Source organism: Lepidochelys olivacea, assembly GCF_965140295.1.
Source record: "Lepidochelys olivacea isolate rLepOli2 genome assembly, chromosome: 11".
Classification (NCBI taxonomy): Eukaryota; Metazoa; Chordata; order Testudines; family Cheloniidae; genus Lepidochelys; species Lepidochelys olivacea.
The window spans coordinates 41,025,458-41,313,815 of record NC_140421.1 but is presented as its reverse complement, the minus strand read 5'-3'; the positions used below and the strand labels follow the sequence as shown (position 1 = coordinate 41,313,815).

General features: G+C 41.0%; 4 protein-coding genes and 1 long non-coding RNA gene across 10 annotated transcripts; 2 read left to right on the top strand and 3 right to left on the bottom strand.

Annotated features, from left to right (window-relative positions):
* Nucleotides 1-73,569: 73,569 nt before the first annotated feature.
* Nucleotides 73,570-76,014, bottom strand: LOC311528446 (uncharacterized protein). Its single transcript, XM_084643492.1, has 2 exons — nucleotides 74,680-76,014; nucleotides 73,570-74,086 (listed from the first exon to the last, which is right to left on the bottom strand). Exons 1-2 carry the CDS (start codon nucleotides 75,251-75,253, stop codon nucleotides 73,887-73,889), a joined length of 774 nt encoding a protein of 257 aa, XP_084499618.1. The 5' UTR covers nucleotides 75,254-76,014; the 3' UTR covers nucleotides 73,570-73,886.
* Nucleotides 76,015-76,951: 937 nt separating this feature from the next.
* LOC311528525 (neurabin-1-like) lies at nucleotides 76,952-167,008 on the top strand. 3 transcript variants are annotated; one of them, XM_084643658.1, is made up of 19 exons: nucleotides 76,952-77,061; nucleotides 77,908-79,786; nucleotides 88,397-88,529; nucleotides 89,209-89,329; nucleotides 90,894-90,998; nucleotides 91,232-91,352; nucleotides 91,928-92,074; nucleotides 94,101-94,154; nucleotides 96,370-96,599; nucleotides 105,323-105,419; nucleotides 105,497-105,680; nucleotides 109,889-110,040; nucleotides 113,772-114,105; nucleotides 126,003-126,087; nucleotides 128,417-128,488; nucleotides 129,991-130,189; nucleotides 144,008-144,124; nucleotides 161,400-161,588; nucleotides 165,474-167,007. In XM_084643658.1, exons 2-19 carry the CDS (start codon nucleotides 78,161-78,163, stop codon nucleotides 165,639-165,641), a joined length of 4,134 nt encoding a protein of 1,377 aa, XP_084499784.1. In that variant the 5' UTR covers nucleotides 76,952-77,061; nucleotides 77,908-78,160; the 3' UTR covers nucleotides 165,642-167,007. The 3 variants fall into 3 exon arrangements, with proteins under 3 accessions (XP_084499784.1, XP_084499785.1, XP_084499786.1); XM_084643659.1 differs by lacking the exon at nucleotides 144,008-144,124 and having other exon boundaries at nucleotides 165,474-167,005; XM_084643660.1 differs by lacking the exon at nucleotides 76,952-77,061 and having other exon boundaries at nucleotides 78,149-79,786; nucleotides 165,474-167,008.
* A 147-nt stretch (nucleotides 167,009-167,155) lies between these two features.
* Nucleotides 167,156-196,684, bottom strand: PDK1 (pyruvate dehydrogenase kinase 1). 3 transcript variants are annotated; one of them, XM_084643855.1, is made up of 11 exons: nucleotides 196,413-196,674; nucleotides 187,695-187,836; nucleotides 180,715-180,786; nucleotides 179,675-179,859; nucleotides 179,273-179,368; nucleotides 178,903-178,980; nucleotides 174,798-174,874; nucleotides 173,813-173,911; nucleotides 172,380-172,490; nucleotides 170,616-170,729; nucleotides 167,158-170,505 (listed from the first exon to the last, which is right to left on the bottom strand). In XM_084643855.1, the coding sequence occupies exons 1-11, from the start codon at nucleotides 196,528-196,530 to the stop codon at nucleotides 170,365-170,367; spliced, it is 1,233 nt and encodes a 410-aa protein (XP_084499981.1). In that variant the 5' UTR covers nucleotides 196,531-196,674; the 3' UTR covers nucleotides 167,158-170,364. The 3 variants fall into 3 exon arrangements, with proteins under 3 accessions (XP_084499983.1, XP_084499982.1, XP_084499981.1); XM_084643857.1 differs by lacking the exon at nucleotides 173,813-173,911 and having other exon boundaries at nucleotides 167,156-170,505; nucleotides 196,413-196,684; XM_084643856.1 differs by lacking the exon at nucleotides 179,273-179,368 and having other exon boundaries at nucleotides 167,157-170,505; nucleotides 196,413-196,675.
* A 143-nt stretch (nucleotides 196,685-196,827) lies between these two features.
* On the top strand, nucleotides 196,828-241,371 carry LOC311528620. Its single transcript, XR_014713647.1, has 3 exons — nucleotides 196,828-197,061; nucleotides 225,725-225,952; nucleotides 241,216-241,371. It is a non-coding gene; the product is annotated as an uncharacterized lncRNA (long non-coding RNA).
* On the bottom strand, nucleotides 216,782-276,863 carry ITGA6 (integrin subunit alpha 6). Of its 2 annotated transcripts, XM_084643854.1 has the most exons (26): nucleotides 276,573-276,863; nucleotides 253,380-253,507; nucleotides 252,289-252,368; nucleotides 251,222-251,495; nucleotides 249,273-249,404; nucleotides 246,262-246,475; nucleotides 245,406-245,599; nucleotides 245,179-245,267; nucleotides 244,163-244,290; nucleotides 241,378-241,473; nucleotides 239,706-239,767; nucleotides 238,623-238,780; nucleotides 234,875-235,033; nucleotides 233,811-233,926; nucleotides 233,514-233,703; nucleotides 233,343-233,426; nucleotides 233,018-233,097; nucleotides 232,784-232,861; nucleotides 232,581-232,683; nucleotides 230,708-230,881; nucleotides 228,002-228,100; nucleotides 227,310-227,420; nucleotides 227,129-227,227; nucleotides 224,952-225,077; nucleotides 222,586-222,715; nucleotides 219,579-219,717 (listed from the first exon to the last, which is right to left on the bottom strand). In XM_084643854.1, the coding sequence occupies exons 1-25, from the start codon at nucleotides 276,734-276,736 to the stop codon at nucleotides 222,608-222,610; spliced, it is 3,246 nt and encodes a 1,081-aa protein (XP_084499980.1). In that variant the 5' UTR covers nucleotides 276,737-276,863; the 3' UTR covers nucleotides 219,579-219,717; nucleotides 222,586-222,607. The 2 variants fall into 2 exon arrangements, with proteins under 2 accessions (XP_084499979.1, XP_084499980.1); XM_084643853.1 differs by lacking the exon at nucleotides 222,586-222,715 and having other exon boundaries at nucleotides 216,782-219,717.
* Nucleotides 276,864-288,358: the final 11,495 nt, after the last annotated feature.

Here is a 288,358-nt window from a genome sequence, read left to right as displayed (position 1 = left end):
TGGGAGCTGAGAGCAGCAAGCAGGGGTGTGGCATCGGCCAAGAGAGGCAGGGTGGGAGCTAGCCTCCCCAAGGGGAAGCTTCACCTGCCACCCATGGTTTGATTCATTTAAGACTTTTACTATATTTGACTCTGTGGTTTCTTCTACATATAGTACCACTCCCCGATCAACACAACTTACTCTGTCATTCCTATATTTTTCTGTACCCTGGTAATATCGTGTCTCATTGATTGTGATCATTCCACCAAGTTTCTGTGATGCCTATTATATCAGTAGCCTCATTTAATAGCCGGCACTCAAGTTCACCAATCTTAGTATTTGGACTTCTAGCATTTGTATACACGCATTTATAAAATGTGTCACTTTTTAGTTCTCTGTCTCATAATGGACTGATAGTGTGATACAGACCCTTTTATCTCGAAGGCACTAGTTCAAATCCAGCCCAAGGAAGTCAGTGGCTGAAGTGGCAACTATCTCTAGGTTATTTGGTGTTCAATATAATAAGTATGCAGGTTTTTAGTCCATTTCCATAGCATAACCCAGATAGACCCAACTCCTAACCACCATGATTATACCACATATGGACAGGATCAACTTAAGAATTTTGGAAAGGGTCAGCAGGAAGATTCCTTGAGACAACCTCAGATGTAACTAACTGTATATATAAAGGAGGAGTATGTTTTCAGGCCTCTTGCTGGAAAAGTGGAGCAAACTTGTATGTGCTTTTTGTGGGGGCGCTCCTGTTGCTTCTAAAGATTCAAATATTTAGTGCATTCTGCAGTAGCACTTGGGAGCAGAACATTTAATGAGTGTGGCTGATCCACCCTTCCTCTTACATCCCGGTTATGACATGCAGTTATTAACATAGACCCACTTTAGGGCCTGAGGAATCTAGCATTGAGTGTACGCTCAGTTCAAATGCTCCAGCAAGGAGATTACTAAATCCTACAGCTGTGGGAAAATTCTCACATCCCAAAGTCAAAACAGTGAATTTCTGGCTTTTCCCCAGTTTTTGCTTTGCATCCAAATAATTGAATCCAAATTTCTAGAGTAGTAAGAATCTACCACCTCTTAAAATAGCTTTTTGCATTTTCTAACCCTCTAAATCACTGAATAAACTATACATGAGTTGGGTTTTATAGGATTCCTACACACAGGCCCAACAAACGACACCTCTCTGCCTTCTCGCAGCCAAGAAAAGGGACATAGACAGGAGGAGCGTGCCTGTGCCTCCCACATTGCCTTCCTGCCATACTCCAAGGGGACCTATCTGTTCTTTTTAATAGATTCCCAAACTCCATGTGTCTAAGTGGTTTGTCCCAGATTGCTAACAGCCATGTACTGGGACAGAGCACGCATGCATCATACTGCATTTCTTGCCAGAGTTCTTCCCCCTGCCCTCCCGCATGGAGAACTGGTTCATTTACAAGTCAAACAAGTTAAATTTAAACTGTTCTAGACAAACAAATTGAGTCTGTGACAAATTGTACTGATCTTGCAATTATACCACAATGTATACTATATACACCATGGTAATGAGCCAACGCTCATCCACACCCATGCCACCCAGCATGATTTCAGCTCCAAAAATATAGGCCTCTAAATGGTGAGCTAAAAGAGCAGCTCCAGTGCAGAGAACTGTGTGTGTTTGAATAGGTCTGAAGTTTTCTATCTTGTAGACAACTGTAACACACATACACGGTGGGGATTTGGTGGAAAAATGAGCAAGTCTGTTGTCTACACAGGAGGAAACATAGACCCAGTAACAGTAGCAGCCCAGGGATTCCCACGGTCATTAAAAACCAGAAGGTAACAAAGTTATTCCCCTCAAAGATGAAAGGCCCACTTAAATTCTTGTTTGGCTGGATAGGTTTTTTGTTTTGCAGTGTAACTTATAGGCCGGGGACATGTCAAACTTTTCTGCATGTAGGACTGGGTTGCCTTTGTGTAGCTTATATTTTCTATTAAAAATGTATAATTTTCTCATTTTTGCTTACACGTTATATCCATCTGAAGACAGCACAGTTCCGTATAAGCTCCTTTTCATGTTTCTATTTCTCTTGTCTTCCTCCAAGTCAAGGTATTATATATTTATAAGACAACACTATTCCAGCCACTCAGTTTCAGGAGTTCATTCAGGTTCTGAACTCTGTCAGAACTTGTACAAGGAACTTGCAGGTTGAAAGACGGCAGGAAGATGTGATTATTCAGGGCTGCAAGTGAAGGAGTAACTTGTTACTTTGATCATGGCCCATCTGTACATGGAAGCACTAAATTAAATGGCAAAAACTAAGTTGCAACCTTTCTACAGAAATGGTATATGTTTTACAGAATGTTAATTTCAATTCCAAATGGGTTTTTATAAATATCTATAGGTATACTTAGATTGTTTGATGGCTCATGACCTACACTACTAATAAAAATAGTGATATATAGTAGTAAAATATCTAAGCATTGAGTCATAAATCCTATTTCAATAGGATTTCTTAATGTGATTTTTTTCTTTTGTGATTTAATGTTCTACAGGTATTTTATGCTAAATTTACCTTTCCCACATGAGACTCATAAACCAGAGTGTAGGCTAAAGGATTATGTTAAACTATGCGGTCACAGATAAATGAAAGGGAATGTAAATTAGATACACATATCTGTCACCAAAAATTTATATACTCCTGTTGAAGACCCTTTCCTACCTTGTCCACAGTCACCATTTGTTCTTTAAAAAAATCCCCAAAAGATTGTTGATCCGATTTATAGGCCACACACATTCACCTTACACCAGGCTTCAGAAGCTTTTATTTTCCCATGACGTTGTTATGGACCATGGTAATGCAGACTGAGGAAAAGTCACCATAATATGAATCTAGTCAATAAGTGCTTTTAATACCTGATGCTTTATTTTTAGGGTGCTGTCGCTTTAGGCTTTCTGTAACACATTTGCTGTCAGACATTGTTGAGGGAGACAGTGGACTCACTGAGCATTGTTATTAGCATTCATGAAGTTAGGTGTCTTCCACAGGTCTGTGTTTGACTTTCAGGCTCTCTCATTAGGAAGGTGTGAAGCATAAAGTAGCTTCAGTGCTTCACCAAGCTGATGTCCAAAAAATGTTGGACTTATGAATCATGCAAATGGATGAAAGTCTGCAGATCCTTTGTGACTAACAAAGATTAATAAATCTCATATGGGTTTTTTTAAGTTACTCCTTTAGGGCCAAATCCAACATCCATTGAAATAAATGGAAACACTCCCATTGACTTTAATGGGAGTTGGATCTGGCCTACATTAAGAAGGGATATTTGTTTGCTTTTATATTGTCATTGCACATTAAAGACCAGGTGTTTTTTTAAATGGTAGATGTCAGCCAATATCTAAAGATATGTTTGGTTTCATGGGCATATTTACATACATGCTTACTATAATAGCTCATATTAAACAGGCAACTGCATGCACTAATAGATATTTGAGTGCTGAATTTTCTATGTATGCCTGCATGGAACTCCATATTTCCAGTATTGTACACTGTTTTGTGCAAGACAGCCAGGCATCTGCCTTTTGAAAATTTGGCATTGGTGTCTTTCTCAGAAGGATGGCTGAATGATTGAAGTCAGGAGATGGGGTAAGTCGCATGGACCTGAGTAGATAAAAATCAGCCTTTATTACCAGATTTACTAGATTATCTAGCTCGAACACTGAATACACACTGATTTTGCAAAAGGATATTAACTGACTTTACCGCTGAGCCAAACGCTACCAGTTGAGCCAAAGCCAGAGCCGATAAAACCAGTAGGAGATTTGCTTTCTAAGACAAGCTTAGAACTCACTTACTGCCAAATTTACAAATAGGAATCCCACAAACCTCCTGTGTTCCCTTGGCAGAAGTGCTGCTCCTGCCAAATCTCTCTCTCAGTTTATTGAGCAGATTCTAGGGCAGGTGATCAGACAAAAAAATTTGAGCCTGATGCTGAACTCCAAATGTTCTCATCTGATTGGGCTGCCATACGTCTGTCAGAGAGAAAGAAAATCTTCTATGCGCATTCATTGGCCTAAAATCAGAAACATCTGATGGAGTCACAAATAGCTTGTTGATTGAGCTCAACAATGAAAAACCAGCACATGAGCGGATTTGCTCCTTTACATAGGTACATGTCAGTCACATGGAATTATTATATGTATTGACATATACAAAAATATAATTGAATTGCTAACTCAGCCAAGGTTGAGCTCCCATGGAGATCGCCAAAAATGCTAAAAGTTACAAAATCAGAACTTAAAAACCACACACACACCACCCATTTCAGTCTTCCTTCAAATCACATTTCTTTAGACCTCTTAACAGCATTCAAATACATTAGAAAGACTAGAAAACTATGCAATATGTCTCTTAATGCTTTAAAATATGAACAAAATGAACACATCTCTTTTCCTCCACAGATTTTTCTCCTTTGGATATAGATATATATTTTTAGATTTTATTTTATATTTTGTCGAGCAATGCTCAACAGCTTTGTGATCTGGATTTATCAGAAAAAGACATTCCCTCCTCAAAAAAGCTCCCCTCCCACCATCTACAAATTCAAAGCACTACTTCCTACCTAACTAAAGTGTCTACCATCGCACACCTACCTTTCTGGCCACCACTCAATATGTCAACCTCATAGCAACCTCACCACACCACCACCTCCAAGTTCCTGCTGGCACCATTCCTCAGCTCCACACATGCACGCTCTCTTGTGGCTCTGCCCCCTCTGTTAAAGCCTTCGTGTGTTCACACATGTGACTACTCCCAGTCCTGGCTTTTGCCAATTCCCTCCCTTTGCCAATTCATTCAGCAGTTTGAAAAAAAGACCATCATCTTAATCTGCTGTTTCTCTGGATGAATGGCTGCCTTCCAGGGTGTGTGCCCATGGTTAGTAGCTACCGATGCAACTGCAGGAATTGGAGGAAGAAATGGGCAGAGAGATTAACGTGTAAGTGGCTTCAAAGGAACAGCCATCTGTTTTCCCCACTCCCTGGCAGCAGCAGCAGTTCCCTGCAGCGAGGATGCAGATTTGGCAGGTTTCCCTAACCCTGCTGAGCCTTTGCTGTCCCCACCAGCACCCCCGATGCTCCTCCCCACCCCCTCGGGCCAATTAGAACCTGACTCTTCCTGCAGCTGCTTGCACAGCCTCTGCATTCAGGGGCACCCCAAGCGCTGCCCCTGGTCAAATAGTGTTTAATTACTGTGTGTAAGGAAGAGAGTGTTGTATCCTAGTTCAGCCACTGTTTGGCAGCCAGTCAGGTCCAAACCATATTATAACTAGGATAAAATAGAAACAAACTCTAGCCTCGGCAGAGTTGTCATCTGACCAGAGCACATTTTTAACCCAGCAATAACATGGATCAGCTTATCTTGCCCATGATGTCAGTAAAGTTACATTATAATTATTCCACTTTGGCTACTACTGTGTTAATACTGTACTTAAGGGGTGGTGTTTTCCCTGTGTAGAAGGCTGCCAAGTAAGCAGAGCATGATACCTGTTATAGAAATGCAACAAATAGGTATCATGGGCTCCATTTCGTTGTACATCTGCTTAGATTTCAATTTATTTCAAGCCATAAAAATGAAATGAAATTTAAATTTAAATGCTAATTTTTTGCACCATCGTCTGCTGTAGACTAAATTTTAGTGAAGGGAACAATAAGAAAAAGAATGTAGCAGAAAATCTTAAACGAATATAGGTTAGCCATATTAAAAACAGCCCATAACCACAATCCCCAGTTAGGACTCCTGTACTATCTGTACTGGTCTTCAAGGCTGTTTCTGTTCTCAGTTGTCACAGTTTTAATATAACTTACAATCACGTCCTGGAGACTTAGTAATCCGGATTGCACAAAGCGTTATGTGCTTTAGGGGAAAACTAAAATGCTATATACAATAATCTGCTGTGTAAGAGGAACAGCAGCTGGTGCAGCTTACATAAAGTGGCTGATAGCCCAATACAACAAAATATAAATCTGCTCATAATAAGAACAACCATTGGCATACAACAGGTATCAGAATGTGTTTCTGTTTGGACCACAAACAATATACAGTAGCATACAAACAGACCATTTTCCAGACAGAAGCAACAATATGCAATTTCAGTAAATCCCTGGTGACACTTTTGCCTTGAGATGTTTAGTTTGTTTATTATAATGATACTTAGTGCTCACAAAATTCCAGGAGACCCCCAAGCAAGCCCAAAGGCAATTTTTAAGATTATATAACACTTTATTTATATAACTGTTTTTGTTCCCTCAAAGCAGAACTGGTTAAGAAGTGAACTGGCATGCAGAAAAAATTAACAGGCTGCCCCTGACTATATATATTTAAAATATGCTACCAGTAGGCACTACTTTCTGGTGGGGAATGAGGGGAAATTCCTCCCCTTTTAAAAAATTTACATGTAAACTCTTTGGGGTAAGGACTGTTGCTTACTATTGGCTTATAATTTGTGGTCTGGTGGTACCTAGAGGCTTAGACCAGATGGGATCGCATTGTGCTAGATGTACAAACATATGCTAAATGGCAGTGCTTGACCTAGACTTTACAACAATGATTAATACATTAGGGACGTGACCTGTTCGAGGCTTCTGTAGCAACTGCAATATAGATGAAAAATTATAAATGGCCTGCCTTGAATATGTATCCAATGCTGCTCCTTTTGAAGGTTAATCAGAGTTTTGCCATTGACTCCAATGGGAATAGGTTGAGGCCATTTAATTTTTATTTATATCTATCTATATCAATCTCAGAGAAGGAAGTGTACACTGTCATGAGAGCTCAACAAGCCCTTTCATGAGGGACGTGTCACAACACTCTTTAGCTTTGCTTGTCTTTTTTTTTTTTTTTTAAATAAATATACTTCAGGATTGATTCTGCGAGGTGCTGAGCTCCCTTAACTCCTACTGAGGTCAATAAGAGTGGAGGGCCTTCAGCTTGTTGCAGAAAATGTTCAATATTTCACAGACTCAGGCCTTAAAAAGGATGTTTAGCTGTTGTTAAAAGTGCAAGCTAAAACTATAAACCTGTGGCTATTCAAAGTTAAGGACTTCATTCCATCTTTCCTTATTCAAGACAGGACAAGTTATTTGCTTGGGTCTCAGATCTCTGCATGATTCTGTAGATCAGCTGCAGGGTAAGGGAATAAGGTAGGGAAAGGAGAGTATCCGCCTCAACTTTAGTTGGTGGGTTTTGATCAGTTTTTCCCCTCCCATAAAATTGTAAAGTAGTGAAAGTAACATCTTCTTTTGTATTCACAAAGAATGGCTCAGATATCTGTGAAGTCCATGGGTTAGTTTATATTTCATGGACTGCTTTTAATCAGGGGCTTGGAAACAGCTTGGTACTCTCCACTATGCTATTCCGGCACTTCTCTGAAGCTACTGTTGCCTTCTCCAAAAATCTCAGCTTTCATTTAAAAAGAAAGTAAGTCTCTGGCTGTTATGGTTGCAAAGAAATCCTAAAAAAAATGGAGACTAAGACCTTGTCTACACTAGAACTAGAGCAGCCGTATATCGGTGAGAGACCTTCTCCCACTGACACAGCTACCGCCTCTCGGTGGGAGGTGCAGTTATAAAGCCGACTGGAGAGCTCTCTCCCGTTGGTTTAGAGCCTCTTCATCAGATGCACTACAGGGACATAGCTGCACTGCTGTAGTGCTTCTAGCCTGAGTGTAACCAATGGAGAGATGAGCCTGGAAAGATAGATTTGAGAGGTGTGAACTGCCCCATTCATCTCAGCGAGGAGTTAATTCAGATGCCCAGTGATGATTTAAGTGTCAGATTTGTTAGCTATATCATTTCTCATCTAAAGGAAGGGAGAGAAGGTCACAGATCTGCAGTTTACCAGGAGTAACGTCATCTCATTTTGGTGCCACAAGTGGGTAGCATTTGGGAAATATCGCCACTTGTTTCTGCCCCAACCCCCCAGTTAAAAAGGAGTCTAGCCCAAGAAGCTCATCAGAGGCTAGGGTGTATTAACTCAAGCCCCACTGAGGGGGAAATCAAGCAGCAAAATGATAATATTTTGAACCTATTGTGAGTGGTAGCTAATTTGGTGATTCTTAGGGGCAGATCTTGTGTCCGGGCAGGCTTGAAGAGCCATCCCTGACCCCTGCATTTAATACGTTCAAATGAGAGCAGAGGCTAGAAGTCAGAATTCTACAGGAGCGATTTTTTGTTTCAAACTAAAGCATATTACAGGATCTCTGAAAATTGTTTTGCTTAAAAACAAAAAAAACCCTTCCATCATGCCTCAGAAGAATAACTAATTAAAATTGCTGTGTATTAGCTTGTTGTAATGGATATGCTAGCCCTTTAAGAATGAAGATGGGAGTCTACTCGGCCATTCTCCATCTACACCCCCTTTTTTTTTTTTTTGGCATGCAAACACAAACCCAGAAAACCAGAGGCAGAAAGTGATCTCAGGGAGAAAAGTGTGGTTTAGGAAGAACTCAGTCAAGCTCATTCTAGGGGCCGGGCCCAGATCCTTGGTGTGTGCATAGGGCAAGGCTCACTTCTCTCTTATCCAATCAGAAAGGATCTTACAGTCCAAGGCCTGGTGGGATCTATAGGTCTAATCAGTGGGGTAGGATACAAAAGCACTTCCTTTCCTCAGACTAAGAAAAGCTCTGGAGACAGTTAGGGCTGCTGGTGTTCTCTCTGAAAGACTGGGAGAACGGTGCTTGCTTGTTTGATTTGAGCTTCCTAATCCCTGGGAAAGGGGCTAGTATTGCTTGTTTTTTTTAAAAGAACAAAAAGACACACTCTATTACAAGCTTTGAATAGCAGCCGTGTTAGTCTGTATTCACAAAAAGAAAAGGAGGACTTGTGGCACCTTAGAGACTGACAAATTTATTGGAGCATAAGCTTTCGTGAGCTACAGCTCACTTCATCGGATGCATCCGCTGTGTGGGGAGAAGATTCTGTGCAGGCAGAGCTCTGATCCAGCAGAAGAAAAGCTCTGACATCTATGCAAAGATCATTCATGGAATGGGGGAGGATGGCTACACAAGGGACACACAGCAGTGCAGTGTGAAAATCAAAGAACTTCGCTAAGCATAGCGAAAGGCAAGGAAGGCAAACAGTCGTTCTGGTGCTGAACCCCACACATGCTGGTTCTACAATGAGCTGCATGTAATTCTCAGGGGTGACCCTACCAGCACCCCCACAAGCTATGTGGACACCTCACAGGTGTGAGTCTAGGGACAACAAGGAGGACGATATGGTGGATGAGGAGGAGTAGAAGAATGGGAGACAGGTGAGTGGTGGATCTATTCTCCCCAAAAGCCAGGAAATATTTTTAATCCTGGAGCCCTGAGAGTCGCAGGACATCACGGTGGCCAACTGTGATGCTGAGGAAGGCACCTCTGGTGAGTATACAATTACAATCAAAGTCCAGTTAAATTTTAGCGGGCACAAACATTCGGTGGTATTGCGTGTTTACTATAAAGAAAAAGCAAGGTGCTGTGGTTCTCTGCTTACAAGAGGCTGCTCCAGCTACACAGAGGGTGGCCCCCAGAAAAAGACTGTTTATGTGGACTGGGATAGCCTGGGAATTCTCCATGGACATCTCTAGGAAACTCTCATGGAGGTACTCTGCAATCCTTTGCAGAAGGTTTCTGGGTAGGGCAGTCTCATTTCTTCCACCATGATAGGACACTTTCCCCACACAATTCCTGAATTAATTCTGCTGGCATCATTGCGATACACAGCATAGCAGCATAAGGACTGTGTCTATACCCAAATGCTTGCAGCATCTCCTTCCTTTCCGCCTTGGTTATCCTCAGGAGACTGATATCACATAGGGTCACCTAGGGGAAATGGGGAAGTTCTCATTAAAAGTGCTCTTACAAGGAAAAAAAGGGCATGTAGGCACACCCACCCCCCCACATTCCAGATCGCCAAACCATGCATACACTAATGTGCCTTTACTGTGCTCGGTGTGGGTTGGCAAGTCGTTTAAAGTGGCTGAGAGGCAACTGAGGCCCCATATGAGAGATTCCACAATTTGGGAGTGAAAACGTCTCCCCACCCCTGCCCCATTTGTAAACAGCTTCCTGTGGTGCTATGGGGAAGGGCCATTGTTTGACTAGCTACCTCTGCTCCCGACATAAGCCTGCCATAAACTTCATTAAATGTATAGTCACCCATGAGCTGGGGGGGCCTACGCACCATTGCTGGAGCAGCAAAACAGCACAGTGAACAGTTCTGGATTCTGATTATGTTATGGCTTGCACCTTCTGTAATAAGTGTGGGGTTTTTTTGTTTGTTTGTTCTTTTTATGAAAACGGCCTTGCTATGGAAACATTTTATTCATGTACAAGGGCTCCTTTATTTTTTCCCCCATGACTGACAGCTGGAAATGTGCCCTTTGGCATGTCATCAACACCTGAAAGCAGACATTTGCTGATTAGAAGGAGGAGAAAGAACACAGGAGGGCATGTTCACCGGAGAATGCCTCCGGTACAGAGCTGAGAGCGTGGAGGATTTCACTGTCTAAGAAGTTAGACATGGAGGGCAGGAAAGCTTCCAATGAGCAAGATCACGCAGCACAGGATGAGATGCTTCGGATTATGAGGGACCAAGCAGACATGTTGAGGAGTCTGGCTGAACTGGAGGAACAGAAGCAGGAGGGTAGACTACCTCTGCAGACCCTGATGGATAGCCAGCCCACATAGCCTAGTGCAGAATCACCCTCCCCCATGCATTCCATGAGGCGGGAGCGAAAAGTCCATTATCCCTGTCACTTACCTCAGGGGGAGGGTACAAAGAACAGAAGCATAGGCGCTGACTCCATGGGTGCTCTGGGGCTGGAGCACCCACGGGGAAAAATTGGTGGGTGCTCTGCACCCATCATCAGCCAAGCTCAGCTCCCTGCCCCACCTCACCTCACCCCGCCTACGCCCCTGAGCATGCCACATCCCTGCTTCTCCTCCCAGTGCTTGCAGCCACAAAAGCTCCGTTTTGCAGCCACAAAAGCTCCAGGAGGGAGGAGAGGGAATGCAGTGAACTCAGTGGGAGGAGGTGGGGCTGGGGATGGGAATTGGGGCAGGGCTCTGGGCAGACATGGGTTGAGCACCTACCAGCACCAGCAGAAGTTGGCACCTATGAACAGAAGGCACCCATTCACAAACCCTTGATGGTCTGGAACGTGATGTTATGTTACAAAGCTGAAAATGTTTCTCCTGTTTAACTTTACAACTGCTTTCCGCCAAAAAGTTATTTTTATTCTGTTCTCCCTCTTTACTTATGTCTGTTAAATAAAGTAAATGGATTAGAGAAATAAAATGTTTTTATTGAGTAGAAAGCAGTGGGCTTGGGGTGGGCTGGCTTTACAGGGACAGTGATACAAGGCAGGTGAAGGTTTGGGAAAGCACAATGCAGACAAGCAGCTCACATTACTGTGACTCAGTATTGAAACAGCTTTTCAAAGCCTCATGGATATGCAGCGTCCCTTGTTGTGCTCTTATTGCCCTGGTGTCTGGCTGCTCAAAAATGGTTGCCATGTGATCTGTCTCAACTGCCCACCCCCGTGGAAAGTTCCTCCCCTTCCCCCCCCGCAGATATTATGGAGCACATAGCAGGCAGCTATAACTATGGGGATGTTCTCCTCACTAAGGTCCAACCTTGATAGTAAACTTCTCCAGCACCCTTTCAAATGACCAAAGGCACATTCAACCACCATTCTGCACTTGCTGAGCCTATAGTTGACCTGTTCCTTACTGCTGTCCACACAGCTGGTGTATGGCTTCATAAGCCATGGGTAAGCTGGGTCCCCCAGGATAACTATAGGCATCTCAATGTCATCAATGTTCATTTTGTTGTCTGGAAAGTCCTGGATTGCAGCTTTTTGAACAGACCTGAGTTCCTAAAGATGTGCAGATCATGAACTTTTCATGACTATCCTACACGGATGTCTGTGAAACACCCCCTGTGATCTACCAGCACTTGCAAAACCATTGGAAAGTACCCCTTTTGGTTTATGTACTCTTTGGCAAAGTGGTCTGGTGCCAAGATAGGGATATGCATGCCATCTATTGCCCCACCCCAATTAGGAAACCCCATCACAGCAAAACTATCCACTATGTCCTGCACATTTCCCAGATTCACTACGCTTTGTAGCAGAAGTTGGTTAATGCACACTTGGAGCACAGCAGCTCCCACAGTTGATTTACCTACTCCAAATTGATTCCCCACTGACTGGTATCTGTCTGGCATTGCAAGCTTCCAAACACTCGCCACTCGCTTCTCCACTGTCAGAGCAGCTCTCATTTTTGTGTTGCTGAGCTGCAGGGTAGGGCAAAGCTCAGCACAAAGTTCCTGGAAGGTGGCCTTCTGCATTCAAAAATTCCACAGCCACTGCTAGTCATTCCGTACCTGCAAAATGTGGTCCTACCAGTCAGCGTTTGTTTCATGGGACTAGAAATGGCGCTCAGAGTGCAGCTGCTCTGCTACTGCCCTCAGCAACTGAATTTTTTTTAGGGGCTTGCAGCACATTGCTATGTTCTGCGTGGCGGACCCTACTTCGGCTCTGGAAATACGGCAGGAGAAGGTGTGAGGTGTTTGAGATGCTTACAGGAAGAGTGCACAACTGAGCAGTCTGCAGGCTTCTGGGGTTATGGCGTACATGCAGCGATTTTAAGGTGCAAAAACCATTGGGGTGCTGGCCATTGATATGAGGGAGGGAGCACAGTGCATCATGGGGTGCCAATGCAATGTTCCCATTCTCCCCTGCGACAAAGTTTTGGTCCCATGAGGCATTGCACAAACTTTCTAAAACACACTGCAGCAAGTTGCACTTTGGGATAGCTACCCAGGATGCCCGGCTTTGTGCCTCAATGCAGGCACTGCTAGTGAGGACGCACTCCATCGAGACAATGAGCATGGCGTGGCCATGCACAATTGACTTAATTCATTTGGAGGCTTGAGGTTGAGTTAGATAAATCAACTTAATTTTGTAGTTTAGAGGAGCCCTTAGGGAGCATATTCTGCAATAGCAGCCCCACCACAAATTAAACAGGTGCAGCATACTTTTCTTACTAGCTAACAGAGCTGGCCAGGCCCATTGCTGAGACAGTTGGGGCGGGACACCCCTATCCACACCCTTTGGGGTAAGCTTGCAGCTTCTGACTTTGCCTTATTGAGGTCAGCACCTTCTGCACCTGCTTAGGAAGGATAGCATCAGCACCACCCCTGCTGCCGTTTATAGAGCAGTGGCACCAGTCCCCAGCCCCACAGCCTCCTGAGCCGGAGCCTAGAGGAAATGCTGCTTGTGCCCTCTCCTCCTGAGAAGAGGATGCCAGCTGTGATGGTGGTGGTGGTTTGTGCCAGACAGACACCAGCCCACTACAAACTGCCATAATACAAAAAAATATCACACATTAGGCCACTAAACAGCTGACAGCAATAGCTTTTGACCACTGCTGTCCCAGGCCAGATTCAGTTCCAGCTCACTGGTTTGTAAGATGTCATATCCCATTTCCGAGCCCCTGAACCATCCCATACCCTGAATGCATAAATGTTTTAAAGATAGTTGCTTTAGACCAGTGTTAAGTTTTTGTTCTTAGCCAAGATCTCTTTGCCCTGAGAGACCTGCATTTCTTTGGCATCAGGGTTAATGTTTCACTTGACAGGAATCCTTGTTGGCTAGAGTTCAGCTATGCAAACAGGTTCGTATCAAGACAAAGGTTTTCAAACTTGCTGAATAAATCTTTGTTCAAAAGTTACACTGAGTTTCCATTGATTTTCCTATTATTTAAATACATTTCCTTTAGTGTAATTATTTTTCAGATTTCAAAATTCTTTACAGTAACACCCATTTACATCTCACTTTTTAAATACAATGCTAGATACCACAAAGTTTATGGTTTGAGAACTCCCAATAAAATATAAAAGTCCATTAAAGTCACTTGGGTTAAAATAAGTTCTGGTGGGCCATTTAATCCAGTGGTTCTCAACCTTTCCAGACTACTGTACCCCTTTCAGGAGTCCAATATGTCCTGTGTACCCCACAAGTTTCACCTCAAACTACTTGCTTACAAAAATCAGACAATACAAAAAAGTGTCACACTATTACTGAAAAATTGCTTACTTTCTCATTTTTTACCATATAATTATAAAATTAATCAATTGGAATATAAATCTTGTACTTACATTTCAGCGTGTGGTCTATAGAGTAGTATAGACTAGTCATTGTCTGCATGAAATTTTAGTTTGTACTGACTTCACTAGTGCTTTTTATGTACCCTGTTGTAAAACTAGGCAAATATATAGATGAGTTGATGCACCTCCCGGAAGATGTCTGTGTACCCCAGGGTTATGCATACCCCTGGTTGGGACCACTGAGCTAATCCATCTCCCTCCACTGGGGGCAGGCTACTTTCGTAATGCCTGATCCAATGCCAAAAATGATCTCATCTAGCCTCGGTTATCTTCAGTGATCACAATGCCACAGCCTCCCTTGATCTGTTTGTATAGTAACGTTACTTTGTACTAGCTAACCTAAATTCTCCCTGCAGCAGCTTAAATCCATTACTACGTTTGTTATTCTCTGTTGAGTGATACACAACAAACACTAACCCATGCAAAATGCCTTCTACACTGCAACATTATATATGACAAGGATCTGAGATTAGAAGACACCTGTCGCTCAATAAGTCTTGAGTTTCTCCCTGTCAGGTTTTTACCCTGTAAGGTACTTGGAGAAGGGATTGTCTTTGCTCACACCTTGTATGGGGCACAGTAAGTTATGGGCAGTTGGCACATAATTTGTCACCCCACTATTATATTGACACACTCCACCCTTATCTCTCTGGATATTACTGTAAAGAAATGCAGTAAAACCTTGGTAATTGCACTAGTGATATGGAGACCCCAAGTGAGTTACTGATTCCCAAGATTCAGTAAGTGAACAAGCATAAGAGTAAGGGTAATGAACCACAGGGGACTTAAAACCAAACCACTCTGGCCAAAATAAGTTAATTATCTGTAATATGTTTTATATTGTGATAAATGAAGGGGGAGGGGTAGCTCCCTTTTATGGGCACCCAGCCAGCCAGCTAGCTATAAAATCCCTGCTAGTAGCTGTTCTCTACTTGCTTTAAAAAGTCTATAGGTAAAAGGGAGTGGGCACCTGACCAAAAGAGACTGTGGGAAGGCTAGAACTTTTTCCAAGTGGGGAAAAACTTCCCCTTTGTCTGTGTTGTTCTCTTGGACAGCAGAGAGGGCTGGAATTATGCTGTAAAAAGCTTTTGGCCAGGTATGAAAATAATCAGATCATACCTAGAAACTACTCATTTGAAACCCCAGGTACACAAGTAGATCAGGAAGTGTCTAGGAAGATGTGATTAGGTTTATCTCTTATTTCTTCACAGCTTGTGGACTCCTCTGTGCTAACCCCAGGTGTTTTTGATTTGCTTCAGAGTAGCAGCCATGTTAGTCTGTATCTGCAAAAAGAACAGGAGTACTTGTGGCATCTTAGAGACTAACATTTATTTGAGCATAAGCTTTTGTGAGCTACAGCTCACTTCATCGGATGCATTCAGTGGAAAATACAGTGGGGAGATTTATATACACAGAGAACATGAAACAATGGGTGTCACCATACACACTGTAACAAGAGTGATCAGGTAAGGTGAGCTATTAACAGCAGGAGAGCGGGGGGGGGGGGGAAAGAGGTGGAGAAGAGACATTTTATATTGATAATCAAGGTGGGCCATTTCCAGCAGTTGACAAGAATATCTGAGGAACAGTCGGGGGGGGGGGGGGAATAAGCATGGGGAAATAGTTTTACTTTGTGTAATGACCCATCCACTGCCAGTCTTTGTTCAAGCCTAAGTTAATTGTATCCAATTTGCAAATTAATTCCAATTCAACAGTCTCTCGTTGGAGTCTGCTTTTGAAGTTTTTTTGTTGAATAATTGCCACTTTTAGGTCTGTAATCAAGTAACCAAAGTGATTGAAGTGTTCTCCAAGTGGTTTTTGAATGTTACAATTCTTGACGTCTGATTTGTGTCCATTTATTCTTTTATGTAGAGACTGTCCAGTTTGGCCAATGTACATGGCAGAGAGGCATTGCTGGCATATATCACATTGGTAGATGTGCAGGTGAACGAGCCTCTGATAGTGTGGCTGATGTGATTAGGCCCTATGATGGTGTCCCCTGAATAGATGTGGACACAGTTGGCAAGGGGCTTTGTTGCAAGGATAGGTTCCTGAGTTAGTGGTCTGTTTGTTGTGTGGTTGCTGGTGAGTATTTGCTTCAGGTTGGGGGGGCTGTCTGTAAGCAAGGACTGGCCTGTCTCCCAAGATCTGTGAGAGCAATGGGTCGTCCTTCAGGATAGGCTGTAGATCTTTGATGATGCATTGGAGAGGTTTTAGTCGGGGGCTGAAGGTGACGGCCAGTGGCGTTCTGTTATTTTCTTTGTTGGGCTTGTCCTGTAGCAGGTGACTTCTGGGTACTTTTCTGGCTCTGTCAATCTGTTTCTTCACTTCAGCAGGTGGGTATTGTAGTTGTAAGAATGCTTGATAGAGATCGTGTAGGTGTTTGTCTCTGTCTGAGCGGTTGGAGCAAATGCAATTGTATTGTAGAGCTTGGCTGTAGACAATGGATCGTGTGGTGTGGTCTGGATGAAAGCTGGAGGCATGTAGGTAGGCATAGCGGTCAGTAGGTTTCTGGTATAGGGTGGTGTTTGTGACCATTGCTTATTAGCACCGTAGTGTCCAGGAAGTGGATCTCTTGGGAGGACTGGTCCAGGCTGAGGTTGATGGTGGGATGGAAATTGTTGAAATCATGGTGGAATTCCTCAAGGGCTTCTTTTCCATGGGTCCAGATGATGATGTCATCAATGTAGTGCAAGTAGAGTAGGGGATGAGAGCTGAGGAAGTGTTGTTCTAAGTCAGCCATAAAAATGTTGGCATACTGTGGGGCCATGCTGGTACCCATAGCAGTGCTGCTGATTTGAAGGTATACATTGTCCCCAAATGTGAAATAGTTATGGGTGAGGACAAAGTCAAAGTTCAGCCACCATGTTTGTCGTGACATTATTGGGGATATTGTTTTGCCCTAAGATTTGTGCATATGTTGATCAGCTGTTGTCACCAGCTAATTTCCTTTGTTTTCTTTCTCAACTCTTCCCCAGAGAGGGGGTGAAAAGGCTCGACAGTACCTACAGGAAGGAATTCCAAGGGGAGCCTTCCTGGGTTCTCAAAGGGGTTTTTGAACTTGGGTGGTGGCAGCATCTACCCATCCATGGTTAGAGAAAAGCTGTACCTTGGGAGTTTAATACAAGCCTGGAGTGGCCACTATTAATTTTGAGAATCCTTGTGGGCCCCTATCTTCTGGTCTCAGAGTGCCAGAGTGGGGAATCAGCCTTGACAATTGTACTGTAGTCAATTTTATAAAAATGCTGAGTTCTTATTGTGGGAACCACAACATTGAACTATAAATCTTAGCTGAGAGGGGATGTGTGCACCACCAATTGTGTGCAGATTAGCAAGGTTAGTGTGTGCGCCTTTTTGGTTGGATCAGAATAATTTTCGACTGATAATCCTCAAGTACAAAATCTCTTTCTACTTCATAACATAGGCCTTTTGCCATGAGACAGGATAGCTGTGGGGCCTCCAAGAATTGTTCCAACAGAGCTCATCAGCAGCTCTGCAGGAAAGGTAGAGAGCAAAGTATCATTAGGGCTTTGAAATAAAGTTTAGTTACACATGCAAATACCTTAAATGTATAATACTTTACATCTGTATCACCATCTGAGACCTCAGAGCACTTCATAAAAATTAATTATGCCTCACACCACCAACTCCATTTTACAGATTAATCTGTGTTTCAGTTTGTGCTTCCCAATGCCACACAGAAAGTCAGTGACAAAGCTGAGAACAGAACAGATTTCCTGACCTCAAGATCTGTTCCTTAAGACCATTAGTTTACTGAAAATACAATTGCATACAGATATGACCATTCCTCTATTGCCCACCCAGGTGATTCTGCTTTCCCATTTAGATTACTTTAAAGCACAAGCAATTCATATAATTAGAGTAGTAATTTTGCTGGCTGTGCATTTGTATTTCCATGTCCTCCTTTAGAAACTTAGCCTTTCACTCTATTATTTCCCCATCATAGATTTCCTGAAGTTCTTGCAAGGGACAATCACCTTTCAGGTTATGATTTTGCTGTTTCTTTAAATAAATGTTGATTCAGCTACACATTCAGCAGCTTGAAATGTCCTCAGAGAAAACCACAGAAATCCTGCTAGACAGGCCTGCAATATCTTATTTGCACTTTTAACCTACAGAGGCACAGCCCTGAGGAATTGAAAAGCAGCTGAATATCATTGTATCATTCCTTTCTTAGCCCTGGTCTACACTAGGAGTTGAGGTCGAATTTAGCAGCATTAAATCTATTTAACCCCGCACCCGTCCACACAACAAAGCCCTTTTTTTCGCCTTAAAGGGCTCTTAAATTTGATTTCCTTACTCCACCCCCTGACAAGGGGATTAGCGCTGAAATTGGCCGTGCTGGGTCGAATTTGGGGTACTGTGGATGCAATTAGATGGTATTGGCCTCCGGGAGCTATCCCAGAGTGCTCCCTTGTGACTGCTCTGGACAGCACTCTCAACTCAAATGTACTGACCAGGTAGACAGGAAAAAGCCTGCAAACTTTTGAATTTCAATTTCCTGTTTGGCCAGCATGGCAAGCTGTAGGTGACCATGCAGAGCTCATCAGCAGGTGACCATGCAGGAGTCTCAGAATCGCAAAAGAGCTCCCATATGGACCGAAAGGGAGGTACGGGATCTGATCGCTGTATGGGGAGAGGAATCCGTGCTATCAGAACTATGTTCCAGTTTTTGAAATGCCAAAACACTTGTCAAAATCTCCCAGGGCATGAAGGACAGAGGCCAGATCAGGGACCCGAAGCAGTGCTGCATGAAACTTAAGGAGCTGAGGCAAGCCTACCAGACAACCAGAGAGGCGAACGGCCGCTCTGGGTCAGAGCCCAAAACATGCTGCTTCTATAATGAGCTGCATGCTATTTTAGGGGGTTCAGCTACCACTACCTCAGATGTGTTGTTTGACTCCTTCCATGTTGCCTACATCTCCACTGAAACAGGTTTTGGGGACGAGGAAGATGAGGTTGTAGATAGCTCACAGCAAGCAAGTGGAGAAACTGGTTTTCCCAACACCCAGGAACTGTTTCTCACCACGGACCTGGAGCCAGTACCCCCCGAACCCACCCAAGACTGCCTCCCAGACCCACCAGGTGGAGAAGGAACCTCTAGTGAGTGTACCTTTTAAAAAAGTATACATGGTTTAAAAGCAAGCATGTTTAATGATTAATTTGCCCCGGCATTTGCAGCTCTCCTGGATATACTCCCAAAGCCTTTGCAAAAGGTTTCTGGGGAGGGCAGCCTTATTCCGTCCACCATGGTAGGACACTTTACCACTCCAGGCCAGTAGCATGTACTCGGGAATCATTGTAGAACAAATCATTGCAGTGTATGTTTGTTGGCATTCAAACAACATCCGTTCTTTAACTCGGTGTTATCCTCAAGAGAGTGATATCATTCATGGTCACCTGGTTGAAATAGGGTGCTTTTCTTAGGGGGACATTCAGAGGTGCCCGTTCCTGTTGGGCTGTTTGCCTGTGGCTGAACAGAAATGTCCCCTGCTGTTAGCCATGGGAAGGAGGGGAGGGTGGAGGGGCTAGCCACATGGTGGGCAGGGGGAGGGGGAGCAAAATGCGACCTTGGAACGAAAGCACATGTGTTATGTATGTAATGTTAACAGCAAGGTTTATTGTGAAAGAGTATACCCATTGTTCTATAAAGTGTCTTTTTAAACACCACTGTCCCTTTTTTCCCCTCCATCAGCTGCATGTGTTTCAAGGATCACAGGATCTTCTCCTTCCCAGAGGCTAGTGAAGGTTAAAAGGCGAAAAAAAACGCACTCACGATGAAATGTTCTGAGCTCATGCTGTCCTCCCACACGGAGAGCACAGACAAATGTGTGGAGGCAGACAATGTCAGAGTGCAGGAAAGCACAAAATGACCGGGAGGAGAGGTGGTGGGCTGAAGAGAGGGCTGAAGCTGAAAGGTGGTGGCAGCGTGATGAGAGGAGGCAGGATTCAATGCTGAGGCTGCTGGAGGATCAAACTAATATGCTCCAGTGTATGGTTGAGCTGCAGGAAAGGCAGCAGGAGCACAGACTGCCACTACAGCCCCTGTGTATCCAACCGCCCTCCTCCCCAAGTTCCATAGCCTCCTCACCCAGACGCCCAAGAATGCGGTGCGGGGGCCTCCGGCCACCCAGCCACTCCACCCCAGAGGATTGCCCAAGCAACAGAAGACTGGCATTCAATAAGTTTTAAAGTGCTGTGTGGCCTTGTTCTTCCCTCCTCCACCACCCCTCCTGGTGCTACCTTGATAGCTATCCCCCTATTTGTGTGATGAATGAATAAAGAATGCATGAATGTGAAGCAACAATGAATTTATTGCCTCTGCAAGCGGTGATCGAAGGGAGGAGGGGAGGCTGCTAGCCTACAGGGAAGTAAACTGAACCAACGGGTGAGAGGGGTTTCCTCATGGAGAAACAAACAGAACTTTCACACTGTAGCCTGGCCAGTCATGAAACTGATTTTCAAAGCTTCTCTGATGCGCACCATGCCCTCCTGTACTCTAGCCGCCCCGGTGTCTGGCTGTGCGTAACCACAAGCCAGGCGATTTGCCTCAACCTCCCACAAATGTCTCCCTCTTCCTCAGATATTGTGCAGCGGACAGCAAGAGGTAATAACAGTGGGAATCTTGGTTTCGCTGAGGTCTAACCGAGTCAGTAAACTGCGCCAGCGCGCTTTTAAATGTCCAAATGCACATTCTACCACTATTCTGCACTTGCTCAGCCTATAGTTGAACAGCTCCTGACTACTGTCCAGGCTGCCTGTGTATGGCTCCATGAGCCATGGCATTGAGGGGTAGGCTGGGTCCCCAAGGATACATATAGGCATTTCAACATCCCCAACGGTTATTTTCTGGTCTGGGAATAAAGTCCCTTCCTGCAGCTTTTGAAACAGACCAGAGTTCCTGAAGATGCGAGCGTCATGTACCTTTCCTGGTCATCCCACGTTGATGTTGGTGAAACGTCCTTTGTGATCCACCAGTGCTTGCAGAACTATTGAAAAGTACCCCTTGCGGTTTATGTACTCGCCGGCTTCGTGCTCCGGTGCCAAGATAGGGATATGGGTTCCATCTATGGCCCCACCACAGTTAGGGAATCCCATTGCAGCAAAGCCATCCACTATGACCTGCACATTTCCCAGGGTCACTAGCCTTGGGCTCAGCAGATCTTTGATTGCGTTGGCTACTTGAATCACAGCAGCCTCCACAGCAGATTTGCCCACTCCAAATTGATTCCCGACTGACTGGTAGCTGTCTGGCATTGCAAGCTTCTACAGAGCTATTGCCACTCGCTTCTCAACTGTGAGGGCTGCTCTCATCTTGGTATTCTTGTGCCTCAGGGCAGGGGAAAGCAAGTCACAAAGTTCCATGAAAGTGCCCTTACGCATGCGAAAGTTTTGCAGCCATTGGGCCATCGTCCCACCAGTCTAAGCTTGTTTCCCGGGGCCAGAATTGGTGTTCCACAGCATGAGCCTGCCCCATTAGCCCCATGATGCCCACATTGCCAGGGCCCATGCTTTGAGAGAAGTCTGTGTCCATGTCCTCATCACTCTCGTCACCGCGCTGATGTTGCCTACTCGCCTGGTTTCGGTTTGCCAGGTTCTGGTGCTGCATATACTGCTGGATAATGCATGTGGTGTTTAATGTGCTTCTAATTGCCCAAATGATCCGAGCGGGCTCCTGTCTGCCTTTACTTTCACGGAGGGAGGGAGGGAGGGAGGGAGAACAGGGGGCCTGACGATATGTACCCAGAACCACCCCCAACAATGTATTAGCCCCATCGGGCACTGGGATTTCTACCCAGAATTCAGATGGGTGGCAGAACTGTGGGATAGCTACCCACAGTGCAACGCTCTGGAAGTCGACGGTTGCCTTGGTATTGTGGACACACTCCGACTACATGCACTTAGAGCATTTGTGTGGGGACACCCAATCGACTATATAAAAATGCTTTCTACAAAACAGCCTTCTATAAATTCAACCTAATTTCGTAGTGTAGACGTACCCTTAGGGTACGTCTACACTTAAAATACCACAGCAGCAGTGCTGCAGCTGTGCCACTATAGCATCTCAGTGTAGATTAGGGTGACCAGACAGCAAGTATGAAAAATTTGGACGGTGGTGTGGGGTAATAGGCTTCTATATAAGAAAAAGCCTCAAATATCAGGACTGTCCCTATAAGATTGGGACATCTGTCACCCTAGTGTAGATACTCACTACAGTGACCTGAGGAGTTCAGATGAAACATCCTGGAGTCATCATGGATATTTCTCTGAACACATCTGCTCAATGTGCAGTGGCAGTCAAAAAAGCTAACATTAGGAACCATTAAGCAAGAGATGCAGAAAATTTCATAATGCCACTATATAAATCCACAGTACAACCCCACCTTTGAATACTGTGGGCAGTTCTGGTCACCCCATCTCAAGAAAAAGATATATTGAGTTGGAAAAAAAAAAAACAGACAAGGGAAACAAAAGTGTATGGAGCTGCTTCCATATGAGGAGAGATTAAAAAGAATGAGACTTTTCAGCTTGGAAAAGGGACTAAGGAGTTATCATAGTCTATAAATCATGACTAATCTGGAAAAAGTGAATAAGGAAGAGTTATTTATGCCTTCATATAAGCACAAGAACTAGGTGTCACAATGAAATCAACAGGCAGCAGGTTTAACACAAACAAAAGGACATACTTCTTCACAATGCAGTGTCACCCTGTGAATTTCATTGTCGGGGAGGTTGTGAAGGCCGAAACTATAATGGGGCTCAAAAAAGACCTAGATAAGTTCATGGAGCATAGATCCATCAATGACTGTTAGCCAAGATATTCAGGGATGCAACTCCATGCTCTGGGTGTCCCTAGCTTCAGATTGCCAGAAGTGCCTGTTCTGTTCATTCCCTCTGAAGCATCTGCATTGGCCACTGTCAGAAGACAGGATGCTGGGCTAGATGGACCATTGATCTGACCCAGTATGGCCATTCTTATGTTCTTAATCCAGCTCCCAATGTAAATTCCTACTTTTATGAAAAGTTCTTCTAATGCTCACACAGCACAGACAAGAACCTAGGAAATAAGTCAATCAGGGAAGGGGAAAAATATACTGGTGTTAATTATGCCTCTGACACTTAGTCTCCTGGAGACTTTCTGTAATGCCACCACTGTTCCCTCTAAGCTGTGTGTGCACGCACGCAGATCCTAAACCCCACACACATGGCGAAACACTGCATACACAAAAATTTGCACAGAAGAAATTGTGTACACAGCTAATCAAAAATTAGAGGGAACATTGAAAGCCACTCATCTAGATCTGTACCACATACAGAGACAGGAGGCAAACACCAGGAAGGTGAAAGACCCCCCAGAAAATCATGTTTCACACTCAGCCTCACATACTTTAATTGAAAAAGACTGCAAGGACAAACAAAGCTGTATTAATATATTTGTGAAGGGACATGACTTCCAGAATAAGGGAAGAATAATCCCCTCAGAACTTGGAAAGATGCCTTTCCACCTTTTTGTTTAAAGAGGAGTTATGTTTTTTCCACTACTGAAGCAAGCATTAGGTTAGTCTTTGAACCCCTTGGGATGGGACTAGAAAACAAATAAAATTATGGTGGAGTCTGGTCCATGGAGTGCAGCATTGCCCCTGTGACAGAGTTCTGGGCAACCTTACCTTGGCCAGCACTCTGGTCACTGCAACTCTGATTATTCTAGAGTAGGCTTCATTAACCAGAGCTGTGCCTAATTGATGGCTAGGGACAGACTGAAGAGAACTAAGGCAGATTACACAAAGCCACAGGAAGTAAGTGAGATGGGGAAGCAGGGGAGAAAGCGAGTGATCTATATCTAGGGCCGGCTCTACAGTTTTTGCTGCCTCAAGCAGTAAAAAAACTGCCGCCAGACAGCAAAAGGAAGAAGCTGCCGCCAATTTGCCACCGTGGCAGGCAGAACAGAGAAGCGGCCACCAAATGGCTGCTGTGGCTGGAGGAACGCTGGTGCTGGCCCTGCCTATATCCCCCTCCCCTGCTTGCCTAAGGAGCCGATAGCCCCCAGGGCTGTAGATGTAAGGCTGAACCGTGTGTAAGGGTGGTGGAAATAGTAAAAATAAACTTAGTCAGGTGTTTTACCAGCAAAAAATCTGAGCCATTTGCAGGCTTAAAAAGGAGAGAGCCTGTTTTGCCACACCCTCATTAGTGTAAATCATTGTGCAGTTATTCCAATTCAGTGATAAAACACCTACTAAAGTCTGACTCATAGCTTGAGACAAAGGTCACAAGGATATAGCTCTACATTTCCAACTTACTAGTGCTTGCTTTGTTTCTTCCAGTTATTGGAACAAAACTTGAGTCATCCTACATGTCTTCAGCCAAACCCATACCATTGGCAGGCCCTAACAGGCTGCACTGTTTCTGAGGCACCTTTGGCTGTATTATCCAGTTCCTGCCAGTACATGATAAGACTGGAATATGAAGTTAAAAGAAACTGGAAGGACACATTAATTTGGGAGTTTAAATAGTTTAAGTTAAAGAACAAGCCTCTAAAGCCAAACTGGAAAACAAGCAGTTATTTAAAAGCTCAAGCTCGAGTTTCCATAGTTCACTAAAGAATTAGACATGGATCTGAGGCAAAACCCTGGATCTGAATAATTCAGGATTTGTGGAAAGTCTTAATTTAGTTCCAACTTTTTGTGGCTCAGACCCATCCCTAGTAAGAATTTGATAGCTTATAATTTACTGAGGTTTGTTACTGGATTGTAAAATTTGTTTTGAGATGAAACTATACATACATGGTCCCAGTTCTGAAGAAAATTTATTCTATGTATTTTCAGCCTAAATTAGTTTGATCACATTTTAATGATTTAATTTACTAAGCCCTGGTCTACACTAGGAGTTTAGGTTGAATTTAGCAGTGTTAAATTGATGTAAACCTGCACCCGTCCACACGATGAAGCCCTTTTTTTGACTTAAAGGGCTCTTAAAATTAATTTCCTTAATCCACCTCTGACAAGTGGATTAGCGCTTAAATCAGCCTTGCCAGGTCAAATTTGGGGTACTGTGGATGCAATTAGACAGTATTGGCCTCTGGGAGCTATCCCAGAGTGCTCTATTGTGACTGCTCTGGACAGCACTCAACTCAGATGCACTCGCCAGGTAGACAGGAAAAGGCCCGCAAACTTTTGAATTTCGATTTCCTGTTTGCATGGTCACCTGCACCTTGCCACGCTGGCCAGAGCTCATCAGCAGAGGTGACCATGATGGAGTCCCAGAATCGCAAAAGAGCTCCAGCATGGACCAAACGGGAGGTACAGGATCTGATCGCTGTATGGGGAGAGGAATCTGTGCTATCAGAACTACGTTCCAGTTTTTGAAATGCCAAAACATTTGTCAAAATCTCCAGGGCATGAAGGATAGAGGCCATAACAGGGACCTGAAGCAATGCCACATGAAACTTGAGGCAAGCCTACCAGACAACCAGAGAGGCAAATGGCCGCTCCGGGTCAGAGCCCAAAACATGCCACTTCTATGATGAGCTGCATGCCATTTTAGGGGGTTCAGCCACCACTACCCCAGCCGTGTTCTTTGACTCCTTCAATAGAGATAAAGGCAACACAGAAGCAGGTTTTGGGGACCAGGAAGATGAGGTTGTAGATAGCTCACAGCAAGCAAGCGGAGAAACTGGTTTTCCCAACACCCAGGAACTGTTTCTCACCCTGGACCTGGAGCCAGTATCCCCCGAACCAACCCAAGGCTGCCTCCCAGAGCTGCCAGGTGGAGAAGGGACCTCTGGTGAGTGTACCTTTTAAAATAGTATACATGGTTTAAATGCAAGCATGTTTAATGATTAATTTGTCCTGGCATTTGCAGCTCTCCTGGATATACTCCCAAAGCCTTTGCAAAAGGTTTCTGGGGAGGGCAGCCTTATTCCGTCCACCATGGTAGGACACTTTACCACTCCAGGCCAGTAGCATGTACTCGGGAATCATTGTAGAACAAAGCATTGCAGTGTATGTTTGCTGGCATTCAAACAACATCCGTTCTTTATCTCTGTGTTATCCTCAAGAGAGTGATATCATTCATGATCACCTGGTTGAAATAGGATGCTTTTCTTAAGGGGACATTCAGAGGTGCCAATTCCTGTTGGGCTGTTTGCCTGTGGCTGACCAGAAATGTTCCCCACTGTTAGCCATGGGAAGGGTGAGGGGCCAGCCACATGGTGGGGGAGAGGCAAAATGTGACCTTGGAACGAAAGCACATGTACTGTGTATGTAATGTTAACAGCAAGGTTTACCGTGAAAGTGTGTAGCCATTGTTCTAGAAAATGTGTATTTTAAATACCACTGCCTTTTTTTTCCTCCACCAGCTGCATGTGTTTCAAGGATCACAGGATCTTCTTCTCAGAGGCTAGGAAGATTAGAAGGCCAAAAAAAAAAATGCACTCGTGATGAAATGTTCTCTGAGCTCATGCTGTCCTCCCACACTGAGAGCACAGACGAATGCGTGGAGGCAGACAATGTCAGAGTGCAGGAAAGCACAATATGACCAGGAGGAGAGGTGGCGGGCTGAAGAGAGGACTGAAGCTGAAAGGTGGCGGCAGCATGACGACAAAAGGCAGGATTCAATGCCGAGGCTGTTGGAGGATCAAACCAATATGCTCCAGTGTATGGTTGAGCTGCAGGAAAGGCAGCGGGAGCACAGACTGCTGCTACAGCCCCTATGTAACCAACCGCCCTCCTCCCCAAGTTCCATAGCCTCCTCACCCAAATGCCCAAGAACGCAGTGGGGGGCCTCCAGCCACCCAACCACTCCATCCCAGAGGATTGTCCAAGCAACAGAAGACTGGTATTCAATAAGTTTTAAATTGCTGTGTGGCCTTGTCCTTCCCTCCTCCACCATCCCTCCTGGTGCTACGTTGGTAGTTATCCCCCTATTTGTGTGATGAATGAATAAAGAATGCATGAATGTGAAGCAACAATGATTTTATTGCCTCTGCAAGCAGTGACCGAAGAGAGGAGGGGAGGGTGATTAGCTTATAGGGAAGTAGAGTGAACAAGGGGTGGGGGGTTTCCTCAAGGAGAAACAAACAGAACTTTCACACCATAGCCTGAACAGTCATGAAACTGGTTTTCAAAGCTTCTCTGATGCGCACCGCGCCCTCCTGTGCTCTTCTAACTGCCCTGGTGTCTGGCTGTGTGAAACCAGCAGCCAGAGGATTTGCCTCAACCTCCCACCCATCCATAAACGTCTCCCCCTTACTCTCAGATATTGTGGAGCGCACAGCAAGCAGTAATAACAGTGGGAATCTTGGTTTCGCTGAGGTCTAACCGAGTCAGTAAACTGCGCCAGCGTGCTTTTAAACGTCCAAATGCACATTCTACCACTATTCTGCACTTGCTCAGCCTATAGTTGAACAGCTCCTGACTACTGTCCAGGCTGCCTGTGTATGGCTTCATGAGCCATGGCATTAAGGGGTAGGCTGGGTCCCCAAGGATAACTATAGGCATTTCAACATCCCCAATGGTTATTTTCTGGTCTGGGAATAAAGTCCCTTCCTGCAGCTTTTGAAACAGACCAGAGTTCCTGAAGATGCGAGCGTCATGTACCTTTCCCGGTCATCCCACGTTGATGTTGGTGAAACGTCCTTTGTGATCCACCAGTGCTTGCAGCACTATTGAAAAGTACCCCTTGCGGTTTATGTACTCGGCGGCTTGGTGCTCCGGTGCCAAGATAGGGATATGGGTTCCGTCTATGGCCCCACCATAGTTAGGGAATCCCATTGCAGCAAAGCCATCCACTATGACCTGCACATTTCCCAGGGTCACTAGCCTTGATCTCAGCAGATCTTTGATTGCGTTGGCTACTTGCATCACAGCAGCCCCCACAGTAGATTTGCCCACTCCAAATGGATTCCTGACTGACCGGTAACTGCCTGGCGTTGAAAGCCTCCACAGGACTATTGCCACTCACTTCTCAACTGAGAGTTGCTCTCATCTTGGTATTCTTGTGCCTCAGGGCAGGGGAAAGCAAGTCACAAAGTTCCATCAAAGTGCCCTTACGCATGCAAAAGTTTTGCAGCCACTGGGAATTGTCCCAGACCTGCAACACTATGCGGTTCCACCAGTCTGCTTGTTTCCCGAGCCCAGAATCAGCGTTCCACAGCATGAACCTGCCCCATTAGCACCATTATGCCCACATTGCCAAGGCCCATGCTTTGAGAGAAGTCTGTGTCCATGTCCTCATCACCGCGCTGACGTCGCCTACTCACCCAATTTTGCTTTGCCAGGTTGTGGTGCTGCATATAGTGCTGGATAATGCGCTTGGTGTTTAATGTGCTCCTAATTGCCAAAGTTGTCTGAGTGGGCTCCATGCTTGCCGTGGTATGGCGTCTGCACAGAAAAAAGGTGCGGAACAATTGTCTGCCATTGCCCTGATGGAGGGAGAGGCGACTGACGACATGGCTTACAGGGTTGGCTTACAGGGAATTAAAATCAATAAAGAGGGTGGCTTTGCGAGAAACTGAATGGCCCCCTCAAGGATAGAACTCAAAACTGGGTTTAGCAGGCCGTTGATTTCACAGAGGGAAGGAGGAGAAAATGAATACAACACAAATCTGGTCTATTTCTTGTTTTGAGCCACTATATCTATCTTTATAGATCTTGCTGGCAGCAGACTGTGCAGTACGACCGCTAGCCATCATCATCTCCTGGGTGCTCGGCAGAAGACAGTGCAGTATGATGACTAGCCATCATCTTCTGCTGGCAGGAGGTTAAAAGACAGCGCACTGCCAGTAGGACTGAACCGCCACGAGACGAAACAAGGGAAATGACCTGGCTGAGTCACTCCCATGTTTGCCCAGGCGCCCAATTAAGAGAGCACCCAGGACTACGTCGATGATGGCTACCAGTCATACTGCACTGTCTGCTGCCAAAAGGCAATTAACTGCTGCTGTGTAGCAATGCAGTACCATGTCTGCCAGCACCCAGGAGACATACGGTGACAGTTAGCTGAGTGGGCTCCATGCTTGCCATGGTATGGCGTCTGCACAGGTAACTCAAGAAAAAAGGCGCAAAACGATTGTCTGCCCTTACTTTCATGGACAGAGGGAGGGAACGGGGGCCTGACGATATGTACCCAGAACCACCCGCGACAATGTTTTAGCCCCATCAGGCACTGGGATTTGTACCCAGAATTCAAATGGGCAGCGGAGACTGCAGGAACTGTGGGATAGCTACCCACAGTGCAACGCTCCGGAAATCAATGGTTGCCTCAGTACTGTGGACACACTCCGCCAACTACATGCACCTAGAGCACTTGTGTGGGGACACACAATCAACTGTATAAAACCGTTTTCTACAAAACCAGCTTCTATAAATTTGGCCTAATTTCATAGTGTAGACATACTCTCAGTATAAAACGAAGTATTTAAACTCTCAGGACCTGCTTCAAAGTCCATTGAAATCAATGACTCCCACTGATTTCAATGGACTTTGAATCACGTACTGAGATTATTAACAGAGTATCCTAATCGTTTAGGCTAACATTGGCTAGAACCTTATTTTTTGTGATTCAGCAGTCCTGTTATAAATAGTTTATACTCATAAAGGAGATATATTTGTGCAAAACCAAAAGAAAAAAGTCCAAATGAGGGATATTATGGAGAGGGGAAAGCTATATCTAAAATATATTCTGCTAGCAGTTAAGACATAACATGAATATCACTTTTAATGTATTTTATAAATTTAAGACTAGCAAGACACTGAAATGTAATGGCCTATCACTATAGGCCCACGGTAATTGCTTTGCTCTGGATTTATTTTTAACTACATAACTGACAATATAGATCCATAATACTAATTATGTTTACATGTACATCTTACAATTGATATAATGCACCCAAGTTGACCACTATGTGCTTATACATAAATAAAAGACAGACTCAAACATGGCTAAACTGACACAACATTGCGTCAAGAGAACTCACAAGTGCTCATACTACAAAACAAAGTTTAATGCACCTTACAGGCCACTCCCTCTGACCACTGCAGGCAATAACCTGAGTGAACAAACAGGCGTTGTTCTGTATTCCAGAATTCCACAGTCTGGCAGAAGAATGGGGGAGGTGAATTCTGGGGTTGAGCGACCTCCACAGAACACCCTGCCCACATTTTTCAGATTGGGGGGACTCAGGACATAATTGCTGCTTCCAGCTATTGGGATGGAACATGAGAAATAGGTAACATCTCTAAGATGACCATGACCCAAACCATGAAGGGCTTTGTAGATCAAACAAAGCCAACAATTTCCATTCAAGCTGTACTTTCTCAGAAGAATTAGACACCACCAACGTAAAATTCGGTTAAAAGTAGTTCTAAATACTCCATCTACAGCCCCAGGTCCCATGCCAATTGTGTGCTTTTACAATCACCTTATTTCTAAAGGTTTCTTTCCCCTACCACTGTGTGAATGACCACACAAAAAAAGGGGAAAATGATCAAGCCCCTATTCTTTCAATGAGCTCCTTACAGATGGGTTCTTGACCGGCCCTGACCCCTACTGACATCAGTGAGACTGGAGCTTAAGTAAACAGGGAACTATACTACAGACACTGAGTCTTTGGCAGCACCTCAGGAACCAAAAAACAGATTTGAGGAAGTATGTGTTATGGTAATCTTAGAGGTTAGTAATAGCTATAGCAGGTAAAACTTTTAGATAGAAGTGTGATTTCTTTTTTTAAGTTGACCATGTCCTTTCAGTATCATGTATGCTGTGAAATCACAAACATTCCATTTTATCTTTGTTATCTGTCTATAACAGAATTCATACTTAATACACAAATCTTCTGGATTTAATGTCAAGTCACTGAACTCATTGAGTACCTCAAACCAAGATAAGAGCTGGGAAATGCGCAGATAAGACTGAAACCCCATCCTTAACACATTTGTGTCTGAGTATTACAAGGATTTTAAATCAGATTTTATACCATATGTCCTCTACAGTCCCCAGATGTAACAAATGAGTGACTTAAACTAAATAAAGCAAGAAAATACCAAGATGAAACTGCTTACTTAAGACCTCCTCTTAGCATTATCTGATCATAGCTCATGATTTAATTAAAAATCTGTTTGGATAAAATGTTTTTGTTCAGAAAGCCAGGAACCTTAAATTTGGAATAAATGATAACAGATGGCTGACAGTTGCAGGACTCTTTTTAAGCAGAAGGAAGGCATGAGAAATGATGTGAAAACATTATGGAGTAGAGTCTTATTCAGATGGGGTGACATGCACTCCTGGGCAGAGATGGTTGAGGCCTCTACTCCATTAAGACAGGTTTCAGAGTAACAGCCGTGTTAGTCTGTATTCGCAAAAAGAAAAGGAGTACTTGTGGCACCATAGAGACTAACCAATTTATTTGAGCATAAGCTTTTGTGAGCTACAGCTTACTTCATCGGATACATTTGATGGAAAATACAGTGAGGAGATTTATATACACAGAGAACATGAAACAATGGGTGTTACCATACACACTGTAAAGAGTGTGATCACTTAAGGTGAGCTATTACCAGCAGGAGAGCGGGGGGGGGGGGGCGGGGAAGGGGGGGTAAGAGAAGCTGTTTGTAGTGATAATCAAGTGGGCCATTTCCAGCAGTTGACAAGAACGTCTGAGGAACAAGGGGGCGGGGGGGGATAAACATGGAGAAATAGTTTTACTTTGTGTAATGACCCATCCACTCCCAGTCTTTATTCAAGCCTAAGTTAATTGTATCCAGTTTGCAAATTAATTCCAATTCAGCAGTCCACTTTATCCCTCAAAATAAAATCCATGGGCCTCTGTACAAGGCTAGAGTAAGTACCACCATTTACTTCACTTTGCTTTTCACAAAACAACAAATACCAAAATTAAATCACTAGAGGTGACTGGACAATTCATTTGATTAATTTAATCTTTTACTGCTCTTTGAACATCTACAAACAGATTGTTATTTCATAGAATTTGTTCATCAATCCAGTTTATCTGATATTTTTTCAGATGTAACTCTGAAATTAAGTGTATTTGTAACTGGAGTGGTATGGTTTAGGCTCATCTACACTAGGAGTTTTAGCCACCAGTTTAGATATACCGATACAACCCCCAGCCCTAAAGCAGGTATGCTGCATCAATGTAAACTATGACTTGCCCTGTATGGCTTATACCAGTTTAAAACAACAAAAGCAGAGCCTATTCTTCACCAATCCTCAATATAGTGTAGTCTATTACACCTGTGCATAGACAGTGCAAAGTGGGTACACATGCTACTCTTCCAGTCTGGTAAGATTGGACAGTATTTCACACACAATGCATTTGCTTTACACATGCAAAACTAACCACACAAGCAATAAAGAATTAGGACCAGCATGCAAAATGTTTCCCCCATCTGTTTAGTTTAACAAACCTAGAATTGTCTTTGTTTTTAAGTAAAAAAATGCAGGAGGAAGGAACATAACACTACAGAGACAGTAAAAGACTAAAGGAGCACAGATACTAACTTTTCTCCTAGGCTTATTTTCATGTGGTGGCTCCTCTTTGCAGATTTCTAGTCACTTAAAGCAAAAGTTTCACAGGTGATCTCTTATCTGTGTTCCGGTTCTGGGTGCCCAATTTGAGCCACCTGAGGCTGGATTAACAGACATGCTGAGCACTCATAACTACAGCTGAAGTCAACTGGAACTATTCATGAACATATACAGTGCTATAAAAATGTTAATTGCTTGAATAAAATCTCTACCTCCATTCCCCATCTGGGAAATACCAGTACCAATGTGGACACAAGAACAAATGGATATAAACTGGCCACTAGGAAATTTAGATTAGAAATTAGACGAAGGTTTCTAACCATCAGAGGAGTGAAGTTTTGGAATAGCCTTCTGAGGGAAGTAGTGGGGGCAAAAGATCTATCTTGCTTTAAGATTAAACTCGATAAGTTTATGGAGGAGATGGTATGATGGGATAACATGGTTTTGGTAATTAAATATTCATGGTAAATAGGCCCAATGGCCTGTGATGGGTTTTTAGATGGGGTAAGATCCAAGTTACCCGGGAAAGAATTTTCTGTAGTATCTGGCTGATGAATCTTGCCCATATGCTCAGGGTTTAGCTGATCGCCATATTTGGGGTCGGGAAGGAATTTTCCTCCAGGGCAGATTGGAAGGCCCTGGAGGTTTTTCGCCTTCCTCTGTAGCATGGGGCACGGGTCACTTGCTGGAGGATTCTCTGCTCCTTGAGGTCTTCAAACTACAATTTGAGGACTTCAATAGCACAGATATAGGTGTGAGGTCTTTTTTAGGAGTGGTGGGTGAAATTCTGTGGCCTGCATTGTGCAGGAGGTCAGACTAGATGATCATAATGGTCCCTTCTGACCTAAATATCTATGAATCTATGAATCTATGAAATAGGATAATAATGTCACCTAATTTCACAGGATTGTTGCAAAAATAAATTTGTGAAACATTTAAATGCCACACTGACAAGTGCTATCAGAAAGTCATGAGGAAATTAATAATTTGGTATTCAGTGCAGGGTCTAGTTGGCATGCATTAAATAAGGAATGAGGCCAAACATTGAATGATGAGGATAAAAGAAACTTGAATAGCCAAACAGAACACCATCCATCCTGTACACTAAGAAAAGCAGGGATCCGGTGGAAAAAAATAGCATATAATCATGTAATTAAAAACTATTGCAATGCATATGCACACGGGGACTGGGCAACCTTAATTTTAGCATTTGTAACTTTTGAATACCTGGCTTAGCAACCTTAATGTTCCTTATAACAGGTTTTTTTTAATGTAATATATTTTCCCTGTACCACACATTTATCTTTATACTCCAATTGCTGACTGGAAACAACTCAGTTACACCTGGATGGCCCATTAACTTCACGTGTCCAATCCACCACACTCGGAAGTGCACCTGGAACATGACCAGGCAATTTCAAATGACCAAATGCATTACTAAAGGGATGTAGATACAGAGACTGAGCAAAACCAAGTTTAAAAAAACACTCCAGAGGGCTAAAGAACAATTATGTAAAATATCCTGTGATACAGTTTTTCAGATATAGGTGGGGAGAAAAAAGTCACAGCAAAGAGTTCAAAATTAAAATTGTGTTTAGTTAGTACAGGTGTTTTATTAACAGAAATTTATTAAACCTATTAACTTTAGAGGGGAACCATTTCTAAGTTATAATAAGAGAAAAGGGTATGATAGAAGGAAAATAGACAAGGGGGAAATTCTGGATTCTAGTTAAGTCAACAGGAGTTCTGCTATTGACTTCAGTGGGCCAGGACTTTACCTCAGAATTGTGAGATGGGTCATCAGTCATGAAACAAAAATTATACATAAACACAAAATTATGTTATATTTCCTATATACTGAATGTGGTCTTTAAATCCTTCATAATTGTAATGGTAAAAAAGTCAAAAAAAACCCTGAAACTTTATGATTAAAAAAACCACAATATTAGGGATCTGAGGGACCCTGTTTGGGTAGAAGAATATTTTTCTAAGCTATGGTAAGGAGCTACTATAGCAGGGAGGCCCAGAGACTTCTGCAGAAGGAGCCTGGCTTGGTTCCATTTCTAGACAAGGCCCAGGCTGGCTCAAGAGATGAGAAAAAAGAAAACTAGGTAATGATCACAGAGTCAACAGTACAAAATACAATGTGCATCATATGCAGCTCCTAAACAGTCAGAGCCAATTGTAACTCCTTGATGACCTCTCCATCAAAGAGAGTTATACCCCTCCTGACAAGATAGCCAACGTTACTCTAAGATGCTACCCCTTGCTCTTGGGCATCATTGGCCCTGCTAGTGGCCCAGGAAGGTGGTAGAGAAGGGAAGCAGGCAAGGGACCTGGGTTTGCTTCTCACTCTGAGCCTGAATCCCTTCAGGTTCTTACCCTCTTCGGTGGGTACCTGTAGTCCTTAGATGCTGGGGCAGGGTCCCCATTACTTCAGTTCTCTGATTTTCCAAGTCTCATAGCACACCTCCTCTGTCTACCTGAAGCAGGGAGTTTTATTAGGTTACTAACAGGGCCTTAATTGACTGCCGGTGCTCCAATTAACCTGCAGCCACCTAGACATTGAGAACCCCTGCTACAGCCAGGGCTCCTAGGTTTCCAGGCTCCTGACTCTGAAAGCCCTGGATCTCTGGCCCTAGGGCAGTCCACATGGCGGAGCTGTCCTCGAGCTGCAGACCTGGGAAGCCCTTGGGTCTCTAGCAGCCACCAAGGTAGCTGGCAGGAACCCGGGAAGTTCATGGAAACCACCTTTTCCTTGAAACATTTAGGTTACAACAAATGAGCATTTTCCAACAAAGCAATGTTTCATCAGAAAATTCCCTGCCAGCTCTACCTTGCAGGTATCATCAGCAGGGTTAGACTCTTAGAGCTACAGCATACTCCTCTGCCATATAAGCCAACATACTAACTGGTAGCAGCAGCAGGCTGTTTTCTGTATGCGGACCAAACCCTTGAAGGAGATGGACTACACGCTTTGCCACTGGGTTTCACAGCTATATGGTAGACAGCAGAAAAATATTGGGACTCAGGAATCCTGGGTTCTAGTCCAGGTTCAGTCCTGCCACCTAGCCCAGTACCCATTCTTTGTCTGCTAGACTGAAGAACCCCTTATCAATGTCTTCCCTGGTGTAGGTATTTATCGACTGTGTTCAATTTACCCCACCCCACAACCTTATCTTTGTTAAGCTAAACAGATTGAGCTCCTTGAATCTATCATATAAGGCATGTTTTCCAATCCCTTACTCATTCTCATAGCTCTTATCTGAATCCTCTCCAATTTATCAACATCCTTCTTGAAATGTGGACTCCAGAACTGGACACAGAATTCCAGTAGTGGTTGCACCAGTGCCAAAAACAGAGATAATATAACTGCCTTACTCCTACTTAAGATTCCCCTGTTTAGACATTCAAGCCTTTTGGCCACAGCTTCTCACTGGGAGCTCATGTTCAACTGACTATCCAGCATGACCCCAAGTTTGTTCAGAGTCAGTTCGTCCCAGAATAGAGTCCCTTTGCTATTAATACTGACTCTTCTGCTAACCAATTTAACTGTGCATAGTAAAGCATTGACGTTATATTGACATGCCTGAACCCATATGTCAAAGAGAGTTGCAAAAATGAGCCACTTGTGAATTGTGGGCCATTATCTGATTCTGATATCAACTCATCTCATGAGCAAACTGTGATTTACAGTGTGCTGTTGATACTCCATGTGTTATGCTGGTGCTCAGAAATGTAACTTGTAATCCACTGATAAAAGAGGTAATCTTTCCTGTTTAATTCAAAGAGATCTGCACCAACCTTGGATCAAGTGCAATCAAAAATCTTGAATCATGAATCTTGCCCACATGCTCAGGGTTCAGCTGATCGCCATATTTGGGGTCAGGAAAGAATTTTCCTCCAGGGCAGATTGGAAGAGGCCCTGGGGGGTTTTCGCCTTCCTCTGTAGCATGGGGCACGGGTCACTTGCTGGAGGATTCTCTGCACCTTGAAGTCTTTAAACCATGATTTGAGGACTTCAAGAGCTCAGACATAGGTGAGAGGTTTATTGCAGGAGTGGGTGGGTGAGATTTTGTGGCCTGCATTGTGCAGGAGGTCAGAATAGATGATCATAGTGGTCCCTTTTGACCTTAATGTCTATGAGTCTATAAAAATCTCATTTGATTTCAATTGTTCTTTTGCATTCTCTTTCTTACATTTATTGTAAAAGAATCCTATCAAATGCATAAGATTAATCTGTATGATGTTTATCTGTATATATTTTTATCTTAGAGCGTGTCTTAGCTTCTTCTATTGGCCATCCATCTAAAATTACACAAACTCCTCTACATGAAGCATTTTGCTTTCTTGAACATTAGTCCATGATAAAAAGCCTTCTTTTGCCTCTCCACTAATAAAAGTTCACAGTGAAATTAATGCTTTCATCTAATTTTTTCCTTATTTGATTCCTTTGGTCATTTCCCCCCTATTTTTCATCCTTTTTATGTTCTTCATAAAATAAAATTAAGTTACCAAGCCTTTGTCGATGTAACGTTAAAGGTCCAAATGGGAAGACCCGGAATATCAAGAAACACATACACAAAAGTCAAGATTCTCCAATTAATGTTACCTCAGACATATGGCACATAGTCAGCATCTTATATTCCTGTCTTCTTTATTAATATGTAGTTTCATAATGTAAATTAGGGCTTATGATGTTGGATGTATACCATAAAATATGCAAACAATGTAATGTCATCAAGTCAAATTTACTTTGAGGCTTAACTTTTACCTTTCCTACCTTCTGAATGATTCATTTGGTAACTTTCAGGTTGTATGAAGCAAAATTAATATTATGCTAATCCAAGCTTTTGTGTGTAACATTTAATTTTATTCTTGTTCCAATATTTTATATTTTTCCTGGCATAAAAGGAGAATTCGCCAAGAAACCATAGTCATCTTTAAATCTTTAAATCCAAGCCAAGATGCTAGAAGAAAAGAAGGGTTTGCATAGCTGTATTTTTATTTTGTCAAATTCATCTCTCCTAATAGCTCTTCTTCATCTCTACAGTCCATGAGGATATTGAAAAATGCTTCTTAACTAAGATGATATATGAAATTTCCATATGTAGAATGACATGAAAGCTTAAAGGATTCAATAAAAGAGAGATTAAATATGGGAAAGTATAACTGCAAATTAAGAACCCCCTAAAAAGGTGCCCTTTCTAATTTATCTCATGTTCATGTAGTGGTGACATACAAGAAAAGTAGTGAAAATAATTACGCAGCCAGAAAATCAGTGGGTGTTTTGGTAAGTTTCTGCTACAGCTAAGGAAACCACAAAGCCACAGAACTATCCAGTCAACTCAACCAGTTACTACCAGTTACTACCAGTTCATCAGGAAATTGACCAAGATAGCCTTCCGAGTACCATTGTTCTTTAAAACAGCTCTTTCATAGTCAATGTAACGTTTGGATATAACATAAAGCAAACTGTAAACATGCCTATTCAGTGAATGTGTTGAGAAAATTGACAAAGGTCATGTTTTGGATGATCTAAAAATAAAGCATTACATGATTCATGTTGTTTTATTTGACTTTTGGTAACAGTATTTGACTGTAATTCATCTCTTCAGTCTTTCCATATGGACAAAAATGGCTTTTAGTTATTGCAGATCAACTCACTACATCCAACCAGTCACATTTTGTGTCAGGATAGAGTGGGAAAAGAGGGTTACCAGGTGTGGCAGAATACACCTCTGTGTTCACACCCTACATATTATTATAATAATCTTTGTACAAAGTATGCCTTGTGAGGTATCATTTGAAAATTCATAATTTGCTGCTCAGTAATGTCCCGATAAAATGTGTGGCAACAGTGTATATGAAGTTTTAAGATTCCCCTATATGGTGTTATTAACACACATACCAAACCACTGTGATGTCTGAACTTGTTTTGCCGAGTAGATATCATGGAAATCAGAGGGAAGATGTGCTGTTTTACAAAGTGCAGTTATTTCCCTAGACCGCCACATTACAGTTTGGACAGTGAAATCAATTTAAAAAAATATTTTCTTTTATGTTTTCCAGGCAATGGGATACGTTCTCCAGTGGCTTACATAGAGGCACAAGCGTTTGCCCAGGTGCATATTATCCAGTTGGCATAGGACCAGTTGGTGAAAATTTTATAGTCTCTCTAGAGGTCTCTGACAAGGTCTCTCAGGTGAGTAAACTGAAAAAACTAAGTTGTCCTGTGGTGAGAAGGCCAAGTAATGTAATGGATCAAAAACTAGCTATGGGTTTATTTTCACATACAGCGCTACAGCGGCACAGATGCTGCCTCTGTAGTGCATTAGTGAAGACGCTACTACTACGACGGGAGAGCTTCTCCCATCGGTGTAGTTAATCCACCTCCCCAAGAGACAGTAGTTGTATCAACAGGAGAAGCTCTCCCGCCAACATAGTGCTGTCTACACAGGGGGTTAGGTTTGTATAACTGTCGCTCAATGGTGTGGATTTTTCACACTCATTGTTATCCGCACACTCTAGGGCACCCACCATTACCCAGTTCCTAGGGCTCAAGATGTAACCTGGTTGATTTAGGCACCCACACCCTTTCCCAGTTCCTACAGCTCCGGGCAAAAGGCACCTACCCTTACCTAGTTCCTAGGGTTCAGGGTGTAACATGGTTCATTTAAGTACCCATCCTTACCCAGTTCCAAGGGCTCAGGGAGTACTTTTCTGCAGGATCTTTTTATCAGTGAAAGAGCCTTACACAGTAATATCCTTATCCTCTATTTATTAACAATCAGCAAGCAAAATACACACACTAAGCATACAATGCTATGCTCACCAATCCTGATCACACCGGCAGACTTTCCCTGTTGGCCAGGCAAGGTCAGTCTCATCTGGGTTCTGGTTGCTGCATGTCACGGTTGTGTATAGGATTGTTAGCAGCTCTGATTTTAGGCTGTGTCTTGGGGGCAGGGGAGTGAGTTCTTCTTTCAGGTCTTTCCTTCTTTTTATTCTTCTTTTCCGTTCCTTTTCCTTCCCAGCTGGTCTCCTTCTTGGACCTCAGTTTATACAGTGAAACTTGAGTCCTGCTTAGCTATATCTTAAACAATCATTTTACTAAAATATTACAAAATAATTCTTTGACCAATCCTAGCATATTGTGTAGATATCATGGAAATCAGAGGGAAGATGTGCTGTTTTACAAAGTGCAATTATTTCCCTAGACCGCCACATTACAGTTTGGACAGTGAAATCAATTTTAAAAAAATATTTTCTTTTATGTTTTCCAGGCAATGGGATACGTTCTCCAGTGGCTTACATAGAGGCACAAGCGTTTGCCCAGGTGCATATTATCCAGTTGGCATAGGACCAGTTGATGAAAATTTTATAGTCTCTCTAGAGGTCTCTGACAAGGTTCTTTACCCAATCATACCCCACCACCTCAGTTGATTTAAATCTTGTAAAATTAATTATGCAGCAGACAGAAACAATCAAAGAACAGACATCTTAAAGATTCCTTGCTTATCTGGTGATGGTGGGTACTATTAGGAGGGGCACCTTCTTAACAGCCCAGTATTACATTGTGATGTGACTTTCTGCTTCTTGGCTCATGGCTGCTGCTCTCTTAATATGGCTGCATAAAAAGGCCTCAGACCTTACATCCGGAGCAGCATAGTTATACTGATAGGGGTCTGTAGTGTAGACCTGGCCTAAGAGAAAGTGTAGGAATAAATGGTCAAATTTCATCAGGGCAAAAGATTAATAACAGTGGGGTGCCACAAAGCTTTCTACTAGGACCACTGTTGTTCATTAAAATATCTATTGATGAGCTAGAAAAGGGGTTGAGGAAAAATTTCAGAAAACACAAAATTATTAAGGTTAGTCAAATCCAGGGAAGACTGTTAAGAACTTCAGAGAGACTTAAATTAGGTGACTGGGTAACATGATGGCAAATGAAACTCGATGTTGATAAATGTACCATAACACATATTGAAAACACACAGGAACACAAAGGTAACACAAAGGAAAAGATTAAACTGAACGACTACTGAATACAGATTACAAGTTTTAAATTCATGGTATCAACTGAGGGAAAAGACCTGGGCATTACTGTGGGCACCTCAATAAAGACCTCTGTCAATGTACAACTACAGTAAAAAAAAAAAATGTTAGGATGTATAAGGAATGGGCTGGATATTCATACAGACTATATTAGAATGCCATTATATAAATCCATGGTTTACCCTAATCTGGAATACTGTGTGCAGTACTGGTTACCCCATCTCATAAAGGATATTGCAGAATTTAAGGAGGCTCAGTTAAGCTTGAAGAGAATAATTAGGGGCCATGGAACAGCTCTCCAGTAAAGAAAGAGAGAAAATACTGGGATTATTTACCTTAGAAATAGGATGGATAAAATGAGACATGATAAAAGTAGGCAAAACAGAAGGTAGAGAAGAGGCTTATGTTCTCCCTGTCTCAGAATACAAGAAAAAGGGAGCTCTACAATTGAAATTAAAAGGCAGCAAATTCAAAACTAATAAAAGGAAACATTTTTTTCCACATAATTGATAATTAGACTGTGGAACTCATTGGCACATGATGTTGCTCCAGCAAGGAATTTAACAAGATTCAAAGAGGGATTGGACATTTATACAGATAACAATTCTAGAGTTATAATAGTTAATGCTAAAAAAAAAGCTATGGGCTTTGAGACCTCATATTTCAGGGATAAGTCAATCTCTAACTACTAGGGGTTGGGATGAAATTTTCATGGTATGGGAGCAGATTATCTCACAACTGTCTACTTTGGAGTTTCCTTGACCTTTCTCATAGATTCACAGATTCCAAGGCCAGAAGGGACCACTATGTTCATGTAGTCTGACTTTCTGCATAACGCAGGCCATAGAATTTTTCCAAAATGATTCCTAGAGCATATCTGTGATTGGTTCAGTCATAGGGACTCCCCTCGAGACTGTCACTCGATGAGCTGGGATACCACTGAGAACAACCCTCCTGCCAGAACAGGCACTCCTCCACTACTGTCTTGCTGAGTTAGACACTCCAGTCAGCTCCAGCACAGACCTGGAGGTTGGGCCACACCTCTCTGCAGTTCACTGAAACTGAGATTCACTCAGCCCAGAGGCTTGTCAGTTAACAGGGACTTTCCCAGCACCCAGTGTTCAGCCTTTCTGGGAGCCTGAACCCCAATTAAATCCGTTTTACTCTGTATAAAACTTATACAGGGTAAATTCATAAATTGTCCACCCTCTATAACACTGATAGAGAGATATGCACAGCTGTTTGCTCCCCCAAGTGTTAATCACTTACTCTGGGTTTATTAATAAACAAAAGTGATTTTATTAAGTATAAGCAGTAGGATTTAAGTGGTTTCAAGTGATAACAGACAGAACAAAGTAAGTCACCAAGCAAAATAAATCAAAAACACGCAAGTCTAAGCCGAATACATTAAGAAACTGATTACAGGTAATATCTCACCCTCAAAGATGTGTCAATAAGCTTCTTTCACAGACTAGACTCCTTCCTGGTCTGGGCCTAATCCTTTCCCCTGGTACAGTCCTTGTTAGTTCCAGCAGACATCTCAGGCAGTAAGCAGGGGTTTTCTCATGACTGGCCATCCCTTTTGTCCTGCTCCACCCCCTTTTATAGCTTTGCCACAAGGCAGGAATCTTTTGTCTGTGCTTGTCCTCACCCCCACTTCATCAATGGAAAAGTACAAGGATTAAGATAGATTCCAGTATTATGTGACATGGTCACATGTTCTGTGAGACCCCAGCCTTCATTCTTCCTGGGCTGGCCCACAGATACTCAGGAAGGTTTGCAAGTAAACAGAGCCATTTACAGTTCACTGATTCTGAAGCACCCTTAATATGTTTACATCAGTAATACAAGTTTATATCTTATTATCTTAACTCCAGACATAGAAATGATACATGCAAACAAATAGGATGAACACACTCAGTAGATTGTAAGATTTGTAATGATACCATACAAGAGACCTTTTGCATAAAGCATTTTCCAGTTACATCATATTCACCTTCATAAGCATATTTCCATAAAGCATATGGAGTGCAATGTCACAATATCTTTTACAAAAACTTCTCTGAAGTATCTGATGCTGTTCACTAGTGGAATAAGATATTGGACTAGATGGACTACAGAGCTGATTCAATATGGTAATTCTTATTCCTAAATTCCTGCATCAAACATAGCTAGGCAGATTTATATCATTGGGAGTCATCTGAGACACTTCCAACTTGTGTAATTACTCTTAGATGGGACAGTCAGAGGATTGAATGTGTAAAGAAGAAAAGAAGTGAGAAGTATGTATTGGGGTGGGTCATGATCAGCAGTTATTGCTGTTCTAAATATGATGCCATCACTATCCAGGACCTAAAAGAGTGAGCAGAACTGTATAGATATTTAATGATATTTTAAAACTTGTACTGTCCTTTTTTAGGAACCTTCATGTCAAATAATAAAATTTGTGGTGCCACTTCAAAAGCCATTGCCCGTATTCTCTATTGTGTGCAGTGATGTCCTTAAACAAAAAGCACACAGAAATTATGTCATTGCAGGTCTAATCTTGTAGCCAGTGAAGCCAGCAGAAAAAAATCTCATTTCTGTCAGTGGGTGCAGGATCTGGCAGGGTAAGAAGTCTCATTATTGTGACTTCTTTAAGGCAAATGTGAGTGTTGATATGAAGCATTGACAATCCACAGAATCACTGTGACCTATTTTTAAAATGTACGAATAGGTAACTGGTTGACTGGCTGTGACTCCTGGGAAAAAAGGTGAATCTAGTGTAAACTGACTCTCTATCCCATCATGCTCTCCTGTTAGCCTGTTTCCTCTAGCTTCAGGAAACTGACAAGAAGCATTCCATGTAGTCTTTTGTCACTCAGCAATAAAGCTTGTATAATAGCATAATTAAGGAATTGTTCTTAGAAAACTAACATTTAAGTCATGTTATCAGAACTGTGCACATTAAATACTCACATTTTTGTAGTTCTTTCTCAGATTTCTTACAAAAGCATTCAAATACAGTTTTTGTTGACAAAACAATGTCTTTCAAAGAAGAAAAGAAAACATTGGGATACTGAATGAAGAATAATCCTTCCAAACTAAATATGAATTATAATCAAGTTTTATGTGATGAGGAATTTAAAAAAGAAAAGATAATTGCTTTTCAATTCCATAAACGATTGTTAAAAATGAGAAAGCACAAAAGGGTTATATTTTCCTGTGATTAGAAACTCTCTCTAGAGTGCATTTTTCCACAAATTGATAGTTTCTACCTTTTAAATCATAATTTTGGATTTCTGCTAAATACTGTTACACTAATGACATCAGTGATTGAGTCTTTAACCATTAAATCTTTAAATACTGTACACAATGGAAAATTAAAAGTAAATCTGAAAAATGAGTTTGGAAAACCGTTAATACTATTAAAGCTCCTACGCATACTTAAAGCATAATTGTTAAAACTTTGACCTTTAGAAAACTGAAATTTGGTTTCTTTCCAAGGATTTTACTCTCAGATTACAAAGGGCTTATGCAGCATTTGCATGGACTAAAAATAAGCCATTTTAATATTATACAGCCATAGATGTTATTTTAAAAGAAATGTTGATGCGTGACTTACTAAGCACTCAAAGTCTGTAAGAATAATTTTGGCAGTTTTTATTAGAAGAATTCCTGGTACTATATGAGGAGTGAGGTTATTAAAAAGAAGCATCAAACAGACATTTATTTTGCTAAAATGTGGTGCTTGTGAGATGGACCCAGGATCACTTAGTGCAATGCTTCCAAGACTTGGGACTTGCCGACCCACCATATTTGTTTGTGGCAGATTTGGGCCTAGCCTTTCCCCAGCCCATATCATCTGGAATTGTTGTGTGTCATCTTTTTGTCCATTCTTTCTCACCCTTTTTTGTCTGTTCTATTTCGTATTGTTTTCTGAGTTTGCGGTTTCCTTTCCATTTTTATTCTGTTATTTCTCCCAGTTTTCTCTCCATCTTTTTTTTCCCTTCTCTGTCTGTGAAGGACTCAGGTCTTGGTCTCTCTCTCAGTCTCAGTTCTCAGTCTCTCTCTCAAAAATTTAGGCTCCCTTTCTCTCCCCTCCTACTTCTCATGCCACTCAATCTCTGCCAGTCTGTCCTCCTAACATTGTTCCCCCTCTTTTGGTCCTATGGGAGCCAATCAGAGACAGGAGCAGAAATGCAGCCTTTGTATCTCAGACACTTTTTCTTTTCACTGCCATTGCCTTAGCCTGAGTAATGCTGGTGGTTTGATGTAGCTGGAACAGCCTCCCTACCCACAAAGTGATCTTGTATCCTGTTAGGGGAATTCGCCATATTGTTTAGGAACCATGACTGGATAGAGCTGGGTGATGTGCAAGCTTCTTCTCATAGATCTAGCAGTGCCTCATAAGTCCAACAAGCAATATTCCTGCTTAGTTGAGTCTTGGGTCCTTTCAAAGAAAACATGCCAATTGTTTCTAGTTAGCAACACCTGTTTTCTTCTATTCTTATATCAAAGTATTTAATTGGATTCAAGTTCACTGGTCAAATACCAACTGTATTAAAGTTCTATTTTTCTCTCTGGTGTTGTATCACATGGTGCTTATCTAGCTATTCCCAATGCAGTTTAACACTGCTGTCATGGGGCTGCCATGGAATAAATCAAGAAAGCATTTCTCATTTCCCATGCTTATTTGCTGAGCATGCTTTAAACCTGCTTGAGTGTGAATAGTGGAAAAATATATCCATAAAGTTGTCATCATATGGTCCTATAGTTAACCTTAAACATAACCCAATGCCTATCCTGTTACTATTGATGTTGGTAAAAATAGAGGAAGAAGAATGAAGCCACATGATATAGTGCCAGATAAGTGATGAAATCACATACCTATGTTAATGAGCTTTGTATTTGCAAATTGGTATTCAAAGCTAAGTCAGATCTAATAGGATTGGACAAGCATACTTTTGTTCCCTAGTTGCTGGGTTTGAATACCTAAGCTGTTAGCAAGTAACACCTGCCATGTAAATTCTTTTGGTTTAAAAGAAAGAAAAATCATCTAGCAATATTGAATTCTTTTCATGTGTTTTTTAACATAAAAGAATGGCTCCAGAATCCTTAGCGCCTGTGAGAAATTTCCTAGGACCAAGTGCTTTAGTCAGTAGTTATTGGCTATTATGCATCTGTATAAACTTCCCACCGTCCCCTTTCCCAAAAACTAAAAGAAGACCCTCTCCCACTCTGTGAATTTATCATCCAATTTGCTGTTTTGGAACTGAGATGTTAAGCTGATCCAGAAATTTGGAGCGATTTTACTATAGTCACATACGGTGGAATTCACCTGTGGGAGGATTTTCAGAAGTGCCTATGTGATTTAGGCACACTGACTTTGAAAATCTCACCTGGGGCGAAAGTCAATGGGACTTGTGTCCAGATATTAGGTGCTTTTGAATGTCCCACCCTCCCTCTGTTCACACAAAACCCATCCACCACGTTTCAGATTTAATCCTATTTGGAGATCTTAATTGGAAGGTAAGTGGTGAATAGGCCTTTTGTAGCATCGCTGCACTGGGTTGAATTTCACCCATGCTAAATTAGTGGCAAATATAGAATTAAAAATAGGCAGGTGGGGCTTGTCAGCCATGTCAGGCAGTACACCTTGGAAAAGGAAACCTCTGACTTCAAACCCCCATCAGGCTCGCCAGCGGGATTGTAAGCAGTTGTGCTAATCACACTTGTGCTAAACTATGGGTCTGCACTGCCAGCCCTGGCTAAGGTTACAAGGTGAAGCAACATGCAGAGCTATTTCAGCAGATGTATAGCTATCTACTGTGAGACCGTAATATTGGTGGCTGCAGCAACATGTATAGCTATTTCTTACTTCACAGGGAGGGAAGACCACAGTCATGCTCCCAAATGTAGGTGAGGTGCTACAATTATAAACTGAAAACAAGCAGCAGACTAGAAAAAAAAGAATAAAATAAATTGAAAACTAAAACATTCCCTGATGTATAATCATGAAAAGCAAAAATCCTAGATCCTGGTCAAAAATTTTCCATCAAAACCTTTTTATGGAAAAATCAGATTTTCCACTAAGCACAATTTTACTCAGAAAAAGTGTCAGCAATCTTTGGAAAATTTTGAGATTTTGTTGGAAAAACAAAGATCTGAAAACCGAAATATTTTCAGGTTTCAGAGTCGCAGCCATGTTAGTCTGTATCCGCAAAAAGAAAAGGAGTACTTGTGGCACCTTAGAGACTAATAAATTTATTTAAGCATAAGCTTTCGTGAGCTACAGCTCACTTCATTCGAATGCATCCGATGAAGTGAGCTGTAGCTCACGGAAGCTTATGCTCAAATAAAAATGTTTTCAGGTTTTGGCTGAAAACTTCTATTTTTGTTTGCTCAGCAAAAAGTCCAAATTTTCCTTAGGGGACTAAAAAAAGACATTTTTGACCAGTTTTAGTCCTTACCTTTATCATCAATCCACAGCCTATCATACAGCTCTGAGTGAGCAAAAATGTTTGTTAGCAACTAGTTATGCATGAAAATGTGTACCAGAGGTACCTGCCTAACATGGAGAAAATATAATAGGCATTTTCTTTCTTATTTTTGGTAATTTTATCTTATTTTGTAGCAATATGCACAAATGAATGAGTGGCTTATCTGTATTACTTGAAAACATTTAACTAGTTTTACATTTTTAATTTTTCTCTTCTATGTGAAATTCAGGCTTACCCAAGAAATTATGGCCTAGATTTACTAGTATACTCGGGTGTGTATATATATATATACACGCATTCCAAACTAGTATAAATCATATATAAAACTGACACATAGTTTGGAATGTATATATTCACACATATTTGGTATTAGTCCATGAGAATGAGTGTAGCCTCATGAATTTGAATTTTGGTAGCACTGCATAAATAGCTGGGGTTGTAAAATTTGATTTAGCTATTTTAGATTCCTGCTCAAGATTGTCATCCTGTACTTAGATAACAAAGCATATAAAAAAGAAGATTGCTGCTTAGTGGTTACATTTGTAGTGTTGTTGCAACCATGCTGATCCCAGGATGAGAGAGAGAAAAGGTGGGAGAGGTAATAGCTTTTATTGGACCAACTTCTGTTGATGAAAGAGACAAGCTTTTGGGCTCCACAGAGCTAAAGGAGAGTTCTATGAATCTTGAAAGCTTGTCTCTTTCACCAACAGAGGTCCAATAAGAGCTATTACCTCACCAACCTTGTCTTTAAATTTACATTGTCTTTTGGATATTTATCATAAGGCTTAAAGTAAACTATAAGGCACCATATTAAATATAGAAGGTTAAATGCAGCATTGTTAACACAAGACAACTTATCTCAATCTCCCCATCAGCCTGTTCCCCACAGCCTCCACCAATCAGGGATGCATGACAAAAATTTAAGACAAATAATTTTAAATGGCAAGTTTACAAGTTGAGTATTGTGTGTTCCCTAATTCCCAGTGGCTGCAACCATAATGCAATGCACTAAATCTTCTGCTAAGTACTGAAAATGAACTTAGAAAAAATCTGGAAAGTGACTGGTTAGATGTTTGTGATGTTCCAACACCTGGGCAAAAGGGAAAGACTGCACAGAGAAAGAAATGTTGATTTCCAATGACCCTATTCAGAAACATACTTAAGCACCTACCTAACTTTAAGTTTGTGACCAATAAGATTAATGAGGAACCATTGGGACTACTCATGTGTTTAAAAGGTTAGCACATGCTTAAGTCCCTTCCTGAATAGGGGCCAGTACTTTTAATAATGTGAAAATGATTTTTGTTCTGCTCTTCTTAGAATACTATCCATTTGAAAATAAAATACCTAACTCTTAAGCTATCTTGGAAAAATGGAGATAGGATAGAGACGTAAATGGTGATATACAGCAGGTGGTGTAAATATGAGATTGGCCAAGATCTGTACCATGTATGAGATAAGGTAAAGGACTTATGTTAATGCATACTAGCATAAAATTAGTTTAGTCAAGCTTGCTTTTACAAACATCATTTGAAAATGTTTTATCACCATATAAAATACATGTAATTTCCATATGCAAATAGTCCTATTTAATTACATTGGAAAGACTCAATTTTCCCTGCTGTAATTGGCTTTGGCCACCAGGCATCATGCTAATAATGAATTGCAGTTTCATTTTACAACACATCTGCTAGTGGTGGATGACAGTCATTTGGCATTAGTGATATCCCAAACCCTGACACAAAAGTATTTATTTTTTCTGATTTTATTCATTTCCTGACAGTTAAAAAAAACACCCTTCCAAAAACTGCATCAATTCATATTGACCCCCATAATATAGCGGTGTTGCTTTAAGAAGATGAAAGTATTTTGAAGTGAACTACTGTACAGAATTTGTAAAAAAGGATTCAAGAGTTACTTAGTAATACTCTGCACACTGATCATGGGAATGCTAATACTATTTAGGCAGAGATAATTTTAGTGATGTTTGTAACATATTTGTAGACAGCCTTAGACAGAACATTTCCAATAATAAAACAAATTTGAGACTAGATAGAGCAGTTTTTGCATGCTTTTATATACAATCATAGAATATATGTGAAGAAAACCTTTATTCTGATACTACAAACAGTCTGTTAGCTTCCTGAAGTGCCAACTTTCTCCCAGCACTACTGTGCTGTTTTGGGGATCACCCAGACCAGTAAGGGGTTCTGTCACAACCTGCCTCGTAGATTTGGCTGCCTTAATGCTATGCTGCTATAGCTTAGAGCTCTGACTCCAGTAGCCAGCCTCCAAGCATAAAGGTCTCAACCCTGACTTTCACCATCATACTTACTGCTTGCAGGGTGACTTCAACAACCACTCTGATCCTACGTCCCCCCAAATCCATCTCCCCAAGTTCTTAACTACCTTCCACTTTATTGCCCCCAATTATCAGTTCACTTTGGCATACATATGCCACACAGGTGGCACACCAGAGACCTGCTTCTTGTAGAAATAAACAAAAAGTTTATTTAATAGAAAAATCACCAGAGGTGAAATAGAAGGGAAAGCAAACACATACAAGTTACACAGAAAATATGAAGACAATCTCAGGCTTTATGCTTCTATCTTAGCTAAATTCCATTTTCTAATACAAGTTACCTGTTGCCTCTGTGAGTTTGTGTGTGTATGGGGGTGGGGGGGATGTGAGAAAACCTGGATTTGTGCTGGAAATGGCCCACCTTAATTATGCACATTGTAGGGAGAATGGTCACTTTGGATGAGCTATTACCAGCAGGAGAGTGAGTCTGTGTGTGTGGTTTTTGGGAGGCGGGTGAGGGGGTGAGAGAACCTGGATTTGTGCAGGAAATGGCCCAACTTTATTATCATGCACATTTTGTAAAGAGTTGTCACTTTGGATGGGCTATCACCAGCAGGAGAGTGAATTTGTGTGGGGGGGTGGAGGGTGAGAAAACCTGGATTTGTGCTGGAAATGGCCCACCTGATGATCACTTTAGATAAGCTATTACCAGCTGGACAGTGGGGTGGGAGGAGGTATTTTTTCATATTCTCTGTGTATAAATAAAGTCTGCTGCAGTTTCCACGGCATGCATCCGATGAAGTGAGCTGTAGCTCACGAAAGCTCATGCTCAAATAAATTGGTTAGTCTCTAAGGTGCCACAAGTACTCCTTTTCTGTTGCCTCTGAACATTTTCCTAGCCTGCCATCTATCCTAGAGGGGATCCAGTCTTTCATGGACAGCATCCCACTTAGATGCTGGCCCTGAGTTTCTGGATAGCCTTCCCTTTTGTCATGGGAATGTTCCTCTCACCACTGGGCTGGCACCTCCTCCAGGTCACTTTGGGGATTAGCTCAAGACCAACACCCCCCATCTGCAGTTTGCACACCATCAGTCTGACTCTCCATCCTTAGTTTTCCAAGACAGGGGTTTTGGGTTTTTTTTCCTGTTTCAACATCTTTCCATTAACTTTAATGGTCAACCATTGTCTTTCCCTGGGTTGTACAATGCTAGGTGACTGCAGTTAGTTTTGTGTAAAAAACTAGCCTGGGAGGTGACCCTTCCTGCCTGATTACTTCACCTCCTGTTGTGAGATGCTGCTGCAGTTGCATCCTAGTTAATTACAATGTTCTACACATATACACATGCATATGTTCATAACCATAACTTTGTATACAGGTCTTCTAATGACCATCAAGTTCAGAACATTACACACTTTCATAAAAGATCTTACTTGACGTATATTTATGCACAATAACATTCTATATAATCAGTTGATTCAATGGTGTATTCTTTGAGTTTCAAACTCCCTGTTCTCCCCTTGGGGTGTCTGGACCCTAATTGTCACATCTACTTGTTCTTAAAAGTACAGTATATATTTTTATACTCACTCAAAAAGAATGCAGGAGTGGCACAAAAGAAGTGGAGCTGGGCCAGATAATGTGTCCTTGAGTCTTTATGGAAGGACCTAGAGTGGTCAAGGTTTTTTATTAAACAGGACAAAAGGAAAAACTCTGATGTATTCCATCCAGAGAGGCAATAAAGGAGGAGACATCTCAATTCCTCATGGGACTTAAATTACAAATTTTTGAGTGAAACAACTCATTCTCCACACCATGTAGCACTGGACCACTAATCTGTGTGGGCTGCCATAACATGGGGGCTTCCTGTGGATGCAGGTTTGGCATCATTGCCTGACTGGCACTGGTAATACAACCATGCCAAGTGAAGAATAGTTAAGGAAGGCCATTCTCCCCTTCTGACCTGCAAATACTAGTAGGATGTTCCATGCAACATGTGCACCTTCAGTGGAACTTGTGTTAAGTGGTTGTTGAAAGAATCAGTACATTGGTTGCCTAATGAAACTGGTCCCCTAATAAAAGTGGAGGAGAATTGTATTGAATAAGCTTGGGGAAGCCTTTTAATAAAGGAGGTTGCCTAATAAAGTGGAGTCTTGTGAATTTCAATGTACTTATAATACTTAAATAATAAGAAAATGTAGATACCAAAAATTCTCAGACTGATTTGTACCTAACTAAATGTAGTCTCTCTCATGGAATACTTCAGTTTTTCTTTCTATAAATTATACCTACAAGATGGTGTTTTGGCTGTACACTTCTCAAAAAGAATTTGAAAAGGTGGATGCTTACACACAAGAAAAAATATACTTTAGCCACTTTATGAGGACTTGGCATATTTGGGGGACAGCAAAATAAAGGCTGCTGTACACCAAAATATGTACAAAATCAAAATCCTGTGTCTTCTTGGATCCATGCTGATTAAACAGCAATGCATGCATAATTCCCAGTTCAAAACAAATCTAACTAAAGCATTATACACTGAATTCAGTATTGTAAGTGAATTGCACTCCCACATATAGTGAGCATTGTTGAAAAATTAGAAGAGCAGTGTGAGAAACCAATACCTTATATTTCCTTGGATAAAAAAGTTGCCACAGATTTGTTTTTTAACATAGTAGTTTCAGTTCATTCTCAACTATTTTTACATTAGTTTAGTGAAAGTGTTATTCACAGATATTTCACTTTTCCTAAGTTAGAGTGTAGAAAATTATCAAAAGCAGACTAGAAACAAAATTTATCTTCAGACTTGTTTTATTCACATTGTAAAATAAGTGCTACTTAGCTTGAGTAAGGATGTCAGAATGGGGGCCTTGTGTGACCTTGGGTAAACTACTTAGTCACTCCATGCCTCAGTTTCCCATCTGTAAAAGTACCCATAATAGTACTCCCCTACCTCACCTGAGTGTTGTGAGGGTAAATACCCAAGAGCTTGTGAGGCTTTCAGATACTAGATTAATTGGGCCATATAAATACCTAAGATAGAAAGCTAAATATTTTACTTCAGACTCTTTGGGTTTTTTTAAAAAAGCAAAGAATAAGTCTCTGATCCTCATGGGTGTCAAAATAATTTCACAGGGCTTGTCTGCACTGGGAAATGCCATTATGTTATAACACATTCACTAATCATGACATGACTTTAAACACAGCAAACACACAAGCAGTCTGTGGCTGAGCAGGGAATTGAAGCCAGTTTGTTCTGAGTCCCAGGCAAGCACTCTGACCACTGTGCCATTTTCACACAAAATGGTATATTGAAAGAAGTGGTGTATGGCATACTGCTAAGAATGACCCAATTTAAGACCTGCCCAAACTCAGACTTCATTTCCAACTGGTCAGAGTTAAGTCATAGTTTCTGTTTCTCCTCAATTGAAAATTAACGTATTTACTGTTACATAAGTGCCTTTCCAGCTGTACAAGTGAGAGGCTACAGTGATTGTTCTGCCTGCTAGTTATGAAAAGATATGTAGCCATGAATATTAGAGGAAGTGTTAATCAAGCACATTAGGATGACCCCAGTCACTTGTCTGTATTTTCTATCAGTATTGCCACTTGCTCCAGTTGTGATGACTGATAAATTTCTAGTCAAATTTGTCTGTTTCGCCATGTTCATTGAAATAGTTTCCTAACAACTTTAGTCATTAACAGACCATACATATACAAACACCCTCAGTAATGGGAATTAACTATGATTCAGCAGCATTTGATTATGTGTATTCTACTCTCCATCCCCTTAATGTCATGAAAAAGAGGCTGGGGGTTGAAATAGGGAATTAGAAACTTTCAATTAACAGGTATACAAAGAAATCCCTTGTTTAAATTTTTTCACTAACAGGGAAACTGAATGGTTCAAGAAACTGGTAACAATGTGAAGGTTTAAGAAAAATATCTGTCTTTTTTCATTCTCCGTAAAGAACTAATACACCATTATGAAGTTAAATACACATTTATGAATAACAATAGTTTTTTTCAGTTTTAGGTCACTGGTCTAAATATAGGGCAGGTCAATAGTTATTGAAAGTAGGTATCATTTTCTACTTCTTCACTGGCTTCTGTGAAATATGTTGATGGTCTCTGTAAAATTCATATCAGTGCCTAGATCACATCTGCCATCATATTTGGTGCTGACTGGCATCTTTGGAAGGCACAAACCATCATGGAGACTGCACTATCCTTTCACTGCAATAAGTGGTCCCTCCATGTCAGAGTTGAGGCACTTTATAGCACAGTGACGTGGGGAAGCTTGCACAATGTTGCATCTACTGGTTCTTAGACTGCAATAGGCAGATATAGTATGCAACTAAATTTTTAATTTGGACAAAATAAGTCCTTATTACTAGATCCCCCAAATTTTGGACTCTTGTAAATTTATCTAGGTAGTCTTATTTCTAACATGCCTAGAAGCAGAGTATTTAGGCCCTAATCAAATCAGAACAGCAGCAGTTTGTCTGCTTTGTCTATGCAGTCAATATTACACCCTCATGAGCCAGTTTTAAAATGGCTTCTGACCTTCTGCATACAGCTACTATAAACCGTGCTAAAATACTGAACCATCAGCTATACCACACCTGACAAGTGTGACTTTCTTCAGCTGTGACACAGGCCAAACATTTTTTTAAGGTCTTCAGCTGAACTGCAGGCACCCTAAACTAACCACGTGAAACAGATGGTATGATGATGATCTCATGCTGTAGTCTAGACAGGCTGATGAAATGGCTGCATAACAGAAAGAAATGAGTCTCTAAATAGGATTTTGGTGAAGATAAGAAACCATAAGGTTTGGCAGTGTTTAAAATAACAATTACAAATAATAAATCTGAAAATGCTTTTTTGGAAAACATCTGTCAGTCATGTTTGCTCTTTGATATTGTGTGAAATAATTTTGACTATGCCAGAAACTTAACTTAATCAAAAAACATATGCCCCTGTTGAATACAGAAGTAAATCTGTAGCCACCCAACATCCCATAGTTGTTACTGTGTTCTACTCTATGGCTGCTAGGAACTTCGTGGACAGTACTTCAGCACATGCTTACCTTTAAGGACGCTCCTAAATTCCACTGCCTTTAAAGTTAAGCATGTATCTAAGTGCTGGTCTGAATGGAGAAGCTTTTCTCAACTGGGGCCTCTTTAAGGACCATACATTCTGTGCAAAACTAACGCAGTAGCACTAAACATCCACAAAATGCGTGAGTGAACTCAAAGTAGTATTACAGCCACCTGGCCCTGCACATTACACCCCTTCAAAGGACAGTGGAGTTGCTGGTTGACTCAATACCCAACATTTCTCTGGGACTCCTAGATAGGCTGTTCTCATACTGTGCCCCCAAATAGACAGTGGCACACATCCCTAACCTGGCTCTTACCATTTGTTAGGAAAATCCAAGTGAGTGCTTTATGATTTTTCAATACACCACAGATATACAAGCTTTTTCTATTCTTTGTTTATTTATAAGCCTTTCTTTTCAATTTCAGGGAGCATTTTTGCTGTTATGGGTTTTATTTCTTTTTTGGTTTATGGAGTTTTAATTTTTTTCATGATTTAATCTGAAATATCCCATAGCTCAGTAATCTGATCTGGCATGCTTAGGCAAGAAGATTAGAGGCAAGTGCCATATAATATTCAAAAGTTGGTAATCTCTCCTTTACAATAGTATGAAACTCTTATTTTTAGCTATGGTGGAGAAATTCAGGCTTAAGTATATAACTGGTTCAGGCCTGAGTATTGCTCATCCTTCACCACTGATCCAAGTAATTTTGGAGAAAGAAGGAAGCATTTTTCTGTTTTTTTAAAATGGTTATTGTTTGAAACAGTTCAGAAATTTGGAATGTTAGAAGCAATCCAGAAGGAGATAGATTAGTGTGCAGAGAGAAGGTAATGTGGCAAAAGGTTCAAACTAAATGCAATTTATCATGTGATTCCACTATTTTCACATGGATATTACCACCATATATAGGATGTCAAGGTGTTTTTGTACCAATTTTAATTAGTTTTGAATCACATTACATTGAAATAAAGAATGGGTGACTTTTTAACTATTAATTTTGTCACTTTTTATACGTATGGTGGGCAGACTGCGTGTGTGTATAAGAAAGAGATAGGAGGGGAAAAAATACATGATGGTGTGCTGTAATATACAGGCATGAGTTTGGAATTTTCTCATTACCCACAACTCGCAAAATTATAAATGAATTATACAGATTATGCAGAATGACTGTTGATAAAACCTTTATACAATCCTGTACCAAACCAAAGTTTGAATTGCAATGGGGTGGTGTGGGATATGAAGGTATGCAGACTTAATCTGTCTCTCTCAAGCTCCCACCTTGTGTTTTGGAATCTAAACTTTCATTTTTTAAAAAAAGAGGATGGATCAGATTCTAAATCAATGTAAATAGGTGTCCCTCCATAATTTCAGTGGAGTTACCCTGATTTACATCAGTTGAGAATCTGACCCTTTGTCTTGAGCCTTTACCGTTGTGAAAAAAGCCTTCTAAACACAAATTGAGTATAACTGATGCAGTGATTTCTGCCTGAATTTGCAGACCCTGAAACTGAGTCCAGGGTGCCCAATGGGGCACTCAAAGGAGACCACCTAATGGGTGACGCCAAACCCCAGAGGGAACCTGGACCAAGGACCCTAATTCCATCAAAATGTGTATGATCCTATTTTGAACATCTACCCATATCACTGTGACTAGAACTGTAAATGGATAGAGCCTAGTTTGTAGGCACAGTTGGCAGAGTACCATTTTTAATGAAACTCCTGAATCACACCATATGTATTTTGTATTTATCATGTATTTCACAGAAACACTATTTTAGGAATATTTTTTAAGAAATTTAATTTGATTGGACTATTTATTGTATCCTGTAAAGCCAGGTGGCTAAATCCAAGTGCGCAGAGCTCTGAGAGAAAAGTTAAAACTAATAAATGTCAAATACTCCACAAATGACCAAAATAGTTTTTTCTTGAATTAAAACTGTGACTCATCTAAAGATTGGTGTCTCGGGCCCTTTCAGGACTGAAAGTAAATGCTGAATTCCATTGGAAAAAGAGGAACCTCCACTTCTCAAAAGGATTAACACCCCCATGCATGAATATGGTGGGGCACAATCACCCTGAGATAGCCCGCTTGCACACAGGCATAATGTAGTTGGTATCCTAAGGTCCAGTGCCTCCTGCTGGCTGTCTGCCTGCCTCTGGCTCCAGGCCTTTCTGTGGCTCAGCCCTCTAACCAAGTCATAATGTTCAAACCCCTTCCAGGGTGTCACGAACAAGCCAAAATGAATCCAGATAATTCTTCTGTCCCTTGGGCTACTGAAGTCTTCTCTTTCTACTTACAAACTGTGGAGCATGACTAGCTGGGGGCTTTCCGTAGCTTTGCAGGTGATGAAGTTAAGCCCCATCACAGTGAGTCATTGGACTTTTAAAACTGAAATATGTTTATGTCTAGAAAAGGTGTTCTGAAACAGGACTGTACATTGCCCAACCTGGACCCCAGGCAGGGGTAATTTGAGGCAGGAAAATCCACATTTCAGAGTTACAGAGGAAGAAATATTTCTCTGGTAGGTTATTTTTTAAAATGGCAGCTTCTCAAGTTAGGAATATTAACACAAGTCCTGGAAAGATAACTTAGAGGAAAGATTGTAGGCATGTGATCAGTGACTGTGACTGTGTGGTTTATCACACAGATGTCACCTCCACATATCTGGAGTTTATGTGAATATATACATATACACACACATATTAAATACATTACAGCTGCATTGTGCCTTTTGGCAAGCACCCTTTCTGCTAAGCCTTTGGATGTTTTGCTGTACTGTTTGCTACACACCATTCCATTACAAAAAACATGTGACCTACGCTGATATTTCATTTCCACATTTACAATAAATTGCTAAAATCAGCTTTTCTGTCATTTAAACTGAAGTTGCTATGATAGTTTTAAACTATAATTTTTCAGGCTCAGCTATACCATACTCTATTATTAGATGCCTAAACTCCAGTGTAGAGAAATTCTATAGCGAAAGTGAAGCTGTCTTTTCCCCAGTATGATTCAGTCGATCCGTATTTGCTAATCACCCAGGCATACGGTCTGCATCATAACATCTGAGGCGTGCATTCTGAATGTATTAAAGTCATCCCTGCTGACACATGGACTAGTTCAATTATATTGGGAGTGTGGGTAGCTGGTTTTTTTGGTGCTGGCAAAGAGATATCAAGTAAATAAGTGTTGTAAAAAAATAATACAGTAGAGGGTTTATGGGACTTATCTAAAGCCCATTATAGTTAGTGGGGAGTTTTCATTGACTTCAGGGCACTTAGCAAGTGCCCTGCCAATCTGTTTGTGTAGAGAGTTTTCATGAGAAATATTAAAAACTGTAAAGAAAAAGTAAGGTGGTAATAAATGCTGGACCAGAACCTTTTGAGGGTAGTCCTTTATTTTATGGTACTTTTTGCTAGCATTTGATGTAAAAATAGATAAGGATACTGGACCACGTCCCTCCTCAGTTACATGAGTGCATGCTCACTGGCTTTAACCACCAGAATTTGGCCCACTGTATTAACAATGTAAAGATTTTTTTTTTTAAAACAGTGTTAAGGAGCAGCTTTGTGCTTTTTAGCCTTGTTGGTTAGCTCTGTTTTGCAATGTTTATTTTTTGAGCTGGAGATAATGTAGTTCAAGACCTTTTAGTTTAAGTATTTGATGCTTAAAGATGTCCCTTAAGTAGTACACTTCAGCCTCCAGCAAAAAAAAGTCTCTTAAGAACCGAATTGTGAAATAGACCCATCTCCATGCTCTAGAAAGTTAACTTTAATCTGAGGGGAAAAAAAATGCAAGGTTCATTCATCCTCCTTGAGGATATTGATATACTTCTAAATGTGTGTGATGACATTTAGAGAGTACAGGGATGGGTCTCTTTGAAATACAGGTGACAGTGATAATAATCTGCCAGGAATTAATGTTTGAGTTTCTTCTGATGTTTTTAGAGTAGTTCTGAATGTGACACCTAGATATGAAGATAGAAGCCGTAGAAGTATTTAAATTAGATTTTATAAATACATTTAGTTCTCCAGTCTCTCTGTTCTATGCTAGTGGCACACAGTTTGGTAATTATTTTTTATTTTTTTCTCCATTTGATTTTGGAGTTGTTGGAATAAGGTATTCAATGACCAAATATGGTGTGTAAATTATCACCATAATATACTCTCTGGGGTCCACAATATCTTTTCTCAGAAGGTTCCAGATTTTTGTTGTTGTTGTTTAAAGGATGGTACTCTCTACAGTTTGATCCTGAAGAGCACGTGCAGGGATTTAGGGGCAACATTAAAACTCTCTCCTGATCCTGTTTTGAATCTTCACCCAGGTTCCAGGCACAAACATTACTATAATTTCTCTTGTTCTTGTCCTTGTCCAATTTGGGGACGAGATATCAATAATTCCAAAACCAGGGGTAATTTTCTTGCATTTCCAACAACATTGTAGTTACATTTCAGTGGTGGATGAACTGATTCCTGCCTATGTAAAGGTTGAAAAGTGCTGTAAGATACTAGTTTACAATGTAAGAAATATGTTATAGCTAGGTCCTGATCCTGCAACTGATAACATATGGTAAGACTACTGTACCTGTGAGAGGCCTCACTGACTTCCGCCCAGGCCCAGCTGCTTCTTGCTCACACTATCATTTGCTGGATTGTGACTCACTCTTCAGGGCAGAGAGTATGTCTTTCTGTATGTTTGTACACTTCCCAGTGTAATGGACCCTGATCCTAATAGGGGTATCTATGTGCTATTGTAGTACAAAATAATGAACAATAATTATTAGTGAAACTGGACAGAAGCTGAAAAACCAAAGGGCATTTCCACAGAGGACAGAAATAGACCAGTAAGAGACAGACCACGCAGTTTCTGAAGTGACCATTTTGATTTTAAGATGGAATTTTAATACCTGCCATGAACAATGATCATTTCAATGTAAAATAAAATGGACTCCAAAAGACATATTAGTTTTCTAGCATGCTACAAGCTGCCTATGTAGAAACTGTCCTGCTAGCTAATAAAATTAGGTTTCAGAGCAGCAGCCGTGTTAGTCTGTATTCGCAAAAAGAAAAGGAGTACTTGTGGCACCTTAGAGACTAACCAATTTATTTGAGCATAAGCTTTCATGAGCTACAGCCGAATGCATCTGATGAAGTGAGCTGTAGCTCATGAAAGCTTATGCTCAAATAAATTTGTTAGTCTCTAAGGTGCCACAAGTACTCCTTTTCTTTTTGCTAATAAAATTAGTTTCCTTTCTATTGTATGCATTACTTAACATTTATTTTAGCTATTATTTATTATTTAATATTAAATAATATTAATTATTATTTAATTATAATGATTTAATTATTTAATTATTTAATTATATTATAATATAATATTAATTATTTAATATTAATTTCTATTATTTAATTGTATAATTATTTCGTCAAATATAGAAAGCATTTTGTGATGCTTTGGTATGAAAGATATGATAAGAAAGATTTATGTCATATGGCCTGTTATACATTATTTCAGATTAGCCATTAACTTTATAACAAAAGGAGTGGCAGAGTAATAAGTGTTTACAATGTTCACGTTTAATGAGTAACAAAAAATATATTGTAACACTGGTGTAAACATTTTCATTTTTAAAATACTAGTGTAAAAATTAAAAAATACAACTGCAAAAACCTTTTGTATCCTATATCAACACTAATTTATTACATTTTTAAAATGGCATACATTAAGACAGATATTTCAGTCCACATTTTTAACTTTAAATGCAAATTTTCTGGCTTTTTTGTGTGTTTTTGAGTCAGACCCACAACACTCACATCTCCAGAAAAAAATGGAGTTAATTCTTTCAGTAATCATTTTTGTCATAGTATTATTATTATTAGGTATAGCATGGACAGCAAGTTGTCTGTGGTCTGCTACAACCAATTGATTTTATACTTCAACCAAAATAAGACCAAATCCTTTGGGAAATTTATCTCAGAAAATAAGGTTAAGCAGGGACTGGTTGAGATGAGAGATTGGTACTGGCTTACAGGGTCTTTCACCTCTAGGTTACTGGTTCAGCTTCAGCCCTGGTTTGATATGACTGAAAGTCAACACCTTCAGAAAACCTTCTAATTTTTTTCTGTGATTGGAATGAATGACTGCCAGAGCTCAAACGTCTCTCACCCTCTCGTTCTCTCTCTCTCTCACTTACTTTCTTTCTTTATTTCAACAACCTCTTCATTCTCTCATTCCCGCTCCTTCCTATCATTTACTGACTCACTTTCCCTCTTCAATCATTCCATACCCCACATTCAGTATTGCCTCTTCCCCACACTGATTATCTCCTTTTGCTTTCTTTCCCTCTTCCATTTTTCTGCTACCATCCCCCACCTTCTCTCTTGCTTTTACTGTGTATATGTGAAAGACTCAGAAAGAGAGAGAAATTGAGAAAAAAACAGAGGTATGGAGATACCCAGAAAGACAGACTGAAGGACCAACTGAGAAAGAAGAAGAAAAAGAGGGAGTAAGGCAGGAAGACAAAGAGGCACAGAAAGAGAGAGAGGCTGTGTCTATATTAGCCTAATTTCTAAAAAAGAATTCCACCAGTGTTAGCATCAGTGCAACTCCAAATATTAGCAACAGAAGGAATGCTAGTGTAAGAAAGACTCCAGGTGGGTGCCAGCATTTTAACCACTGTAACATATAAACCTGCTCAGAACAGGTCTCGTCCTTTTTTATTTTAAGACTCTCCTTGGCCCAACCAGCATCGCTTACTCATTTACCTGTGAAAAATGCGAGAAAGGTTTTGTTACAGCTAAGTGGCTGAATGTGACTGCTGTCGCAAATTAATGATTTGCAGCTCCTCACTCTCCCTTAAAGCAAACAGAGTTGATTTTAAGGGCTGGCCTACACACAATTTGTGTACCAGTGTACCTAAACTGATTTATTTAAATCCGTGAACAAACTGTGTGTAGACAAGGCCTAAGTTAGATTATCCTTTTTACTTCATTTTCTTGTAGCAGCTCTGGAAGTATTCTACCTGGCCATATCCAAACCCTGACCCTTTTCCCTGAAGATATGCCCTTCTCAGCCTCTCCACCAAACTCTTGTTCCACTCCCAGTGTACATCCTTTTGCACTTCTCTTCACACATGACATATCTCTTCAGCTGCTGTACAGCTTTTTGCCCTTCTCATCATTGGTGCAGATGTTATCCATGAAATGAAAAGGAGTACTTGTGGCACCTTAGAGACTAACCAATTTATTTGAGCATAAGCTTTCGTGAGCTACAGCTCACTTCATCAGATGCATACCATGGAAACTGCAGCAGACTTTATATATACACAGAGAATATGAAATAATACCTCCTCCCACCCCACTGTCCTGCTGGTAATAGCTTATCTATTAAGCTATTATATCTATTATCTATTAAGATAAGCTATTACCAGCAGGACGGTGGGGTGGGAGGAGGTATTGTTTCATATTCTCTGTGTATATATAAAGTCTGCTGCAGTTTCCACGGTATGCATCCGATGAAGTGAGCTGTAGCTCACGAAAGCTTATGCTCAAATAAATTGGTTAGTCTCTAAGGTGCCACAAGTACTCCTTTTCTTTTTGCGAATACAGACTAACACGGCTGTTACTCTGAAACCTATCCATGAAATGTCAGCTTTGAGTTTAGATGAAAAACCTGTATAGAAATCAGTTCCATCTTACTTTGCAAAGGAATGATATAAGGTAAATAGCGTAGGAAAAATCACATTCAAATTTATTGTTTAAAATTATAACAATCTTTTAAAATAGTAAGTTGTTTTTGCTTAGTTACTTTAAAACAAAGACAGATAACAAAATTATCCACCAAGCATAGCAGAAATAGTGATAATATCTTTGAAATTCAAATCAGTACTCAAATTATACTATCATTATTAAAATACTTTCAGAACATTCAGATTATTCTAAGTGAGAGAAAAATATTTGCTTAAAAAAACCCCAGCTTTTAAAATCTATAGAAATATTTGTGATACTCTAAATTTTGTTTAATTAAGCCCTTCTATACTTAGCATTTCACAAAAGTACAATATATACATCAACTCTATATAAAGTTAAATGACTGATGTAATTTTAGCACTAAATGGGAGATTAACTATAAATTTGGCTACAGTGTTCTTCAGATCACATGATAAAATGTGGATAAAGCAGATGACTTAAAGAGTAAGTTTGGAGAGTAAAGCTTTACAATGAATGCAGAAGCCATGACTCTGTTCATTGGGCATGCAAGCTTGTTTAGCTCAGTTGATCACTGGCTTTAACAATGCACTTTATATGCAGTGTTGATTTTTCCTTTTTCCTGTGAGGCATTTATTCCATCTCTACTGCATATTGCCCAGTCAATTAACGGGATCAGCAAAGCAATGATGGGGAAGAGGAGAGGGAGTTTTTAAAATTTTGTCTCTACCAAAAGAATTGCTTGCTCCAGTTCCTCTTTCTTTCTTTCTTTCTTTCTTTCTTTCTTTCTTTCTTTCTTTCTTTCTTTCTTTCTTTCTTTCTTTCTTTCTTTCTTTCACTCTAAAGACTCTTAAAACTAAGATATGCATGAGTTGGTTAAAGTATTTTATCAGCTCAGTGCCAATTTCAAATTTCCAGCTCTTGTATAAGCTGCCTTTTTATAAGCAGTTCCTCCTCTTCCCCCCTCCTTTTTCTTCTCTGTATTTTGGAATCTTGTTAAGGAAGAGCAAGCCTTCTCTGAATTTGTTACCATAATGGTGGAGGATTAAACCTGGGACCCATTCTGTGTTCAGAAAAGCCATTTTAGACTATTAAAAATACTCTCTTGGGCAGAAATTTTAACATGTCAAGAGGACTCCAGTACAAGAGCTAAGATGAAAAAGCTACAGAGTAACTCAAATACCCTAAGAGAACTTGCTTCAATATAGAAATCCCCTCCAACCACACACCCCTAGTTGTCACCTACTACCCCACTCTGGAACCCATATTGGTGTATTATTAAACAACTACAACCCATGCTCAATGGGGACCACATCCTGAAAGAAATCTTTCCAGAACCCTTTCTTCTGGTCTTCAAATGACGCCACCGCCCCCACCCCCTCAAACCCCCTCCCCAAGCTTGTCCCTTTCACCAACAGAAGTTGGTCCAATAAAAGATATTACCTCTTCCACCTTGTCTCTCTAATATCCTGGGGCCACAACATTGCATAAAACAGTGGCTGCAGAAAAAGCTGATAGAAATGCATGTAGAGAGAACGTGTTAAATAGTTTCCCTAAAGGTTGGAATTAGAAATCTGCTTTGAATGCTATCTTCTTCTACTTAGTTTGCTGTCCTTGCTGAGAGAGCTACATTTTCATACCATTATATGTCAAACTGCAATGTGTTTCAGAGTGGAAGAGGGTCTAGTTTGACTTATTTGTTAATTATGAAAGACAGTATTGGAACCAAAAGTTTTTGTGGCAGTTGGGAATTAGAGTTTGTGATTAGCTAGTGGGAGGTAAGGGTGTCTATCCTCCAGGCTTCTGCTTTAATAGCAGCATACAGTAAAAGTGCCAGTAAAGACTTTTCTTATTTACATATGATTCTTACAAAGCCTATCTCTGGAAAATCTGGCAAAAAGATTACAAAACAGACTGCTTACTTAAAGGAATACATTAGTATTTTGCTCAGCATAACACTTTATATATTCTCAAGGTCACCACATCACTTGTCACCATGAATGGCAAAATGATTTGTAAAGATGTTTCATTACAAATAGCTTTTCTTAGGCCTGGTCTACCCTACAAAGTTAGATTGATGCAAGGCAGCTTACTTGACTTACTCCATAAGCATCTATGCCAAAATGTTGCTATCTCCGATGTAACTCGCCATCTATGCTGACTTAATAACTCCAACTCTGCGAGAGGCGTAGCACTTAGGTCGACATAGTTAGGGCAATGAAGTGGCAGTGCAGATACTGTGTTACTTATGTCAAATGTAGTGGCCTCCAGCAGGTGTCCCACAATGCCCCACAGTGACGGCTCTGGTCACCATTTTGAACTCCACTGCCCCAGCAGCCAGCTACACAGGTATATGCCCCTCCCCTTTTAAAACCCTGCAAATTTTTGAAATGCCATTTCCTGTTTGCTCCGCATGGAGAGTTCACCAAGCAAATTCCCAGCTGACTATGCCAGCTCCACTCTGCAGACACGCTCCTGCCTAGAGCACACAGGAGGTCATGGATCTCCTGGGTCTGTGGGGAGAAGAAGCTATGCAGGCACAGCTACAATCCAACTGTAGAATCTTAGATAACTGCAAGCAGATCACTCAGGCATGAGGGAGAAGGGCTAAAAGAGGGACATGCAAGAGTGCTGCATGAAAGTCAAGGAGCTGTGGCAGGCGTACCAGAAGGCAAGGGAGGCTCTCTGGTGCGGAGCCACAGACTTGCCACTTTTATAACAAGGTGCATGCCATCCTCGGCAGAGACTCCACAACCACTGCCTGCGGATACATCTGGGTAGCTGGAATCACAGGTCCCCAAAGTGAACAGTGAGAAGGAGGTTTTGGAAGAGGAAGAGGACAGGGCCGTCCCTACCCATACGCAAAGTACACAGCTATGTAGGGCACCAGGAAATTTGGGGCACCACAATTGCACAGCTGCATGCTGCTCCAGCACCTGCCCTGCCTCTTCCCCATGGCCCCCGCCCCTGCTCCACCCCCGCCCTGCCTCTTCCCACTCCTGCTCCACCCCAGCCCTGCCCCCACTCCACGCCTTCACCAAAGCCTCCGCCCCACCCCTTCCTGCGCCTGCTCCGCCCCAACCCCCTCACCCACTCCCTGAGGACTGAAGCAGGACTGGGCCTTCACTCACCAGCAGTGGGAAGTGCAGCAACCCAGCCCCAGCTGCGCTGCTGGTGGGTGCTGGGGGGCAGTTCCTGTCCCCCAAGCCAGCCCCCCCAACGGGGGGGGGAATGGGTAGGGCCCCAGAATAGCTAGGTATGGCCCTGGAAAAGGAGGAGGAGTTCCGGGACAGGCGACTGAGGGATCCAATGGCAAGCGAGCCAGGATCTGTTCTTGACTCCAGAGCAGTTGAGCCAGTCCCTACAGTCCTGCATAGGCGAGCCTGATGCAGAGGAAGGAACTTCTGGTAGGTGTGCAGTTTGATATTACAGGGACACATCTGTTCATTTACTCTTTATTTATCATTTAATCTTTTTAATCAGGAAGAGGTAGGGAAATAATCAAGGGAGGTAGATGCTTCTCATTCTCATGTCCAATTAGGCAGAGGGAACAGTTTGTTTATGTGTACTAGGATATCCTGTGACTCCTCCATAGACATCTCAAGGAAAGGTTCCTGAAGGTAGTCTGCAATTTTCTGCTGAAGGTGTTTTGCAGGGAAAGGGGGCTTGTCTTATTTCTTCCACTGCGGTAGGACACTTTCCCACGCCACTGAGCAATTACTTCAGTAGGCACTATTGCAGCACACAAGCTAGCAGCATACAGACTCAGTCTGCAGCCAGATGTATGAAGGAGCTGCCCTTTCAGCATCTGTTACCCTCAGGAGTGAGATTACAGCTAAAATCACCGCCCACTGCCTGTAGAAAATGGTGTCAGTATTCAGTTCAATGGCCCTATCCGCATATATATATACTCATGCCTGTGGAACCCCCGCCCCCTTATTGTCCCAACTTGCCCGCTCCTCCCCCACTGCAGGCTATACTCCCCATGGCTGAGACTGCAGACGTGCTCTATAAATTCCAAGGAGAAGTGAGTATGTAGTGCTTGCAACTTGTGTGGATCAAGGAGCATGAGTTCAGTATCCTGTTTCCATTTATCTTGTGAATACACTCACAATAGGACCACCGTGCAGTGTATCTTTTGCAGCTGGAAATGTGGCCTTGAGGGTCTCTCCATCCACACAACCCAGGAGAGTGGCTCAGCCAGATAAGAAGGAGAAGGAAGAGGAGGCAGGATGACATGTTCCAAGAGATCCTGCAAGCCTCTGATACTTCAGATACCAAGCACTGGGCTTGGAGGATCACCACTTGTGGACAGAATGGACAAGGATAGAGCGGAGAGGAGCAAAGCACAGGACAAGGAGAGAAACAGGCAGCAGGACACACTAGCGCTTCTCAAGAAGCAAACAGACGTGCTGGAGACTCTTGTTGACCTTCAGGTTCAACAGATCCATGCTCAGCTCCCTCTGCGGCCCATAGAGAACCTCATTCCATGACCTCCCTATACCCGCCATACATTCCATGTGGAGACCGGGGCTGCTGCTCTACCCCAGCACTCTGCCTCGGAGGACAGTACAGAGAATCACAGCCGCACATACGCTGACCCGTGAGAGACACAGTGTATGTGTTGGTGAAATGAAAATGACTGTTCTTTCCCTTTCAAATGTTCTTTCCCTTGTATTTATAAGGTTTCATTCAGTTTTTAATATGTTTGTTTGCACAGGTTTGGAATAAAAATCTAGCTATGGAAACTGAATTCATATTTCTTAGTTCACAACATATGCTGGCTGGGTCTCACATCATTCAGTGATAATAGCCATAGGTGCATGGGCAATGTTATATTACTATACAGCATTCATTATAAGGTTCATACCTGAGTGCAATAAAACAAGGCCTGGCAGAGCACAGTACAGCAACACACATTACTGTGGCTCACTATTAAAACAGGTTTCTGATGCCACCTTGAAGTGAATAGCTCCCCATTGAACTCTTCTTACAGGCCTGGTATCTGGCTGCTGAAAATCGGCAAACAGCTGTTCCACCGCCTCCTTCTTCCCCCTTCTACCAATTTTGCTGTCCCAAGCAGTCGCCGCCGAATTGCCACCACCGCAACAGCAGCAGAGCTGCCACCAAATTGCCGCCGCACCCAGAAGAGCAGCGCAGCAGCAACCCAAAAGCTGCTGACGAATTGCTGCTGCGGGACACGGACGGCCACCCCATTCTGATTGCCGCCCCAAGCACCTGCTGGGAAAGCTGGTGCCTGGAGCCGGCCCTGTTCTCCCCCTCCCCCCGGCAAAAACTTGTCTCCCTTTGCTTCACAGTATTATGAAGCACCCACTTGGCATAGGGATATTTTTTTTCATTGAGGTCTAATCTTGAGAGTAGACAGTGCCAACAGTCTTTCAGACAGCCAAAGACACATTCAATTGTCATTCTGCACTGGCTCAGCCTCTAGTTGAAGCACTCCTTGCTGCTCTCAGGGTGGCTGGTGACCAGCTTCATGAGTCACGGGAGTAAGGGGTAGGCTGAGTCTCAGGATCACTAATGGCATTTCAGCATCCCCAATGATGATCCTCTGGTCTGGAAAGAAAGTCCCTGCTTGCAGCTTTCTGAACAGGCCTGTGTTCTTAAAGATGTATAGTCATGCCCCTTCCCTGACCACCCCGCACTGATGTTGGTAACAAGTCCCCAGTAATCCACCAGCACTTTCAATACCATAGAAAAGTAGCCCTTTCTGAGGATGTACTCTGTGGCAAGGTAGTCTGGTGCCAAAATAGGGGTATGTGTGCCGTCTATCAGCCTACCTCAGTTTGGGAACCCCATTTCTGCAAATGGGCCTGCACAAATCTGTTATGTTTTGCACATTGCCCAGAGTCACAGTCCTTCGTAGCAGGACCCAATTAATGGCTCTGCACACTTAGAATCATAGAATATTAGAGTTGGAATGGACCTCAGGAGGTCATCTAGTCCAACCCCCTGCTCAAAGCAGGGTCAATCCCCAATTTTTGCCCCAGATCCCTAAATGGCCCCCTCAAGGATTGAACTCAGTTTAGCAGGCCAAAGCTCAAACCACTGAGCTACCGCTTGCATCACAACAACCCCCACAGTGGATTTCCCAACTCCAAATTGGATTCCCGACTGATCAGGAGCTATCTGGTGTTGCAAGCTTCTGCACAGCAATCGCCACTCACTTCTCCACTGTCAGTGCAGCTCTCATTTTGGTGTCATTGTGCCATATGGCTGGGGTGAGCTCCGCACAGACTTCCAGGAATGTGACCTGCACATGTGAAAGTTCTGCAGCCACTGCTCATCATCCCATACCTGCATAAAGATGCAATCCCACCAGTCAGTGCTTGTTTCTCAGGCCCAGAACTGGTGCTCCACCATCTGCAGCTGCTCCGTAAATGCCAACAACAACCTTGAATTGTTTCTTTCTATGTCCCACAGCAAGGCAGCCTCCAAGGAATTGTCTTGTTCTCCCACCTGGCTCCTCTGGCGGCTCTGCAAATACTGCAAGATCCGGCACGTTGTGCTCACAACACCCATCACAATAGTGCAGAGCTGTGTAGGATCAGGCTTCTCATATCTATGGCAGATGCACAGGTTTGTGGGGCTTTTGAAAAGAGGCATGAAACATTATGGAATGCAGATAAAATTATGGGATGGAGAAAACTACATTCTGATGCTGAAACCATGTTCCAAGTCAGCCCTGTACAACTTGTTTGTCCCAATAAGGCATTGCAAACCCTTCCCAAAACATCCTGCACTAGATGGTGGTGAGTTGCACAGCGGGATAGATACCCATTGTGACATTGCATTCCATATGATTTTATGAAAATATGCTAATGAGTGTGAATATAATGTAACTGGAATGTGCTTCATGCAAAAGGTCTCTTGTAAGGTATCATTACAAAGCTTATAATCTACTGAGTGTGGTCATCCTATTTGTACAAATGTATCATTCTTGTATCTGAAACTAGAAGTATGAAATATAACTTTGAGGTCCTATTGTAATTATGCAAAGTGTGGGATGTTAATGGTGGTTTGGAATCTTGATGGTTCCCATTAACTAGGACAATTGGTTGTGCAGGGTTCTGAAGGCCCAAACTGGCAGAGAAAACGGGCTCAGAGATAGTCTCAGCACATCAGGTGACAGTCCCAAGGGGGCTCCATGACCGATCCTGTCACACCCACGGTGCACTGCTCTCTGCATCAATGCAAGCCTTGGTAGTGAGGATGTGCACTGCTGACACAAGGAGCATACTGTGGACATGCAAAAGTGATTTAATTACTGTGGCAGCTATATGTCAATGTAACTTTGGTCGACTTAATTTTGTATTGTAGACTTGCCCCTTAGTCTAGTTCTGGAGGCAGTGGTAGATATGCTGGAGGGTAGGGATAGGATACAGAGGGACCTAGACAAATTAGAGGATTGGGCCAAAAGAAATCTGATGAGGTTCAACAATCTCCTTGGACTCTCCTTCCTTACAGGTTTTTAAGGTCAGGCTCGACAAAGCCCTGGCTGGGATGATTTAGTTGGGGATTGGTTCTGCTTTGAGCAGGGTGTTGGGCTAGATGGCCTCCTGAGTTCCCTTCCAACCCTGATATTCTATGAGTCTATGATTTTTTGACATTTGGAATGTGTAAAAACAATGGAAGAGACTGTGAACTAATTTCCACTCTGCTTTATTATCGGAAGAAAAATTTTGAAGTTTAACATCTATTTAAATATTAAAGAAACATCTTGTTTAAATATTAGTGTTATTTTTTACTGCTGATAAACTATTATTAAGACAGATTAGAAACTATTTTATGGTTTTAGGACTAAATCCTAGATATTCTGGGCATTGTAATTCCCACTAAAGCCAATGGGAAGTCAGCTGAGAAGTACTCATCTAATCAAAATTGTTCTAATGGAACAGTTTTCCATTGGAAAATGATGATTCAATGAAATCAAAATGTCATGCAGGAATAAATAATGAATAAATATAAATATAATGTAATACAAAGCTAATTATTGATAAAGTTGAAATGAATGTTGTTTTGATTTCCCAAAATTAACTTTTAGAATTCCCATTCCATGGGAATTTTGCATTTTTGTTCCAATTCAAAACCAAAAACCAAACAAACAAAAAAAGGAATTGCCTACAGAACAAGAATTCTGGGTTCTGACCAGCTCTATCAATCTTTCAGTATTGTCTCAGTCACTGATACTAAGTTCTCTTTGATTCTTCTGGTCCTTAGTGTGCTGTCATATGTGAATGTCTATTCAAGGAAGCAGACAATAGGCCAGATTTCCCCCTTAATTACATCCAGGCAACCAGGCTGAAGTCACTGGTGTTGCCTGAGTGTACTTGAAGAGAGAATTTGATATATGCAATATTATTTATGCAGAATGTCAGTTTCTATTGTCTAAGGGTATGTCTACACTACGGAATAAGGTCGAATTTATAGAAGTCGGTTTTTTAGAAATCGGTTTTATATATTCGAGTGTGTGTGTGTCCCCGCAGAAAATGCTCTAAGTGCATTAAGTGCATTAACTCGACGGAGTGCTTCCACAGTACCGAGGCTAGAGTCGACTTCCGGAGCGTTGCACTGTGGATAGCTATCCCACAGTTCCCGCAGTCTCCGCTGCCCATTAGAATTCTGGGTTGAGATCCCAATGCCTGATGGGGCTAAAACATTGTCGCGGATGGTTCTGGGTACATATCGTCAGACCTCCCTTCCCTCCCTCCCTCCGTGAAAGCAAGGGCAGACAATCGTTTCGCGCCTTTTTTCCTGAGTTACCTGTGCAGATGCCATACCACGGCAAGCATGGAGCCCACTCAGGTAACCGTCACTGTATGTCTCCTGGGTGCTGGCAGACGCGGTACGGCATTGCTACACAGTAGCAGCAACCCATTGCCTTGTGGAAGCAGACGGTACAGTACGACTGGTAGCCATCCTCGTCATGTCCGAGGCGCTCCTGGCCACGTCGGCTGGGAGCGCCTGGGCAAACATGGGCGCAGGGACTAAATTTGGAGTGACTTGAACAGGTCATTCTCTTTAGTCCTGCAGTCAGTCCTAGTGAACTGTCTTATGGTGAGCAGGCAGGCGATATGGATTGCTAGCAGTCCTATTGCATCATCTTCTGCTGGGCAGGCAAGAGATGAGGATGGCTAGCAGTCCTACTGCACCATCTTCTGCTGAGCAGCCATGAGATGTGGATGGCATGCAGTCCTTCTGCACCATCTGCTGCCAGCCAAAGATGTAAAAGATAGATGGAGTGGATCAAAACAAGAAATAGACCAGATTTGTTTTGTACTCATTTGCCTCCTCCCCTGTCTAGGGGACTCATTCCTCTAGGTCACACTGCAGTCACTCACAGAGAAGGTGCAGCGAGGTAAATCTAGCCATGTATCAATCAGAGGCCAGACCAACCTGCTTGTTCCAATAAGAACAATTACTTAGGTGCACCATTTCTTATTGGAACCCTCCGTGAAGTCCTGCCTGAAATACTCCTTGATGTAAAGCCACCCCCTTTGTTGATTTTAGCTCTCTGAAGCCAACCCTGTAAGCCGTGTCGTCAGTCGCCCCTCCCTCCATCAGAGCAACGGCAGACAATCGTTCCGCACCTTTTTTCTGTGCGGACGCCATACCAAGGCAAGCATGGAGGCCGCTCAGCTCACTTTGGCAATTAGGAGCACATTAAACACCACATGCATTATCCAGCAGTATATGCAGCACCAGAACCTGGCAAAGTGATACCGGGTGAGGAGGCGACGTCAGCGCGGTCACGTGAGTGATCAGGACATGGACACAGATTTCTCTGAAAGCATGGGCCCTGCCAATGCATGCATCATGGTGTTAATGGGGCAGGTTCATGCTGTGGAACGCCAATTCTGGGCTCGGGAAACAAGCACAGACTGGTGGGACCGCATAGTGTTGCAGGTCTGGGACAATTCCCAGTGGCTGCGAAACTTTCGCATGCGTAAGGGCACTTTGATGGAACTTTGTGACTTGCTTTCCCCTGCCCTGAGGTGCATGAATACCAACATGAGAGCAGCCCTCACAGTTGAGAAGCGAGTGGTGATAGCCCTGTGGAAGCTTGCAATGCCAGACAGCTACCGGTCAGTTGGGAATCAATTTGGAGTGGGCAAATCTACTGTTTGGGGCTGCTGTGATGCAAGTAGCCCACGCAATCAAAGATCTGCTGATATCAAGGGTAATGACCCTGGGAAATGTGCAGGTCATAGTGGATGGCTTTGCTGCAATGGGATTCCCCTAACTGTGGTGGGGCCATAGATGGAACCCATATCCCTATCTTGGCACCGGAGCACCAAGCCGGCGAGTACATAAACCACAAGGGGTACTTTTCAATAGTTCTGCAAGCTCTGGTGGATCACAAGGGACATTTCACCAACATCAACGTGGGATGGCCGGGAAAGGTACATGACGCTCGCATCTTCAGGAACTCTGGTCTGTTTCAAAAGCTGCAGGAAGGGACTTTATTTCCAGACCAGAAAATAACTGTTGGGGATGTTGAAATGCCTATATGTATCCTTGGGGACCCAGCCTACCCCTCAATGCCATGGCTCATGAAGCCGTACACAGGCAGCCTGGACAGTAGTCAGGAGCTGTTCAACTACAGGCTGAGCAAGTGCAGAATGGTGGTAGAATGTGCATTTGGACGTTTAAAGGCGCACTAGGGCAGTTTACTGACTCGCTTAGACCTCAGTGAAACCAATATTCCCACTCTTATTACTGCTTGCTGTGTGCTCCACAATATCTGTGAGAGTAAGGGGGAGACATTTATGGCGGGGTGGGAGGTTGAGGCAAATCGCCTGGCTGCTGGTTACGCGCAGCCAGACACCAGGGCGGTTAGAAGAGCACAGGAGGGCGCGGTACGCATCAGAGAAGCTTTGAAAACCAGTTTCATGACTGGCCAGGCTATGGTGTGAAAGTTCTGTTTGTTTCTCCTTGATGAAACCCCCTGCCCCTTGGTTCACTCTACTTTCCTGTAAGCTAACCACCCTCCCCTCCTCCCTTCGATCACCGCTTGCAGAGGCAATAAAGTCATTGTTGCTTCACATTCATGCATTCCTTATTCATTCGTCACACAAATAGGGGGATGACTACCAAGGTAGCCCAGGAGGGGTGGTGGAGGAGGGAAGGAAAATGCCACACAGCACTTTAAAAGTTTACAACTTTAAAATTTATTGAATGCCAGCCTTCTTTTTTTTGGGCAATCCTCTGTGGCTGAGTGGCTGGTTGGCCGGTGGCCCCCCCACCGCATTCTTGGGCGTCTGGATGAGGAGGGTATGGAACTTGGGAAGGAGGGCGGTTGGTTACACAGGGGCTGTAGTAGCAGTCTGTGCTCCAGCTGCCTTTGCTGCAGCTCAGCCATACACTGGAGCATACTGGTTTGGTCCTCCAGCAGCCTCAGCATTGAATCCTGCCTCCTCTCATCACGCTGCCACCACCTTTCAGCTTCAGCCCTCTCTTCAGCCTACCACCTCTCCTCCCAGTCATTTTGTGCTTTCCTGCACTCTGACATTATTTGCCTCCACACATTCGTCTGTGCTCTGTCAGTGTGGGAGGACAGCATGAGCTCAGAGAACATTTCATCTCGAGTGCGTTTTTTTTTCTTTCTAAGCTTCACTAGCCTCTGGGAAGGAGAAGATCCTGTGACCATTGAAACACATGCAGCTGGTGGAGAAAAAAAAAAGGGACAGCGGTATTTTAAAAGACACATTTTACAAAACAGTTGCTACACTCTTTCAGGGTAAACCTTGCTGTTAACATTACATACATAGCACATGTGCTTTCATTACAAGGTTGCATTTTTCCTCCCTACACCGCGTGGCTACCCCCTCAACCCTCCCCCCTCCCTGTGGCTAACAGCAGGGAACATTTCTGTTTAGCCACAGGCAAACAGCCCAGCAGGAACGGGCACCTCTGAGTGAATGTTCCCTGAAGAAAAGCACCCTATTTCAACCAAGTGACCATGAATGATATCTCACTCTCCTGAGGATAACACAGAGAGATAAAGAACGGATGTTGTTCGAACGCCAGCAAACATACACTGCAATGCTTTGTTGTACAATGATTCCCGAGTATGTGTTACTGGCCTGGAGTGGTAAAGCGTCCTACCATGAAGGACACAATAAGGCTGCCCTCCCCAGAAACCTTTTGCAAAGGCTTTGGGAGTACATCCAGGAGAGCCGCGAATGCCAGGGCAAAGTAATCCTTTCACATGCTTGCTTTTAAACCATGTATAGTATTTTAAAAGGTACACTCACCGGAGGTCCCTTCTCCGCCTGCTGGATCCAGGAGGCAGCCTTGGGTGGGTTCGGGGGGTACTGGCTCCAGGTCCAGGGTGAGAAACAGTCCCTGGCTGTCAGGAAAACCGGTTTCTCCACTTGCTTGCTGTGAGCTATCTACAACCTCATCATCATCTTCGTCCCCAAAACCTGCTTCCGTATTGCCTCCATCTCCATTGAATGAGTCAAACAACACGGCTGGGGTAGTGGTGGCTGAACCCGCTAAAATGGCATGCAGCTCATCATAGAAGCGGCATGTTTGGGGCTCTGACCCGGAGCGGCCGTTCGCCTCTCTGGTTTTCTGGTAGGCTTGCCTCAGCTCCTTCAGTTTCAGGCGGCACTGCTTCGGGTCCCTGTTATGGCCTCTGTCCTTCATGCCCTGGGAGATTTTGACAAAGGTTTTGGCATTTTGAAAACTGGAACAGAGTTCTGATAGCACGGATTCCTCTCCCCATACAGCGATCAGATCCCGTACCTTCCGTTCGGTCCATGCTGGAGCTCTTTTGCGATTCTGGAACTCCATCATGGTCACCTCTGCTGATGAGCTCTGCATGGTCACCTACAGCTTGCCACGCTGGCCAAACAGGAAATGAGATTCAAAAGTTCGCGGTTCTTTTCCTGTCTACCTGGCCAGTGCATCTGAGTTCAGAGTGCTGTCCAGAGTGGTCACAATGGAGCACTCTGGGATAGCTCCCGGAGGCCAATACCGTCGAATTGTGTCCACAGTACCCCAAATTCGAGCCGGCAAGGCCAATTTAAGCGCTAATCCACTTGTCAGGGGTGGAGTAAGGAAATGGATTTTAAGAGCCCTTTAAGTCGAAATAAAGGGCTTCATCGTGTGGACGGGTGCAGGTTTACATCGATTTAATGCTGCTAAATTCGACCTAAAGTCCTAGTGTAGACTAGGGCTAACAGTAGTAGCAGTCCCTCAGAGATTGCAGCTCCTCCTACACTGTAATCCTCATATAGATAGCCTGCAGGGAAGAGTAAAAGGGTGCTTTAAACTCATTTACTTCCATGTGCAGTCTTAGATATGTACAGCAAGCCATGATTTTGCCCAGAGAGTGAAGAAAGCATATTTAACTCTGAGGAAATCAGCAACAGGTGTACACTTACCAGCCATGTATATTGCAATATTATTCCAAACACAAAATGGCCCGTTTTTGTTTTTTATGCTCTCAGTTAACTGTGTGCATAAGGTGGCTAGAAGAATTTTCCAATTAAACCTCCCACTCCATTCCTTCCACTCTGTCTCACTCCATTCCTTCCATTCTCCTCTGAATAGGCTTGATCCAACTCTATTAAGTTATTGAAGTCAATGGGGCCTACCTGAGTGATAATTATACAATATTTGGATTCTGATATTTACTTTTTCTGATTTTTGGTGTTTATAATTTTGTCAGCCTTTCATATTCAAAGATCGTGAGATTTAAAAAAAATCATTTTCTTTGCTTTTCTGATTCATTGTTCAACATTTTCCCTGCTGCAACCAGGATGGCTGGATTTTTTTTTTTAAATGAAAGTTAAGATTGTCACATAACTTTGGGAGCTGGGACTTTCAGAAAACCCCCAAACATCTCCAGAACTGACAGAACTGTGTTTATTTTTAGGCAGACTAACTCTTTTTAGGTAAAACATCATTCTTTGTGTTTAAAAAATGATTTTTCTTGGCTCCATGCCTGCAATCCTGCAAGAAGACACCTGTGTCTGTAGGGAGCAGCTTGCAGGGTTGGGGCTCCGTCCTGTTGTATCCCCCCCAAAAAAAAAACGTTTAGGGTCCCAACCATCCCTTCCAACTCCGTAAAACAGCCGTAGTGCAGAAGTACCAAGATACTTTTTTGCGAGGGGGCCCGGAAACTTTATTTTCAAAGTTAAGCGTTTTGAAATGGCTTTTGCTTCAGTTCAGAAATCATGGGGCAAATCCGAGACGCGCTGATCACCTGGCCCGCTGGGTTCAATGGGAGCTTGAGGCTCATCAACACCTCTCAGAAGCGGGCCTATTGGCTTCGGTGGAAATGGGAGCTGCTGGCTCCCAGGAGCGGGCCCTATATCGGCTACTTTGGGAGGGGAAACCATAGATCGGAGAGAATAATCCATAGGGCTGAAGGCTCGTCTCAGCCGCCGGGAGCAGAGGGAACCGAGACGCACGAGCGCTCCGCTACCCTTCCCCAGATGGTATCATCCCCACCGAGCCCTTATCCCAGCGTGGTATATCCCAGCGGAGGAGGAGCTTCTCTCGCCACCCCCCCAGTGTGGAGCGGAATAGGCTCGTGCTCGTCGCGCCAGCCTTTGTGTGAGAGCGCGCGGGCGCCACACACCGGGGCGCCGGGCAGGCCGAGTCGGACGGGTGTGATGCGGCCGGTGAGTGGGGCGGGCGGTACTTTGGAGGTGGGGAAAGGAGTTCGGGCTGCGGCTGCCTGGGGGTGGGTAACGACGGCGCTGGGCGGCCGGGAGAGCTGAGGGGAGGGAGCCGGGTAGCCCCCCCCCCGCCGCCGCCGCCAGCGGGGCTGGAAAGTTTGGGGTGAGGCGCTGGGAAGCAGGGGTCGGCTCTGTGGTGAGCCCGGCTCCCACCCCACGAGTCCCGGCGGCTCCTCGGGCTCCCAGCCCGGTAGGAGGCGGCTCCTCCTCGGGGGACTCGCTCTCCTGGGACGCTCCAACTCGGGGCCGAAACTTGTGGTTTTTCCCTTCCGGGCAGCCGGGGCCGGCTGCGCCGCAGGGCGCCGCGGGAGCGAGTCCGGGAGCGCTGCGCCCCTGGGACACCCCGCCGCGGGGCCGGCGCACGGGAGGGGCCAGGCTGGCCGCAGCTGCTCAGAGTGGAGCGGGGTGGGTTAGCCAGCGTGTCCCCCGGCAGTCGGGGTGGGGGGGGACAAGCGCCGGGGCGGGTTGGCTTTGGCCGCCCCGTAGGACATGGTGTGGCCCGTGGGAGGCGAGTCCGTGCCGTGCCGGCTATGGAGGGCGGGGGCGTGGGCCGTGGCACCCCCGGAGGGCATGGAGTGAGAGTGACACTGAGTGTAAGTCTGGCCCTGCGCTTCAGGTTGTTCATGGGCAGGGCAAGCAGTTAGAGAACTTGATCTACTCTTTCCTTGCCGGGAAAGGGGACACAGTGGGCTTATTTCTTGCCCTTCCTCAGCGTGGGAAATTCCATTTGAAGCCCTGGGGAACTGGTGAGGTCCCAAGTAAATTAAATTATTCTTTCTCTCTCTGCAGATGGCTTTCTGGATACCATGATCAGCAGTGGATTTAATATTTTATATATCCAGATATGTCTTGATCTCTCTCCCGTAACTCTTTTCAATGTGAGCATGGAAGAATAACCCAGTTAGAGGCTGCTTTTCAAGTCTCATCCTCTCCAAGTCACAACAGGAACATATCTAGGCAGTGTGGGGGTGGCAGAGGCTGTTGCTGCCCTGGATTTTTCCTCCACATTCTTTGCCCAGAGTGAGGGTCTCTGTTTCTGACCATGATGAAAACTGAAGGCAAAGGGGAAAGGACTCTGAGAAGCGCTTCTCCACACAGAAATACTTATAAATCTGATTTCCATGCCATCAAGTGCTCCTTCGATGGGGTAAACATCCCTGAAAATGCTTCCAACAAAGTGGGCCCCCAACAGAAGCTGAACACAACCTCCAGTGGAGGGGGAAATGACCCACTTAGCCGCGGCAGAGCTGCCACCTACGGCAACAGAGTACACAAGATCAAAAACATGTTCCTGCAGATGGGGGGCTCCTCTGCCACACCACTGTGTGAAAGTAGCTCCCCCACTGAGGCCAAGATCATCAGCAGGGCAGTACCAACCGATCTTGTTACTTCTCCCAGCAGCCCATCTTTCCACGGTGTCCAAAAAAATAACCTCCTTAATACCAGCCCCTGCTGCAGCCCTCTGGACCCACTGCCTGTGTCTTCCACGGGTGACAAAATCATCCGCAGCAAAGATGAGGGAGATCTCGACAAAGCTGCCCTGGCAGAAAAGTTTTCTGAGACCAGGAAACTTTTTGAGAGGAACATAAAGCAGCGGAGCTCGGTGGACAGATATTCTCCCAGCAAATGTGAAAGAAGTGAAGATAAGACGAGATGTGGTTCAGCCTCTCCTGACTGCAGCAGTGTGGTGGATCATTTTAATTTCAATTTCAATATAGATGTGATCCCTCATCTAGCCCTGGAAAGAGCTGAAAGTCAAGGCAATGATGAGCACAGGCAGCAGCATCTCAGTTGTGGCCCAAGATCCTCCTCCTTGAATGCAGGACCAATTTCTAGGAGGCTGGAAAGTTTTCTTGGTGACAGTGACACTGAAGAATCCAAAGAAATTTACAAAAGTGAGAGTGCCCCAAGTCAAGGGTATGTGCTCCCCTATAGCTGTGAGTCACCTGCTGCGATTCAAGGATGCCCATGCCCCAAAGAGCCCGTTTGTCTCAGTAGTAGCAGCAGGGATGAGCTGAGCAAGTCACCTGAAGAAGTGCATACAAGGGAGCAAGTGGCTCCTGGGAGGGGCCATCCTGATGTGAACAACACATCTGATAAGGAGGCAAAGAGGTTAGCGGACAGTGCCCCCCAACAGGTCTCCCAGGTAGAGATGGTTCAGGCTGAACTGGTTGCGGTGCAAAAAGAAACCTCAGGGAATAAAGAAGATACCTTGAGGAAAGATAGTGTCTTTCATGGGAAACAACCACTCAGGCACCAAACTGGGGAAGAGAACAATCATTCATTTGGAGGACTGGAAGAGGTTACGGTATGCAGTGAGCCCAGTCAGAAAGAAATAAGAGAGGGGGTGTCTCTGAAGGAAGTTCTTATCACACAGGTTCTGGACAATCTAGAACAGGAGGGAGACATTGAAGAGGAGGAGCATATGGTGGAAAATCAGAGAGAGAAGTTCATTGCATTTTCTGTCAGTGCTTTTGGAATAGAGAATGCAGGTTTTGATGATGACAGGGATACAGAGTCTGAAAACCAGGGCCCTGAAGGTAAAGAAACATTGGAGGGGGAAGAGGACTATACCTATGACAATGATTATGAGGAGTTTCCTGGGCTATCTGAAGAGGAAGATCCTGAGCCAGACAGAAGAGTCAAGTTTTCAACAGCCCCTATCAAGGTAAAGTATGTCATAATGATGTTTTGCTTTGTTTCTAAACATGTTCTTAGCCATACAGGAAGTGCATTTTGATTATGTGCCTTTCAGAACTTTAAAAATGGTGTTTATATTTCTCATTGTATTAGATTAAATTGCAAAATAAAGCAATATTGAATAGAGTTGTAAACAAGAATTACCACTTCTAACAGGTTTCAGAGTAGCAGCCGTGTTAGTCTGTATTCGCAGAAAGAAAAGGAGTACTTGTGGCACCTTGGAAACGAACAAATTTATTTGAGCATAAGCTTTCGTGAGCTATGCTGTAGCTCACGAAAGCTTATGCTCACCTCTAACAGTTCATTACAAAATTCTTGAGGATTTCAACCCCCTCTCCACCTGAGTTATTACAGCTGTACTTTAAATGCAAGAGGTGTGGGTGATTATTCAGCATACTTTTCTCTATTAGATGATATTATTCAGGGGATAAGGATTTCATCTATGTTATAGTCACGATTTTTACCTTGTTAGGGCTTGCTTTCCCTCCTTTTGAACTGTGGGACCTAAAAAGGGTCTAGTCTATGGGGTCCTCCATGATAGGAATTACAGCATAGTTTCCCAACGTGGCTAAGACATGGGTGTATGCTATCAACCTGTTGGATAAAACTGTTCTAATCATGTTGCCAAACCTATTCTGCTGCAGTAGATTGCAGGACAGTAGCATGGTTCAGGTACAGAGTTAGTACTTGGCTTGATCCTAGTTAAACTCTGGGACCGATCTGTGTTGTCTGTGAAGGAAAAATGATTTTTGTTTTTTACACTTGTCATTTGTGTTAAGTTGTATTTGGATGGAAATTAGAATTCAATTAAAATGCACAAAAAGAGCATTTTAAAATTATGCATTAGTTAAACAAAACTACCTTAAATGTGTTGGATATATAAAAAAATACGTTTATCAAAACCTGTTTTGCATTTAAACATTAATTATTAAACAGAGGGAGTATTATCTGAAGTTAGTGCATTGAACTGATTGTTTCTCATACACTCTGTGACTAAGGCCAGAAGGGACCACGAGATCATCTAGTCCGACGACCTGTGTATCACCCAGCACCCACACCCTAAGCTCAACAGCCAAAATTAGATCAAGGTTTTACAACTCACAGGAGACTAGTCTATTATGTGCCACAGGCAGAGAATAGGAGGGGCTGAGGTGCACCAGTGCCTGAGACCATCGCAGTGGCAGGGGAGTGATGCAGTGTGATCACCCAGAAAATCCTGGCAAGTGATGCACACCCATATGCTGCAGAGGAGGGCAAAAGATCAAAATGTCACTGCCAATCTAGCCTGGAGAAAAATTTCTTCCCGACCCCACATATGGTGATCAGTTAGACCTTGAGCATGTGAGCAAGAACCAGCCAGCCAAGTACCTGAGAGAGAGAGAACATTTGGTGCCACCTGTGAGCCCTGGCCGTCTCCCTCCAATATCTTATTTTTAGCTGTGGCCATCCCTATGTCATGTCTGCTGCTCTTCCCCTCTTTTAGCTATCTGGTGGTTGCAAGGAGAATAGCTTTACTGTTCCCCCCTCCCCCCGTCCAAAGCCTCAGTCTTATTCCATAGCCTCTGGCTTGTAGATATCTGATAAATTTGAAGCATTCCAAAATGCATACTCTGGATGTTTTGAAGGGAGACACATTCTCTCTCTGTTCTACAATCTCATCCCATTGCTTTGTGGTTGTGGGGAGAGGAGTGATGGGGAGGGTGTAGTCTTTGCTGCTTTACTGCTTCCCAGCCTCTTTTTTTGGGGAGGGGAAATAGCTTGAGTGCCTGGCTGTACTGTTGTTCAGAGTTTCTCAAACAACAGTAGCATGAAACTGATCTTACTCTTATCACTTTTCACTGTGCTGTTCAGTTCCCTGCGCTCAACGCTGAAACTAACAAAATTCTGAGCAGCAGAAGAGGCACTGTAGCTGTGTGAGGACTTAGGAAGCCAACATTGCATTAGTTTACGCTGAATTTAAGCTTGGAGGATTATCTTCTCAGCCAGGAGGGTTAGAGGTGTTTTTAAATAAAAGCATAGATTCTGCAGATGCTGTCAGGTAGTAGGAATCTTTCCCCTAGGTGAGTGGATTTTTCAAGCCCTGCTGCTTTTTGATGTCTGTGGAGATACACGGTATTGAGTGAGTGACTTGACTTTCCTCTGACATCGCAGAAGGTGGGTAGTATTGAGCGATTGCTCATCTGCTTTTCGGATGATGTTGAATACCACCTGTTTGTTCTATTATCTCTCCTGTTCAGAGTATTTGTGAAGTTATTAAGGAAGATCATGAGATGGTTTGAGTTGCAATGCCAGTATAATGATGACACTTAGTTCTACATCGCCTTATTGCACCTGCATGGAATAACATGTTTGGTTTTTTTCCTATTTTTGATCAAGTTGGGATATGAATAAGAGCTACTCAACCTGGACAGTAGAGAGGTGGAAACAGATTCTGGTGATGGAAGTGGTAGTAGTAAAGGGCAGCCCTTATAGGACTCTTTGGAAGCAGTGTCTGTATGTCTTTTCAGGGGTTCACGGTTCTGAGTCCTGCTGCAATCCTGGAGAGACTGAGGATTCCAAAAGATAACAGCAGTAGCTAAGAGTATTCTTTCATCTTTGTTTGACAAGGAGGATGTGGTATTTTCTGAGGGATAACTTGAGTGAGTTTGAGTTTCTTGTGTGGCCTTTGGTTTTTTTCCTCTTGGTGTTCTGAGTTAGTCAGTTTATATAATTTTATTTTTACAACTAAACTACAGTTCTTATGTGATGAGTGCATTTTTAAACTTAAAAGATGTATAAAATCTAATTGTTGCAGAATTCATAGGTGGTATACTCATTTTTTTTGGTATCATTGATTTAGAAAATTATTAATAATCAAAGTTCTTAATGTTTATATCTAGAAACAGACTAAAAGTGAGCAAAATTCAGGATTGAGTATTCAAAGTTATGAATACTAACCTAAGTTAACTTAGTCTTTTCTTAAAAATATTTAGGTTAACTGTCTTGAACTATATGAATAGCTGTGAATTAATACAGAATATATTTTATCACCTAACCTGTGTTACATTGAAGACATCTAAATTATTTTGCAGCATGGGATTCATTTTTCTGAATGTGATAAACTGCAATTAAAATGTATGTTTGTTTACATAAGGCTTTCTTTTATTTTAGAAGTTTCCATACCTACTTTTTAAAATCCTGTTTTGGTCCTAACCATATCGGAGGACCTTCTCTTCCAGTGGGATCTTAACTTAACAGGATGGAAAAAAATACTTTAGTCTGACACTTGCTGTGTCAACACTTCAGCATTTGTTGTTTGAAGCCTGAGAGGTTTCATTTTTTGGCAGTGGAATGTCCATTCTTCTCACAAATGCTTTGACTTCTGTCCTCTTTGTACCTCCTCATATGATCCTTTTGGACAACCTTAGACTTGATCCGACTTCTGTCCTCTTTGTACCTCCTCATATGATCCTTTTGGACAACCTTAGACTTGATCCTGGATTTTGGTAAAGCCACTAAAGCAGTGTGCCAGGGAGGAGGGCTGGAGTTGCTGGTTGAAGGGGCTGACCTGAGGAAGCTTACCTGCAGTGAGTCTCTCTGCTTTGCTTCCTACTAGCACAAACCGTATTTCCCAGTCATCCTCCTTGGTATGAGCAGTCTCTTCCTGCTGCTTTCTCTTCCTCAGCCCTGGAAGCAGCAGTGGATGATAGTATGTGCTTTCATCAGATGCTTGGGACTTTTGGCACAAAGCTGAACCCAGAGTCAATGCTACAGTGGCTGCTGACAGTAGGTGGGATGAGAGCTTGCTGCCTTGTCCGGGAAAAGGTGTACATCCATTGAAACAGCCATAGAGGAGCATAACATAGTGGGGCAAAAGCCAATTTTAAGTAGAAGTGTCAAGAATTGGGTTGGCGTGGGATCTGGGTTTTGTACTTAGGAGGTGGCACTGATCTGATCAGTCCTAAAAGTGCCTTTTCCTCAATGTTTCAGTGTGGTAACTTAGAGTGTGTCCACACATACAGCACTGCAGCGGCACAGCTGCATTGATTCAGCTGCGGTGCATCTGGTGAAGGCGCTCTATGCTGATGGGAGAGAGCTCTCCTGTGGGCATAAGAAAACCAACTCTTCAAGCGGCAGAAGCTATGTCAGCGGGAGACGCTGTCCCACTGACATAGCACTGTCTAGAATGACATAAGTTGGGCTAACTTATGTTTCTTATAAAAACAACAAGGAGTCCGGTGGCACCTTAAAGACTAACAGACTTATTTGGGCATAAGCTTTTGTGGATTAAAAAAAACTTCTTCAGATGCATCATGATGCATCATTGTGTTGCTTATGTGGTTTATTCACACCTGTGAGCGACACAAATTCTGCCAACATAAACTGTAGTGTAGACATAACCTAAGGATTAATGTGCTTATTCAAAGGTTTAACTACATTAAAAAGGTAACTTAAGTGTAAATTATGAAAGTAGCCATGTGGGAAAGGAAACTTATTTTTTTTAGTGTGGGGAGGAAATTAAGTATTTACCTGGATTATGCTGCTGCTTTAATGAGGTGGGACTAAAAAAAGAAGTAGCTGTATGTCATAAGGAACAAACTTTGATGGTATACTTGTAAAACTAGGTATTATGGTGGATTAATTAATATTTCAAGACCCCTTGGACAAGTGTAAAAATTTTCTTCAGAGTAGGGAAGACAAGACAATAAGAAGCTAAAGGTGATGTTGAGACTCCATGTAATCTGTAACTAATTTCATTTAGCTGAAAATCCTTGTAAGAATTTTTGTTTCTTTACAATATTGCTGAGCAGTAAGGTTTTTATGATTGTTGTCACAGGGGCTAACACTGTAGACAGCTTGGCTTCATTCATGCTGGGGAAAATAGGAGGCTGTGGCAGTATCTGCCTAGGTCAGCCTGTGGCCTCAGTCACATTAAGAATGATGGCAGATGGTGGCCATTTTGGGAAGGTCATCTTAACTAAGGGTAGCCCGTGGCTTCCACCGTGGTTTTTGTCTGTTTCCCTTTATGATTTTTTTCAATCCACTTGAGTTTGTTGTAGATTGTGGAATCTCTTGTGCAACACTTATGGTTCTGTTGGGTGGATTTGAAATAACTTAACTTCAAGGGTAAACATTCCAACCACTGACAATTATAGAGAAATATGGCAATTTTCCATCTTTGTTTCCTTAAAAAATGCATATATGGAAGCTTTGGGTTCACTAACCATCTTGACATTCATAAACAATTATTGTTAGGGGGCTCTGCTACTGTATTTCAATTGATGATATTTGGGTTTAGAAGGCATCCAAAATATAGGATTGCAGTTCTCAAGCTTAAGAACTAGAAGGATTTCTTCTGCATCTGTGTATATGTCCTATGACCAAATTGTCATCTTAAAGCAGGGTTATATGATGAAAAGCCATTCTGTTCTTAAAACAAAGCAAAACAAAAAAAAGCATGTTGAGTCCATTCTAACTGCAGCCCTACAAAACACAACCAGGGTTCTGATCATAACTGCATTTTAATAATGTCTTGAACATTATGAAATTGTAAATATTCTGAATTTGGCTGTATAAAGCCATTAATGCTTTTCAGTTGCATAGAAGTGGAGACTGAAGGTTGGAGTTTCCCCTGAGGTTTGTGTACACTAGATAAAAACAGACATGTTTATACTTCATGTACATGCTTCTTGTTAATGTTTGTGCTCTTGAAAAACTGATCAGTAAGTTGCTTAGCTATTATGGCTGCTGTTCTAGAGAATTAGTGTCTAATCTGTGGCACATAAGCCACTTTTGACTCTTCAGGGCAACTGTTAGTCCTCGGGGAATTCTACGCCACTGCGCAATGCAGAATTTGCACAGAAATTAATATTATGTGCAGCATTTCCTTCCCTTTCCTCTCCCACCTCCCCAAATGGGCCTCAGAGCCACTGGCTGTCACCAGGGGGCACTGGACCCACAGAGCTTAGCTCTCAAGTAGAAGAGACTGTGGGTGGCAGGGGGGAAGGGAGCTGGAGGGTTCCCAGCAGTTGTAGTTCCCAGCACACCCTGAAGGAAGGAGCAAGTTTACAGGAAAGTCCGGGACCTAGCATCAGGCTGTTTCCCCTTTGTCGATCACTGGCTCTCGTGAAGGTGGCGGGGGAGGGTGCGAGTGTCTGGCCTGGGGAGACCCCACAGCTGGACGGGAGGGGGAAGCGTGTGAGTGTCTGGGCTGGGGGGCGCCCCACGGCTGGGCCCTGGGGAGTAGGGGACATGTGCGAGTGTCTGGGCTGGGGGGTTCCCTGCAGCTGGGCTCTGGGGAAGGGGGTGCGTGCGAGTGTCTGGACTGGAGGGGTGTCATGTGGCTGGGCTCTGGGGAGAAGGGTTGTGGGTGTGTGGGCTATGGGAGATAAGGGGCACATACGAGTGGCTGGGTTGGGGGGGCATGCCCCACGGCTGGGCTCTGGTGGGTAGGGGGCAGAAAAACAGGAACTGGGTTGTCGTAGTGGTTTCCTTAACTCTACTCCTGGAGGAATGTTTTTGTTTCTGTTAGACATAGTTGCTGATAGGTATTTTGAAATAAATTCCCAAAATGATTGAAATGGGCATGATTATAAAGTGTTATTTTGACAAATAAAATTTGCAGATTTTTTAAATTTTTGGCGCAGAATTCCTCCAAGAGTAAGCTGTGGTAAGAAGAAAATCTTATATTTGATTATTAATTGAAAGTTACCTGAGCCACGACCGAATTAAAAAATGGAACCATTTAAACTAGCCATATAATTATGGTACACTGCCTTCCCTGTAATCCCCAAAGTAGCACTGATGGAGCTGGGAGTTCCCTGAGCCTTCCTGCTGCCCATCAGCTCCTGTGCTAGACATCTTCTGAATTGCAGGAAGGGAGGAGCAAGTATCTCTGGTTGCTCCTTTGTTACTTCCCTTCTGGGATGTGGGAGTCCAAGGAAGAACAGGATACTTACTTGGACTGACTGATTCTTCCTGAGCCTCAGGGAGCACTCCACAACAGCTGATAAGAGGGTAGAAAGAGAAGATGAGAATCAGCAACTAGTTCTAGTTCACTACTTCCTCACTCCTCAGGCCAAGCCTGCTACGATTTATTTTTCCTTTTTCTATCCCGCTCTTTTTTACTGCTTCTGGCCAGTCATTTTAGTACCTTTTTCCCTACCTGGATGATCTAGCTAGACGGATCCCAGAATCCACACTGGTGGAAACAAACACATAGGAAAAAAAAGTTTGTCACTATTTTTTTGTCTTTGGACCAATATTGATGTAATCTACTTTTGGACTATCGGCATAGAAGTGGCTAGAACTTGGCAATGCAGTATAGGCTTGTCAGGATTAGATTTAAGTCAGTAGATGTTCGTAAACATTGATTTCAGCTGACGCACTGAAATCAATGAAAAAATCCATCCGTAACCATGAGAACAGCTTCCCCAACACACCTTGCGCCTGCACCGATTGGGTGTCCCTAGTCCTGTGCAGGGAGCTCTCTGCAACCTCTGTCACTGGAGTGAGAGAGCGAGGCCGTAACACCCAATCCTTGCAGGCACAAAGTGTGGAGAAGACTGCGCTCTTGGCAAGCAGAGGAGAGACCCCCAGACCAGGATTTGGAGGAGGAGCCCTCAGCTACAGGGGATGCCACTCTGCTGCTGAATGGCTCCATCCCCAGGCAGGAGCCATTCAGCAGCAGGGTGGCCTCTGCTGCAGCTGGAGGCTTGTTGTCCTCTTGGTGGTCCTGGCTGGAGTTCTCTGCTCTGCCTCACCAAGACTGTAGCCTCCCCCACACCTTGTGCCTGCAAGGATTGTGTGTTACCAGCCCCATAGCCATGCAGGGGGCCTTCTGCAGCTCCGCTGTCGTAGCCTTACTCACTCACCAGCCAGGAGTGTGGTAGCCCTCCCCGGGCAGGAACTGTTTCAGCAGCGGGGTGGCCTCCCTTGCTGCCAGGGACTTATCCTCCTCATAACCTTATACCTTGATTTTTTTTTTTCCAGCATAAAACTATATATTTAAGCATGAACATTTTCATTTATTGTAAATAAAAACCACTGTCAATATAGTATTTATTTCTTCTCCTTTCTGGTCTGCCATCTTAGTCCTGGTTATTCATTAGTGTTTATTATTACTCCTTTATTTTTAACAAACATTCAGCTCCAGTGATTACTAAATATAGTAATGTATGTAACATGGTATTTCCTTTTTCTGGGAGACTGTTTGGATCTCTTGCAACTGCATCTGTTCGTAGCACAAAGTGATTGGCAGATTATGCTCTATTTTTTTTTTATAGTCATCTTATAAAGGCTCTGTAACAGTGTTCCCTAGTTATCCAAGAAGAGAGAAGTATGCCTCAGTGAATTCTGGTGCATATTTGTTTCATGTCCAAGTAAAAAGGTGCTGAAGTATTTGGCTTGACGCTTCTAAATATTATCCCCTCTGAAACCTATCCTATATATGTGATTTGAAAATGAAATCCTGCAACCTCTTTATTATTGCTCAGGTAAGTTGAGTGTGTAGGACAGTGAAATAGTTAGGTTGGCTTTCTTTTTGATACTCATGTTTGAGTCAAAACTGCACTAAAATAAGATCTCTTATCTTTCTAAGGTTTTCAGTACTTACTCAAATGAAGATTATGATAGACGTAATGAAGAGGTTGACCCTGTGGCAGCATCAGCAGAGTATGAACTAGAGAAGAGGGTGGAAAAAATGGAAGTGTTTCCTGTGGAAATTGAAAAAGGTGCAAGTTAAATGTCAAATAATTGCTTGTGAAAATGATTTTTCTTATATAGGCTGAAGCCATTTGAAGGTGTATTTCTATTATGTTTAGGCCTTGATCCTTGAAAGACTTATGCACATGCTTTACTTTACATCAGAATAATTTCACTGAATTCAGTATTTATTGTAAATTGTTGTAGCTCAGTTACAGTCCAGTTGAGGTGTGACAATTTACACTAGCCTGAGGATCTGGCCCATAATGCATAAAGTACGTAAGTCTTCGTAAAATGGGAACCATTAGTAGCTCAAACCCCTAAAACTTCAGAATTCAGTCTGAAGTTATCAGATACTAGTGTGGGGGCCTCCTAAGTCGGGTGCCAAGATAGAATAGTAATATTAAACTCTTTCCACAATACACAGAGACTTTCATAATGGAGATGTAAAGTTTTTGCTGTTCTGGATCATTTTAATTAAGTTTGATTTTGTATTAGTCTGTTGGGTTGTAATCTTACTGAAAACAGCCAGTCTGAATTATCTTTATGTTGCAAATATTACTAAGGGGGAGACACAGCAAGCCAGTGAGCATGTTAGATGAAGACAAGGAATAGCACATGTGCGTTTTCATTGGTGACTATAATAATTTATGAAAACTACCTTTTAAAATGTATTGTGGCTAATGTTAGAATTTTTGAGTCCCATAGGTGACAGTGGCCTAGGCATTAGTATTATTGGAATGGGTGTTGGTGCAGATCAGGGACTGGAAAAACTGGGAATTTTTGTAAAAACAATAACTGAAGGTGGAGCTGCTCAAAGAGATGGTCGGTGAGTTTTCATTCAAGTTGCTCATACTATTTTGCTAGCTAACAGATTTTGCAAAAATGATTTACAGTCAAGGACTCTTCAGTAAAGTATATATATAAAATGTAATATAGTAATTCTCTTTTTAGATGTACAGCATATGAATTATAGAAACCTGGAATGCAAAAAACTGACGGTATTATGCTCTCAATATTATGAGATTTAATCATATAACTGCAATTTTCATTTAATTTAACTTCTCAAATCTTATTATAAATTATTCTAATCCCAAAGTACATAATACAGTACAGCATATTTTAATATCTGACATCTCCGATTTCTTGATCTTCCATCGTTTTGGTAGTCAGTTCAGCATGAAAAAGCCTTAGTAGACATATCAAGTTAAATATCAAAACTCTGAACATGTTATACCTGTTAGCTAGTGTAAATCAGCACAGTGGTTTTGACTTCAGTGGCATTAGACTGATTTACATTAGCTGCAAATCTCACCCTTTATCTTCCATCTTGTACACAATTACTCTAAGAGAAAGAGAAATAAATTGTTTCAGGCATAGGCCAGTCATTGATTATCTGATTAGGAAGAACCTTCCCTTATGGTGAGATTGTTCAAACAAGGTTTCTTACACCTTCTTTTTTAGGCATCTGCTGTAGACGGCTGACAGAGCATAATAGACTAGATAGACCATTGGTTTGATCCAGTTTGCTAATTCCTGTGTCTAATGTTGCAAAAGTTAATATTTGATTAACTTAATTTAGGACTTTTTTCAAGTCATGTGACTTAAACTGTGAAGGTATCAGTAAACATACCTATGAAGTCTACTCCAAAATAAGCAAAACTAAATCTAGATTTCTCTGTTCAACAAGATAGTGGTAGGCTTTAGGGAAGGGCATTTGCAGGACATTTCTCCACCTATGCCACATACTTTACTGGCAATGCCTGTGGAAAAAGGTGGCCATTTATTTTTCTTGGCTTACCCACCCCTGCATGGTGACACCTTCCAACTAATGCATGGATCTAGAAACTTGTAGTATGGTACTTCTTGAAAAGACTATAATTTAATATGCTTGTGATACAGTTATCTCTTCCGAGGTAGGAATATTTTATTTATGAATTCATGTGACTATATGATTGTTTCAACTTTCTCTTCTGCTTTTAAATAACTATATATCTCAGATCCACAAGCAATTATCACCTTTACAAGGCACAAGTTAGGTTTGCCTACAGCGGCAATGAAAACACTTGCAGTATATGCATGTACAAAACATTCCCACAAGAATAATGTTGACAACCCAAAATTTCAGTAAGAATGTAAATTGCTGAAAATATCAAGGCAAATATAAAACAAATTAAAATAGATTAACTTCATAGGAGTCAAGGGACAAGAGATCAATTTTTTAGCTGTTAACCTGCTGGGGCTCAACAAATTGTCAAATTAAATACTGCGGAATTTAAAGGGATATTTATCACATAGAATTAATCATTTCAATTTATGTTGTGCAAATAATTTGTTAAACCAAAATCTTTTTGTCAGCTTTATTGCTAAATATTGAATGATTTGTCTTGCAGAATCCAAGTAAATGATCAGATTGTTGAGGTTGATGGTATAAGTTTAGTAGGAGTAACTCAGCTTTTTGCAGCCACTGTGCTAAAAAACACCAAAGGCAGTGTGAGGTATGTGTTTCTTTATATATATATATATGTATACATATTTTATAATTAAAAAATACTTAGGAATAAATTGTTCATTAACAGAGAGATGAAGGGAAAGAAGCAGAAAACTGTGTAAAATGTTTTTGTATAAATTTAACATAAGTGGTTACCAAAGATAAGTGACAGGCTACCATATATTAAACATACACTTGCCCTGTACTACCTTTTAATTTGTTTGTTTTTTTCTCTTATAGGTTTCTAATTGGAAGAGAGAAACCTGGGACTCAGAGTGAAGTAGCTCGTCTTATCAGTGAGACGTTAGAGCAAGAGAGATGCCTATATGAGCAGCACTATGCCCATGATGATACAGAACAGGTATAACTACCAATAAAATAGCTATATAGTATATAAAGCAATTCTGTATTTTTAACCATGACTTGCAAATATTTTACAAAAAATGGACTAAGTGTTTTTGAACCAGACAACTAAGGGATAAAGGTGACAAGGTGCAACTTGATTAAAAATGATAATAGTAATGTATAAACTTTGTAATATCACTCCATATAATAATGCCACTTAATACACTCCCAACAGGCCTCAGGTTGGTATCCCATCTTAGCAGGACACAGTCTTCTGGGAGAAAACTTCAAGGGAACCTGAAGAGAGGAAGTTAATTTTAAAAATCAACTGTCATTTGGGATAGCTGTTTCCTTCTTACCCGTTCTGTTTGGGGAATTTTTATATAAAATGTTTGCAGATTACTTTAACAGTACATTATAAGTATAAGTTGCTCAACCAACAAGGGAAAGAGGACAATTGCTAGTCAACAGAAGTGATGTAATTGTGATTTTGGGTTATTTGAAGACTGTATGTTTAAGAAAATAGATTTTTGCCATTAAAGAAAGGTCTGTCCTTTACTTCAGTAAAGTAATGTTTTTATATCTTGTTAGGATGATTATGATGATGATGATGATGAAGACGCTTTTGAGTCACATTTACATGGAAAGTCTGTGGAAGTCTTTTATCTTCCTGAAAATGAAGATCTGAATTTGCCACTGGATATGGATTCAGCACAGTTTCTTCTTAAATTTAAAGAGGTACAATAATATTGCCTAAGTTTTTTACAAATCTTATGTGGTGTACTGAAGAGCATCTGGGTCTTCTAAAGTTGGTATTAATCTCCTTTGTGTCCTGTCTCCTCATATTCTTCTTCTTCCTCTGACGAAAAAGGCCTCTTGCAAATGACCTTTTAAATTTGGGGATTTTGTCAAAATTGAAAATAAATGTTTTCAGAAGCTTAAAAAAAAGCTGCCAGAATATTGGATCAAAAGACATTGACTATCAGAAATTATAGGGCTTTGTTTATTCTGCCTTCCCAGTGTACCATGGTCCCAGCTTCAGCTGATCAAAGTAAAAATAAATCTCATATAAATGTATCAACTTTTCTACTTAACTCAAACTAATACATATATTTCACATATGCCAGACATAGGAGTAACCGTCTTCTTTGGCTTGATTTTTCTGTCTACTCCATCAGTGTAGTGTGGAGTTCTTGAAAGGGTATATGAGGCAAAGCTAGGAATATTATTCCCATATACTAAACAAAAATTGAGGGTATCTGAACTATAGCCCTTTCCCATAGCCTGGTTTACATGCTGTTTTGTAAACAAGTATGTGTGAAGTTGATTTTTGCAGACTGCTTTTTGGGCAAAAATATGCCCTGCATAAGAGCTGTGCCACCCCATGGTGACAGTGGTGGATGCTTCTCCCTACGTGCCTCAAATTCTTTCTAATGAGGATTGGACTCATTAGAGTCTTTGTGAAGCTGATTTTCTTGGTGGTACTGAGGGATTTTGGATTCCAGACTGAAGACCACTTCCAATTTTATAGGTTTGGGAAGCATGGTGCGAATCTGGTAGACCATAATGGGACATGCATGCATAAATACTTTGTACACTTGGGGATATGATGGGAAATATCTCTAGGTGGAAATCCATTCTCTATTGATGATGAATCTAAATCAGGTGTTCAGACTCATAATTTCACTTGTTTCAACATACTTTTGGTATTCTGTGTCTCTTAGACATCTGTTTCTTCTAAGTATAAGGTAAGATTTAAGATCTGAGAGGTTGTCTTCAACAAATTTGCTATTTCCCTTATGTATGCATACTTAATAGCAGATTTCTCAAGACATACTGTTGTAATTGCCTTCAATGACTTAAATGAAGCCTTTATGTACATAACTTAAATGACTTGACTTAAGTGAAAAGAAAAGGAGTACTAGTGGCACCTTAGAGACTAACCAATGTATTTGAGCATAAGCTTTCGTGAGCTACAGCTCACTTCATCAGATGCATTCAGTGGAAAATTTCAGGTATTTTCCACTGAATACATCCGATGAAGTGAGCTGTAGCTCACGAAAGCTTATGCTCAAATACCTTGGTTAGTCTCTAAGGTGCCACTAGTACTCCTTTTCTTTTTACGAATACAGACTAACACGGCTGCTACTCTGAAACTTGACTTAAGTGAAGCCTTTATGTACACCTGTAATCTACTGAAGTCTCTTGATACCAAAGTCTTGCTCCTTAAACATACGGCTTAATATAAAAATACTTCATAATGATATTCTTTATGAATTTAAATAAAAAGACCCAGAACTACTGTATTTTTCACTTGACTGTGTTTACTATTTGCCTGTTACAAAGCATTACTGACTTTCAGTATTTTTGGCATGTTCACTTCATTTCAAACATGATTTTAGTTTGCTTGCTTTTCTTAGCTATTTCCCATAAATTAATTTGTGAGTTTTTTCAAATACAGGTGGTCATGATTTGATTTTTTTTTTTATAGCAAATATGCACATCATAAGACCTATAAACCTTTTCTTCTTAAACTGGGAGCTTAATTTTGTAAAAACATAAAAGTATAAGAGCCTGGTTCTCCTCTTTAACGTTAGTGAAAATCATGAGTCACTTTATTGAGCAAGTGAATAGATTTACACTAGTGTAAAACTGGCTTAAGTGAGAAGGGAATCAGGCCTTAAATATTTAGTAACAAACTTGCAATAATCTTTCAAATATCTTTCTGTATATTTCTTAACAAAACTATTACATTTCATTCTAGCTACAATTAAAGCATGCAGTAACAACAGCTGAAGTTAACCAGCTAAAAGAGAGAGTAAGTTACTTCTTTTAAAGTTTTGCAATGTTTAATGTTCACATTGTTCATGTTAGGATTAATGTTTAGAGGCGAAAAAGTTGGAAACCAAATGAAGGTAAGTAGATGTCTATTTTAAGGCTAGGGCACCATGTACTTTGGGCACACTTGACACAAATTTGTAAACCTAAATTCTGGGTTACACAAATTGAAGAAATTCTATAGTAGAATAAAATGCTTGAATAATATTGTTTAAAGTAGAATTTATTGAATTGAATAGCTCAATGGAGAGAAGCTTCCTCAGTTTCATAAAAATTAGGTGCCTTTGTGTAGAAATTAGAGAGCAGTGGATGTATTTTCCACTAGGGGCCAGTGGTCACTTCTAGGAAGGAGATTTTGGAGAGTTATAGGAAGGGGAACTGGTGTGGAGATTCCCCCTCTCCCCCCTCCCTCCCGCCCTGATGCAAATACACAAACTTCTTGGATGAGAGGGCACACCACATAACTTCTTTTGGGCTGAGGGCTAGCTCAGCATTCTTATAGTTTCTGGTTGCTCTGGGAAAGAGAAGTTTTGTCTCATCTTTTCCATGTTACAGGAGGTGGTGACAGGGAGCTGCGAGCAGCCCTTTTCTTATGTATAGAAATATCGGTCTTAGGGTGTGGAGAAAGTACAGCAGCGAGTCTCTACCTCATTCTACTCAGTGAACCAGGTTACAACCAGTTCTGGTGAATTTTGGCCATTTGCTACTGTCTCCAGAAGGGCATTCATCAACCAGTTAGTGGTGAGAAGGGCATTCATCAGCATCCTGTGCACATGACAATGGTGTATGCTGCATGTCTTTCAGCCTCGCCACAGAAAACAAGACAACTGGGCCATGGCCATGTGTGGAGATACACTACTAAGCATGCACATATTTGGAACTATAGAACATTTCTTTATTAACTTGTTAAATTTACATTCCAACATGACAGAAAGGAAATCAAGAGGAGAATTATTTTTAAACCAAAAAGACAATACTTCTCGCTTAAACGTTCGATGGAATGCTAAAATGCTGCTACTACTAAAATTAAACAGGAAACTTTAATAGAAACATAAATCTAGGTCCCAGTCCTGCTGTTGGCCTCGTGTTGTTGGGCTTTGAGAAGTGTAGGGATTCCACGCATGATGACCTATTTTCAGGATCGGGGCCTTAGTGACTTGCTAGGGAATCTGATAACGAGTAGGAAAATACTGAGGCAGGGGAAGGGGGAAAACATATTGAGCAGTAGTGTCTGTACCTTCTGTAGATCAAGGGTTCTCAACTTTTTTCTCTCTGAGGCCCTCCCCCAACATGCTATAAAAGCTCCACGTCCCAGCTTTGTCACAACTACTAGGGTCTTTTTGCATGTATGGTAGATTAAAAAACAGGGCTGGCATTAGAGGGTAGCAAGCAGGGCAATTGCCCTTGGCCTCAAGCGGTTGGGCTTTGGCTTTCTGCCATGAGCCCCAGCGAGGCTAACTCTGGCCTGGCTCTTTGGCTTATTTTGGCGGACCTTCTGAAACCTGCTTGTGGCCCCTGGACTCCTGGTTGAGAGCTGGTGCTTTAGATAAAAGCTCTTGGGTACTATATTTTGTTGACCTCCTAGGGCTAGAGGTTGATTCAATACCTTTTTCCTTGCATGTTTGCTAGCAACTTTCCAGAATGACTTGCTTTCCTTTTGGGAATTAAACAGTTCAAAAAACTTCAAAGCGGAAATGTGATGTTATCAGGTGCATGGTCTAAGATCAGAATTGAAAAGCAATTAGTAAATTACAAGTTGGCTTATTCTACTGTTTTAGGTAGACCTTCCTCAGAAAAGTTAACAGAGAATTAGATATCCAGCAAGGTTAATATAAGCTGAAAATCAGGGTTCTTTTAATTTTGGTATCTGTTTGGCAAGAAGGTACACTACTAAGGAAATAGGCTAGACCAGCTGCCTGGTGTGTTTTTTTTCCACTTTTGTACCGTGTGGGAGATTCTTGACTTTGATTTGTAAAACTCACACAGCATGGAAAGAGTTGGAAGTATTGAAATGATATCTATATAAAGAGACTTAAAGCATTTTAAGTACTACTGTATGAAAAGGTTGTATACCTATTAAAGGTCTTGCTTTGAATACTGCTGAGATTGGTTTAGTAAGTTTAAGCAGCTGTTTTGATTTTTAACTTTTATCTTAAGGTATCGTTCTTAAGTGTTCTGAATGTTTTCCTTTCAAGTTAAAAACTACTGAAGCTGAAAAAGTTGAATGGGAGTCAAGTAAATCCCAGCTTCAGCAAACTTTAGAAGAGAGCAAAGAAAAAATTAAGAAGGTGGAGACCTATTGGTTAGAGGCACAAAGTTTATGCAAGACCGTAAATGAACATCTTAAAGAAACTCAGGAACAGTATGATGCTCTGGAGAAGAAATACAACAAGGCCAAGAAATTACTTAAAGATTATCAACAGAAGTAAGTACACTAAAGTGAAATAATTTCATAAAAAGATTTTAAAAAACTGGTCTTTTTCTTGGTTCCATATTCCTGACATTATAGGCAGAGCTAGTAGCAACACTTCTAGTTAAGGTTGCCTAGTACTTTCCATTATAAGATCCTGTTTCCAGTTGCTTGTAATTCTTCCAAACTTTAACCATTCAGGCTGAATCTCTCCACGCCACTAGTCTGCCAAAGGCTGATTTTTGCGGGGGGGTGGGTTCAGCAAAATGGTTCAGCTGTTTCTGCAAATGCTGGTAGGAAAAATTACATTGTCAAAACAATGTTAAAAATTCTAACAGCAATTTAGTTGTGTGACATACCATGGTACAATCCAGACTGAATAGCTGTGTCACCTCTGTCCTCTAACCTGGGATACCTTTAAAATGCTTTGCTGTAGCCTCCAGCTTAAATTGCTCATAAACAGCTTTCAGCATGCAAGTCACTCCCAGCTATGTCTGTGTGTGTGCTGCAGCCACACTTTGGCTCTTATCAGCTCTTATCAGCATTGGTTACCTCACCACCCTGCTGGGTGACCCCAACACACCCCCATTCTTAGATTCCTCTTCTCTCTCCCCCCCGTCCAGCCGGATATGCATGTCCTGTACTCCTGGACAATGCAAGTTTATATAAAGTCTGTTATTTCTTGAATAGAAATAATCGCACAACTTGCCAACCCAAATGGAGTTTCCCAGATACTTCAATTTAAACACACTGGATTAGATAAAACAGGTTTTATTAACTAAAAAAAGAGATTTTAAGTGAGTACAAGTAATGGGGCTAAAAGGTCAGAAATGCTTACAAGAAAAATAAAGATAGGCACCATTTGTGTTTTATCTTAAACTGTGTTAAATTCAAAGCAAAGTTTTCTCACTGCATGCTCTCAGCAGTCTTTAGACAAAACTTCTTAGGTCAGGACCCCTTCTCCCAGAATCCAATGAATGCTTCCTTTGTTGCTTCAGGTGGTGTGAATGCCATGGGCAGTGAGGGAGAGAGCGGTGTCTTGGGATGTTTGCCCTTCCTTTTATAGTTTCAGTACCTCTTTTGAAAAACATTTCCAGCTGGGTATCAGGAGACACAAAAGTCTGTGTAGAAGGATGTTCCCTGCTCCTTTTTTCTGATCTGTTGGAGCTTCCTTTCCCTCCCCTTCCTGCTTGATGACTCTGTTTACTGCTTAAATGCAAATTAAGCATAGCACACATTCATTTATTTAGGATGGACCTACTTTGCCAACTTCTGTTTGGGTAGAGCTGTGTTTTGGAACATGTATTAATAACGTACAGGGAAATCTTAACTTCACATACAATGTTTCCCCACATGTTTTATTAGACATGATTGTCCAGCAAATTATCAATTTTCAGATAATACCTTACAGGCATATTTGTACAAAGATTATAACAGTAGTGTGTTGGGTGTAGACATGTGTACATTCACAAGAGAAAGTGTAGACCCTCCATGTTTTGAAAGACAGACTTGAAATTAGCATGAAGGTTTTCTTGTGTTCAGAGAGGTGCTTCTTGTTATCCTGTGAAAATCCATCCAGAATTGGTCAACTTAAAAGTTTCTGAAAATTGCTGTTCACATATACTCTATAGAGATTTGTTTATAAGATGGAAGCAAAATTTTCCAAACATTCTGTGTGCACTGAGTATGTTGCAGCCCAGGGCTGCAGTGTCTGAGCAAGACTTTCCTTCAATTGTTACCTCTGGTTACTGTGATGTCAGGCATTGGATCTGAAAGTAGGGAGATTGTCTGTCTCTCTTGTTCTTGCAGTGTTCTCCCTGCTGGTGTTCCAGCAGCATGGAGGAGAAAACAGCAACAGCCTGACTCAAATGCAGAAGGGAAATAAGCAGGAAGGGGGAGAAGACTCATATTGTGAGTGGGGGATGGGTCAGGTTGTATACTGGCAGTGGCATACAGAGACATGCTGGGGAGATAAGAACTGGGGAAACAGGAGCAGTGCCAGAAGGGGACATACTGGAGGGGACAGGGCTGATGGGTCTGTAACCAATAGACATACTTGCTTATAGAACCCAGGATTCCTAAGCCCCAGCATTCATATGCTGTCTAGCAAATAGTTGTGAGACTTGCAGGCAAAGTGTGTCTTATCCTTCGCTAATGGCTGGTCCATGTGGATGATAACTTACTACTGCTACCAATTACTATGTTACTTCAAAAAGAAAAGGAGTACTTGTGGCACCTTAGAGACTAACCAATTTATTTGAGCATAAGCTTTCGTGAGCTACAGCTCACTTCATCGGATGCATCCAAATGCATGCAAAGCTTATGCTCAAATAAATTGGTTAGTCTCTAAGGTGTCACAAGTACTCCTTTTCTTTTTGAGATTACAGACTAACGCAGCTGCTACTCTGAAACCTATGTTACTTCAAGTGGTAGAAGGCTATTGTGTGGCTCTAAAGTTTCAACCTGCGCTAGTATTATTGTATCGCCTAGGAGCAACAGTCATGAACCAGGACTCCATTGTGCTAGGGCAGGGGTGGCCAGCCTGTGGCTCCGGAGCTGCATGCAGCTCTTCATAAGTTAACATGCGGCTCCTTGCATGGGCACTGACTCTGGGGCTGGAGCGATAGATGCTAACTTTCCAATGTGCTGGAGAGTGCTCGGTGCTCAGCGCCCTGCTCTGCCCCAGGCCCTGTGCACCATGTAACGGCTGATCGCGGTGGGCGGGAGGTGTGGGGAGGGAGCGGGAGGCACTGATTGGTGGGGCTGCTGGCAGGCAGGAGGCGCTGCAGGTTGGAGTGGGGGGAGCCAATGGAGGGCTGCTGACATATTAATGTGGCTCTTTGGCAATGTACATTGGTAAATTCTGGCTCCTTCTCAGGCTCAGGTTGGCCGCCCCTGTGCTAGGGATAAACACAAACCAAAAAGACAGTCCCTGCCTCCAGATTGCTTATAATGACCCATGTGGGGATAAATATAATTCCACAGGATGGAATTTATTTTTTCAATTCACTTGTTTAAAAACTTAGGAAATTGGATGGCAAATCCTAAATTAAAAGAATGTTAAGTTTATAAAGTGAAATACTCAAAACTTAGGAAATACCAGAGTTAAGACTGTCTGTGCAACTTTTAATTCAACCCTTTGTGCATATGCATTATGATAGTGTTTAATTGCATGATCCATATGGTTTCCCTCAATACTCCTGCCTCATTCAGAGAATTGATGGGGGCACACAGATTGAATCAGGGTTCTGTATTAAAAGAGGTTGTTTATAGGACCTCTGCCTCATTTGTTGCAAAAATTGGAAGGTGTGTAGTGAAAGAGGCAGAGGACTTCAGGAAGAGAGAGGATGGTCTCAGGGTTAAGGCAATTGAATACCACCTGAAGAGTGGATTGTCTCTGTCTCTGTAACAGTTCCCTATATGATGCTGGGCAAGTCACCTAAACTAGAATGTTCAACAGGCAGCCACTAACTGTATGCTCCTTGTTTTCTGGGTGCTTATCTTGAGACACTTGGGGCATGGTTTGTAAAAGTGCTGAGCGCACTCAACAACAATTGTACTCAGTGGGAGCTGTGCTTTGAACATATGAAGGGCTATGAAATGCTAAATACTCTAGTACCTGATTTTTCAGATATCACAAATTGAGCACCCAGAATTTTAGTACACACTTCTGACAATTTTTGCCCTTAACCTGTGCCTCAGTCCCCCATCTCTTAAATGTTGAGAATAATTCCACCTTACCTCTCAAAATGTGAAAATAAATTGTGAAGCATTCAGATAATATGGTAATAATTACCATAAAAATCCATGAGGAAATAAATGATACTATATTCAGTGTTGACTGTCTGTCACTAGGTACTCACTGATGAGTCAGGATGGTATGCAATAAGTAAGGCCTCTGTGGCTATTCACTGAATGATAAGGATAAAAAGAAATATGTAGTGAGCACTATCCATGTATTGAATGAGGCAGGGATCCTCTTGTTCTGAGGGGGTGGAGGTAGTATGTAATCATGTATTAAAGCTTGTAACATGCTGTATATGCACACGGTGAATTAAGACTGCAGGCAGAATCTCATTTCTGGTGCTTCCTAACTTTTGAGTGATTGACATTGAAACCTTGACATTTTTTACGTAATTTTGGTATGTAGTTAGAATGTACATATGTAAATGTTGAAATATTTGAAGACGAACCATTCACCCTCTCATATTGAGAGAGGTTGAGAGAATGGCCTTTAGCTGATTTCCAGAATTGTATTTATTTTGTTTGTTCCTCAATATTTTTCAGATAATGAAAGGGCAAGTCTCGCGCGCACTCACTCTCTGTGTGTGTCAGATGTTGGGGGAGTTAGGACACAAGGTGGGGAGCAATCCAGAGTTACTAATTGACTTACTATAATACATAGGACAGGTCTACCAATGCAGCGCTTCTGCTGAGGATGCTCAGAGCTGACGGGAGAGAGCTCTCCTGTCAGCTTAATAACTCCACCTCCTCCCACCAACATAGCGCTAGCTGTACAGGGTGTTATGGTCGGTATGACTACGTCGCTCAGGGGGGTGGATTTTTTGCACCTCTGAGCAGCATAGTAATACCGAAGTAAGTGTGTAGTTCAGACATAGCCTTCGGGCACGTCTAAACTGGCAGCTGGAAGATGTAATTTCCAGCTCATTTAGCTGTACACACACTAACTCTGATCAATGGGGGGTGTGCTAAAAATAGCATTGTGGCTACGACAGCATGGGCTAACAGCCCAAGTACAATCCTGTCTGAGATCTTCAGTATGTGCTTAGGCAGCTAGCCCGAGCTGCTGCTTGTGCTGCCATGGCCAAACTGCTGTTTTTAGCACACAAGGTCAATCAGAGCTAGTGTGTACACCCTACCCGATCTGGGAATTAGATATCCCTGCTGCAAGATATCTTTACTCTGCAGCCTGCTGAAGAATAGACTGACAGCTGGTGCCAGTGGTTATGCAACAAGAGGATGTAATAATGCATCTAATGGGATGAGGGAAATAAAGGGGTAGCACGTTGAGGTGCAGAGAGGGTTGGCTTTGTGATAACAAAGTGCTTCAGCACTCCTAAATACAAAAACTTGACTTCTTCTGCATGTAGTGGTGGGCTGAAGGGGTTAAATACCTTTCTCCATCCTTGTTGCTGTAGCTGTGTCTTTGTGGGTCATGACTGAGAATACCAAATTCAGGATAAACTGCTGAGAAATAGGGCAGATACACCCCAAACTAGTAACAGGTTTCAGAGTAACAGCTGTGTTAGTCTGTATTTGCAAAGAGAAAAGGAGTACTTGTGGCACCTTAGAGACTAACCAATTTATTTGAGCATAAGCTTTCGTGAGCTACAGCTCACTTCATCGAATGCATGCTGTGGAAAGTGTAGAAGATCTTTTTATATACACACAAAGCATGAAAAAATACGTCCTCCCACACCACTCTCCTGCTGCTAAAAGCTCCCATGAGATATACCAAACCAGCAACGAAGGTAAACTTCTGTTTCACCACACTGACTAACAAGAAGTCAGAGAAGCAGTTTCCTTACGCGTTCTAGTCCTTCTATCACCACCAAAAACACTAGACTTATATATGAGTGGTTCTTTAAAACCAATTTAATCAAATAACAGATTCTTCTGATCCCAAAGGACCAGCCACACACTGAGGTCAATGTACAACTCAGATCTTACACAAAAATTGCACTGTTGCCAATCCTTTAGTATCTAAAATCTAAAGGATGTATATATATATAATATATATACATACAGAGAGAGAGAGAGAAAATAAAAATTGGTTAAAGAAATCAAATACATACAATAAATGCAAAGTTCTTGGTTCAGGCTTCTAGCAGTGATGGAATAAACTGCTGGCTTAAGTTGAGTCTCTGGCTGCTTCCAAATCACTGGAAGGTCCTCAGTCCCTTGGTTAGAATGCTCCCATTAGTATAAGTTCATAGTCCAGAGGCTCGAGCAGAAAAGAGGCAAAATGGAGGTGTTTCCAGGACTTTTTATAGCTTCTGCCACGTGGAGGGAAATCCATTGTTTCAAACAAAGCCCTCAGCACTGCTAGTGGAAAATTACAGGTACAAGATGGAGTTTGGAGTCACATAAGCAAGTCACATGTACATGCATGACTTCACTTAGTCCTGGCAGGAAATTCCATTAATAGTGGATAGGTGTCTTCTATTGTGAGTTAAGCGTTTAATGAGCCATTTAATTTGATTAGTCCCTTCAAGATGTGCAGGCTAAGTACCTTGTGGGTGTTACTCCAGGAGCAAACATTTGAAGTATAGGTATAGAGCCAATCAATACTCATAACTTCAAATACAAAAATGATACATGCATACAAATAGTCTAATCATATTCAGCAAATCATAATCTCTCCATAGACATCTTACATGCCACATTTTGTACAAGATTTGTTGCAAATATAGAACAGTGGTTGCAACAGTGATCTATGTAGTCATATTTTAATCAGATAACATCACAGTTACATTAATACTTTTCCTGTTTTTTCCCATAGTTTCTTTCTAACTGTGATGTTTCTGGAAGAGAAACTCTTTGTTGCATGGTGCTGTACGCAGTGGGGCCATAATCCCTGTTTGACATCCCTATGTGCTAAATAAATTAATAACAGGGCATTTACTAATCAATTAAGTATTGATTACATAACTTTCTTCTTCGAGTAGTGTCCCTGTAGGTGCTCCACTGTACATATGTCTGCGTCCCTGTGCTGCTGATCATAGAACTTTGATAGCAGTGTCTGTTCAGTCCACCCTGTGCTCTGCCACGAGGCTAACCAGTGTGTGCGAGTGAACCCTTCTCAGTTCCTTCTCAACCACCCCTGGTTAGAGACGGAGCTTTAGCTGTCTGTTCACGATTGTTAACTTTTGTTAGAATCACTAATCTTTAGCTTCCTTCTGAAGCCTCTTTTCTTCCTTTACTTCCTTTAAATTTTTATTTGGCCATTGTCTAGGAAAAAAAAGACTCTGTTCTTTCTTCAAGCCCCAGTTTGGGGGGCTCCGTGGGCTTCAAGAAGTGTCTCAGTTGCAAGGAATTTATCACAGTGACAGACGGACACTCTTAAGTGCGTCTGCTGCCTGGGAGAGAGAGACCCCACAGAAGTGTGGTTTGTGTCAGCAACTGTCAGATCCAGAAAGGACAGAGATCTGAGGCTCAAACTCCTAATCACGGAGTCTGCCCTTCAACCACCTGAGCCACAGCAGGAGACCTCACCACAACCCTCTACTTCGAAGGGAGCAGATCCTAAGGAGACACCCATGATCCATTCACGTAAGGCCTCTAAAGAAAGGTCTATGAGTCCCCATAGCGAGTCCCGAGCCAAAAACTATTTGTGGCTCAGTCTGTAATTGGTATCTAAATATCAACCATAGCTTCTTAAGAGGCTGTGAATAGTCTGCTCTTATTTAGATATCACAATGGTCATTAACTCCTTTCTTCTCTCCAGGGTAGACTACTGAAATTTGAGCTATCCCTGAAGTCCACTTGGAAGTGTCTGATAGTGCAAAACACACCTGTGGCATGTTTTGAGTAGTTGCTGTGAGCGAACAATGCAGTTTCTGCACTTCCTGCTTCTCTGAGTGTAGTTTGTGATGTTTACCTCCACTGTGCACATCTAGAATTACCACCTCTTACCCTGTGCCTTTTCACACAAAAGTGTCTTGAAAGGTCCCGCTCCTGTTCTTTGAAGCTTGCCTGCTTTGGAGCTCAAACATAACATGAATGTGTCTGTTTACATTCTGGCTCTCAGCTCCACGCTGTGTTATGTACACTGTTACCTCTCTCTGGCTGACCTGAACTCCTTCTATGTTGTTTATGTGCTCTGCAAATATTATTTTCAGTCAGATTCTTTTAGTTGCTTGGTTTTCTCCAGCACAGTGATATTGCTCTATTTTATTTCACTGTTAAGATGTTCCCCCTCTCCCCTGGGGCAATTTGCTTTTGTCCTTCTCGCTTTCTTTAGTAGGCAATTTCAGAATAATTTTTGTTGTTGCATAAACCGCAGGCCATTACAGACTCACTCGGATGGGCGTAAAATGGAAGTTTACAGGATATTGGCACTTAACTGTGGAACTCTATCACAACCTAATCTATGAATGCATATAGAATACTTCGGCAGCTGCACCATCTTATTTATGTAAAACTTAGAAAAGGCAGAGCAGTTCCAATAGTTTGGGTTCTATATCCACATAACATCTTATACTCATACATATTTGCGTCAATTTTTACAGGTAAAAATAGCCAAATGGAATTTTCTAAAGCATCTTAAGGGTGGAAAAGTGCACTGACCTTATATTGCATTTTAAGCTTCAGCCCAGAGTAAACTTTACAGTTATAACTCCTGTTTTTCCTGGTATTTATAATGCACATACTTGAGGGGACAGTGGGCTTACAAAAATAATGAACACTGTTACTGGATGTTGTGTGATGGCCATTTGCAGTGTTTAAATAGTGATGCTGTAACAAGGATAATTTAATTTAATTCAGGTTTCAGAGTAGCAGCCATGTTAGTCTGTATCCGCAAAAAGAAAAGGAGTACTTGTGGCACCTTAGAGACTAACAAATTTATTTGAGCATAAGCTTTTGTGAGCTACAGCTCACTTCATCGGATTCAATAAATAACCAATAAATAATTCAATAAATAACCAATTTTAATGTTTCCTTATTAGCTGGAAACCCTTCTAACGTTGCAGTACAATTGTATCTTCCCCCACTAGAGAAATAGAATTTATGAAAAAAGAGGAGGATCATACAAGGGTACTTGAAGAGAGGGACAAGAAGCATGCAGCACAACTGAACATACTGCAAGAGGAGGTAGGCAATATGGTATATTTAATGCCACTTTTCGAGAATGAGAAAATTGTATCTAACTTTTATTTTAACATTTGCAGATTTCAGAGCTTCAGAACAAATTAAAAATATATGAGAGAATACCTTATATGATTGGCGATAGCATTTTGCTGGACACTGCCTCTCAAAGTCCAGAAAAACTAAATGAATGCTCAGAGATTAAAGAAGAAAATACAAAAGAAATAGAGCCATCAGCAGTGGAAAAATTAGTTTCTTCATATAGCGGTAAGTTGAGCAGTAATAAAGAGATAAAAACCTGTGATAATAAACTCTCTAAAGTATTGACTGTACCAAATAAGTGTGTGGTGGAAGAGAGCTATGTTTGTGTGCTTAAAAAAGAGAAAGTTAAAAACCTCTTCTTAGTCCTCAGTGTAGTACAGAATGTTTTGTACCTATACTGGATTTTGGGGATTCTGTGGGAAGTGATAGGTACAAAGTTGACTGTGCTCCTTTTTAATGAAGCATTATGTATATCTTAATGAAAAGAAGTGTGTAGATTGGACACTGTGATGCATTTTCTTAAGTACCCTGGAAAAAAATTGTTTATTTTTAAACAATCATTGAGCTCTACTTTGAATAGCTCTTTGAAGTTTTCTTAATGTACTAGAAAGGGACAGTTTACATGATGGGCAATATTTGTATGATTGGGATCTTATCAGAATGCTGTACAAACACAAAGGAAAAAGATAAACATATTTTGGCAACACCTTTGCTACAACCTTAGGAAGTGTATTTGCTTACTTTAATGTCTTGGGTCATTATTTTCCGGGAAACTGGCTTCTTGGATTGAGGTAATTTAATTTATCCTGTGTCCTCCATTGAGAATACAGTTTCCAGGTCATAAAACCACCAAGTCTGAATGGAATAATTTTTTTCCTTTCAATGTGAAGATCTTATGAGTTGAGTCAATTGGGTAAAGTTATTTACTAAAGTATTGAGATATGACAGGCTCTCCAGAAACCCTTAAATTAGTAGAAGCTTCTAATGCAGTGTTATCCCATTTCCTGAACTTCTGTTTGGTGATCAGAAGACTTATCCAATTTTCCTAAGAATCTTTCCAAAGGAGCATCTTTTTTTATTTATAGCTTTGAACGTCTTCATGGAAAGCATTGTTCCAATCACAGTCTGTGGACTTCAGGGAATCTACATCTATTTGCTTGGTATAGAAGGATGGATGGACTTGTTTTGGTGCTGGATCTAAATGACTAAACAGATTAATGCCTTAAAGTTTTTACAGAATGAAAATTTGTCAGCCATATGAATATTTCATCTATCTAACTCAAAGTATGCTTATTTGCATATTCCAAAGGATAACATTGCTGGACATTTTTTTTGTCTAGGTTCATGTATATTTACTAGAGTCTCCTATTTGTCCCTATTTTGTTAAGGTGATTGTTTTGTACTCCAGTACCTATATGTGATTGGTTAACCATGTCTTATTTCCTTGGATACAAAGAAATGAGCAGGAGAGAGAATACTAACCCTGGAGAGAGACTGAATGTAATATTCTCCTCTAGTTTCTGCTTTGCTTTGTCTACCCCAGGCAATCCAGCACTTAGCAGTTCCCTTTAAATACCTGTAGAAAGATGTTTAAACTCCCATCAGGTCATTGGGATGACTTTGACTTTGGTCAGCTTTATTTATGAAGGTGTGCAAATTTGGTCTTCATTGACTGTTTAGGCGTTTGTTAGGAACTTCAGTAGATTCCTTTCACATTAGCCATTAGGGCCAATTTAGACACTGGACAGTGTGGAAGTGAATAAATACAAGGAATTAGAGGAAAAAAGTGGAAATAGAACTGTGTGTGTGTGTGTGGCAGGGGATGTTTCTTTTTAATACTCAAAGGCATGAGTTCTAAAGCTCAGGATTGCAAACCGGTATCAAGAGGTCAAAACATCCTACCCCTCCTATAGTACTAAATAAGGGAAGGGGATCCTGGAAAAAGCTGAGAACTGTTGCCCTAAGTTGATGATGATTCTTGGTCTAATAGGCCAGTGAATTGTTAGGGTAGACTGGTGAGACTTAAAGATAACATAAGACCATCTTGTAAAAAGTTGCTGTGGGATTGGGATTTGCAAGGTTTACTGTACTAGTTTCAGAAGTTTTGTGTAGTTTGGAGTGTTTTTATAGGAGGAGTGGAGGAGACAGATTTGCAGTTAGCTGCTACCTGAGGCCTAAAAAAATCTGAAACAAATAATGGCTTCTGTGTTCAATACAGGATGGGAAGGTACCTCCTGGGTTATCGAGTGCAGCCCCGTGCTGTTGCGGGCAACCCCATCATATTATCCAGTTCACAAACTTAACAAACTCCATCTTAATGCTGGTTAGGTTGCTTCTCCTGCTGTTTCTATTGCAAGGCTGTCCCAGAGCTTCATTCCTCTGATGTTTAGAAACATTCCTCCAATTTCCAGCCTAAATTTATTCATAGCCAGTTTTATACCCTTTTGTTCTTCGCCAACATTATCCTTTAGCTATTTCTTCTCCCTTACTAGTGTTTACCTTCCTGATGTATTTATAGAGAGAATATCTCTTCTCAAATAGACACTCTAGTCTCCTGATCATCACAGTATTCCTTCTCTGCACCTGTTCCAATTTGAATGCATCTTTCTTGAACATGGGTGACCAGAACAGTACACTGTATTCTAGATGAGGTCTTACTAATAATGCCTTGTACTATGGCATTTAATACTTCCTTATATGTACTAGAAATACCTCTTCTGATGCATCCATATTTTGTAGGATTTGAGTTGCCATCTCTATGATTCTTAAAAAATGATGGAGTGGAATTTCTACAGTCACTCATGTACACTGCCCTCAACTTAAAGCCTTCAAAGTTCCTCGAAGGAGAAATGCAAGCCCTATTAAAAAAAATAATTTGAGGTGTTGGAATGAACAGGTGAAATGTTCAACTTTTAACATGTAATGGTATATCAGTGCATATGGCATCTGCAACAGTTACCAGCTTTTGTCACGTGCGTCTGATATACGTGTCCTCTCATCTGTCAAGCAAGTAGCAACCAATCCAGAACTAGAGTTTTGGTGTCTAATCTCCCCCACCCCCATCTGTGAAAGGCAGGCAGACTTCTACCATTTATTCTCTTGCCTCTTTCTGGAACAGCTGCAGTAGCCCAGTCTTTAGATGTGGTGGTTGTGTTTTCTTGAGAACCCATACTTCAGAGCTCCGATGAAGTAGAAGTTTTAAGACTTTTTTAAAAGAATCCCTGGGGGAGGGCAGAGATACCAAAAAAAGCCCATCCTGTTCAACTTCTGCAGTGAGTCCTTACTGTTCAGTGTGTCCATCTTCTCCCCAAATCTCTTCTACAGTTCTGCTATGGTGAGTGTAAGGAGGAAGGGGGAAATGACTGACTCTGAATAGGGAGCCCCTGCCATACTCTAATAGCCTCTTTCAGTTCCGGGACTCTGATTGCAGAAGAAGAACCAGACATTAAAGAGGAGGACACCAGCTCAGAGGATAACAACAAAGATCATCCTGGAGGTTGAGACCGCCTGGGCTCCTCCTCATTCATCAGCTTGTGGGATTTCACCAAGGGCCATTGCTTGGGATAATTTTGGATTGTTCATCTCTTCCTCTTTTGGGGCTCCCTTTCTATCTTCTCCAAAGAAGAATCTGAAATAGGACACTTAAACCTCTTCTTCATTGTTTCCAGGGACCTGTGTGCTGCCTCTCAGTGGGAAAATCTTTCTTCCCCCCTCCCCTCCCCCCCCATCCTGAAGAAGGGAGAACTGGGCCAAATGCTAATTTTCCTTTCTCTGCTCTTTGTCCTACCCCTCCCTTTCATTCCTTAGAAAATCCTAATGGGGTTTCCCCCAGGGAATAGGCTACTTAGTTTCCAACCTCACTAAGACACTCAGGAAGTGTCTAGGACAGCAAAAATCAATCTTGGATGATGATGGGGACTACCAGTTTTTTGGTAAGAGGGTTTTACAGATCAGTTACTGCCAATGTATTACTCCATTCTTAAAAATGTTTAGAATGGTTCTTCTGAACCCAGATGCCCTTTCTTTCCTTCCCAGAAGCTGTCAGAGAATCTACAAATCAGATTCAGGTTTTCATGATCTCTTGCTGCCGGTCAGGTGTCAAGCTCAGGGAAGGTGGTTCTTTGGAAAACTTGGAGGAGCCTAACTTGTTTTTCTGTAGTTTAGGAAATTCTCCGCTCTGGTGTGGGAGGGTGGGAGTGAGGAAATGCCTGTAGTAGGAAAAGAGACTGAAAGAGCCTATAAATATAGGGACACACCCTTCATATAAAATTGTATTGTCATAATGGTAAACAATTAGCAGGTGAAAGAAATTTTGTTTTTACTTTTGAAGATGTATACTGAAAGTAACAGAAAATACTTGACTTTTGCTAAGATTAATTTGTTTGAGAATTTTCCTGGCACAACTTTTTGTAAGTGTTTTATGTTTGTTGCAGATTTTGATACTTTTATGGGGGATACTCCAAGATTAGATACTAGTGCCCACAAAGCAAAAGCTCAGCTTGCTCTGAAAGTAAAACGTCAGCCACCTTCTCGATCAAAGCTAAAAGAATCTCTTGAAACTGGACAGCAGAAATCAGATCTACAGGTACCGATATCTATGTATAATATATATATTCAGTACACTGTCTTCATTTATATTCACCATGTTAAATAACTATCCAAAATTAAGTTCTACTTTGTGACTACTGACTAGAATCAGTAAATCCACTAAAGAATTATTTACCATTAAGCTAGAAATGTGTAAGCTGTTCAACACACAATTTTATTTAGTTTCTTAAATTAAACCAGATCAAATCAGCTAAAACTTACGATGACTCTTATTTTGTATTTAATATTTCAATAATCATACAAAGTAGGTTAGTGTGGGGAAATAAGTATAAATATTATTGTGATAAATGTTACTTTTAATGCCGCAGTACTGTAGCGGGAAGTGCAGCACACCAAGAATCTTGGACATACTTTATTCAGATGGTGCAGAAGTATCACAGATTCTCATGCTAGATTGGGTGAACAATTCCATCAATCCTCTGTGCATAACTTTAAAAACAATCTTTGTGAAAAACAACTGTTAACATAAATATAAGTGATTAAATTTAAACAAGTAGTCTGGTAATTTTTCTATTTGAAATATGCTTACTTGTTAACATTTAGTTCTCCTTTTGTAACATGTTCTATCTTCCAAAACTTGGTTTAAAATAAAATCTGTCTCCACTTCGTAAAGGCCATTTGACTCCACAAGAAGGAGGATGTCAATATAGTATTCTGGTACATGTTAGAGAATATCCTCTAGCTTCAAACCATTTTATTGTTTATTCAAACCATTTATTGTCTTGCTTTGCATTGCCAGCAGTAAAGTGTAATGGTGGCTAGGCTTTCTCAGTTTCTATTCCTTGTCTTACATTCTTTGAGTATTGTCTGGATGGATCCCTGCTCTTGGTAATTGTATGAGCTTGGAACTTCATCTCCATTGTGGTAACATGCACAGCATTATCCTTTCATACTTCTCCACCTCAGGAAACGAAAAGTCATAGCTCTAGCCCAGGGGCAGCCAACCTGAACCTGAGAAGGAGCCAGAATTTACCAATGTACATTGCCAAAGAGCCACACTAATATGTCAGCAGCAATCAGTGCCTCCCGCCCACTGCGATCAGCTGTTATGTGGTGCGCGGGGCCTGGGGCAGAGCAGGAGGTTGAGCACTCCCCAGCACACTGGAAAGTTAGCATCTATCGCTCCAGCCCCAGAGTCAGTGCCTATGCAAGGAGCTCCATATTAACTTACGAAGAGCCGCATGCGGCTCCAGAGCCACAGGTTGGCCACCCCTACTCTAGCCAGTAATCATTTTGACCATTGTGTTAGATGGTAGCTAGACTTCTTTGTCTGAAGCCATCAGGTTTTCCAATCCTAGATTAATACTCACTTAGCCCCAAAATCAACAGAACTTCCAAAGCTCAAAGTTCATTCTTTAGCCATATCAGGCAGCAGTAGTCCAAGTAGCGCATGGACCAAACCCACTAGCAGACATTGTGTGTTATTTCCCCCCGGCTATCAATGTTCCCTCTATTTTTTTCTCTATGCATGTGTGGAATGAATTTTATGTGCACCAATATTGAGGTGATGTGCGCCACCACTAGAAACAAAAAACCTAAATATAATATCCCTATGGTAACTTTTTAAAAAATATATAATTACTTCAGCCAGGACAGGTTAGGCATTTTAGAACTCACTACTCAAAGAATTAAATTTAAGCATAAGAGAGAAATAAAAGTATTAAATGCATAGACCATTCAAAAAACTAAAATAACAGCACTTTGAAAGAATAAACTTAGAGCGAATATATGTGTATTGCAGGAAGTACCAAGAAGTAACAATAACACAAGTATGTGTTGGGAGGTGAATGTGAAGTAGACTGTGTGTGTGTGTGTGTGTGTGTGTGTGTGTGTGTGTATATGATTGAGAGAGAGAGAGATACAGAGAGAGACTGCGGGTATGTGAGAGAGAGATAGAGAGTGTGGGTGTGTTGGCTGTTGAGGAAGTGAGAGATCTTGCACTCTCTCTTTTAAGCAGAGAGGCACTCATCAGAAGGCTCGTTTAGATCACAGCAGCTCTGTCCTGCTCCTGAGCCCTGTCTCCTCTTTCCTTCTCTGCATAGATGGGATACATGGGTGGAGAGGAGAGGGACACACTGATATCAGCACCTCCTTCTTCCCCCTGCTCTGCACAGTGAGCCAGAGGGTCCTGGGAGCAGCTGGTCAGGAGCTCCAAGGCAGAGGGCAGGAGCAATGCAGCTGCAGAGCAGCAGGAGGAGGGGCACCTGAACACACATTGCCGGATGTGCCTGTTTCTGCTAGTCAAGTGCGCGGCACTTGGTTGACTCTTGGGCAGCTGCACAGCTTAGAGGGAACATAGCCGGCAATATATTTTGTTGTCCATGTTTCAAGCCAGTTTTGCTTTCCCTTTCTGGAGAAGGAGTTCTTTGTGGCTCATTGTTTACCTCCATTCTGGCTCATAGTATATCCTTTTTCTAAAATTATTTGCCTTTCTTTGTCCGTTCCTGTTTAAATTGTGTGGGGTGTTTTTTTTTTATTTTTGTTTTATTTTTTGCTAAACAATATGATTTTGGGCATTGGTGCCATGTTTTCATGAAATGCTTGGCAGTAGTATTCCTGCACAGGCAGGGAGTGCTTGTATTCACCAACCTGGACAAACTGGCCAGTCAAGGATACAACTCTGTATTGTGACGTATTCATGTAGTCCTGGTAGCTGATGACCACTCCTTTTCTATGACCTTACATTTCTTATGTGGAAGGTCATTATCCTAGTGTCAGTGACTTAAGCTTGCAAAAGGTGAGCTTTAGGCCATAGTTACTGCTTTGCCTGATAGCAAGTTGTGCAAAGAGAAAGTGGTGTTAGAGACCCTTCCAATTTTTTTTTTTCTTAAGAGAATGTAGGCTTTCCACCTTAATGTCCTGTCAGCATTCTTTGCATGCCTGGCATGTATATTCTGGTGAAGCCCTTCTCCACCCTGTGGATGTCAAAAAGACCAGATTTCAGAAAGGGGATTTCTTCGCTGGGAAAACTGAGCGGGGAAATAGAAAGCAAAGAGACTGGAGCTGTGAGTAGAACCTTCTGGCTAAGCCTTGAAGGTCCGGTCAAAAAACATGATCTTGATGCAGATGATGAGGGGAAGCCAGTTAAACAATTTCAGGAGTGTGTGACATGGCAGGAGTTGAATGATTTTAGTAGAATTATTTAATTTTGACCTGAGAGGAGCCTAGGAAGATGACACAATTAATGAAATCCCCATTTTCAAAAGATGACAAACGCACGTCTGAGGGTTTCACTGGTTCAGATGAAGAGGAAATTTTGGCTTTTGAAGATGTAGAAAGAGGAGAGACTTGAAAATTTGCTCCAGATGATAACTGCAAGTGATTGGTAAAATCAGAATTTACTTACTGATTACTGCTCCCTGTGTACTGTGATAGTATAATTATCTGTCTGTATGCAGGCCCCTTATCCCAGTATAATCTATGTGCTCGGATCATAAAAGCTTGAGGAATGTGATCAGTCTGTTTTCATTCAAATTAAAATGTTGTATTACAATAAAGGTAGCCTATAAAGTCAACCTCCATGGGCACTGAGGAAAAATAAACTTATGTTTTTAACAGAAAACAGTTGACATAATTTCTTTGGCATATGAAGTCTTAAGGTTGATTTTTGTAATGCTTTATTTTTTTTAAGGCTTTTACCATAAATGTTATGACTGCACAATTGCATATATTTACCCATAACCTCTTTTATTTTAAATATATTTACAGGATGAGGATACAGAGGATGCTATCCACAGTAGAGAAATAGGTACAGCACGTCAAGTCAAGTCTTTAGAAATAACTGAAAAGCCAACTTTATCCCAGTTGAATGATGCAGATCAAAGGATTGAAAAGCCTGAACCAGTGGAAAGCACAGAGAGTTTGTTAGAGTCAAGTCCTTCTGTTTCCACTCACTCTTCTCCAGTACACAAACCAAACAATGAAAACAGCACGAATACTACTCACTCTCCTCCTAGTGATGATATAACTCCAAGTTCGCCTCAATCATATTCCAAGAATGTCAGGCACAGAGAATCAAAAGGGAAAGGAAGAGAGGCCAAAGGTAAGTCATAAAGGCTTTTTGAGGGCCTTTGGGTCAAAATGCTCTATTTTTTAAATTAATGTTGAACTGTAGCTATTGCATTCTCTGCCTAGAAAATGAGAAGCTACTTATTCTAATGTTAAATGTATTCTTAATGTAAAATTAATTGTATGCTATGAGACTAGTTAAAAATGTTAGCAATGTAGTATTACTGTGATAGTCCATACTGTCGCAAGGTTAGGAACGTTTTACAAAATGGAGATATGGGTTATATTCTTTTGGAACAGGGTTTAGATACAGATGATTGAATAGTGGCAGCCTCTGTGCAGAGCGGGACAGTACTTCTTAAAGACCATATATGTTACATTGCTGTTGAAGTGCCAGCATTCCAGTATTTCATACCTGGAGCAATGCTGGAAGTGAGTTTCCCTACCTTGATACATCTGGCAGCAACCAAGTGGCTAAAAGGGTCTTATTCAATGTCCATTTGAAATAAACCATTCAAAAGTCATTTTCAGCTAATTTTGCAGTAAATCCAAGATGATTAGTTTGCACAGGCGCACACAGCTCAGTGAAACAAACTATCATCCCAGCATCTAGGGGTTAAATATTAAACATGTCATTTGATGTTTTGATAAATAACTCTTCCCTTGTTCTTATAGAAAAATAGCTGGCACAGTATTTTGTAACAAACAAGACTCTTGGTAGAAAGAAAAATTTGTCAAATTTAATATAATAGAATACAGAGCTTAAAAACAGTACAGAAAAGAAAATGCTGATAACAGTAATTACAAAAGTAATACTGCAGCCTCTAGCATTCAGAACCTGATGCTTGGTAACAAAAGACACAGACTAGATTCCTCTGAAATTGCTAAATATAAGCTGTTGAAAATTTCAGAAAATAAATTAAAATGGTACTCTGACTTCAGATCATGTCAGGCTTTGGGCTCACATCATGAGCATGAAGTTAGATGACAACATCTCAGCTATAGACACCTAGGGTACGGCTCTGTTTACTGTTTGCTTGATACAGCTTTGTTCATTCCAGCTGTCTAAAATGTCATTGCTTATTCCTTGAATTAATATCTGTGGATACCAAAGAGACACTTGTGGAAGTAACATGGATTCCTGATCCCTATGTTAAGGCAGTAAGTAAGGTTATTGGTATTAGACATATCAGAGAGTGGTGTGAAGGGAGTCAGGCAAAGGCCTCACAAATTTGGGGTGGATGGGCCCCCAAACACATGCATGCTGGGGATCTTTGGCTTAGACGCAGTCCCCCCTGTTTTTGTCAGTGAAATCTTCCTAATCTAGATTAATGGGTAAATAGAATTTTCGTGCCTTTTTTATGGAGACTGGACTTTCTTATTCGTCATATGTACCATATGTATCATGCTAATTACTGTGTAATCTGCATCTAAAATGGAAAATGAAGATTTTGTTTAAGACTTAAAACTATAAAAAATAGTGCTCTACATATATTGAACCCTCACAGCATTATTAGGTTGATATAGCTCCATTTTTTTCAGAAGGAGAAACAGAGGCAGAATTTGTCTTGCCAAGGCCTGAGAGTCTGCATCAAAGTCCTGGGTTTGTGGCACAAAGTTCTGTGTTCAGTCTATTTAGACCACATCTCTCCCTCTTAAACATTTTCAAGTATATATCCAAACATTGGATTGCCTTAAGTTTATCACAGTATTTCAAGTTTTAAAATAACAGAATAGCCTAGCCAAAGTACTTTTGATAGGCTTCCCATGCTAAAAGATCCAAAAGCACTTTAGAAATCATATACATACAGCACTGCTGAAAAATAGCAAGCTCCCAGCTAGGGTGGGCAGTTGCAGTCAGACAGCATGCTGTATACTAGTGAAGTAGGGAAGGGGGAAGTTTTGACTAATTCTACTGGGGAAAAAAACCCTTTATTCTTATATTAAGTGTCATATGTTCTTTAACATCGATACAGAGAGGAGACAAAAGCTTAAATTAAACACCTCAATTTATCTATTTCCAAAGGGAAAGAGTCTAAATCAATTTTGCCAAGATTCAAATGTATAATTCCAGGGAGTCTAAGACATTGCTTCCACATAAGTAATAAAAGAGCCATGTCAGTTGTCCGGGTATGCAAAATAGCTAATCTGTGGGTAATGTAGGAATACATTTCAAGCATATTATTTATCCTTAATAGATTCATAGATTCCAAGGCCAGAAAGGACTCCTGTGATAATCTAATGTGACCTCCTGTATAGTACAGGCCACAGAAGTTCTCTGAAATAATTCCTGTTTGAATTAGAGTATATATTTTAGAAAATCTTATCTGTACACGTACTACAAGTTTAGCTCATCATTTCCTTGAGCCATGACCTTAGACTTATTCGTTTAGCTAATGTCAATTAACTCCTGCAGAGTTTCAGCAATGGCCTGACCTTTTCCAAAGGTGATCTGAATGTTCAAGCAAAATAGCAGGTTGTGAACACTTTGGTGAGTTACTGTATTAGGGCTTTCATATTTTAGGATGCAAAGAATGGGAGAAGGCTGAACAGATTATAATTATGCTGCTCACTAATTGTCGTAATTCAAGAGAAGTATATGGTCTTTTTCTCATAGAGTAATTGAAAAAGGAACCAGATTAAATATTTTGTAAGGCAAGTATTTCCTTTACCAGTTAACAAGCTGTGTTAAGGCAGATAACGTTTGCACTCTTTATTGCAAAATAATCATGTTTATATCCTCAGCCAACAGCAGCTCTTTTGTAATCTACTGATTCAGCATATCTCTGGAGTGCTAGCACTGAAGTGGTCTGTACACTTGACTGTACAAGAATTGTCATCACGTATACATAATGTGCAAATGATTTTGTTTTCTTCTGCACTGAACCATAGTAGGTATTGTCACAGAGTACAGAAATTTCACTTGGTGACCTGAGGAAATGTTTCAAGTGCTAGTCTTAAAACTGGTGGAGTTGTAGAGTTTAATGCCATACATCAAAGATGATAGATTACTAATACCGCAAGTTGATTCTCTGGACAAAATGACATTAAATGGTACTTCAGTGGGCTGGATTCTAACTATCTAATGGAATTTAATGCCTACCAATTATATTTAATGGTGGAGGAACAATCCTTTCTATCTCCTCCTATCCCATCCATACAGTTTATATCAGTTGGTGTGTTTATTTTTTAAACAATTGCACTGCTCTTTCACATTTTGGAAAACGTTACCTTTCTTTATAAAATTCTCTTGGAGAAATAAATGTCTGTGTTTAAACTTTTTGTTGCAAAATAACCTGGTTTAAAGTGCTATAAGGAAACTAAGTCATGAGATGAGAAGTAAAGTTCTGTCATTGACTGGAAATTGTTGAAGGGAAAGGATAGAAAATAAGAGATAGGAATAAATATACAATGTTCAACATGGAATTAGATTCCTAGTATGGTGCACTTCAGGAGGTATTTAATATATTATCTGGAAGAGGATGAACAATGAAGTGGCAAAAATTTGCCAGTAACATTTTCTAAATTACTCATGGTAATTTAAGGTCTAAAAAACGTTAGGCAGCTGTGTAACATGGAAGCAGATGAAATTCAAGGTGGATAAGTGCATGGTAAATGTGCCAAGAATGAAAAAAAAATTACTCATCTGCTAAAAGAAAGGAAATTAGCAATCTCTCCACTAATCCTCAATTTACCGTATTGTACCTTCCACTATATACAGGCCTAGTGTGGCTGTAACATTTTCAGGGTGATATTGGTTCTGCCTGCCTTTCAGAAGCTATTGCAAATCATAAAAACATTACTTAATAAAAACTCTATTTGAACACATTTATTAAAAAAGAAGTCATTTTACGCACTGCCATAAAAGCTTAATATTTTAATGAGAAACACATCCGATGAAGTGAGCTGTAGCTCACAAAAGCTTATGCTAAAATAGATTTGTTAGTCTTTAAGGTGCCACAAGTACTCCTTTTCTTTTTGCGGATACAGACTAACATGGCTGCTACTCTGAAACATGTATTTTGCTTTCTACTGAGTGGGCCAAATTGTTGGAAAGATTCCTAGAATAAAGGAAATCAGCAGATAAGTAATTTTTCCATTCTTGATAATTTTTCTACTATTCCTCCTTGATAGACAAGTAGTGAGCAGTGGAGAATAAATGGGGGAAGAGGTAAGGACAGATAGTCCTGATTGAATCCTTTGGAATATCTGCTTAGAGACTGTTGACTGGAACGCCCTCCTGTCGATGCCTGAAGATCCATTTTGTAACATCTAGTGAATGTGATTTGAAAATCAGGTTGTTGCTTACTATATCATATCCACTGAAGCCAATACTTTTTTGCAAGAGGTTTTCATTAACCTTGTGTTGCGGGCCCTGATCCTCTCAGGAAATGGGGTAAACATATGTTTCAGCAATATAGTATATCCCCTTGCTTACAGGAATTTTTAATGACTGCTTTCCTTCATGCTTTGAGTAGAATTAAATGAATAGGGACCTAGTTTCTTATATTCATTGCTTCGAGAGAGAGTTTCATCCAGCTTGTACCATGCTTTTTTTCTGTTGGACTGTATTAGAACAAAATGAAAGCAGTACAGTGTCTTGGGAAATACAGAGTGGAGTGTTCATTTTGAAGTTTAGCCAGAAAGTGTTCTAAGAGCTACTTTGCCTCATGAAAATATGGTACAGTTCTTCCATGGAGAATGCGGTGGTTTCAGACCCCCACCTAGTGGATGTAGTGGCCAAAAAGAAATGCATTTTGTTAAAATAAATGGATCCAATAAATTTAGAAGGTTGAAAAGAAGTAAATATAAGGGTTTACAATACTATTGGGAGATCTCAAGTGGAAAAGTTGGGTTGATGCAGAGGTTTAATCAATTGAACTGCTCTTAAATTTGATAACATGAGGGATGGTAAACCAAAGAAAAGTGGTAGTCTGAGTTGAAAACACTTCCTGGGGTGAAAAGCTGGACCCTACTGAGTTGTGCATCGGGACTGTGTATAGAACATCTTGAAGAAACTGTAAAATTGCTCGTTTCAGTCTGTATCCACAAAAAGAAAAGGAGTACTTGTGGCACCTTAGAGACTAACCAATTTATTTGAACATAAGCTTTCATGAGCTACAGCTCACTTCATCGGATGCATCTGATGAAGTGAGCTGTAGCTCATGGAAAGCTTATGTTCAAATAAATTGGTTAGTCTCTAAGGTGCCACAAGTACTCCTTTTCTTTTTGTAAAGTTGCTGGAATTTTCAGCTTCTTGGAATCCATACTTCTGTCTTTGTTCCAGCTTAAAAAATGGAATTCTGGTTCAGTTCCTTGCATATTGGACTTCCCCTCCCCCCCTTTCCTCCAGGACTATCAATTTGGATAATTAACCATGTGATGCACTCCATATTCTTTATGAAAATATGCTTATGATATGAATATGATATAACTGAGATGTACTTTTGTGTTCAATGGGTCTTGTAAGATATCACTGGAAAGGTTATGATTTACCGAGTCCTAGAATCATAGAACTGGAAGGGATCTTGAGAGCTCATCTACTCCAGTCCCCTGCACTCAAGGCAGGACTAAGTATTATCTAGGCCATCCCCGACAGGTATTTGTCCAACCTGCTTTTAGAAGTCCCCAATGATGGAGATTCCACCATCTCCCTAGGCAATTTATTCCAGAGCTTAACCACTCTGACAGGAAGTTTTTCTTAATGTCCAACCAACGCCGACCTTGCTTCAATTTAAGCCCATTGCTTCTTGTCCTATCCTCAGAGGGTAAGAAGAACAATTTTTCTCCCTCCTCCTGTAACAACCTTTTATGTACTTGAAAACTGTTATGTACCCTCTGTCTTCTCTTCTCCAGACTGAAAAAACTGGGTTTGTTTTGGTCATGTTTTCTAGACCTTTAATCATTTTTGTTGCTCTTCTCTGGACTTTCTCCAGTTTGTCCACATCTTTCCTGCAATGTGGCGCCCAGAACTGGACATAATACTCAAGTTGAGGCCTAATCAGCGCGGAGTAGAGCAAAAGAATTACTTCTCACGTCTTGCTTACAATACTCCTGCTAATACATCCCAGAATGATGTTTGCTTTTTTTGAATCAACGTTACACTGTTGACTCATATTTAACTTGTGATCCACTATGACCGCCCAGATCTCTTTCTGCAGTACACCTTCCTAGACAGTCATTTCCCATTTTATATGTGTGCAACTGATTGTTCCTTCCTAAGTGGAGTACTTTACATTTGTCCTTATTGAATTTCATCCTATTTACTTCAGGCCATTTCTCCAGTTTGTTGAGATCATTTTGAATTTTAATCCTATCCTGCAAAGCACTTGCAACCCCTCCCAGCTTGATATTGTCCGCAAGTTTTATAAGTGTGCTCTCTGTCATTACCTAAATCATTAATGAAGATATTGAACAGAACCGGACCCAGAACTGATCCCTGGGGGACCCCACTTGTTATGTCCTTCCAGCATGACTGTGAACCACTGATGACAATTCCCTGGGAACAATTTTTCAACCAGTTATGCACCCACCTCCATCTAGGTTGTATTTTCCTAATTTGTTTATGAGGTCATCCGAGACCATATCAAAAGCCTTACTAAGTCAAAATATACCACATCTACTGCTTTCCCCCCATCCACAAGGCTTGTTACCCTGTCAAAGAAAGCTATCAGGTTGGTTTGACAGGATTTGTTCTTGACAAATCCATGCTGACTGTTATTTGTCACCTAATTATCTTCTGGGTGTTTGCAGATTGATTGCTTAATTATTTGCTCCATTATCTTTCCGGGTACAGAAGTTAAACTGACTGGTCTGTAATTCCCCAAGTTGTCCTTATTACCATTTTTATAGATGGGCACTGTATTTGCCCTTTTCCATTCTTCTGGAATGTCTCCCGTCTTCCATGACTTTTCAAAGATAATTGCTAATGGCTCAGATATCTCCTCAGTCAGCTCCTTGAGTATTCTAGGGTGTGTGATTGTGATTATCTAATTTGTATGCATGTATCAGTTTTGTATCTAAGGTTAGAGATATGGATTATGTAACAATTACAACTGGGTGTGTGTTGGGAAGACACCCACCAGACGACAGGCCATCAAATTTGATGAGCCATCAGGAAGGAACAACAAAACCATGAAGATACTAATCTCTCTCCCTCCTGGGCGGTGTCCAGGGACATAACTGATACTACTAGGTCAGGTGATCTTGTCACCTGATACTAAACATTACCTGGGGCTTCTTGTAATTTTCCACTGGAAGGGAAGGGGGTGAAGTTTGGGAAACAAAGGATTCCTGCCTTATGCAAATCCTATTTAAGGATGGGGAGGAAGGCAAACGGGATTCCTCTTCTCCATGACCTGTCTGACCACAAAGAAAGACTGCTAAAGCCACCTGAAGGGAAGATGGGGGGGAGTCCAGACTGAGATGGGTCCAGTCTGAAAAGAAATATAGCTGGAACTCTGAACCACAGAAACTTTGCAACCTGCCTAAAATAACATTTGGGATAACATTTTGTAACCTGTTTAAGTATATTGAGCTTAGCTTGCATACTTTGGTTTATTTGCTCAGTAATCTGCTTTGTTCTGTTTGTTACCCCTTTTACCACTTAAAATTCACCTTTTGTAGTTAATAAACTTATTTCTTGTTTATAATATAATCCAGTTTATGTAATTTCTAACTGCGGGGGCAAGAAGTTATGTATATCTTCCTCCACATTGAGGGGGCTAATTTCATAAAACCCTTGGTTTTGTACCCCTTTAAAGGGAGTGGGAACCAGAGTGTTGGGGCAAGCCCATAAGGCTGAAACTTTCCAGAGCGGATCTCTGTCTCTGTGCAGCTGGGCGTGGCCCTGCCTGTGTGCTTGGTGGGAAGAGGCTTGTGAGCCTAGCCCAGCAAGACCAGGTAATGGGGACCCTGGTTGGCAGAATAGGCTGACTCAGTGGCATCCCAGCACATCTCAGAGGGGAGGCAAACCATCTCTGAGATTTTTCTGTCTGCTTCCAAGACATTTGATTTAGAGCTTCTGAACTGGAGTTATCTATTGGATATAGAAAAGGCCTCATCTAGCAGTACCAAGATCCAATAAACCTGGTGATCTTGGTCCATGAGGAGCTACTAGGATTGCCATTGCTTTTTCTTTTTTTTCTTTTTCTTTTATTTATTTTTAGTGATCCTGTGCAAAATTTGGAAAAGCATGTGAACAGTGAGGAAGCAAATTTTGCAGGTGATAGTTACTTTGGTTAGTCAAGACGAGAGGAAGACTGAGTGAGTAATTTGAGAGGACTGACAGTGCTATCTGAATGGAGAGCATGGTGGTAAATAAAATTCACTATTGACAAATGTAAGGTAATAAACATTGAAAAGAATAATTACAACTATTCATACACCTCAGTGGGTTCTAAATTTAACTGTAACCACTCAGGAGAAATACTTGTGTGTCATTGTGCACATCCAGCCCAATGAAAATCTCTACTCCATTGCACAGTGATCGAAAAAGCTAACAAAATTTTAGGGTACTTGAAGAATTTAGTAGACTTATACTGAAAATATTAAATGCCATTATAAGTCAATTGTGAAGTCTCACTGGAATACTGTGTTCAGTTCTGCTCATTCCATATCAGAAAAGATATTGCAGAAATAAAAGGGGCTCAGAGAAAGGTGACAAATTATTACAGGCTTGAAAAAACTTCCATATGAGGAGACACTGCTGCTCTTTATTTTAGAGAAGACCAAAATAAGAGAGAACGAGATCGAACTTTGCAAAACCATTAATAGTATAGGGAAAATAAATGGAGCACTCCTATGCACCTATTACATGGCACAAGAACAAAGGGCCAGTCAATGAAATTGAAAGGCAGAAAATTTGAGATTGATAAAAGAAAATACCTTTTTTACAATGCATAATGAACCTGTGGAACTTATTGCTATAAGATGTCACTGAGGGGAGGAGTTTAGGGGATTAAAAATATAAAATCAAATGCTTATTCGGGAAATGGGAATATTCACAGTTTCATTAGATAGACTTTAAACTTTTTTTAGAGGGAGTGTAAACTCTCATAGTTCAAGGCATAAGCCAACAACTGATTTTATGACGCAGCTTCCCATATGAGCTGGTTATATCATGGTTGTAGTTGTCTGCACCTTCTCCTGTAGCATCTGGTACTAGCTACTGTCACAGGCAGGGTACTGGACTGCATGGACCACTGATTTGTTTTAGTGTGGCAGTTCCAATGTACTAGTTAGTTAAATCCATGGCAAAACAACTTTTCAGGCTCTGACTTAGAGGGTTATCCTTATTCAACCTTTACAAATACAAATTAAACCTAAATATTTCCTCCATTTAAAAACAAACAAATGCTTATGATTAAGTGAATTTCCTTACAAACTGTAAATCAGTCCACTCTGTTTTATATCAAAGCAATTTAAGTAACTGATTTTAATCATGATTTAAATCAGCAATCAGGAAACCTCAATTTAAATAATTTATTTTAATCATGTTTTGAATTTATTTTCCTATTTTCACATGAGTCTCATTGGATGGTAGCCATTAAAATGTTGATTTAGTGGACTAAATACATTCTTTATACTACATTTGGTGCTTCTTTTTGCTAAGCAGGCGGATGCACTATAGATGCATTTATTTAAGCAATTATAGAGTTAAATTTACATTTATTCAGACTCAAATTTTATATTCAGTATAAAATTACATTTTATACTAGAAAATGGTGACTGCATTTCTTAATTACTAAATTAATTTTTTTACTTGTGATTTGTGTCATGTTCTACTTGGATGGAAATTCAGATTCAATTAAAAATGAACAAGAACAACATTTTTTATTAAATAAAGTACTTTCAGTGTCCTGGGAAGCAAAAGAGAAAAGTTTATCAAAACATGTTTTGCATTTAAAAATTGATCAAACACCGGAATTACTATCAGTTGGAGAACACTTCAATCTCTTTGGTCACTCAATGACAGACCTAAAAGTTGCAATTCTTCAACAATAAAACTTAAACAGACTCCAACGAGAGACTGCTGAATTGGAATTAATTTGCAAACTGGATACAATTAACTTAGGCTTGAATAGAGACTGGGAGTGGATGGGTCATTACACAAAGTAAAACTATTTCCCCATGTTTATTCCCCCCCACACCTCCTACTGTTCCTCAGATGTTCTTGTCAACTGCTGGAAATGGCTCACCTTGATTATCACTACAAAAGGTTCCCCCCACGCTCTCCTACTGGTAGTAGCTCACTTAGGTGATCACTCTCCTTACAGTGTGTATGGTAACACCCATTGTGTGTATATAAATCTCCCCACTTGTATTTTCCACTGAATGCATCTGATGAAGTGAGCTGTAGCTTAGGAAAGCTTATGCTCAAATAAATTTCTCTGAGGTGCCACAAGTACTCCTTTTCTGTCTGTACTTAGTGAATTGAGCTGATTATTTCTGGTCACTGGGTCCTTCAAGATTTTAGAACTAGTACATCTAGTTTTTATTCATCAATTGGAAGAGGAAAACAAACTTTCCTGCTTTGTCAGCTCCCAAATGGTTTCTTAACTTTAAATGAACTAGTCATTGAACTGAGTTAGTTGAGTAAACTGACATGAAGAAAATACTCTGTGCTCCTGCAGAAGAGACTACTGTTATCAAAAGCTGGTTTAACACTTCAGCAAACTCTGGTTCCACGTACTTAGCCAGTGACTTCTATCAGTTTAGTGGTTTGACTTTCATTAACATTTGGCAGCAAATATGTGCTACTTAATACTATTTTTGTATTTAATTTAAATTATTTTAATAGATTATCAATTTCAAATTTAAACTTTTATTTTTAGAAAGTAAATCTTTATTTAATTTTTTAAAAATCAATTTTTTAAATTGATGACTTTTTATCCTAATACAAAAGCAATAGTACCTTAAATTCAGGCAACGTTCACCCAACAAAATACCCATCTCCTTGCCATTAGTTTACCAGTGACATTGAATCATATTAATGCTTTCACTAGCATGCCCACTTTCAATTAAAATATTTTCCAAACAGCTTTATTATACTATTTGCTCCTTTTAATACCTAGTACAGCTTATTTTTTGTGTGTGATTTATCTTAGGCGTGTGACAGATAATGTGAATTGGAAGCTTATATTTTGGGAGGAGGAGAAGTCATTTTCTCTTTGTGCCCCCTTTAAAGTAAGACTTGAGCAAAACAAATTTAAGAAGACTGAGCTTATCATTTGGAGGAGCTAAAATATGCTACTTACCCAAAACAATGTTACTGACAAATGGCAGAATAGCAGAATCAGAATGAAAGGAAAACAGAAGGAATATCTCTTGTTGGTATATCTGTATGCTAATTCCGTAAAATTAGGATGTAAATATCTCTTTCCTTTATGGCTAACCCAGAGGGTTAATATTTACCCACCAATTTGGGTGCTTACAGACTTCTGTAGTTTTGATAATCATAAAGACCTGATTGAAAATATCTAAGGAAAGGATACAGATGAATATAGCTTGAGAAAATGGAATACAGACTGAAGGAATGGTGAGGCAATCTTAATTTTGGATTCTGTGGGTATAAAACTTAAGCTTCCATTAACAATTTTTTGATAGAATACATTACAAAATGTAATTTTTTAAGACATACTTATATCTAAACAAGTTGGCAGGAATTTAAGGATTTTACATCAAGTAAAATTATAGTATAAGATGAAATTGCATTTCTTTAAAAATGGGAAGTTGAAAGATCTATCCCCTTCGTGCAGTTAACACTAGTTTTTCACTCCTGTAGATGTACAGTGGATGTGAATTAATTACTGTGAACTTACGCTTTGAGTTTCTTTTTAAATTTTTGTTGTGGTTGGGAAGGCCATGCATCTTAACAAATACGCTCAAAGCTTACATTACAGAATATTTATTTTTTCTTTTTTCACATAGATGACAAGAGAAATGAAGACAAGACAGCAGAAACAAATGATGGTACGTCATCAGGAAAGGCCAAAAGGAGATTTCCAGATTTTGGGTAAGAGATTTATGAGTTGGTAGAGGAATAAGTGGCTTTAAATGTTACTTATGCTAAGTTACCATATTCTAAATAGAAAATATTGTGAAACATACTTTTCCTGTGCATTTGTGATACCTTCTCCCATTCCCCCCTTGCCCCCAAGGTCCCATCTCCAAATTCCTAAATTCCTTTATCTAGCAGTCTACTATTAATACCCACTTGGTCTTTGTCCACTTTCACTCTCATGCTTGGCATGGTAGAATTACCAAAACAAAATGTGTAAACACATATAAAGAGTTTGTGGGACAGTGTACTTATAATATAATTGTGTTGTGTATTATGGAGCTGCAGCTTGCACCTCCATAATACATACACACACAAGTATATGTTTTGCACTTAAAACAGGGACTTATCCTCTTTGTTATGTAAGAAAAATAATATAATATGCCCTCCCCAAAATTACAGCATTTACTCTGAGTAAAGAATTAATTTTTCTGAGAATTTACAGTAAATCCATTAACTTCAGTTAAATTCACTTTTTAAAATGTCAGTTAAGAAAATTAATGCCTTAATGTGGATACTTTTTCTGCTGAATGATCTTAATATCTGAATAATGCATCTTCTTCAAATGTTTGAAATATTTTTTAGGATTAGTGATTACTTATTGCCACTAATATTCGTAAATTAAAGTTTCTCCTTTAAGCAGAGGCTGGAGAGTGGTTTGTCAGTGAATTCCACAAAGAATTGCCTTCTTTCAGAACAGCAGCCATCTTATTGTTCGCAGTGGTGTTGTAGCAGTATAACTGAAGAAGAGCTTGAAAGCTTGTCTCTTTCACCAACAGAAGTTGGTCCTCTAAAAGATATTACCTCACTCACCTTGTCTGTCTAATTTTATTATGATTATTATTAATGGAACTGAAGCCACAGACTGCCCTTAGCAAATATGGCCACTGCCTCCATTTACTTTATTACCCCCATGATGTGAGGTTAGCAAATGTTTTTCAAAAAATTAATCTAAAATGAGACTAAGCACTAAAATGCCTTAACCATAAGATTATTGCATGGCAACACTACAGGGCAGAGTTATGCTTGCTTGGGTGCTTTAATTGTTTATTTTTGTATCTTACCACGTTCAGAATGTAACCTTTTTGCTGGAGCCTGGAGCCCAATATTTTCTGTTTCTCTGCTTGGCTCTACCTGTTTTGCAGATGCCTATTTTGCCCTTCCCTTCCTCACATGGATGGAATTAGATTAAAATGCATGCTCACTACTCTGTTCCATGGAAGCAGGCAGTAGGGTATCAGGGAGTCAGATCTGCAGTCCAGTTTAAGGCTGGGAAGAGAGGGTGGGGGGAGAATCAAAAGTATAGATTAAGGTGTTGGCTTGCTGGGAGGATGGTGCAGCAGCTGAGATTTGGGGAGCTGGGAAGAATAGCTGACAAAGCCAGCTATAAGCTTCCCCTTTTTCCTGGTACTTTGGAGGGCAATGCAGCCAAGCCACCTATCCAGCATAGCAGGAACCAAGTCTGAGGATGGAATCAGACTGACTGGAGAGCATAGCAAAAGAAAAACCAACCCCCTCCCCCCACCCCCGCCTCCTATCCTTGAAAGTAATCAACAAATTTCACATCAAGTGGCATTTTAAAGTTTGGGTCATTATATATATGGAAATAGAGTAAATGTTGCTGTGGAACGAGGGGTTGTTCACATAGAATTTGGTGCCATTGTGAAATGGAGTACACAGGCCCTGAGTCCAACATTTTTTCCCCTTTAACTGGTTTTCTCTCTAACTGGTTTTCTCCCCCAATGGTAAACATATCGGTACTGCTTGGAAATGGGACCTTGTATCTCTTTCTTTAGCATATACATTCCTGTAGGTGATTCATTCAATCTTTTTCTTCGTTCTTGCGTGTCTTCGCCTGTACGTAGGAATGCACCTTAAATCGCATGAAAGATATTCTGCAAAATTGGGCTCCACTGTATATAATATTTTAAATGACTTTTATGAATGTGTTATGACTTAAATTTGTATTAATGAATAACAAATATTTAACTCCTTTTGATATATAGCATTAAATTGCAGTAATTGTATTTAAAAAAAAAAAGGTTTCAGAGTAGCAGCTGTGTTAGTGTGTACGGTAACACCCATTGTTTCATGTTCTCTAAGTATATAAATCTCCCCACTGTATTTTCCACTGAATGCATCCGATGAAGTGAGCTGTTGCTCACGAAAGCTTATGCTCAAATAGATTTGTTAGTCTCTAAGGTGCCACAAGTCCTCTTTTTCTTTTTATTAAAAAAAAAAAAGCAGCTTTTTTCTTTTTTCTTTTTTCTTTTTTTTACTTCAGAGGTTTACGGAAATCTGGTGGTAAAGGAAAGAAACAAGAGAAGGAAAATCCGAGGAGCTCTCTGGATAGCCGGTATTTTTAATAAATATATATTGCATTCTTAAAAATAATTAACTACCGTTACTGTGTATTCTTATTCAGTATAAGAGCAATTAAATATTGCATAAATCAGTACATTAATGGGAAGATGGGCTTCTATGCTTATGAAATAAGGAAAATAGTGTTACATGTTAGTTATTCATATTATGAAACAAATTCTATTCTGCTTGTAGGCAAAAATCATAGTGTAGCAAGAAAAGCCACTTCAGGAGTAATTCTCAGTAGTCCCAAGATACAGGTTTGAAAGTGTTAAACCATCTTCAATGTTTTTAAAGCTGTTAAATAACTCAGCAATTATTTTTATATTAACATTCTAAGATACATACATTTTGATTAATACAGTAACTCCTCACTTAACGTTGTAGTTATGTTCCAGAAAAATGCGACTTTACGTGAAACAGTGCTAAGCGAATCCAGTTTCCCTGTAAGAATGAATGTAAATGGTGGGGGGGTTAGGTTCCAGGGAAATTTTTTTTTGCCACACAATACAGTACTATAGTTGGGAGGGGCCCCCGCCTCACGCCACACAGACACAGCCCACTGGCACTGGAGACAGTGAGGCAGGCAAGGAGGCTGAAGGTGCTGAAGGCTAGGAGAAGCACATTGCGCAGCAGCAGATTCCCCTATTCTGCAAGCACCAGGGGTGGGGGGGGGGCTCAACACTCGGCCCGCCCACTCCACCCTTCCCCCAAACCCCCCCCCCCCCTTAACCAGTCTCTTCTTCTTCTCCCCCCACCTTTAATCCACATGCCACGTACTTGCTCCTCCCCTGCCTCCTGCCCGCAGCAATTAGCTGGCTTGCATCGTTCGGGAGGGAAGGGAGAGGTACGAGGACACAGCGCGCAGAGTCCCCCTCCTTCCTCTGCTTCCTGAACACCGCAAGCCAGCTGATTGTCGCTGGCAGGGGGGAGGCGTGCCATGTCCTCGCTCCTCCCTCCTGCCTGCGGCAATCAGCTGGCTTGTGACGTTCAGGGGGCAGGAGGGAAGGGGGGAGGAGTGAGGATGCAGCGCGCCTCCCCGCTCCCTCCCCTGCCTCCTGCCCGCGACAATCAGCTGGTTTGCAGCATTCAAGAGGCAGGGGAGGGAAGGGGAGCCTGCGCACTGAGTCCTCTCTCCTCCCTCCTGAATGCCGCAAGCCAGCTGATTGCCACGGGCAGGAGGCGGTGGGGAGGAGGGGGAAGGCGCTGATCCGCAGGGTCTGCCGGCTGGCGGGAGGCACTGTCAGATAGGGGGATGTAGGGGAGCTGATATGGGGGCTGCCACCTGTGGACAAAGCGGGCAGCCAAACGACGTTATAGCAAAGCATTGCACAACTTAAAATGGAGCATGTTCTGTAGTTGAGCAGGGATGTAAGATCGAAACAACGTTAAGCGAGAGGAGGTTAAGTGGGGGGTTACTATATGCCATCTAGACAATTATTAAAGACATACAGCGGGTTATTGCTAGACCATTATAATTCCATTTATTTATTTCAGAGGCTCCCGAGAGTTATTGGAAGACTCTGGCAACAATCAATCTGCATCAGATTCAGACTCTCCTGTTCCTACTTGCATACCTTTCTCTTGGTTTGGGGACAGTCACAAAGAGCCTCAGGTTTCCGGTAGCAGCCTAACCTTTTCTCAGAGTGGACAGGCCACTTTATTCGAACAGGGTCAAGAGAAAAACAGAACCAAGGTAAACGTACACAAATAAGCTATATTTTGAACATTTGGGTTTGATATGGTTTTACTCGTTCAGGGTCCAAGTTCTAAGTATTTAGGATCTTGAAAACTAATTGTTTTCAGGTAGTAAGCGAAATGATTACAAGATTCTGTAAGTAATTGAGAGCCAACATTTGAGTTTGTATAAAATAAGAATGTGGTGAGAATTATCCTCCAAATTCTAAACAGCTTACTTTATATTTTGCCAAGGAATTAAATAGGTCCTGCTCAGAAACAATGTATTTTGTTTTGTGTTCCTTCAGCTGGTTGTGCACAAGTTAACAGTTCCTTAAACTGTGCATATTTTTGATGGCCACCTAATTTTATGCAGAAGAAAAGGAAGGAAAATAAAATGGTGCCTGTTGACTTCAGCATTTGTAAAGGGCTGGGGTAGCAGAGCTGAGGAAACAATATATGCCAGAAGGAAAAATAAAATAATTTTTACTTAAACTTTCAAGTACAGAAAGTAAAACTTGAAAATGGGTGAACTTTTTAAAAGTGTTTCTTTTGAAAATGGGAGCTAAGATTCTAAGTCACTTAGGTGCTTTTGAAAAATTCACCCAATGTTTTTTAAATACCTTAAACTGGGGTTCTCAATTTGGGGTCGCAAACAGGTGTAGGGAATTGTGACCACCCAGCCCTTCCCACATTGCTAACTTGGAGAGGGGAGAAGGGAAATGCAGTCTTACATCATTGACAGTGCTATTTTGAAAGTTATTACTGAGTAATTCTACTAATGATTTAGTAACTTTAAAAAGAAGCTTTTCGTACATCCTGTAAAAAGTGACACTACATAATTCAATTTACTACTATCAAGTTTCCATCTTGACAGTCTGAACTATTTGGGTAAGGGTACTGTTAGGCTTAGGGGAAGCGGAGGTGCTGGGAAGAGGTAACTGAAATTTACTAGAAATTCTGATGGGTGTCCCATTAAGTAATTTTTATTTAGCTATATTTAAAGTCTAAAGTGAATGTAATTTCCATAAAACACTGGTTGTTGTCTAAACACATTTTAAAACAGATACACAAATAATACTAATCACTAAATGCCATTTTTAATTTACCTGTTTATCTGTTATCTTTATTCCTGTGTTCCCTTTGGATTTTTTCTTGTCTGAGACTATAAACTACTAACATATTAAACTTCCACAAAATTCAGTTTTAATTCTTACAATTAATTTTTTTGTCTTCAGTCCTCTGCAGTGGGCTTTCACATTCTCCTTTTTACCACTTAATCTAGGGCCATATGGAACATACAGAACAGAGTTTTTCTATACTATAGTTTAGGGAAACCACTGATAAATGTGTGGAGTTTGCTGATAACATAGTGCTGGCTTTCCTTGTCTAGTTGCTAATTACATGAAAATATAGTTAAAATACATTAAAAACTGTTCTCGTGTTTGTCATGTAAGGAATTGCAGTAGTTGTCACAAGAGTCTGTTAAGGGGTCTGCATACTTATAAGTGGGAGGGGAAGTGGTCTGTGAGTTTGTAAGTAGGTTTGAAAGTGTTTTATTGTAAGATATCTCTCTGTGTCTTTCTCTCTCTCTCGAGTAAACATCTGGTCCTTACCATGAGAAGTTTGAGAATCCCTAAAGTGGAATATGTTGGCCTTTTAGTTTAAAGAATTTTGTGCAGTATTTTTTTTTGTTTTGTTTGCAGAACTTGTGTATCTATTTGTTCTTCTCCAACCATCTATTATATCTATGTAGTGGGAACCATAGCATCTCCCTTCCTCCCCACCCCCAGGGATGCTTCTCCAAATAAGCCAGGGCTTTGGGGTCACCAGGCCCTCTGTTAGAGTGAGTTTGCATATCCTAGTGAATATTAGGTTATTTTTAATGTATAACTTATAAGGGATTTACAATTGATATCTATTTAAGATATTGCAAAACGCTTTCTAAACAAGAAATGATAAAATGTGCCTAAAGTGTTTGGGTACCAGTACTGCACAGCAGTTCAGCATTTCATGAACCATTTGAGGCATGATAAACCGTGCGGTTCTCTCTATGTAACCCTTTCCCCTGGAGTAATAGTTTTATTGATGGGTGGCAGAAGGCCCAGTGCTGTGATGTGCCAGCACATGCCCCACTTAAAGCATACTTGGGTAGCAGATGCTGAGCCTGTTCTCACCTGTATTGACAGCCTTCACTTTCTGTGCCTCTGGGGATCTCTTCCCCTCCAGACCCCCAGCTGATTCTCCTCCACCCCATAACTCTTCATCCTGTTCATTATCACTTCCAACTTTCCAATAGATTGTGTCCCACTGCCAACTGGTTCCACCTCCCATTCCCTTCTCTCATATCTCAGTCTTGATGGTTGCTCTTGGCTTTTTTCTTGGCCTGTGAGGCAGTTTTTTCTGCCTGGAGGGCACAGCAGTCTTTAGCTAGTCACCACCTACTCTGTAGAGACCCCTAGTGGTGGAAGTTGACACGCATTCTTTAACCATTACCTGTGTACTGACTGGCCTTAAATCCACACTCAGTGGGATACCAAATATTGTAACTGTCCCACCAAGATCAGCTTTGTGGTCTCCTTTTCTGGCTTAGTGGAGACACAGCAACTACTGACTCAGGCAGTTAGTAATCAAATTGTATTAACTGAATGACAAATAGTAAGGTTTTGGACAAATAATTTTATTTGCTTCTAAAATTAGGTTTAAGACAGAGATGTAGCTGAGTTGAGTACCCAGTAATGCACATTGTCATTTAGGAAACACAATAAATGGACAAATTTCCCATTACACCTTTTCCAGGGGAATAATATTGTTGAGTTTGGTTGAGTAATATTTATTACTTGTTGGTAATAATTTTACAGCCATTGTGGAGAAGTCATGAAAATACATTGTTTAAAATACACTTCTACCCCGATATAATGCGGTCCTCAGGAGCCAAAAAATCTTACTGTGTTATAGGTGAAACCGCGTTATATCAAACTTGCTTTGGCCTCGAGCATTTCCATTATTAATAGTCACTTCCTGCCCCCTGACTGACCCCTCAGAATCCCCGACCCATCCACCTTCCCCTTCCCTAATCACCCCCAGGACCTCAACCCCTAACTGACCCCCCTGCTCCCTGACTGCTCTGACCCCTATCCACACCCCCAACAGTCTCTCTGGGACTCCCACGCCTTATCCAACACCCCTGACCGCCCCGCCCTCAGAACCTCTGAACCATCCAACCCTGTCCCCTGACCACTCCCCCGTGCCCCTCACCTCCCCCCCGAGACGTCTGCCCTTTATCCAACCCCTTGGCCCTGGCCCGGCACCCTTAACACACCGCTCAGAGCAGCATGTCGGAGCCAGACATGCTGACCCGCAGATCCACCAGAGCGCGCAGCCCCGCCCCCTAGAGCCATGGTTTACCGCGTTATATCCAAATTCGTGTTCTATCGGGTCACGTGCTATGGGGGGATAGAGGTGTATTGGAAAGTAAGAACTCTGAAAGAATGGTAAGAACTATTTCTGATTATTCTCCTGTGTGAGAATCTGTAAATGTAGTATTTAATCTTTTGATAATGTATATAACTACTCTAGTATTAGGATTTTATTTCACTAATGTACAGAATTACAATTTACTGGTTAAGAGCATTTTTTCTAAATTGAAGAGAGGTTAATGTTTGTGAAAGGTGACCACTTAGGAGACTTAAGTATTGTATTCTCAGGCGTAGCAACGGCATCAGTAGTACAAACTTTCCTACACTGTCTTGCCAGCATGCTTCAACTGTCTGTTCGGTAGTTTGCCCTTTGAGATTGACAAGTTACTCAGTGTTGTTGTTCCTAATACTACTTTACTTACAGTCCTTTCCTGTGGTAGAGCCCACGGTTTGTATATACCATTCACATAGGTAATTTTTTAGATAATTAACTTACATAGTGTTTGCTGTAACTTTTAGATATTTTTGCACTGCTTCCTAAGCTTCTAGCCAGGCACACAAATATTCCACACGTTACCAAACAATACTTTATTGCTATGAGAAACATTGTAGTGTCATATATTTATATATTATCATCTTACTAAATTCCTTAATTTTTATGGAACAAATGTGAAATGAGATCATTTACACCACTCCAGAGTTCTTGCAGAATTTTTTTTTTCCTGAGAATTTATGCAGGAAAGATAGTTTTCCTAATGAGGTATAAACTTTTAGTGAAATTTATTGTTTACTTAGAATTTTCCTCCTTTTTCCTGTGAACATATTAATATTCACGTAAAGCATTTGCAGGTAATCAAGTATTAAAATATATGGAGTCAAGTGTTTATGAACAGACCCCGGCACAAAGGAACCTTGATCTGATTAGAGCCATGGATGCAGCTATGATACAATTAATTAGGGCTGTCAAATGATTTTTAAAAATCACAGTTAATCACAAGATTAAAAAACAGTCGTGATTAATCGCAGTTTTATTTGCACTATAATAAATAATAATAGAATTGTTATAATAGAATAACAATTTAAATTTATTATACGTATTTTAGATGTTTTCTACATTTTCTAATATATTGATTTAAGTTACAACACAGAATACAAGTGTACAGTGCTCACTTTATATTATAATTTTTATTACAAATGTTTGCGCTGTAAAAAATAAGTCTTTTTCAGTTGCTTATACAAGTACTGTAGTGCAATCACATTATCATGAAAGTGCAACTTACAAAGGTAGATTTTTATTTTTTTACATAACTGCACTTAAAAAAAAATATAAAACTTTAGAACCGACAAGCCAAAGCATGAAAGGGGATATGCATGTTTAGCTTATCTGGCACGTAAATACCTTGCAACACCCTCTACAAAACTACCATTTAGATCCCTGTGCTCACTTTCAGGCAACATTATAAATAAGACACAGGCAGCATTATCTCACATAAAAGTAAACTAACTTGTTTGTTTTAGTGATTGGCTGAACAAGAAGTAGGACTGAGTGGACCTGTATGAGGTGAATGGAAAAATACTATTTCTTCATCTTTTTTCAGTGCAAATATTTGTAATAAAAATAATATTAAATGAGCACTGTACACTTCGTATTCTGTGTTGTAACTGATATAAACATATTTGAAAATGTAGAAAAACATCCAAAAATATTTATAATAAATTTAAATTGGCATTCTATTATTGTTTAACAGTTCAATTAAAACTGCAATTAATCGCAGCTATTTTTAATCTAATTTGTTTAGCATTAATCGCATGCATTAACTACAATGAATTGACAGCCTTACAAAAAAAAAAAAATTAATTAACTACTATACACTGTTCAGAGTAGCAGCCGTGTTAGTCTGTATTCACAAAAAGAAAAGGAGTACTAGTGGCACCTTAGGATATGTCTACACTACGAAATTAGGTCGAATTTATAGAAGTTGGTTTTTTAGACATCGGTTTTATATATTCGAGTGTGTGTGTCCCCACAGAAAATGCTCTAAGTGCATTAAGTGCATTAACTCGGCGGAGTGCTTCCACAGTGCCGAGGCTAGAGTAGACTTCCAGAGTGTTGCACTGTGGGTCGCTATCCCACAGTTCCCGCAGTCTCCGCTGCCCATTGGAATTCTGGGTTGAGATCCCAATGCCTGATGGGGCTAAAACATTGTCGCGGATGGTTCTGGGTACATATCGTCAGGCCCCCGTTCCCTCCTTCCCTCCATGAAAGCAAGGGCAGACGATCGTTTTGCGCCTTTTTTCCTGAGTTACCTGTGCAGACACCATACCACGGCAAGCATGGAGCCCGCTCAGGTAACTGTCACCGTATGTCTCCTGGGTGCTGGCAGATGTGGTACTGCATTGCTACACAGCAGCATCAACCCATTGCCTTGTGGCAGCAGACGGTACAGTACGACTGGTAGCTGTCATCGTCATGTCCGAGGTTCTCCTGGCCACGTCGGCCAGGAGCGCCTGGGCAAACATGGGCGCAGGGACTAAATTTGGAGTGACTTGACCAGGTCATTCTCTTTAGTCCTGCAGTCAGTCCTATTGAACCATCTTATGGTGAGCAGGCAGGCGATACGGATTGCTAGCAGTCCTACTGTACCATCTTCTGCCAGGCAGGCAAGAGATGAGGATGGCTAGCAGTCCTACTGCACCGTCTTCTGCCGAGCAGCCATGAGATGTGGATGGCTTGCAGTCCTTCTGCACTGTCTGCTGCCAGCCAAAGATGTAAAAGATAGATGGAGTGGATCAAAACAAGAAATAGACCAGATTTGTTTTGTACTCATTTGCTTCTCCCCCTTCCCTCCCTCCCCAGTCTAGGGGACTCATTCCTCTAGGTCACACTGCAGTCACTCACAGAGAAGGTGCAGCGAGGTAAATCTAGCCATGTATCAATCAGAGGCCAGACCAACCTGCTTGTTCCAATAAGAACAATTACTTAGGTGCACCATTTCTTATTGGAACCCTCTGTGAAGTCCTGCCTGAAATGCTCCTTGATGTAAAGCCACCCCCTTTGTTGATTTTAATTCCCTGTAAGCCAACCCTGTAAGCCATGTCGTCAGTCGCCCCTCCCTCTGTCAGAGCAACGGCAGACAATCGTTCCGCTCCTTTTTTCTGTGTGGACGCCATACCAAGGCAAGCATGGAGGCCACTCAGCTCACTTTGGCAATTAGGAGCACATTAAACACCACATGCATTATCCGGCAGTATATGCAGCACCAGAACCTGGCAGAGCGATACCGGGCGAGGAGGCGACGTCAGGGCTGTCACGTGAGTGATCAGGACATGGACACAGATTTCTCTGAAAGCATGGGCCCTGCGAATGCTTGCATCATGGTGTTAATGGGACAGGTTCATGCTGTGGAACGCCGATTCTGGGCTCGGGAAACAAGCACAGACTGGTGGGACCGCATAGTGTTGCAGGTCTGGGACGATTCCCAGTGGCTGCGAAACTTTCGCATGCGTAAGGGCACTTTCATGGAACTTTGTGACTTGCTTTCCCCTGCCCTGAAGCGCATGAATACCAAGATGAGAGCAGCCCTCACAGTTGAGAAGCGAGTAGTGATAGCCCTGTGGAAGTTTGCAACACCAGACAGCTACCGGTCAGTTGGGAATCAATTTGGAGTGGGCAAATCTACTGTGGGGGCTGCTGTGATGCAAGTAGCTCATGCAATCAAAGATCTGCTGATGTCAAGGGTAGTGACCCTGGGAAATGTGCAGGTCATAGTGGATGGCTTTGCTGCAATGGGATTCCCTAACTGTGGTGGGGCCATAGACGGAACCCATATCCCTATCTTGGCACCGGAGCACCAAGCCGGTGAGTACATAAACCACAAGGGGTACTTTTCAATAGTGCTGCAAACTCTGGTGGATCACAAGGGACGTTTCACCAACAAAAACGTGGGATGGCTGGGAAAGGTACATGACGCTGGCATCTTCAGGAACTCTGGTCTGTTTCAAAAGCTACAGGAAGGGACTTTATTCCCAGACCAGAAAATAACTGTTGGGGATGTTGAAATGCCTATAGTTATCCTTGGGGACCCAGCCTACCCCTTAATGCCATGGCTCATGAAGCCGTACACAGGCAGCCTGGACAGTAGTCAGGAGCTGTTCAACTACAGGCTAAGCAAATGCAGAATAGTGGTAGAATGTGCATTTGGACGTTTAAAGGCGCGCTGGCGCAGTTTACTGACTCACTTAGACCTCAGCGAAACCAATATTCCCACTGTTATTACTGCTTTCTGTGCACTCCACAATATCTGTGAGAGTAAGGGGAGACGTTTATGGCGGGGTGGGAGGTTGAGGCAAATCGCCTGGCTGCTGGTTACGCGCAGCCAGACACCAGGGCGGTTAGAAGAGCACAGGAGGGTGCGGTACGCATCAGAGAAGCTTTGAAAACCAGTTTCATGACTGGCCAGGCTACAGTGTGAAAGTTCTGTTTGTTTCTCCTTGATGAAACCCCCCGCCCCTTGGTTCACTCTACTTCTCTGTAAGCTAACCACCCTCCCCTCCTCCCTTCGATCACCGCTTACAGAGGCAATAAAGTCATTGTTGCTTCACATTCATGCATTCCTTATTCATTCGTCACACAAATAGGGGGATGACTACCAAGGTAGCCCAGGAGGGGTGGTGGAGGAGGGAAGAAAAATGCCACACAGCACTTTAAAAGTTTACAACTTTAAAATTTATTGAATGCCAGCCTTCTGTTTTTTGGGCAATCCTCTGTGGTAGAGTGGCTGGTTGGCCGGAGGCCCCCCCACCGCGTTCTTGGGCATCTGGGTGTGGAGGCTATGGAACTTGGGGAGGAGGGCGGTTGGTTACACAAGGGCTGTAGTGGCAGTCTGTGCTCCAGCTGCCTTTGCTGCAGCTCAACCGTACACTGGAGCATACTGGTTTGATCCTCCAGCAGCCTCAGCATTGAATCCTGTCTCCTCTCATCACGCTGCCGCCACATTTGAGCTTCAGCCCTCTCTTCAGCCCGCCACTTACTCTCTTCAGCCCACCACCTCTCCTCCCGGTCATTTTGTGCTTTCCTGCACTCTGACATTATTTGCCTCCACGCATTTGTCTGTGCTCTGTCAGTGTGGGAGGACAGCATGAGCTCAGAGAACATTTCATCACGAGTGTGTTTTTTTTTTTTCTTTCTAATCTTCACTAGCCTCTGGGAAGGAGAAGATCCTGTGATCATTGAAACACATGCAGCTGGTGGAGGAAAAAAAAGAGACAGCGGTCTTTAAAAAGACACATTTTATAAAACAGTGGCTACACTCTTTCAGGGTAAACCTTGCTGTTAACATTACATACATAGTACATGTGCTTTCATTACAAGGTCGCATTTTGCCTCCCCCCACCGCGTGGCTAACAGCGGGGAACATTTCTGTTCAGCCACAGGCAAACAGCCCAGCAGGAACGGGCACCTCTGAGTGAATGTTCCCTGAAGAAAAGCACCCTATTTCAACCAAGTGACCATGAATGATCTCTCACTCTCCTGAGGATAACACAGAGAGATAAAGAACGGATGTTGTTTCAACGCCAGCAAACATACAATGCAATGCTTTGTTCTACAATGATTCCCGAGTACGTGTTACTGGCCTGGAGTGGTAGTGTCCTACCATGGAGGAAGTAATAAGGCTGCCCTCCCCAGAAACCTTTTGCAAAGTCTTTGGGAGTACATCCAGGAGAGCCGCGAATGCCAGGGCAAAGTAATCCTTTCACATGCTTGCTTTTAAACCATGTACAGTATTTTAAAAGGTACACTTACCGGATTTCCCTTCTCCGCCTGCCAGGTCCAGGAGGCAGCCTTGGGTGGGTTCGGGGGGTACTGGCTCCAGGTCCAGGGTGAGAAACAGTCCCTGGCTGTCAGGAAAACCGGTTTCTCCGCTTGCTTGCTGTGAGCTATCTACAACCTCATCATCATCTTCGTCCCCAAAACCTGCTTCCGTATTGCCTCCATCTCCATTGAATGAGTCAAACAACACGGCTGGGGTAGTGGTGGCTGAACCCGCTAAAATGGCATGCAGCTCATCATAGAAGCGGCATGTTTGGGGCTCTGACCCGGAGCGGCCGTTCGCCTCTCTGGTTTTCTGGTAGGCTTGCCTCAGCTCCTTCAGTTTCAGGCGGTACTGCTTTGGGTCCCTGTTATGGCCTCTGTCCTTCATGCCCTGGGAGATTTTGACAAAGGTTTTGGCACTTCGAAAACTGGAACGGAGTTCTGATAGCACGGATTCCTCTCCCCATACAGCGATCAGATCCTGTACCTCCCGTTCAGTCCATGCTGGAGCTCTTTTGCGATTCTGGGACTCCATCATGGTCACCTCTGCTGATGAGCTCTGCATGGTCACCTGCAGCTTGCCACGCTGGCCAAACAGGAAATGAGATTCAAAAGTTTGCAGTTCTTTTCCTGTCTACCTGGCCAGTGCATCTGAGTTGAGAGTGCTGTCCAGAGTGGTCAGAATGGAGCGCTCTGGGATAGCTCCCGGAGGCCAATACCATCGAATTGTGTCCACAGTACCCTAAATTCGACCTGGCAAGGCCGATTTTAAGCGCTAATCCACTTGTCAGGGGTGGAGTAAGGAAATCGATTGTAAGAGCCCTTTAAGTTGAAATAAAGGGCTTCATCATGTGGACGGGTGCAGGTTTACATCTATTTAATGCTGCTAAATTCGACCTAAAGTCCTAGTGTAGACCAGGGCCTAGAGACTAACCAATTTATTTGAGCATAAGCTTTCGTGAGCTACAGCTCACTTCATTGGATGCATAAAGTGGAAAATACAGTGAGGAGATTTATATACACACAGACCATGCAAAAATGGATGTTTACCATACACGTTGTAAGGAGAGTGATCACTTAAGCTGAGCTATTACCAGCAGGAGAGTGGGGTCGGGGGAGAGAAAACCTTTTGAAGTGATAATCAAGGTGGGCCATTTCCAGGAATTAACAAGAACGTCTGAGGAACAGTGGGGGGTGGGATTGCGGGGAGGAATAAACAAGGGGAAATAGTTTTACTTTGTATAATGACTCAACTACTCCCAGTCTCTATTCAAGCCTAAGTTAATTGTATCCAATTTGCAAATTAATTCCAATTCAGCAGTCTCTCATTGGAGTCTGTTTCTGAAGATTTTTTGTTGAAGAATAGTCACTTTTAGATCAGAAATCGAGTGACCAGAGAGATTGAAGTGTTCTCCAACTGGTTAATGAATGTTATAATTCTTGACATCTGATTTGTGTCCATTTATTCTTTTACGTAGAGACTGTCCAGTTTGACCAATGTACATGGCAGAGGGGCATTGCTGGCAAATGATGGCATATATCACATTGGTAGATGTGCAGGTGAACGAGCCTCTGATAGTGTGGCTGATGTGATTAGGCCCTATGATGGTGTCCCCTGAATAGATATGTGGGCACAGCTGGCAACAGGCTTTGTTGCAAGGATAGGTTCCTGGGTTAGTGGTTCTGTTGTGTGGTTGCTGGTGAGTATTTGCTTCAGGTTGGATCATCTTAAGTGATCACTCTCCTTACAATGTGTATTTTTTTCATGGTCTGTGTGTATATAAATCTTCTCACTGTATTTTCCACTTTATGCATCCGATGAAGTGAGCTGTAGCTCACGAAAGCTTATGCTCAAATAAATTGGTTAGTCTCTAAGGTGCCACAAGTACTCCTTTTCTTATTGGATCTGTTTTCTTTCTGATATTCTGCTGTCACTCCTATCTCTCCCCCTATTAATAGTTTGTCTAAAATGTGGTCCTTCCTTAGATCTCTATTTAATCTTACTAGGAAGGTAAGGAAGATGCTTCTAGGGATGATGTTGCTGTCTTGGAGAGAGAGGGAGAGAGACTCCCAAATAGTCTTGTTGAAATTGCTTTGTGACTTGGTAAAAGGAGTAATCAGATTGTAGAATTACAGATAACATTTTATGTATCTGGAAGGCTACAACAGACCCTAAAATCTAAAGTAACTAGTAAAACCAGAGATCTGGGCTGATACTAAGAGCAACCCCTACTAAGAAGCATGTACAGATTTAAAATACATCCCACCCTCCCCCCTACATCCTCCTCCGCACCCCCCCAAAAGAAAGAAAATGGTAGGAGAATCCCAGTGAGAGAGAGAGAGAACTATGTTAATTAAGGTTAGAGTATGTATCAGTAATACCAGATAAAATACAACACAAGGATGAAGTAATTATTCCCAAAATAGGCATTATAAACTCTGGATATTCAGCGTTCAGTTTAAGTTAAACTTAAAAAATCCTTTAAGTCAAGTATGGAAATATATATGTAAAGGACCCAAACAACCTTAACTTAGTCCAATGACACCATAAAGAAAAGAAATTAAGAAAAATGTCTTTACAAATCAGTTTTGTTCAGTCTGTGGCATAAGACATTAATTATAAGTGTATGGTTATTGCATGACAGCCCTACCAATTAGAATTGACTGAGGAGAGGCTTTGAAAACAAAGGAGTCTTAATTTGATAAATAACACAAAGGAGGACCAGTGGTGAGATTTAAAAAAAAAAAAAAATGTCTTGGTCAAAGCAATGTATCAGACCTGTGTCCTTGACAAAAGCATTTTGCACTGACCAGAGAAAGGTGAAATGGGTGTCAAGACCAAAGTGGTGGAGGTTGCAGTAATCAGAGTAGAAGAGATGCTGTTAAATATATACAGTAATATACTATGGAGATCATTGCTGCCCTCCACAAGCGCACACATCTCCAGTGGACTAGCAGGTATGTATTTGGGAGCAAAATTTAGTCCTGCATGTGCAACTCTTAACTTTGCTTTTGTAATTAAAAGCACTTTTAAAGTGTAAGACTAACTTCATTTGATCACATGCCTCAGTGAATTCTATTTCAGCAAGATAAACATATAAGATTGTAATTAGGGGCTTAATTACAGATCCTAAAAACCTGTTCTTATAGGATCATCTTTGTTCAGAGTGAGTTTATCCTGTGGCTTATTCTGAAAAGTTTGTCAGTGACAATATCTGTTTTTTGTGAGGCCTTTCGTTTTATCTTAACTTTACAGCTAAGGTGACTGAGTCAAAAGAAGAGGTCAGGTGACTTGTCCAAGGTGTGGGTTAGTGGCTGCAGCTAAATTTGAACCCAGAACCTCTAGTTCTCAGCTCCTTGCCAAGACCTATAAATGAAAATGTTTTCCTGACTAAGCACATACTAAATGTAGTAACTGATTTAAGTAGGTTAAAAGTTTAACAGTATGAAGATTAAACATTTGCTAAATATAAAAATGTATGTTGTTTTAAACCTGAAATTTACTTGAGTAACAATGTATAGTCAGAAATATTGAATAATAGTATAGTAGGTGTAGTCACTTATGGCAAGTACTTAAGAATATGTTCACCACAATTTACTATTTGGGAGATAATTAGAAGAATGTATTAACTTATATGTAGATTATCCAGTGGAGTGGCTGCTGTAAATGTTACCACATTAAGACAAACAAAGCATTTGTTGTGAAGATGCCTGAAAAATTATTTAACTTGCATTCTAAAATGTAGTGTTCAGTTCAGCTCAGTACAAAAATAGGGCTCCTACTATGTATAGCCATCTTGGCTAAAACTGGTTTATAAATAGAAGACTTGACGCATCTTGTCTTAATGGAGTTAATTTCTTAAATACCAGAACAGTGCAGCTATATCTCCTCTTAAGTTCCTCCTGCTTATATTATACAATTACGTAGTACTTTGCAGTCCAATGTACTTTACAGACCTAACTATGCATTGATCACTTTATCCACTGTGGAAATGCAGCCACTTCCAGGATGAAATGAGGATACTGTTTAAGTATGTAGCATTACCACACAACAGTTTAAGACAAGATTATTAAAACTTCAGGCTGAATTTAAGTATAATTACAAGAGTAGATATTTCCCCAAGGCCACGGGGTTACTGTTGTGGCTAGGATTTTAGCATTGTGTCATTCAAAAGACAGTATATTCAGTGTCCCATAATACCATGCTGTGTCTTTAGTTCCATACAAATTCAGAGGGAATAATTCCACCAGCTGAATTTCTAACCACTTACTGCATGACCTGGATGTACCTTTGAAATATCTTTTCCAAGTACTGACCTGGCTCAATTCTATTTAACTTTAACTTTATGACTGACTTGCTGCATAAAGTGGCATTACTTCCAAAATGGCTTCAATGCTGCTATAATATTTGTTAATTTGGGAGTTCAGCAAAAACAAGTCAAGACTCCTGATGAAGTGAACATATTTCATACATGGTAGATCTAAAATTTATAGATAACTCATGTTTAATTTCTTTTTACAAAGTATCAAGGGTACTAGAATGTCTCCTTGTGATCTACTGTTCCAAGGGTTCAGTTAATAAAACATTATTTTCACTTGTTTGCAGAGTAGAATTGTCATAGATGATTCATACCATAGCAGGCCAAGTTGTGATCTGTCAGGGTTAGTGACAGAACCAAATCTGTCAGGGCGTTCACACACTTTAACCTTCTCTTCAAATGAGGTGAGTTTCAAAGTGTGTATATGTCTTGTTGATGTTGCCATTCATACTACAGACTGTCTATTAATATAATAGGCTTTGTTTTGTATGAAACTAGATAGTTATCACAGTATCTTAATATTTTTTATCATCTTTAATACTGAAATAGTTACTTAACTAAGGACTCAGATTGTAAGGGGGGAAAAAACAATGAGTCCTTGTGGCACCTTAGAGACTAACAAATTTATTTGGGCATACGCTTTTGTGGGCTAAAACCTAAGGAGGAATTTTAGCCTTTGCTTCACAATTTATAGTTAAATATAGCTTTAATTGGTAGTAATACTCTACAATAAATTACAATTATGAATTTCAAAGATATGTAAAAGCAAAAATTTGAGTGAGTGAATGAAATTTGCAGCATTTTTCAACTTGCCTCACATCAGTGTATGTTTAAATTTATTTTTCATGTATAAGATACCAAACTATTTAGATATATTTTATCTATTAAAAGCATTTAATCTATTTAAAAGTCAGAGTTCTTTTTCTGGCAAAACGCTAACCTTCTTTGCCTTCAGCTGAAATCTTCGACTTAATCTAGTCTTTTATACTTTTTAAAAAGTATATCTGTTTAAAGGAATTAGTCATTATGTTTTATAGAACAAACCGTAAAAGAACGGAAGCACTTGCAAAAACTATACTTCAGTCATCTTTCAGATGTGAGTTATAGTGCCTTCAAGCCTGATAAACTGATAGTGATAATGTTTGAAGAAAATTTTTAACAGCAGGTCCTGAATGATCTGATGCTATTAGATAATTAACTTAAACCAAATTTTGGTAAAGTGCTAAAATATATTCTGATCTTTATTATCTAAAAAGATAGCCTTTTATGCATGATGCTACAAGTTTGTGTCCATTAGCACAAAATTACGTGGTGTCTAAAAATATATCTTAATTGGTCACAAGTTTCAGGACTGGAATAATTTCTGATGGCTTTTTTTAACGGGGAATGGTCCTATTTCTAATCAAAACCCAAGGGAATCTTAGTACATACCACTGGAAAGCACTGTGCTCTTTTGAGGTTAGTGGATGGAATCCATGCTGCTAAAAGTGTCAAGTAATGCAGATTTGTTTAAAATTGTTACAAAGCCCAATATTTTCTTGAGTATTTGATCGTTAAGTTTCAAATGCAGTTTTTAGTAATTCTCAGTTTTAGACTTCCAGCAATAGTTGTCTGTATGAACACAGATTGTACTAGTTTGTACTGTTTCATAGTACCAGTATTGTTACTTGTTCGCTTGATATTTGTATGAGCTTTGTATGTCAACAGGGGAAAGTTATCTTTAAACGGCAGTTTTTTTTAGCAATTATCTTAAATATCCTTGTGCTATCCCAAGAAAATTTGTACTCCGAAATACTGAGCGTGCCACTTTTTTGTGCGTGAAGACAGTTATTTCAATGAGAAAGGTATTTTACCTGTACTTGCAGCTCTCCAACTTCAGAAAAATTGGTAGTCAGTTTGAGGCTGCTAAACTGGCACCTGTCATAAACTGTGCTATGACTTGTACAATAATTGTTTAAAAAAAATAAGTGTTGCTGAGCAGCTGCAAATGCATAGTAGAAAGATTAAAATTGTTCCTGAATTATGACTTTACATGGTAAAAAGTAAGCAGTGTTTGTTTCCACTCATTATGATTAGTTCTGGTATAAGTGACAGGTTATGTAAATGGCCAATCTTGGTCATTCTTAAAGATTACTTTTGGACATCTAGCGCCTTGGACTTAGCACCTCCTTCACAGGTAGAAGTCCCACCTTGCTTGGGTAGTTTCATATATCATCACCAGAGGTGGAACTAGCCGCAAGAGCATCCCCTGCCTTCAGAGGAACAAACTTCTACTTCAAAAAGCTGCTGGAAAAGAGAGAAACACCAGTACACACCTCTTCCATGCCCTTTAAAAGTCTGGAACAGTCTGGGGATGAAATACCTCCTAAAGGTGCGTGAGTTGGCTGGAGAAAGGAGCTGACCCTATGACTCCTCCCTCTATTGCAGTTGAGGGTAGGGTAGAACACAAGAATACTCTCTCAAAAATATAGAGAACTGAATGAAGAGGAGTGCTTTTGGGGAGTTCTGCAGGCTAGTTGCAGTGAAGCCAATTCCTGCTTATTGAGCTTCCCAAGTGGCTTGCTAGTGAACTGGTTACCACCCAGCATGTAGGTACCCCCTCTTCTGCTCTTGGGAACCTTTTGATCTGTTGCTGGTCTCTCACCATCTCCTTACACTCTTTGGGCACTGCAGGGTCTTATCCTCAGTCACTCCCAATATTGCCCAGATACTTTGGGGTGAGAAAAGTTGCTCTCCCTTATCTCCACTCTCCACAACTCTCTTGGATCCTGTTCTTTGAATTATTAACATACCTGTAGCTGGGTTTTTTTGTTTTTGTTTGTTTGTTTTTTTTAAAGGGCATTTGCTCACCCTGACACTTCCTCTTTTTGCTGCTTTTCAGTTTTCATAAAAAGAAAAGTCCGGCCATGCTTTAAGCCATTTCCCACAGTGAAGATAGAGGAAAACTGGGCTAGCATTTAGTGACTGCTTGGGGAGCAATCAGCTGAGGCACTTCTGTGTTGTTTGTGAGCCCAGTTAGTTTAAAAAAAAACCAATTCTTGTGATGCAACACTTGCAAGGGAAAAAATTTACTTGAAGCTATGTTTTAAATTGCTTTAACTGAGCAGAATCTAAGGCAGTATACTGTATGCCGGGGTCAGAGTTTGTCATAGCAACAGTATGTCAAATTGGGGAGATTGTTGGAATTTTGGTAATATCTTAAACTAATTTAGATACTACTTTTGGTCAGTGGCCAGGTATGCATGTGCCCCACGAGCCTTTGTTTGGAGATTTTTCATTAGCCGTGTTCCTTCAGCCTGTTCATGCACTGTTAAGATCCTCATGCTCCAGACCAAGGCTATATCAGGCTTGCAGGCAAATTGCCCTCAGTTCCTTCTCAGCTGCCTCAGGCTGAGACAGAACTTAGTGTATCTGCATTGGGCGTGTCTCAGTTACTTGCTTACTTTGGTCTAGCTTAATTTATTTTACTTTTAGTTAGTGAGTTTGTTAGTTTGTAGTTAGTTCAACTGGTTATTTAACAGATTTGTTTTGTTTCCTCCAGGGAGCTTGTCCCTGAAAGGGTTATGCCCAGTTCATCGGGGTTTAAACACTGCCTTGGTTAGAGGTCATTCTGGTCAACAACAGACGCTCTAAGTGCATTTGCTGCCTAGGGAAGCTGCACACTGCACTTCTGTTTAGCCCTCAAATCCAGGCCTCTAAAAGACCAGGAAATCCAGCTGTGGCTGTTAATGGTAAAGCAGTCATTTTGTCCCACTTCAGACCCAGGTCAGAACAACACCCTCTCCTCCCCGCATTACATCAATCTCTGGGGGTATCTAGCACCTCTTCAAGCTCGGTGCAGTACTCCCCCAGAAAAGGGAAAGTTTCAGAGACCTTCTCTAAAGGTCTCCAAAAGAGGTGCTTTAACTCTCCTATTAAGGAGTGTACCTCCAGAATGACCTCATTCTCTGAGCAGGTGAACAGCTTCTTCAACCTTGAGAGTCATTACTATAGAGGTGAATATCTTCTCCGATAAAGACAAGGGGGAAAATCACATACCTCTGAGGGTAAGCATGTCTCTGAGAAGAACCCGGTACCGCTTAGCAGAAATGGCCAGAACAAATACCTAAGACCAGTACCACTGGACTTAACTCCTCTTCCAGTACCCCTGTTGGGTTCTTCAGTACCATGTATGACTAAGTTTCCATCTACGTCAGCGCCTTCTGCAAAGCATGTGAAACTCTCAGTACCATCCTGCAGGGATGGGCATACCATGCCTTTGGTACAACAATGGTTACCACAATTCTGCTCAGTACTGCAAGACTTTAAGTACCCAAGGGACTTATGGAACCAGAGTCTCCATCAGTATCGAGAATCACTCTGTCATCGACCCATATACCTCTTTGATTCACCTCCTTTTTCAGTTGGAGTTCCCCAATTAGAGGATGAAGAGAGATGGAGATCTCCCTTCAGTATCGCTGATCTCTGTCCAAGGTTTTCCTGTGTACCCACATAGGAACCTCTTTCTCAAAGAGACAGAGAGGATTTCTAGGGAACTCATCATTCTTGGTGGAAACAACCTTGGTTGCCTGCCCCACCAGACATGGTGCTCAATGGCCATATTGGGACCCCTGGATAGCTTATTGTCAACAGTTCTCCAACGCCTCAACCCTCTCCCATTGGGATGATGGGAGAGACTCAAGCTTCTCCTCTCCCATCACACCACTCAACAAGAGGAAAGGTTTGAGGATTAGGAGGCAAGGGCATATGAAGAAGCAACCCCTCACACTACCATCGCATCCTCATCACCCAAAGAGGTGGTAATGACGCTTCCTCCTTTGGCCAGTGATTGTCAGTGATTTCAAGACCTCATTAAACATATGGAAGATTCCCTACAGATACCTCTCAAGGAGATCAAAGAATCACGACAGAAGCTGTTGGATATTGTTCACTCCGCAACACCATCCAGGGTTGCCCTTCCTATCAATGAGGCTCTGCTGGAACCTGCAAAAACCATTTGGGAAACCCTGGCCACAGTAACACCTGTGTTTGAGAGAACCAATAAAGTATTATGTTCCCACCAAGTACTCTTGAGTTTCTATTTTCCCACCCTCCACCCAACTCTCTGGTAGACACCAGTGAACGAATGGTATAAGCCCCCTTGTATGACAGCCCTGAAGTGCCTGGACTTTTTAGGAAGGAAATCTTATTAATCTACAACGATAAAATTCTGCATCATGAATTACAGGAACTGATGGCTAAATATAACTTCACAAATTATGCAAAATTCAGTTTTCATTCAACACCTTCCTCCAGACCAAAGGGAATAATGTCAAACTACCATTGATGAGTGTCATAAATATAAAGGGAAGGGTAAACCCCTTTGAAATCCCTCCTGGCCAGGGGAAAGCTCCTCTCACCTGTAAAGGGTTAAGAAGCTAAAGGTAACCTCGCTGGCACCTGACCAAAATGACCAATGAGGAGACAAGATACTTTCAAAAGCTGGGAGGAGGGAGAGAAACAAAGGGTCTGTGTCTGTCTGTAGTCGTCTTGGCCAGGGACAGAACAGGAATGGAGTCTTAGAACTTTTAGTAAGTAATCTAGCTAGGTATGTGTTAGATTATGATTTCTTTAAATGGCTGAGAAAGGAATTGTGCTGAATAGAATAACTATTTCTGTCTGTGTATCTTTTTTGTAACTTAAGGTTTTGCCTAGAGGGGTTCTCTATGTTTTTGAATCTAATTACCCTGTAAGATATCTACCATCCTGATTTTACAGGGGGGATTTCTTTATTTCTATTTACTTCTATTTTTTATTAAAAGTCTTCTTGTAAAACACTGAATGCTTTTTCATTGTTCTCAGATCCAAGGGTTTGGGTCTGTGGTCACCTATGCAAATTGGTGAGGCTTTTTATCCAACATTTCCCAGAAAAGGGGGGTGCAAGTGTTGGGAGGATTGTTCATTGTTCTTAAGATCCAAGGGTCTGGGTCTGTAGTCACCTAGGCAAATTGGTGAGGCTTTTTACCAAACCTTGTCCAGGAAGTGGGGTGCAAGGTTTTGGGAAGTATTTTGGGGGGAAGGACGCGTCCAAACAGCTCTTCCCCAGTAACCAGTATTAGTTTGGTGGTGGTAGCGGCCAGTCCAAGAGGTAATATTTTGTACCTTGGGGAAGTTTTGACCTAAGCTGGTAAAGATAAGCTTAGGAGGTTTTTCATGCAGGTCCCCACATCTGTACCCTAGAGTTCAGAGTGGGGGAGGAACCGTGACATGGTGGCACAGCGGTGGGATTAACCTGAAATCATTTTGAAATCCAGTTGAGATTTTTTGAACTAGAAATACAGATTTTAAAAAGGAATTTTTAGGAAGTCCAGGAAGCAGCTTTGAAACTGAAAGCAGCTTGGTTTCTCTCTGCTTTGTGGCCAAGCAGAGACAAAAGGGGATTATCTTGTGAATTGCAGGTTTTCTTTGCCTGGAGGCAGGGTACTTAACTCCTGCAGGGAAATTCACAGTCTTCCAACCCAGAGGTTTTTTTTTTTTCTTTTCTTCCTAAAAGTAAATAGGGGGTGTGTGCTCTACCCATTTGCCTGGAGACAAAAGTGGCAGGGTTTTTTTTAGGATTTTGATTTTTTTTTTGTTTTACAAGGAGCACAGGTTTGAAAAGAAATTTTTTTTTCTTTGGGCTGGGTAAGCAGGTTTCCAAGTAGTTGGAGGTTTTTTGCTTTAATTTGGGCCCAGAGCAGAGACAAGGGAATTGTCTTTTTCTGTAGGCTGACAATCACTATCAGAGAATAGGTATTCTATTCCAGCACAGCAAAATTTTACAGCCAAGTTTTGTTTGTTTATTTCTAAACCTCGGGTGTAAAGTTAGTTAAAAACAGAGAGGTTAGAATGGCCAAATCCTCGGCTCGACTACAGCTGGAATTAGCCAAATTTCAGGCTGAGGAAAAACAAAGGGAACATGAAAGACAGATAGAACTCATGCGGCTGGAGAAGGAGGTACAGGAGGCTGCCCACAAGAGGGAAATGGAGGCAAGGAAGCATGTGGAGGAGATGGAGAGGATAAAGGCCCAGCAGAATATACCAACAAACCCTAGCAATCCTTCTCCAGGTACCACTTCCCATCCCAGAAAGTTCCCCACCTACAAGGCAGGTGATGATACTGAGGCCTTCTTAGAAAACTTCGAAAGGGCCTGCCTTGGGTACAACATCTCTACTGACCAATACATGGTAGAGCTGAGGCCGCAGCTCAGTGGACCCTTAGCTGAGGTGGCAGCTGAAATGCCTAAAGAACATATGAACAAGTATGAACTGTTTAAATCCAAGGCGAGAGTCAGAATGGGGATAACACCCGAGCAGTCTCGTCGGAGGTTCCGAGCCCTAAGGTGGAAACCAGACATGTCATTTACCCGACATGCCTACCACATTGTGAAACATTGGGATGCCTGGATATCAGGAGCAAGTGTTGAATCTCCAGTAAATTTGCCCTTCCTAATGCAAATGGAACAATTCTTAGAGGGTGTTCCTGAAGAAATAGAAAGATACATCTTCGATGGGAAACCCAAAACTGTAATCGAGGCAGGAGAGATTGGAGCCAGATGGGTGGAGGTGGCAGAGAAGAAGAAAACTGGTCGCAGTTGGAGCGGAGACCAGAAGGGACCACCCCAGACCACACCCTATTACCGGGGGCCGCCCAAAGCCCCACCTACCTCCCAAAGAAGCCTCCAGACCCCTTATCGTCCCACCACCCCGTTCTCCAGCAACCCACCTCGCCCCGGTGACCCGTCAGCTGGACGATGTTTTAAATGTAACGAGCTGGGGCATGTAAAGGCCAACTGCCCCAAGAACCCCAACAGATTACAGTTCATTGCACCGGAATCACACCAGAGGTCCAAGATACCTCCCAGATACCCTTGGAGCGGAGGGAAACTGTGAGTGTGGGCGGGAAGAAGGTCACCGCGTGGAGGGACACCGGAGCACAAGTGTCAGCTATCCATGCTTCCTTAGTGGACCCCAATTTAATCAACCCAGAGATCCAAGTGACGATTCAACCCTTCAAGTCCAACTCTTTCAATTTGCCTACAGCCAAGTTGCCTGTCCAGTACAAGGGCTGGTCAGGAATGTGGACTTTTGCAGTCTATGATGATTATCCCATCCCCATGCTGTTGGGGGAAGACTTGGCCAATCACGTGAAGCAGGCCAAGAGGATGGGAACGGTCACCCGCAGCCAGGCTAAACAAGCCGTGGGGCCTAGCTCTGTTCCGGAAACTTCTATCAGGGCCCGGTCAGAGGTGATGGACCCGGACCCCAGGCCAATGTCTGCAACAGCAGTAGTGGATCCAGTCCCAGAGACCCAGACGGAACCAGTCCCAGAACCGGAACCAGCCAAACAACCAACACCAGACCCCGTGCCAGCACTGAATCCAGTACTTGCAACCTCAACACCAGAGGGCCCCACCGAACCTGAACTGGCAGCAGCCGATAACCCTACACAAGAGGCTCAGCCGGAGCCTGAATCCCAACATAGTGCACCAGCGGAGAGCGGTTCACAGTCAACAGAAACAGCTCCATCCCCTATATCGCTTCCAGAGGGACCAAGCCTATGTCCCCAATCCAATGAGGAACTGATGTCTCCAGCATCAAGGGAACAGTTCCAGACCGAACAGGAAGTAGATGAAAGCCTCCAGAGAGCGTGGACGGCGGCACGGAGCAACCCACCGCCTCTCAGCTCTTCTAATCGATCCAGAGAATTAAAGGTTTGTCAGTTTACAGCCCAGGGAGGAGACGACGCTGAGTGGCCTGAAGGTGTCTATTACGAAGGGAAATGTGCTGGTGGTGTGGAAGAGGTGAACCTCTCCATGACCCTTGGGCGTATGCAGCGACAGCAGATCCAGGAGCTGTGCACTAGCTACGCGCCAACGTTCTCAGCCACCCCAGGACTGACTGAACGGGCATACCACTCCATTGACACAGGTAATGCTCACCCAATTAGGGTCCACCCTTACCGGGTGTCTCCTCAAGCTAAAACTGCTATAGAACGGGAGATCCAGGATATGTTACAGATGGGTGTAATCCGCCCCTCTGAAAGTGCATGGGCATCTCCAGTGGTTCTAGTTCCCAAACCAGATGGGGAAATACGTTTTTGCGTGGACTACCGTAAGCTAAATGCTGTAACTCGCCCAGACAACTATCCAATGCCACGCACTGATGAACTATTAGAGAAACTGGGACGGGCCCAGTTCATCTCTACCTTGGACTTAACCAAGGGGTACTGGCAGGTACCGCTAGATGAATCTGCCAAGGAAAGGTCAGCCTTCATCACACATCTCGGGCTGTATGAATTTAATGTACTCCCTTTCGGGCTGCGAAATGCACCTGCCACTTTCCAAAGACTTGTAGATGGTCTCCTAGCGGGATTAGGAGAATATGCAGTCGCCTACCTTGACGATGTGGCCATATTTTCGGATTCCTGGGCAGAACACCTGGAACATCTACAAAAAGTCCTTGAGCGCATAAGGGAGGCAGGACTAACTGTTAAGGCTAAGAAGTGTCAAATAGGCCTAAACAGAGTGACTTACCTTGGACACCAGGTGGGTCAAGGAACTATCAGCCCCCTACAGGCCAAAGTGGATGCTATCCAAAAGTGGCCTGTCCCAAAGTCAAAGAAACAGGTTCAATCCTTCTTAGGCTTGGCCGGTTATTACAGACGATTTGTACCGCACTACAGCCAAATCGCTGCCCCACTGACAGACCTAACGAAAAAGAAACAGCCAAATGCTGTTCAGTGGACCGGAAAGTGTCAGAAGGCCTTTAACAAGCTTAAAGCAACACTCATGTCTGACCCTGTACTAAGGGCCCCAGACTTTGACAAACCGTTCCTAGTAACCACAGATGCATCCGAGCGTGGTGTGGGAGCAGTTTTAATGCAGAAAGGACCTGATCAAGAATTCCACCCTGTAGTGTTTCTCAGCAAAAAACTGTCTGAGAGGGAAAGCAACTGGTCAGTCACTGAAAAAGAATGTTATGCCATTGTCTACGCTCTGGAAAAGCTACGCCCATATATTTGGGGACGGCGTTTCCACCTGCAAACCGACCATGCTGCACTAAAGTGGCTTCACACCGTCAAAGAAACTAACAAAAAACTCCTTTGGTGGAGTTTAGCTCTCCAAGATTTTGATTTCGACATCCAACACATCTCAGGAGCTTCTAACAAAGTGGCTGATGCACTCTCCCGTGAAAGTTTCCCAGAATCAACTGGTTAAAATCGTCCTTGAGATGTGGAAAATATTGTTAGTCTTTATGTACTTGGTAGTATATTTAGAGATGCATGTGTCTTATTAACTCTGTTTTCCTAGAGCTCCAGGAAGAAATCCCAGCCAGTGTTTCACCCTAGCTGAGATTTGGGGGGCGTGTCATAAATATAAAGGGAAGGGTAAACCCCTTTGAAATCCCTCCTGGCCAGGGGAAAGCTCCTCTCACCTGTAAAGGGTTAAGAAGCTAAAGGTAACCTCGCTGGCACCTGACCAAAATGACCAATGAGGAGACAAGATACTTTCAAAAGCTGGGAGGAGGGAGAGAAACAAAGGGTCTGTGTCTGTCTGTAGTCGTCTTGGCCAGGGACAGAACAGGAATGGAGTCTTAGAACTTTTAGTAAGTAATCTAGCTAGGTATGTGTTAGATTATGATTTCTTTAAATGGCTGAGAAAAGAATTGTGCTGAATAGAATAACTATTTCTGTCTGTGTATCTTTTTTGTAACTTAAGGTTTTGCCTAGAGGGGTTCTCTATGTTTTTGAATCTAATTACCCTGTAAGATATCTACCATCCTGATTTTACAGGGGGGATTTCTTTATTTCTATTTACTTCTATTTTTTTATTAAAAGTCTTCTTGTAAAACACTGAATGCTTTTTCATTGTTCTCAGATCCAAGGGTTTGGGTCTGTGGTCACCTATGCAAATTGGTGAGGCTTTTTATCCAACATTTCCCAGAAAAGGGGGGGTGCAAGTGTTGGGAGGATTGTTCATTGTTCTTAAGATCCAAGGGTCTGGGTCTGTAGTCACCTAGGCAAATTGGTGAGGCTTTTTACCAAACCTTGTCCAGGAAGTGGGGTGCAAGGTTTTGGGAAGTATTTTGGGGGGAAGGACGCGTCCAAACAGCTCTTCCCCAGTAACCAGTATTAGTTTGGTGGTGGTAGCGGCCAGTCCAAAAGGTAATATTTTGTACCTTGGGGAAGTTTTGACCTAAGCTGGTAAAGATAAGCTTAGGAGGTTTTTCATGCAGGTCCCCACATCTGTACCCTAGAGTTCAGAGTGGGGGAGGAACCGTGACAATGAGGGACAGTTACTGGCGAGGACATCCTTCCAGACAGCTCTGGATGATGCAGATACCCTGTAGCCTACTCCAATTCCACGGCAGTGATGATGTACAGGGCATCTTGGCTACAGTTGTCTGGTTTCCCCAGAGAAGTCCTGAATATGGTAAAGGATTTCCTGTTCGATGGACTGAAGTTGTTCATGGAGGATACTGACAAGTTGTTGCAGCTTCCAGGGCCTCATTATGTTCATCAAGCAGCTACACTCCTGCAAACAAAAGAAAATTCAGTAGACAGCAGTCGTCCCAAAGATCCTGCCTGATGCAAAGCTCTGGGTTTCAGAGACTAATGGAACTTCCAAGAAAGAGCATAGGTTCCAGAGAAAGATCCACTAACCCACTTGATGCAAGTTCACAGCAGACTTCGTCTTTTAGCATGTCAGCTGCAACTGTTTGCTGGCCTCTCCCCCTGCCCATTTGGAGACTAACTTTTCCATTTCTGGCAAGCATGGGAGTGAATCACCTTGGACAAATGGGTACTGGAAATAATATCGTCAAGCTACATTATCCATTTTACCTCCGTCCTCCTCCTCCTTCACCTTCCCTATCTCTCTTCAGGGACCCCTCTCACAGGAGATAAACTCCCTTTTTCATCTTGGGGGTGATAGTCGGACCCTGATCAGCACAACGGAAGGGGCTTCTACTCAATGTACTTGTTTGTGTCAAAGTAAAATGGAGGTTGGACAGCGATCTTGGATTTAAGACTCCTTACACAAATTCATGAAGTCTCAAAAGTTCAAGATGGTGACTCTGACTGCTATAATTCCTTCTCTAAATTCAGGGGTTTGGTTTTCAGCCTTCATACTTCCACACAGGGAAACATCCATCCCACAGAAAATTCCTGCATTTTTGTCATAGGTCAGGTCCATTTTCAGTACTGGGTACTCCTCCTCAGCAAAGGGAGTGTTCTCAAAGGTTCAGTTGGTAGTGGCCACCTATCTGTGTCATCAGGCAATTGTAATATTGTATACCTTGAAGATTGGTTGTTCAGGGGTCAGTTGTATCAAGAGGTGTTGGCTGCTATGCTGAGGGCACTTTCTTTATTCTTGGACATGGGCCGTCAGTTGAATTTGAGAAAATCTGACTCCTGTACAGAACATACGATTTATAGGGCATCCCTGGATTCTTTGGTATCCAAGTCCTTCCTTCTCATGAATAGATTCATGACACTGTCAAGCCTTGTCTGAACGATTCAAGGGAGCCCTCAGACTTCAGTCAGAAACTGTCTTCAACTTCTAGGTCACATGGTGGCTTGCACCTTTGTGACAGAATATGTGAGATTACTCTTTCATTGTTTCCAGGATGGCTCAGATCAGTTGGCTCACCAAAGGGACATAGCCTGGACAAAAGGGTGTCGGTTCTTCCAACAGGTGAAGCACTCCCTAGATTGGTGGAAGGACCACTGCAGTGTAGGGAAGGAAATTCCCTTCCTTCAGCTTATGCCAAGGGTAACTCTAGCAACAGATTATCTCTGTTAGGCTAGAGATAACACTTTGATGCTCTCATGGTACAAGGCGGAGGGTCACCTCAATAAACCATCCTCCACATCAACCTGTTGGAGCTCAGAGCAGTCAGAAACGCCTGCCTCCGTTTTTTGCCTCTCATCAGACAGATTCATGACAGACCATGTGGCCTGCATGTTTTAGATCAGTCTGCATGGAGGAGTGAGATCCCTTTCCCTCTGTGCCAAAGCAATAAGGTTATGAAACTAGTGCATAAAAAAAAAAAAACACCTAAGAATTTCAGCAATGTATCTCCTGGGCAGGCAGAATGGGAATGCCGATGCTCCCAGCAGGTTTCCACCCCTCCAGGACTGCAAATGGGAATTGGGGATTCCCAGAGGTGGAGCTCTTCACCACTGCTATGAACAGGAAATGTCATCTGTTCTGTTAAGTGGTGGAGGTGTTAGGTGCCTTCCTTCTCCTTAAGACGAAGAAGCTCTTTTATGCGTTTCGCCTGGCAGCTTTAATGTCAGAATTGTGAACAAAATCTAACAGGACAAGGCCAGAGTTGTCCTAATAGTCTGGATGTGGTTGAGATAGGCATAGTTTCCTTGCCTGTTTCACCTAGGTCTTTGTCCAACAATAAATCTTCCACTTGTTCCTCGGCTTCTCTCCCAGGACGCCAGTTGACTGCTGCATCGCAATCTGAAAATTCTCTACCTCCTTTTGTAGGAATTAGTTGACCTGTTCTGCAGAGTTACAGCAGATATTTCTAAATTATAGGAAAGATTCAACCAGAAATGCTTACCTTCAAAAGTGGGGATTTAGTAACTGATGTGAGCTCTGGAAAGTTGTTCCTGAATCCACCTAGCTTCTGCTTGTTCTGGATTATCTGTTGCGATTAAAGAAAATGTCAGTAAGTTCTCTTAAGGTTCATTTGGCCACCTTAACAACTTTTCTTTCTGCAATTGAGGGTTCTTGCTGTTTGCTCACTCTACAACAACTGTAAGATTCATTAAAGGTGTGGGAAACCTCTTCCCTGATACAGCCTTTGTGCAAGACACGAGGATATGAACACTGCATGTGTGGACTGAACAGACACTGCTAATGAAAATCTCGGATCAAAGGCGTGTGGGATACACGCATACCTGAACTAGAGCGCCCATGGGGGACACATCTCAAAAGAACTAGTCTCTGCACACACTGATTAATTCCCCCTTTCTTTAAGCCTTCCCACATGAGAAGTTCGGTTCTTTTAATCGCATTCACATTCATTGTTGTATTATAAGATCTGTTAAATTATAAAAGGCTAGCATGCTGTTTCCCCACCCCCTCAATTTTCTCTAAAGAAGCTTTAGCTATTTTTTTTTTCTTCTGTCCTCCCCCATGCTTTCCCCTGTGTGGCAGTAAAAAATAAAAATGTGTGTAGGGTCAGCAATCTCTGCCCTTTTTTGGGAGTGGGGGTGTGTTCTAGACGGTTTTAGTGCAAAGACTGAGTTTTTGACCCTAATTCCTCTGATATATAGATAATACATGTTCAAAGAACCCTATAAATCTGTCTACATGGGGAGTTAGGTCAGTTTAACTACACTGCTTTGGGTGTGGATTTTTCACACCCCTGAGCAATGCAGTTATGCCAAGCTAATTTTCTAGTGTAGCCCATCCTGAGTCTGCCAATTTGAGTCAGAAATTATAATCTTAGCTGGTGGAGAGTAAAAGACCTGTCAGCATCAAAGGGCAAAGAGTTTTGGAGGAATAAAAAAATAAGTCTTGAGGGTAAATAAGATGATTTTACAAATTATTGTATGTAATAAGCAAATCAGTAAGCAATATAATACTGTAATGTTAATACATCATTTTTATAGGATTAAAGGAAAAAAGTATGAGCCAGATTCTGGCCCTCTTGTGGTATTCTAGAGATACAAAGGGGCTGGAAAGCAGCTAGATCTGACCAGCTGAGAATTCCCTTGGTGTGGGAGAGCTCTCAGCTGGCATAACTGGTGTACCTGGTTTTTGCACTGTGACCCCTAGTGTAGGAGGGTCTGGGTCAGGAACGAGTATCTGAGGATATGACTGGGTCACAGTGCCTTGGAGTGTTGCCAGCAGGAGTAGGTTAGCACAGCTTGAGGGCCAGCAGCACAGATCCTCCCTGAGAGCCAGATAGCTGTAACAGACTCCCTGAGGGACCTGATTTCTCCTGTTACATCAAGTGGAAACTTAGTGTATCAGAGAATCTGGGCCTGTTTATGTAACTGGAATAAATCCTCTTAAGTACTGATGTTCTGGACTGGCAACAATACGATTGTAATACAGGCACCATAGATTAAAGAAACAAAATATAAATCTGATAAGTAAGCTTTAACTCCAGATTTTATATACTTTATATAACTTTAAATATATTTGGATAATATTTTACTTTACTTTTTAGCTTTGGCAGCATATCTAGTCTTGTTTTCTTGCTTCTATTGAGGAAACCACAACAGGACTCTCCAGAACCTTCTCACGCCATGGTCAAACTTGAAGGATTGAAAGTATGAATTAAGACTTATGAGTATCTCTAGCAGCTGCTAGTATGGCATGGAGATTAAAAGTAATGTTGCTTTTGACCTATATAGGACTTGCAATGAGTAGTATAACAAGCTCTGTTCTTTGTGCTGATGGTTCTTCCCGCTAGGTGAACACATTCAAGATTGTCCTGGAAAATAGGTGTCAAGTAGACTTGTTCATACTCTGCAAAAGCTGTGTTCACAAAAATTAGGATTCCCAATAGCTGTTCTGTATAAACATGTTTGTACTCATTGTTCGTTACAATCAAATATGAAAATGTCGTTGTTTGAATAATACATTCAGTTCACAGATCTTAAAGTGTAAATTGTCAGATAATTTTAGTTGCCTTTACTGCAATCAGAGGTTTAATCCTCATGAACCTGGGATGCAGTTAAAAAAAAAACAAAACACACACACTTTATTCTGAGTCTCTTGGTGCCGCGGACATCTGGAGCTCCTGTCCTACTAATACATATTTTGGATTACTGCATCAGATCAAGGAATCCTGAACTCTGGTACACAGAAGTATATTGTTTTCAGAACTGTTTTTTTTTTTTTTTTTTAAATTCTCTTACATTCCCATTAGCAGTGTACAATGGATTTTCTCTCTCTACTTCAGGAATCTACTGCCTGATATCTTAGGTAGAAAACTTCACTCTGTCTCTATCCAGATACAGGCATTACATGGAGTACTTCAGACAACGTTGCTTGGAAGATTGTTTCCTCACTGAGCTATTTTGTAACAATTGTGAGGCCTCTCTTGTGTATATTAACTAGGGCGGAGGCAGGCACAAACTCCCTTGTCCTGAATAGACAAAGATCTCATTGTTTCCAGTAAAAGCAAGAGAAGGGTTCTCAAACTTTGACATAGCGACCCTCCCTAAGCTAAGGAAAAAATAGTTTTGCCTTCCCCTAGGTTAGTAAGAGAACACACACAACTGAAAATCCTATACATTGTAAGAATACATATCGTAAAGTAGAAGGGCTGTGATGGATCTGAAAAGTACAATAAATACACAGTATGCGGGGCTGTCTTTCCTTTTACTACTTAGTAATGGGAAAGACCCTTCTCTACACACCTTCCCTGTCCATGGTCCAGTACATCCTGCAGTTGTCTGGACAGGAGGGAGACACATTCTCATGGGTCTCTGCCCTTGAGCCCCATGCTTAATTCACCTTTGTCTCCCCTTCTCCAGTGTGAGAAAATGAAAGGAGCAGGCAGCTGCTGCTCCACCTGCCAACATGGGCCACACCACTCAGGCTTTTTACAGGCAGGGAGCAGCCTCTTTGTAGGAGCTAGCAAGCCCTGCAGCAGCCTCTGTTGTCGGCAGCTGGAACTGTAGTCCAGTCCTAGCAGCTGAGGCTACCAGTTGGCATCTAGCAATAGCTCAGCCAGAAAAGCTGAGCTGTCAGCAACAGCAGCAGCAGCAAAAAAAAAAAAAAAAAAAATGTAAATGTTACCTCGCCAGGAAGGCATGTCTATAGAGGTACAGGTTCAATGGAATACTGCAAGTCCTGATACTCCTCAGGTAACTTACTGGCTAGCCTGTGAAACTAAAGATAAAATATTGGTGTGCCAGGATGAAGTAAGAGAATAAACAGGTCTTCTGATTTTGGAGAAATATGCCAAATTTAGTAATAACTATAGTTATTTATGTTAAACAGATATTATTAACTGAGAACTGGACATTTAAAAACCATGGGATGGTCACAAGGGGAAAGTGAGTGGTCTCATAGGTGTTTATGCACTCTCCCAAATTGCCACAGCATATGACTCAATTGTCACTTGTTTCTTTTTAGGCACAGCACAGGAGGAGCAACATTGTTACATGTCAGGATTGTGCTATGTTAACTGATTGAGGAAGCTTGCACTTGGGTACATTAATCCTGGGTTTTAAGTCAGTGTTTTAGACTTCCATGAGAAATAAACTTCTCAGACAGAACTAAAATGCCTTGCAAATTTTCTTCTTACTTACATTTGTGATGAATTTTGTCATCTTGGCTACTGCGATGCTTTTATATGTCGTGGATTTAAAAAAACATAACAGACTGCAAGTTATGAGGCCCCATAAGTTCTTAAACAAATACTAAGTTTTGTAGAAGGAAAAATACAATTTTTAAAACTTTTTAAATCCAGTTAAATTTAGATCAAAACGTTTTCATTAAGATACTTAACTCTCAAGTTCATTACTCTGTGTAAATTGATTTTGCATGATAGAATTGCTACATTATATTGAAAATACACACTTTGTTACCCAAACTCGGTAACTGAAATTTGATGTATGCTTAAGTCGGAAAAATGTTTCATTTTAAACTGTTCACTGTAACTTTCTTGATTGGTTAGGCATTAGATGATGAATGTGCAGCAACAGGAAAACAAAATCAGTGGCACAGTAGACCAATTTCAGAGTGGACAACCCAACAGGTATGCCATTGGTTGATGGGGATGAACATGGAGCAATACATTGCAGAGTTTACCGCCAAGAATATAGATGGACAGCAGTTAATGCTGCTTGACAGTGATAAGTTGAAGGTAAGTACATGCCCCTGTGTGTATTTGTAATGTATAAATACGGTAGGAGTTTGATTGCCAGTTCATACATACATCTTTTAAATATAGATACTTATCCTTTTCCTATTCAGGCATTGTTGAACATTGGGTTTTTTTAAAAGTCAGTTACTGCTGTGCTCTTGGCATGGTAGAATAGAAGATCAGTTAGTGAATGACATCAAATTAAAGGTGAAGTGTATCAAAATATTATGAAAAGGATGTGATAATAGAATGAAAGCGCAAACTAAACAGTTATTCCTCGGTGACAATATATTAAAACTCAAAGCAACTAAAGCCCCAAAAGGGATTGGTATGTTTATCTCAAAAGTGGTAGCAAAATAGGTCCCAACTATCTCATTTACATAGTTCAGAAATCTGACTTTCATTAAGATCCATGGCCCTCAGATGAAAATTCAGTCCCCTTTCCTTAAGACCTTACTACTTTCTGATTTGACCATTATTGAAGAGCCTACTTTGATCTTTTTTATCCTTTTTTTATTATTATTTTTATTATTATTATTAAATAGAAGCCTTTCCTTGTATGTTTTCTTGATACATAGCTGGTTTTTTAAAAAACCCAAGAGAGACAACCAGCTGCAGCGCTGAGGTGGTCATTTTGCCTCTGATAATTGCATGCTGCATGTCCATTCCAGCTCTTCTTCGTTCGTTCATATTGTTAGACTACTTTTTGGATTGGAAAGGTATTATTCTAAAAGGAGGTTTTCTCTAACAGAGTTCAGTGAAGTCTGAAACCAAAATCTAGTGACTAATAGTGGGATTAGAATATCTTTTTTGAAGAAAAAATGTAGGTTTATGAACCTTTAACTTTGCCATTTAAATACATCTGTCTCTTGGAATGGATTTGCAACTCTAAATTTCCTATAACTTAACACAGAAATGTTTCCTTGGACAATAGGGAAAACCATATTCAGTAACTTAAAAGATAACTATGGGAAGTGTGGCCCGTTGGTACTTCAAGCAGTCATTTTCACAGTATTGCACTCAAATTCTCCAGATAGAAAATAACACTGCTGTTTGGGAACTGAAATCAGATGTTGCCATCTGCTGATCAAAAATTGAAATGCACTCTACTCACAAATGTTACTGTCCACGTTAATACAAAAGTGTCATTAGGGAAGATGAAATGTATAAACGCTTGCAGATTAAAATTATGGAGGATGCTTTCAGTTTTACTACATCTACCTTTAATATTATATTAGTTTTAGTTGCCTGAAAAGTACCTTGTAAGGTCCAGTTTTACTCAAAATTTAAGTTATAAACATGCTTTTGCAAACACAAGACTAATAGAAATGCTTCCATGAATTTATTTAGAAGTCCAGTGGAATTTTTTTTTTAAAGGGACTGCATTGCTTGTTTACACTGGATGCTGTGCTAAAGCCTAAGAACCTGGAAGTGAAATTAAAATGACAGTCTCTAGAGAAGTGAACTGTCTAGTTTATTTTCACTGTCCTACCTGAGAGCAATGCAAAAAGTAAACAAGCAAAGTGGTGTTTAAACAAAGATTATTTATTATAATGATCTATTATGGTTTAAGTAACATAGTCAAAGAAACCTATTTTTTAAAAAACTATTAAGCTGATAGGATTCCTTTTTATATTACCCTAATATTGGATTAATACATGGCATGAACGAACAACCAACCCTGGTTCAAAAGTCTGATTGTATTGCTATCACAAGTCTACTATACCTTATATATGACACCTCAAGTGTCAGTGAGGCAAGTGATTTTTCAAAATTACTTTGAAAAATGTGTGTGGTGATTTAGGGCCTGATCCAATACTCACTGAAATAAATAGGAGTCTGGCTATTGACTTCATTGAGCACTGGTTTCAGCCCTTTTTTATTTTGATTTCATCCTTTTGATTTATAAAGTGACCTTCTATTAAAAGATATTACCCTGTGTTCTTGCAATGCTTTCAATAACTGAGATAGACAATCCCGTGTTAATATTCAGTATTAAAAAGTAGGGTACTTTTCCGTCACAAATAAATGGTTCCTAATAAGTAAATAACACTCCCTTTCTAAATGCCTGGGTGGAAAGCTGGCCCTTACAATATTACCTGAGGTTAACAGATCTGAGGTGATGACAGACCACTGGGAAAAAGGTAGCACCAAGGTGAGAGGCAATCTCAGATAATCAGTTCCCAGTTACATTATTGCTTTAAAGCAGTGGTCCCCAAACTTTTGAGGGTTGTGCCCCACCTTAACCCCGTCTGCACCACCACCATCCCCCAGGGCAGGGAGCAGGGCCACAGCTCTGGGGAGGAAGCGCTGGCCAGCCCCTCCCTGCCCCCAGCTCTGCTCTGGTCCTGCCCCCATTGGTGCTCCCGTCTCTGCGCCTGGTCCCATCCCAACTTCAGCATGGCTCCGCTCCCAGCACTGTCCCCAGGCTTGGCCGTTGGCCACAGCTCCATTCCCAGTCTGGAGCCAACGCTGGGAGTGGGGCCAGGAGCAGAATCTGGCCTTACCCGTGGCTGTGTCCCCTCTCCTCCCTTCCCCCCCCCCCCCCCCCGAGTGGTGAGACTGGTGGACCTTGCAATCATTTCAGTAGAGTGGAGAAAAGAGAGATTGCAAGGATTGAAATAAAGAGCTGATGGAGAGGGATTAACTACATCAGTGTTAAACTGCATATTTGAAAAATTGAGGTGACTGGGAGGAGAGAGATCGTGAAACCGTTGGAGAGACAATGTTGTGGGATGTGTGTTGTGGGTTTTCTTGAGGATAGCGGAGACCAGGGTGGGCTTGCATTGTGAGAGGAAGGAGTCAGGAGACAATGATAAGCTAGAAAAAGGGTTAGGAAGGGAATGAGAATGGAACAATGCAGCAGAAGGGGTTGGAATGGGCTCACTGTGGCAGGTGTGGGAGACTAGGGTCAGTGCTGCCAGGGGAGGAGGCAGGAAGGCGCTCACAAATGTTAACTCAAATTGCTAATATCTGAAGTAAAATGTTATAAAAAAATCAGATTTTGAACAGCAACTATAAATTCCTTCTGTTACTTAGCTCTCAGTGTTGTTTTTTCAACTTCATTTGTGATAATGTCTTCCTGGGCAAACAGAACCTGAATTTCCAATGTAAAATCACCCCAGAAAAAATACCCTACTTTTTTTTTTTTTAAGGGGTGGGGGCTTGCAATCTTTGAGCCTGCCCCTTTTTGCTTTATATGAAGTGATTTTTAAAAAAAAAAAAAACACAGCACAAACCCACTTTTCCTTACTGTATCTTCCAACACATTTTTCAAGTTGGATTTTGGCATTTTAAAGGTATTACTGTGTCTGGGGCGAAGAGCAGCTTTTTCACCCATTAGCTTATGCAGCTTTGTTTCATTCAGTTCATTGAACCTCCAAGAATTGTATGTGACTGTCTTAAAAGACACTTGTTAGATTTCTGCAAGTTGTTTTCATAGGTAGAGGTTTTCTCAAGCTACTAAATACCGCAGATGATTGATCTGAGTTCAGCAACATTCTCTGTAAAGGAAGCGGGGAAGAAGACATACACACTAACTGCTGTTACTATGTACTATTTATGCAGCTGTATCAAGGGAGTCAGCAGAAGATTAATTTAAAACAGTTCAATTTGATTTCTTTATATCACTCATTAGAAAGTCTCAGATGCTCCACTTTAAGTGCCACATGAAACTTACTATTCACAACAATACAAAACCTAGGCTACATCTCCTCCGCCCCATTTATCAGCAAGGCAACCATCTCACATTACAGTTAAAAAAACTGTAAATTATCTTCTACAGATTTACTCCCTTTATGTCTGATGTAAGGAACTGTACAATTTCTTGCAGCTTCCGTAATACTTTCTTGAAACCAGAGTAACTAAACACAATTTCTCTTAAAGGCTCTGGGGGTTTCCAGCCAAAATGACCGAGCCACAATAAAGAAGAAAATTAAGGATATTAAAAAAACACAAGAAAAACTGGAAAAACAGAAAGACAAAGTCCAAAAGAAGGAAAGAGAAGTTCGCAAGAGTGGCAGAGTGGTAGCCGCTGTAGAATCAAGCTGTTAAAATGATTTAGTTTTATTTTAGCACAGACTTACTTCAACTTGAAGAAGTGCAACAAAATTGTATATAATTGTACAATTGAGGAGGTAAAGTGCAACAGTTTAACATGGTAGGTTATTTACTTTAATTTCTGTATTCCCTCTCCATTACATGTTCCATTAAAATGAAATAATGTTTTCAATATTTTTATATCTAGTTGACTCTGCCTGTACTAACAGACAATAATTTAACTTTCTGCCTTAAGTACTGTGCGTGCTTCTATGACTGATATGTAAAAACACCATATGCGTGAAATATCCATTGAAACTTATATGTTTGTGGAAAGTGGGATGTGACATTGGGGGGTGGGGAGTATTAATTCAAATATTAGTCAACTCTTGCAGTTGACTTAAACTATAAATATTGGGTTTAATCTGACATATGGACAATAGAAAATCCTGTCATCAAGTTAAGTGTGACACTGTTTAGCTGTTGCCACTGATGTTGTAAAGTGAAAAAAATTAAGTTTAAGAAAACAGCAATGTCAAATTTATTTAAAAAAACAAAGCATGTATTTCAAATTTAATGAATTGTTTTCTTTAAAATCTTGTGTTTTCCCAGTGGTCCATTTTTAATTCAAAATTTACTGTAGTCATATGCTGATTTTTGAATTTCATGTGTTGCAGCTTACTGAAAGTAGTATGTAAGTAGTTTTCACAAACTACTTATGCTAAGCATAACACTAAATTCTCTCCGTAAGCTACACCATGAGGTGTTGGAACAGGGTGTAAACATAAATAAAAGATCATTTTTTACATATTTTTCCTAAATAATATAGTTTTATAGTTTTATGCTATGAATAAGATGAATTTGCAATGAGTGTGTCTCTTTTCTACTCTCTACAAGATTTTTGGGGACCAAGTTTATGTATTTGCTAATTTTAAACAATACTGTTTTTCCATACTTAAAATACGGAGATGAGAATTGTAGAAAAAATTTATCAATGAAGCACTGGGTTTCTGCATTGTATTTAATTGTTCAGTTATAGACTATAGACTTTCTTTTTAAAGGAGGATTTGATTCTTGGAATAGTTTAGAACATGATTTGATATGTGTTCTTGTGTAATTGCATAACAGCTTATAGAAATATTACAAAAGCACTTCCTTAGATTTTTTTTTTCCAGAAAAATAATGGAATAAAAATGTTAATTCCATCATGGAGTGGAATAGAAAATTACAAGATCTTGGAATTCTGAATTGCTAGTTTGAATATTGCAATTATGTGGACCAAGTTCTCCTTTAAATGTATGAATTAATGTTTTTCATTTTTAATTAAATGATCATTTCACTTCTGACATTTCTCAAGTGTTTAAAATACGGAAGATTTCTCTGAAATTCAGAAGAGGAAAGAACTTTGTGAAAATGCACATTCACTCTACTGATTTTCAAATAAAATGTAAAGTTCATATTTCTATTAAATGCCTTCTCTATTTTCAGTTCTGTGTTTTAATTAAGAAAAGCAGCTTATTGTTTTGCTTATTTTTAATTCTTGGGAAATTAGTGAATTCCAGGAATCTACCTTAACCTCTAGAAATTGATTGATTGACTAGATGTGAGTGGCCAGAGGAGTTCTTTGTTGCTCGCAAAAGAGAAGAATTTTTGTCTGCTGGGACAGGTTGGTCAGAATTCTAGGGTGGTGCAAGATCTGCAATGCCAGGCACTGTTTTCCCCCCTCATCCCTGGGTCCCCTCTTCCTTGTGTATGTGAGGAATGAATGAAGGGCTGATGGATGGAATGGAGGTTATTGATGTAATGTCCTAGGGTTTTTCCTTCTGTCAGCTCCACAGCATCTGAAGGTTGCAGCCATTAAGCTGAGTGCTGTATCTAGGAGAATACCTGAATTAGTTTCAAAAGCCTGTCTCCGCAGTGCTGAGGCAGTTGAACAGGTGCAGATAAGGTGACCGGTTGTGATGCATAAGTTACTCTTTGAAAGAGAACATCCCTGCCTACCACAGCCCCTGGCACTTGAGGCCTGAAAGGGTTGGATGACTCCTTTGAACTTTTTCAGTCCCCAATCACCCAAAGAATAAGTCAACTGAAAGTCTGATTTTTATAAATTGCATTAATGGACACATTTATTGCTTCAATATGATAAAATAAAAAATTTCACATTGCAGTTTCATTTTATCACACACAAACCAACAATTCTAAATATAAATATAGGGTTTAATCCCACTGTTTCAAGAGAGTATAACTATCCATTTCGCTATTTCTGCAACCAGTTTGTTTTCTTTTGATATTCAACAGCCAACTAGCAATAAGTGATTATTTTTCAGTACAGTAATGAAGATGTGTATATATAAAATCAATCTTTTGAACCAGCTACTGTGGTGAAGTAAATCAAACATAGCAAGTCAACTATCTTTACTCTTACTAGGAGTAAATACTGCACACTCTGAAATTTACTAAACAGTTAATTTTCACCACAGCCAGCAGAGGAGGAAAAAACTATTGAAATATCTACATTGGAATAGTTTGCTTGGGGCACTGACTTTTTTTTCCTAATAATCAAAAGGTATGTTAAGCCATAGGTAGCAAAGATACAAGCAAAGGTTTCTACTTCAGTAATTCCACATAAAAACTCTTCTATTCTTTGGACAGATGTTCATTGCAGGCAGACTGTTATAGTCTGTTAGAATGATTTTGCATATTTGTTCTTAGACATTACTAAAATCAGTTCAATTTAATTCTTAAGTGGAAGTTTGATTAAATATTTCAAAATTTTATACAAATTATTCTAAAAAGTTCTACCATGTTAAACATAAGTTTTGAAACTATTTTAAAAACCAAATTCTATTACTTTTAGTATTAGGCTGTCAAGAGTGACAGTTGCAAACATTTAGCAAACACTCCCCTGCTTTATATAAATTTTTACCCCATTCCGCAAACCCTTTCCTGCCCCCATTCCGCAAACCCTTTCCTGCCTGGATTCAGTTGCAGGATTGGGGCATTAATTTGATTACATTGTATTGCCTTTTAGGCACTTATATACAATGGTGATGTGCCACACAAACAAAACTTACCCTCACAACACCCCTATCTATCCTCAATTTACAGATGAGGAATTCATCTGAAGTCATCTCTCACAAAATAGAGGACTATAGCATACTTACCGTTCCAGCTTCTTTCCCTATCTATTCAATAACAAGAAATCATAGGCTTGTGATCAGGCAGACCTTTATACCATCCCCTGCTCTATTTTGACCTGGTAGACTGCTGAAACATAGTGTGTGCTTTCTGGCACATGCACATCTTTCACCCTCATCTTATAGACCAGTTAAGGATTGGTCATCTGAGTTAGGCGCTGGGACTGCAAGTGCTTCTCTGCAGCAGTCTAAGTTTTTGGGGATATGAGAATTCAGTGGAATGTACATTCATGACCCGGCATTGTTATATGGGCTTAAATAGCCGGTGTGGCCAACAGCACAGTTGAAGCTATCAACACTGTTGCATCCCTCTCTAAAGAGAGCTGATATGCTCTTTTTTTCCTATAATATTTTAGTATAGCAAAAGTTGATTTTTGACATTAATTGCACTCTTTAAATACACCTGGTTAACTGGTAGGTCCAGTTGTCCTACTATTACACTGATCTGCTCAGTAAAGATGCAGATTTTGCAATAGAGTTTCTGCATATTAGTAGTTACTGCTGTCACCTAATATATGATTCCAGAGTTCAAGGCTTTACCAGAGTGTCAAAGCCACAGGCTACCCACAAGTGGTATTTGGACATTACCTGCAGAAAGAGAGAGGAAGACCTGCAAATCTTTACTGTAAACCCTCACAAGCTGCTATTTCACAGTAAGTGTAAGTATGCCAACTTCTGTTTCTCATGAATTTTCAGTACAGTTCTCAGAAGACCCATAACTGGTATTTTATACCTGCAATGCATTATACCAGAGGCAGCAGTTAAGATTGGATTTTCAAAAAGAAAGCTTCATTTTGTAAAATAAATGATTTCCATAGCTGATAAACAGTATAGGCAAATACAAGTACAACTTGAGAATAATTTAGTGTACAGCTGTTGCCTTGCCCCTCTGAATGCATCTACTACTAGTAGTATGTTCAGATTCACTGATTTCAGAACAAAGTAAAACAATACATGATTGCCTATTGGAGCTTCTGTACTTAAATTCAGATATTTGTTTCTAATTTTGCTAAATTTATTCAGGTTTGTAAAGTGCTTTTGAGCTCCTTGGCTAGAAGATGGTAGAAAATGTGAAAGGTTGCATGATAGGTTTTATAAACCTTAATGCTTTAACTACTTTAATGTTTCATATATCAGTGTTGAGATCATTTGAGAACTTCATCCAATGCTCAATACAAAGAACTGGTATTAGCAGTTCTGGCTAGCTGCTATTTCAATAATGCTTCCATTAGGAGAGTTTAAGTTGTGTGAAATAAGTTACCCTGGACCCTGTATAAAATCTAAAATTACTGCTCCCAAGATCTAGCTACAGAAGTAAATTGGAAATACACCCGTAATTTATTCCACTTTGTATTTCTTAATCTAAATATTTTGTTTTAATTCAGTTAATTCCTTAAAGTACTATAGGAAAACAGTTATGGACTTCAACTTCCTATTATTTCACATAAAGTATTTGAACCATGTTTGGTGTAAACCTGCTAAACAATCCCTTTGCAAACAGGCAACAAAAACATGTTTACTTTTTCTGGACTGTTGTACAATTATATACTGCGGAATGTGGTCATGTCCTTTGGTTCACTGCTTGGCACACACCAGTCATCTGCTTCATGGTTTTCCACATAATGTTTCCAAGCTGATTCGTTATACACAGGGAGCCTTTCGATTGATTCTGTTGATAAAGCCTGTAAAGAGAGCAGAAGCTATAGTGAAGTATATTTTGCTGAGCATATATTAAACTTTATTAAAACTACAAGTTACATTAAGACTAATATCAAAAGGTGGTAAACTATACCTTTATGTAGATAACTGCATCTGTACCATAACCCTCGAAGGAATATAGTTTCAGATCTCCTTGGAAGTACTGTGCGTACAGACGTGATATAGGCAAACCATAACCAAATCCAGCCTGATAAAAAGCGGGTAGCGGGGAGAGATAAAAGCACACTTGAGTTAACTGCATCATCTGCAGACTGTCAGCATAGCAGACCAATATCTGCACTTCTTAATTTAGAGGAAATCCAGCTAGGGTCAGCATATTACTGGACATGTTAGCATTTGAGAAAAGTAATCACTTATATAAGATCAGAGAGGTGGTGAGGACTCCAATCTTAAGTATTACTCCTCCATACACCAATGTTTCCAAGTTTCCCTCCTTTCCTACCCATTTACCTAAAAACATTCCTAGCTCTTTGTGGGGAGGGGAGAGGACTGCAGAGCCTGGGGACTGCAAAAAGTAAACCCTGCCTCTGAGGGCTGCCATACAACACAGTATTTGGTGCTGTTACTTGCAGCTATCCCAAGGCAAGAGCACTAGTAGAAGTATTCTGCCTTGCTGCAGAAAATTGAATGACTATCTCTATTCCCATGGAAGGAGAAAAGGAGTACTTGTGGCACCTTAGAGACTAACCAATTTATTTGAGCATGAGCTTTCGTGAGCTACAGCTCACCTTGGAAATCCAACACTAACCATATAAGAGAAATGCTGCCCTTAAAAGAAATAACAGCAAGGCAAGGCCTACCATAGGCAGGCTTAACCTGTGCTGGACTTACTTTATTCCAAACCTGTTCTGCACCTCACAGCTGTAGCTCACGAAAGCTCATGCTCAAATAAATTGGTTAGTCTCTAAGGTGCCACAAGTACTCCTTTTCTTTTTGCGAATACAGACTAACACGGCTGTTACTCTGAAACCTGTCATTATTCCCATGGAGCCACTAGTCTGGCTGTTGCTGATCTTGAGAAGGTAGAGACTTAAGACAGAGATGTTATGAGTGCCAATGAAAGGGCAGGTGGCCCAAGAGGCAACCTCCTTAAATTTGCTTGTGGACTACACTATGAAAGTCTGACAAACCCCTGTCCTAAATTGTTAATAATTAAACACTGAGCAAAAGTTAGAAATATTATGCCTTTCACTTAATCACTAGTTAATTTGCGCAGTATCTCTGGAACCAAATAACTTGAATTAAATCTATTGAAGCCACGAGGAGTTTGCAAGGACCATGGGAGTAAGCTCTTTATCAGCACGACTATATGCTATGTACTTTTGTTCTTGTCAGGATTATACGACTGAACGGCTATTTCACTCAAAATGACAAGTATGGACTTGATCCAAAAGAAGGGGCAGTTTTACAACCAGAAGTTCCTAAAATCCTAAATTAATTTCTATTCCTAAATTAATTTCCTTTTCTACTCTGCTTCCAGGACCTAAGTTCAAAGTCCTGTACTCGCCTAGAAACAGATTACAGTAACTCTACAACAGTTCAAGGAATGTCGCTCCTTATTCTCTCCTTCAGCGCTTGAAGAAACAGAATTTCAAACTCAAATTTTGGTAAATATAGTGTGTTTCTTATTTACCATTAAGGCTACAAATTCTGTTTAATGCTGTAAGAGTCTATAATTTTTTTTTTCTTTTCAGAAAGGCACTTTAACTTTTAACACCAGAATTGCTAGACTACTCATTTATCTCCAAAACACGTAGTAGTGCAAAGATACAGGTAATTTCTGCCTTCCCAACTATCAACCATATTCAAGAGGACAAAGTAATAAAGGCTTAGAGACCAGAGGTGTTGCTCGTGATGTCTCAACACGGGGACGTGGTGCAGTTGAATACATATAGTTGAATAGTCTGTCAATTTTCCTCATAGGAACACCGCCACCACGGTCGCTTATCTACAAAATGAATGAACACACTGTTAACTTTAGGCTCCTGTATATAAAAGAGAACAGAGAAACAAGCTGATTTTCATAAAGAATAAAGTCCAAAGAAAGTCTGAAGACTGTACAGTCTCAAGTTGTCCTTATTAAATCATCGGATCAGACTTTATAAAGAAAATCATCAGCTGATAAATCACAGCAATATTATACACACAAAATCCCAGCTGAGGTTAATGACGTTTCCCAAAATGCTGTCTCCAAAAGCACTGTCCACAGTTACACAGAATTACTTAGGCTATGTCTACACAGCCTGCAGCAGTGGGCCTCCCAACCCAGGTTGACAGACTCAGGCTCACACTACTGCACTATAAATAGCAGTGTAGATGGTAATTTGAAGTTAGGGCTTAGTCTGGTGCTCAGGTTCTGAAGCCTAGGCTTCAGAGCATGAACTGTCTACACTGATAATTTTAGCACACTGATAATTTTAGCGGCACAAGCCTGAATTTTGATATGGGTTTGGAGGTTCATTGCTGTGGACTGTGTAGATATACCCTTAGAAGCCATACACCCCACTTACACGTTTTGCACTGCTTTTGAATTCCTTCCAATTTCTAATCTTCATGTGGAGGAAGTTAGGTTCAGTAAAAGTAAGCAGTGGCCATGTCAATTGAATCCTAAGGGTACAAAGTTCTCAGTGCTTTAGCCAGCACTTTAGGAACAAAGATGCTACATAGCAGTGCAATATATTAGTACTCATTTACTACTAGAGCAAATTTGAAGATTTGTTTCTACTTATGTGAAGATAAATTCTAAGGAAAACCTATACGCTGCAGCCAACCTTGGAAATCCTACACTAACCATATAAGAGAAATGCTGCCCTTAAAAGAAATAACAGCAAGGCAAGGCCTACCATAGGCAGGCTTAACCTGTGCTGGACTTACTTTATTCCAAACCTGTTCTACACCTCACTCAAGTAGTCACTTCCACCTGGTCTGGATAAACTACAAATCTGGCTATCTTTCGTTCCTAAATTGGCACTTTATCCTTGAACAGGAACATGGTTTATTTACATTATAGCTACAAAAAATAATAAATATGTTGAAAGGTTAAAGTGATGTCACAATCTCCCATTCACATGAGACTTGTGACAACTTTATGATGCTTCCACTCATCACTGACCCAAGGCTTGAAAGACCTCAGAGGTCTTATTCCGTGCACAATACATTATCAGCATTGGTACAAACTTCATGTCACATCACCCATTCATAATAAAATATTCCCCGCAGGTTCTGAACTAACTATTTTCCATCAAACTAAGTATCAAACAAAGCAGTTACCTTCACAGTTAAATCCTCATTGCCTAATATGACGTGTACTTGAATTGGAGGGTAAACGCTTCGATCAGTATAGCGTTCCATTGTGGCTCTCATTGCATTCTGAGAAATATTTAAAATTAAAGTAAAATAAGTAGTTTTAATCAAATCTTAGATTTGATTGTAACTTTTAAATTGTGCTGTTAAAATGTCAACTTAGAAAAACAGTTTTATGTGTGCCCCTATATAGATTGTATTTCCATTTTTGCTTCTTTGTACTTGTATAAAGATGTAATAAACATATTTCTTCTTCAAAAATATTTCCTGCTTGCTTTTTACCACAGGAATATCAAGTCTGGTCTTGCCTGGCTTTGCTACAGTCTTACTGGGGGAGACTTAGATGTATATCATGAGCTAACCTTATTTTAATGGGAGAGGAGCTGAATTCTCACAGAAACATCTCTCCAAGGATTAATTAAGCCATTGGAGTTGAATACCACCAATTATTAATAAAAAACAAAGTTTTACACAGTCTATCTCTCAATTATCACCTATCCGTCTTGTGTGATGTCCTAAATTCACTGGTTCTCCAATCAGAGTCAATCTGAAAAAAAATTAGTAGTCTACAGGCCTATGAAAAAGTGTAGCTTTAGTTCTGAATTGCTTTACTAGTGTGATTAAATTACAGCATGCATAGGTTCTGTATGTTAGAAAAGAATCTGAAGAGGTGTGGCTTGATATAGAAGTCTTAGTATTCCTGAATGAATGATTAAGATACAGGACACATTTTCAAAGCCTCTGATTTTACACACAGTCATTTGTGTACAAATGATAAGATTTAGACATCTATCTACCTGATCTGTGAGTGCAGTCAGGAACTTAAATGTCTGAATCTTGCAATTGCAGGGACAAATTTGCAAGTTGTTGTTTAAAAATTAGTTCAACATGTCAAATACACAGCTCAGTACACAAACATGCCATGCAGATTTTGTAATCTTACTGTACAAACCTTGAAAAGTTCAAAAACCATGTGATAGAGATGGGATGGTACATATACTACTTGCATGGGGTGTCCTGATGATTTTGCTGGAAAAGAAAGTAACCCAATCAATTAGACAACATACTGGAAGCCCACTGTTAGTTTTGGTAATATCCAAGTAGTTCAGACAACAAATAGAATCTGGTTTTGTTTTGGCTGTTTTCACTGATAAAACACAGTACAGGGAAATGGAAAAAAAAAACTGAATAGAAATCATGAAAACATTTGTTCTGTAGTCCAAATCCTGCGTTTGTGATGTCATGATCAGTTGTAGAGACTGAGTTGTCAGAAACAAGATTATGGGACACAATGAGTGCAGAGCCCTACAACTTCCAGGGAATGGGAAGAAGCTGAGATCTTATTTGAACATATTTCTAGTAATAAAATTGAGAAGGGGAAATAATTGTTTTTAAAAAGATGGTCTTGAAAAATTGTCACATTTTACAATAATGATTAATTACACTGCAGTTACATTGCAATTACAGTGTGATTCAACTGTGGCCATGCTTTATTAATTTAATGCCTGTAATTAACATTAATCCATAAAACCAGCTGACTACATTAAAGCATAATTACAGTGTAGCAGGACCTTGCATAATGAGTATACCAAAAATCTAAAAATATATATTCTAAGTATGAAACATAGTAACAATAAGTAATTAAATCACATAATTAATATAATAAACACAATTCCAGTTATACTCGTTAGTGATAATGAGTTATCAAAAACCATAAAGGAGTGAGAGGAGCAGACTAAGAACAATGGACTTAAAAAAAGCAGACTTCAACAAACTTAGAGAACTGGTAGGTAAGGTCCAATGTGAAGAAAATCTGAGGGAAAACGGAGTTCAGGAGAGCTGACAGTTTCTCAAGAGAACAATATTAAAGGAACAACCGCAAACTATCCTGATACAAAGGGAAGATAAGAAGAATAGTGAGACACCAATAAGGCTCCATCAGGAGCTTTTAACAGACCTGAAAAATAAAATTAAAAAAAAAAAATCCTACAAAAATAGAAATATGGACAAATTGCTAAGGAGGAATACAAAAAACAGCACAAGCATGTAACTACACAATCAGAAAGGCTAAGTTACAAAATGAGTTACACCTAGCTAGAGACATGAAAGGCAATAAGAGGAGGTTCTTTAAATACATTAGGAGCAACAGAATGATGAAAGTGTAGGTCCCTCCACTTTGGAGGGAAAAGAGAGGTAAAACTGATGGCATCAAGAAGGCTGGCGTGTTTAATGCCTATTTTGCTTCAGTCTTCAAAACAAAAGTTAATGGCAACCAGATACTCAAAACAATATTAATAACAAGGGGGAAGGAATGCAAGCCAAAATAGGGAAATAACAGGTTGAATATATCTAACTTATATAAATATTCTTTGAATTGGCAGGGCCTGATGAAATTCACCCTAGGGTACATAAGAAACTAATTGAAACAATCTCGGAACCATTAGCAATTATCTTTGAGAACTCCTGGAGGACTGTTGAGATCCCAGAAGACTAGAGAGGGCAAACATAGCAGCTATCTTTAAAAAGGGGAACAAAAGAGGACCTAGGAAATTATAGCCCAATTAGTGTAACTTCAATACCTGGAAAGATACTGGAACAAATTATTAATCAATTTGTAAGCACCTGGAGGGTAACAAGGTTACAAGGAATAGCCAGCAAGGATTTGTCACGAACAAATCATGCCAAACTAACCTAATTTCCTTCTTTGACAGGGTTACTGGCCTAGTGGATAGGGCAGAAGCAGTAGATGTGGTATATCTTGATTTTAGTAAGGTTTTTGATACAGTCCTACCTGACATTCTCATAAGCAAACTAGGGAAATGTGGTCTAAATGAAATTAGCTTAAGGTGGGTGCACTACTAGTTAAAGACCATACTCTAAGAGTAGTTATCAATGGTTTGCTGTCAAACCAGGAGGGTGAATCTAGTGGAGTCCCACAGAGGCCAGTTTTGGGTCCGATACTATTGAGTATTTGCATTAATGACTTGGACAATGGAGTGGAAAACGTATTTATAAAATCTAAAAATGACACCAAGCTGGGAGAGATTGCAGGCACTTTGGAGGCCAGGATTAGAATTCAAAACAACCTTGACAAACTGGAGAATTGGTCTGAATTTACCAAAGTGAAATTTAATGAAGACAAGTGCAAAATACTTAACTTAGGAAGGAGAAATCAAATGCACAACTACAAAATGAGGAATAACTGGTCAAGTGGTAGAACTGCAGAAAAGGATCCGCGGTTATAGTGGATCACAAACTGAATGAGTCAACAATGTAACGCAGCTGTGAAAAACGCTAATATTCTGGAGTGTTGTATGTAAAGCATGTGAGGTAGTGTCCCTCTGCTCATCACTGGTGAGGCCTCAGCTAGAGTACTGTGTCCAATTCTGGGTCCCACACGTTAGGAAAGATATGGACAAATTGGGGAGAGGCCAGAGAGCAACAAAAATTATAAAAGGTTTACAAAACTTGTGAGGAAAGGTTAAAAAAAACTGGGCATATTTAGTCTTGAGAAGAAAAGACAGAGGGCACCTGATAAGTTTTTAAATAACTAAAGGGCTGTTATAAAGAGGACAGTGATAAATTGTTCTCCATGTCCACTGAAGGTAGGACAAGAATGAGCTTAATCTGCAGCAAGGGAGATTTAGGTTAGATATTAGGAAAAACTTTTTTAACTATAGGAGTAGTTAAGCTCTGGAATAGGCTTCCACGGAAAAGTTGTGAAATCCCCATCACAGGTTTTTAAGAACAGATTAAACACCTGTCAGGGATAGCCTTGGTTTACTTGGTCCTGCCACAGTGCTGGAGGCTGGATTTGATTACTTCTCTGGGTCCCTTCCAGCCCTCCATTCCTATGATTGTATATCCAAACTGTAACTACACTGTAAACTAGTGTGATTTATCATACTTAGTAATACAATCAAAGTTTCTTAGAGGCACCTGTAGCAATTTAACGTGCTTTTCTCTACAAATATTTCCAACCCTCAGGCTAGGAGTATGGAGGAGAACATATTTTACCTTGACACGGAATGGTAAACTTACCAAAGTCAAAAGAATAAAACTGGTAAGTGCTTATAAAATATAATTAAGGCCTCACTTTTAGTCCAACCTTAATCAGGCTTTCCTTCGTGTGCCCTCATTTTTGCAGACATAAATAGGGGGTGTATTTTTGGTCATGCAATTATTTGTAGATGCAATTTAGATCACTCCAAATTCTTGTTAGCAGATCTGCCTGAATTTACTTTTAATAACTTCAAAAACATTGCTGTTCGGATCAATGCTACCACTGTATTTTGGATGAGCTCAAGTAACTTTAATATACGCATACATGTGCATGTTTCTGTACACTAGAACCTCAATTTTACAAATGCCAATCTTACAGATGACCTTTTATACGAACCATTTTTCCCAATGGTGAAAAAAACCAAAGTCACGTAACAAAAATGATATTGATAAAAAACAAGTCAACATTCCTTTGCGTTTGAATGCATTTATTGCATTGGAAATTGTTTTGCAGCGGTCTGAAGACTAAAAAATGTGATCCTGTGCACCATATTTCAATTAATGCACTGTTCCCACTGTAATTTTGAGGTGTTCAATTTCATTAATTTTTTTGATTTATGAACTCCAATTCCCAATTAGTTTTAAAAAATAAGAATTCTGCTGCATCTGTGTATGAATGCTTGTAGTCAAATTTTCAAAAGCTGTTTTGTCACAATTGGTGGTGCAAATACTTGTTTACATGGGCACACAAAAGATACAAAAGATCTTGGGGAAGGGGAAACAGGGCTGTTAAAAGTTGTTAGACCAGTGGCTTTCAACCTTTTCCATTTGCAGAACCCTAAAAAATTGCAAATGGTGGTCCAAATGGAGTGGAAATCTTAGATGTGGTTCACTGACCCCAGGTTGAAAACCACTGTTCTATGGTAACAACAACCTTTCGCAGACCCCTTAGACACTGTGTTAGATCAACAGTGGAAAACTATCATAAAACCTTCTGCTCAGCCTGATGCTCCTCATTTGAAAGAGGAGGATCCCCAATTTCCACACACACTTACCATTCAACTCTTCAAGCACAAGTTCTGGAGAGCTCATGTAATACAAATCACAAAGTCTCTTAGCATTTTCATAGCCATCTACAGGAAATCAAAACAGAAAAATGTAAATACAAAAAATACATTTCCCTCCTTTTTTCAGATGTTTTGTAGTTTATTGAAAAGAACATCAACTAAAAACCAAAACTATTCTGCACTCTTATTGTGGACCTTTGGTTTAACTACAAAATCATATTAAATTTGAACTGGAGTTTTCTGCTCTACATAAAAATGATATTAGTACGATATAAGAAGAACCTAATTTATATTAGTTCTCTATAGATTTTAATGTACCTTTTCAAAATTCTTGTTCAGCTGGTCTGCCTGAATTTACCTTTAATAACTTCAACAATATTGCAGTTAGGATTAATGCTTCCAATGTGTTTTGGATGAGCTGGATTAACTTTAATTTTTCCACCAAACAGCAAAGCTGCCAACAAAGAAAATAATGTTTAATAGGCAATAAAATTTCACAATTTTCATGTCTTCAGCATTGCTGAATGGAACAGAATAAGCATAGTTTATAATTTCTGGCTGTGGCATTCTTAAAGAAAAATGGTTCATTTGCTTTGCTGATGACAAAAAAATGCTTTATAGGCATACACAGGTATTTCCAAATGGATCAAGATGATGCTGTAAGCAGCATGTTCAAGTAAATAATCAATACCTAAAGATAAACATAAGATATACCAACACATTCCATTCATGAATTTTCCCCTGTAACAGTAGTACTTACAGTGTTGATTGAGGAGCATTCTGATTGAAATGCGACTCATGTAGAAACGATCTAAAAAATACTGCACATTCTGACAGGTCACTGGATCAACACCAAAGCTTTCCTTGTACTCAATCACACCTTGAGCCATTGTAGGAATTACATCATTGTGTCGGTTCCGGATTGTTATCACAGTATCTGTAAACCTAACATTAATGAACTGTCAATTTTTCACTTTCAGGTGAATTTAACACTCACTAAATTCCTGTCAGCAAAGGAAAGTGAAGCCCACTATTTACTCATATAGCATAGAACCACCCTAGCAGAAAAAGATAGTCACTTTTCAGCCTCATTTAAACTGAAATTACCAATAAGGGTGCCATATATAATAGGGGAGTTTATAGATAGATATTTTTCAGTAAGAACTGAAGTGAGACCAACAATGTTTGCAGAGATCACCATGTGGCTGTCAAATGGCAACTACCTTCAGATACTGGTGACCTGAACTGAACTAAAAGTAAAAGGTTGCATGTGCCATTATCTAAACCACACCATTTTACTCACTCTCAATTTCTACAATTTCACAGAAACTGAGTTTTGGGGACCAGAATTATACTTTTGGTAAATCAAAAACAAAACATTTTTCTTGATTTAGTGAAAAACTGTGGGTCATATTAGCATTATAATCCATTACTAAAAGGTCAAGGCCCTTAAGATAGTCTACACAGCAACTAGACACCCACAGCTGGCCCTTGCCAGTTGACTCAGGTTCACAGAGCTCGGGCTGTGGGGCTGTTTCACTGCTGTGTAGACGTCCAGGCTCGGGCTGGAGCCCAGGCTTTAGGACCCTGCAAAGTGGGAGGGTCTCTGAACTCAGACTCCAAAGTGAGCCTGGAAGTCTACACAGCCCAAGTCCTGCGAACCCAAATCGGTTGGCTTGGGCCAGACGCAGGTGTCTAGTTGCTGTGTAGACATACCCTTAGAGATTTTCTTCATCTGAACCATCAATTGCCATTGTTTATAAATATACATATTTTAAAGTATTTTAAAAACACACTTACCTATGAATAACTTCTGAATCTTCTGCACTTTTGTCCTTAAAGTCAAGGATTTCCTGAAGACTCTGAACATACCTAAAACATAAATCCTGTATGCTAGATTTTTGTCATGCTATTCCATACAGATCTTCTATTTTGTGAAGACACTAACAATTTTCTTTTAACATTTGTTAGCTTGTAATCATGAACAATAGCACAGACCCACAACAGTCATGTTATAGTTATGGTTAAAGAGGCATTTTCATTACTAGCCCCTACTTTCAGGCACTTTCAACTTTCAAAATAATATCTTGTATGCTGAAAATACCTTGGCTTGTTCTCCTGCCAAAAGTGTTTTTTTTTTTTTTTAGTTTGTTACAAATTTTAAATCATTCAAATGGATAAAAAAAATCATTAAAACTCAGTAAAATCATTTTAAAATGTTTTTCACACTTGAAGCTAGTCATATTTTTCTTGCACTCCATTTTGACAGCTTTTTTGAGAACTACTTGTATGCCAAGTTTGAATTTTTACAATGAACAGGTTGTAACAGATTAAACATAGTGTTCTATTTATCTGGCCAATTTAAAACACCCTTTAGGTGCAGGGTTGTACGCACACAAGTTTCAGACTGCTTCTCAGGGCTGTGATAACTCATAAACAAGTCAGTTTTCCTATAATATACATTAAAATGTTTTTTCCTGTTGTGCTTTTTTAAATAAATTCATGAAATAAGCGACTTTCCCAATAAAATGCATTCCCGTAAGCCTCTCAATAATGTGACTGCTTAATTGACACATTTGTATTTTATTATATGAGCAGCTGCTCTGTCAATTTTTCACTTTCACATTAATTTAACACTCATTAAATTCATTCTAAGTTCTACCTGATTACTCCTGAATGAATTCTGCACCACTGCACATGTGAAGAATTCATGTCCCCTGCAGATTTTTTTTCTCCACAGAAAATACATTGTTGGAGAGGGGCTGCAGTTACACCTTTCACCCACCAGGGTCTGATGTGGCAGCAAAACAGAGGGCAGCCATCTCACCGTAGCAGCTAAGAGCAATAGGGAGAGAGCAGAGGCTGCTTTTCTCACAGTGATATGCCTGTGGGGTCAGGTGAGGGGAGATGGGATATGGAGGATGGACAGAGTGGGGCCCATAGGGCTGCTGGGGTTTCATAGACTGGGGTTCAGAAGGGCTAGTTGCGGGACAGACTGTGGCAGGGGGGAGTGGGATGCAGGGCCATCAGAGGGCAGAGGGATGCAGGGCCACATTGGGACAGGGGTAGGGGGTTGCTGAGTGGGGTGAGGGACACATGAGGATGAGGGCAGGGGGTGCAGGGCCACATGGAGACATGGGCAGATGTGCTTGACTGAATGGGAGAGGCTAGGGGTCAGCCAGGCTCCCCAACTCCTTAACAATCCCTCCCCCACACCCAACCCCCCTCTTCCATACTTCTCCCAACCACTCTCAACAGCCCTCCTCATTCACTCCCAGCCACGTTCTCAGCAATTACTCTCCCTCAGCTCCTCCATTACCCCTGACTCCCCAAAGCCTCTGCACTGCTTCTGAGGGTGTGGAAAATACGTTTCTTTGTTGTAGTTTAAATGAATTATTACTCAAAATTATATATTAATATGTCTAGTAGGGAATCTATATGTCCAAAACATTTCCTGAATCTTTTTTTTTGTCTGTATTGTTACAGACATACTTGTTGATAGGTATTTTGAAATAAATTACCAAAATAATTGAAACTGGTGTGATTATATTGTGTTATTTTGACAAATAAAATATGCAGAATTTTGCAGAATTTTAAAATATTGTGCAAAGAATTCTTAAATTTTTGGGAACAAATTTTTATTTTTTGCTGCAGGATTCCCCCAGGAGTTCCTGACGCTTCGGCAGGTTTTTAAGTGAGTAATGTTCAGTATAGCTACATTTAAAATGATGAAAATTATGATGATTTTTTTCCTGCAGGGCTGATCTTAAAGTCAAATTCTTCAGATGATGTTTTAAAGTGCAAAATTAGACCTGCCCCTCAAAATCCAATAAATCATCTTTGTGCAGGGAAGTAAGTGGGGTTGTGTAGAGGATAGATTCTAAACACACACCCACACACTGAAGACATACTCCTCCACCCACCCAAACCAGTACACACACAGTAACATGCTTATTGCCACATGGTGCATTAGCCCTTTAAAGAGGATGGGGCTCATCCTGACCTGTGCCAGGTCTAGACTGGCTTACGAGGTGATCATCAGGAAGCCACCTGATCCTCAGATCAGCAATGGTACTTCCTAAAAGAGGGAGTCTGCTCAGTTAGAGAAGGAGAGATCTCCAGAATACAGGAAGGCTCATGTAGCAGAGCTACGATTAGAGAATACCTGGGAAAGGACTTTCTATGCCACCCTAAGGGAAAGACAAGGGTTGAAGGAACTGTAGGGCTAAGGAAAGACTGGTTTTGATCTAAGTTGACATTGAACTGTGATGTTGTTTTAATACATCAGAACCCACAAAGGGACATGTTTGCAACATGAGAGCCTATTTGTGGTTTGGGAATGGAATCCTAAACAGGCAAACAGAGGCAGTGAGTGAGCCCAAAGTCAAACTAAGTAAACCGCTGCCACACTTACATATTTGATATGGCTAATGCTGTGATTTATTTTAAGTGCTGTATGGAGGAAAATGAGCTAATCTCTTAAAGCTCTTAATCAGTAAAAACAAAAACATTACTGCCAAAAGAAAAGTAGTCCTATATTAAATTCATAAAACAGGTATGAATAACAAACATAAAAATGGAAATATCTTCAGTACTGGACCACGTATTTAATCTCACTGCTAGTACATGATTGTTCAGTATAGTAATGGTTACTCTCTAGAAAATGTCTTGAAAAACCTACTACTAATAGGGATGTCACTATCAGTTTGGGCCAACATTTATATTTGTTAAAATCAGATTTTACAAAACATAAATCCAATATTTCCATGACTTATCCAATAGAAATAGATTCATAGATATTTAGGTCAGAAGGGACCATTATGATCATCTAGTCTAACCTCCTGCACAACGCAGGCCACAGAATTTCACTCACCACTCCTGCAAAACCTCACACCTATATCTGTGCTACTGAAGTCCTCAAATCGTAGTTTAAAGACTTCAAGGAGCAGAGAATCCTCCAGCAAGTGACCCGTGCCCCATGCTACAGAGGAAGGCGAAAAACCTCCAGGGCCTCTTCCAATCTGCCCTGGAGGAAAATTCCTTCCCAACCCCAAATATGGCCATCAGCTAAACCCTGAGCATATGGGCAAGATTCATCAGCCAGATACTACAAAAAATTCTTTCCTGGGTAACTCGGATCCCACCCCATCTAATATCCCATATCAGGCTATTGGGCCTATTTACCATGAATATTTAATTAGATAAATTTTGCAGATCATTGAAGGCTCCAAGATCTTAAAATGGAGAGGAAGGTAAGGATCTTAGATCTTCTTTGTCCTATGGGTGAGAGAAGAGAGACAACAGAAGATACTGTAGGTAAACTGTGTAAAGTGTAAAGCTAGGTAAGTGGTGCAAAACAGAGGCTTTGTGGAACACTGGATCACCTTCTATGGAAACAGAAAGATGTAGGGCTTGGACTGCCTCCATCTCAGTAGAAGGAGAACCAATCTTCTGGGGGGAACAGACTAGCTAGAATAGTTGGGAGGGTGCATCCAAGGGGATAAACACATTGCATATAATTGAGACTCTAGCTAGCACGCATGTAAAGAATCAAGGGGCATAAGGCAATCAAATATATTCTCCCATATACCAATGCTAGAAGGCTGGGACTCAAGAAGAACTAGAAATGCTCATTTACTATCAGAAATATGAAACCTGATAGGGTGAGTCACATAAGTGGAATGTTAAAATCACTGGATACACTATTTAGGAAAGAGAGTCAACAGAAGGGGAGGCAGGTAGAACCCTAAATAAATATTGATAGTTCAGAAGAACAGGCTCTGGAATGATTATGAATTAACATTCTAACTGATAATTACAAGATGGAGTTACTAGGTGGAAGTCCATTATAGATCCCAAAATCAGCTGAAGGAACAGAATCAGCAGCTCCTTCAATTTCTACTTATAATGTATAGAAAGAAAAATTGCATTATGATGGGGAACTTCAATATTGGAGATATAAGTCAGAGGTCTCACGCTGCCACTGGTATAACATATTTGGATGATAACTTTAATTATCATTAAATTATAGTTGACAACTTTCTACAAGTATTGCAAACAATCTGGGGTAATTCTATATGGGACCTCATTCTGATGGATAAAGATAAACTGACTGTTGCTTTGATGCAAATGATCATGACTGAATGCCATTTATGTGCAAATAGAATAGTCCCAACCAGTATGCTTTAATGCTTTAAAAAGGCCAATTCCCGAAGTTACACAATGGCAAGCAAAACGAGTGGTAGGAAAACTGAAACCTCAAAATGTGAGTTGTTTATTGTTAATTGTGAATTGTTTAAGAATGCTTCTAGTTGCCCCAAAAATATAATTCCATAATCAAAGGCTTTTTAGGTTAAAACCATCCTGGTTAAGAGAGGAAATGAAAGTAGCTGTTAAAAATATTATAACAAATAGGAAGGTGACAGCCATGAGTACAAATTGGCAGTTAGGAAACTGAATCTCTCATCAGCTTCTCCATAATTATTGCATCGGATCAAAGAATTAAAGGACTGTGGCATAATCAATGCCACTCAGCATTGTTTCATGGAAAACAGGTCTCTTCAAACTTTAGCTAATCTCACCCAAAATGATAAAGGTAACTGACATAATATATTTAGACTTCTGTAAGGCATTTCTCTGAACCCTAGATGACATTCTTATGAAATAACTACTACACAAAGTCAATGTAGTCCATATCAAGTGGATTATAAACTAGTTAACAGATCACAAAATAACTAAGTAAGGTGCCAGTGGAGGTGTTTCTAATGTTGTTCCACAGGGATCTGTTCTTGGCTTAAAGCTACTAAATATTTTTTTTGGATTATTGATGAATCATGGCTGGTAAAATTTGCAGATGACACATTGGCCCAGTAGAAAATTGAGGGGGGCAGACCAGTTATACAGTTATTCAGGTCTGGATTGCTTGGTAAGGCAGGCTCATTTGAACACGTGCATTTTAATACATCCAAATGCAAACTCACATCTAGGAACAAAGAATGTAGATCACACTTACAAAAGGGGAACTGTATCCTGGAATGGAGAGGCAGTGAAAAGGAATTTGGAGTAATAGTAGATAATCAACTGAACATGAAATCTTAGTCCATGTCTACACTGTCTCGCAATTCAGACTATGGGGGTGTGAATAGCAGTGTGCACCAAAGTGCTGCTCTGGAATTCTCTCATGTGGACACTGAGCACAAACCAAAAGGCTCCTAGTTCACATTAACAGGAACCTTTTAGTTTGAACACGCAGTATCCAGACCGGGGAGTTAGAGAGCAGCACTTTGATGCGCACTGCTATTCATACCCTTGCACTCCAAACTATAGGGGAGTGTAGACAAGCCTTGTGTGTGATGCTGTAGCTAAGAGGGGTAATACAATCGTTGGATATACAAGGACTCCTCGGACTTACGACACTTTTCAATTGACTGCCTGTTTCGCCCCTACAACGCTTGTTTCACCCTTGTCACTCAATTTGCATAAAGTTTGCTTGAAATTGCTGTAGCTCACGAAAGCTTATGCTCAAATAAATTTGTTAGTCTCTAAGGTGTCACAAGTACTCCTAAACAGGATAAGTAAGTTTATATATTTATTTGGATGCTGTTTACAAAATGCAGTGTACGGTAAATACGTTGATGTTGCAACATTAGTCATCTATAATTCATTTAGTACAAAAATCTGGATTATTGTGGTGAAAATAGTGTATCAACCCTTGGTTCAGGAACCAATCCCCCCTTTATACCATTGATTCCTATGGGAAAAGCAGTTTCAACTTACAACATTTCGATTTATAACACAATTCTGAGGAACAAATTGTGTCGTAAGTCCGAGGACTCCCTGTATAAACAAAGGAACATCAAGCAGGAGTGAGGAGGTGATCTCGCTCCATACAGCATTAGTGAGACTATTACTGAACCACTTCTGGTATCAACACTTCAAAAAGGATGTTGAAAAATTGGAACAGGTTTAGAAAAGAGCTAAAAGAATGACTTCAAGTTTGGAAAACATGCCCCTAGTCAGACGTTAGAAGCTTCATCTACTTATTTTCCAAAGGAAAGTTAAGAGGTGACTTGATCAGTTTATAAGTACTTAAATGAAGAGATTTCTAATGGCTCACAGCTTTTTAATCTATCAGAAAAAGGCAATGGCTGAAAGCCAATGGCTGAAAGCTGAATCTAGACAGATTCAGACTAGAAATAAGGTACAAATTTAACCCTCAGGACAATTAACCATTGGAATAATTTATCTAGGGATATGATGAATTCATCATCACTTGAAATCTTTAAATCAAGACTAGAAATCTTTCTAAAAGATATGCTATAATAAAACAAAAGTTATGGGCTTGATGCAGAAACTAATGGTTGAGATTCTATGGGTTATGGAGGTCAGACTAGATCATGATAGTCCCTTCTGGCCTTAAAATTAGGAAACATCTTAAACATAAACAAATGCCTTTTCAATGTCTTTAACCTAGAAGGATGAATGAGGTTGACTGAATATGAACTATAAACAGAAGTGAAACTGACTAGTCTGTTTCTTCTTGAAAGAAAAGCAAGGAGTAAAAACATGATGATCAGCTAGAAGTAAAATACTCAACACTCTCTCAAATAGAATTTTAGATAGTAACAATCACATTCAGAAGAAATTGTTTAATGTTACCATATAACAAACATGTATCTGAAGAGTTTCTCACTCAGTTGCTTAGTTTCTTAGTGTTTCTTAGTATACTTGCACAACAATAACCCTTAAAGGTAAGATAAGAAATACAAGACAGTTCTTACCAGCTCTGCACCAGCTGAACTGAAGGTGTCTTTAGCAGGTTGTCTGGAAGCAGACTTATTTCTTTCATTATGTTTGCCAATCTTACAGGCAACTCTTGTCTCAAAAACATGAACGAAGTCTTTTCACAAGCATTTTCAGATCCTAAAACCAAAATATATTTGGAAAAATCAGAATATAGTTAACATTTGTGGAACATCTTTATATAGCTATATATAGATCACTATTTTCCTGCATATTTTTGTGTCTGGCTCTGAGGTTAAATTAGATCAGGTTTGAACATAGGGATAACTTGGATGTGACCCTTTGTAGAACTGCATTATTTCACCTTAAAACAAAAATTGGTAGATACTAGTTACTTTGTCACTTAGGAACAAGTATGTTTTAAAAGATATTTTTCACCATGAATTAAATAAGCCAGTTGCTTACAAAGAGTATTGTGGCACTGGGGGAGGGGGAGGGTGTCATCACATGCAACCGTAAAACAACCTGAATCAACAGGATCTGAACCCTGGACCTTCACATCCCCAATACAGGCCCAATTCATAAAAAATTATCTCTTTTGTTGTTTTGCCTCAGCAAGGGAGGATGGGCTAGATAAGTGGTTCTTAACCTGGGGCACATGCACCCTCTGGGAGTGCGAGATGCCCTTTTTGGGGGTGCAAGACATGCCAGATTTTTTTAGAAGGTAAATCATCGAAAACACAAATTAAGTACAGGCACATAAGTACATCTACTTTGTTTCATCAAAACTATGTATTTATTAACATTATACATTTTTAATGATTACTGTAATATACATTGCAATGAAATTATCTCGCTACAAAATACAGTGTACTGCCATGTTGCTAGGTATTTCTTGACGTCTGCGCAGATGATGATGTGGCAGCACCGCGGCTTTGTTTGAATTCAGTTAGTCGCTAACTTTTAGCGTGTTGGTTACAGTTTACTTCCACAGCAAAACTCTGCAACATCTCTGGGTAGTACTTGCGTATTTTTGTGTGCCTACTGTACTATTATTTGTGGTAAGTAATAACAAAACTATTTTACATATATTTAATATGCATTTAAAAGTGTATAGACCCCCCCATCTCCACTTATATATTTTTTCATATATAAAATGAAACCCTTTTCAGTAACTCTTGCCATGTCAAAGAAACGCAAATGGAATGACGACTGTTTTCATTATGGGTTCACTTGTACGACAGAGAAGGAAAGAAATCAATGACCACAATGTGTACTATGCAGCTCATTATTTTCAAAAGCCAATCTCAAACCATCGATGCTGTCTGAACATTTCAACAAACAGCATGGTGGTGCAGCTGCTGGACATGACACTGACACCCTGAAGTCTATAAGGGCACGATTTGATTCTCGCGGAACCTTGAGGATGTTTGGGTTTGTGTCACTTGAGAAGCCCTTGTTACAACCATCCTATCAAGTTGCATATTTGTGTGCCAAGAAAAAGAAGCCTCATACAATAGGAAAATGAAGGAATGACCATCGCAAATGAAGTGACAAAGCATTTGCAACAGTTGAGTAACTCTTTCCAAGGATATTTTTCCACTGGAGATCTTGATGTGGCAAATAAATGGATACTGGATCCATTTCTTGATGTGGCAAATAAATGGATACTGGATCTTGATGTGGCAAATAAATGGATACTGGATTCCATCAACAATAGTGATTTGATGAAAGATCTCATTGAATTACGAGCCAATGGCTAAATCCGAATGGAGTTTGAGACAATGAAGCTTGGGAATTTCTGGTGTGCTCAACTAGCACCGTTTCCACAACTGATGAAGACAGTGCTGGAGATCCTTGTGCCATTTGCGACTACATACTTGTGTGAGATAGGATTTTCATCACTCTTACACATCAAAACAAAGGCCAGAAACCGCCTAAATGCGAGTGAGGACATGCGTGTGGCTATTTCAAAAAAAGTTCCTTGTTTCTCGAACATCATTGAACAAAAGCAACAGCAGACGAGTCACTGAGCCAGTAAACTTAAAAAAGGTGTGTAATTTTTCATATATTCTTAATTTTACTGCGAAATTAAAATAAATATATAATTCTCTCTTTCATTCTATAGTTATGATATATCTAGGTTTAACGAACTGACCTACTTCAACAATTTTTGATAAGGGGTGCAAGAACATATTTTGAGAACCAAAGGGATGCAGGCTGCAGTAAAGGTTAAGAACCACTGTACTAGATGATACTTACTATGGTAGAGACCTGACACCATTGTCAGCAATAAGGTCTATAAAATGTCCAGAAACAAAGGGTGATAACTCAAGGTAAGACCAGAACTCTTTATCGCCTATCTTCTAGATCTATGCACCTTTCCCTAAGCTAAAGGGTATGTGAATGGGCCACATTGTCTCCAACATTTTTGACACAATGCCTGTCTTGGTATGTGGTGGAACAGATAGCTGGATTCAGCTCAAATGTAGAATGTTCCTCGAAACTGGAGAGCGACTCAGAGCTCTAAAATGACCAATTCCTTTTCAGACCATACCTTAAAAAAACAACCAACCAACTACAAGTTAGAGGTACTGTTTAATGGACCTGTCAAGGGATCCAATCCATGAAAAACATGCAGTCAAACTTTATTTAGGCATAAAAACTTGCTCTTGGATGAAAACACAACAAAATATTAGTCAACGAGAATTTTCTTGAATCAATTCACATCTTTCATAGGTGACGTTAAATGGCACTGTTGTTAGCCTTAGCTGAGATCATGGCTCTAAAACATGGGGGTGGGAAAGGAGGGTGAGAAATCCTTCACTCCCACCCTACTGGTGGTCCTTTAAAATGAGGGTTGAAGCACATTGGCAATACAAACATGGGGCAGCTTACTTATGTGGCTAAATAAGACTTTTAACCTCGACTAAAAAATGTACTATAGGGAGCAATCCTGCACTGGTAGGGGGATAGACTTCGATCATCAAATAAAACTTTTCCAACTCTAATATTTTTGATTCCAGGACTTCAGTCTCCTGGACTGCCAACTGGTCTTTCATGAGAACCAAACTAATGTCTTTTTTTTTTAAATTATTAATCTTTTACTTACAAGAATACTTAAAACTTTTACTTACAAGAATACTGAACTCTTCTTTTCTCATGTGCAGAGTAACAATACTTTTAGTTCACACCCCTGGTATTTTTAAATTAATTTTGAGAACACTTCATTCTGTAGGATGGAATAGTCACTTTCATGTAAAATGAGTTCCTTGTCATACTTAGCAAGTTTATCACAAGAGAGATTACTAGATTTTCACTAACCCAAAGGCAGTATGCAGATGAACCAAGACGGCTCTAAAGTGACAGTTACTTTATCAATGTAACAGTCCATCAAAAGCCTCAGCACATAAAACCCTGATTCTGAAATTCACTGCATACAGGCATACCACAGGGAACCCAGTTTGTGACTGAAATGGGGTGTCAAGCAAGTGCAGTTGTGCACCTATGAACAGTGAATTCCTGAATAAATGCCTAAACCGTAACGGCTCCCCATTAAATAGATCTATTCTTCCACAATATGCACCTTCCAAGACAGTGAAAACATCAGCATTAAGATTTAAGAGACCCAATGTATCTGTAATTTACATAAGAAACTAAGACCCCAATCCTGTGAAACTTATGCATGTGCTTAACTTTATGCACTGTGAATAGTCCCATTGACATCAACCTTTAATATCAAACTGACATGCTATTTGTTCCATAGGGCTTCTTTCATCAATCTTCAAGTTGGATGGTGCAAGGGAATGAGGCAGGGCTACACAGTGAGTGAGACAAAAGTTCTATAAATCAGTGTAATAATTGGGGCCAAATTTTGCCATTACTGTGTCATAATTTTGGAGGACAACATGCACTGGGTGAGTGTATCCGTTAATTGAACAGTGAGGATTCAAAAATCGAACAGCTGCCTCATATCCTGTGCAGTCTAACTTGGGCGTGGAATGGTCAGAATTGCTGTAGAGAAACAATATTGTGATCATGTAATCAAAGACTGACATGACACCTGCAGCAGGATACAGAGTTAAGGTTATTTGTAGTACCTTAACTATGATATCAGGATAAATCAATTATTTTTTTAAAAAAATAAAAATAATCTTTTAATTTAAATTAGATTTATTTTTTAAGTTAAACTATTTAAAATTAGTAGATATTTGCTGCTGAAGTTTTAAAGAGTCAGTCACTGACCTAATGGAAGCCATGGGCTAAGCATCTGGAACCAGAGTTTGTTGAGGTGATAAACCAGTTTTTGACAGCATTAGCCAATTCTGCAGGGCAGTGAGAATATTTTCTTCATTTCAATTTGTTCAACTAGTTGAGTTCAATGACTAGCTAAATTCAGAGTTAACAAATTTGAGTTGATAAAGAAGGAAAGCTTGTTTTCCTCTTCAAATCTATGTATAAAAACTAGTTATAAGAAAATGATATCTACTAGTTCTAAAATCTTGAAAGACATAGTCACCAGAAAATTGATTCAATTCACTAACTACAGATAAACTTCCTTCATTAAATAAATCAGTTAGTTTTAAATACAAAACGTGTTTTAATAAACTTTTTTTCTTATGTATCCAGCATATTTAAGGTAGTTTTATTTAAGTAAGAATAAACATTTTAAAATGCTGGTTTTGTGCATTTTTAATTGTATTTGAATTGCCACCCAAATTGCGCTGGACATAAATCACAAGTAAAAAATTAAACAAATCTAATAACTTACATTTATTTAGGTACTACATATTTTATGTAAAGCTGTACAAATGCTTAAATATGTGTATAGATACAGTATATCTACTGCTTGGCAAAAAGAAGCATCAAATTTAGTGTAAAAGCTTTGTTTAGTTGCAAATCAACATGTTTTAATGGCTACTAAAATGTGAATCAGCATCTCTTTAGGACAATAACTAAAAAGTACAAGTAAAAACCAAAATTAAAACTGATTATTTAAATCAAGGCTTACTGCTTGCTGATTTAAACAATGATTAAAATCAGTGATTTAAATTGCTTTGACTTAAATCAATTCACGCTGTATGACATCACATGACTTTGTGATCTTTACATTCTTTTAATGTAGATTTGATATGGAATATTCAAGTTTTCTGTCTGTCTGAATGGTCCAGCTTTAAAAAAGAAAACAAAGAAAATCCAGACTGAAAAAGCAACCTTACTGTAATGCATAGAGAATGTCTGATCATGTACTATTGCCAGACTCCTACCTCTGAGCACAAAATCATATCTACTACAATTTTTAGCCTCAGCCACTGGTTTTCTAGCTTTTAAGCATCTCAAAAAGTTGATATATTTTGAACATTTTTTCTGGTTATCCATGACCTTATGTCTAAGCACTGATGTCCATAAATTACTGCTTTGCTGTGAGAAATATTTGCCTTGAAAGCAAATTCCCATTGTAAGGGAGACACAGTAGTTTGGGACCTATATTTGTTTTAAAAAGTAACTGAACAATACTACAATCCCTGTTCATATATCGCGTATATAGAATGATTACAGTTTTTACTATGTAATGCTTTATATCATTTATCTTTTTAATTTAATAATTTTATTTTTTTATGATTTAGAATATCCTTTTTATATATAAAGGATACACTTTTGTCTTTACATAACATATTGTAAAATGAATAATTATGTAAAAAATGTTGAATGGATAAAGGGACCTTTAACATTGAACAGCTGAGGGGTATCTTCTTTAATTGAAATAATAGAGCCCTGTGTTTTTGAAGCTTGATGAACACGTGTGTTACCTGGGGAACTCAGTCTATGTGTACATATAATTTATCAAAGAGATGAACCTACAGAAACTGGATCCATTGCATTGTGACTCCATACCCAGACTTGATAAGGTTTCTAATGTCTGCCTCTAAGATTGTTTTGTGTGTGGCCAAAGGCGACGAGTTATATGGGTCCTTGGTGCCCATGCTCTATCAATATTCATGGAGGTGGGCCCAGCTCCACCAATGTTTGGGCCCAAGGCCCCGTGCTTTGGGGGGTCCCGCGCCATGGGTTGGCAACATGGGGCACTCTCACCTCAGAGGCAGCTTCCCCGCATCCCCACAAGCAGCTCCCCCACACCCCGAGAGTTGCTGCGTGCTGCAGAGAGTTCCCAGCACTGACCCAGCTCCCAGCTCATTGGCTGGGAACCCCAGCTAATGGGAGCTGCAGGAGCCAGCGCCAGAGCTGCCCGGCCATGCCTCCACAGCAGGGAGGAGGAGGGACCCGCAGGCAGAGAGAGCAGCTGGAGTCTGTCACTGTCAGACAGACACAGCCAGCGTGTTGTGGTGACAGACAGATGGAGCCAAAAGTGGGAGAAAGAAGCAAAAAGACCCCCCCCAACGGCCCCTGTGCCCTGTCACCCCTCTCCAGAAAGACTCCCCCCTTTGTACCTCGAGAGACAACTCCCGTCCCCACTGCCTCCCCTGCTCCAGAGCTCCCAACAATCTCCCCCTTTGCCTCCCACACAGCCCACTGGCCGGGAGGCTCCCAGTCTATTGGCCATCCCGGCCAATGGGAGCTGCACCTGAGGCAGGGTGCCTGCTTGCAGATACAGACCTGCCTGGCTGTGTCTCCACAGCATGGGGAGGGGGAGCCACAGGTGAGCAAGCCCCAGTCATCATCATCACAGGCCCAGCAATTCTCTGGGTATTTAAGTTCACTGAGGCAAGTAATTCAATCTACTCTTCCTTTCCAGACAGTTTGTGGCTTTTCCTGTAACAAAACTTACAATTTCTTTGCAAAGAAGTCTATTTATAGTTTTTTCACTTGAGAAGTATATTTTCTGGTTGTTCATAAGCTCATTTATTTTGTTAACTTGGTTTCATAGGCAATTTTAAAAGTCACTTGAATTGTACCTGGTTTTTTCCATTGGTCCAAAAACACATGGAAGATGAGCAGATTTTTATTTCTGTGGGCCAAACCACCTTGTGTAGAAATATAAATATCCAAGCTAGAAAAGCTCTGAAAGGGTAAGGGTCCCTTCAGGAAATTTTTCTCAAGTCATTCATTCTTCTGGGCATACCATTCTATTGTTCCCTCCTATAGTGATAGTGATCAGTGTGTCCACCCACAGGGGAGATGCAGAAGACAGGGTCAACCCTGCAGTGACTCTGCCTCTACCCTTGTTCTCTGTCTGCTCCCTCTACCAGCCCCTTTGCTCTCCCTAGGATTACTCCTATCATTACTCCCTCTGGGTCTTCTTTCTCTGGAGCTTCTCATGAAATAAAATCTGTCATTACAGGTTCTTATCTCTGTAATGTATTTAATTTTGATATATTTATTAAGTGTTAATTAATGCACTATGGGAGTCCCCTTCAACCTTCTGTATAAATCAATCCTCTTCTTTCTACATGTTTTGCCCATAGGTTTTTCTGCAGCCTTCGGGCAGCCAGCAATAACCCCTGTGCCTTTGCATTAGGGTGAGGGAAGGGGACCATGGGTTCCCTATTTATGTGATTTGCAAGAAGTGTTATCATTACTCAAGGTACCAAATGTGTTTAAATGATATAACTGCCTTGTAAAATCCCAAAGCAAGCTCATTTTCATTTTTCATATAATCTCATATACAGTACACACATTTTTCATGAATTATATGAGTTGAATTTATTAGCTAGGTTACTGGGGGGTTTTTCAGTATGGCAAAATGTGTGCTATTTTATGGGTTGAATGATTGAATGACATAATGACAGACATTGGGGTGGTGGGGGTATTAAGTCCAATAATTCTGTCAAGTGTTCTTCGTACAACATGGTGGTGCCTACCCTGCCTGGGACTTCAGGGGGTCAAGGCAGCCTGGGGATTAGCGGGGGGGGGGGCCTGGTGCTGGCAGCAGCGAGTGACCTGGCCCTAGCCCACTCTGCTCCACCTTGCTGGCTCCCGGCGTTGCTCAGGGCCGGCAGGCTTCAGGGAAGATTGGAGCAGGGTGTTTGCCCCGGTCCATCCTATGGATAGGACAGCTCCACTTGGGTACCACCAAAAATTATACAAACCTGCTGCCCGTGTGCGTGACACTTCGCTCTCTAGTGGTAGATTGCAATTCTGGTTTAAAAAACTCTGCTGGATATTTTGCTTTGTTGCCAGCTGTCGCCATTTATTCACTAGCGCTACAACTTTGGCCACAGCTGTAACCAGCCTCCTGATGAGGCCTCCAGCGGCAGCGCTCTATTGAATTTCAGTCCTTGCCTGGCCAGAAAACCCCCTCTGATTGGCTGCCTGCCCCACCATCCCGCTTCCTGGGAGGGAAGAGCAGCCAATCAGGCCCCCTGGGGGGAGCCAGACTTGGGGAGGCGGTGAAGAGGGTTGCGGAGCCCAGAAGCTCGGCAACTTACTCGGCGGCCCCCTCCTCTGAGCAATGAGTTCAGTCCGCTCTCTCCATCTCTGCGGGACCAAGAAGGGGAAGAGGGTGCAGAGCCCACCCCGCTGCCTCCCCCCCCCCCGGGGAGAAGAGGTGCCCGTTGCCTGGGGGCTGAAGAACCAAAGGCGCTGCCAGTGGAGCCCAGGTAAGCCGGGGCCAGAGGCGGAATTCAATGGCAGCCCCCCACCCACTGGTGGGGGTGTTCACGCTGCAGCCCGGTCTCTGGGCTAGAGCCAGGGGCTCCTCTGCCCATGTGGCGTTGGTGGTGCGGTACCGCCTCCTGCCCCGGGGAGGCGGGCAGGTCAGCGCAGCCTGCCAGGGTCCTGCCGCCCCGGGCACTCACCGAAGTCCAGAAACTGCTTCATGGAGAGGGGCGACGGGGAGAAGCGGGCGTAGAAATCCACCTGCTGCAAGAGGCCGGCCAGGGAGGCGCCTCTCAGCAGGGCCCGCAGCAGCCTCATGGCGGCCTCGAGACGCGGCTCCTCTCCTTTCAGCCCGGCCCGGCCGCCATTCCCGCCTGTGCAACTGCCCGGAGCCTCGACACCTGCCCGAGCCGCGGCCTCCTACGCTGCGCGTCCCCGGCGGAACTGGGGGGCGGCGCTGCGCGGAACTGGGGGGCGGGAACGGGGCGCCGGGCACCGCCTCTCTCTCCGCTCGGCGCCGCGCCCCGCCGGTGGGGGCGGGAATGGTGCAGGGGGTTGATTAGCGGAGCCTCCCGACCTCGACGCCACCTCAGAGAGGGGCCGGGGCCGCCCCCGCCCGCTACGACGGGCAGGAACCCTGGCCGCGGCCCGGGCCTGGCCACACAGCGAGCCCTAGCGGCGAAGGCCAGCCCCGCACCTTGTCAGGGACCCCCCACTGAACTCAGCTCCAGCCCGGCTGGCCCGTGTGACCCTGCTGCGGGCTCCTGTTGGTGCCGGAGAACTTGTCCCTGTCACTCCCCCCCACAGCCGCCCGTTCGTTGGGCGCTGAGAGGCACTGAGTTTGTTACGGTGAGTTGGGTTGATAAATTTGTCTATAGGCAAGGAAGTCCTGGGGTGGAGACTGAGCTCCCCGTGTCTCCCCCGGGTTAGCGATGAGGCACGCTGGCAGAGAAGTGCGTGTGGCAAGTTTTCCCTACCGCTTCCCTGTGATACCAGGAGTTAATTTGCCAGGGCTGCCCAGAGACCTCTTTCTCCAGCCCTAAATCTGTAAAACAAAATTTACACCAACGCAAATTAGTTCATTAACTAACTTGCATAAAATGGTTTTGTGACCCTGACTTAATGCCCCTGTTTTTCCTCCTCAAAATTGGTGACCCTACATAGTGGGTGATACCCAGCCCCCCACACAGAATGGCATGGGTGGGTGTAAAGACAGACACTTACTTGTACCACTTTATTAACTGTCTGCTGCTTTCCCTATAACAGAGTTGGCTTGTGGCCCTTTTGTGTATTTATGATGTATAATGAAGGCTGCAAAGTTTATAATAAAGTTTATTTATTTATTTATTTAAGGGTTTTTTCTGCTTTCTCTTGTTCCCTGGTTTTATTGAAGGTCAAGTGTGAGAGAGAGAGATGGATGTTTAATAGGTTAAGAGTTCACAGTAATTGAAGGGAGTGAGGGTTGAACCTTTTACAAACACTTCCTTTATTCAAAATATTAATTAATCAAGGAAGCTAAATAAGACTTTAGCAAAAACACACACAATCCAGGGGTTGAAATACTGGCTCTATTTAAATCAATAACAAAATTCCTATTGACTTCAATGGAGCCAGGATTCTACAGAAGTATTAACAGTGACTACAAATCTTCCTTTCTTAATAGCACAACTTTCGTTTGTTTGTTGTGATGTCATAATTTACACTCACTCTGGTTAGCAGGGTGTCTTTGTGTCCCTAATATAATAGGGAATTACATGTTTAGTAGCTTTTTTTCCCCCTATAGATTCAAAGGCTAGAAGGGATCACTATGATCATCTAGTTTCAGAGTAGCAGCCGTGTTAGTCTGTATTCGCAAAAAGAAAAGGAGGACTTGTGGCACCTTAGAGACTAACCAATTTATTAGAGCATAAGCTTTCGTGAGCTACAGCTCACTTCCTCAGATGCATATCGTGGAAACTGCAGCAGGCTTTATATATACACAGAGAATATGAAACAATACCTATTCCCACCCCACTGTCCTGCTGGTAATAGCTTATCTAAAGTGATTTCCAGCACAAATCCAGGTTTTCTCACCCTCCACCCCCCCACACAAATTCACTCTCCTGCTGGTGATAGCCCATCCAAAGTGACAACTCTTTACACAATGTGCATGACAATCAAGCTGGGCTATTTCCTGCATAAATCCAGGTTCTCACATCCCCCCCACCCCCATACACACACAAACTCACTCTCCTGCTGGTAATAGCTCATCCAAACTGACCACTCTTCAAGTTAAAATCCAAGTTAAACCAGAACATCTGGGGGGGGGGGGGTAGGAAAAAACAAGAGGAAACAGGCTACAACTTCCATATAACACAGGCCATAGCACTTCCCTGAGATAATTCCTGTTTGGCTGCTTTTCTAAAAGATATCCCCTATTTCAGGGGTGGGCAAACTTTTTGGCCCGAGGGCCACATCTGGGAATAGAAATTGTATGATGGTCCATAAATGCTCACCAAATTGGGGTTGGTGTGCAGGAGGGGGTGCAGGCTCTGGGGTGGGGCTGAGGATGAGGAGTTTGGGCAGGATGGATTTGATTTAAATCACTAGTCAAGAAGACTTGATTTAATAATGGATTTCTACATAAAAGTGTATTCTTGTTGGTTGTCATAACCTTAATACATATTCTTCACAACTCAGAGATAGATATGGGTTTCATTTTTAGAAGGTACACACTATACATTTTTAAGTGATTTACTTTGAAAACTTTTCAGATTAGTTTTACAGCTGTATCAGAAAATGAATGAATGTTCGGTTATTTCATTTACCAAAAGTAATTGAAGAAGATAGTTCACCTTCATACGTATCTCCAATTCAACAGGTTAATCATTAATATTTGGAGGACTTTCTTGCCATGCTGTATTAGGAGGAGAACAACGCCAGATACACATTTAAATTGTTTTATTTAACTAAAACAACAATATTCTGGATTTTTTTCTTCAACAGCAAACGTATAATATAACAAAACAAGCATATGAATTTTTGAATTTAGTTAAACATTCAAGTTTTTTAAAATCAGGTTTGTTTTTGTTAAAATTGTTTAACTAAAATAGTTAAATGAAATATGTGAAAAAAACAAAAATTAAATAGACTATATCAGCCAGGTCAACACAAGAAACTTAAAATATTGTCTTCTGCAGCTAACTCGGTCATCTTCATGTTCATTTTCCTGTTTTTCTTTTCTATATTATGAACAATCTTTCCTGCTTTTTCAGGTCCCAAATGATTTCTCAATTTGCAATGAATTAGTCCAAAGGAAGAAAATATTCTTTCTATGCTGGCAGAAGAAGCTACTGCTGTTAAAGTGAGATTATCACTTCAACAGTCTCTGAATCCTAGTGCTTAAGTGATTCCACCAGTTCACTGGTGTGACTTTCTTTAAAACATCATCAGCAAACGTATATTTCTTGAATGGTTCACCCTTAGCTATGTCCATGTCATAGCCAACTCCTCTGCAGCAGTTAAGGTTTGATCCTGGTACTGAGTACTGAGAATATTTTGCAAGAAAATGAGCTGGAGATAGTGCTTGTCCCATTTGTTTGTTTAATGCTCATAATTTAACTCTGTCATTGCATATTTCTCTTTTTAAGATTTCACTCAGTTCCTTCCAAATTTCAACAGTGTCAGCAATAAAACAGCTATTTTCCTGCATTTCATTCAAGGCCACAGAAATAGGCTTCAGGATTCTCAGCATGCATTCAACGTTTCTCTGAAGCCCAATGTTGAGAACTTTGGCTGTGACAGTGCCATCTATTTTTTCACAATTTTGTTCACAAACTCTCATCAGATTAGGCCAGTTCTTGATATAGTGCTCAAAACAGTCCAATACTGAGTTCCATCGCATGTCTTGTGGGAGAGTTAGCTTGGTTCCTCCCACATTTTTCCGAGAAGCTGCTGCAAAGTGGTGGTTATGGAAGTATTTTGCAATTTCAACAACATTAGCCTTTATTTCTGGAACACTAAAGTGTTTGGCTAGGAGATGCATCAAATGAACACTGTAACTGTATGTTATTAGCATGGGACTCTCTTCTGAATTTCTCCTCATCTTGGATACATTTGCAGCATTGTCTGTGACCAAGCTGTGTACTTTTTTTTTTTCATAGCTTTTTGCATTTTTTTTCACAGCTTTTACTCCTACTTCTTGTAAGTAATCTGCTGTGTGTGCATTTCTTGATGTATCAATTGTTTCTGTAAGGAAGACACTCCCTTCTGTTGTCACACAAGCACGAACAACAGGATCATTGTGGACATTGCTCCACCCATCAAGACTCAGGTTAACAATTTCACCCTCTAAACCTTTTGCACACTGCTCAATTTCTCTTTAATACACTTTATCCAGCAATTTGCCTGCAACATCTGCTCTGTTGGGTGAACTATATCCTGATCTTAATGACTGAACCATGTTAATGAAGTGTGGATTCTCCATCACATTGAAAGGAGAGTTTGTTGCATAAACAAACTGGGCAATTTTTTCATCAATTACCTCTTTTTGTAATCTGCTGGTTCTTATCACAAACTTATCTACGGTTGATTCTGGATAAAGTTGTTTTTTTTTTCTTTTTACTACAGGTGATGTACTGTGGCTATGTGACATACATGATGCAACTGAAACACTATCATTAGCAGATAACTCTGAAACTATTGAAAATGATGGGGATCTTGAAAGTGGAGTCTTCAGAATCCTATATGTTGAGAATGGATTCTCCTAGACAAAATAAGTCAATGCAGTTATTTGGTGATAACTATACTGCTCATTTAGTATTACTCATTGCATTCACTGGCACTCAGTACTACTTTAAAGGTGAAATTGTAAAAGGAAGATCTGCCTATTTCAGCTATTTATTTTTTATCACAACTGCATCTAAAATGATGATTGTTACTCTATGGTACTATGTGTTTTGCTCAAACATGAGAATTCAAGAATAGTCCAGAAGGAAGACAGGCAGTCCTTAAGAAACAAGTATGAAATAAAAAAGTTTACCAACCTGAAGATCCTGCATGTTCAGACATGTTCCTTTCATCATCTTCAACGCAGCTTCCTCCTGAGAAGGAACACTTCTCATGATGTTTCATTTGGGCAACCAGGCCTTGCATTTTTGTTTCACTGTTTGCATTTTGCACGTATGCCTGTCTTACCCACAGGTAGAGGAACTTCATTAAAATATTCCCAAACTGGGTCTCTTATGGCCTGCTGCCATTATAGGTTTTCCCTTCTAGTGAGAGAATGGTATGGTAGATCTCAAATCAATGAAGGCTACACTCAGAAAAACCTCAAGACTTCTGGAATATGCTGCTCAAACAGTTTCACTTTTGTTTCTGCTGCCTATCTCTCCCTTCTCACATTTATCTCCAGACTTCTTCTCCTTGTCCAGATCTATTCTGCCCCCAACTATCTTCTATTCATTGAACTTTTTGAAACTTTGCACTTTTAGAGAGAGGTAAGGGATTGACTCTGTCTACACAAATTTGCAGAGGGACAGTAGGGTTGAGGTCTGTTATTTCTCACCTCTATCTATTTATTTAAGAACATTTTTGCTGTTAACAAGCATGTTATCTCTGGAAACCCAAATCCACAGTTTGAAACCTGCAAAACTAAGCATCTCTGATGGTCTCTTCTAGACTGAGCACTGAGTCCCATTGGGTAGATAGAAAATTTACCTAAATAATCTATACAGAAGCCCCTGGGAACCCCATACGATTGGGTCCCTAATCCATGAACTATTGGAACTCATTTACAAAACTTTTCTTAAAGATTACATGAATATATTGTCTTATACTATAGAATTAGAATTTATAATCCCTATTCCATGATGAGATATCTTTAAGCTATAATGTGTCTTTATCTTTAGATAGGATTTTTTTTATAAAATGCTTTTTGAAGAAAAAACCTATTTAAATAAAAAATTCAAATTTTTTTTAAATCATTGATTTTTATCCGCCCTGGGTGTTGGAGGGTGCTCCGGGTTGGGACCCAGAGGTTTGGAGGGCGGGAGGGGGATCAGGGCGGGGGATGAGGGGTTTGGGATGTGGGCTCTGGGGTGGGGATGAGGGGTTTGAAGCGCAGGAGGGTGTTGGGGCTGGGATCAACGGGGTCAGAGGGCAGGAGGGGAATCAGGGCTGGGGCATGGGGTTGAGGTGCTGGGAGAGGCTCAGGGGTGCAGGCTTCAGACAGTGCTTACCTCAGGCAGCTCCTAAGAGCAGCTATATAGCCCTCCTACGACACCTACGTGGAGGTGCAGCCAGGCAGCTCTGCATGCTGCCCCACCTAGGGGCGCTGCCCCTGTGGCTCCCATTGGCTGGGAACTGCAGCCAATGGGAGCTGCGGGGTCAGTGTGCAGAGCAGAGCAGAGCCCCCTGGCTGCCCCTATGCACAGGAGCTGGAGGAGGGCCATGCCACTACTTCCAGGAGCCATGTGGAGCAGCCCCGATCCTGTTCCCCAGCTGGAGTGCCGGAGAGGGGCAAGCCCCAGACCCAGCTCCCCAGCAGGAGCTCAGGGGTCGGATTAAAACAGCTGGCAGGCCAGATTTGGCCTGTGGGTCGTAGTTTGACCACCCCTGTTCTATTTCAATCTTGATTTTAAAATTGCCAGTAATGGAAAACCACCACAACCTTTGGCAAATTGTTCCAGTGGCTAGTTACCCTCTCTGTTAAAAATGTGCATCTTATTTCCAGTCTGAATTTTTCTAGCTTCCAGCCATTGTATCTGGTTATATCTTTTGCTAAATTGAAGAGCCCATTATCAAATATTTGTTCCCCATGTAGGTACCTATGAACTGTTGTCAAGTCACCCCTTTAACTTTCTCTTAGCTAAGCTAAATAGCTTGAGTTTCTTGAGTCTCATTATAAGGCATATTTAATCATTTGTGTGGCTTTTCTCTGAATTTTCTCCATTTTATTAACATCCTTGAATTGTGGACAACAGAACTGAACACGGTATTTTGGCAGAGGTCACACTGGTACCAAATTGAAGTAAAATAACCTTTCTGCTCCTACTTGAGATTTCCCTTTCTGTGCATGCAAGGCTCACATTAGCTCTTTTGGCCAGTCACTCTCTCTGCAGAGCTTGCCTTCTTTCATTCCACCCACACAAGCTCCCTGTGTGCTACCCTCCAATCCCCGTGTATTTCATGGACTCGCTGAAACTCCCCCCAATCTCTCCCTTGCCATATGTTCTGTGTCTTTCCTTTCCCCTCTTCCCTTCCCCCCCCCCAAAAAAAAAGATAGAAAACAAGATAATGTGGCAAGAGTCCCCAAGGTAACAATTAATTATGTGACCCAGAAATTCTTCAGTTAAGATAACCAATCATTTTTTGCTAACTCGATTGGTTAAGAAAGTACCTGGAGGGAAATAGTATTGCCACGATTAAATACAGAACAAGGAAAAACAGGAATAACAATGAAGGTAATCGGTCATCTTAAGTGACAATCTTAAAACAAATATTTTTCTGACACCTTCACCCAGAAATGGATAAGTACACAGGATATTACCTCAGTGTACAGTATTGGTGAGAACACTACTGCATTATTATGTCCCATCCACACTTCAAAAAGGCTGTTGTAACATTGGAGAGTATTCAGAGAAGAGCCTAGAGAATAATTTGAGGACTGAATAAATAGCCTTATAAAGTGTTTTGGCTTGTGTTGTGCAAGATGTCAGACGACACTATCATTATGTTCCTTCTGGCCTTAAAATTCTATGTAATACCAAATAAGAAACTTCCCCTGTACTTTAAGATATTAGTCTTTAATTTGGCACAGAAATAATGTAGTATTAATTTATTAAACAATATAGCATCATTATTCTAGACTTTAAGACCAGAAGGGACCATCATGATCATCTAGTCCCGTGGATACATGTACCCCTGCAAGTACACAGAGGTCTTCCAAGGGGTACATCAACTCATCTAAATATTTAAGCTAGTTTTACAACACACACATTAACAAAGCACGTCTGAGAGCATCGGGTTAATCAGCTCTCCCAAGCTGACCCCTTACATGTCCCTGGTCTTAGTAGGCTGGGTCAAACAGCACCTCCAAGCTGTTACCCTCATATGCCTTGGGCACCACACTGGAATAGAGCAAGCCTGAGCAGGCTCAGTCGAGCAGCACTTTCAGTCTGCTACCTTTATATACCCCTGGACTCGGCAGACTGGGTGGAGCAGCATTTCCAAGCTGCCACCCTTATATGTCCCATGTCCCTATCCCCACTTTCACATTACAGTTCTGGTTATAACCCACTTGATGAGCAAACCCCACAGGATTTTTGGGCGCTGCAGGGATCTTAAGCTTAGGTACAAGGAGCGTTGTTGCAGAGCGAATGGGGAAGCCAAAAAAATACCCCCAGATGGGAGAAGCAACCAGCTTAACCATGAAAGATATTTATTGCCTCGTAATAACCATACAAGGGGAGCCAAACAAAACAGTTATAATATTAAATCTAACTTAAATTTGATTATAAAAGTCAGGTTTGGAAAACTATAACTGATCACACCAGTCAGGGTCAGAAGGCTATACCTAGAGACAGATGCGTTCTCACCACTCCATATAACTTGAATCGATCGGGGGTCCCAGGTGATGGTGGTAGCTGCTGTTCCAGAGTGCTGGAGACAGGCAGAGCCCTCACCACGATCAGTTAGGAGAAGATGACTGTCCCAATAGAAGTGATGCAGATTTTGGATCCAGGCATCAGAACACTCACTTGAGCATGGATAGGGGTTTTTGTAGGGAAAGAACAATGGTTCAAGGGAGATCACTAGATTTGTTTATAGGTAAACTTGTGGCTCAAGGGAGTATACCAAAGTTGTTTTGTTCAGGCTAGACAATCGGAACTGATCATTCCTAGCTATGGGCGGTGTTCCTTGGAAGGAGCTCACAATGCAATTAGGGATCTTCACTATTTTGGAGACCAGTAAAGGATTTATTACTAGAATTGGGTGCGTGCAGGCGTGGGTTCATTAACATCTGGAGCAGAGATCCCCCATCATGCAGTGTTTCCCTGTTTTTCTGGTCCTAGAGTTCCATGTGGTTCTTGCCTTGGAATCTCTGTTCTCCATTCTGTATGCTAATAGAGATGCCTCCCTGTCCCATCTTTGATGCAAATGAAGCTAGGGGAGTTTCCTTAATCCTGTCACCCTTGTCCCAGGAGTTTAGGTGTGTCTCCCACTGCCTTTTCATTGCTTTTTTTAAGTGTTTCTTCTGATTGGTTTTGGCTCAAGGGGGGGGGGGGGATTTTGTGAGTCAGACACTCTGGGTACTGCGCCCTAGTTCCCCAAGAACACAGAGCTGACAGGTAATACTGCTGGCTTTGCATCAGTGTTGCTCCTAGGCCTCTCTGAGGCATCACTTTGTAACTCTAGCTGCTCCACAGATCTGTAGTATTTTAGGTCTGATGCTTTGCTTATGGTTTGTCGTTTTCAAATGCCTGTTCTTGGGTCTGACCATTCCCATGCTGGATCACTGTGTTAACTGGCTCAAGGGTTCACCACTTCTGTTAGGGGGCACAGAATCCGGAAAGATTGTTGGCCATCCCTATTACTTGCTAGACTCTTTTCACATTCTTTAATCTGGACATTTCCGTAATGGCTCTCAGGATCTGGCTAGAGTCTCTCAGAAGTCAACCTCAGTTCGCTTCAGCCTAATATTCTACTCCTGGCACCTGGTTAGGAGTTGTCACAGCATGGTGTCATTGTCCTAGATTGTCTCTTCCTTGACGTCGTCTTCTCCTACAATAAGAATGTCATCAGCTACAATGTTGATGCCTGGGGTGTCCCTCTAGTGCCTGGCTCAGTTTGCACTGAAACACCTCTAGGGCCCAGCCAATGCCCATTTGCACCCAGTGGTACCTGCTAAAAGTTGAGGCAGAGGTTATCCAGAGACTGGATGACTCATCTAGATCAATATGCCAAAATCCATTATTGATATCACAAAGAATGAATACTTTCCCTTGATAAATCATGTAGTGTGTCCTCAGTCGTTCATAGTGGCTAGTGACTTCTTTTCAATGCTCTGAGTGGTTTTTGGATCATTACAGATCTTCAGTTTACCTGCAGGTTTTCTCACTATTACTAGGATGCTGAAGTCTGTGTTAGTTAAAACAAGTGTAACAATGCCTGTTTTTTCAGGCTTGTCAGTCCCTTCTTCAGTGGTTCCACGAAGGCAAATGGAACTCCGTGTTTCAGTAGTCTCAGTGGCTGCACATGGGGAGTCTATATGCAACTGCCGCTTGCTCTATAGGTCACTAAAAGAAATTTGTCCTTGTAGTCTGTTAGAATGCTGGACACAGTCACTGTGACTGTTATCCCTACTCTCTCTCACTGAGAATACTGTCATGTATTGTGATCATATCCATGGCATGCACTGCCCTGCACCCTAGCAGTGAGTGGTACTCCTGTAAACTCCAAGGTTAACATCTTTTTTTTCATGGGATACTCATTGACAACCTGTGTTTGCCCACTAGCCTCAGAACACTTTTATTGTACATCACAATTACTTGATTCCATTTCTCCAGTCTAATATTGCTTCTTGCCAGTGTTGCTGGGGATTACATTGCAACTGGCTCCACAGTCTAGCTGGAATAAAATTGGTCATTGGTCTAATAGTGTAGTTGCAAATCTAGTGGTAGAATGGCTGGCAACCTTCTGCAGTGTATGTATATTGAGTCTTTAGATCGGATAAAGTCATACTGCAGATATCCCCGTTTCGTTGGAAATCTGAGTCCTCAATCACTGCATTTACTGCGACTTTCTAATTCCTGGGATAGCTGCAGCATTGGGACATAAAGTAGCTACTATTTCCTTTGCTTTTTGCAGCTTTCTTTAATAATATTAGCAATTCTAACTGCTTCTAACTTCGCATTTGATGGTTTTGGTATCATGTGATATGATGTGGGTAAATCACACAAACTCACTGCTAGTAAATGAAGTCTGTTGTTTGATCTATACAGTTTGGGATAGCAGAACTGCTGAAATGTTTCATTGCTTTTGTGATGGGTTCCCCTGGGGCGCCACCTGGAACTGGGGTATCACTGAGCCCCCCTGACCCACCAGCCGGGCTCCCTTTTACACTGTACTGCTGTGACAAGTTACAAAGCCGTCTCCAGCCTGCACCTTCACCAGCATACATACAGGTAGGGACAAAGCCAGCCGCAGTTACATGTGGGCTCTTTGACCAGGCCCTGCATGGGAAGGCTACTGTTAGGGCAACTATCAGCTCCTCAGGCACGCACCCCCTCTGGAGTGTAAACCCAAAATTCTACTGTCTTGCACTGCACAGGGAAATGTACAATGTAAGCTCATAAAATTTGCCCCCTATGTCAATGTGGAGAGGAATATGCAACAGCCTTTTGCCCCCAAGTTATGATTCCCACACACTAGTTTAGATAAAGCAAAAGCAAGTTTATTAACTACAAAAGATTTTTTTTAAGTGATAGCAAATAGATCAAAGCAGATTACCTAGCAAATTGACAAAAAACGCAAACTAAACTTAATATACTAAATAGATTTGGGTATGAGTAGCAGATTCGAACCCTAAGAGATGATACAAGCAGGCTGCAGATTCTTAAGGGGCAAGCTGCCCTTGCTTTCAGTTCATAGAATCATAGAATATCAGGGTTGGAAGGGACCCAGAAGGTCATCTAGTCCAACCCCCTGCTCAAAGCAGGACCAATTCCCAGTTAAATCATCCCAGCCAGGGCTTTGTCAAGCCTGACCTTAAAAACCTCTAAGGAAGGAGATTCTACCACCTCCCTAGGTAACACATTCCAGTGTTTCACCACCCTCTTAGTGAAAAAGTTTTTCCTAATATCCAATCTAAACCTCCCCCACTGCAACTTGAGACCATTACTCCTCGTTCTGTCATCTGCTACCATTGAGAACAGTCTAGAGCCATCCTCTTTGGAACCCCCTTTCAGGTAGTTGAAAGCAGCTATCAAATCCCCCCTCATTCTTCTCTTCTGCAGGCTAAACAATCCCAGCTCCCTCAGCCTCTCCTCATAACTCATGTGTTCCAGTCCCCTAATCATTTTTGTTGCCCTTCGCTGGACTCTCTCCAATTTATCCACATCCTTCTTGAAGTGTGGGGCCCAAAACTGGACACAGTACTCCAGATGAGGCCTCACCAATGTCGAATAGAGGGGAACGATCACGTCCCTCGATCTGCTCGCTATGCCCCTACTTATACATCCCAAAATGCCATTGGCCTTCTTGGCAACAAGGGCACACTGCTGACTCATATCCAGCTTCTCGTCCACTGTCACCCCTAGGTCCTTTTCTGCAGAACTGCTGCCTAGCCATTCGGTCCCTAGTCTGTAGCTGTGCATTGGGTTCTTCCGTCCTAAGTGCAGGACCCTGCACTTATCCTTATTGAACCTCATCAGATTCCTTTTGGCCCAATCTTCCAATTGGTCTAGGTCCTTCTGTATCCTATCCCTCCCCTCCAGCGTATCTACCACTCCTCCCAGTTTAGTATCATCCGCAAATTTGCTGAGAGTGCAATCCACACCATCCTCCAGATCATTTATGAAGATATTGAATAAAACCGGCCCCAGGACCGACCCCTGGGGCACTCCACTTGATACCGGCTGCCAACTAGACATGGAGCCATTGATCACTACCCGTTGAGCCCGACAATTTAGCCAGCTTTCTACCCACCTTATGGTGCATTCATCCAGCCCATACTTCCTTAACTTGCTGACAAGAATACTATGGGAGACCGTGTCAAAAGCTTTGCTAAAGTCAAGAAACAATACATCCACTGCTTTCCCTTCATCCACAGAACCAGTAATCTCATCATAAAAGGCGATTAGATTGGTCAGGCATGACCTTCCCTTGGTGAATCCATGCTGGCTGTTCCTGATCACTTTCGTCTCATGCAAGTGCTTCAGGATTGATTCTTTGAGGACCTGCTCCATGATTTTTCCAGGGACTGAGGTGAGGCTGACTGGCCTGTAGTTCCCAGGATCTTCCTTCTTCCCTTTTTTAAAGATTGGCACTACATTAGCCTTTTTCCAGTCATCCGGGACTTCCCCGGTTCGCCACGAGTTTTCAAAGATAATGGCCAGAGTTCAGAATCTCCAGGTTTTCCAATCCCTTTAGCCTGGGTCCAGCACTTCCCCCAGTTCAGTCTTTATTCCTCAGATGTTTTCAGGAGTCCTGTGTGGGGAGCGAAGGACACCAGATGTCAGTCCCCACCTGGTATAGCTTTTGCACATGGCGAGAACCTTGTGTTTCAAAGCTTGGTTCCCAAACCGGTCTGTGGAAAAACACTGACCTCCCAAGATGGAATCTAGAGACATGTGGTCACGTCACATGCCTTCATAAAGTCATAGCAGCCATTACTCAGAGGCTGTTTGTAGCATTCTCAAGAAGGCTCCCCAGATGGGAAATAAGCTCCTCCTAAGGCCTATTGTTTTTTCCTAATGGCTCATTGCCCTGAATAGGCCCTTCCACACCCACTATCTAGAATGAAAGCACCTTGTCTAGTAGGCATTCCCGAGGCATTTGAAATAGCGACATAGTTAATGTTCATAACTTCAGATACAAAAATGATACATGCATACAAATAGGATAATCATAATCATAACCTTTTCAGTGACATCTCACATGACATAATTATAATGTATTTTATGCAAGATATCATAATCCTATCGCTATGAAGAATATGGGGTGCAGTGTCACAGCTTTGTCCATAGTGGTCTTTGTGTCAGGTTTGACAGTTCACTTAGTTCTCAGAAGTCTAAGTAGTATTCTGTAATGAGGTGGTAGCATCAAGAATGTGGGAAAATTCAGTATGTTTATAACAGATGTGTAACTCTGTTTCCCCACTCAATAGGATATAGCTACCTACTGGGATTGAAGGGGTTAACTTGTTTCCTGGGGCTGGGTAGGAGTCACATAGAGAGTACGCAAGTCTGGGTTGATATGAATGAACTATTGAGAATTATCAATATATGAATGGAGTTACCTTGGCGATAGACTAGAAGACCAAAGTCCTGAACATTAACTTTCAGTGATTGCTAGCCAGCGAGGGCAGAACATGTGAAAACAGTGTGATTACAACTTGACACACAGACCAGATGGGTGAGCAGACTGAGTTAAATAGGTAACTGACCAGGACAGTGAGAGAATTGAAGTTCTGGATGGTTTGGGCCAGAGATGCAGGTAATGCTGCCAGCATAGACATGCGCATAAGCTTGTGTCATGAATCCAGAAGAGTGCATTTTGCCTCTGACAGTTTACCAGGAACAAGAAAATACACAAGTCTATTGGGGAAGCTGTGTATTTTCATTGTCCCTTTATGCTGCTTGGTCTGCATTTCCCCCATATGTATTCTGGATACAGGGTTCTATTTCAGAATAGCGCCAATGTATTTTTGAGAGAGTTTCTGTTCTCCATAATCTTGAGTACTATGATTTTATTGTCTGTATATATGATGGTATCATGTATGCTCATCTCAATAGCTCTAGTAAACCTGAGAGGCAGGTGGAGTTTCTCCCCTGGTGTCTGCCCATCCTGACAGGATGGAGGATGTGGGCACTCGTAAATCTTTGTACTTTATGGTCTCATAACTTCTAAGGCCAGAAAGTTGTTCTCTGCTTCTTTCCAACCCCTGTCTTGAAACTGGCGCATAGCCATCTGGATTGATGCTTTCTATATCTTTGAGTTTTCTGTATTTCTGTCAGGTTGAAGATTTTCTATTCTTGTTCCATTGCCATATTTTCATGCTGCAGGGCTGCTCTGGGTAAGAAGTCAGTTATATACATCTCAGTTCCTTTCTCGTAGTGTGCTCACGAGTTGTAGCATTGTAATTTCAGCAGCATGTGCTACAGGCATTTTGGGTCCACTAAGCAGTGGCTCTTAAAAAATGTTCTCTAGAGGTTTATAGTCACTTTCTACTGAAATGGTTTCCCATCCTAGATTCTCTACTGGCTGAATTGGTTTACCTATTTCCAGATGTAACGTCCACTGTTTATCTAGCATTCAATTTCTGGGTGTGTGTGTGTGTTGCGTTTCTTTGCAACTGGTGCTAGTCTGAGCTTTACAAACCATTAATTTTTGTTGTTTGGCACTGCACAAGTATCATATACATACAAAATCTCATCCTCTGAGTGACTGTTTACTTCCTCAATATGGTGGATTTTTTGTTTTTTTGTTGTCTGCAAGCTTTAGTATAATTTCTCTTGCCAAATTATTACTTATGACCCCACACATAGGGCATTTTCCATAGCTTTTCTCTACTGTACCCACAGGTCTTCCTTTGAACTTTTTCTATCTCTTCTGCTTTGTGCATTTTGGTCTTGCATGAGTTTTGGTGTATTTTTTTCTTCGTTACATAGTGCATGCCTGTATCTGTTCCACTTATTCTCTGCATTTAGATGTGAGTTTGTTCATGAGTTTTGCCCATATGTGTAGCTCTTGGTAGAGTAGTGTGGACTCTTCTAGCATTCTCATTTGAGCACCCACCTCTTTCATTCCTCTTGCTAATATATCACAAATTAGTTAATCTTTTAAAAGCTGCACACATTTTAAAATTCTGCATATTTTATTTGTCAAACTGACACATTATAATCACACCAGTTTCAATTATTTTTGATCATTTATTTCAAAATACCTTCAAGTATTTTGTTCTCTGTATTGTTACGGACAAAGATTCAGGAAATGTTTTTTGACAAATAGATTCCTTACTAGGCATATTCATACAGAACTTTGAGTAATAATTCATTTAAACTACACTACAGAACTGTATTGCCTGCACTCCTCAGAAACAGTGTAAAGGCTTCTTGGGGGAGTCAGGGGTAACGGAAAAGCAGAGGAAGAGGGAAGTAAATTGCTGAGAAGGAGCCTTGGAGGGTTGTTAGGGGAAAAGTATGGAACAAGGGGTTTTTTTGGGGGGGGGGATTGTTCGGGAGCTTCCCTCATGCAGACCCTGGTTGACCCTACATCTGCCCATGTCCCTCCACCCCCACTCAGGCATCCTCCCCATCCAAACGTGGTTCTGCACTCCCTTGCCCATCCATTTCTGTGCCCCCACCCAGCCACTCTCCTGTCCCTATGTAGCTCTGCACCCCCTCCCCCATCATGTGGCCCTGCACCTCCCTCCCCCCCAGTGCCTCCACTCCCATTCAGCCCCTGCCCCACTCTGTCCTCCCCACACTACCCTTATGAGCTGACCCCCACCCCCAGCACCCCACACTGTCTCCCCATAGCTTCTGACCTCACCTGACAGGTGCTGGGAAGAAGGCGGGCTCTTTCTCTTAGCTAGCTGGCTGGGAGCTACTAAGGTATTCTATCGCCAGGGTGCCCTCTGGTGGCAAAAGGCAGACTGCAGCAACATTTGGCAGAAGCTTTTTTCTGTGCAAAAAATTAAAAATATGTGCATCTCATTAATTATGTGCATGCACAGTAGTGCATAATTCCCCCAGGAGTAATAATTGCATGAGTCAACTATTTTGCATCTGATTCTCCAGATTTTATTATCTGAAAAGATAACTATAATATATAACACTTGGGGGGGGGGGGGTTTAGAATCTTTGGGAGGACAGCTAAGATTTTTACTTAACTTCTTCAGCTGTTGCTGACATATGCAGATACTGTTGGACACGGGCAGCCATGTGCTCCATTTTCTTGGGGACAGGATCTCGTAAGATGACCTTTCTTTGGTTGATTTGTAATATTCTTAGTTTTTTATTTCATGTATCTGCAGGGCTCACTTCTGTTCTGACACCATGTTCTTACTGCTCAAGGAAGAGAAAAAACAAGGCAACATTCATGCTTTTTCTTTCTCCACATATATAGACCTCTCTCACTTCCTGAAAGTACCATTGTTTAAATTCCTAGACATAACAGTATACTTATGTATATGGGTAATGTCTCCCATCAGCTAATCTCAACTGTAGCCCATGGCCTCCTACGAAGACCAAAATTAACTCTAACCTAGGGCCACCAGCTAACCTTAACGTGATCACCTGCTGGCCCTAAGTGAACCTTTGTCTGGGGATGCATTCCATCCCCATCCTTAACACTATCCTATTCCCCTATCTTCCCAATCTCTAATCCTAGGCCAGAGCCCCTTCCAGACCAAACCATAACCCTAGCTTGGGGCAACCTACTGTCACTAATCCTAGGTGAGGTCCCCCTATAATCTGCTACTGGTTTCAATCCCTAACCTGTAGCTGCCTACCAGCCCTAAACCATAAGCCTAGCCCTAAGTGCACAGCCATAGCCTTACCTGAACTATAACTCAGGGCTGGCTACTGGCACTAATCGTAACAATAGCTCAGGGCCACAATCTCCCCCACTGTAGGCCTAGCCTGGGGCCTTTTACCAGCCCCAACCCTAATCCTGTCCTGAGGAACCTGACCATCCTTATCCCAGAGTCCCTTATGAATCGGACCTGTAACACTAGGTCAGAGTCGCTTTCCACCCCAAATCCTAATCTGGCTCTAGGAGCCACCCATCACCAACCCTAACCTTTTCCTGGAGTTCTGGCCCTAAACCCTAGCCTGGAGCCATGTACTGGCCCCAGCCCTAACCATGGTTTGAGACCTTAACCCTAGGGAGGAACCTAGATATTGGAGAAGTGAGCCCACAGGATCTTGGATCAGGATATGTTGGAGAAGGCTTAGTCATACCACTAACAATGGTGAAGGAGCCCATATCATTAGGTTGCTGGTCATAGCAGGTGTCCACCAGGGAGTGATAGTTGACAATCTCGCTGTAGCAGGCTAGTGCCTCTTTCCCAATCTGATCCTGCATCTCCAGGGTGGTCACGTACCTGCCAAGGATGATTCTCTTGTGGTCCTCCAATGTGCTGAGGAAGGAAGATGCTGGTAGAATCACTTGTTCTATACCTGTATCAGGGCATGAATGTTGACAGGATTGGGAAGTGGTTCCCTCCAGATGGACTCAAAGATGCAGCAGGCAACCTAGCCAACCCTCAGAACCTCTGGCAGCAGGTATGGAGAGGCCAGTGTCAAGTACAGTCTGTCCACACACTCCCATGACCAACTGGATTTGGTGTCAAACTGATGCTAGTCTCCTGCAGGAAAATCAAAGAATCTTCTTAAGTGTGTGTGTGTGTCTGTACCTATTTTCCCTTGTCAGGGCATTCTCACTTATCTGATTACCTGTTTGAAGGGAAGGCACAGGTGACTGCTGTCCAAGGCAAACATTTGTCATCTAATACCACCTTATCAGGCTGAATTTTAATAGTGGATGCCATATTTTTGCACAATGTAACAAATGAGTTGGCGGCAAAAACATTTCCTGTTCTTCACCCCTCCCCACCTTTGTCCTTTTAAGGTCTGGATCAGAACTGTCTCCTTCCTCAGCAGAAGAGGTGGAGACTGTGTTCAAGGATGACTCTCTCTTAGCCTTTTTATATCTCTTCCACTCCCACCTGGCTCTTTTGGCTTTTTTTCCTGTCTTGTAGAGGACCCTGCCTGGGGACCAACATGGAGTCCTCATCCTTGGACTCTCTTCAAGAGATGCTTAAAGTCCACTATTGGACATTCTGCATTGGAATTGCATCACTCTGGAGAATATTTCAAAACACCTTTCCAACTTAGCCCCAAGACCTGGTTGTGCCAGGGTCAGCTGATTGCAAGGATGGAGGACATCACTTGCCTTTTGAAGAGCCTGCGAAAGCTGCCTTGGATCTAGAGTGCTACTTCTGTGCTCTGCCATACAGTTTTAGTCATCTCATTACCAATTTACCTGAAGCTGGTGTACCCCCCTTTTCTTTTTCTTCTTTCATGGTGTTCAGCAAGAAACACCTATGGCTTTAATCACAGCTTCTGTTTCTACTTGTTCTTGAGGTGATAGACAAACATTCACTGGTAACGTGGCTGTACAGAGCCTTGAGCAGGAGTAGTCAGTTATTTTTTGTCAAGGTCCAGACGCCAGAGAAAATAATTAAAAGGAAAAAAAAGTTGTTGGGATCTGTTCAAAAGCATCTGGCAGTCTGGATTTGGCCTGTGGTCTGCCTGTTGACTACCCCTGGCCATAAGTGACTAAAGAAGTAGTTGCTATTTCAGCACACTATAGGGAGTGCCGGAAGTTAACCTTGCTCAGTAGCTGTTTTGGTACTGGCAAAGGCTTCATTAAAGGCAAACATTCCTGCATGTATATACATTCCCCCCTTAGTTAGAAGGTAGAAGCTGCTGGCCACTCAGTAGTGAGTGCTGTCAGGGGTACAAAAGTGTCAGTCAGTCTGAGCACCAGTCAAATAGGGCTGCCGGGCTCAACCTGGGGGTTGGATCCCAATACAATTTTTGTACAGAAAGCAATGGGTCCCCTAAAAGAGGAATTGCAGACTGGAGGCCAAATGTCTTTGAGTTGTATTACATCAGGGGTCCCTAATGCAGTGCCCATGGGCGCCATGGCGCCCACTGGGGCATTTTTGTGCACCCGCAGAACACACTTCCACCGAAATACCGCCGAGAAGTGTTGCCATTTCTCGGCGGCGAGGTGTCTGGTGCCCACCACGGTCTCCTGGGAATAGCAATGTGCTATTCCCACAAGAAAGGTTGGGGACCACTGCATTACATCATTGAACCAAAGACACTGTATGAGCCTAATGGCTACAGTAGCTATGGTGGGTGGTTGTTTTTTCTTTCTTGAAGTTGTATGTGCTCAGTAATGAGGATGCTGAAACAACCGATTATGTAGTACAACTAAATGTCTAATCGTCAGTATAATACCCAGGGTGAGCCTATGTGAAAGCAGAAAATCTCCAATTGTCAGAAGTCCCCATCCCTATCCCTGTATTTATTTTGTATTTTATTATGTATTGTAAGGTTTTATAAATATATGTACTTTGTTATATTTATTTTAAAGGAAAATATCTAGTTAGTGATATTAGCCTAGATAGGGTGCATTAACTGCTGTGCTGTAATGATTTATCTTTGGAGTGTTGTTCATAAAAAGGAATTTGTATCTATGTACGCCCATAGCTATCTTATGATAAAGACTAGTACTGGATTTCTAAGAAAAAGTGAAACCTATTGTTTCTACTGAGAGGGTTCCTATAGAAAGCCCAGCTGTAGTCTCTTGCAACTACAGGAAGTCATGATCTGTGCAAAACCCTTTAAATTAGAGGAATTCTGTGCTACAGAATTGGCAAGTAAATTGACTTACCTCTACACTGCATAGGTTGCATGGGGAGGAGGAGGAGAATATTAAAAGGTGCTCAGTTACTGCCCTAAAAAAATCTTAGTTAGCAAAGATATGGTTGGGAGCAAAGCGAACTGCCACTGACTGCTCCAGTGGAGGCAGCAGCTGTGCAAGGAGGCAAGGACTATCCACCTCTGCAAACTGCTGTGACAGCCCATGTGCCACAGAACTGAGAGTGATACTGGGCTGCAGAAAGTCAAAGTGCAACTGTCTCATGTAAACAAGGCCTCTGCATCAGACTACCTGCAGGGGTGAGGCCAGTAGGATTTGGCATTAACACCTAAATGTAGCATGTAAATCCTTCCCCTTTTATATATAACCCAGTGATTTTTAAGTAGACTAGTAACAAATTAAATGGTTCTTCATCATCATGTATATTTCTTGCTTTAATTCATGCTGAAAATTACATATAGAGCAGGCTGGCTTTAGTTATAACAAATTGGTGAGCTGTGAAATCTAAGCACCACTTACAGAAACTCAGTTGCTAATGCTTATTTTATGTTACATAATTCAACAATTCAGTCTGATAAAAGAAACTTGTCCTGTAAGAAATATACCAGTAATATCAAGGCAATATGTATTTTAATTAAAAAAAATATTTCACACTTTTATACAAATATCCACAGGTAATTTCCAATCCTGGAATGATTTAGCATTATTAGTTGTGTTTGAGAGGATAGTATACCAGTGCCATGACTTGAGATATTAATTTTCAATAGTCCTAAATTTAACACTGCCAAGACATTTTTTATTTTGCTCTTTTTATAAAGAGGGTGCCACATACCTAACCATATGTTTTGTTTTAACTAGGGCTGCAACAGTCTCAAAATTCCCATTTCTTTGCAAGTGATGAGCTCAGTTTCTTGGGGTTTTGAGCCACTCGGCAAAGGAGCTGGGATTTTAAACACTGCTGTAGCTCTCATTAGGGAGACAGACTGACAATATGCAGTAAACAGCTATGTACACACAAATGTTGCAAAACAGGGGTCACAATGTAATTTTGGAAGTATATGATGGGAGGAAGGAGGAAAATTACACATGGGACCTGTTAACCTTGAAGCAAAAGAATGCAGCTTCTAAAATAACATTTTGAAAGAAACAAAGCTTCAAAAAGCCTGACTGAAGGAAAGAAATGAATAGTAGTACAAAACCAAACCCATCCACATAATTGGTGATCAGTCTTGCTTGCTTCAGTCACCCCAGCCGTCTGCATTAAAACAATAGACTTCTGGGGGAAGGTAAAGCTAGCAGCTTGTAAAGAAAATACTTTAACAAGTTTTTGCATAATTCTCATCCCTATGCAAAAAAAATTATTCACACAGGTCATTAGTATTTTTCATATGGAATAAGAAATCTGAATTATTTAAATAGTACCAACATTTTAGAATGTAAGTTAAAAAAACCAATAAACTCTTTAAATAGCTCTGTTATGTTACAACAATTAGGTTACTGAGCAGCACAACATTGTGGCACTATTCTTACAATTAACATTTAGCTATATTTAGGACATCACTCAGTAGTCTCAAAAGGGATCAGTGCAGAGCCATTGTTAAGGACAGATAGGAGCTTATGTTTTCTTTCAAGTGCTATATAACATTTTCAGTAGTAGACACACCTTTCTCTAAACATGAAATCCTTACAGAGCTGGAAAATTGTTCCAGAAGCACCTCACTTTTTGTATTAAGTATAAAAATTAAATAGAAAAACCTATACATGTTGGATGTACAAAAGAAAATTTAAAATATTCTCAATTAACACACATTATGTTACAGGAACATAATTAGTCACAGAAATGAAGGGCTGCAGGGGGCCTTGAGAAGTCAAGTCCAGTCCTCTGCCCTGAGGCAGGACCAAGTAAAACCTAGACCAGGCCTGACAGGTGTTCTTAAAATCCCCCACTGAGGGGATTTCACAGCCTCACTTGGAAGCTTATTCCAGAGCTTAACTACCCTTATAATTAGGAAAGAAAAAAAACACTTTCTAATATCTAACCTCAATCTTCCTTGCTGTGATTAAGCCCACTGTTCCTTGTCTTGCCTTCAGAGGACAGAGAATAATTTAATCTTTACAACAGCTTTTAAGGTATTTGAAGACCTAGTATCAGGTTTCCCCCTCAGTCTTCTTTTCTCAAAATTAAATACATGCCCTGTTGGTTTTTTTAGTACACCTGTTCTTCATAGGCCAGGTTTTCTAAACATTTTATCATTTTTGTTGCTTCCCTCTGGACTCTCTCCAGTTCGTCCACATCTTTCCTAAATCCTGCTGCATAAACAGACATAAGAAAAAATGCCCCCACAAACCCCTGGAATGAATGTTTTTATTTCAAGGATGTGTCAGTGATTGAAACTTGCATTTTAAAAAAGCACTGGCACTCTTCAGGAACTCTTTAAATGCAGTGAAAGTTTCATGTCTAACTGGACTTTCATATCCTATTTAAGAACATCCATACCAGTTTTAAAGTTCACTTAAGTCTTTGGCCTAATTAGTCAAAGACAAACGGTTGCTGCTAAAAAAAAAAAAAATAAATACAAAAATATATACAAAAACATACAACTAATATTCAAGCCTTTTTTTTAAACCTGTGTATATTTGGTGTGAGAAAAATAGCAACATGACCTATTGCACATTTAATTTAAGACACTTTAGGTTAAGCCCTAACTACCATAGCTGCAGAGTCTTATGACAAGAATAGCATATTCACAGATTCCCCAAATTCTATTTGCATAAAGTGTGTCGAGGCTACAGTGTGTATATTGTGATGGAAATTTGGAGAATATATCTGGAACCAGATCCTGCATTCCTTGCACATCCATTGATGTCCAAGAATGCAGAAAAGGACCTTTTGTGGCATCATTAAAACATAATGTGCATATTTCATAGAATGCTCAGTTCAATGCACCATTTTATAAATGCAAGTTTGCCTCTTGTCTCTGACTATCTGGAAGTTTAAATAATGCAGCTAAATCAGTCAAGCAATCTTAAATTTAGTTGTGCAAAACAAAAGCTTCAATATAAGTAAAAATATCTACAATCAAAAATATAGTTCCATATTGTATGTAGGTCTGAGTCCATCAGTATTCCATTAATGAAGAAATATTAAAATTGTCTGAATTGGATTGAGGGGGGAAATTTTCCCTAGGAGTAGCTTTCATTTTCATTCCATTTTGTAATCCATTGTTTTTTCTCAAGATTCTCTTTATGTTCCCCGTCTTTGGTCTGTCGCTCCTCTTTCCGAATTCTTACAGCATGGTATCGGGGGACACTGTCATCGTACCTGGAGCGCTGGAAGAATCCACACTGGGAAAGGGAACAGTTTAAGATTAAATCACAATCAAAGTACTGTAAGCATAAAAGTCTAGAATTCTTTGCTTGCATTAGTACAAAAGAAATGGCTTCTCTCAAAGAAGTGACAGGCAAGGTAACTGAAAAGTTTTTTTTTTTAAATGCATGCGGTCTACAGATGTGAATCTCTGACAAAGTCTTTAAAGTACAACTATCAGCAGCAGGTGAAAGCAAACTACACAATCCAACAATTCAAGAGTATAAAACAAATTTCTTCCATTAATTTTGTAAGGCTAATTTTAGATGCACAGTCCTATAGCATTAATTCCTGTTGACATCTGTAGGACTGCTCATGAGAGTGTGGGTGTGTCTATGCTACAGTGCTGCTGCTGTGCCACCATCGCACTGCGGCAGTTGCTTCCTGCAGCGACAAGGATTTTTTTCCATTGTAGTTAATCCACCTCTCTGAATGGTAGGTAATTAGATGGAAGAATTTTTCCATTGACTTAGCTGTATCTACACTGGTAGTTAATTAAATCTAACTGTCACACAGAACAGTTTTTCCCACAGACTTGAGCAACACAGCTAATTTGTAACTGTAGACTAGGCCTTTGCATTGCAAGATTAAAGTCCCAGTTCAGGAAAGCATCCCTGTGATAAATATGGCAGTTCCTTGAAAAATCCTTATCAAATTAAGTATGCATCTTTGGAGGCAGTTGTATTAAATGCAAAGTTTGTGTATTGTTGTGGGTCAGGAATGAGATGTGATGCGAGGCCTGGGAGATTAAAGGACTATATGGAAAATGTGCCACACAAGAATGGACTTCTGGGATGTGAAGTGGATTTTCTGGGGAATGCTTAGGGCAGGGCTTCTCAAACGGTGGGTCAGGAGCTGTCAGCATCCACCCACGAACCCCACTTTGCCTCTAGCATTTATAATGGTGTTATACATTAAAAACACTTTTTTATATATTTAAGGGGGGTTGCACTCAGAGGCTTGCTGTGTGAAAGGGGTCACCAATACAAAAGTCTGAGAACCCCGGAGGGAGAGGTTAATGTGAATTCCCCCACCTTTGGTAATACAAACTCTTGGCCTTTTAAAAAGTTATGGGCATTTTCTGTGGATTACCTGTTCCGGAGAGGAGATCCCAAGCCCAAAATGCATAAACAAACATGAACTGCTCAGCCTGGGTTCTTATGAATTTGTAAACCATGGAAAATCCAGTTGTGGGTTTTGACCTCTGGTAAACTTTTTAGCATACATGGAGCTTTTTATTGTTGTCTTCTCTGTAATGCTTTCACCTTAATAAATGCGTTGGCTTAGGAAGAGCTGTGTGCTACTGAACTGCAGACGCTAGCCTGTCTATGCAGTCTGACTCAGCATATCAAAGTGTAGAGGGAACTGGGAAGCCTTGTAACCCATGGTCAGAAGGGCTGCGTGCACAGAACCTTTGAGTGAGTGACCTCAGGAATACAGGTGCAGTTAATCTGAAATTGTGATAATTCCTAGTCAAGAAAGCATTTAAATACATTCTTAAAGTTAAGTGTGTGCATGTAGTACCTTCCTGAACCTGGGTATAATCCAGTTCCCACTAACTTCAGTAGGCATTATATTAGGGTCTCAGGAGCACAAAAGCTGAGACTTACCAAACAACCTTCTGAATATAGTAGTTTGTTTTAAGCCAATATTTGATTATAGGTACAATTTATTTTGTTCATTCATCTGTAGACTCAAACTGAGTCAAGGGATGCATTGCATTTGATTAATAAAAAGGGTGCAAGAGTATAGGGTCAGAGTGGGAGATGTTCTCCATTAAAAATTGACTGAAGAAAAGCTGGGATGAACAGTTGACCATGGAGGCCCTGGTCTTCCACAGTTATATATGCACACACTTAACTTTGCACCGTGAATAGTCCCACTGAGGTCAAGCATATGAGAATGGCTTTTCAGGATCAGGGCCTTAGAAATGAAGTGATATGCAGACACAGAGTAGACAGAGTTTACTACAAAAGCTTTCTGAGCAGAATACTTAAATTCAGTGGTCTACTGCAAACTTGTAAGAAATATTGCTCTTTATGTAATACTGAAAAAAGAGTCTTTTAAAGATGATAAATGGTAGGAGAAAAACCAGTATTCAGGTATATAGTTTTCCAAATTCTGGGGCTGTTCAGAGGTTTGATTTAAGCTCATCTCTATTATTTATCCTTTCATTGTGTGCACAGTGTTGACAGATTTTAGTTAGATCCCCCAGCATCATCAGTTTAGATAGATATACACACACCACATTTATGATTTCCTGTTCTGAGCAAAATTTACTAAAAGTATAAAACATTTGGCAGTTTTCAGGAGAAGAAAGCATGTGTTCCGATCACAGCAGAGTATATTTTAGAATTTCTTAAGAAGCAACCAAAAATGATTAAACCTTTATCAGTTTCCACAGCAATTAAAAATAATTATAAAGAAATGGCTTTTAGCATGCATAAGAGGTTAATAAAGCAATTCATGTAACATCCAAATATCAGGAAACACTAACACAAAACCAGGTAAACTTTATTTTACATCTTAAAACTTTACTCTCTGTGGTTACCATGTGTAAAGTTTGAAAATTTAAAATACTTAATATACAAATGCTAGATAAGTTATTATTTCAGTGTGTAAAATTCCACTGTAGCGGTTAAGATTTTTTGTTGAAACAGACATAAAGCATTGAAAGTAATATGTAAGAGCCTGTGTCTCTTCTCATGCACTGAAAAAAGTGATTATAAACAGAGTAAGCAAGCAGATATTGATATTTTGAAACCCAGCAGCAAGCTTCCCATTGTTAGCCACCACAACCATAGCATGTCCCACAGCTAGAAATTAAAAAAATATTGATCAATTACCAATTACAGAAGTAGATCAATACTATGCATCAGAAGTAAGCCTCTCTTTATCAGATGGCTGAGTATGGATCTCAGCCTTGTGATATGTGGCATCATAATGATTTTTCTTACTTCTCTTGAAGAAACCACACTACAAGGAAGCAAGGTATTTAGTCAATTTTATGGATTGGTATGTTGAGGAAAAAAGTGACAACCATTAAACCATTTTAAAGCCAATTCACAAGACAATCAAATGGGATGGACAGTAATTCTTACCATCCCATCCCTTTCACAAGACATTAATTGTGAACATAGATGAGAATGGAAAAAGGTATTTCAAAACACTTCCCAGGATAATCATGTCCCCTCTATGCAGAACCAAAAAAACCCCAAAAACCACCTCCTCTAAGCGAGAGAGAATGTGTTACACCATGTTCTAGTTTAAAACTAATCTGTCAGAATCCTAGGGCACATTGATGTCGACAGCAGGCAGAGTCACAAATCTTAGCCAATTGTTTAGCGAGCATTTTAAAATATCTAAAACAAGGTATTGTAAAAATACAGATTAAGTATTGTTAACAACTAACACTAGTACTACAGAGCAACAGGATATTATTTGAGACCCAAGAGTTTATGGATTGGCTCCAAGTAAAGAATACACCAGGTAAGAGAAGGAATACAACCATTTTCACACATTTTAAGACACCCTTACAATGCTCAAATGGTAGAAACACAAAAGGGTCATGTGTACGTCCTTTGCTTTGAGATGGTCACTTATTTTCTTCAGGACTCTACTGTCCTTCCCCACAATGGCTGAAAGTTCTTGTTGCTTTTACATAAAAAATTAAGTAATTTATCATTTTTGCCCTTGTGATGAGGTAGGCATATTATATTCTATTTACTAGAGAAAAGTGTAAGCTTCATAAGCAGTTTCAATTCTTTCAGTATAAAATACATAGATAGTCTTTCAATATAAAATAGATCTAGATCTAACAACTGCTGAATACAAACCACACACGTGTGCAATGTTAATCTGATCTCATAATCCTTAGTCAAAAAGTAGCACTTCGAGTTATTAAAAATTTAATCAGAAGCAAATTTTTTTGGCAGTTCTGTGCTGTTACTTTGCAACAGAGGCTGATGTACCTACTGGAAGAAAGCATAACAGGACAATCAAAAGGGAATTCAAGGGCACCTTACGAACTCTGAACAAGAGCACCCTTTATGGTCAGCAAAGAATAGCAGCTGTTCAAAGAAGGAAATTTTCAAGTGAAATTCCTCAGGGTCTCTTCTGAAGACATAGTGGAAGTGTCAGAGCACCAGATGGTACCAAGGACTGAAGGGATTTTCCTAATCCAGGCATTTGCTTCCTTAGCAACAAGGATGAGTTAGGAATTTTGGAGTGTGGGTGGGAATCAGGAATAAGAGGATTGTATTCTTCCACTTAAAACTAGGATTCCTGCCCCACTACTGGTTTCCCCTGACAATGGTGGCTCTGTAAGGAAGCAGAATTCTTAGGTGATCTGCAACTGGGATACTAAGCCTAAGAACCAAACCAGCAAGAATGAAAGAAGAAGGCCAAACAGTTATGTTTTTGTCTTTATAAACAAAGCTTTAATCTTGTATTAACTTAAAAAGGAGAAAGTAGGTTTTAAGATACTGCATTATTAGCTTCTTAACACATTGTACATAAAGTAACAATGCATTCTGTCTGGGGTATTAATAGGCATCTAGTATCCTCATAATATTCTCAAGCCACAAGAATGTATCCAAATAATGTTTTATCAGAACAAGAAGCGTTACTGTTCCAAGTACTGTAGCTAGTACTAATTTGTGATACATGCATTTTGACAGTTTCAATGAACAGGCCAATTTGAACTGGTTTGAACTGTAAACCCCAATCAGATCTAATTCACATACCAGTCAAGTTAAATAACATTTTTTACAATATAAAAAAAGTTAACATATCACCAAAATTAGGATTTATAAAAGTTTGTGTACAATAGCTAACAAATAGAAATGGTTCCAGAAGTATTTCAAAAATGCCAATAAACATTTTAAACAAACATTTCCATGCATTTTTTTCAGCCAAATGTTGCAGAAAGTGAAATTACTATTAATTTTTACTACAAAGCAAAAATACAACTTCACTGGTCATTTTCCAAGATGAGAAATAATTAAAATAAAACACACCTTGATTTTAAAATTAATTTTCAGTAAGGTTTTTACTAGTAGCATAAAATGAAACTTGTTTAATGATTAAATAGACAGCGTCCCAATAGCAATATTTTGAAATGCATTTTTGGAGTTGCTTAACTAGTTTTCTGCCTTATTTCATATGTTGACTTATCTTTTCAGGTACAAGAGTGATTTGTAAAATAACTCACCTTCCATAGTAAAAACACCAACAGTGCGAGCATCAGTATTCCAGCAAGAATAGCCACCAAGATGATCCACAAAGGCACTCCTGTATAAAGTGCTACTGTCTTTGCAGGAAAGACAGTAACTCGCACCTAAGGGAGGGGAAAAGTTTTAAGTAAGGGGGATGCAAAGTTTAACAAGTTCCTAATTGTAAACCAAAATTCACTTCTACAGTAGTGCCTTGAGCTTTCTGAGCTATGGAGGCTAGTCACTAGTCTGAAGAGGACATTATGTCTCCTACAATTCTTAAATACCTACTTGAAGCATTTTTTACCTCCCAGTTTTCAAGAGCAGCAGCTGACTGTGCCTGGCTCTTGAGAATGAGGGTGGGGATTCCATAGGACATACTCAGGTTAGATGTGCCAGTGAATTCTTCCAGACGAATAGAAGCTCAAACGCATGTAGGGCCTACAGCCCAGAAGTACTGAACAGTAGCTGAAAGCTCCATGCCAAAGACAGCCAGGAGAGTATGAGAAAAGAGCCTATGGGGAAGTACTGGGTTAAACTAAACATTCACCAGAATCCTTCCTGAATTATAATATTTTTGTGGATGAGGTTGGGGAAAGAGATTTTAAAAAATAAATAAACCTGCCCAACTCAAAGCAGGGACTGTCATTTTATTAAGTTCTTGAATGTCACACAGCACAATGGGGCTCTGATTCCATCTCTGCCAATGCAACGCAAAACAACAATAATCTCCCAGATCTTCAGTAATTCTTCTTTTTTTTCCCCTCCAAAGAAGTATCTAGTCCAGAAGACTGACCTGGAATTATGTTATTCCTCCTCACAACCCACACAGCATATAACTGGATTAATTTCTACTGGGTGATCCATTCAGCATCCCACAGAATTAGAAATACTGCAGCATGGGAGGCAGAGAACCCTAATATGCATATTTTCTCCTTACCTGATCAGCTCTTGCAACCACAAAGCTCTGGGTTTTGCAGTAGAAAAACCTTTGCTACAGGTAAGTCAGCCTCCTGCAAAGCCAGGACCCATGGCTTTCCACAGCTTGGGGGGCTGGAAAGGTGACCAAATCTAGCTAAAAATGACTGTGTACAACCTACAGTGTTCACTCTCCTATCATATAGGATGCCTCTTGCTAAGGAACAGAAAGATCTATGGAACCAAAGGTGATGACAGAAGCTTCTGGATTAGAATGTTCACTTTATACAATATGTGATCCATTACTCCTAAGGAAATTCTGTGCAATATTTTAAAATTCTGCCAAAACAACATACTATAATTATGCCATTTTCAATTATTTTGGTAATTTATTTCACAATAGCTGTCAGCAAGTATGTCTGTAATAATACAGACACCAAACAAGATCCAGGAAATGTTTTTTGACAAATAGATTCCTTACTAGGCATATATCTATGGCTCTACAGAGCAGATGGCATTACTAGTATTTCCATATACGTCAGACACAGAAGACTTTAAGGGTATGTCTACTCAGCAAAGGAAAAACCCACAGCTGACCTGTGCCAGCCAACTGGGGGCTCAGGCTGTGGGGCTGTTTTGCTGCTGTGCAGACTTCCAGCCTCAGATTGGAGCCAATGCTCTGGGACCCTCCCACCCCGCACAATCCTAGACTCTAGCCATCACTGTAAATCAGTGTGTGGGGCTTGGTGGGGTGGGTGTCAGGATCCAGGGAGCGGGGCAGCTCCACAGACAGTGACCCCCTCCGACCCCAGCTTTGGAGCAATGAGGGGAGGAAGTGGTGAGTGAAAGGGGAGAGTGTGCAGAGCTTCCTGAAGACAGGGGAAGAGGAAGTCCTGTCCCAATCCAGACTAGCAGCTGGAGCCCTGCACAGGCTAGGAGCCACCAGCCAGGGCATCCCCAGCCCTGCCTCTCCCCAGCACCAGGGTAGTGGGCAAGAGTGAGAGTGTCTTGCAAGCATGCCAAATCCTGCCCCCTGAGGCAGTGATTTACATCTCCCCTGGCAGCTCCTGACATACCCACTTCGGACCACTGCCTGGGAGGGCACATAAATCAGTTATTCTGTAGGGAAAGAGAAATCTCCAGGGGACATTAGTCTGCACTTGCACAGTGGTTCAGAATTCCCCCAGGAGTAATACATATTATATACGCAGGAAACTTCACATGTACAAACCATGTTAAAGAAATTTTGAAAACTCACTTGAGCACCTTCATTTGTGAGCTTAATGTTTTCAGCTGCAGCAGGAACACTGATTGTAGCCCTAACGAGAATATCTAAGTAGTTCAGCTTAGAATATTCCTGTTTCAAAATATAATGAGGATACATTAGAAGAGAAGACAGGAGAGTGTGCAAATGCCTCAAGAATAGCAATAGAACATACCTCTAGGAAAGTACTGTTCCACAATCTTGAACGCAATACAACCATTGCCCTTCTGTCCAAGCCTTGCAAGGGACATTTTATATTCACACAGCGTGCACTCTCATTACAGTCCTGTAATTTAAATAAATATACATATAGACACTTCAAAAGTCACATTTTACAGAAATATTTGTTACAACTATTTTAACCCGTCTTGTAATTTTTCAAAGAAACAGGAAGATGTATGTCTTAAGTAGACTTAAAGGTGTGGTCCCTTTAGAAGGACCAATCCTTGGCTTGCTGAAATCAATGGCAAAACTTATTAATTTCAACGATAAGATTGGTTGATAACATCCATCCTAATATGTTAAAATGTAGGAATCAGTCTGTGAATGATTTCTTTACTTTGTTCTTATTAGTTATCCTGCTCCCTTTTAAAGTCCATTTCTGAAAGCTAAATGCTTACCTAGATACATTGCTAATTAAATCTAGAGATATGTACTCAATTGTTCTTTTACAGCAGTCTGGAAATTATCCCAATATACCAGATTTAGGAGAGAATAATATTAAAAAACAAGTTATAAAAGTCAAACAGAATATCTATACAACAAAATGCCTTCCTTCACTTGGCTAAACCTAAAAAGGTTCTGTAGGAGTGAAGGGAAGGTAAAGAGATTGAAGAGAAATTGTTGTTTTGCTATGGAAATGCTTACCAGGGTCTTATATTTTCTTTCTGAAAATACAGACATTTTTTTGCCATCATTAGTCTGCTTCTCTGCAATTTCACGTTTCCTTCTTGACCTGTGGGACTCCTTTAAAACAAAGAATTATATGTTGATACATTATATGAAATGGATTATTAGGCAGAACAGAAATGTGGAAAAGACTCTTTGAATATTGGGCATTTAAATATTTAGTTTCTTGGGAGATGTTAAAAAGCAATTCAAGTACTAAAGGGTAGTGGTATTGGCCAAAAATCAGGCATGTTTAATGTCAGTTGCAGTTCCCATAATATAATCCCGTTTTCAATTATTTATATACTGTAAACATAGCTCAGGTAAAAACAAGTTTTCCTTTTTTAGACTTGAACAGAGCTTCAGTTTCAAGAAGCAGCCCTAGGAATAAATACAGACAAATCTGAAGCTGTTTCGCCCCAGTGTAAAACATTCATTCCTCCATTAATTGGTTGCATCACAAACGTATTTCCTAAACCTGACCCTCCAAGTAAAAATATGGAGACGAAAGAAGAACATGGCGACAATAGGGCTAATACAGGTGTCACACAAGGCAAATGTATGCATCTGCTGCATGACCACCAGGATTCCATATCTGAGCGCAGCTGCCACAGACAGTATTTCTATGCATTCCTGCTAGCACTGAATGCTGCTATCACAGCAATTACTAGGATTTAAGCTGTAACTTAAAAAAGTGATCTAAACAAAAATGGAGAGCAGTGAGGCAAAGTGTTTCACTTGCACTCAGCTTCAAAGCCATTTCATTTTTTAACCAACAAGTGAGTATGTGCTATTCCTACTACGCTCATTAGAATAGTTTTTTTCCTTAAGTTGGTCCAATGAAAGATATTACCTCACCCACCTTGTCTTTCTAATATCCACGGTCCAACACACAAGAAAAACACTGCATATATTCCAAAGTAGGCAGATACGCTCCTGATAAATTTGTTCACTGAGTATGTACAATAAAAGAGTTGCACACTCCCAGAGTTACTAATTAGGTTTCAATGGGAAACTTACAAGTTTTTACAAAACACTTAGAGAGTTCACGTTGTTTAGTAGAAGCATATGAATTTAATATTTTTTTGGCAAGTCAGGTAATGCATTTAAAAAGGAAAGACATGCACAATCTGTCCCTTGGACAAATTCTGCTCTCAGTTATACCCGTTACACATGTAATCAGTTTGAAATAATTGGGATTGCAAGGATATCAGTGAGGACAGAATTTGGCGCACACACTTTAGAAGTACATTACATGTACAAAACAAAGCATGCATTATGCATCCAATTATACTCGGATGGTGAAGAGATTATTTACATACCTAGCTTTAAAAGTCCTTTTAGTTGTGGTTTATATCCACTTTAAAAAAAAAAAAAGATGGACTTAATCCTGCAATTTCCTCCACGTGGAACTCTCACAGAATTCAATGCAAGCAATGTGTGCAAAGGGCTCACAGGATTTGGACGGATGTTTATTGTCGTCTACCCTTTGTTCTTGGGTAAATAATGCCAAATTTCAGTAAAAATTATTTTAGCGTGTTAGTGTAAAAACAGACACTTAGTTTGTCCTTGTTTACCCATTCTGTTGAAAGCTCTTTTAAAGCAAACATTGGGTTAAGTGAAGTCTATTAATAAATTACAGAACAAAGAAAAAGCATTTTCTAGTTAAAGAAATCACAAACTTGTGTGATTTTTTTGTCTGAAAATTACTAAAACAGACAAATAAAGGGGAGAGGGGGGAATCTCTTTTCCATTTTGTGCATTTATAAAACTTTAAGAATGTGAGTAGTTCCACAGATATCAAACCATCCATTCCCCACTCTTCTTGCCTATTTTCTCCTCTGTACACTTTGAAGTTAAAAGAAGCCCAGACCCTTCTCTACTTCTGCTGAACACCACATCTGAGCTGAGAGGGTACGTGGCTGTTGCTCTTTAAAGCACTGATCCTGGCTCTCCTCACTGGCTTCTCCTACAGCCTGGCAACAATACTTGGGAGTTTAAGGAGCAGTTGGGCAGTTCTTCAGTTGAAGCTTGCTATTGGAGAGGGTGAAAAGATGGTAGAGAGTAGAGAAGGGCAGGCTGAGAACAGAGTCTGGCAATTTCAAAAACTTCCCTTCCTTCAGGATCCCAGCTCTTTCAGGCAACACTTTGTGGCCCTCTTAGAAAATCTAACTTCGGTACCAACCCTAAATCTCCTCTGAAGGCAAGACGAATTTTGTCAGGGGGGCTGCAGGCTTGGCACTTTAATTTTCAGCTGAAGGCGACACACAAACTGGCTGCTGGCAAAAGGTCAATTAAGTTTATGAGGAACAAGAAAAAGAAGAAGAGGTTCAAGCAGTCTAAGCTGGCTTTAAAAAAAATGTTTTAAAAAAGTATAAATAGTTGCCCTGTTTTCCTTATCTCTTCACCATGAACTGTTTTTCCATCATGGAAAGGGTCATTGCTTTATTAAAAATATCAATTAGGTTTTAAAATGGTTTTGCTTTTAAATGTAAAATGAAGGAGCCATAGTCTAATAGCTATGGCAGGATGTATATTAGCATAGGAGATTGATGCACTTCTTGAGTCATTGAAGATACAAAGCTCATTCCAAGGCAGGTACCAGTATCCTACTAACACACTCCCAGTTGTGCTTTAATGTTATATGACCTTGCTTATAAACAGGTGGAAAGTACATTAACATACCTCAAGTCCCAAAGAGTTTATTTCATTTTGAGGTTCACAAGGGATTTTCCCCAATTCTTTGGAGTCTACTTTCATCAAATAAAGTAGCCATTTGCCATTGCTGATTTCTTTTGGCCACTGGATGTCCAAGGAAGCTGTGCCAAATGTTTTAAGTGGTCTACCCAAGTTAGTTATCTGTTAGGAATACAAAAATCCACAGATTCTCTTATAAAACTAGAATTTACAGCTACAGATCTGCACTGACACTTGTTGAAGAAGGGTTTTTCTGGTATTAAAAATAAAATCACAGGAAAACACAAATTCCGAAGATACCATACATTTTGGATTTGCCAAACAACTTCTGATTGGAAATAAAAGGTAGCAAACCTTCCTAATTATAGACATTATCACAGCATAATGTTCTGAATGATCTAGTAGACAATATTGTACAACAAAAATCAGGAGAAACTAGATTTGCTAAAGTTTTATTTAAAAGTTCTATTGATAAAAATAAAACTAGAGTAGTTGCAAGACTTAGTCGATGAGATCTGAACAGAATACAAAAGGTGAAAAAGTAAGCAAAAAGCATATATAAAGCCTGTGGCTGGCCTAGCTGATAGCAGCCATATATAGTGTTAAAATGTTTTCCAGTGCAGGAACCATTGGGATGTCTGCTCCCTGGCCCAGTAGTCTCTGAAAACGTAAGTGGGATCCATTCTCCTGTAGGACAGCAACAGGAGCCAGAATGTTCTGGCGGTAGCAAAAATGTGCTCAGTTATAGACAAGCAGGAGGATTACAACTATAAGGGAACATCTGGTGCCACAGAATTACACTTTTGTCCGTTTTGCTCCAGCAGTATGATAGTTGTTTTTGAGTCAGAGCAATGCTGCAATATCTAGACCTTTGTCATCACTGAGCCACAGAAACTACAAACCACACCAAGTAGTCTGCATTACTGAATCAGCTATATTTAAAGAGAGCTGCAGAAGGAAGTCTTCAGGAGCCCAAGGCAGGGACACAAATGATAAAGAAAACGGATCTAGGTGCTCCTGAACTTGAGACATGCTCCTTTCCCTTCCCCTCAAGCCCCTCTCTCCAACCCTCTGACAGAGGCCATGAATGCAGAAATTAACAACCTTGTCATGTGTCCACTGGGGGCATGAGGAGAGGAGACCAGGATTCCAGCTTCAAAACACACCACAGCCTGTCAGGATGTGTTTTGGAAGATGGGGAACAAAGGGGTGGTTCTGATGCAAGAGCAGCCAGTCTTGAGAAAAAAGGAATGGGCTACACTGAGCAAGTGTGGAGCACAAATGTGTGGATGGAGGGAAATACATGGAGCAAAAATTTACATTCTCAACACTGGAGAGCATTCAGGAACCTGCAGACCATTTGAGATCCATGGATTTGAGATCCTTGTCTTAGTCATTAAAAGGCAGAAGGCCAAGAGAGAGCGAGCTTACAGGGCCATATTTTCAAAAAGGGCTGCAACACAGCTGGTTTGTGGATGCTCGGCTTTACGTGCACAAATATCTGCACATACTTTCTGAGCACTAACGCTGGGCATACCATTGATGGGTTTTGTGTATGTAAGTTTTCTTACCTGTAGGCATGGATGCTTATGCTGGAAAATTGTACGTGCAGGGGACTGCACACAAACAAATGGAAGATGCTTTTTGGAAGTGTGAACCTAAACTTTCAAGGCTGGAGGAAGCCCCAGTCTTGATGGGCCAGTCAGGTTGTGTGTTGTGGAAGTGAGGAGGAGGTGGTTAATGGTGATGATTCGGGTGCTAGGGCAGCCATCTTCGAATCAGCCAGATTTTAAAATATTAACATAAGTGTCAGGAAAAAAAAAAATCAATCATGAGTTTTTAATAATCTAGATCAACTCACTCTGAATTCATATTCTATTATGTTTCCAACATCATCTTCAGATTTCATAGCACTCTCACCGATTACGTTACCTCCAAAGTACACCTGGGAAGGCTTAGCAACTCTGTTCAATTTTAAAAAAAAAAAACAGATCATATTTTAGTACGGGTTGCAGCAAAGGTTCATTCTCACATTGATTTGTTATGCTAACTATAAACACTTACCCAGTGAGTGACAAAAGCAATTCAATAACCACTTTAGCAGTAGCAGTAATTGGAGCCAAATTAACTTGATTGCTTGTTCTATAATGAAAAGGAAATGGCAATGTTTATTTTAAATTTTAACAGTTTTCACATTACAATAAAATTGCCTTTACAAAACAAATTGAAGCCATTCCTTACTGTTTACAAGTATATGGGAAAACACCAAGAGAAAAGGTAAAAACAGAAAAATCTTACGTTTCCAACTTCAGATTAACATCCAAATCAGTTGTGTCAACATTAACTTTGGTTGTACTTAAAATCAGATAAAAGGTTACCTAAACAAGAAAAAAATCCACACAATGTGATGTTAGGTGAATATATTTTTGTGAGCACAAACTTTGTTTTATATGAAAAAAAATACATCATAGAATTCTGAAATGTTGAAAACAAGGATAGGCCCCAAATCAAATCCCAAGACAAACACCCTTGAACTTAGGGAAACTTCAGGACTAGGTCCAGAATCTAACTTTATATATTAGGCCCAACTTTAATTAAAAAAAGAAAAAAACAAGCCACTCACATTGGAATTTCTCTTGAAAGGATTTCCAAGTTCACACTCTGCTTGAGAACCGTTTTGATTGGCACCACAAGTTAATTGTTTTTCCTGAATTAAAGATATGCAGAAGTCAAAACACAGTAAGTATTTAAATATATGTAATATACCTTTGTCCTGGTTTTCTGGATTACTTACAGGATAAGCCCTCAGCTCTCTGAAAGCAGAGTAGGTCAAGCTATCTGGAAAAGTTGCAACTAGTTTAGCTTCATGGGCATCTTCACCATCTTTTTGGAGATTTTTTGCATCTGATGGATTATTTGTCACAGTTATTTCTAGAGCAATATCCCTCTGATCTTTGAGGACAAGCACCGGAACATTGTTCTCACTATGGAAACAAAATATAACAAGTCTCACACATTAGGGAAAAAAACATCCCCTCCAAACATCCACCCAAGTGCAGTAATTTTTGCTAATGTATAAATTAAGTCTTACATTGGTAAATAAGCAAATCTGTCTTCATTTCCTTCTCTGGTACAGAATCTGTATTGAAGTTTTAGGCTGCTATTACATATGTTGTCTTCTCCACATCCTTCTTTTAAGAACTGCACCTATACAAAAGCCAAAAGTCAGTTTATTTTAGGACATACAATACTAAAATCTATGTTCAAAAAACAAAACATAGTTGCTGATATATGCTACAGTTAGTTCAGATCCATAGACACTTCATAGACCCTTCTTTGCGCAGACAAGGCCCTAGTCTGACTTCACCTTTTCAGCTATAAGGAGATGGGGACACTATTGCTTTGTTGGAAATGTATGCTGTTGCTGCTAAGTGAAAGCATCAGGTCATGTGGAAATACAAAAACTGGGCGAGTTTGGGGCCCACTGTTTCGAAGTGATATGTGCCTCTCCTGCTCATTACTTTAATGGGAGTTGAGCAAACACAAGTATGTCTCCTCAAGCTGGGGACTACAGCCCTGGCTTGAAGTGTAGACATATCCCAAGTTCCAGGGCACCCTGACCCTGCAAACAATTGCATAGTGCTCGTGTGATGTAGGACATGCATTCACAAGGATGAGACAACTCAATTAATTTTCACTTGTGACCAAAGCTAAATTTCAACCTGAATCTTCTGGGGTGCAAAGTTAGTTAGTGTGTTAACCAGCTGTGCCATCTTCACTTCTGTTTTAGGAGGATGCAGGAGCACGTTTTAAATTTCTGCTACCACAAGTGATGAGAGCCCATATAATCCCAAAGCTGAGGTTATAAATTAATTGTATATCATGTGCCTCCTCACTTACTTCTCTTTGGTCATAACTTAGTTCTTTACAGCCTTTAATTCAGTGACTTCTGATACAAGTGCACGTGCCATGCATTCATTCATTCATTCATATTCTCTCTCTCGAATTGGAGTTGAATATTGAAGACCATACTGGAACTAATTACCTATGCAAATAACCCAACCTCCACTCTTCTGTCATACAAACTTTGTGTTTTGATGGCTTAACAATCCACATTGCATCATCTTCCAAAGATCTATTCAAGAAGAGACTTACTTCTGAGCTCACTGTTTCTGGTTCATTTGAATTTAGAATTGGAACAAGATCTGGAAGTGATCTTCCTTGTCTTCTCTTTGATGGTGAACTAGATTCTGAACCGCTGATTTTAACGCCAACCGATACAGGAATGGGACGTAGTTTATCTTTGATATTTTCCTATTAAACATTAGAAATAGCATATTTAGTATACAGTGTAAAAAAAATCCCACTAGATTTGGTAACTAAACAATATATATTCTATTTTGTTTAGAGTGCAAGAAAGATTCTTTCGCTATGTTTCTCAAGGGAAAAAATTGAATGTATTCATTATATGCATTGACTTAAAGAAACATTATCATAACAGACATGCTGGTAAGGGCCAGCTGAACCCCAGGGCTCATTGTTTACTAATGATCTCTCTCACAGGTAATGATCACTAGGAATAACATCTGGGAACACAGAATTAAGCATCATATAACCATCCACTAGAAGAGGAAACAGTGGACATACTTTCCCCCTTCCTATAGAGCAGTGGTTTTTAACCTTTTTTCATTTGAAAACCCCTAAAATATTTCAAATGGAGGTGCACACCCCTTTGGAAATCTTAGGCATAGTATGCGGACTACCAGGAATCCACAGACCACAGGTTGAAAACCACCGTTCTATGGTAATGGCAACCTTTTGTGGACTCCTTAGACATAGTCTGCAGTTCACCAGGGGTCCGCAGACCACAGGTTGAAAACCACAACTGTAAAGCGTTCATTCAATTGTGGAAGGAAAAGTGAAGCAAAAATCGGCTTGCAACAGTGACATCTCCAAGGCTGTTGCTTGGTAGCAGACTAGGCATGGAGTTCAAAAATCATTTTCCTGCCCCTCACACTCAGTCCCATGGTAGAGTCCTCCAGGAAAATAAATTTATAACGGACAAAGTCCTCCATAACAATCCTTTTTCTATCCACTAAGAACTGTATTAAATGCCCAAGGCTGTTTAGTTTTGGGGGAATTCTGTGCTGCTGCATACATAAAGAATTCATGGTCTCCACAGATTTTATTTTATTTTTTCCTTCACAGAATATAGATCAGGGGTAGGCAACCAATGGCATGCATGCCAAATGTGGCATATGAGCTGATTTTCAGTGGTACTCACACTGCCCAGGTCCTGGCCACCAGTCCTGGGGGCTCCGCTGCTGGCCTGGGGTACCAGCCACTGGCCCCCTGCCAGCTGGGGTTCCATCCGCCAGCCCTGCTCAGCCTGCTGCTGATCTCTGTCACTGGTCCCAAGGGCTCCGCTGCTGGCCTGGGGTCCCAGCTGCCAGCCTGGAGCTCTGCAGCCACACCCACTGGCACCAGCCTGGGGCAGTGAGGGGTGCAGACGGGCAAGAGGGGGCGCAGCTCAGCACCCCCACCATAAAAATTGTTCCAGCATCACTGTACTGGAATATTTTTAAGTCCTGATTTGCTGCTTACATCACTATCATGCCACATGGAACGGCGCACCGTGTTTGACGCTGAGATTAGAATGTATGTGCAAGAACTGGAATCAGAATTTTCTGACAGATTTCAAGATTTCCAGCGATTTGGCCCAATCCTTTCTTTTCTAATTAAACCTGAAAAGTTCAACGAAAGCGACTTGGATTTGTCTGTATTTCAGTGAATGGGTGTTGAAGATTTCAAAATGCAGCTCATTCAGTTAAAAAGCTCAGAATTGTGGGCATCAAAGTTTGGAGATCCGTGGAGTGCACTTGAAGCTACTGAGAGAGATCATGGGACCTCTATTCTGACCTGCTGGACGTCCCTGCCAGTGAAATTTAAGTGTTTGAAGAAAATTGCATTTGCAGTGCTTTCAGCATTTGGATCCACATACCTGGATTTCGCACATGAAATCTGTCCTCTGTCCCTCTCAGAGCGGTTAACAACTGATCACTCAGAAGCCTGTGTGCAGCTTATAGTATCCAAATATGTGCCAGACATTGGAAAACTCAGCAAGGAAAAGCAAGGGCAAGGATCACACTCAACTGATAAGATCTGCATTTTAATTTAAATTTTAAATGAAGCTTCTTAAAACATTTTAAAAACTTTATTTACTTTACCTACAATAGTTTAGTTCTATATTATAGACTTATAGAAAGAAACCTTAAATTAGAGTGAAGAAATGAAGACTCGGCACACCACTTCTGAAAGTTGCCGACACCGCATATAGATTCTGCTGGAGAGGCGCTGCAATTATGCCTTTTAACCACCAGGGGCGGCTGTGGCACCAGAAGAGACAGCAGCCAGCCAGTGGCTGAAAGGTTGATTCTTCACAGGGGGGCCAGGTGAGGAGACACAGAAGGGGGGCACATGGGGCTGCTGGGAGATCACAGACTGGGGTTCAGAAGGGCTAGTGGGAGGGACAGACTGGGGAGCTGGCTCAGGAGCCAGTGGAATGACAGCACTGAGCCAGGGGCTGAATGGAAGGGGAGCTGCAGGGCCATATGGAGACAGGGAGAGGCGGGGCTGCAGAGGATGGGGGCAGATGGGCTTGACTGAATGGGAGAGGCTAGAGGTCTGCCAGGGTCTGCATGAGGGAGGCTCCCCAATTCCATTACAATCCCTTCTCCCCAAATAAACTTGTTTCATACTTCTCCCACCCACACACAACCCTCCAGGTTCACTTCCTAGGTTCCTTCTCTCTCCTGCAGCTCCTCTGTTACCCCTGGCTCCCCAAAGCCTTCGCTCTGCTTCTGAGGGGTGCAGGAAATGTGTTTCTGTATTGTACTTTACATGAATTATTTCTCAGTTATGTATTAATGTACCTGGATTTGTGCTGGAAATGGCCCACCTTAATTATCATACACATTGTAAAGAGAGTGGTCACTTTGGATGGGCTATTACCAGCAGGAGAGTGAGTTTGGGGGGGGGGGGGGGAAGAGTGAGAAAACCTGGATTTGTGCTGGAAATGGCCCAACTTGATTATCATACACATTGTAAGGAGAGTGATCACTTTAGATAAGCTATTGCCAGCAGGAGAGTGGGGTGGGAGGAGGTATTGTTTCATGGTCTCTGTGTCTATAATGTCTTCTGCAGTTTCCACAGTATGCATCCGATGAAGTGAGCTGTAGCTCACGAAAGCTTATGCTCAAATAAATTGGTTAGTCTCTAAGGTGCCACAAGTACTCCTTTTCTTTTTGCAAATACAGACTAACATGGCTGTTACTCTGAAACCTGTTAGTAAGGAGTCTATTTGTCAAAAAGTTTCCTGAATTTTTTTTTTTGGGGGGCTGTATAGTTACAGACATACTTGCTGACAGGTATTTTGAAATAAATTACCAAAATAATTGAAACTGGCATGATTATATTGTGTTATTTTGACAAATAGAATATGCAGAATTTTAAAATATCATGCACGGATTTATTTATTTATCTTTGGTGCAGAATTCCCCTAGGAGCAGCCATTGTTCTTGTGTACAGGTCAAGTTACTTCCTCTCCTTTGTTCTGAAAGCCTGAGTCTGTTGATCTTCAGGGCATACTACCCGGCTCATATGTTTTAATTCAGGCTTTTGGGGAGGTAGGAGATGGCATTTGTGAGAGAGTCAGGGTCAGTTTGAGTTTGATTTTGTTTCTTCTGATTGGGGGGGGAGGAGGGGGAGAATTGAAGAAAGAAGGTGGAGCTGGCTTTATCTTGTATGTCATACTTTAAGTTATGTCAAAAGGTACCTGGTGCCCAGGATAGAAGTTTTTCTATTGAGTATAAATCAAAAATAAAATACTCTCCCTTCACTTTACCTGCATCACAAGAGAAGTTTTCACACATTCTTTTCTATTCCGTCCTCCTAGAGTTATACTTCCAATCAACTGATCAGACAGATGCTTAGAAAACTGAACTCGAGATGGCAGGCCTAACCGCCTCCTGTCATTTTCTGCTTCAAACGTATAGTTAAGTTCTAGATCAAAAATAAAAGGAAAATACAGAACTACAATTAGGAAATATTATAGCACTAAGAATGCTAATGTAGGAGTTCTGGGCTTGTCATATTAGCCAGGAGGACTACGCACTGTCCAGTACTGGGCTTATAAACAACTCTCCTTTGTTTGCAAAGCCATCTTCGAAGCATAACATTAATTATCTGCCTGCTTTGTCCTTTTCCCATTTGACAGCCAACTTCTCTTTCCCTGCACATGTCCAAAAGGAGCTTTCACAATTAATAGGCTTTTTTTTTTTTTTTTTATTAAAGAAAAGTTTCCTGTTCAGTGTACCAACGTCCCTCATGTGCACACTGCTGTGACAATACGAATGGTAATTACACTGCACAGCCAGCAGAGGCAAGGCTGGAACACAAAACATGGTGAAGGCCCCACATAAACTTTCTCTTTTTCCCTTATGTATCCCTTATTTAGTAATACGACTTAATTACATTTCTACAGAGGGTGGTGAAACACTGGAATGCGTTACCTAGGGAGGTGGTAGAATCTCCTTCCTTAGAGGTTTTTAAGGTCAGGCTTGACAAAGCCCTGGCTGGGATGATTTAACTGGGAATTGGTCCTGCTTTGAGCAGGGGGTTGGACTAGATGACCTTCTGGGGTCCCTTCCAACCCTGATATTCTATGATTCTATGATTGCTACACTTCTGTTAGCTCAGGCTACAGCTCTCAAGTAACAGCTAGTACTGTCAGCATGTACTGAGTTACATATTAGATCTGACAGACACAGTGTGAGCATGTTACAGCATTTACATACCTGCCTCTGCAGTTAACTTTTATTGACCACAGTTTTGTTCTTCCAGAACAGTAAACAGCCTTAAAAAAACAAGCAAGCAAGCAAGCAAACAAACAAAACTCATAAACAGATAAACATTCATAACTACTTACTTATTTTTTGATTGAAGTCCGTGGGGTTAGCAATATATTCAAAACATGCTTCAACGTCCATGCTGTAAAGAGTCAAGAATTTAAAATTAATGTTAAGAAGCCATGATCCAACAGACTGAAAGTTTGAACATTTCATTAAACAATACAGTCACCTGTCCGTTATCCTTGCTTTTATAATACGATTCATATCATATGAATTAACAGAACTGGTATTTTGCTTCTCAGTGAATGGTAAATTACAGAGCCAGAAGAAAAAGTGCTTCTCTCTTTTACTCTTTCAGATACTTTAAATTAAAAAAAAATGGCTTCAGGAAGTTTTTACAAAAGCAAATTGTTTTTCCCATTTAAATAAATAAAAATCTTGTCTTTCCTGTATTTGCTGGAGGATCTCCTGAAGAACTAATTAGATTATGATACTACAGGAGACTGAAACCTGAGCCAGAGAGTGGGTAGGAAATACTTAGTCTGACTGTTTAACATTAATGGGCTTGATTCTTTATTGGCTGCATCCAGTGTAGTCCTTTACACCGGTGCCGCAGCAGAATGTAAAATATTTTATTTATTTAATGTCTGCTAATGGGTCTTTACTATGGAAGTCTCCTTCCACTTGGCAAGTTCTAGCTATTAAATATCTAAAGTAGATAATTGGTTCTTGTGACTGTCACTATTTGTAGAACACCTTATAAAAAGCCAGTGCATGAGAAGATAATAGCACCAAATTATGTTTATCAAGATCTGTTATTCTATAAAACTAGATCAGTTTCTGATTTACTTTCTGATACATGGGAAGGTATTTCCAGTTTCAGCTTTTCAAATATAAAACACCCGTGTGATACTTGACTGTGGATGTAACTCACCAGTTACCACCAGTGCACCCCATGCCTTCTACCCTCTTAAAGTGAGGTCCTGCAGCCTCAATATTTCATTAAGAGGAAGTATAGAAGAATCAAGCCCTTCTTTGTATTACTCAGATTGAAAGGGTCTGTTCCTTTTCTTCTTGTAGTTTGCACTTTTAGTTTGTTACAAAATGTCAATGTTCATTGAAAAGTTATTTATTTTTGGTCTTTAAACTTCCATTTAGTGCCAGTAAAAAAGCCATCCCAGGCTCTCTAAAATATGCATGTATGTTGAATTAAACAGATAGTGATAGATCACATGGGGACATCATGGGACCAATACACATATACATGACCCACCAACCACTTCATTCTTGCACTTAAGTTATATTAAAAACGTTTTAAAATGTAAATTTCTAAGGAAGAGTATCATCAAATTTTATTATTGCCCAACATGATGTCATCTTGAAGAAGTGTACTACTCCTATCCCATATTTACATAACCTTTGCCTTTTGGGATCTGGGTTAAGGTATCTGCCATACAACTAATAGCTTTTCCAGTCTGCATAAAGCTTTAAGAGTTACAGGCTTTAAATTCTAAAAGTGACAGGACAGGGAATAAATGCACATAGATGGCAACCAATGAAACCCATTCTCCTATTCTTACTTTTCAGAAGCAAAGCCAGTTATTGGACAAGATCGGAATATGTTTCACATCTATCAATCACACTGCATATGCCTCCCTTCAGCTCAGTGGGTCTGCATGCCCAACCCCATCACACTGAAAACATGAAGCACTCAATATGCCAAAGCTTACAACAAAATAAATATCCTACCAGATTCCACTGGGTTCAAAACAGGTCTTTCTGTTCAGGTCAATTTTGTCAGGAGATATCGTGATGGTTTTCTTAATGCTTATAACAGGCCGAGATCTTTTTTTTTTTTTTTGGGTGGGGGGGAAGGAGGGGACAGGGATGGACAGGTGTGAGGAGAGGGGAAAAAAGGGGGGAAAGTTACAATTAGTAAAATCAATTATATGTTACTCTGAGTTTAACAGAAGCAGCAGACTCCTATACTTGCATTGATTTGCTGTGAAGATTCCCTACATCTCAATATTATTCAAAGAAACGTTTTGAGTTTCAGAAAGGTTAGAAATAAAACTTACAGCATTTTGAAGAGAGACAAGGTGGGTGAGGTAATATCTTTTATTGGACCAACTTTTGCTGGTGAGAGAGAAAGAAGCTCTGGAGCTTAAAATAGAGCTCTTCTTCAGCATTTTGTAGAGAAGCTGAACAACCCTGAAAACCCACGAAGGTCAAGTGACTTGTATCAATGTTTTTTAAACCACTATGTTAATGCAATGTTATGGTTGTCATTTTACATGCACAAAAAGTCAGGAAATTCAATGTGATGGTTCCCACAGCAATTGTAATTCAGCCCCTTTGTGTATACGGTGAGTAGCAGAAGTAATTTAGATTAACATATATGTCAACTTTAATGTGCAGTGTGGATGGCTGAATTATGGCTGTTAAGACAAACCTAATTTTTCACTTCCTGACTTTCATGCATGTCGGATTGCTGGCATACTGCTGCATTAGCAGCTTTATTTTATTTAATGTTTTAAACATGAGAGGAGTGCATTTCTTTTCTTTTTAAAAACAGACTTATTCATACAGATGAAGAGAATGGCTAACCCTGCTCCCACTAAAGTGACTCCGTTTTGCCATTCATTGTAGCAGAACAGAGCCAGTAGGTACATTTTTGAATATTTACAAGCTGAATGCAGCCTTGCTTGTTTCAGTGGAATTCTTTCACTGACTCACCCCTTTTACACCACACCAGCTTTGTGTCGTCACCTCCTGTTTATAGAAGTACTTAGATTGCCCTCATCAGCATAGTATTGAGAGAAACCAAGTATTGTGTGACATGACTAATGTCCGTCACACATGGGTTTTGCTCTCATCCTCTGCCAAGGGGGAGAATTGTGGGTGCAGTCAAGTTTTTTTTTTTTTGTACTTTTCTTGGTATTTTTAGGGACTTAATTACGTGCATGCGGCTATGCTTATATTAGAGAAGGCACAGTCAATGATGGGATGGTCCTTAGGTCCTGTGGGAGTTTGTTCCAGTCTCAGACCGACCCCAAGAAAGCTCTGTCCCCTGAACAGACAAGTTTTACCTTATGGTAGAAAGCTCCATGTGCCCGAGGAGCAGAGTTGTCAAACACAATCTTCAACCCAGAGCAATCTTTTAGATATCCTGAGCCTTCACCATGAGTGCCCTGAAGATAAGGACTGAGACCTCAAACTTGACTCAGACCTCAAAGCCCTGCCTGTGTTTCCCCTTCCTACTTATTTTAGTTGTTCTGTAATTCCTGTCATCATACGTTAAATGGCAAAATTAGATCTTTCTGCAGCCAAATTGTATCCCCAGTGCAAAGCCTGAGTAACCAGACTATAGGCTTAGGAGGTCAGCAAGGGGTCAGATTCCTCATCCCCAAGCTGTTCTGTGGCCACTAATGTAACCGGAGGGCTTCAGTACGCCCTACATCTACTGCACCCGCATCTGCAAGAGAGCATGGAGGCAGATTATTATTATTTGTATTATGGTAGTACCTAGGGGCCCCAGTCAGCATGGGGGTCCCACATTATGCTCAGCATGGTACAGAGTAAAATGTGGTCCCTGCCCCAATCAAGGGATGACAGATTGGATCTGCTATTGCAGACCTCTGACCCTGTCGCTCACACAATATCTCCTTGTACACTCGTGTGAAGGGAGCCCCATGGAGCAGATCTCTACATGTCACAGGTTTAAGAGCTGCCAACATGGACTTTCTGAATTCAGCCCCTCCCTTCCACCGCTCACACAGCAGAAATGCAGATTCCTCAGTGTTAAGGCCTTACTTGGTCACGGTGGGCATGCATGCACACAGGATTAGCCAAATATCCACTATAATTATCCCACCTTTTATGCATCATTCCAACAGTTCATAATCTACAGTTCTCTTAAACATTGCTATGTTTTCTTGAAAAACGCATAACAAAAGCTAAACATCAGGGATGTTAGGTTATCTTTCAGCCAGTTTTGTAGAAGAGTATGTCTACACTGAACACTAAGCCCAGGTCTGTGGGACTCAGGCTTGTGGACTCAGTGTTTCCCAGTCCACGCTTGAGCATTCACACTACATTGTAAACCTCTGTTTACAGTTGCTGGATCTGGGTCTCACAGCCATGCTAATAAGCTAATGTGTTTATACTGCTCTACACCAACCTCTCACCCAGGTGTGTGGCTTAAGCAGCATCCACACTGTAAAATGACAGAGCTTAGATCTCAGTCCCAGCAGGACTTGGGCTCTGACCCACCCCCCATACCAGGCCTCGAGTGCTTGCTGATCCAAGTCAAACTGATTTGTATGTGGATGGAAGAGTGGTTTGGACTCAAATCTGAGTCAGAACCTGGGCTTAGTGTACAGTGTAGACATACTCAAAAGAGACCAGACTGATATATGTGCATTCTTCCCCAGCACAGTTTTCAACCTCTGGAGGAAAAAAAATGCATTACAAACCTAAAACAGAACATTCATCTCTTCAAAGCAGTTTGTTAGAAAACCAATACAGTACACACCTGTAAACAGAGACAGAATCTGAAAGTGACCCAACAGCAATATCAGGGTAGGAGTTTCTATCAAGATCCATATTTCCAGTAATAGAATAACCAAAATATAGAACACTGGATTTTTTGCCATCAAGAATCTAAAAACAAACAGATTGTTGAGAATAAGACATTTAAGTAATTATCATTGCTTTATACTCCAAAAATCTGAAGAAGTGGGGCATACAAATCCACATGTTCCTTTGCTCTGTTCTTTTATGCATAGGGTTTCCACCATTTGGGGAATCCAGCATGAGAAAAATGTAACTAGCTGGTGAATATAACATGCTCACTTGCACTCTTCCTTTTTGAACTTGTGTTCTCAGTCATGGAAAAGCAGCAGATGACTTGCACTTTTCCAAAGTGCCATGCCTCTGAAGAAGTGCTTCTTTCAGGTGGCACTTGCTCCTGTTCCAGACCTTAGGTCTAGCAGATGCAAGGAAAGTCTGAATTTGTCCCTTAAATATTATAGGCCAGATTGGCACAAAGCATGCACTGCAATATGGCCACTCTGTGGAATGCAAATTAACCTTAAAGCCACTGTAGCCAGCCAGGAAGATTGTACCAGTGTAGTGGGATCATTGGGTAGCTTAGATGTCCATCTTAGGGTTTTATGCTGCTTCCCATCACTGTAGCACCATGATATATCCTCTACCATCACCCCTCCCTGCTGCCAGCATACAGGATATGGCTGGGCTTCCCTGTGCCCTGGTGACTGGTGTGTGCCACAACGGCCTCCTGGGAATCCTCAGGCTACTTTAACACACAGCCACTCCAGGACTGGGGGAAGCATAAAGGAGCTAAAAGCCACTTTTGCACAGACACCTTCTTGAGCTTTGCTGTAGCCGAGGATCTGGGCCTGCAGAAGGTGCACAGAGCAATGCCTATTGTGGAGGTTGCCCAGTGGAATATATTTTTGTGGAACAAAACTTCTTATGCTTATAATGCTGTGCAAGGCTGAGCACAGGTGGTAACGGGTGTTTAATTACCTGTGCTGGCTTTGTATTTATTCCATTCTTGGATCCGTGATATATGAACACCTTGCCAAAATCATCATATGGTGCCCCCACGGCAATATCTGTTGAAAAGAAATTAGGAGATTTAGATAAATGTTATCCTGATGAATGGTTACATTCATGATAAAATAAGATGCTCTGAATCTAGTTTTGGAAAGGGGGGAGGTGGACATTCATCTTCAAAAGGTCAGTTTTCTCACCTGGGAATCCATCCTGATTAATATCACCAATATTTTCAACTGCAATACCAAACATAGAATCAGTGGTTCCATTGAGGCGAATTGGCTTTACCCCTTCCCATTTGCCTTGTTGGTTAATGTAGATGTACACAGCACCCCCAATTTCTCCATATCGGTCAAAATACTGTGGGGCTCCAACAACAATATCTTGCCAACTTTAAATGAAACAAAGTACAGACATTTTAAAAGAATTCTGAGAAATAAGTGAAAATTCCTGGCAAGTTAAAGACTACAGGCTGAATATAATGTAAGTAAATTGGTCAGACAAAGAGGCTGAGCAAAGGTCACTAGGAAGCACATTAAATTGGTTCAATAGTGAAAAATTAACCTGGCAATTTTTATTAAAGAAACAAACTGTGTTTGTGGCTTTTCCCCTCTTTTCTGTGCTGTATAAAGAATACCTATGAGGATTTTTGCTTGAATGTGATTTTTTTTTCTGCCTTTTAAAAAAAAATATTACCCATTCAAGTTTCAGTCAACTTTTCATCTAGCTGTATTGCTCTAACAATGAGTAGAAAAGAAGAAGTCTAAAACTATTCAATAGTCACATCCTTTCAAATAAATTCGGAGACAGCACCTAGTGTACTTCTCTGAAAAGGAAGCCCAGAGTTAGTATGCCCTATATTGCTAATGTGAAAATCAAGCAAACTGGAAACCTTCCCTATACATCCTAAAGTTAGGGAGGGGAAGGGACACACAACTCCATTCCTCCACATTTTCCTCCATTGGCAAATCATCTTTAGGTACACTATACATACAATGCACTGCAGCAATACAAAACTAGGATTTAATAACATGAGCTTAACAAGAGCCTTACCCATCATTGTTGAGGTCCACTACTGCAACATCATAGCCAAAAGAAGAGGCCAGCCCTTCTCCTTCAAATATATGCACAAGCGAGAGTGTTCTGGGAATTTGGAGATCTTTTTTCAGCAGAACTACAGCTCCACTGTGATTGGCTCTTGGTGCACCTGATACAAAAGTTGTCTCTTCTTGGGAAACGATACCTTTACCAGTGTCCAAAGAGAAACCTAGAACAAAAGAAAACAAAAACCAATAGCTAGAGTTTTTTATTGTTAGATCTGAAAATAATATATATGCACTGTATTAAAGTGGTGCCTGGTAGCACTACTGCAACCAAAGTTTAGCAAATATATCCAAAATATATTCACTACATGCTACCAATTTCATTTATTTTTAAATCTGCTATAACAATAAACACCTTATAAATGAAACAGTACACAAGTGTGACTATAGAATGGTATGGAGCATATATCCATATAATGTCTGCAGAAAGAAAAAAGACCCTAAATGAAAGTTTTTAATATTACAGACTTCTCTCTATATCTCCACCACACCCATATGTAGCATCTGTAAAATGTACAATAATTGGTCGAACAAATCTGATACTCTATGGATGTGGTTTTTTGTGTGTCTATAATGTGTGTGTAAATGCACACAAACACACCATCTGTACATTTCACAGATGCTACACATGGTTATGGTGGATATTTTTTTAAAAATGTATTAACTTAAAACCAATTTAATAAATCTAACCACTTTAATACAGCTTAAGTGCTTAGCCTCTAACACAGAATGAACACTTATGAATTTCATACAAATGTTATTTTCTGTTATAAAAACATGCAAAGCATTGTACAAGCACAGTATTTTATGTTAATGTTAGACAGTATTTGAGAATCTGCTGTATACAGTAGTGGTGAAATCAGCAGTAACATGCTAATTATGTCTATAAAGGACATTTCAAAAAGCATGCAATCCTAAATCTTCAGTTTAAATTCTAAAGTTAATACATTGAATTAATTATTATTTTACATATTTTGAACAGGATTACTGCATACATATATTGGGATAGTGCATGAATTTGTGGTATAAATCCAAGTATCAAAAGTCAGACAAATTGTGAGGAAAAATCTAGATTAGAAGAGAAGTAAATATCAAGCCCCCCTAATCTCCTTTTCTTGGAATCCTTCACCACTGCCATTCCGATTCTCAATTACAAAAATAAGACAGAGTTTCAGATAAGCTTGGTAAGAAGGCTACAGTATATTTTGAGTGTTACTTTACAGATCAAGTCCTCTCCAAAGCCCCTTACTTTATAAGCTATCCATCATCTGAATCCCTGCTGTTACATGCTTTTACTTGAATGCATTTGAAATGGGGAAGGGGGGGGAATAAAATAAATAAATAATTATGTCAAAGTCTGGATACACACACACACACACAAAAGTATGACCAAGACCATATATATTGTCACCTCAGGTAACAAACCTAGGTAGCTATTCATCATCACACCAGTGGATTTGTCCACTCTTACATTGGGAGGCAATGTTTTGTATACAAACTGATCGGGATCAGTATCAGAAACACTTGTCAAAAACAGAAGACCTGTGAACATATATGGGAGGAAGAGATCAAAGAAGAAAGATATGGTAGTTAAGCAGTAAAAATAACTGCACGTCACGTATAACCTAGGGCACAGCAACTGCCAATTAATGCCAGGCTGGCACTGCACTACTTACCAATGAAAGAGGAAGTTAATTTGATTCCAAAGACATGTCAAATCAAGCAAAGGAGCTTTTTAGAGTGACAAAGCCTCTGGGATATAAATGCAACATTAGACTTGTTTTGAAAATTTAATGCTGATGAACAGGAAGACAAAAACACTATGGTCCTGCTTATTGCAGTCTTTTTCTGTTCAGCATGAAAGCTCCTCCATAACATCCCTAGCCCTGGCATTCCTGCCTCAATCCAAATGGACCACTTAGATCTTTAGAAATGCTATGAATTCATCTCTCTACCATCACTATTTATGGTCCCCAGCACCTACAAATTCTTGATCTGATTCCTGTTTAACTGTAATGGATGTTCTATTTCTTCTTACAACAAGTCTCATTCTCACTTTCATTTCTTCACTCTAAGATGGCTCTCTCCTTGGCAATGCTCTCTCCCAGACCTGATGCTAAGAATTAATCCCTCTCTCTTTCCATCACCAGCTCTTCTGGCTCCATTTTACTAGCATGTGCTTAAACCCATTGCAAACGTAAAGAGTACTGGTGTAGAAGTGTCACACAAATCAGCATTTGGAGCAGAAAGACGCTTCTTTCTCTTGACACTACTCAATTTTTCAAAGATCCCATTCAGCCTTTATTCTTTCTGGTTTGTAATGGCACCTCTCATTTGGCCTTTCTTCACTGTTTGCATTAAGCAGGACAGTTTTCTTTTGCTTTTCATCATGAAAATCACACTACATTTTTATTAGTGTCAATCCATGCTAATGATTAAAAGCTTTTAAAAACGTATCTGTAATTACCATGTTGTATTTGAGTTATTTAGGACAGCCATTAGCTGTGCAAAGAAGCCTTAGGAGTTAAGGGACTGGTAGTTCGGTGCAATGTTTATGCTCTCAGCACACACACAATGCCGACTTAACAGTTATTCTCAGAAACTCAGGCTTTACTACAGCTCCCAATTCTACTTGCTGGTGGCCACATGATCCAGGAGTATGAATCCACAGACAGTACTTACTGTTAGAGAGTGCCTATAAGCACATAACGAGAATTTGCAGGTCCTCATCACAGCTCTTAAATGTCTCGTTACATTTGTAGCTCTTACAGGTACCTCAATGGAGTATCATTTTATACTTAGCCCGCATATGTAGAGGAGGATGTGAATGATCAAATATGGTTGCATTTTACAGGGGCATAAAATAATTGATTTCTGCTTGTATTTTATGGTATTGCACATCCTTTAGATAGCGAGTGTTCAAAACGACTGAAGAGTTTTACCATCTGTGCTTAATCCTACCTAAATAACTGTTAGCTGGCACAGGAACTAGATTCTCAGCTCGGCGACTCTCACTACCAACTTCATAAGGCCCATCATCAAAGATATCCACAGCATAAAATGTTTGATTCTTTTGCTCTGCACGAACCACCCCTGAAGGAATGAAATGGTAAAATAAAAATGGATGAATGACAAGAGAGAAAAATAATAGATATATGGTTCCTGATTGACATTAGCAATATTGTCCTTGTGATCATTGTTTGAATTGGGAGGAAGAATAGCACATAGCCTGAAGTTATGTTTTAAAATCTCATGGTATTGTATGCATATGGGTGTCATGATGCAGCAACTTTATGATGCCAGGCAATGATCTGGGAAATATGGTATACATTATTAAAATTGTCAACAAAACATTGAATACACTGATCATCAACCCTCTTCACTCAACATATCATTTCACCCTTTCAACAAAGGCATTATAGACAAAGCTGCTACCTAATCAAAATGGGTGCTTCTCTTTAGTCAGGCTTATTTAACAATTTGTCAAGTACAGACATGTTTTTTCTGGGATATGAAAGCATATTCATAAAACTGATGTACTGCCATAGCAGTTCTCTGCAATTAACATAAAGCAATCTCTTAACTCAATATGCTCCTTCAGCTTGTTCAAATTTTCTTGACAGAAGCAGATATTTGGAAAATTAAGTCTTCACAAAAAGTATACCTTGTGCCAGAGCGTAACTCAGATATTTCGCATGGTTCGTGTGCCAGACACAGGTGTATGAAAGAACTCTGTAGAACAGGGGTCAAAGACCAAACAGGCATTCTAAAGGAGGGGGAGGGAAGTATTTTGCAGCTATTGGTGTAATGATGTGCAAAAAGAAATCTCTTAAAAAAACAAACAGGCCAGGCATTTGAAAATTTCTCAACATAAACCAAGGGATACAAATCTATCCATTGTTTTTCTGAGTTTTGCAACATTTGCTAGGTGATATGTGCCAGTTGCCACAGTCTTTAGTTTTTACTCAGGCAGAACACCCATTAAAGTCAATGAAGTTTTACTGGAGTAAAAACATAAGGATTTGCCCTTGAATGTTTAAATATTTGCTCTGTGTGCAATCATCTTCCCATGATCCTGCCATACTGAACGTGTGATATATTAGGGTATGTCTACACTGAGTTTTAAAAACCTGCAGCAGCGAGTCTCAGAGACAGACTACAGACACAGGCTTACGCGCCAGGCCAGACGTTGTGGCTCGAGCTGGAGCTTGGACTCCAAAACTCACCCACCTCCCTGAGCTTTGGAGCCCAAACTCCAGTGTGCCTACACTTCTGCACTGCTGTTTTTAGCATGATAGCACGAGCCCCACCACCCTGAGTCTGAAGACCCAGGCTCTGAGACTCACAGCTGCGAGTTTTAAACATGTTGAAAAGGTACCCACAGTTTCCACAGACGATGACTGATGTCACAAACACAAAAGAATGAGCACATTGCAGGATCAATTAGGATAAAAGTTTTAGTGCAGACATTTGTCTGAATAATTGCTCAAATGCAGAAAAATGAGATGTTTGCCAAATAATGCTAAAAATATGTATATACACACTCAGTGTGACAGTTCCACCCTTTGACACAAGCACTGAATCCTGCAAGAAAATTAAGACCAGTGAAGTAGGAGTTTCCTACAACAGCGTGTTAACTTATGTAATCCACCCATTAGCTATTCCAATTTTTTAAAGCCTTCCCCTTACAACACTGATCCCCAAATTTTTTACCTCGAAGGGTCCCCTTCCCCCCTCCCAAACATTCCTCTGTGCCCCCGTAAGGAGGGCGCACCCATAGATTGGGGACCTCTGCCTTACAAGTTTTTAATCTGACATTTTTGACAGTAACATGGAGCTAATAATTTAGCATTTACAAAACCAGGGTAAATCCTAAAAAATCTAGGAGCGGAGAAAAGAGAGGGTCATACCTTTCCAGTTATAAGTTCCTGGTGCACCAAATACAACATAATGGTAGTCTCTAGTAAAAGTAGCAGCTACACCTTGCTGACATGAACCAAATTTCTCATGGCCCCTCAGTCGGCCATCACAAAAACTCCATTCTCCACCATCCATAGCAGACTCATCATCCTTAGGATCCTTAATAGTGAGATCCTGACTCAGCAGGTAGCACCTTCCAATGATATCACGAGTTTCCTGAACTGTGTTTACATATTGCCTTTTCTCATAGCGATGTGCACATGTCTGCAAGAAAAACAAAGATACAGGAGATAAGCAAAATGTTTTATGCCTTCTGTATTTTTTCCTGCAAATTATCATTAAAGCCAAATAATGAGAAGGCCATTCTCTATAAGCTACATGCTCCCCTAGCAGCAATAGCATACAAGCCAGGTACTTATGTCTGGGAGAACAGTGACAACAGAGACTCAGAAGTTGAGTCACATCCTCTTGTAACATCTGAATGCTGGCAGGAAGAAAAAACACCACCACCACAGTGGCTGCATGTAAAGTTATTGGAAACCTTGCAGATCACAGCACTACTATGCACATACTCAATATTTCACATAGGCTGAAGGGCAGAGGGCATGCTTGCTTCTGCACAAACCATGCTGCCATTCTGGTAGAAGCCAGGCTGTCACTGGTTCCCTGCTGATGACACAGTGAATTTGCCCCTCCCTCCATGCAAGTTAATACTGCATCCAGCAGCATTACTAACAGTTTTGGAGGTAAGGGAGAGCCGAGATAGGTGAGGTAATATATTTTATTGGAACAAATTCTGTTGTTGAAAAGGGGACAAGCTTTTGAGCTCCACAGAGCTCTTCTTCTGTAGAGCTCAAAAGCTTGTCCTTCTCATCAACAGAAGTTTCAGATTATCTGCAGTGCCTCATTCTTCTAGGGAAAATTTTAATTCCTTATGTTTAGGAATCTAATAGCAACAAAACCTAGAAAGAGTTCTGTAAAGGTACAGAAATGCGGACAACTTTAAAACATGCAGCCTAAACAAATACTAATAAATATTCTAGTCCTATAGACTTACCACCACTTTTCCTCCTGGCCCCTGACTTTGGACAGTTACACCCATCCACTGGTCTTCTTTACTCTCAGTTGCTGGATCAGCTGCATCATCACAACACAATTTTACACACTATGGTTAACTCCTGTCAGAGCATATTGTGCTTTGATTATAAACATACAATTGTAATTCAGGTTTCAGAGGGGTAGCTGTGTTAGCCTGTATCAGCAAAAACAGCAAGGAGTCCTTGTGGCACCTTAGAGACTAACAAATTTATTTGACAAGCTTTTGTGGACTATGACCCACTTCATCAGATGCATGGAGTGGAAAATACAGTAGGTAGGTATAAATATACAGCACATGAAAAGATGGGACTATGACCCACTTCATCAGATGCATGGAGTGGAAAATACAGTAGGTAGGTATAAATATACAGCACATGAAAAGATGGGAGCACTCCCATCTTTTCATGTGCTGTATATTTATACACAGTAGGTAGGTATAAATATACAGCACATGAAAAGATGGGAGCACTCCCATCTTTTCATGTGCTGTATATTTATACCTACCTACTGTATTTTCCACTCCATGCATCTGATGAAGTGGGTCATAGCCCACGAAAGCTTGTGCCCAAATAAATTTGTTAGTCTCTAAGGTGCCACAAGGACTCCTTGTTAATTTTAATTCAATATTTGTTAACAACTCCATACTGTACCTGAAAGAGCCTGTAGGTGGCACTGTCTATACACTTTACCCATACAACAAAGCCTTAATTGATGAGGATTAGTTATATCAGTGAAAAAGGATTTGGTTTTGTTGTTTTTTTAAAATTAAGATATAACTTACACTTACTGAAAAACATGATCATAAGCAAAACATCTGGATTCAACATCAATATTGCTTTAGCAATTAAGCTAAGACTTGTTTTCACTCAAAAACTAAATAAGAAAAGCTGTAAAAACATTTAAAGAGGATAAGAATAAGTGTTCCTTGTGATCACTGATTTTAAGAAAAAGAAAGATGCTATATTCAGTGGGAAAGACCATTGAGGCTTACATCTGATAAGCAAAAACAGACAATTGCTTCACTCCAAAGAAAAATATGGAAGAGCCTACCGTTCTCATCAAAGAAGACACGTGTGCAAAGCGTCTCTGGGGATGTAATGTCACAGCTATACAACCCTCCAGTTCTGTTGGCTTGCTGGGATGGAAAGGCTTTCTCCCGAGGTGCTCCAACCAGCAATCTGTTGAGAGAGAAATAGAAATCTATATATTTTGAGGAACTTGAAAGAAGTAAAAAGAGTAGAATCAGGGGATGCTATTTTGATATGTCAGTAGAGATCTGATTTGTAAACTATTGAAGGAGGATGGCATAGTTACACCATGACAATTTTTCTAATTGTTTTTTTAAGTAGATCATTTAAAAAGTCTCTCTCTCAAAGCATGGTGGTTCTATGAAAACTGACTGTGTAATCATGGCATTGTGAGGTTCTCCAATCATCTAATGATTTCATAACAAATATGCTCAGTTTACAAAATTCCCTAATTGCCATTCAAGCAAATTCAGCCTGTGATCTGAGAATCAAGTTGGATTCTTTATGGCTAGTTAACCTTCAACAGTAGTACAGAAGGTGACCCTGAAAAACCCTGAAAATTTAAAAACCTAGAGCTGATAGAAAATCAGAATTTACATCCAATGTAAAATTCTGTTACAGTATTTGGAAAAAAAATTTCATCCCAAATCAGGATGAAAAATTGAAATGAAATTTTTCACAGAATTAAGTTCCAAAAATCTGTTTCTAAATGTTTCATTTTGACATTTCTGATCAAAACTAAACATTTTGACATTCTGGAATTAAAATGCTTAATCTTGTCTCAACTCAACGTTAATCTGCGTCCTCCTGACCTGCTGTGGTATAATGTGCTACAACCTGCTGTAGTTCAAGTGCCTTGTGGCCCTGTTCTCCTCCATAGGCTGGGCTTCCCAGCCAGACTACATTTCCCATGAGTTACTTTGCTCATGCCATTCCCACAATGCATCATATCAAGTCAAGAAGAGGCCAGATCATGGTGAATCATGGAAGGTCTAGTCCTGCCCGGAAGCTCAGCCCACAGAAAAAAAAATGAGGGCACGTGGCACCCAAACTAGAACTCCCATGAGGCAACATGGCAACGCACGCACACATATATTAATGTTTAACTGACCCATAACAAAATGTTTTAATTGGTTCAAACTAAAATGCTTCTATTCAGTTCAACCTGAAACAAAATATTTTGTTTAGATTTTCCTAATGGGAAAAGTTTGCAAGATTTCAGTTTTTCAGAACCTGCATTTTCTGCGGAAAAAAAAAATCAATACAAAATTCCCAGCTCTATTAAAATTATTTCAGGCCTTCTTTACTCATCATAAAGGAGCAAAAAAGAGAGCATACCTTTATTTGATTTTCCAGGTTACCTTTTTTAAAAAAATCCAATATCTAAGTACTATCAGCTTGTGGCTGCACTAGCGTAGTCCCCAAAAGTCTAAATATTTTTCAGATGGTTTTTGCCTAGGCAGCTGCTGTTTGTCCTTCGAGACTATTACTGTACCAGGTTCATGAACCAAGAAAAATCTTCAATCATCTTACATAAATTACTGCTGAATGGTGCTACAAATCTTAAATTTTATCAGATGCACAAGACAGTTCAACAATCATGCACGTCATGAACAGGCTCTAGTGAAACGGGTTTAAATTAGATTGGTGCATTCTAGAATGCATTTTCAAGTAGTGCCCAGAAAGGTATTAAAACATGGTGGAACTAATCTATGCTGCAGCACTACAGGTCTGCCCTGTAGAGCACACCAGGGTGGGCCGTAAGACAGTTTCAGGCACTGCAGCACAGGTCATTGTAAACATGCTGAGAACTTTGCATTTTAATTTCTTTCATTCCTAATAATGTTCAATTAATCTTTAGTTCAATCAATCAATCAAAACTTACTGTAAAGGTGCAAGTCAAGCATCCCAATGCATGAACAATGCACTCTACTCACCCTGCATATCATTCTTAAATAGCAGAAGTCCATAACAGAAATTACTGAACTACTGTCACAAAGTAAAGCTCAATCTCTGGTTAATGATGAGATGTGCACAAAGCTAGTGATGCTGGGCCTTATGCACCAGGGTGAGTTTCATCCTGGTTGAGGCAGTCCAAATGAATCAGATTGTATGTTGCCTGGATAAGTTCTGATGGATGAACATGAGTATCATTACAGATTGATAATCTCTTTTTTACATTTGAGTAGTAATTGGACTGTTACTTATTCTAAAAAAATTGTAATGAAAGGAACTGAAACAAAAAATAAATGTGAGCTTATGTTGAGAAATATAATTGTTTCTGCAGCTGTGTGCATTCTGGAGTCTATTTTAGCTCTTTCGCTGGTGATCAAAACGCCTTCCTCCCAAGGAACCAGAACAAAAGAGGATTTTTTTTAAAAGATGCTTATATTGGCAGGGGAAACAATAAAGATTAAAAACAAAATGCTTACTGTGAAAATGGAGTTTAAGTGAGTTCTTGAATTTTTCCGAGGATGATTTGCCTATTTAATGCAAGCTCTCCCTTACTGCATAATGGATATGACTGAAACTTTCAAACACAAGTACCTAAAGTCAGCCTCTAGATCCATATTTAGACACCTTTATAAATATAGTCTGATTTTGAAAGTTGAGTCAACAGGAGCAACATGTGGGTGCTCACCAGAGACTCAAAGGTTCAGGTTCTGTAACCAATTTTTCTACTTTATGTGCAGCTTAATATATTACCATTTGTGTCATAAAATCGGCAAAGAGTCCTGTGGCACCTTATAGACTAACAGACGTATTGGAGCATAAACTTTTGTGGGTGAATACTCACTTCTTCACCCACGAAATCTTATGCTCCAATACGTCTGTTAATCTATAAGGTGCCACAGGACTCTTTGCCGCTTTTACAGATCCAGACTAACACAGCTACCTCTCTGATACTATGTCATAAAATGTAAGCCATAAAATATAGAAGATGTATAGCAAGTTAGCACTGCTGTCAGAACCTTAACTTTTTACAATTTCAATTGTGCAGACTTAGGGCTGATTACTGGCAAATAACCTCAAAGGGACCATGAATGCAAATAAGTACATTAACAGAGTGTTGCAGAATCAGACTCAATGTTGCATTAGTCTACATTTCTACATTAATTTGGTTTAAGTGTGTATTATACTACCGGTGGCATTCTCTGTTAGCCAGTGAAATTGCAAGGTAATTAAATGAACTACTAATAGTAGTCTTACTATTTCACCCTTGGCAAAACTTCTGTTAAGGATCACTCCGCCACTGGACATAGTTGGCTTTATGCTAAATAAAGCTGAACTGTTACCTCCTAGCTGAATACAAGGCTGCTATTCTCCCTTAACTAATCATAGCCCAGTAATTAAGAATTTGAGTTTTCCAAATTAAGATTAATTAAGGGAATTATTACTTCTGTGCTTGTGGCCAGGCTGCCACCTCCATAGCTCCACTTTCATGGACTAGGGTGGCTCTGCAGCAGCCTGCCTCCTTTTTCCCCCCTCTCCAAAGAGCATCTCACTCCATACCAGACACTCCAAGATACTATGAACAAGATTTCCCTTCTGGGGTCCAATTAATTAAGTCCCGCCAATAAAGGGGCATAAAACAAATGGAATTCAAACCAAGAAGATTCTTTTGCCCCAGCCTCTCCTCCCTATCGGTCTGCTCTCCCAGCAGTAACTCCCAGGACTTCTTGCTTAGAGTTTGGCCTTCTCGCCCTCACTCTACAGACCGCTATGGAGGAGAGTGATCCTCTTCTGAATCCTTTTTTCTTCCACAATCCCACTGCGTGGTTCTCAAAGGAGTTTAATTATACTGATCAGCAAGAAGAGCTCTGCCTTCTCCACAGGCCTCCTCCCTCTGGCTCTCCACAGGCCTCTGTTTTATCTAATCCAGGCCTAATCAGCCTACTTAACCTCACCACTCCCCAACCACAGTCACCAGACCTCCTTCATTTTCCCAACCAGCGGAACAGAGTGACTGTGTCACACACAGGTAGGGCAGAGACCCTGTGACAGTGCCATTCGTTAAAGTGATAATTCAACTACTTTTTTGAGCTTGGTGCCTTTGGTCATGACTAAGGTAGTTCCCTCCTCCAACCTCAAACAGTGATCATCAGCTGGCTTGCAATATATGGATTTGCTCCATCACTCTCCCAACACTAATGTCCAAATCTGAAGAGAACATGCATGTTTTAAGGCTACGGCACTGGAGGAGCAAAGTTTTAACTCCAGGTCTGCATGAAAGAACACCTATTTAACTAAATCCCGCTACCAAGGTATCATTTTAGCTCAATTGAAAGAGACCTATTTCTTGGTGCTTAGGTCCCAGATTCAATCCCTGCCAACCACTGTGTTGTTTGTGGGTGCTGAAAGCCATGGCTCATTATAGTTAAAAGTACTTTACAGAGTAATGCTGTACAACACTAATAATCATTCTATACAGACAGAATTATGGAGACAAAACTTACTTGTTTTTCCAAAAGTATATGGGGAACTATACTACCCCCTCGCCCCCACCAAAAACAGCAAATTCCTGTTGATTTCAGCTAAAGCAGGATCTGCCCCATGATTTTTTTAAAACGAAAACTTCCAGTATATAAACATTTCTAATAAGGGAGAGGAGGTGGGAATTGGCCATCCAGACACTATTAGGTGGATCTGATGTCCAAATTTGCCAACTGTTGCTGACCACTGTTCACTGAAAAGAGTCTGAATTTCAAATAGATAAATGGAAGCAACGTAGTTTCATCAAATCTAGTCCAATGAAGTGCTTAAAAAATTATAAACTACTGCAATATCAAGCAAATCAAACAAACCAGCAATAGATTTCCAGTTTTACAGTCTATATGTAATACTAACCAGAAGACTGTTTTAATTTAAATTCCTTTCTGCTTTCATCAGTAACACTTGAGAAACTTAACAAGTGACAGAGAGAACTGCAGCATTATATGCTTGCAGAATCCTTTAAACTTTAATGAAAACTGTGGTAACAAAAATAGAAGTGGGAGTAGTGGCAACTCAAAACTATCTCAGTTTCCCCCCCTATTTTTTTCATGTAAACATATCCATCATTTGTGAAGCGGGACCTGCAGTTAAGATGAAAACCACGTATCAAAGAGATTATTTTAAAAGTTTATTTGTTCATAGCCCTCACCACTTTATCACTTGACCAAACTTTACTGGATGCTTTCCCATCTCTAGTGAATGTCTTTATCCTGTTCATGTCTCAATACTTTACAAGAGACAATAACATTTTGTAAACATATTTCTATAAGAAAAATAATTTCAGTGATTCATTATATCAACTTTAGACCAAACACCAAACTGGATGAAAAACTGAAAGGGACAACATCCAATTAACATACTAGAAAGAAAATCCTGTTCACACACCCTATATTTGCCATGCTCTCTTTTAAAGTGACAGGATTATGTTAATGATCCCAGCCTCATCACCATTATGCAGACTGGAGTAGCCATAGAATGATAGGGTTAGAAGACATTATTGTCCACAAGACATTATTGAAAGTGTTTTCTGGGTAACAAATTACCTGTATCTACAAATAGGCTGAATAAAGTAGTCACAGGTATCAGCAGTTTAAAATTTGGTTACCTTCATCCACCACAAATGTCTAATTTAAGGTTGCTATTACTGGGAACAGTGTAAGATATTGCGCACCACTGTCCTTTTCAAAAAAATTGCAGCATAAACACAAGGAACACGAAATTAGGAAAGTGATGAAGACAAGTGCTGTAGTGGCTGAACTGTCACTCTACAGACTGCTATGGAGGAGAGTGATTCTCTTCTGAATGCTTTTTCTCCCACACTCCTAACCCTTGGTTTTCAAAGAGTTTAATTATATTGACCAGAAAGAAGAGCTCTAAGGACGACTGGTAATTTACAAACCAGAGTTTAATCCTACTTGTGTTACCCACTCTCCCCCCCCCCCCCCAGCAATACACTCCTTTTGTTTGCCACACTCACTGGTTTCATATCAGATGAAATTTTAAGCTTTTCTGGGCAGAGACAATTTCTACCACAGCACAATATGACCCTGATCCTGACTAAGGCATCTGGATAACCTTCAGCAGGAGACTGAGTCTTTGTCCCCTTAAGTTTTTGTGGCTGCCAATGCTGCCAATTAAGGAATCTAGTCCTTGAGCTCAAGCAGTAGATGCTCATGCTTTTAGCAGTGAAGATCCCAAGTTCAAACCTCTTTCTCAACATAAGCAAGGGCAATTCCATTCTTGCAACACTTGTAAATAATTCTATGTTGAAGGCATTTATGAACATGGCATTTAGAAGATGGGAACAGCCCATAAGCATGAAGAGATCACAGGGAGAAAGTCAAGTGGGAAACATTCTGTGTACAGTCAGAGCAGATTGTGCTAGACGTTAATGAAAGATTTGTATTGACCTCAGTAGGAACAGGATTGGCCCTGTACATGTAAAAGCACTGTTCCAACCCATTCTGAGACAAGTCATTACAGGCATCTCCAAGTGAGCCCTGTCCCTATAAATGTCTTGACTGTTGTTGGCTTTTTAAAAATGAAGGTAGACAGCTCTCCCCACACATTGCTAAAACAAGCTTGTCAATATAAAAGAGAAGTTTTATTTGAAATTCTAGTGTCACAGACACCATCTCTGCTTTATGATTGGATTCAACTCTCAGAAGTGATGAAAAACAAACAGTACAGGTCACTGCCTAAATACCTAGTGGGGTCTATTCTTCTCTCTGTATACTTGCGTAATTCCTGTTAACATGCACATGAGTTATATGGCATATCATCAAGAGATCAGCCCTCCTTCTCCCCTCAACACCCAAGATCTCCCAAAAATCCAACAGGTGATTATGTTAGCACAGAAGCACTTTGTGACTCTTTCTACAAGGATAAACACCATTTACAGTTTGTACCAATGGGTATGTTTAGGTCATTAATATGTGAAATCCTAGAGTACAGGGGACTGTACTAGAAGACCCCTCAAGGTCCTCTCCAGTACAATGATTCTATGACTCCATTGGTGTATTTTCAAATTATCAGTGTAAAGATGTTTCCCAGACACATCACTAACCTGTTTTCTAAAGTTCTGATGTTTGAAGGATTATGGTTTTCATGTAACTAGTACAGCTCTCCCTAAAGAGCAGATTGTATCATAGGGAATGGGAGAAGAGATGGAAAGCACCAGAAGGGGCAGGGTAAGTAACTACAAAGCAAAACTAGGCTCTGTTCTGGTGTATAGGAAGGGTCAACCCCAATGGTTCTGTGCCCAAATAAATTAATCTGAAAAACAAATGTTCCACCTTCACGTTCATTTAAAGAGCCTATCACATATAGATTTTAAGGTTCTTTTGCAGATCTTCACTCTGATCCAAAAACCCCTCAATGCCAAATGGCCAGAAGGTTACAAGAATATCCTGATTCTGGTATGTACATTCATTCGCGTTCACCAAAGAATGTCATGTGAGGTCTTAAATGAAAGCCAGGGTTACAACAGTCATTAACATAGTTTATGAAAGGCATATACAAATACTAGATAAGAAGTTATGTATGTATACTAAAGATACGTTATTACATTCTGTATTACAGGAGAGGTGGGGAACATGTTTCCTAGGAGACAACGGATGTTGATTCACCTGCCTGTTGGCATGTAAATTCAGCATTGTGAGCGAATACCCCAGATACATATTTACATATGAAGTCAACAGTTATAGGGAAGTCATCAGGGAAGAGAACCTTATCTTATCTTGAGATACACTTCAAAGGCTAGACACCAAAGGGGAGTGCTTCAAAGGGACTCAGGGACTGGGGTGCACCGATTGTTATGCCTGGCTAAATAAGGGCCAGCATTGCACAGAAGAGAGTGCTTGACGGTGGTGTCACAGAACTGACACCCAGTTAAGCACAAGCAAGTCTCCCTCACACAGAAAGCAAGAGGGAAACAAGGTGACTCTCAGTCCTGGGTACCCAGAAATCCATTACATCTACAGCAGTGGTCACCAACCCGTAGATCGCAATTGACCTGTCGATCCTGGTCTCCCAGCTGATCGCGATCTCCGCTGCAGCAGCACAACGGGGTTGCCTGCCCCTAAGGCCCCAAGCCTGCCACGGCCCCTGCAATTCCCAGAAGCAGCCAGCATCCTCATGGCCGGGGGGGGGGGGGGAACCATGCACTGCTCCTGCCTGAAAGCACTGCCCCCACAGCTCCCATTGGCCGGGAACATGGGAGCTGTGGCAAATGGGAGCTGCAGGGGCGGTATCTGCAGAGAGGGGCCGCATGCGGAGCCACATGCCCCTCACCAAGGGCTGTAGAGGCGTGTTGGCCCCTTCCGGGAGAGGGGTGGCCACGTGGTGCACTACTGGCTGGCAGAGTTGGGGGGTGGGAGGAGGTGCCGATGTGCCTGAGTGAGGTCAGGGCAGACAGGGAGCCTGCCTTAGACCCACTGCGCCGCCAACCGGGAGCTGCCCAAGGTAAGTGCCCCCCGGCAGGAGCCCAGCAGGGACCCGGCAGATACAGTATTTTGGCACAAACTATATTTTTCTGGTAAACTACAAAGATGATTTGTTTGGTTCAAAAGTTCCTTTTAAAATGCATTTTTCCATTTCCTATGTGCAGTTCTTTTTGTCTAACTTTGGAGCCGGCTAGCCGTTGTTCAAGAAGGACCAGCGGCAGGGAAAAGAGAGGAGATTGCTGCATTTTACATCAAGAATCTACATACTTGTTCTGATGTCCAGAAGGAGGTGAGATGCAGACCAGTTGAAAGCCTCTGGGTAAAGATAAAAGGGGTAAGGATAGTAGGGATCTATTACAGACCACCAAATGAGAAAGAGGAGATGGAGGAGACATTTCTAGAACCAAAACATTCAAAACACAAGAACTGGTAGTACTGGGAGAGTTAAACTTTTTCACACCTTTTCGGTGGAGTTCTGGGAGAGAATGTGTTTAAGTACTTGGAAGTCTGGAGGGCACTTAGAGCAGCCAGCCAGTGGGTTCCAAAACTCAGAGATGGATGCCAGACGGAAGGTCTGTGCCCTGAGAGTGTGCCTTCAGACCCCTAGATTAGGGCAGTGGCTTGACTCCATTCAGGCTCCAGGAGCTTGAAACATACTAGGGATCCAGAGCAGCAGAGATTCCCATCACAGTAGTCTTAGTAGGTAGCTTAAAGGATGCACTGGAATATGTGCCAGTAGGTGACTCTGCAAGCAATCCCACTGAAATGAAGTCAACAGAAGCTTGTCAAAGAGAAGCTAGTGATTAGGTTTGACCTGCGATTGCACTTCATTTTTCTAATGACCATGATTTCACAAGCTCCATATTTCCTATCTGCCAGAAACATGCTGTAACTAGACTCACTTTCTATTAGCTAAGTTATCCTGAAAAGTCTGAACCTGTTGGTTATAGCTCTTATTTTTGCATCAGCTTTTCTTCATACACTCTACAAAAGGCATCTCTCTTTCAACTAAGAGCCTCATAAAATAAAAGGCAACACCCATGTACATAATCTACCGTACTGCTTTTCTGAAGCGTGTACCCAGAAGGGCAGTAATTAGAATATGGAAAAGGCTGGTTTGCACTGCTTTCCCAAAAGCAACTTGAAAAAGCTTTAGATGTCTAGTTGCTGGGTATATTATATTCTCATGTTCATAGAAAGCTTTATTAGTTATGTTCTGATCACCCATTCTACACACATTCACTACGAAAATGAACTCTTGATTTTTCTCTATTGATTTAACCCCTTACCCAACTCCCCAAATACATTCACAGTTCTGGGTTTTAGAGTCTCTGTGAAGCAAATCTTAGTAGCTGGGAAGATAAATCTCAGTTCTAAAACCATATGCTGTTGGCATTGTCCAGGTGAATTTCTCATTACAGGCTTTGATAGCACTCTTTGGCCAAACATGGGTGAGCGTCCACACTGCTGTCAGACTGTGACTTAGGCCCGGTTTACAGCTAAAACTGAGGTTGACTTAGCTACATCACGCAGGGGTGTGAAAAATTTCAGCCTTGTGCAGTGTAGTTAGGTTGACTGAACCACTGTAGAAACAACTTGATGGAAGACTTTTTCCATCAACCTAGCTACTTTTCTCAAAAGGTGTTGATTTACGACAACAGAAACACCCCTTCAGTCCTATAGATGCTACTTCTATGACTTTTCTCAAATATTGGCAGTTTGTGCCCCTTATAATTGTTAACTCTGCAGCAAATAGTCCCTTCTGAATAGCTTATTGGCAACACTATATATAGTTGCCAACGTCAAGACAACATACACACAAGTCAACAACATGACTCCAGTGTTAAAACCATCATGGCCCTCAGTTAACTGCAGATTACAGGACAAAAAGGGTTACTATCAAAAATTCAAATAATAAGTTTATAGAGTTTTAATAAGAAAATTTTCTTCTTTCTACTGCAGTAAAAACTTTTCCTTAAATCCCGAGCCTAATCAAAAAGGAAATGTGCAATTAGATAAGTCATGCAAAAAGATTTCAGTTTATTCAAATAAACTGAAAACGCAGATAGTCACCTCACTTGGAAGAGGACCAATCTTTTATAATGTTTTATAGTAATAGAGACCATAGTTCAAAAGGAGTTGCATGTTTATTCAGAACACCCAAACAGCCTCTTTAGTTTAACTCCATACATACGTACAGAGTAATATCAAGGAGGTAAACTGAAATTCATGAGATATTCATAAAGAGATACAGATCTCCCTCTTTCTCCACATGTGGACTGGACAGGGGAAAACTGCCATATGGTATTATATTTTACGGTGAGTAGGAACGGACCAACTGGATGGAGTTCAAGGTTTTTCAAGGTCTCAGAACAACTTATTTGTTCACAAAACTAACTGAAGATTGAGAGCTTAAGCCTCTGAAGTTAAAATCATTTACACACACACGGTTTTTTCCCATGCTTTTTCCTTTTCAGTCTGATATAAACAGAACATGAGGCAAACAACGCTGGAGCTCAAATACAACTTTTGAGACCCTGATATTGTTGTAGACTGAAAGTTAGGCCATATGAGTTCTCCCATTTCTAGTTATTAGAACTCAGTTGGAGCTCAGCTGACAATAGCTAATGTTTCCCTGCTACATGTTGCAGGGAAAAAAAAATGTGAAAAGAAAAAACATTGATTGCTAATCACTGTTCTGGAGACATCACAGTCACAATCAACAAAAGTCTCAGTCTCACCAAGTACAATTTGTGTAGATGAAAATGCAACTTAGGCTTATGCAGTTATCCTCTGTGCTCAGAATCCATCCAATATTATTCTCTGGTATGTATGAAAAAAGGATTTATTTCTGACAGCTTCAAATGACTGCATTATGTCACCTTCACCTAGGACCTGGCTCCCATAAACAGAAACTAAGGCTCACACCAAGTGAATATGGAGAAGTTTATAAGTGGGAGAACAGTGAGCAGTTTTCATCATGTTTCTCTGTAGAAAGCAAAGGCCAGAGATGCAGCCAGTAGGTTTAATGGTTACAAAACTTTAGCACCATGTATGGTAGAACAGGGAAATAAAGTTATAACAGTGGTCCTTTATCAAGAATGGTAAAAAATAAACAGCTATGAACACTGAACCAAGAAAGCTTCAGACATGTCAACAGACTTGTGATCAGCAACACCTGGTTGCCTAGTTTGGGTGTGCCCTGAATAAACACGCATTTTCTTTTGAACTTCAACCTGTGCTTATGCAAACATCGCTTACTTTGAAGCACACTGCTTTGTAAGCGTGAGGAGACATTCAGAAGCTGCTTTCGGTTTTGTTTTGCTGTGCATTTACAAGATGTACCTTGTGGACCTGATTTTCAGAAGAATTGAGCACCCAAAACTCTGTAGGAGCTCAGCATTTTTGATAAAAATCAAGTCCCAACTCTTCATCAGCAGTTCAGCTATTTACACAGTTATTGTCCATTTGGCACTCAAGTCCCATGCAGTGTAGAATGTTCTTTAGACTCGAGTTAGCAGATGAAGTTATAGAAAAGGTGGTGCATGCTTACTCTGTCTTGGTATATACGGGTATCTCCAAGATTCCTCATTCCCTTGGGAGAAGGATGCACGAGCATAAAGAAGTGTACAAGCATAGGTTAGACAGTGGCGTTGGAACAATTTTTATAGTGGGAATACTGAAAGCCATTGAACAAAACTGTAAACCCTGTATATGATGGAAACCACTTCAAGCCAGGGGATGCTTCCACACCCCCAGCATCCCTAGTTGCTGCTCCCCTGATCTTAGATGTTGCTGAGGAGCTTATTACTGACTGTAAAATACAGACTGCAGGTTCTGTACAGTATACTAAAACAGGGCTTCTAAGGCACTTTTCCATGGTGTGTATTACAACCAGAGAGAGCACCTTATGGAGCATCTCTCATTCTTGATCCTGGGGACCTCCACCCTTCCCAATCATAATATCCCTATAGAAACTACACCAATTGCTTACATGGGAAAGTAATATTAGGAAAATGTATTTTTAGCTGTGATTTAGCAGTTGGAAACGAGGAAGCGAGCCAACATCATGCACAGAGCCAGCTCTACATAGACCACATCAGCAAAGTGCTTTATGAACCACAATTTGAGAACCACTGCTTTAAGGTTTTCCTAAGATTCCTGAGCGTTGTACAGTATAGTCTCTTTCCATATATTTTACAACAGAATACTTCTGAGTTGCTCATTAAAATAAAATGGCTCAACTGGACTCTTGTTTGCAAAGCAAGAATACCTGTATGCACCCTCTAAGAAGTACTGGGCACATATTGCTCTCATTTCTTAGATACAAGGGAATGTTCCATCTTATCACAAGTACCACACATCCTATGCTAAAGGTGCAGAAGGGCTCTGAGCACAACACATAAGTTTTTATAAACTTTTTAGGGGTGATAAAGGTTAAAGAGAACAGTCATTTAAAAGTAACAGATACAATCCACTAAGATACCGCTTTAAACAAATCTTTCTTTTTTCTAGGCTGGATTCTTATGTGGCTATTTACTGTATAGCAGCTTGCTTGTGTATTTCTGAAACTAATTGCAATTTTTTCATTTCTTAGAAATAAATATATGCATTACTCATGAATTTTGTACAACTTGTTTCTTTCAAAATGTCCCTAAGTATATTTGCATCTTAATACCCCAAGTCTTAGCAAGCATACGACCATAAGATGGTAACTTTATATCAACATATATTTCAGTTAAAAAGTGAAACGCAATCTGTCCATTTGGTGTGGATCATTTTCGTTTGCTTGTTTTTATAGAGTTCATCGACCTACTAGCCGCCTTTCTTTTAGCCTAGTTTTATTCCTTTCCATCTCACCTTCCCAAACCACGTTGTTTCTACCAGTCCTGGGATAGAGATGTTTTCTCCAGTTCCAACTTGATTTTGAAATGTAAAAAAAAACCACCACACAGTGCCACAGAATGGATTTTAACAACAGTTATTCTACATTGGATCTGGCTATTTCTATGAGCAATTTGCCAGATAACAGTTTTGCAAAGAATGACAGTCACGTTTGGAGTGAAGCTTTGCCTAGTTTAACAAAAAAAAAATTGGACTGGCACACACTGTGGCTGATGAAAGATTTACGTCTATAAAAACACCAGGCATCTAATCAATATACTGATTTGGGAACTGTTGTTTTATTTTGCGAGATGGAGAAACCAGACAGCAATAAATTAGATCTGGAAACCAATCTCCTCTGTAATTAGCCCCATGTGGAATACCATTTGTGGGAAGCCAGCCTACCTGCCCTGTTTCTGAATGGCAAGTTATCTGCATTATTTAAAAATCAAGGTTAGTTGTATTTTAAAAACATATGCATTGCATGCAGCATGCAGCACTGCTCAGCTATTTCTATGACAAAAATTTTGTGCAAATCACTTAATCTCACTTTCCCACATTTTCCCTCTCTCTAAAATGAATTAACACCCACTATTGCAACTTGCTTTGAGATCATCAGATGAAAGATCCTATACCGGTTGTTTTTTTAAGACTGTTTATTACCAAAACAGGTTTCTAACAAACTTTAGATAATATGACTTTTTTCCCCACTTTGATAACCCCATTATGCAAATTTACAGTGGTCCAACCTATTACAAATTCAGTCCATCAAATGAGCCAGATCCAACCAACTTTATCTGAAGCTTCTACTGACATAGTTATTTAAAACTTAGACTGTTTCTCATACCTTCCATGCAAGGAAAGACTTTTTTCTGCCTGGGCATCATGATTGGAAGAAAGGGGTGAATTAGGGCTTGTCTGCATACAAAAACTGTACCACTTACCCTCCCAAGAGTAGGTGCAGATACATCTAAATAAAGGTATATATAGCTTATTCCTATAGCAAAGGGGGAAAAGCTGTACTGATATAAGGCCACCTTAATATCAATCAATATAACTCCATCCACACTAGTGGTTGCACCTATTTAATTTCAATACAAAAAAAAAATCCCTACTAACCATAATAGTTAAATTGTTTTAAAAAAATATTAAAGCATGGAAAAGGACTAATTCTTCCTAACAAAAACCTGACATGCAATTGCAACAATGTGGAAATTCCTGCAATCTCCAAGGTTACTGCTACATACCAGCCACTTTTTTTCCACCACCACCAATCTGTGTCTTCATTCCAACCCCCAATTCACTGTTATTCCCTCTGCAGAGACCAGTCTAAAAGCTTCTTCCTCAGCATACTTACGAGAGGGGAACTGAAATTGTGAAAGGAAGATTTCTCTAGATATAAAAAGGAAGTTTTAAGACTCCTGTCTCTAGACTATTAGACCACACAATGCTCTTTCAAATGCTACTGTGCAAATGAAAATCTAAATGGCATGTTTGTCCCAATTCTGCTCTTTTGAAACACCACCTCACACAGCATTGTGGGCCCTGTTTTATGCACAAGACATGCTTCTGAAGGCACTTTCTTACACCTCTTCATCTTGACACACACATGCTCTCTCTTTCTTCCCTTCTTCAGCTGACTGGGTCACAGTTTCACTCTAAAAAGCGATACAAATCTTCGTGTGCCAGTCCATGAGATTAATGCTGCAACTGGTGCTTGGGAAGCTATTTGCCAGCTGACGCTTTCAGCGTTCTGATTCTACACAGAGCCTCAATTCTTAGCTCCAGGAGTCATTTCTGTACAGACTGGAGTTGGAGCAACACACACAAATAGCAAGTATGCCACAGCCGACATCACCCCTTTGGTTTCAGTTTTCATTTGAACAATGAGGGCTGAGGGACAGACTCTTCTTCAGTTCTTCCCTCCTCAGACTTTTGCTGGTAACAGTCATGGTCTTCAGATAAACTTTACCCCATCCCACTGACATCTCGCATTCTCAGTCTGGAAGGTAACAGATGTTTTACTTGTTATTAAAATGGATGTGTTAAGTATTATGACCCTTTTGGACAAAAGAATGATTCGTCAATAGCTTCACTGAAGACACGAGGTTTACAGTTTAAGTAGGCGGCATGATTGTGTTGTATGTGTCTGATTACATGGCAGAGGTCTGCCCATCTGTCTGTGCATGTCTACATCAGCCTAGTCTGGAAGAAAGGAGCAGAACAGCTGTGTTACTGTTCAGCCCTTTCTTTTTCCAATAACTTTTATGCCTAGTTCTTGGACTGGATTTAAGTTCAATGATTTTTATAACTCACTACCTTTGCTCAAGGACAGCATGAACACTTGACAAAAGAATTCTTTTCCTTCTGTCCTCAACCCGTATATTCCAATATTAATTTAAACTGAACAAGGACAACTGCTTTCTCCCTCTTTCCCCAATTGAAGGTCTGCCCTTGTTTGCACTGACTACGTACAATTTTTGTTCTGTTTGCACTGGCCTACCCTCACCTTCAGTCTGGGAGTATGCAAGGTTAGTTTTTAGATCTGATTCCTTTCCTATTTCTGAGACAATACGGTACTCTGATCACATCAGAATTGACTAAGCTAGCCATATATGATGTTCAGAAGGTTGATTTATATACTGTAATATTATGCAATAAAAACTGTCTTGAATACTGGACTATAATCACAAATTCACCCCTTTCAGAAAGGGTGAGTGCAATAAAAGGGAAGGGTAGGAACTTAAAGCAATTTTGGTAAAAAGAACAAGTTATATTTAGGCTTGGCTGAATTCAATGTTTATCATTTTAACAGCTAAATCTTAAAAATAAATATTGACTTGTTTTGTTATCTGTTTAAATTCTCCCAGTTGTAGGAAATTGCAGAGGAGGCCAATGACAGTGACGCAGAGATTCAAACATGTAAAGCTTTATAACTGTTAAAATACAAATTGTCGACATCCCGTGTCAAAATATGCAAATTAAATATCCTTAAATCAAACTCAAATTAGTTCTCAAGCAACATTTTTTTTCCACTTTGCCTATCTGTACATTTCAATTACCATCAATGGAAAAATTGTGTGTTGATTTGGTGTATGCGGTGAAATCGACGTTTATCGATATTCACTAATAAAAATCTAATCCTTCCAAGCCTAGTTATATTAGAGAGATGTTCTTGCAAAGGCTGCCACATCCATGTTTTCTGCACACAGTATTATCTCAGCTTGCAGAACACCGTTAAAAGAAAAGGAGTACTTGTGGCACCTTAGAGACTAACAAATTTATTAGAACATAAGCTTTCGTGAGCTACAGCTCACTTCACCGGATGCTGTTAGTTATTGTTCCAAACACAATGTTATTGTTCCAACCTAATGAGAGACTAATAGAGCTTCCAAGGATTTCTAATTGAGCTGCCTGAGACTTTTTGAAAATCAGAAAGATAGAGGTTATCAACCCATACTGCTTCTTAGCTCATCATCACTGCCATCTGCACATATCCTCTTTTCAAGAGTAAGGCCAGATTCAACCCCCATATAAGCTACTGAAACTCCATCAAAGAAAATGAAATGGCATGGGTTCACATTAGGACTGTATTTGGCCCTCAGCCTCAACATACTTAAAGATGAAAATCTATTAAACCAAGCAGAGTGATTGGCTGTGCGCATCTTCCAATAATTAAAAAAAAGTTTCACAACCTTTAATTGCAGCTGCTGGTCTAACTTATTTTTTGAAAGTTGGAGACTGAATTTGAGGCTATTTATCATCATTATGCACACTGGGCAAAATCCTACAGTCCTTCCTTAGGCAAAACTCCCCCTGAAGTCAAAGGAACAAAGCAATGAATTGTTCTTTTGTTTGGTCCTAATATTTAACAATGGTGTTTTAAAAGACATTGTGCTAAAGAAATATGTCACCCTGTTCTCTTGCTTAGTTAGAGTGGGTACAGTCTGAGGCCTTGCCTACACTTTTAAAAGTTTTTCTGCTTTAACTTTACTTACACAGTTGAAGTGTAGATGTATCCCTCCAGTGTAGATGCAGTTTTACCCACATAAGAGTGTTCATACCTGCTCATCTTATTCCAATTCAGCAAAGCAAAATAAACTATAGATGTATAAAGCACCTTAATCTGATATAACTGCATCTACACTAGGGCTTTTACCAGCATAATTATGTCAGGGGAAAAAAAAAATCAAACCCCTTACCAGTAGAACTACATTGTAAAACTTTCTGAGTGTAGTGTAGACTAGGCCTGAGAAACGGACTGCAGGGAATAGCTTCATTGAGATCATGAATGGGTTGCTTATTCCAAGATTCCAATTTTACATTGTTTAAACATTCTCCACTGTAAAATGACAAGTCCTACAATTCATAGTACAGTAGGTGCATGTGTTTGCAGAAATACATTGTTGCAGTGTTATCCTCCTCAATCTTTTGACATAATTTAGCCTCCCTTTTGCCTTGAGGCTCTCAAGATGCTATAAGCTCCTCCCAGCACCTTCTGTACACTGTAGAACAGCTGATCGTGGTGGGTGGGTGGGAGAGGTAGCTTGGCTGCTAAGCACCCACTCATTTTTTCCCCCACCTGGAGCACCCACAGAGTCGGCATCTATGGGCACAAGGACAAAATCTCAAAGGATCAGAGAAAATGGATCACCCACCAAAGACACTGGAAGAACAGTCAGAGCAGTAGGAGAATCAAGAGAGCATAGAGTCTACTCTAAGGGCAAAATTTTCAAAACCATTGACATGACCAGGGATCTTAAGTCATATGCTCCAAAGTGATATAGGCAGGAAGAGCCAGATTAACAAAAGTATTTATGTGTCTAAAGACTGGGGCCTGATTTAAAACTTATTTTGACATAGTTACAGCACTCAGTGTGAAAAATCCATGGAGCTACCTACCTACCGTCACTCAACACTGACAGAAAAACCATTTCCATCAGTATAGACTGAGTCTGTACTGTTGGGTTACAGCAGCATAGCTACAGTGCCATAGCTATGCCGCTGTAGTACCCATGGTGGACACATGACCTCAAATTGGTAGTGGTATTTAAAAAGGTGCCTAAGTGAGTTAGGTTCCTAACCCCCATTGATTTCAGAGATCTGGACTTTGCTCTCCATCCAGACAGCTAAACCTTCATCTAGGTCCTCAACATCTTGAATCTTGACTTCTGCCATCTCCTCCTCCTGTCTTGCCTTGACAAAATACTATCCCTTTAAATCTATTCAAAATACTAATTTCACTGGGGCTACTCATGCACATAAAGGTACACACAGACTTAAATGCTCATACGATTAGCAGTCTAATTCACAACATTCAGGCTGATATTCTTTCAATCTCTGTGACTTGGCAAAGAACTAAATCAAAAGTAACTCCATGGCAGTCAACATGAATTGTGACATTTTACTCTATCTACAAATATCATTATGACGTACATATAAATTCCTCGTTTTATAATTATAAATATTTGTTTAAATTATCATTTGACTCTAGGAATATATTATCCATTGCATCCCGTGAATGAGGAAAAGGATGATCAAAAGCAAACGCTGTGCTTTATTAAAGGCAACTGCTGTTAGCCCTTTATCTGAGTTACACTTCTTCAGACTTCTCCAGCCCTCATCCTACTGATGATTTTAACAATTCTCACTGACTCAAACACTACCAGTAGGGAAATGAAAATCATCTACCTATCTTAAAAACCTCATCAGATAAGGGGCAAGAGGAGGAAGAGATTAAGGAAATGTAACAGAGATAACTGTGGTTGCCTTTAATTAAATTTAGTTTGCTTTTATCACCCTCTTCATCATTCACAGGCTGAAATGGGTAATATATTCCTAGATTCAAATGATGGTGTCTGAGCCTTCTTTATTTGCTGCTTGGTTGTTGTTGGGTTGTTTGTGGTTTATTTGTTTTTTGTTGGGTTTTTTTTTTTGTTTTGTTTTTTGCTAAAGATCCAGTTACATGGCATGAGACAAATGTATTCAGTTTTGATTTTATAAAGGTTTTTCAGTTTAGAATGAGGGCCCATGCCAAAAGGGGTCATGGCTGCATATAAAACAATCTTTACAAAAGAGCTGGAAAACATGCTGAAAAGGAGAAATATAGCTGGGGATTCACAGGTATTCCACCATCACTTCCCTCTCACCACAGCCTTATTCTCAGCTGTGACAGTGAAAAGAATCATTTTTAACCAACATATGGGCTCAATTTCTGTCAACTCCTCTCCCACTGGTTGGCCTACCTCCCTGGAATACCTGGACAGTAGACACAGCTTGTCCTGCCTATAACTAGTCATGTTTGGCATAGCTTCCACTAGGATCAGTACCCAGTAGGCATTCCAAATAGGAATTATGAAAATGAGTGCAATTAATTTTGCAAACATAAGATCAAGTCTGGAAGTTCTCATTTAGAATTTCTCCCTTTTTTTTTCCCCAGCACAACCTCCATCATCTTCAATTAGATTTTTGTCTAAGTAAGGGCTGAGTAAAAACAGGTTCAGATTCTGATGTCAGTTACATACTCGGTTACATCAGAAATTGGACCTGAATAAGGAGTTCAGGATTTGACCAATAGACAAAACACTTTTCCTGCCCCAGACAGTTTAAAAAATGTAAAACCTCTGGAAGGCAATATCACCATCATCTTGTAAGGGTTTCTATCTATCCTAATCTGGTCTCCATTACTGCCCCACAAAATCTTTCACCTATTTAGCCTCACAACAGCCCTGTGAGGTAGGGAAGTGCTATATTCTCATTTTAACAGATTTTCTCATGGTCACACAAGAAATCTGTAGCTAAGCAGGGAACAGAACCCAGGCTTCCGGAGTTCCAGGCTAGTACTCTAATCACTGGACCATCCTTCCTTATTCTACTTTTGGGAGAGTCAGATTGAAAGAAAAAAGTGGTCAATGTGTCTTTACATACCCAAAGTACCTAGCAGCCTCTGAATGTAGCTACTGTAGTTTGGTTTGTCTTTTTAGAATTTTGTTTTTTTCCTTTCCATGAAAGTTTAGATCCAGAAAGCCATGTCAAAGTTGAAAGAATCTATGAGTTTTCTCCACCCACAGATTTGGATTGCTCTCAGTACGGAGAAGGCAATTTCATGCTAATAATCTTTAAGAAGTTTCAGTTAAATTTCAGGTTTCAGAGTAGCAGCCATGTAGTCCGTCTGTAGTTAGTCTGTATTCGCAAAAAGAAGTACTTGTGGCACCTTAGAGACTAACAAATTTATTTGAGCATAAGCTTTCATGAGCTACAGCTCATTTCATCGGATGCATTCAGTGGAAAATACAGTGGGGAGATTTATACACATAAATTGTTTCAGATACATAAACATTGTTTCATGTTCTCTATGTATATAAATCTCCCCACTGTATTTTCCACTGAATGCATCCTATGAAGAGAGCTGTAGCTCACGAAAGCTTATGCTCAAATAAATTTGTTAGTCTCTAAGGTGCCACAAGTACTCCTTTTCTTTTTAGCTAAATTTCACAGACTCAGAGTACCGTGACTGCCTTCCAAAGGATTATTAGTGACCCATGAATGACTGCAATTGTCCCTACACATTCTGATACACTTACTAGCAGCATTGACAGTACCATGGAGCTCTAATAAACTTAAGATACTTTTTCTCAATAAAAGAATTAAGATGAGACAAGCTTTCAAGAATCACATGCATAAGCTGTTACATAGGACCATGATGTATGATTCTAAAAGGCAATTTTTTGGGTTTAGATTTTCATTCTTTAGCATTGGAGAACTTTGTGTCCTCAATAACTATGGAATTCTTATAGCTCTGGATTTAAACCCATGCAACCTCCCTGAAATCAATGAAATTGTATATGGCGCAAGTCAGGGCAGAATGTGGCCCTGGAAGTTTTAAGTAAGGTTATCAGGTAAACTTTCTTGCTGGCTTCACTTCTTCTCTTATGCACTATGGACTCCATGCTCTTCTTTTTGAATTAAAATAAAATATTAGTTTTGGTCTTTCATAAATCCTCACATAGTATGATATCTCCCATAGATAACATATACAGTAAAATCTGTAAATGTGTTCAGATTTATAGAGACCAGGTGGGTGAAGTAATATCTTTTATTGGACCAATTTCACACAGGACCAAATACTTCTGCATTCAGTTACTTCCATGGGTCTCCCTGAAGCCATATAAAGGAACATTTTATTTTGCTCCGGGTCTTCCATGAACAAGGCCTTTATTATCATGATTATGTTGGAAACACCTGATTTATTTGCCCAGCCCTTCCAGAAGGAGCTCACATCTGTAGTGTGAAGCAGGTTCAGTCTTGAACACCAGTGATTCTATTGCAGAAATACACACATATCATCACTTGGATTGCTTTTGATCCAGTCATCATGTAAGTCAGCCAGAACATAGGAAGATTATTTTAACTCAAAAATTCAATTCACATTTTATCAGAAACATCCTACTTCATCTCAGGACAATGTCTAGATTAATTCCTACATCAGCAAAGAGAGAGAAATAGCACAGATCAGCATTTTGTGATTATGCAGCAAGAGTACAGCTCATCAGTACAGTTATAATAAACAGGTTTCAGAGTAGCAGCCGTGTTAGTCTGTATTCGCAAAAAGAAAAGGAGTACTTGTGGCACCTTAGAGCCTAACCAATTTATTTGAGCATAAGCTTTCCTGAGCTACAGCTCACTTCATCGGATACTCCTTTTCTTTTTGCTAATATGCATCAGTTTCTTCATTTGCTTCAGTCTGCTTTTCCCTAAACAGGAGTACACTTGCTTTCCTGAGCGCTTCATTCTGAAGCCACTGCTTCTGGCTTGATTTAAGAACACTGAAGTCCTTTGGGGGGCAAGGTCCTTTTGTTGTCATACGCCCCTTCGGAATTCTTTGTTCGCAGTGACCAAGAAGGCAAGGTCAGTGTGAGCCTGGTGGAAAACACGTCTCTCTGCAGTATTGCTGTTCCCCCGAAGAAACCTCTTTAGTTTTAAATCATTATGACATGAAAAAAGTGTGAGGTTTTCAACTAGACATTTATGACGGAGCTCGCCCTTGACTGCTGCACGAGTGCACACCAGTACAGAGATTTTGGTTTGCCCCTTGGCTTTTAAACAATCCAGCTCAGCTCAGACATTTTGAGTTAAACCAGTGCGAATATACAGTAGGTCCTGTCGGCGGCCACACGGTTTCCCCTGCTCTGAAAAGCATCTGGTGCCCTCATCTACACAACTTTTCCTAACAGGTGGCTGTTCCGCCCTTGGGGGGGAAAAGTCTCTTTTCCGTGCCCTGCAGTGAGAAGCCCGTGCAAGTCCGCACCCAAAGAGCCGCACGCACCTTGCGGAGAACTCCTAACACGCGGAGTCCCGTCCCTCCCGCAGCGGCGCCGCCAGCTACCCAAACCCCAACCAGTGCTGCTGCCCGGGCGCGCCCCAGCTGCATTAGTAACCGCGGGCTTCGGCCAACACACCCCTGAAACCAAGCGCCCAGGACGGAAGGAGGACGGGAGGGAGGGGACACGCTGCAGCGCCGCTAACCCGCTCCCACCTGCAGGGCTCGCCTGTGAAACACACACCCCGGCCCGCGCCCAGCCCGCAGCTCCACACAGCTCAGCCCGGGAGTTTGAAACCGGCCCGGTCGCCCCGGACAGATGCCAGGGTCCCCCGCCCGCCCCAGGGACCCCCCCAGGCGGCGGAGAGCGGCTCCCGGCCGGGGCTGGGCGCAGCCAGCAGCGGGCCAGGGCTCGGCAGCGCCCTTGGCTCCTTTCTTCCCGCTGGTCCAGGAGCCTGCCCGGGGAGGGGCAGGGGGCCCCGCGCCGCGCTCCAGCGGGAAAGTTTTCGTGCGGAGGGGAAGGGGGAAGTTCCCGGGGCCGAGGGAATGGGGGCGGGGGTGGGGAAGCACTTACAGCCTCCTGTCCTGCGGCTGCAGCTGCCAGTGCATGGCCAGGGAGAAGCCGAACAGGCTGCCCGGCTCCCCTTTCCGCAGGATCACATTGTCGGTGTCCAGGTTGAAGGCGGAGGCGAGGCAGGGGAAGAGGGACAGGTAGAGGAGCGTCTTCCCGAGGGCCATCTGCTCTCACGGCTCCGGCCGGGGACCGAGGGGGGAGCGGAGACCTGCTCCTGCGCTGCGCCCTTCCCCAGACTGCGCCTGGCGCTCCCCTCGCTGCCACACGCTGAATGAGCCCGTTGTTCTCCTGAGACTCCCAGGCTTTGCACTAAGTGACGAAGAGAGGCGAGCCCCGCCTCCCCAGCCACGCCGGGCCCCGGCCCTGCAGCCCTCAGCCTCTCCTAGCCCTGCCCTGCCTTTCTGGCCCTGCCAATCCCCCAGCCCCCGAACAGCACCACGAGGCTCTTCCAGCCCGGTTACTACTATAAGTAACCTCTGCAGCCGTCCAGGATTTAGAGCCTATCCCAGCCAATGCTTATCTGTACTGGGTCTTTTAGTCCCTGTTGCAAAGCACACACACACCCAAACTCTACATAGACCGAAGTCTTCTCTAAACTGTCTTCAGGGCACTGTAGCCTCAAACCTCCATAATAGCTGAAGAGATCTGAGATTACCTTACTCCTAATCTATCACTGTTAATAAACAGTCTGTCATTTTATCTCATGCAAATCGCATTGCAAAACAGCTGCAGGGATGTTTTGTAAATTACATACCATCCTGGAAGGGTAAAGAGTGTCAGCGGTGATTCTTACTTTGTTTGCGGTTGACTTTTGTTACTGCATCCTGCATTCATTTTCTTTTCCTAATGTACAGTTTTTAAAAACCCTACAAAAATCAGTAACGGCATAGGACAGTAGTATGTATTCTTGGCCGTTAGTATGTATTTTCTGAAAAGCAGGGGCAGGCCAAGTTTTAGCTACAAAGACCAAACAGCCCTGAATCAGGAGTGATGATGCCTGTGCTTCCATAGCATGGGTTTTTCTAGGTCTTTCATCAAAATGCAAGTATCCTTGTGATCCAAATGTTCTTACAACACGATGACGGCTTGTGATTAGAATCTACTGGATCTGAAGCTGACATGTTCAGTTTAGTCAAGTCAGTTCTGTACATGACTGGTTTGAATTGGCTTGTATTTTTTCTCCTAAACCTTTTGCCAAACCCCTATGACAACACTGCTGTGGTGGAATTATTTTGGGTGCTAGATTATTTTGGGTGTATGAGCAATTGAGTCTGCTTGAAATGCCATTCAGGCAGATTTTTAAAAATATATTTCACCAAGGTCCTCATAATATAGTTACATATTTTCTTATGGTCATTGATACTATAAATATTTTTTAAAGAAAAAAGAAATCCATCTGCTACTCTTATGAAGCCCCCCCCCTCCAAAAATGTGCTTCTGTAGCCTGGAAACCAAAACACATACTTTGGCAGGGAAGGGGGTATTTAAACACTCTTATACTGGATCCAGAAAATAGTTTGGACAATGCTGATATGTTACATTTATTGGACCCCTCTTGCCAATCCTGTCTAGGTATTTTTTACTTGTTTACTATTAGCCATATCAATGGTGAGATGAAAAACAATTTCACATTTTCTTATTACCAGAACTAACTAATAATGAACATTCAAAAATGTAGTTACATGAAAACCTCTCCCAGTACCAACAAATATCGATTGTTTATAAGGTGGAGCAGAGATGCACTAAAAACTTTTAGAATTACATTGGGATAGTCTCAAACAGGTGAGACATGGTGGAGGAGGTAATATTTTTTATTAGACCAACTTCTGGTTGCGAGAGACAAGCTTTCAAGCTACAGGTGGTCTATTATACAAATTTCATTTTATTTGCTTTAATATGTCCTACGGAGGGGGGGCGGGGAGCGGGAGAAGCAAGTTTGAAAATGTCAGTTTCCTTCTTTGTCCAAGTGGCCCATGATATTGCAGAAATTAGCCCACCTGCAGAAAAATGTTATGGGACATCTAGCAGCCAACACAAACTTCAGTACTTCTTATTTGGTTTTGTCCCAGTATAAAGGAGGATGAAAATTTGGTATGATAGCCAATTAACTTTGACCGCTATAATAATGCATAATAATGTATATAATAATGCAATGTTTCTGAAAGAAACAATAGCCATGGCTACTGTCTCAGTCAGCTCAAAGCCATGTGTCCTTTCTCTAACACATGCTCTGCCATAGCAGAATTTTCAGCTGTCTGTTTATTAATGGCATGTTGGTATTCTGCCAAATGGGCTGCAAGACATTGGCCTGCTGTGCCTACTTATTGAGGAAGCATCAGTGCCAGAAATACTCTCCTCCTCAATGTAGCAATTGTTTATTTAATTATAAGAACTAATTTTTCATTTTTAGAAATGAAAGTGGAGAGCTGAAGCCAGATAAGACATTTTAGTCTATGTTCTGGAGAAACTCTAAAGAGTGATGCCTTGCATTGTTGACCCTTTATCTTTCAGATGAACAAAAACACCTGACCTTTATTTGGCATAAAAAGTAGTGTATCATTTACTGGTATACGTGGGCACACAGCTGTGTATCTTTCATGCTGCACATTTAAAATTCTTGAAAAGCAAAAATATGTAGACATATCACCTTTTCGTCCTTAAATTAAATTCAGTGTCCTTATTTATTGTATTTAATTTCAGATGGAAAATTGACCCTGGCCTACAGTACTAAAACTAGTTATAAGGTTCTCTAAATCCTTAATTGAATCAAACTTTGTGGGTTCAGAATTATACATGGAATCAACCGTTTTGAATGATTTCTTTAATGCGATGGCTTTACAATTTTTAGAATTGCTGGCTTTCCCAGACTTAGTTCAGCACAGGTGAGGCCTCTGAGCAGCTATAGCAATCAGCTGAACAGACTATTACTCTTTTGTGCACGAACACATTTTTGCTAGAATTTCCGCTACTGCTGTCTTCAGTTCTGTTCCACCCGTGTTAGCACTAGTGAGCAGCAGAGTAAACAAGATGCCTGCAGCTGTTGGCATTTTAAGCAAAATGTTGTGCTCTGAGCAGATTAGATGTCATGGTGATTAAAATGCCAGTGTCTCCCTGGAGGCCTGTCTACACTAGCACTCCCACTAGTACTGCTCCACCAATTGAGTTGAATGTGTGCTAGCAAAGGAGGGGTATTTTTGCAAAAAGAAAATATTTTTTTACAATCCTAATGTAGATACCCTGGCCCAGATCTACACTGGGATTTAGGCGTTGCTACCACAGGAACACACTGAAATCCACAAAGCCTGAGTTAGGTGCATAGGTTCCCTCTAAATGAATGAGAAGAAATAGGCACCTGACAATGAGATCTACAGAAGACAACATGCTAGGTAAGGAGCTGCCTAAAACAGCCAATGAGAGATGCTGACAAGAGGGATGTGCCGTAGACCCTGCTCCTCTCTCAGAGATCAGTGCCTAAATCCAGGCTGCAAGGAGGCATTTACCACGGCATAGTGAGCCACGAACAGGAACCCACCACTCGGAGTCAGGCAGATTAGGCGCTTAAGTAGCTTCTTGTGGGAATGAGTTAGGTGCTTTTCTCTCTCCATGCAAAACTGGGTAGAGGAGGAAGGTGCCAGTGCCCAGTTTGTAACTTTTAACTCAGTGGTTAAAGCACTCATCTGGAACGCAGAGAACCCAGGTTCAATTCCCCTGTCTGCCACAGTGGGAAAAAGGGTTTTAACAGGAATCTCCCCATACCTCTCAGGAGAGTGCTCTCACCCCTGAGGAGCTACTGGATATTCTGATGTGGGGGTGTCTGTTTGAGCTGTTCCACTGTGGATAAATAACAAGAGTGATTGGGGCAGGGGTACTGTACCCTGGATCTCCTACCTCCCAGATGAATGACCTAAGCACTGGATTTCAAAGTCTCTCTCTTTCTCATTCCCACCCTACCATGACTGTTCCACTGAGACTTCAGTGAGAACAGGCATCCAAACACGTAGAGTGAGGCAGCATAGCACCTGTGCAGAGGCAGAAACTAGGCACCCAGGAAACTTTTACACTGAAAACTTAGGCACCAAGTGAGTTTAGGTGCCTAGTGGATTTAGCAGGAATTTTGTGGATCTGGGCCTCTGTCCCTCCGGTGGGTGTGGAGAGAGATTCAAGCAGGGTATTGGACTATGAGAACCCAGAGAAAGAGGTGCAGTCTCTCCATAAATGATGTGGCAATAAGAAATGTGTAATTAATGTAAAGCTTACTGCAAAAACATATATTTTTTAAAAGGGGCAGAATAGACTTGGTGGGGGTGGAGAGTTCAAACATCCTGAAGTTTGCCTACTGCAGCTAAATGTACAAGGGCTATCTTGCCTCAAATGAGAAGTGCTGCTCCATTTTGGAATTATTTTGTCCCATAATACGTGGGCCATGGCTGACTAGTTTTACATTTGATCCCTGTTTGTTTGTTCATTTGTTTGTTTGTTGGTGGAGGAATAAAATCCCAATTCAACACATTTATGAAATGAACTTGTTAAATGTTTCCAATTTTTCTTTCAATTTATCACCAACACAACTAATTATCTTGTTCATCAAAATTTAATATGCACACATAGGCCCAGAATCAGCCCCTCTACTCCCTGTGTAGCTGGGAACAGGGAGAGGGAGCTGGTTGAAAAGGTGTCTGGAGCTCCCTGATCCTTGAAGTAGTAGGCATGGGGCTATTCCCAAGGAAAAACTTCAAGCTGCCTCAGGCTGCTCTAAGTTGCAAGATGCATAGATAGCAGTGACTCCCAAAAGTCCTTTCTTGCAGCTAGAGATCACTGCAGTACAAGAGTACGCTGGCCACACTTCCTTTTCGTTGGCCATGCCTCCTATGCCTGGTACTGCAAGTAGGGTTGGCTTAAAGCCAGTTATGCGAGCTCTATCCCACTGGAGGATTCCTCTAGGCAATGGGGACCTCCAGGTGCAAAGTAGTCTTAGTGGGGATGATGATTTGTCCGCTTAGTGTTCATGTGAATGTAGAATGACTTTTACCATAATAATTTAATACATTACTACAAATATTCTTATATAAAACAACTCAGGAATAACTACAGGGCCCTGTCATTTCCAACTGAAGTCAAGAGAAAGAATCCCATCCCAAGAATCCCTTCAAAGAAAGCTGCAGCGGCACAGGAGCTAGCAAACAGAGCTGTAAACAGGGGAGTTTGAGTGGGAGTTCTGTTGGAGGAGAAGGTATTTGTGTGTGTTTGGTTTTGTATTGGTAGTATTTGTATGTGTAGAGGCTTGTAGGGCCTTTGTGCTGGGAGAGAAGCTGAGCCCTGATTAGGGGGCGGGGCTTCACTGACTAGGGGTCCTATAAAGGTAGCAGCCAGTCAGGCAGTGGCACAGACAGCTGCACAGGAGCTAGCAAACAGAGCTGTAAACAGGGGAGTTTGAAAGCGGAGTTTGTCTTGTGGTGCTTGTGTGGGGTTTGGTTTTGCTGTGGGTGGTGGTGTTTTGGTGTGGTTTGTGTTTCCCAGATTAACAGGATTTAGGTGGGAAGGCTATGACAGATTCAGAGGTGGCAGTGGGAGTGACCCATGTAGCAGATGACACAATGAAGATGACTGGATGTGGAAGCTGTGGTATGTACATGATCCTGGAGGGGGCACCTGGTAAGAGTTTTGTCTGCATGAAATGCCGTCTGATAGAGCTGATGGAGGAAAAGATCAGAGGTTTGGAGATGCAGGTGGAAAGTCTGGTAGAGTTTAGGAAGGGGTTTGAGCAGATTATGGAGCAAAGACATGAGGTATCTGAAGGGAAAAGCTCAGACTTGCAAATGGAAGCAGGACTAGGGAATTCTGAGGGGAGACTGGGTGAGGAAAGTGGTCAGTGGAAGCATGTGACTAAAAGAACTAGGCAGAGGAAAAGACGGGCTAGTGAAGGAGAAATAGAGCTTCAGAATAGGTTTGCAGAGTTGGAAAATGAAGAAGGGGCTCAGCAGGTAGTCACTGAAGGTGACAGGGCAAGGAAGAAGAGAAGAGCGGTTAGTCCTATAGGAAAAGGGGAAGAGTTAATGGAGATTACACCAAATATGAGCCCCAGGAGGATACAGGATGGGTTAAAAAGGATTACAAGGGAGAATGGGAATGGAAAAAACTTGCAGCCAGAGGGAACAGGGGATAGACTGGAGAATAGCACCGTCACTAGGAAAAGGCAGGTCTATGTGATTGGGGACTCTTTACTGAGAAGAATAGATAGGCCTGTAACCAGAGCTGATCCAGAAAATAGGAGGGTGTGCTGTCTTCCAGGTGCTAAGATACGGGATGTAGACCTGAGGTTAAAAAGGATTCTAAAGGGAGCGGGAAAGAATCCCCTAATTATCCTTCATGTGGGAACAAATGATACGGCTAGATTCTCGCTGGAAAGTATTAAGGGAGACTATGCTAGGCTGGGGAGGACGCTTAAGGAAATTGAGGCTCAGGTGATTTTTAGTGGGATTCTGCCTGTTCCTAGAGAAGGGCAACAAAGGTGTGACAAGATTATGACTATCAATAGATGGCTTAGGCAGTGGTGCTATAAGGAGGGCTTTGGGATGTATGGCCATTGGGAGGCATTCATGGATAGAGGACAGTTCTCTCGGGATGGACTTCATCTGAGTAGGGAAGGAAATAGACTTCTAGGATGGAGGCTGGCACAACTGATTAAGAGAGCTTTAAACTAGGAATTTGGGGGAGATGGTTGGGAGATGTCCAGGTAATCTCCACGCCAGAATTTAGCATAGAGTGGAAAGAAAATGAAGTAAGAGTGGATACAGCTGTAGGTAGGAGGAAGGGCAGTGTAGATACAAGTCTAATAGGTTATACTGGTAGTAAAATAACGGTGCCTAATAGGGTACAGAATGTGAGTGAGGCCAAACAGCAAAAATTAAGATGTTTGTACACTAATGCAAGGAGCCTAGGTAACAAAATGGAGGAACTAGAGTTACTGGTGCAGGAAGTGAAACCAGATATTATAGGTATAACAGAGACCTGGTGGAATAGTAGTCATGACTGGGCTACAGGTATTGAAGGGTATGTGCTGTTTAGGAAAGACCGAAGTAAAGGTGGTGGAGTAGCACTGTATATCAATGATGAGATAGAATGTAAAGAAATAAGAAGCGATGAAATGGATATGACTGAGTCTGTCTGGGCAATAATTAAATTGGGGAAGAAAACTATTAGAGCCTCCCCTGGGATAGTGCTTGGGGTGTGCTATAGACCGCCGGGATCTAATTTGGATATGGATAGAGCCCTTTTTAATGTTTTTAATAAAGTAAATACTAATGGAAACTGTGTGATCATGGGAGACTTTAACTTCCCAGATATAGACTGGAGGACGAGTGCTAGTAATAATAATAGGGCTCAGATTTTCCTAGATGCGATAGCTGATGGATTCCTTCAACAAGTAGTTGCTGAACCGACTAGAGGGGATGCCATTTTAGATTTGGTCTTGGTGAGTAATGAGGATCTCATAGAGGAAATGGTTGTAGGGGATAATCTTGGCTCAAGTGATCATGAGCTAATTCAGTTCAAATTGAATGGAAGGATTAACAAAAATAAATCTGCAACTAGGGTTTTTGATTTCAAAAGGGCTGACTTTCAAAAATTAAGGAAATTAGTTAGGGAAGTGGATTGGACTGAAGAATTTATGGGTTTAAAGGTAGAGGAGGCCTGGGATTATTTTAAATTAAAGCTGCAGAAGCTATCGGAAGCCTGCATCCCAAGAAAGGGGAAAAAATTCATAGGCAGGAGTTGTAGACCAAGCTGGATGAGCAAGCATCTTAGAGAGGTAATTAAGAAAAAGCAGAAAGCATATAGGGAGTGGAAGAAGGGAGGGATCAGTAAGGAAAGCTACCTTATTGAGGTCAGAATATGTAGGGATAAAGTGAGACAGGCTAAAAGTCAAATAGAGTTGGACCTTGCAAAGGGAATTAAAACCAATAGTAAAAGGTTCTATAGTCATATAAATAGGAAGAAAACAAAGAAAGAAGAAGTGGGACCGCTAAAAACTGAGGATGGAGTGGAGGTCAAGGATAATCTAGGCATGGCCCAATATCTAAACAAATACTTTGCCTCAGTCTTTAATAAGACTAAAGAGGATCTTAGGGATAATGGTAGCATGATAAATGGGAATGAGGATATGGAGGTAGACATCACCATATCTGAGGTAGAAGCGAAACTCAAACAGCTTAATGGGACTAAATCGGGGGGCCCAGATAATCTTCATCCAAGAATATTAAAAGAATTGGCACAAGAAATTGCAAGCCCATTAGCAAGAATTTTTAATGAATCTGTAAACTCAGGGGTTGTACCATATGATTGGAGAATTGCTAACATAGTTCCTATTTTTAAGAAAGGGAAAAAAAGTGATCCAAGTAATTATAGGCCTGTTAGTTTGACATCTGTAGTATGCAAGGTCTTGGAAAAAATTTTGAAGGAGAAGGTAGTTAAGGACATTGAAGTCAATGGTAAATGGGACAAAATACAACATGGTTTTACAAAAGGTAGATCGTGCCAAACCAACCTGATCTCCTTCTTTGAGAGAGTAACAGATTTTTTAGATAAAGGAAACGCAGTGGATCTAATTTACTTAGATTTTAGTAAGGCGTTTGATACTGTGCCACATGGGGAATTATTAGTTAAATTGGATAAGATGGGCATCAATAGGAAAATTGAAAGGTGGATAGGGAATTGGTTAAAGGGGAGACTACAACGGGTCCTACTGAAAGGTGAACTGTCAAGTTGGAGGGAGGTTACCAGTGGAGTTCCTCAAGGATCAGTTTTGGGACCAATCTTATTTAATCTTTTTATTACTGACCTGGGCACAAAAAGTGGGAGTGTGCTAATAAAGTTTGCAGATGATACAAAGCTGGGAGGTATTGCTAATTTAGAGAAGGACAGGGATACCCTACAGGAGGATCTGGATGACCTTGTAAACTGGAGTAATAGGAATAGGATGAAATTTAATAGTGAGAAGTGTAAGGTCATGCATTTAGGGATTAATAACAAGAATTTTAGTTATAAGCTAGGGACGCATCAACTAGAAGTAACGGAGGAGGAAAAGGACCTTGGAGTATTGGTTGATCATAGGATGACTATGAGCTGCCAATGTGATATGGCTGTGAAAAAAGCTAATGTCGTCTTGGGATGCATCAGGAGAGGTATTTCCAGTAGGGATAAGGAGGTTTTAGTACCGTTATATAAGGCACTGGTGAGACCTCACCTGGAATACTGTGTGCAGTTCTGGTCTCCCATGTTTAAGAAGGATGAATTCAAACTGGAACAGGTACAGAGAAGGCTACTAGGATGATCCGAGGAATGGAAAACTTGTTTTATGAAAGGAGACTCAGGGAGCTTGGCTTGTTTAGCCTAACTAAAAGAAGGTTGAGGGGAGATATGATTACTCTCTCTAAATATATCAGAGGGATAAATACCAGAGAGGGAGAGGAATTATTTAAACTCAGTACCAATGTGGACACAAGAACAAATGGATATAAACTGGCCACTAGGAAATTTAGATTAGAAATTAGACGAAGGTTTCTAACCATCAGAGGAGTGAAGTTTTGGAATAGCCTTCCGAGGGAAGTAGTGGGGGCAAAAGATCTATCTTGCTTTAAGATTAAACTCGATAAGTTTATGGAGGAGATGGTATGATGGGATAACATGGTTTTGGTAATTAAATATTCATGGTAAATAGGCCCAATGGACTGTGATGGGTTTTTAGATGGGGTAAGATCCAAGTTACCCGGGAAAGAATTTTCTGTAGTATCTGGCTGATGAATCTTGCCCATATGCTCAGGGTTTAGCTGATCGCCATATTTGGGGTCAGGAAGGAATTTTCCTCCAGGGCAGATTGGAAGGCCCTGGAGGTTTTTCGCCTTCCTCTGTAGCATGGGGCACGGGTCACTTGCTGGAGGATTCTCTGCTCCTTGAGGTCTTCAAACTACAATTTGAGGACTTCAATAGCACAGATATAGGTGTGAGGTCTTTTTTAGGAGTGGTGGGTGAAATTCTGTGGCCTGCATTGTGCAGGAGGTCAGACTAGATGATCATAATGGTCCATTCTGACCTAAATATCTATGAATCTATGAATCTAAAAGCTGGATTAGGCTCATAGCAGACAAGGCTCAACTGCAAAGTTGACTTTTGCTAGAAACAGTCTGTGACGGAGGGTGAGCAAAGGTAGCCTTTAACTACCTTCACTTTCACTGGAGGCTGGGGCTGACTGCCCCTGGCATAGTTTGGAATAGCCCCAGGCCTGTACTATGAATGGTGGCCAGCATTTGCACACAGGCCACGTTTCAGTAAACAAAAACTAAACAATACTGAAAAATTAAGATATTTGCTATTTTAATCTCCTTACAAGACAAAAAACGACTTGAGGTGTTCATCATGAGTAAAATTAGTGGCCAGGTAGTCTGAGAATATACATTAGAGCAGATTCTGCTGTGCGTGAGACTTACCAGAAATCCATGAGCAGCAGTAGGAGCTCAGTGCTGGAGTTGTCCAACCTTGTTGTAAGCTGTTCAGAGGCAGGGCCTAGAGATCATCAAGAAGTAGTGGAATCATGGATGTAAAAAACAAGCAAAAAATCCTTAAAAGAATAACCTTTAGGCCTTTTTCAGATATCCAAAAAACAAAACAAAAAAGCCCCACAACAAAGAGCACAACTCTATTTCTTCCCATTTCCTCATAAAGGATTGATGTAAAATGTAAAGACTTAATGATGATTGCATTTTATGACCTTTCTGAAGATAGCATTGGGAACATTTCAGTACTTAAGTTGAAGCAATAAAACTTATGCTATCCTTGTTCTCTTCCTTATCACTGAAGGGATGGGAAGTGCAAAAAAGACTAACGGGATGCAGTTCCTCTGAGGTGGAACAGCTAAGGGAGCGAATCAGCACATACTGATGTTGGTAAATGGAGCCTCGAACTTTTTGCTCCAGACAAAGTTTACTTTCTCTGGTTTCAGAGTAACAGCCGTGTTAGTCTGTATTCGCAAAAAGAAAAGGAGTACTTGTGGCACCTTAGAGACTAACCAATTTATTAGAGCATAAGCTTTCGTGAGCTACAGCTCACTTCTCTGTGAAATCAAAACACCTTCTTTGTTGCTATTGGTTGCAGGAATGCTAAGTGCTCTGTCAGAGGAGAGTTTGGAAGACCTCATCTTTCTGAGTTTGTAACTATAGCCTAAGGGTTAAATTCAGCCCTGCTATAAGGTAGTGCAACTCTACTGACTTCAGTGACCTTACAGCTAATTACAGAGGGCTGAATTTGGCCTTAGGTGTTCAAGTTCTTTCAGACTGAGCATATGTGGAGCTTCAAGATGTTCCATTAATATTTAGGTTCCATTTTTGAAACATGGTTTTATCAGCTTCTGTTCACTTTGTCTTTAGTATGCCTTGTGGCAACAGATATGACTTTGATACCTTTTAATGTAGTGGACATTAGCTATTGGATTGTGGTAAATAAAATAAATAAATATCTCCTGCATACTTTCTGTCACTATGCTCTAGTTTCATTTATTTATTTATTTATTTAAAACAATGGAGACTTGGCTTGTATATTTTTGGGGAGTGGAAGTAGGTGGCTTTTTTTAAAACTCTTGGGCTTTCACTTTAACAGATTATTTTGTATTTTCTCCTCTTCCTGCTCCCATTGCTTAGTTGGCAGCAAGCACCTCAGCGTTAATCAAAGAATACGGAGGAGGTAGGCACAGTTAACCAACAACCATATATGGGATTTGTGCATCTACTACACACCTC

What these genes read in the sequence shown, in the direction of transcription:
- LOC311528446 (XM_084643492.1), bottom strand. Translation starts at nt 75,253, where the DNA reads ATGCAGAGCTCATCAGCAGAGGTGACCATGATGGAGTTCCAGAATCGC. An exon ending in AGGCGGAGAAGGGACCTCCG is followed by an intron (nt 74,087 to 74,679) that starts GTGAGTGTACCT and finishes TTTCTCCACCAG; the next exon opens with CTGCATGTGTTTCAATGGTC.
- LOC311528525 (XM_084643660.1), top strand. Translation starts at nt 78,161, where the DNA reads ATGATGAAAACTGAAGGCAAAGGGGAAAGGACTCTGAGAAGCGCTTCT. An exon ending in AGGAGCTCTCTGGATAGCCG is followed by an intron (nt 128,489 to 129,990) that starts GTATTTTTAATA and finishes TATTTATTTCAG; the next exon opens with AGGCTCCCGAGAGTTATTGG. An exon ending in AAGAGAAAAACAGAACCAAG is followed by an intron (nt 130,190 to 144,007) that starts GTAAACGTACAC and finishes ACTTGTTTGCAG; the next exon opens with AGTAGAATTGTCATAGATGA.
- PDK1 (XM_084643855.1), bottom strand. Translation starts at nt 196,530, where the DNA reads ATGAGGCTGCTGCGGGCCCTGCTGAGAGGCGCCTCCCTGGCCGGCCTC. An exon ending in GTTCAGCTGGTGCAGAGCTG is followed by an intron (nt 180,787 to 187,694) that starts GTAAGAACTGTC and finishes TTTATGTTTTAG; the next exon opens with GTATGTTCAGAGTCTTCAGG. An exon ending in AATGCTCCTCAATCAACACT is followed by an intron (nt 179,369 to 179,674) that starts GTAAGTACTACT and finishes CTTTGTTGGCAG; the next exon opens with CTTTGCTGTTTGGTGGAAAA.
- ITGA6 (XM_084643853.1), bottom strand. Translation starts at nt 276,736, where the DNA reads ATGGCCCTCGGGAAGACGCTCCTCTACCTGTCCCTCTTCCCCTGCCTC. An exon ending in TGTCTTCTTTGATGAGAACG is followed by an intron (nt 252,369 to 253,379) that starts GTAGGCTCTTCC and finishes GTGATGATGCAG; the next exon opens with CTGATCCAGCAACTGAGAGT. An exon ending in GGAACAGTACTTTCCTAGAG is followed by an intron (nt 227,228 to 227,309) that starts GTATGTTCTATT and finishes ATTTTGAAACAG; the next exon opens with GAATATTCTAAGCTGAACTA.